The 223,871-nt window shown below is 39.9% G+C and overlaps 5 protein-coding genes across 6 annotated transcripts; 3 read left to right on the top strand and 2 right to left on the bottom strand.

Moving 5' to 3' along the window:
- The first annotated feature begins 16,647 nt into the window (after window positions 1-16,647).
- On the top strand, window positions 16,648-134,383 carry CERS6 (ceramide synthase 6). 2 transcript variants are annotated; one of them, XM_069861163.1, is made up of 11 exons: window positions 16,648-16,837; window positions 50,258-50,363; window positions 52,862-52,992; window positions 75,870-75,927; window positions 98,479-98,529; window positions 102,645-102,737; window positions 109,497-109,625; window positions 113,721-113,827; window positions 129,259-129,415; window positions 130,408-130,431; window positions 132,697-134,383. In XM_069861163.1, exons 1-11 carry the CDS (start codon window positions 16,668-16,670, stop codon window positions 132,853-132,855), a joined length of 1,185 nt encoding a protein of 394 aa, XP_069717264.1. In that variant the 5' UTR covers window positions 16,648-16,667; the 3' UTR covers window positions 132,856-134,383. The 2 variants fall into 2 exon arrangements, with proteins under 2 accessions (XP_069717264.1, XP_069717265.1); XM_069861164.1 differs by lacking the exon at window positions 130,408-130,431.
- Window positions 134,384-147,163: 12,780 nt separating this feature from the next.
- On the bottom strand, window positions 147,164-150,188 carry SPC25 (SPC25 component of NDC80 kinetochore complex). Its single transcript, XM_069861174.1, has 6 exons — window positions 149,995-150,188; window positions 149,839-149,904; window positions 148,912-149,058; window positions 148,665-148,769; window positions 148,281-148,379; window positions 147,164-147,345 (listed from the first exon to the last, which is right to left on the bottom strand). The coding sequence occupies exons 1-6, from the start codon at window positions 150,146-150,148 to the stop codon at window positions 147,215-147,217; spliced, it is 702 nt and encodes a 233-aa protein (XP_069717275.1). The 5' UTR covers window positions 150,149-150,188; the 3' UTR covers window positions 147,164-147,214.
- A 4,951-nt stretch (window positions 150,189-155,139) lies between these two features.
- Window positions 155,140-162,941, top strand: G6PC2 (glucose-6-phosphatase catalytic subunit 2). The gene is made up of 5 exons (XM_069861799.1): window positions 155,140-155,897; window positions 156,222-156,331; window positions 159,447-159,558; window positions 160,375-160,490; window positions 160,789-162,941. The coding sequence occupies exons 1-5, from the start codon at window positions 155,680-155,682 to the stop codon at window positions 161,298-161,300; spliced, it is 1,068 nt and encodes a 355-aa protein (XP_069717900.1). The 5' UTR covers window positions 155,140-155,679; the 3' UTR covers window positions 161,301-162,941.
- Window positions 162,942-165,050: 2,109 nt separating this feature from the next.
- On the bottom strand, window positions 165,051-202,958 carry ABCB11 (ATP binding cassette subfamily B member 11). The gene is made up of 27 exons (XM_069860986.1): window positions 202,883-202,958; window positions 201,729-201,750; window positions 200,872-200,920; window positions 198,691-198,932; window positions 197,357-197,444; window positions 196,285-196,418; window positions 194,601-194,772; window positions 192,678-192,802; window positions 191,785-191,959; window positions 189,714-189,827; window positions 187,593-187,703; window positions 186,537-186,662; window positions 185,602-185,805; window positions 184,192-184,362; window positions 183,626-183,827; window positions 182,831-182,909; window positions 181,666-181,795; window positions 180,083-180,241; window positions 176,202-176,306; window positions 175,942-176,103; window positions 173,198-173,401; window positions 170,054-170,295; window positions 169,784-169,940; window positions 168,584-168,781; window positions 167,598-167,804; window positions 166,649-166,795; window positions 165,051-165,916 (listed from the first exon to the last, which is right to left on the bottom strand). The coding sequence occupies exons 1-27, from the start codon at window positions 202,956-202,958 to the stop codon at window positions 165,716-165,718; spliced, it is 4,002 nt and encodes a 1,333-aa protein (XP_069717087.1). The 3' UTR covers window positions 165,051-165,715.
- On the top strand, window positions 196,046-220,160 carry LOC138722696 (dehydrogenase/reductase SDR family member 9-like). Its single transcript, XM_069861162.1, has 5 exons — window positions 196,046-196,121; window positions 215,176-215,523; window positions 217,132-217,390; window positions 218,414-218,577; window positions 219,237-220,160. Exons 2-5 carry the CDS (start codon window positions 215,205-215,207, stop codon window positions 219,461-219,463), a joined length of 969 nt encoding a protein of 322 aa, XP_069717263.1. The 5' UTR covers window positions 196,046-196,121; window positions 215,176-215,204; the 3' UTR covers window positions 219,464-220,160.
- Window positions 220,161-223,871: the final 3,711 nt, after the last annotated feature.

The following is a 223,871-nucleotide window of genomic DNA, read 5'->3' as shown; positions in this document are numbered from 1 at the left end:
GGGGGCTTCATTTGAGTTAGTGACTTGGTGTGATGGTGCTCCTAACAAGTATCCTGAGAGGGCGCTATTCTCTATGATCTGTGAATCTGGTATGAGTGAGGGTTATGAGTTATTATAGGGGACTAATATTGAGAAGATCAAATCTGTCAAGCGGTTTGCCAGTCAGAGAAAGATTTCTAAGGGCCGTCCTAGCAGGTCCCAGGAGTGGTTTAAGAGCTGAGCTGCCAGGTCCTGTCTCCTCTGAAAATGCCAGAGACTGAGCTAGAAAGAGTACGTGAACTCTGCCCTGACAAAGACGGTTTGGATGCACAATAGGATCCAAAGTTCAGGCCTAATTACCAAGAATCCTGGTGACAATTACTTGAAGGAATCTGCCAGTTTTGTAATACTATGCATGACCACACTATCTATTTACTGTGAAAATGACTGCATTGGCATGATTTTTTCCCATCCTGAGGACTAAAGTTATCCCTGTGTAACAGCTGGAGAGGAAGCAGAACTACAGTAATGTGAGATGATTTGTCTGAGTTCATATTGTGTTTCTTTTGCAGGTGTCAGGATATAAATTCTTATTTCTTGGCTCTCGAGCTAGTTCTGGCCCCCATTCTTATTCTCACAAACTTAATGGAGTAATCATTTTCTATGTTTTTACCAATCTTCTTCCTGACAACGTAATAAATGGGTGAAAGCATTTAAGTAGCTCACTAATCTTCAGGTTTGATACGCCAGTGGAACATGCTTGAAATAAAAGCCAAACTCATATTTTGAAAACCAAAGTTAACATAAAGAAGGAACTTGCTCTTCTGATACGGTTACTTAATATGGCTAGTTGTTAGGCAGCCCCTGCTAACCCTGTCTCGCAGAGGTATTTTATAGTGTATTCATGATAAGAAGTGCTGCTAAATAGTTCACTTTGTGTACAGCAAAGCACTTAATTCTTGACTTCAAAGAAATCTTTGATCAGACTGTTCACACGAGCATTACTGAAGACTTGCCATGGCTGATATGTCCAGGAAGTATCAGACAAGGTTAGTATGCACAGATGGTCTGGTGGGTACTGAAATCATCAGAATTTTCCCATTAATATATTACTAAAGAAACATTGTTATATTTAATTTAGGTAACTAATAAGGAGTTATTTGCCATATGTTTTTAAGGAAAGGTTGAAGTACCTTCACTTAATCAAATATTCCTGACTTGCTGGGGTTCCTAAATACATTTTTAAGTAAGGTTTTAAAAAATACATCAAATAGGCTTGTTCCATAGCTGCCAGAAAAAAAACTGTATTAAAGTAACTCTAAAATCTTATTGAATGATCCCCCCAAACTCATAATTTTCTTGCCCTTTTTGTAGCATAAAGGTGAATAGAAAAGTATTTATGAAACTGATATTTGCTTTTTATCATCCCAGTTTACTTCTGCAATAGAAAAGAAGCTGAAATTGCCTAGGAGACTGTAATTTAGAAATTTATCCATGAGAATAAAGCACATAGTTTATGAAGAGAGAGGAGAATTTTAAAAAATGGTCGCTTTTAAGTTCCCTAGATTAGATAGAACAAATTTTTCAGAGCTAATATATGCAATCTATTGTAGACTGGAAGGGAAAAATTGGAAATATTAAACTAATCATATGTCTCATAGAAGCCCAAACTAATTTAAAACTTAAAATGAAGCATCACTGCGGGTTTCTTAATGGGCATTTGTGGCCAAAAGAGCAAACTAATAATTAAAGGGAAAGAAAAGAATAGTAGATAGACTGTGATGGGAAAAATCTGTCATTGTTTGTATTGACACTGCAACATGACCTGCGTGGTCTTGGTAACTCCATGTAAAGAAGGATAAGACAGAGCTGATTAGAGTAGTTTCAGGAAAAGGGGTGAATCAGAAAAAGATGATCAATCAAGGGACAGAAAAAACTCCCATGGAGGCAAATAAAAAAGACAAGAATTGTTTGCTTTAATGTAGACATAAATAAGAGCATGGTAGATAAAAATAATGTTATGAACTAGCTTGAAGTTTTTGGTCTGCACTACTTTGACATAAAGGAAGAAGGCAACATTCAATTAAACTAAAGGATGAGCGTACAAAATTATTGAGTCTCTACACTGGACACCTCGTATAACCTTTGCATTCATCAGCATGAGGAAAATTGTGAAGACTGACAAGTGGTAGAGTGTCACTGGATAACAAATAGCCACAGTTGTAATTACGAGCAAAGCTCTCTGAAAGGCACTTTTTGGAGATACACAAAGTCTCTGTTAGATCAGGAAGAAATCATAAGCTGGGGGGGAGATTGAAGACACAATGTTGTGATGCAAAATACTCAAATAGCACATGCTTGATGATGAATTTTAGACATGAATTTACAAGGCTGGAACTCTCCTTCAAGTTCTGCTCTGCTTGCTATGACCTGTTCTATGTGTCAGGAGAAGAGCTGCAGAGCCTCTTCCCAGGCCACCTGCAAAGACTATCCTTGCCCCATAACCTCTGAGCTGGATTCTCAGCAGGTCTGACTCAACCCATGTTCCTTCAGCCTCCTGCAGTCATCATCCCTTAGCAAATTTGCAGATGACACTAAGCTGGGTGGAAGTGTTGATCTGCTGGAGGGTAGAGAAGCTCTGCAAAGTGATCTGAACAGGCTGGACCGCTGGGCTGAGTCCAATGGCATGAGGTTTAACAAGGCCAAATGCCGGGTCCTGCACTTGGGGCACAACAACCCCATGCAGCTACAGACTAGAAGTCTGTCTAGAAAGCTGCCTGGAGGAGAGGGACCTGGGGGTGTTGGTTGACAGCTGACTGAATATGAGCCAGCAGTGTGCCCAGGTGGCCAAGAAGGCCAATGGCATCTTGGCTTGTATCAGAAACGGCGTGACCAGCAGGTCCAGGGAGGTTATTCTCCCTCTGTACTCGGCACTGGTGAGACCGCTCCTTGAATCCTGTGTTCAGTTCTGGGCCCCTCACCACAAGAAGGATGTTGAGGCTCTGGAACGAGTCCAGAGAAGAGCAACGAAGCTGATGAAGGGGCTGGAGAACAGGCCTTATGAGGAACGGCTGAGAGAGCTGGGGTTGTTTAGCCTGGAGAAGAGGAGGCTGAGGGGAGACCTCATTGCTCTCTACAACTACCTGAAAGGAGGTTGTAAAGAGGAGGGTGCTGGCCTCTTCTCCCAAGTGACAGGGGACAGGACAAGAGGGAATGGCCTCAAGCTCCGCCAGGGGAGGTTTAGGCTGGACATTAGGAAAAAATTCTTCACAGAAAGGGTCATTGGGCACTGGCAGAGGCTGCCCAGGGAGGTGGTTGAGTCCCCTTCCCTGGAGGTGTTTAAGGCACGGGTGGACGAGGTGCTAAGGATCATGGGTTAGTGTTTGATAGGAACGGTTGGACTCGATGATCTGGTGGGTCTCTTCCAACCTGGTGATTCTACGATTCTATGATCTCTGATACAGAGCCTCCACACTTTCCTCCTACAGGCCCTGTAGTACAGTGAACATAAGGATTAAAAGAGGTTCTCCCAGCAAGGAAGGATTGGTTGTGCAGTAAATGTCTTGAAGACTCCAATGCAAGAGGCCTATGTAACGCCTTGTCCACGGGAAGTGTCCTCTGGCTGTAGGTGCTTGAATTTTTGAAGTATCTTTGCTTCTTTTCCATAGGGAGATTGCTCCATATCTGGGGCAAAGGCAGGGTTCTAGGACAATCCGTTTGAGTGAGAAGCACATGAGCTGATGATAGAAGGAAGAAATAGTTTGAAACCATCGTGTTTAAACCACATCAGAATACAAATTGCTCTGCTTACAATAGTATTTCAAAACAAAACAATTATATAAAAACAAAGACACTTCATCCAGATATAATTATTCCTAGTGTAGCATTTAAATGGTGAACAATTGTCCAGTAACTGCTTTTGTTCTAGTGCAGTGACAGTCTGTGGTTTATCACCTGTTAACTTCTCAACCGAGACCCTGGGCTTTATGCTAGGGTTAATTTTAACCAGCTCATGACTGCAAATGTGTAACAGCTTGGTTTACACTAGGATTTGAAAAGGTGTTAATAAACAGTGCATGTTAAAGTAAAGCTTTCTCTAGCAGAGTCTCAGTGGAATAAGCACAGCCATAGGGTACATAAGGATGACAGCTGCCAACAGAGCTAAAAGATTTTTCATGGTGGGGTATCCCTTTCTCCCAGTTCCCAGCCTGGCAAGATGGATATGATCTGGCTGCCAGCATGTGACACTGCCTGAAACTCCTGCATGCCAGCAAGCTGACTATTTCCAGCAGCCAGTTTCCACACAGCAAGTGCGCAAGGAGACTAGACTTCCAAAGAACAGAGTTTGTCTCACAGGTGGGGCCAGATCACTCAGATGTTCAGGAGTTACACAATATCAAGGACTTATTTACAGCCTGCTACCTTCCTGGCAGAACATGCTCACCAGACTCCTTAGGGATGATGGTTGGGCTTTTTTTTTAATTGTGGCCTCAATTTTGTGTAAGGCACTCCTAGATATCTGGCCCTTGGGTTAACTTTAACATATGGTAGATGTTTCACATTCTTTAGTAAATTGTCTGCTAGTGTGAAGCCAGGAGGAATGCCCCAGGAGAAGATTGTGTCTTTGCTGAGTGAATGTGTGCAAAGCAGTTGGAATACAACAGCTTCTCTGTTGGGGAATCTATCTCAGAAAAGAACATACATGTGTAATGACACCTCCAAGATTCCACCCAAGTGAATGACTGTGGACGCTCCCATCATGTGTCCTAGAACCGCGAGGCAGGGTGGCAGCACGTTGCTCATCCTTGTGGCACATATCCTTCCTGGCATATTTGCACAGGTGGCATTGCAGTCTGCAGTTTTCTTTGGAAGGGTGTGACTCTAATTGTTTACATTATTTCTGTTGCTGTCATCAGTTCCAAGAATGAGAGGACCTCTGCACCTCACACCTTGCCCCTGCCAGTGTAGCATTAGCGCAGGAGGCAACAAGGCAACATCCACAGAGCCCAGGGATAGCCAGGGGACATAGCAGAGTGGGCACCCCCACACCAAAGCCGTCTTACTGGTTGCTCCACCAGGGCCACCCCTGCTGTGGGGCACCAGGCATTCTTGCAGCAATGCTAGGTAGAAGTCAGTCAGGAGATCAATTCTGTCCGTCCCGGCCACGTGGTGAGCCACAGCCTGCTCTGCCCCAGGTTATGGCATCAGAAGACAGAATTCAAAAGCAGTGTGAAACAGATATTTCTCTGAGTAAATCACAGTCTTAGGAGCCTGAAGCATAATGGAGTGGCAAGGCAATTATTTTCTCCAACTGCTAATCTTCCTTAGCTTCTGGCCTGTCTTTTTGCTGTTCTCAGAAAAGGTGATTTGTAAGTGTTTATCACTGAAATTTGAATGAAATTTAAATGAATGCTTATATGTAACATGACTTCAGTACTAAGTTATTAATATATTACTAATTTTCTAAGCTAAGTTAATACTTTTAAAGGACTCTTATAATTTATTAGCACACTCCATATCTTAGAGTTTATGCAGAAATACCAATTAATCCACACAATGTGCAGTCAAGATAGATGAGGATTTAGTCCTTACAGGCACAGGAATAGCAGAGATGCAATGACCTGAAAATTGTTTCCTTAGCTCCTCTGCCTGTAATTAACATAAATTCACCAGTGGAGTGCCTTTCTCTTTGTATTAATCCCTTATCTCCAGGCCTGGATCTCTGTTGCTCAAGCAATTAGGACAAATAGCTTATGCTTTTTTGATTCTTTCAGATCTGACTTCAGACTTGCAAGGGCTGCCTGACTAGGCTTGATATATGACCACCCTGCACATGTACAATAAATTTCCAGTTATGCAGAAAATGCCAAGACATGTAACCAACCAGCTCTCCAGCTCATATTTCTCATGCATTTGTTTTCATTGCACACTGCTGAATGTGTATTATATCTGCTCTTCTTTACTGTCAGCCCTTCCACACTTTGTTTGGTTCTTTGCTGCCTTCTGGCCCACAAGTACTAGATGTAGTGTAGGACTATAGTGGACACCCTTTTGTTTGTGGAGCAGAAGCTGAGAAGGAAGGACTCATGGCCTTGTCTGCAGTAACAGATCCATGGTTCTGGGTAGGATGACCAAAATATTTTAATAGGGTACAGAAGAGATTTCTTCAATGCTGTTCTCCTTGTTTCCAGAGGCACATAGTGAAGGTAGAGTCTACTGTTTCAACTCCAGTTACTGTCGACTGGCATAAATTTTTACACATCTTTTGATTCTGGTTTGCATTTCAGAGATACACAGCTGTCACTGGAGCCAGGAAAATGAGCAGAGCTGCAGATGCATGCAGTTAGCTGACTAGAAGGATATTTGAAACTGCTCAATTCCTGATATGGCTACTAGTATCACCACACAGCTTGAGACTATCAGACAGAAAGGGACGTCTGACAGAGGCTTTGAAAGACTTCAGAGCCAGCATTAGGTGGTTGTGGGGAATGCTGTGAGTAATGCAGGATTCAGGTTGGTAAAGAACTTCATTACAGTATTCTTTTTTTTCTCCATGAAATTACTTAAGGTTTAGTCTCAAAATAAAGAGGAATACAGACCATTGTGTGTCCTTAAAAATAAAACACGCAATATAGTATTTCTAATATTATAAAAGATTAAAAAGGCTAAGGGAGGCAGTAGGGATTCACTGTGATAACAGGAAAACTTCAAAATTAGTAGGATGCTTATGCTGCTGCTCAGAGTTGCAGGAAGACTAAGCTGTGTTTTGGCCTAGAAATCTTGCCCCACCAACTCAGAAGTCAAAGCTGCTAGACAGTCATCTTAAGCACATTATAAGTTACTGCAGAAGGGGAAGAATAGTGGTATGTGATTGGCATAGGTTTAAGCTATGTGTTTGCTCTACTAGTAAAACCACTGAAGTATCTTAAAATTATACATACTTTCTTTAAAGGCCTTTAGTAGCTAGATTGCTTTTAGAAAGCAAAAGATTGTTAAATAATGTTTTTCTCAGCATCTATCCTGATGTGCGTGAGCAGCAACAGACAAGATGAGAAGAAACCAGAATTTGCTATTAAAAATTGCTGGAAAATGCCATGGTACTCACCTGAAACATGTTATCTTTAATGCAGTGGTAGAGGAACAATCAATTGCTAATCTAAGATGAATCTAATTACAGTACTTCCATACAGCTAACAGATATACTATCAGCTGGGTCTATAGCTCTGGCATAAAGAGAGAGAGGAGGAGGTAGGAGCGGGTTACTTTTGGTCTCTCCAGGAACCTTTGGGTCTCCTTTTCTATTAGCATAGGAGTTCTCCTATCACAATGTTGTGTCTCTAACCCAATGTTATGGCATGGCTAGGCCAAGAAATAGCAACTGGTAGTCGCTCTACTAGCAAATCTCACTCACGAGTGATGGTCAAGTGAGATATTTTTCTCTTGTTTTGAGCTACTAGATTGAGAAACAGCGTATGAAGTGGCCCTTACGGTAAGCGATGTGCTGTTGACAAGACACTGATCTTCTACTCCTGCCAGGCAGATCATAAGTCATCCCTAAATCCATTGCTAGGTGCAGTTCCCTTCATAGTTGCTTCAACTTATCCCGAAGTGAGTCAAGGGGGCCATCAGTGTTTTAGGCTTGTGCTGGTGCTGCTTCCTGCTCCTAAGATGTCAGTGGCAACAGGGTTCTGCTGCTGGTAGTCATTATAGTGGTCCTTTCAGTCATTCTTTTTCTGTTACCTGAGCCTTTTGCAGAATAAACAGCAACTGCTGAAGTAGATGAAGAATGAAAGATGAGGGTTTTTTAAAACACAAACCCACTTATCTCCTTGGCAAGATACGCTCCTTATGTCTGGTACCCTTTTCCATCCCAAAATTTGCAAATCTGGCAGCGTTGTTCCAAATCTAATTAGTATTGGTGGAATCCTTGCTTGTGCTTGTATTTGCCTTGCTCCATGCTGTGTTTTACTAGACAACTAAACATGCTGAGAATGTTGTGGTAAACATAGCAGCTATCTACAATATTTGTGGATGAGTGATTTTTAAAGCATATTTTAGTACCCTCGTAATTCTTATTTGAAACAGCCTTTGCCTTTACGCTCTTTGTTGGTCTCTTTCAGTACCTAGGCCATTTTTATACTTGAATCAGCATGAAATCAAACAGAACATCATAATTCTGTGAGTGCACTAGTAAACAAACACATTAGCTATCTCCATACTGCAGTAAAAATATAGATATTTTCACAACTTAAATTTAGTGATCATTGAGTTTGAATAATTTCATGGAAAAATGACCACATGCACAGGAAAGAACAGAAGAGAGGAAGTCAAGTGAGAAAGAAAAATGGCTTAGAGAGCAGTAAAGAGTCTGCAAAAGAATTAAAAAATAGTTGATGTAGGAAGTCAAAGAAATAAAAAGGAATTTGGGATTTAAATACCTAATTAACATTATTTTGTTACTAAAGAACACCTGCAAAGCATTTACTACTTGGTCTACTGACAGTTATGGATTTGTTAAAAAGAAAAAAGGGAGAAAATTACTACTGCCAACTGCGGTAAAAGGGAGCTGACAAATTGACACTAAGTGCTCCCTCACATGGTGACTATCCACACTGTTATTAACTTGATAGGATGCTTGTACTTTGTTTACTGCTCAGTGTTAATGATTCTAAATTCCTCATCGGTTTGTTTTGTATTGCATAATAGATTCAGTAAAACACAATTCAACATAATAGACTAATACCAAAGAGAAAGTAGTAAAGTTTTTTTCTAAGTTTAATTTTAAAAGTAATTAAAACTTGAGTGTATAGATGCTGACCGCTTCTAATGCTGACAAATTGTTAATGTTTATGAAGTGGTGTTTTTTCTACTTTTTATAGTAGCGTAGAGCCTGAGTCAATCTAGTGTGGAATGTAAAACCTGACAATACATGTGTTGAAGATGTAATCCCAAGACTTTATTTGGACTCCCTGTTTTCTGACTGACTCATAAAACATCGTAGTGAAATAAACACATCAAACATGCTATTACAGCACAAGGAAAGTATTGTATATGTATTGAGACAAGCAGAGGATTATAGCCACGCTATTGTGACTTCACCTGCTGACTGATTTCAAACAGGATCTAAACACCCATATAGCAGAATGCACAACATACAACTCAAAATGACACACTGGGGAGTGTTTATTTTGCCTTACAGTAGCAATTCATGCTAGAAACTACAAAACACCTTTATGAAAGTGGTAGAAATGTCCTCACCCTCCCAAGCTATGCTCTACAGGACTTGGAAAATATAACATGGGACATAATGTGCTTTAAAGAAGTGGCACTTATTCAAGACAGGCAAATTGGGGGGTGGAGTGTACTTCGGAAAGCAATGCAGCTGCGTGTGTGTCTGGCTCTGCTTAACAACAGCTCTTGCAAAGTGTTGTTGTGTGTCTGAAATTGTGCAGCTATAGCATGCTGGCTGCCTTCCCCAAGCTTTTCTTGTTATGGTGCCACATCAGCGCAGGAAAATTTTGTTCCATAAGTAGAGTGGTGGGGTATAGCCCTTCCTAACTCTGTTCCCCATTTGTAAGAGCTGTAGATTGTCTTCTGCTCTGAATCACAGACATAAGATTTCATGAACAGCAGAAACTGAGCTCCAAAGAAGAAGACTGAAAATCCTGAATGTCTTGCGGCGAGACCAGAGAGGTCATCCAAGCGATTTGCCTTCAGCTGGAATCATGTCAGAGCATTTCTCTCCATCCAGTCTGCCCCTGAGGGCAGAACAAAAATATGTTGTACTTGGTGATCGAATCCACTGGAAGGTGCAACAGGATAAAGAAAGATAATATTTTCCTTACTTTAAACTGTGTCCCTTTAAATCCCTTTCGTACTCCTCACACCAGCACTTTGGGCCCCAGCCAGCTGGATCTTCGTCCTCTGTTGATATCCTGAACACATAGTTAGAAATGAGTGCACTGTGGTTTGCATTATTTCATTTGTTTGTTTCTGTGATGAGTTCTTATTTCTAGAAGCAGCATTTTCTTCCTGAGGTTTAATTACTTGGGGTTTTAGTAAATGAAAATGTCTTTTATTGATAAACAATAGCAAATAATGACAGTGATAAGCATGTTAGTTAAAAGATTACATTTAACATTAAGTGATGCCAATTTTTTTTTTTCCCCAAGGAATAATCCTTTCCAAGAAAAAGCAATTGATTTGCTTGAAACTTCAGGAAAAAAAATCTTTTATTTAAAGCTTGCCAATGTTAATTGATATTATCCAGCTACCCTCATTTGCTTGGTTCAGAGCTCTCCTATTTAATTTAGCTGTCTTGATACAGACCTCACACCAGGAAAGCTCCTGCACTTTTGCAGCTGTATTTATTCTGGTCTTTTATGAAGTGGATTAGCTAACAAAAAGTAGTTTCTGAAGTACAATTTATGCTTGTAAAGTTCCCAAATTATAGCCTGGCCCCCTTCATTGTGCAGAAGGAGATGCTTCCTTATCACCGTAACAAAAGCCAGTGTGTAAGGAGGCAGCACTAGCATAAAAGTGTTTTGCAGCAGTGCTGATCGGCCTGTAGTTTAATACCTGAATTTGGTTACCCTGGAATGATGAAGCCCACTAACCTCAACAGTGTCTACTGTTAACTGGGAAATAAGTGAAAGAGTACAGCTGTTCTGCACCTGGTGAGAGAATGCCCCCCCACCAAAATTCTGTTTCCAGAAAGTTACTCATTGACGTACTTGATTTGTTGGGGTCAGTTTCATATGAAATTCCTTTGGATTCAGTTAAAATAGCTTTCCTCTTTGTTTTGTTTCTGATTTGTATGAAGTTCAAATGTACACTAGTTAAAGTGAAATAGCAACAATGTGATGACTGTCAGACAGAAAACAAGCTCGGCCACCTGCCTTTTCCATCAGTCTGATAGTTTTTTCTTTGAAGTTATGGACAAAACTGGCACTGATTTCAGATATGGATTGTACACATATGATATAAACCCGCAAAATTACTAATACTTGGTGGGATTTTCTTATCTCAATATGCTTTTAGGAACTATGGCTTCTAGGTCAAAAGAGACAAAGACCTTGCAGGTTTGGAATCTTTTCTAGAAAGAATTATCTCAACTCTACATAAATAGGCAGAATATGGGTTATGCTAAAAATATGTTTCTAATAACCACTTTTAATTCTGTTTGGTAGAGTGCTTATATAGTTACGTCACGGAATGCAGATTATAAGCTTAGAGCTGTATGTTTCTGCAAGTACTTCTGGTGGGGTTCACTAAGCTGACTTACCTATTTTGCAGTCTTTTGTGCCATTCCATAAGGATATCTGTCTGTCTGCCTCACTTTAGAGCAGGAGGAACACTGAACACACCAGGGTTCTCTCCTTTGCAAAACAGAAGTAACCACTCAAGCTAAAATTGCCAGCACCTCTTTCTTCCTCTTGGTGTGAAATGCAGTGGGCAAAAAAAACCCAAAATAATCACCAAGCAATGGAGCCAATTCAACCTTTACAAGATTAAGTATTACTTCAGAAAATATAGTCTTCTTACAAAGAAGAAAACTTTTAGTAACAAAGGTTCAGGGAAAATCACTCCTGTTGGCTGATGTTCTCTGAATCTTTTTTATAGTGTTTTGAATGTATAGAAAGCCAGCATTGCAAATATGTTTTTGATAAATTAATTCTTTGTGAAGTTGCCATGAATCATTTTTAGTGGTTTGTTTGGAGACCTGTGAAATGTAAAATGCTCAAAAATACTTCTCTAAGTTTGCCTTGTCCGTCTGGTAAATATCCCCCCAAAAATCATATCTTTCCTTGAGTCTTTGAAGACATAAAATTAGTATTGAGATGTCATATAGCATAAGTATGAGTACACTGGCTTATTTGCTGTGAGTTTTTATAGTCCAGTAACAAACTGGCAATCCAGCTCTTCTGGCTGGGGATCTTCTGTACTCATTTGGTTCCTTAATATTCAATTTACACATCAAACAGTGAGGGAGCAGTAGCATTGTAAACTGACTTTTTATGCTGGATTAGCACTCTCATAGAGTGGAGGGTCAGGTATTGTCTGTCCCCTCACAGCTGACATAAAGCTGGCAGAGACTCCAGGTTGCATGTTTATAGTTGAGCCAGGCACAATGATATGATTGGTCAGTGCCCAGATTTTACTGAGCATGGAAATAAGGCCCAACTACTAGAAGTCTGCAGTCCCTCAAAGCGTGTCTGGGTGCTGGGGTGACAAGATCCATACAGCTCCACATTGGCCAAAACCCGGAACAGTAAATTTTGACTGCCTGAAGGTTTGCAAAGTAAATAATAATAATGTGACTCTACAGCCCATGCCTGGCGACATGAATAGGCATGAAGTAAATGCTTCTGAAACGCCAGTTGAATTATAATGCACTGTATCTAGTTTGAAATAAAACTGGCACTTTTCCCAACCATCCAGCTATGCTAACGATTGTGTAAAGCTCATCAGAATTTTCTTTCAGGATAATTTAGCTTAAATTATTGCAGAAGATTCTGATTACTCTTACTGTAGTTTGAATAGGGTACAGTTCAGTTTAGTATCGGGTAGTTAAGCAACACGAAAATCAGGTGGATCATAATTAGGATGTGTACTTTGGCACATTGTTTTTAAATCAAAGCCAAACCAAAGTGAACAATAGAGAAGGATGAAGTATGGAGACATACAGTGACTCAGGCGATCCCTGCTTCCTCCTCTCCTTCTGGCCAGTCCTCATAGAGCAGTTCTGCTTCAGGTCTTGGCTTTAATTGGAGCCCAGCACAAAGCACAAACCATCCCAGAGCTTGTAAACCTCTCTTTCAGCTAGAGCTACTTGTCCACTTATCTTTCCACAACAGCTAATTACCAAAACTCGCTTGTCTGCCAAGATAAAATATGTGGAAGGCTGTGAAGTGATACAACCTAAGGACACTTACTGTACTGCTTTATTTTAAGCCTTATTGTACAGTGATCTGAATTCAGGGTATATCATTTGGTAATTGGGTGAAGCCAGACTGGTCTCTTCAGTCCAGACTAATACAACCCCATGCAGGAGTTGGGACTGATTTGACTGCTCCAGTAAAGCTTTTATAAAGAAGACCTCTGCTCTGTTAGTTTGACTTTACTTCTTAGGTGAAATTAGTAGAAAAGCTGGCAAAACTAGCAGTAGAAGAAAATGGAAGTCCCCACAGCTGCTAGGACCAGCACGTAGAAGACGTTATAATAATGACAGCTCAGGGCCGTGCCTCACACTGCTGCTTCCCCCATGCCTGTGGTCTTCTGCCGTCCCCAGGAGGGCACAGAGCAGTCACACAGTGCCCAGGCAGTTCTTGGCCTTTCTACTAGGTACATCACTAGTGGCCTAAATGCTATAAACCTATGGAAATGGGACTAGCACCACTGCTTTAACATGGGTCAGCCACAGCCATCCCTTCTGCTCAGGAACAACCCGGTTCCAATTTGGTTAACAAAAAGTCAGTCTCAGTGAACGGCATTGTTGGCACCTGTCCTATCTGGTCCATTAAATGGACTGGCCTAGAGTCTGATCGCAGTCCCTTGCGTGTAAGCTTGGCACTACTCCAGAATTACAGCAGACTAAATGTGATAAAACTTTTGGCTGGTTGCTCTCAGTTCTTTAGCAGTTCTTTAAAAACATGAGGTTTTGCTGCAGCTTTCCTTGTTTTGGTGAGGGAACTCCTCCAGCTGGCCAACTGTATGGCACAGACAATTTGGTGCTGAAAAATACACATTGCCAAACTCAAAGTGGTTTAGGGACACCATACACACTCCTGTTGACTGTAGATGGATAAATGAAGCGTGACAGTTAATAAAACAATAAATAAAAATAGTGGGCTGTTGCCAATTGTGGATTAGTAAAGCTGGTTTTGAGACATTTCCCCAGTAGGAAAGATCACTGCCAATACCCTTGAGGGAAGCATCCAAGGTTTTGTTATGAGCTTGTAACTCAAGCCATATTTGCAGCATGAATGTAGTGCTTGAAACCTTTAAATGACATTTCTGTGCTAAACGGCATGCTGCTTTTCTATGTAATTTTTTGCAGTACCTGTTTGAACATTGTCCTAATCAACTGATATCTAATGTTTCCCATTACTTAAAGGAACTCTCTTATCTTAGCATAATGTCTAAATACTGCTCATTTTTATTTTTAATCTTTGCTTTGTGTGTGTATGTTTTTATCAGTGTGGAAGCTTAAGCCAGCATAAACCACTGCCTATTTTAAGCAGATTAATATTGATAGAAAACAATTACGAGTTTTCCAGAAAGTTTTCTGAATTTTCATGTATTAAAACATATCTACACTGGAAAGTGTCACACAGTTCATTTTCATCTGTAAGTACTAGCATTCTCCTAACCTGATATGAAGAGGCTACTGGAAATTTGTGGCCATGGGGAGAAGTGAGGCTGGTAGACAAAGGAAGACTTCTGCTGTGAGAAAATGCATATAATATGCTTGTTCTAAGCCTAAAGGAAGAACATCATTGGACTAAGAACATCATTAGACTAAGAATTTTATTCCTAAGGCTGAGGAACCTCTTCTTTTGCACCTGATACCTAATCTGGCTTCTTGAAGCTAAACGAATGAGATATAAACAATAAGTCCTTCATTTCAGAGTGGCCACTCTGCTCGTTGCTCAGGGTCTTGAGCTAACAATGTGCAGTCTGTCAGTTTTCTCTTTTTGTTTTTGGAGTAGAAACAGAATTTGGGGGAATTTGTGAATATGTTTTTGCTTAGCTGTTACTGCCTCTTGTATACTAAGGACAGTGGCCAGACTGGGCTTTTGAGGAAACAGACTTACTTACTTACTTTCAGCCTTGTGAGCCTCAGTACTGACTGGGAAAGAACTACTTTGTTGTATTGGAAACAGACATAAATATTGAATACACTTCTAAACTGATGGGAATATTGAAATATGCTGCAAAAAGACAGGTCACCTTCAGGTGCAGAATAATGATACCAATTTTCTGACTAAAAATAACTTTGCTGTAAACACAATTATTGTTGTGAAGCAAATTAAGTAAATTGTTATCTATGTATTGTCAGCTAATAAAATGATACCTAAAGAGCTCCTCATCAACAGATTTCAAAGCTTATGCTCTGAGGTCATTGTGAGGATACACACTTGTATCTCCATTTAGGACTGCCTTATGCTAGTCCATTCAGAAAAATTGAGTGATCTGGATAATTTAGGTACTGTAACTGAAGAGAGATGTGTGTATATGTGCAGGAGCCAGCTCAGGTGTTTGTCAGAGTGCTGGAAGATGAACTTCCAGGGGGAGTTCTAGGTCAGCTGGAAGAGGGGTGAAATCTGGCCATGAGAACAAGGTAGAGAGAAAGGGAGATATTACTCAGTTATGATTTCAGCACTGGCTAAAAATAAAAGGTCTTGCTGATTTGATCAATGAAATGTTTTCTTCTGCTCAGAATATCATTATTTGTAAGTGAAGAAGACTGTGTTAGAGGTATGCGACTCCCACGGTCAGTTTTCCCTCTGAACAGAAATTGCAGCAAACCCCTGGGTTTTGACATATAGCCTGTGTCAGAGACCGTGACAACTGCAGTGATGGGGGCAGGCAAAGCTGACAGTAGTGTTAGAGCCCACATATTTTATTCGTTTTTCAGACTATTTGAAGGACTAAGTGTGCATGGAGCAGCCTCTAGTTACCGTCTCTTTTCTCACTCCCCAGGAAGCAACCGGTAGAATTGCATCAGAATGATGATTGACACTCAGGCTGTTGGCTCAGCGATAGATGAGAAACATCCAGCAGCAGGTTCACACACATGGCTCCCCGACCATCCTGCCAAAGCAATCCCTGAAATGCCACACATGGAAATTCTCTCTATATACAGAAATTGTTTGGTTTAAATCAATACAGCATTTTTCCCATCATCAGGATCATGCATTTAACTTAGAATTTTCTTCAGTGTAGACAGGAGGACACGTGCAATTAATTTTTGAGGACAAACAGCTAGAGTTAACTGGGGGGTGGAAGAGCAAGCTAGAGGAAAACCTAGCCAGGATAATAAAGCTCTGGAGTGTGTCATGTGTGGAAGTCAGTGTCTCGGTATTCAGTAGCCAGCTGGAGAGTGTCGTGATACAGGGGGGGAAAGTGAAGCCTTCCAAAACAAAGTCAGGCAGGGCAGGCAAAGCGGTGCCCTTACAGCAGCACCGTAACTAACGCTTGAAGCGATTCTGTGCGCACCTGGAGAGCACCGTGCGCACAGCCCCGCGGCTAAAGCCTGCGAGTCACCTTCGGTGTAAAGTCCCGCGGTGACAAAGGCAGCTTTCCTCTCGCAGCTCGTCTCTAGCGGGACCGGGCAGCGAGGAAAGGAAACGAAAGTAAAATCAAACCCGGTTTCTGTAGCCGGGATGGCGAAGCCCGTCCTGACCCGTTTCGCAGCGGGCGGCGGGGCGCTCCGGCTCTTTCCCACGCCTCATTTAACGCCCGCCCGCAGGGTTAAGCCCTTAAACGTTGCGGAGGCTCGTTCCCCCCGGGCCGGTCCCGGCTCCGCGGGGGAGGGCGGGGAGCGGCGCCCCGGGCCCAGCGCGGGTCCCCGCGGGCGGGCGGGCGGGAGCCAATGGGGCGGCGGCGGGCGGGGCGCGGAGCGGGGCTGACGGGCGCCTCCGTCCTCCTGTCTCCGCCGCGGAGCCGGGCCGAGCGGAGCGAAGATGGCCGGGATCCTCGCCTGGTTCTGGAACGAGCGGTTCTGGCTGCCGCACAACGTCACCTGGGCGGACCTGCAGAGCACGGAGGAAGCCGCCTTCCCGCAGGCGGAGGACCTCTACCTCGCCTTCCCCCTGGCCTTCTGCATCTTCGTGATCCGGATGCTCTTCGAAAGGTAGCGCCGCGCCGGGGGGCGGAGGGGGGGGGGGGGGCGGTGTGTGGAGCAGCCGCGCCGCCTCCGCTTCTCTCCCGGTCGTGCCGGGCTCTCGCTGCCCCCGCGGCCGCTGCGGGAGCGTTTCGGGAGGCGACGCGGCCCCGGGAACTGGGGTGGTGCGGGGGGAGACGGGGCCCCCGGCACCGCGGGCCGGAGCTGCCGGGGAGGCGGCGGCGAACCCGAGCGCCAGGTGGGGACGGGAGGGGGCGCGGTGGCAGCGTCCCCAGCGAGAGCGCCGCGGCGGGGCCGGGCACGGCTGTATCCCCGGAGAAAGCACCGCTGGATGGCCGGGCACGGCCGCATCCCCAAGGAAGGCGCCGCTGCGGGCCGAGGGGGCGGCATCCCGTGGGAAAGCGGCGCTGGAGGGCCGGGCAGGGCTGCATCCCGAGGGAGAACGCTGCGGCGGGGTCGGGCAGGGCTGCATCATGAGAGAAAGCGGCCATGCAGGGCCGTGCGGGGTGGGCAGCATCCCCGGGGAAAGCGGCGCAGAGGGGGCAGCATCCCCAGGGAAAGCGGCGCTGGAGGGCCGGGCGGGGTTGCTGTGGCCGCGCTGTGCGCGGTCCCTGCCCGTGCGGGTCTCGGGGAGGCGCTCCGGGCGCTGAGCATCACCGGAGCGAACTTGCCGCTCTTCGAATTCCCGACATCGACACGCACCTTTCGCGAACGTATAAATATACACACATATATATACACGCACTTAAACAGAAGATGTCAAACGGGGCGTCAGTGACTGTTTCTTTCCGCGTTTCCCCGCGGGTGTTTAGCGGAGGCAGCTGGGGCCAAGAGGGTCTCTGGAGCTGGAGCGCTTTGTGCTGCCTCGCAAAGCTGGTGTCGCCCCTCCATCTGCAGAGAACAAAAGAACGAGTCCCTGGGCAGACACCTACGTGTTTTCAGGGCTGCCTAGGCCGCGCTGTTAGGGTAGTCAAGGAAGATAACGGGAGACCAGGAGTTACTACGTGCCAGAGAAAGGCTTTAAAGATGCTCTAAAAATGATAAAAGAGCTGATCTGCCACGTAGCAGTCGGCATCTCCCAAGGGTTCCTTCCACCTGGTTAGAATTTGACACCTGGGATGCTAGTCTGTGAAAAACTTGGTTGCTTTCACCACTTGGTTGAAAGGACCATATTTGTTTCAGAAATAAAAAGCCGTCGTGGGCTGTTGTTAACTTCTGGGCGGCGTTACGGGTTTACTGACAAAGACAGAAAAAACTTGCATTCCGCATGGAAATCTGAGGTTATCGAAAGTTCATTTAGAGACTTATCCTGAGTTAAGTACTGCGGTAAAGTTACAGTTTGAAAGCCGAGTATTATTTAGATAATGTCAAATCACGAGTGGTTTTTTTTTGGTTTTTTTCTTTTCCTTTGTAGTCTGTACGATGTGTACTTTCAAGCACTGAAAGTGGGTGCGTGATGTTGCATCTCTTGCTATCTGAGCTGCAATATGTATCGCGGCAGGGCTGTGTTTAGAGGGAAGAACACTTAGTCAGGGAATCATTTTCAGCCTAGACATAGAATCACATTGTTTCTAGAGTTCTGATGTGGCTGTTAGCATTATAGAAGGTACTCTGATTATTATACAGGTATTCTGTATCCACTCTGGTTATTTGTCTTTATTCAACTAAAGTAATTTTTAATTTTGCTGTACATTGTGTTTTTAAGTGTTACGCAGATGAGGAAATCGGTACTTTTTCAGAGTTCTGTATTCATTAGGCTAATTTTGAAATTTTGATCTGGAAATGTGTTCTACTGGCCTGACAATAGGTGAGAGACCTCCAAAGAGGGTTTTATTAGCAATTACTTAAGTATGTATTTCTTCCTTTTAAATTTCAAATCAATCGTGAAATTCCACTGTGAGAGTAGGATCAGGCTGTATTGTGTGGGATTAATCCACACAGCATGGTACAATTTTGATTTTTCATGTAGAGCATTTTATTCAAGCAGGCTGAGCAAAAGTGACTGGACCTGCTTTCACTGATCAAAGCAAGGAGTTTGTCTTTGACTTGAATGGGGGAATAATCAAGCCTTATTATTGCTCATTAGTAATTTATTTTGTTAGACCTTTGTGCTTTGTTTCTTGGTAGCCACAGAAATTCCTCATGCACACATTAATTAAAGGCTTACAATTATTTCAATTGATAAAGCTATACAAGATCAGGAAGGGAAAAGAGTAATATCTGTTAAACTGACCATTTTTCATTCTTCTGTGTATTAAAACAAATACATTTTTTCCTTTCAAAACTCAAGCTGTTGATGACTGATGTACATGCTACATCCTGGAACAAGCTATTGCATAGGTGTTCCTTATTTTTGCAATGGAAGCAACTAAAGAAAACATAAACATAGATGCTTTAATATAATATTTTTTTTAATAAAACGGGTCTGCTTTAAATCCATGGTTGTACTGCAGTATTTGTAACATCAGTGTATTATCTTTTTTGTTGTGTAAGATACCTAATGCTCTTGTAATTCTTTATACTGGTAGGTAAGCAGCCACAAGATGTCAAGAATCTGATTATGTATTTTTTATCCATTATTTTCAGACTCCTTCATAGCAGCTGACTGGTTGGCTGCTGGAGCAGTGTGCTTTTAAATGGTTTCATGGATCTTCACAGTAGTAAAGAAATATGGTTTGGGGGGAGCTGTGATTTGGACTTCATGTGTCTGCTACAAACTTCTTGATATGCCTGAGGGATAAAACTTGTTACGCTAAGGAGTAAAAGTTGACTTCATTTATATATTTATGTGTATTTATTTGTGCATGCAACTGAAATGAAAGAACTTGAAAACTTTGTTCTATAAATATTCACCTATTATTAACAAAGTTAATCCTACTGGGATTTTTTTTTTTTTGTTGCTGGTTTGGTGACTCAACTAACCAAGTCAAGAAAAGTATCTAGAAGCTTCTGGTATTTTTATTCTTTTCCTTTCAGATAAACTATTTTGTTGATTTCCTTGTCCTGCCATCCCTGACCAACACTCTTGAATGAAAAGAAATAGTAGATTAGAACATTAAGTGTATGCTGAATAGCTTCAGCAATTGGATCTGATGATGAGTGCTTGTGAAATAAGCTTCGCTCTGAGGTATAATCTGGTAACCATGAGATGTAGTGAATGTCTCTGCTGAGGCCATCATAGTTATGGATGGGGTGCTAAAATGCTTCAACAGCCTTTTCTCTTTTCCTTTCCTTCTCATTCATCTGTTTCGTTAAACACAGAGTACATTTTAGAAAACGGTAATAACTAGGCATAGAGATAGTGCTACCTAGTAATTTGGAAGATGGGCAGGAGTTTAGCAGTGCAGTGGTAATGGAGGACATATTTCTTCATAAATCCATCTACTTGGTGTGTCTACTGTTTTTTTTTAAAGGTGTGTAAGCAATTAGGGATCGCCTCTTGTGCTGTACAGCACCTTCAGCTGTAAGGAGATGGTGCGAATGTTCAAAAATACCAGTCTCTGTCTCAGCAGATCCTTTTCAGGTCTAGTGTGGGCCAAGACAAGTTAAAGCTGAATTGAAACTGCTCTTACTAACAACAGGTTATTGTAGTTTTGATTGGCATGAAAAGATACAGAAACATCAGTTATTCTGGGCAAATAAAAATTTTCTCAATTCCTTTATGGGATCACACAGCTCTTTTCCCTCTGCGCTAGACCTCACTCCTCAAAAGCAGCATCCTTTCTATCTTCCCAAGCATGTCCTCTGTGAGGGGTGTGTGCTTATAAAAAAAATAAATAAAAAAAAAAAGTTCTCTCAGCAGTTAGCGTGCTTGTTGGATGCAAAACTAGAAGATAATACAGCACTGCTTTAGAGACTTCTCTCAATCCTCCAAAAGAAGTGCTAACTAAACACATTTGTGATGTGGTCCAGCAATCTTCTGAGCCAAATAGTCTGATATTGCAGCTTTCTTTACACTTGGTTCATCTACTCAGGTTTTCCATGTATCATCTTTTTATTGTAGTTGCAGTATACTTCATTTCTCTCACCTTGTAAACAGCAGTTTGGGCCCAGATCTCATGAGATAGCTCCATAAATCAGCAAACTAGGCTTGTAATGCCTTTATTGTGCTCTGGACTTGATGTGGTGGCAGTTTTCAAGGGTGAAGCTGATTTTCCTCAGCTGATGGAATAGTCATTTGGTCAGGGATAGAATGGTTATATGCAGGAGCAGCTCTCCAGCTGTGCTGGTTTAAGCTGAGGCAGCCTCTTCATTCACTACCAGTCACACCAAGATACTCCAGACAAAGAATGTATGGCAATTGACAGCTTTTGTGTGACTTTTTGCTTTTATAATGATAATTCAGCCTCAAAGGTAACCTCAGCTGACTGTCATTTAATCTGACACAGTAGAATTCCTAGTGGATCAGGGTGACATAATACAATGACTGTGTGTGTGTGCACATATGTTTGTGTGTGTGAATATATATATATAAAAAAATAAAATGAATACATATGTATTTTACTAAATGTAAAAATTCATGGAGGTAACAATACGTTAAAGCTTTGCAAGTGTTTCTGGTATGTGGTGTATGCATATAAATTTGATTTTTGTAATTCCCTAAGACATCTAGTACAGGTGCTTCATCACAACAAGGGGGCTAGACAGGATACAGAATTTGGAAGAGAGTATACAAACCTGCTGCATTTCCAGCAGCCCAAAACCTTGCCCGCACATTACTGCCGATCTCAAAATTGAGAATTAAAAGGGAAATATGTGTTGAGCTCGAGTAGCGAATGCCATTGAAACTGATTTCTGAATTATCCAGGTGACAGAAGTATGACAGTCAAACCATAGCTTGCCTGAGGGAAGGGTTTCAGTAATGGGTCACTAGTGGGTGCTGGGAGCTTATTATTGGGGCAGAGCTGCTGTTAGTGGGGTTTTGTCTGAGTGCATGTTCCAGCTACTATTAGAAACTCTCATTCTGCTCCTGCTTGGATTTCTGTAACTGCACAGTTGGATCTAAGATGCCTGTGACTCTTTTGGTATCTCCTATGTCTGCCCCTGTCATTGATTAAAGGGCATTAGCATTTGCTAATGGAAAAAGAAGAGCTTCTGGTATGCTGCCCCTTTCTACACATCTGCAGGCTAGCATCTTATTAATGTGTACAAAGTGTTTAGTAAAACTAACATTTGGGGAAATCTATTCCCTTGGCTGTCTCTGTTAGCTGTCCATGTGGTAGAGAGGAAGGGCATGTCTGAGCTGAGCAGTGCTTACTTGACTGTATTTGCATTTTGTTTTGTTTTGCTGTTGTTTTGGGGTTTTTTTTACCCAACAGTTGTTAAATATCCCATGCCTACAGTAGTTAGACAGTTAATTGGCATTTAGGGCTTCTGTGCCTTCTCAAGGTGGTCTTAAGTTTTGAGAAGAAAGTTAAAATTATGGCATAAAAGTGCGTAGCTTTCAGGATTGAGGTAACCTTATATAACGTTAAGTAGTATACTTAAAACTGTAGTTGGCACCTTATGAACTGTCAGATGTGTATGATGTGTATCAACAGTTCCTTGGAGGTGTTCATTTTGCACCTTGGTTGCTCTGTAGTCTCCCACACCAGTGACCCCCTCCATTCATTGGGCCCCTGTAGATTTTGGAGTGCAGCAGGGATCATCCAGATCAAGGGAAAGGGAGGGAAACATGGGTCATTGACGCCTTGAAAGAGAAGGAATCACTGATGTCTTGCTTTCAGGTGAACAAAGTTTCTGACAATCGGATGGGCTGTGGTCTTCTGTACTCTATGAGGAAGTCATTTTAGCGTGTGGCCCTTACAGAGACTAACTCTACGCTGTCTGGCGTTCATCAGTTTCTCACAAGGATGATACCTTTCTGGTTATTCTGAAGTAGTCAGATTGTGATGAAGGTCAGAGAGCTGGAGTATTTAGCTTGGCCACTTATAGTCTTTGAGATGATTTTCATAATGCTGGTGGACCTGTACCTAAATCAGAGAGTAAACTGTGATGATTTGAGTTTTTTAATGTAGTTAATACCTCTCATAATCATAAATTTTGCCGTTGGTAAGCTTTCATACTGTTGAGCAATTGTGAGGCCTCATGTAACTGTTACTAATGTAACATAATCACATTTTAACTGTCAAGTTAATTGTCTGTGTAATTACTAAGAATGTCTAAGAGCTGTAAAGAAACGTATCATCCAGTTAGTCATGTTGTGTATTTTATAATATGTAAGATACATAACATATTTTTATATTGGCTATTAATCTAAGTTAGCTTTTGCACAGGGAGGAATGGAAGGCTAAGGTTCTGCAGACTACCTTGTATTAATGAAGTATCTTTCAGATTCACTAACCTAAACCTCATTTTAATATTATAAATGATGCCTTTTAAAGTTTGGTCTAAAATGATGAAAAACCTTTGTGCTCACAGGTCACACTAGGATGGTTAAAGCAATATATCTAAATCACTTGCATTTTTTTTCTCAGTGTGAGTGCAGTAAAAGCTTCCTTTTAATAGTATCTCCTTTATCTTGATTTCTCCTGTAGGGATCGGGGGAGGGAATAACCTACAGTGCTATACTAAAAAAAAGATAAATCTAGCTGACATAGTTACACTTGTGCAAAAATAGAGGTTAAAAGTGCAGAGTGTGTTGTTCATTGGCATAAAATCCTAGTTTCCTGAGGCTGTCTGAGTATTTGGCATAAAATCCTAGTTTCCTGAGGCTGTCTGAGTATTTGTCCATGCAATAGTATTTGTCTCTCCTTTGTAACAAGCTAGTTGTTCTGTTTTTAACAGCAATGGGATGACCCAGAGAAAAAGTGGCTGTTTATTACATGTGGTGTCTTCACATCTAGTTGTTGTCCATTTGCCATCCTCTGAGATAAACTTAATGTTTTGTAGTTCTGCAAGCAGAAGGAGAAGAAGGCTTGGTAGAAATGATGCCGAAATCCTCACTTTGAAGTTGGAATCTCTTCAGTCCCTTTTGGCCTCTCATGCTGTCTGAATTCAGTTCTATACAACATTGTATAGGTACCTGAACTTTCACTGTTGTTTGCTGCATCCCTGGGACTCTCATCCTTACTGAGAAAAAGAGTCAAAGCAGAGGCCGCTCACCACTTTTATTTTACTAGGGTGTTTGGCATCATGTAGTCACACAGAACTCTAAACTGTGAAAGCTGCTTTTGCACCAGTACTGTCTGTCTGGACAAATGGTAGAAACAAGCACAACTGCCCAGGCTACTGAGAGATGTCTTCATGCAATGGGAGGGAACTGCTTATTTGGAAATAAGAGTTCTGTACAGTGCAAAGTAAAAGGACCCTGCTTACTCAAAAGCAGTTGCTGATCACAAGAGTAAGTAACGTGAAAAGAAGGTCCATGTGGCATGTTGCAACGTCCCTTCTGCTTGTGTCTGTTGTGACTGGTGAATCTGTCGCTGTGGGAAATGTAGAGGTCCACACAGGTGGAGACAAACTGCCTGGTGCACTGTCGTGGAGCGGACAGTCCAAACAAATGTGTTCCTTAAGAAGTACAGAAGTTTGCCTTGGTATGGCAACTGGTGAAACTTTGTAGGTGAGCAGCATAAACATGGAATGCTAGTCTAAACCTGTGGGCATTACGGTGTGACAAAGCAGACGGAACTAAATTGATGTGAAATGAAAGTGAGCTAAGAAATTCTGGGGGAGGTGGGTGAACTCAGGTAGTGGTGAGTTCCTCCAATCCACTTTTCAGCCAGGAGGAGACCTGCTTAGTTGGGGAGCTTGAGGGCTCCAGCCTAATGTGAGACCAGTGAACCATCAAGACCAGAATCCCCCTTGCAACTGGTGAGACCAGTTACTTCTGTTGTAAACGAAGTTTCAGGTAATGAGTGGGTCATGAGTGGAAATGTATCTGTTGACAAGCTTTTCTTCAATTATGCATTAGATTTTCTTGAACTTCCTGCTGTTTACTACTTGCAGTTGTCCAAAGCATTTTGCTGGACAAGGTGATCGGGTTCAGTGGGATGTATTTGTTCCTCTTACAGGCATCATGTTGGAAATAAGACATTGAGCAAAAGAAAAGCAAGTGGCTAGGCCTCAAGTGGGAGCATGTTTTGTATGTGTTGAAGCAATAATTGTTTGGTAATTGGGTGGTTGATGCTTATCTGTCAGCATTTCCCACACACCTAGTATGAGACAAGGTAGAGAACTGATGTGATAAGAGAGTAGCCCGAAAATATGAACATTTCCAACACTGTCTCAAAGACTGCAACACCTGTTGAATTAAATTAACTTTGTTGTGATTGCATTGATGTGATTATGACAAATAGAACTGCAAATGGAGTCCTGGGAGTGCTGGTAGACAACAAGTTGAATATGAGCCAGGAATGCACCAGTGGCATTGGGGAAAGTGTTGCCAGCAGGCCAAGGGAAGGGATAATTCCCCTATACTCAGCGTTGGTGAGGCTGTGTCTGGAGTGATGCATCCAGTTTTGATCTCTCCTCTACAAAGTATAAACATACTGTAGTGAAGGCAGTAAAGGGGCACTAAAACAATTAAGGATTTCAAGGATCTGACATGAGGAGAGGGTGGGAGAGCTGGGATGGTTCAATCTGGAGAACAGATAGTTTAGGGAGGTCTTAACTGGTGTGTACAAGTAAGAAGGCAGAGCCGGACTCAGTGCTGTCCAGTGAAAGGGCAACAAGCAACTGATATGCAGAAAATTCTGCTTAAACATGAGAACAAACTTCTTCCTGGTGTGGTGAAACAGTGGTACCTGTTACCCAGAAAGGCTGTGGATTCTCCATCTGTGGAGAAATTAGAAAACCGCTGGACACAATCACATTCTAGTTGACCATGCTGTGAGTATGGGGGTAGACTTGGTGATCTCCAGAGGTCTCTTCCAGCCTCAGTGATTCTGTGAAATCATAAACCTCACTAAATGGGGTGCTTTCAAAGTGCAGGACTCCAAGAGGATCTGGGGATCCTGTATCTGTATAAGTGTGTAAATTGTATTGGAAACCTGAATAGGTGAGAATTAGCTTAAAGCAGAAGGAACTTAGAGCAGAACACATAACACTTGACTGAATGGAGACTTGGATTTTCCATTTGCTGTAGAATAGGTCTTTTGATTTTGTTGTAATCTGGCATGTAAGGAGACAGGATGTAAATCAAGAAGTAGATGTGGACCTCCTCTACCTAAGACAGGAATTACCTTGTGGGTACCTAAAATCAAGTCTGAGTTGCTGTGGTATAAACACATTCTGTTCCCTCCTAGGATCAATACTTTGAGTCTCCTGCAGCATTAAATTTTATTATAATGGGTAGTTTTGAGGATAACTTTAGTTTTGTTGCCCTTCAGTTTGTTCTTCTCCACGCTACAATATCTTCAAGATAATTTTGTTTTTGAAAAAAATTAATGGAAAGTTGTGCTTGGAAGACAGGGAACGGTGATCACATGCCTTACTGGAAAAGATTTTATTCACTTTGAGTTCGCGATATTAAGAGTAAATCAGTCTTGCAATATACCTGAGAGAAGCCAGTCTTTAGTTCCGTATTTACTAATCCTTTATACTGACAATATATATGTAGTTGTAAATATATACATACAGTTGTGTGACAAAGTAATTTATACACCACAGTGGCATCGTGTTACTCTGAAGTAATAATTCTCAAAATGTGTTTTGTTAACCATCTTTACATTAAAAAAATCTTTAAAAGCAGATATAAAATATTGACTGAGTTAGAAAATGAGATATTTAAAAATGTCTGTTGTTGGGGTGATAATGAAACAGGTATTTGACAGAAGAAACACCCTGTATCCTAATTAGAAGAATTCTCACATGTGCTAGCCTTAAAATATTTTCTAAAGCATTTATAGGAAATGTAAAAAATACTTGAGTTTCTTCCAGTTTGGAATGAAGTGGAAATTTAGAAATGTCAAAATTTCATCAGGAACAGATGTCTTTACTTTCAGCCAGCACTGATAAATGGGTCTGGTTATAAGACAATGATGTAGAGAAAAAAACAAGATCTCTGTAGCTTTACCAGCCTCCAGAACCATACATTCTTGACCAGCTCTTAATTTATGAGGTACTCAGTTTGTATCTATATACATGGTGCACAGAAAGTTTTGTTGTGTTTCTTTTTTTTATTTTTTAAATTTTATTTTATTAAAAAAAAAAATCTCTGAACGGGTTGATTTTTCTCAAAAATAGGTTCGCTAGAATCATGGCAAGAGCTTAAACTTCTATCCTGACATTTACCTTCAGCTGTCAAGATGAAAAGTGCGCTAGCAGAAATGAAGAACACTTCATCTTGCTTACTTTGAACACAAGTAGCACTTAGTATCCATCACCATAGCATTACTTGTGTTTTGCCTTGTTTCCTGATTGGAATAACTCAAGCTTAACACCAGAGAGGCTTAGAGCTTTCAATACTAAGAACAAATCTCTTACTCAAGGTGCCTTAAAGAACAGAAAACTGCAAAGTTACCTTGAAGAACCTACATTTATTCTAATATAGAAGTGCTTTGTAGTTAAATTTTTCTGTTCTGGAGGGTGGATTTTAGGTGTCGTATGGGGTTTTTTTTTACATTTTTTTGGTTTGTTCTATTTTCCTGCTGTGCTTTCATTTATAACTCAAAACATGACAACCATCACGTCTTTGAAGAACCGGGGCTGTATTAATATACAGCTAGAATTTAGGGTTTTGATTGTTTTATGTCTGTAATGGAAGCTGCCTATTCATTATTCAAAAATAATGCATTGTTTTGGGGTAAACCATCTGATTCCTAACACTTAAATTCTCTCTCTCACTTCTCATCTTACAGCTGTGCCCCCATGTCAAAACAATTTCCCTTACATGTCTCATATTTAGATTAAAGTTAAGGTTTATTCCAATATGTCTTGCTGTGCATCTTCCTGGTCTTTGTCTCTTTTTCTGTATGTCCCATAAGTGTTTTCTTGTTCTGCATCTGCTCTCATCTTATTTTTTCTTTTCATTTGCCCTCTTGTTGATTCCCCCTCTTTGAACAAAAGCTGTCTATCCATGCATGATGTTCTGCAGAGCTGCTGGTGGCAAACAAAGGCAGATCTGAAGTTTCTGTCTTGTCCATTGCTGCCCAGCTCTTGTGTGTGGAAGAGGCAGCAACTGAAATACAGAGAAAGCAAAGTCTTGCGCCTCTGCAGTGCTGCTATAGTGTGTACTGACTCTATCACAGATTGATTTGGGTTGGAAGGAACCTCAAACATCATCCAATTCCAACCCCCCTGCGATGGGCAGGGGCACCTCTCACTAGATCAGGCTGCTCAAAGCCACGTCCAACCTGTCCTTGAAAACTTCCAGGTAGGGAGCATCCACGACTTCCTTGGGCAGCCGGTGCCAATGTCTCACCACTATCACTGTGAAGCATTTCTTCCTAACGCCTAGTTTAAATCTTCCCCCCTTCAATTTATATTCATTCCCCCTTGTCCTACCACTACATGCCCTTGTAAAAAGTCCCTCCCCAGCTTTCTTGTAGGCCACCCACTTGAGGTACTGCAATGCCACTATTAGGTCTTCTCGGAGCTTTCTCTTCTCCAGGCTGAACAACCCCAACTCTCTCAGCCTGTCATTAAGGATAACACTTTTCTTTTTCTGTTTGTCTGCACTCAGAGCTCTTGATCAATGTGTGTATTGTACAGTGTGATAGCGTGTCCAGCATATTACTTGAAAGAAACAAAATAAATACTCTTCATGGTAGTAAAGTGCAGTCTGTAAGGCCATCTTTAGTTTTAATGGTATTGCCTTGCTTTGCCCATCCATTTATGAAGTTATACACAATTTTTTTACCTTCCCCGTTCCTTACCTGAAAAATTGTATTGAAAACATAATAATAGGGATAATGATGGTATAATATTTGCCTGTTCCAAAAGTTTTTTTTGAGATGCAAAGGGGACCTAATGCATATGAACAGTTGAGGAAGGTCTGTGTAATAATATGATGGCTGTGTAGCTGGCTGTGTGTAATAAGGCTGTGTAAAGCTGAAAAGCCACAGAAGGAAATGCTGATGCTTTTCTATGGAAGCACAATATAATGCTTGGCATGAAGATCTGTAAGAAAAGGAAGGCTGCTGTGTGTGGCAGTGCTCTGTACCAAAGGGATGTGTCATCTTTACTAGACTAAAGAGGAATCAGTTTTGGAACACAAAAATCTGTATTTTAGTACTGCTTTTGTGCACTGGTATGCTATTTAGGACAAGATATAAAAAGTTAGTGTTTACAAAGTTACTATCATTTTTATAAAAGACTTGGTGTACTCTTAGGCTTTATTTATGACAATAGTACACTACTGTGGTACTTCAGCTCTCAGATCATAGTTTTGGATTTAGATCCTGCAGCTGGATTATTTATGATGTAAATGGGATAGTGATTAAAATTTAAGTTCTTTTGGTCCTACTGCAGAACAGGTTGAGTGATTTTGTTGTTCCAAAGGCTCCTAACGGTGTTAAAATTCTGAGTAATAAACCCAAAAGTTGGCATACTTCTGTGCCATCAATAAATATTTGCATCTGAGATGACAGATCATGACAAGTCAGCCTCCTCATGTGTGTGAGTAATGCAAATAATTTTTTTGGAGATACAGTGCAGCGACCACATGGTTTGTGGTGTGACAATCTGTTGCTCTTTGGTATCTTGACACTTCTGTTGCTTAGTTGGAACTTAAAATTTAGGGAATTAATTACTCCCCAAGTTCCTCCTGTACTCGCTATGTAAACATTGTTAATGGTTAAGGACCGGAGGTGGGAATGGAACATAGAAGTAGAATTGGAAGGAGCACACAGGTGTTTTCTGGGGCTTAGGAGAGGGGAGTGAAACTAACAGTACAGTGTGAGGGGGAGAACACAGGACCATGACATGTGTGTGTACAGATGGGAGGAATGTGATGTAACCAGGCATGCCCATTTGTTTGTTCTCACCAGAAACAATGTGCATTTGCAACTGCTCCCTTCAGATATACTTCTAAATCAAAGGTATATTGAGAACACTTGTGTCCTAGGAAAGGAAGAGACTTCATCTATGTGTGTTCTGTCTGCCTCAATTTCTGCATGGAACAGAGCTGAAAATTCTTGAGAAAAATTAAAATTTTATTTTTTTAAAAAGTAAGACGTAGAAAGCCATAGTGTTTGTATCCTTGCAATCCCCTCCCACATGGCGAACTGCAGCACGCCCAGGCACCACTCCCACCTTCTTGCAGCATCTTTAATGAACACAGATTACAAATAATAAAGAAAACAGATGCCAGCTGGCTAATGTGACCCAAAATGATAACAGACTGGTATCAGTTTATCTCGTCTGATGGCATCCATAAGTCTGCCATTTGGGATAGTCAGCACCATTGCTGCTCTTTCCAAATTAAGTCAAGAACTACCTTCCAGGTTTGGTTGGAAAATGTAGGCGTTGTCACTTAAGCTAGGTCTTGGTGAGAGGCTGGGTCCTCATCATTCACCAGAACTGTGGATGGTCAGTGAGACCAGGAATGCTGAAAGGAAATACAGGAGGCTCATATAAAACTTTCATTAGAGTAGGCGATTTCTATCTGTAGAAGTTACAAATAGTATTAAAACAAGCCAAGTTTATGTTGCAGAACTGGTAGCTCCAAGGACAGAGGAATCCGCAGCTGGGCCTGAGATGAGGGAACATGCTGTAGTATGTCAATATAGCCAGGAAGAATGGGAGATCTTGAATAGAGAGCAAGCAGGTGGAGTTTGAGTCTGATGGGCTTTTTGCAGGGAAATAAGAGACATACTGTTACATATAGGGAGTTCTCTAAAGTGAACTCTCGTCTTTTCTTTAGAATGGAAAGAGCCCATTGCGACTGCTTGCCAAACTTGGCTGTTGACAAACTAAGAAGACTGACAAAAGAATCCTTGTTTTCAAGACAGAGAGTATTTTCGGTTAGCTAGGCGAGGCATCCTTCATATCCTTAGGCTATCATGGTACAAAAAGTACTGCTTAAATCATCTAGGGAAACTTAGAGTATGCTGCTCAGATGACTTTATTAACACTGAAGGATGTTATTTTATGTTTATTTTATGTTATGTTTATTTTATGACATTAAAAATAATGCCAAATGATTGTTCCTGCTTTATGCTGCACTGGAAGGAAGGGATGTGTGCCTGTGTGAGAGAGAAAAAGGGTAATGTTCTGTTGCAAGCCAGAACAGCTATGATTGCCTGGATCATCTAGAAGCACAAGATGTTTTCAGCAATTAATTTATAGACTTAGCAGATGTTCATTATGGCAAGAACCCAATAAAGGACAAGAGCTGCTCTCTGAGAAACTGGTAGGATGTTTTCCCAATAACTGCGGCTTAGGAAGGAAATCCACAAACTTTTTATTTCCCTATTGAGAAACACCTATTTATAAAGGGAGATCTTCTGGTAGGTCTTTAAGTAGAGTATCAGTCTTAAGGTGTTTTAATGATCTAACAGAGGAATTTAAACAATTGAAAAAATTTCTTTTCTTTACTTAGTAGCTTGACTGTTGGTGAGAGCTGCTGTTGAATTGTATAAAATATTGATTTGAGTAACTTCTTAAATAAGTAAAGGAAAAAGTAATTTCCAGTTTTATTTTTGAGTACACTGTATTTTCAGCTGGTAGTTTAATAGTAAAAAGAAACTAGTTTCTTATAGAAAGCAAGCCTAATTCACAATGCTGTTATGCTAGACATGTTTAAAGAATAATAGTTTCCGAGTGAGCTGTGGAACAAGAAATCCAGCTTCTGCAAATGAAGCCAATCAAATTTATCTGTTGAACAGGATGCGGGGAAAAAGCCCCTCCTTTTGAATCTCAGACTGTATTTCCCATCCTGGGCAATATTTAACAAATTAAAGATAAATAAAGGAAGTATCATTTAGGTAAATACAGGCATTTGATCTGACCTGTGTTAAAAGGAGTAAAAGCTTTGAACTTTTATGGGAGCAAAAGATCTGTATTAGACCATCATGCGTGAACACTGCTCAAGAAGAAATATTGAGCATTAAGGTATAGACTTCAAAACTGAGTATTAGCTTTGCTTAGAATGAGTCAAAGTATGTGGACGCTCTACCTGACAGCATAGTGGTTCCGTATGTTTTTAGCCTGGCTATTTTCTCACAAATGCTTGTTTTCCTTACCTTGCTTTGTCTAGCACCTCATATCTACCTCAGTAATTTCTTTACTTGCCTTCTGTTCCAAGAGACATTAAGCATAGCTTGTTACATTGCATTTTGCATCCCAGTTGTTACAGAGTGTCCTTTTGGGTTCAGGTCCAAGATACCTCCTCCGTCTTAGTATGTCACTGTCAAAAAAAGCCCAAATGAAATAAATAAAACAAAGCCAAACAACAAGAAACTCTAAAACCTTTTCCTCAGGATTTCTAAGGTACTGAGATGGTAACTGCCAATGGCTTGCTGAGTTAAGGGTGAAAAATTATCCAAGGCAGTGAAACTTCAACAGCGACTGCTATAGATAAGATCCAGATCAGAAAAAAAGGCCAGATGGGGCTGATTTAGTTGAGTTATGGGGTAGTATAGCCTTGGCTTCAATGGAATTTAACTAAAGGCACAAGGGTAACGGTAAAGGAACATCAAAGACGGAGGCTCCCCGTGCGGATTCTGGAATTTAGGATGCATTCTGTGTAGTCTACTGCTCAGCTGTATACTGTGCTCCAAATGGCTTTCCCAGGTGTTGTATGGTAGCCCTTGGTTTACTGGTGAGAGAAGGTGGCTTTAGTTGCATAATAGAAACTGCTGAGCACCTGCGTGAAAAGAGACATGATGACTTCCATTAACTGGGGCTAAAATGGCTTGAGTATTTGGTTGTGTATTTTGGCAGCTGGATCTGCAAGTGACATGTTCCACAATAGCTTTTATTTTCCATCAAAGCAAATGGAAGTGTGCAAGGCCAAGTTGGATGGGGCCTTGAACAGTCTAGTCTGGTGGGACGTGTCCCTGCCCATGGCAGGGGGGTTGGAACTGGATGATCTTCAAGGTCCCTTCCAACTCAAACCATTCCATGATTCTATGGATTAGACAGACCTGCTTAACAGCAGCACACTTGCCCAGCGCACCTTTCCCACCACTGAAGACCTTTGGCTGTTTGTAAGCAGGGTATCCCACCCCTCCTCGCAGGCAAGGCAGCAAGGCAAGCAGTGTCAGAGGCTGCTGTCACTGCATCATTAAAGGAGGCGCATGCCATTAGGGATTGAGACTGGTTCCCTCACCCAGCCCAGGGGGCACACCAGCATTCCCTCCGCTTTCAGCTGGCAGCATAACATCCTGTGGCACTCAACCAAATGAAGGTTGCGATACCTGGCCTGTCAAACCAGTTAGGTTGGCCATCACTACAGTAAGTTGGGAAGCTTATTTCTTTGCCTTGCAGTAACTTGTCAGGCAGCATGCTATGTGTGGTGGAGATGGGAGTTGGAGAGTGATTTGTTTTAGTATTTAGCTGATACAGAATTGCAGATCTCTTTTTTTGTTGTTGTTTTTTAAATGATGAAAGCAAGTGCCTTCTGTTTGTGCAATAGAAGGAGAGAAATGAATAACAGTGAGTTCCCTGATATTAGACTGACTTGGTCCCTACATTTTATGAATGTTTAAAAAAAAATGCTTTTGTAACAGTGAATGTATGAATTGAAGTGTGTGAGTCTTTTTTTCCCTAGAAGATAATTATTTAAAACATATGCAAGGTGACTAGTAAATATAAAAACTAGTGTTACAGTTACTCTTTGGAAATCTAGTGTCAAAATGGAGATATTTGTGACAGTTCTAAAACTGTTCACTCATGAAGCTGTAGAAAATACACTAGCAAGATGTCATTAAAAGCAGCTGATGCTATACTGGTTTTGCTGCAAGCACAGTGAAAGCACAGCAGTTGCTCTGTTTTTGCCTCTTTCTAGCCTATCTTTGTTTGCCTTTTGCACCCTCCCTCTCTTTTTATTTTTTAACATGCATCATTGTTTGGCTGCTAATGGACCCTAATAGCGTTGAGTACATAGGCTTTAGGATTAGGATTTGTGAATTGCAAAGTCTATAATGATTTCATTTTTAACCCTACCATCTGTAGTTGCATAGTTGACCCTCTGATATGTACCAGGCAGAAGTAATTTGAGACCTGCATGACAGTTCTGTTGCATTCCTACTAATTGATTTCTTCAATAACTGCTGAAAGCTGAAGATGAGCAGGGCCAGGATGAGTGGCAGAAAGGTTGACTAGCAAAAGATTTGACCTAGTTTTTTTCAGTCTGTATGGCTCTGCTGATAGATTCAGTTATAAATCTGCCTCTTTAGGAGAGCTTTTATTTATTTATTTATTTTTGTTCCTTACATGAACAGCTGCATTTGTTTTGAATGTTCAGAATTGGTGGGTTAAAATGTAAAATGTCATTACTGTATAGTGTCATGGAACATGCACGTACGGTGAGTCAGTAAGAGAAGGCACCTATTTCTGCTAGACTGCTGAGGAGGTGGGTGGGTCTGTCTGCCCTGCCCTGCCATCGTTCTCCTTTCTGTGTATTTGATTCCTGTAAGATGTTAGCTGCTTGTTTTTTCATGTTGCCCACAGTATTACAAAGTGCATGAAATAGAGTGAATCTTCACTTTGTGCACATGTTTTTATGATGCTGCTTTGCACACAAAGCTAAACAAGGCTAAAAGACTTTTCTTGGTTGTTTTTGACATCTCTAAACTAATTGTTTTGCCTTATTTCTATTTATATCAAATGGTCCTGGCCTTTGCTTGGATTACTTGTTTGTTTATTTTTCTTCCCTTATTTAGCAGTGAAGGACCAGGGATTAGTACTAAATACTATAACAGCATGTGGGTTCATGACAAGCTGATGACCAGTGCTTTGACCCTCCAGATGCTCTGGATAAACATTACAACAGACATCTGAAGGGGAATAGTCAGTTGCTGAGTAGGTATGTGTATTGTGTTTGTCTTCTGACATCTGATCACAGAGAAGTTTTCTTCCAGAGCCATTCTTATCTGAAGCACAAGGTTCTGTTGTTGACCAACGGGGGGGGGCAGTAGGGGGGTGGGGGTGGTGGGGGAAATACCTGTTCTATGTTTTTTAATAACTGGTTTTGTTCTTGAACCACTTGCATCTGCTACGGGAAAACCATACAAACTAAAAGCCAGGCAACTCACTTCTGTTTCTGAAGCTCCTCCGAGATGCAGCTGGAACTGCATCAGGAAACTGCATAAACCCATCCTTGTTGGTTGCACCCTGTCTTCCTACCCTCTTTGGCCTGAGGCTCTTTCATTGTGCCGATAGGCAATGCTGTTGGAGGGCAGCTTCATGCAGCTTTGCTCATGATCTCTGCTCCCTGGTGGCACAGGCTGTGGCTTCAGTGTTGGTTCTTGCCAGCTGAAGATGCTCTTAAAAGAGGGCAAGATTTTTCAGCTCTTATGTGGCAAGAAGGGGGCCGCAGTGATGGGGAACAAGCAAAGCAAAGGGGGTGCTTGGACCACAGGAGGTTCTGTAGGTTTCATGGGAACTCCTTGGAGGCCGTGTCTCTCTTTGGTTGATTTGTATGTGTCAGTCAATAATATTCATCTGGTTTAGGCCTGGAAAGGGATAATTCCTACTCGCAACTGTGACCTTGGTATAACAGCATTCCCTAGCCCTCTTTTTTCCATCCCTCCTTGCTTTTGGAAATGCTTCTTGTTGAAGGTGAAAAGAAGGTAGAAGCTGACCTTAGAGTGGGGTAAATTCATCAGTGTTTCCTCTTCTAAAGTAAAATTTATGTTTGTGCTGTAGTTCTGGGTATTCTGAAGACTTTTACTTTTCTTTGTGTTCCTGGCTGTCAGTGTGGAGGCAGTGGTCACAATCCTTGGGAGCCAAGCTGTGTCAGTAACATTTCTCTAGAGGACGATGACTGACATGCATGTCAAGAAAGTGACTGTCAACCCAGGAGCTGAAATGAGGTGCCCACTCACAGGAGCTGCTCCAAGTATCTTTCTGATGCGTTATATCTGCTGGCCTGACATTTCCAGTCCTGCTGTAAGTGAGCTACAGTCTTGGGCTGTGATACTTCCTCATGTATCCTGGATATAGATGTCATGTCTAATTTGTTCTCGAGGGAAGGCAGAGTTTGATCTATAATTCTGTGTAAAGTTGGTAATTATGAAGTGCTCTCAGTGCTTGAAAGCCTTGCTGCAGTTCAAGCACTAAGCACATACTTAACCGATGTTCGTGCTGAATGTTTGAGTGCACAGAGCAGGGATGTCCGAGGGTCTTCGTGGCACACTGGCTGAGTGCATATGGTGGGCTACTAACGCCTGCATTTGCCTGGGCAATCAGGCTGTAGGGGTAAGTCTTCAAAATGAGTCCTGCAGCAATTCCTAACTAGGTGCTTATTCACCCTGTTCCATTCTCACAGCATTCTGCTTAGGAAACTAGCTGCCACTGGTCTGGACAGGCGCACACTCTCCTGGGTGGAAAACTGGTTGGATGGCCGGGCCCAGAGAGTGGTGGTGAGTGGAGTTAAATCCAGCTGGAGGCCGGTCACAAGTGGTGTCCCCCAGGGCTCAGTGCTTGATCCACTCCTGTTCAATATCTTTATCAATGACCTGGATTGAGGCATTGATTAGCAAGTTTGCAGATGACACTAAGCTGGGAGGAAGTGTTGATCTGCTGAAGGGTCGGGAGTCTCCAAAGGCATCTGAACAGGCTGGACCGCTGGGCAGAGTCCAATGGCATGAGGTTTAACAAGGCCAAATGCCGGGTCCTGCACTTGGGGCACAACAACCCTGTGCAGTGCTACAGACTAGGAGAAGTCTGTCTAGAAAGCTGCCTGGAGGAGAGGGACCTGGGGGTGTTGGTTGACAGCGACTGAATATGAGCCAGCAGTGTGCCCAGGTGGCCAAGAAGGCCAATGGCATCTTGGCTTGTATCAGAAACAGCGTGACCAGCAGGTCCAGGGAGGTTATTCTCCCTCGGTACTCGGCACTGGTGAGACCGCTCCTCGAATCCTGTGTTCAGTTCTGGGCCTGTCACCACGAGAAGGATGTTGAGGCTCTGGAGCGAGTCCAGAGAAGAGCAACAAAGCTGGTGAAGGGGCTGGAGAACAGGCCTTATGAGGAGCGGCTGAGAGAGCTGGGGTTGTTTAGCCTGGAGAAGAGGAGGCTGAGGGGAGACCTCATTGCTCTCTACAACTACCTGGAAGGAGGTTGTAGAGAGGAAGGAGCTGGCCTCTTCTCCCAAGTGACAGGGGACAGGACAAGAGGGAATGGCCTCAAGCTCCGCCACAGGAGGTTCAGACTGGATATCAGAGGAATATTCTCCACAGAAAAGGTTATCCAGCACTGGAACAAGCTTCCCAGGGAGGTAGTTGAGTCACCATCCCTGAAGGTATTTAAAAGACGGGTAGATGAGTTGCTCAGGGACATGGTTTAGGGGCAGATAGGAGTGGTTGGAGTTGATTATCCTGGAGTTCTTTTCCAACCTAGAGATTTTATGGTTCTATGATCTCCTCCTTTCTTCCTCCTCTCACCAAGCATACATCACTCCACAGTTCAGGAGCAGCAATTGTACATGTGGCTAATCTCTAGCACTGCTGGGTGAGACTGGACATTGCTTCTGTTTGAGTTGGCAGATCAGCCTATTAGATACCACACTACATAACTTCTGTGCTCTTTCCAGCAAGCTGTCTTGTAATTCTCCATTCACACCAGAATGCTTAGTTTACTGCAGTACCTGGGGCAGTGGAACAAGCTCTAAAGACCTGTGGAAGGGTGATCCCCAGCAAGGCAACATACTTGTGTCTAAGTTCTGCTGGGCACGTTTCGGTGGTTGGACTAGGTTAACATTTGCCTTCAGGAGTATCCTCATTCCTTCTTTTCTCAATCTGTACCCTCATATTGCCTGATCATGGCTTATTTTAAAGGCAGAATGCTTTTCTTTTTGACTTTTTAGTTATGGTCCTAAATAAGAATTACTTAATGACCAGTCTTAGAAACCATTTTTCTTGCCGTTTAAAAAATAAAACTTATGATCTGCAGTTGTATAAAAATATACTGTAATGACATGATTATAACTCATGTGGATTCCCAATTTTGGTTATTAGTTTTAACTTTTATATTCTCGTACAAGGTACTAAACCAATTCAGAGCAGGATACAGTTCCTCTGTAATGTGGTGATGGTTGTGGTGCACAGAAACAGCTGTTTTTAACCCAAGCAGCGTGTGCTGTGGTGTGTTAAAAACAAGCAAGACCATTGTAATGATCCCAAGGAGATGAAATGGCACATAGGACCCCTAGACAGAAATACAAAGAGTAACAAATACATGCCGCTTTAAAAGCTTTAAGTAACTATTATCTTGCAAGTATTTTGTGGCACGCCAGGGCTAATAAGTGCTCTGCCTGATTTTCAGCACTGGGAATTTCTCCTCCTTTCTTTTCAAATGCTAACAGAAAAAGAACCACCTCTTGAGTTACCATCTCAGCATTGCTTACTTAGGGCATCTAACAGCAACTACTGGGGAATAATGTTACGGTGTCAGACTCCCTCAAATACCCACCTGCCCAAATTTTGGATGTGTGTTTGGTTTGGTTTTGGTTTTTTTTGGTTGTGTGTGCTGATAGACGTGTGCAGTTATATACTAATACTAGGAGAAAATCACGTTTCAGTCACGTCTTCTCTGGGATCATTTGGAGTGTACAAGTTTCTGACAAAAATCTTGTAGTGAGCTAAAATAAAACAGGATTATAACGGTTTCTTGTGTGCTTTGAGGTACAAAATACACTTGGTTTTGGATACAAGATGTAAATGATTCGCAAATATCCCAGACAGGAGATTACTGATTCTTTTGTTTGACATGTGCTGCAGCATTTTCAATTGCTGTCAAAACCAGTGCATCAGTGTGGCTTTCATGTGGTGAGCTCCTGCGACTGGCCAGTAGCCATGCATGCTGCTCACAAATGCTTTCTGCCACAAGGATTCCTTCCCTGTTTGATGTTTATGGCTGCAGCAGCACAGTGAGTTGTTTCCAAAGTGGTGTTTGGGTGATCCGCTAACAAAGCCTGTTATTTGTTAATAGGATTTGTTCTTGCACTGCTTTGTCCAATCACTAATTGTTTATTGCATATTAGGAGTACAATGAGATGCCTGTCAGCTGTGTTATGAGCATTTTGTGTGCAAGGCTAACTTTTTGCTTTGGGAAAACCTTGGTATGGAAGGCAGAAAACAAAGCTTCCACATTTCAAACACTGCAGGATATCCTTTGCTTCAGTAGGTGCTAGTTTCCCTGGCACCCCATAGATGGTGGGGTGCATGGAGGGTCAGTAAGCTCCTCTGAAGGGCCGTATGCCTGTGGATGCAGAGCTGCAGCTGCTTTTCAGATCGCCTCTCTGTCTTTCCTGTCCTGTCCTGTCCTGGATTAGTTGGATCCAGCTGGGAACTCCAGACATGAATTCTGAACAGTACTTATCTTCTTAAGTAATCTCAATTTTAAGATTAAATAGGCAAAATAAGTGATTGTGTAGTTTAGCTGCATGCTTCTTTGGAAATAGGTTTCCTGAATATCTACATGTATTTGTTACCTTTTTCTATTGGAAGCTAATTAGAAATAAATGGAGGAACTAGGTTTTTCTACCAGTTAAGAACAGGAGTTTGTTCTGATTTGGTGGGAAGTGTCGGGAAAGAAATAAGGCTCTAATTCTTGTTGTTGAGTGGTCAAAACAATATGCTGAAGTTTAATTGTGTAAACACACACATATATAATATATACACAAATATAAAAATAAATTTGATGTTACATATGCTTTAGATATGTATGTCTGTTTCTGTGCGTGTGTGTATATATATATATATATATAACTGTGCTCACATGCATATAAAAAAATACAGTGAATGAATACCATTGTGTCATCTTGTGTGACTAATACGTCCCAGCTGGATTAAAAATTGCTATCTTGAAGTTCCCACTGAAGGTTTGATGATTTTGTGACCTAGCTCTTGGAACAAAAGCTTAAAATCCAAGTCAAAGTGACCATCAACTGACCCTGTTTCAAGTACATACAGAAATACAATCATCCTACTGTGAGGTATTTGTGATCTATTCCTTCTTCAAAGGGAACAGTCTTCGGCAAAAGAAAGAGTCGGTGTGAGCTTTCGTCTTGGAGCAGGGAAGTTCCTGAAACACGTCCTACCTCCTGATGCAGGGAGAAGTAGGATTTACACTGGAGGTACTGGTCTGTCAGTGAGAGCGAGGCAATGACACCCTACCCGCTGCGGAGGAGCCAAACTCCCAGGAGGACAAGGAGGAAGCTTACAAATATTTAAATACTTCGTGATGTGTGGTCTTCTTTCAAGACCTGAAGTCTGTGCGTCTCCCAGGTAACATTAGGACAATATTCAGGAACAGAGCTTGCCTATAAATCACATAGATGAGCTGCGTCACTTGCTGAAATGGAAATGCAGACTTGTAGCAGAGGGGTATTGCCAGTCATGCAGCACCTGTCCTTGCTCAGAGTCTGTCTGCAGAACCCCTGGAAGAAGGCAGGAGGGAGAGGTCCTTGAAGCAGATGAGCAATGAAACATTTTGAGGACTTAAATTTTAATATTCCATAGAATATAAAACTTTCTCTTATCTGTTTTCAAAAAATGCATGCTAACCTGATGTAAAGTAGTGAGTTCCTGTTCTAGGTGAACAATATAATGTCTCAACATTTTAGATACCTTTTAGAATTTTCCAGGAAGGCATTGCTGAGTTGTCCAGTTCTGTTCTGTGTCTTGGTGCAATCTTTTCTAATCGTATCAGATGAATGATTGTTTAGAGTGATCACTAGGGGTTTTTAACTACATCTTTCATTATTTTGTCCCCGGTAGTAAAAAGATCAGAATAAAGAATATAAATTAGGATGTAAGAGGGCATTGATGAGATGAGCTATCACTTAATGCACAGTCTAAGAATACCATGGAGGAACCTGGAGGAGAAGTATTGGCTTTCTAGTGGGCAGAGTTCTGTTATTTATCAAAATGATTGCTGAGGCTTTTACTTCCTTAGACAGTTGTTCTGAGTCACTTAGCAACTTTTGGGTCATGTCCAAGTGGCAGGTAAACTGCAGCTTCTTTTTAGATCTTGGAAGCTGCCTCTGTGGATGAAGGAGAGCTGCATTAAGAGTGTGAATATGTGCCAAGAGGCCGATGGATGATATGCTTTTCTGCTACAGCTTTAATGTAGACACAGATATTGCTCACAGATTTTGGGGGTGTTTTTCTTGTTTGCATATTGAAAATGTGACCAAAGTAAAAGATAAAAGTATTGCTGCAGGGTTCTAACCTGCTGGATTAGAATGGAGTCACTGTATTAAGGTGACATACTGTGACTTAAAAACTAAATTATCAGTCTTCCCTTTCTGTCTATGGTTTCTGCCTGCCCTTTCCTCTGTCCAGCACTTAATCCCTTTGGACCATCTGTCTTTCCATATGCAGATGTTTTACAGCTCAGTCTTTGCTTTGATTGTCCCAGACTTGCTGAAATAGCAGTACATATGAGCTCTGCATTTGAGGACAGGTGGCAGAGGGGAAGTAGGAGATGAATCTATAGGGTCAGGAGTGGCATGGAAAGGATGCATTGTGGTGGACAGTTCGTTTTTACCCAGTACAAGAAGTAAAGGGCTAGAATTGAAACTGGTGGTGGCAAGTTCAAAAGGCAGAGAGGTGGTTGTCTTCACACAGTCCGAATTTACACTGGAGAGCCCTGCTGCAAGATATCAAAAGCTTGCATGGGCTCAGCAAGCTGCTAGTGCAGCTTGGGAACAGAGGCAAGCTCTTAGGGGACTGCTGTGTGCAAAGACACCTTTTTCTGATCTAGAAAGTCCCTAAGCTGCAGCTTTTTAAAAGTTGGGAGAATATTTTTATCTCCGCTGACCTTTAGCAGTGGGCTAGAATTCTGGAGATCTGAATTTTATCACTGATCCTGACTCATGTATCTTGATTTTACTGTCTGCAAAAAAGGATGGAAGTGATACCTTCAGCATTGTACCATCCATGCTTTCTACAGTCTTGATGATGCCGGTGGAGAGCAGCTGAGAAGAGACACTTGTGTGTGAGAGATGGAGGGGACTGGAGTGCATCTTCTCTTCCGTTTGCTTCTCTCTCTGCCTCATCTGTGCTTGGAAAGTTACAGAGTGACTAAACTCTCTATTTTTAGACATTACAAAGGAAGAAAGCATTAGACAGCTGTCTGCAAAAAATATTTATTTGTGACCTTTTTCTGCGTTTGTGCAGTTCTTGTTGCTATTCCGGAGAGAGCATGCAGTTCCTCCCGTGTTTCAGCTTTTCGGTCTTACAGAGCTTCAGGAGAAACGGAAATGCTTATAACTTTATGCATGCATGTATTAAATAATACCTTCCATGTTTGTAAAACTTGGCTACTTCTGTTTGTAAGCTTATGGCCTTGTTTGTGTCTCATTTTCATAGTAATTTACTAGCTGAAGAAGCAACCAGAGGTAGAGGCTGCATTGGGGTATTTCATATTGGTGGCTGAACACCCTCTGCCCTAAGGAGTCTTGTTATGAACTGCCTACAGCTTAAGACAGACTCCACCCTAACCTTTCCACTTGTGAGAGAAAGGGATAAATAGGTTTGCCAGCTCAGTGAGGTAAAAGGATTCAGCCATATGTGACTAGGGGCTGGAATCGAGGCTGTGATCAGTGGGGCTGCCTGCAGCTTGTGATGGGCGCTAGGAGGTATACAAAGTAGCTTAAACCAAATGGATGTTACTGGTTGTGGTTTTTGTGACTGGAAGAGAATCTCAGAACAAAGAGGGAAATTTTGACTTTTTGCAATGGGGAGGTGTGGCTTTTGGCATGTATGTTCAGTCAGGGTGAAAAAAAAAAGGCTGGTCAATATCAATGTGAGAAAACCACCTGCAAAAATAAAACCCATTTTACAGAATTGAATGTTAGGGGTCAGTCCTATCAGTTGTGTTCTTTAAGAGTAACTGTCAGACAAAGCATTTTGTGGTACTGCTGTTGAGTGATGAGGGTGATTTGTTTTATTTCCTTAAAATGGTGTGTGTTAGCACTGCACTAACTGGTAAGCCTGCAAGCTGAAATACAGCTACTAAATCGTTTTTTTATCACAGTTACCTTTCACAGACTGTTAAGCAAAATGAAACTTTCTATTGTGTGAAAGTACTCTTGGATGGAAGCCCAGCTGAAAAATTCCTGAAACATTTTTGAAGGTGAAGCATTGCTCTCACAAGCAGAGATGGAGCAGTTTTATACAGCTGATATGTGTACGTGTCAGTACTGCTATTGCATCAAGTGTTACAGGCGTAGTCCTATTTTTAACCTGCCTTTTATATCCATCTTTGCTATACTGAAGGAAAGAATATATTATTTCAAAAGGCAGAAGTGTTGGGAGTGTTGCTGTAGCAGTACAGCGGTTGTGGCAGTACTTGAGTACTAGGAACTGATATTCCAGACGGGTATCTGGTGGATGGAGCAAGCCCAACAGAGCCCATATGGACCAATGCATTGGTTTCTGCTACCAGTGGCTTCTGGGACTCTACGCACACTAAATTCTAGTAAATATTTGCACTTAGTAAAGTATTGGATTGTGCTTCCTTTTTCAGATGAACAGTTTTTCACTCCACACCATTAGTTCCACCAGCCCTCAGCAGCACTGCAGCCGTTCTCCCTGAGGTGTAAGTAGTGTGGTAGATGCATTTTCTACTGCCAGTTTGACATGAACTTTCATTTTTGGTATGAGAAATGAGCAGTACCCTTTGTTAGGATTTCAGATAGCATCCCAGCTCTGTGTTTAAGAGGTAGCAGGACATAGGTGATTGATGTGTGAGTTGGGGTCTTTTTCTGGTTGATTGGTTTTGGTTTTTTTAGAGCCTTTTAATGAAGCTTAGAATACTTTGTAGAAGTGTCAAGGTCAAAACCATGTTTGCTTGTTGGAAGGGTTTCTCTATCAAAACATTAACAAGAAACTTTCAAGACCTTGAAATAAACCCCAAAGTACTGATTTTTTTCAGTAATATTTTATTCCTCCTCCAATGAGTATAAATGCTGGCTAATAATTTGAACAAAAGAAAGGCAAAATCTCTCCAATTCAGTAATCTGAATTTTCTTGCAAGCTGCTTAGCTTTCATTTTTTTTAGAAGCACATGTAGGTTCCACAGAGTAGTGCTTAGTTTGTATAATTTGATGGGAGAGATGGGATAGTGAGGCTGATGTGGAAGTAACAGCTAATGCATCTCTAACAAGAAGAGAAAGAAAAGCATCAGAAATCTCAGATGAAGGGTAGATTCATATATGTGCTTTCTCTGAAGTAATTTCAGGAGAGTTGGGAACAGGTCTCCTCTGAAAGGGTTGGCTCTGAGCTCTCATGCATGTTGCCCTCCAAGACAACACTCAAGGTATTCAGCAGCTCTTGCTGACAATAGTATTGAGTCTTGTGCTGGACTTCTTGCTGTGGCAGGCAGGTTCTTACCTTTGAAAAGTTTCATTGCAGGAATCAACCTATTTCCCAGCACACCCAACAAATTTTAGTGAAGTTAACTTTCCTGTATAGCCATCAGATGAGGTTAACTGGGTTAAGACCCCTGTTTGTGCTTTGGACAGGGTATCTTGGTGGGCCTTTTGCAGCAGAGGGTGTGGGGAAATATAAAGGCAAAATTAGTCCTGGGATATGTACACTGAAGTGACTGCTCTACTTATCTACTGAATTTGTCGTAGGACTATTGAGATTTTTCTGCTTTTTTTTTTATTAGTAATACAAGTAACTTTTTAATTAAGTAGGACAGCTGTACAAAAATAAAACAAATTCAGCGATTGTTTTTGTGTGTTGTGGCAGTATATCTGTTGAGCATCTGCTCAGAAACAAGTGTCTTTTGCTTTCACTCATCCTTGTAGTTAGAGCGAATTAGATTAATCTGTTACTGTTTAAAATCAGCAAGCAATGTTCAACAGGTTAGACATTTGTAATCATAAATCCCTGGAACAATCTGTGTTTAGAGAGCATAAAGTAGATCAGCTAGAAAATGTGTTCTGCTTCAGTCTTTCCAAAAGAGAGCCAGACTTTTCAAAACAGATCTGGGCACCTCTTTAGCACGAACAGGCATTGCTGGTTATAACTGCCTTCCATGGTATTTGTAAATGTAGACGGGAAACTATGAGATTGACATACTTACTTTGCACAAATAGCTTGCTTGGGTTTTTTTGTTACGGAGCTTGTTACGGAGTTGGCTGGTGTTAGCAACATGAGCAATCTTTTATGCAAGCAGCTCTTGAACCATGCCTGAGTCCAAGTGAAGTTTTTTTCCCAGGTTTACAGAGATGCTGTATGAATGTGATCAGTGTGTACCAATTAGCTCAAACTAGAATTCATTATATTCAAAGATGACTCAGAGATGCTCTACATGCTTCACGTTCACCATAGTTTTCTCCTCATAGATGCATCCTCAGCACAGGAAGGGGGGATTCAAGCACTCATTGTGCACTGGCAAGCAATCAACTCAAATGTCTTTGTGGATGTGAAAGGCTAAAGTAGAAATGCACGTTCTCAGTGTTCATGGGGACTTAGTAGCCAGAGTTCTGCTGATGGCTTCATGGATTTTTTAATCTGCTAGCACAGATCATGTAGGAGCAGTCTCCAGGGTGATTTTGTGCAGATGCTTTTCCGCAAGGCTGAGTAACCTTCCCAGAAAATAGATTGTTGGTCAGGGGGTTGATGGACTCCTTAAGTTTTGGGCAATAATAAGAGGCCACGTGTCCTCTCTGTTAGTCCATAATGTGACCTACTTTTGATAAAAACAAAAGATAAAAAGCAATGGTTCAAGATGTGATCAGCAAACATTTAAAAAGTGTGAAATGTGTGCTAGCTTAGGTTTTCTCACTTGCGCAGGTCAACATTTGCGAGTAGACTTCTATATTGAAGTTGGCCACAAAAAAAATAAATAAGGTGTGTAAATGAGGGAGGAAGATGTCTGTGCTTGAAACACATTAAGGAAAAATAAAGGTTTTCTGATTTGTGGGAAGAAGATTTTACAGAGTCTGTTAGCCATTAAAATGTGTTGCACCTAGACAGAAAAGGTCATTGCTTTAACAAGACTCGGGGAACAAGAAGGTTGATGCAAAAGTAAGAGATGACAGCAATAGGCAAGAAACTGAAACAGATTCAGTCTTTGCTTGCAATTCTCAGAAGAGTTTTCAAGGTCAAGGAGCAAATAGGCCCCTTGTCTCAGTGCACATCGCTTGGAAGTTTTAAATTAAAAATTTACGAGATTTCAGAAACCTTCTTGACATACACTAGCATTTAAAACACATTGCGTGTGAATGGCAGGGCAGCTTATTAAATCTGATAGCTGAAGTCCATAAATTTAAAAATAAAAATCCAAGCTTACTTTGTTAGCAGTTATTCCTGGGTTTGGGGCCTAGAAAGACTTGCAGCTCAATCCGTAGTGATGGTGACCTAATTTTAGGTATGCCAGTTTTAAATGCAGAAATGTAATACACCCCATTTCATCTCGGTCAAAGAACGTCATCTTGCTTCAGGTTCTCTTGAATGGATAATCTTGTCTTTATGCTTTTGTAAAGATAGTTGAACATTAATTCAGTAGCTTTTATTGCAGAATATATTAGGATAGTATAGTGAAATTAAGGATCAGATAGTAAGTTGTTTTCCTTCTGCAGTGGGAATGGGACAGGGAATCTATAGCAGACTATTTTCATTCAGTCTACTGCTTTCCTATTCCTGGACCCTTTTCTTATCAGCTCATGAGGTTTGAGTTTGAGAGAGGGGAGAGGTTTGTGGGGTTTGGGTTTGTTTTGGTTTGTTTGGTTTGGGGTTTGGGTGGTGGGGCTTTTTTTGTTTGTTTGCCTTCTTTCTTTTGCTTATTTACCTTAGTGAAAATGGAGAAACGTTTATGATTTTCAATTTCTGGATTCTTGCTGTCTTGTTCTAGAGAAAGCTTTGGTGCCATGAAGTAACTTTCCAAAGAGAGTAGAAACATTTGACAAGTAAGCGTTGCAGATTAGTATAATTCTATCACTTCAAAGGGCAGGGGAAGGAATCCAAACCTTCTTTGAACTGGTTAACATTTGTCGCTTGCCAGCTACCATTGTCCAATATTTTAAGACTGATATTTCTTAAGTTGAAAGTTTAGAACAAGCCATTGAGAGTTTTCAATATATCTCCCCATACGTTTTTGAAAAAAAAGGTGCATTTAGTTACACGAATCAAATATTCATTAGCCCTGTTAGCTTAATGATTTTGGGGATGTGTTTTGGCTCTGTTTGAAAAGCCTTAGTTCTTGCAGACCTTTTAGGCTGTTCAAAAATGTTGTAATCTCTGTTTACCTGTTGTGGGCTCTGTGATGGTTTGAACATCTTCAAAGCTGCTGAGAAACTGTCAAACATGGATTTGCCAAAGGGCAGCCACTGTGGTCAGCTCAGAAATGGCAGACGATCTGCTGGTACGGAAATACTGCATTCACGAGTTATAGGAGAGCCCTACAGGCACATTTCCTGTGCCCCAGGTGACTGAAGAGATGTTATATATTATTTTCTGACCAGATTCAAAGATTACGTGTTGCAAGTAGGGCTGTTTGGTTTGTGGTAAAATCCAGAGAACCACAATAAATGGAGCTTTTTACTTTTCTCCTCCTCTTTCATGTGATACTTTTAAAAATTTTTTTGAATGCAGACTTTACTAGTGGTAGTGAACATCAGCCTCCAAGGATTATGAGGGGTTAGTGCTGGGATTAAAATGATGTAATTTCTCAAGATTAAAAGCAGTAAACTAAAAAGGTTGGATGGTAATTAATTAGTAAGGCTCAAATAGCCAGTAAATGAGAACAGACAGAGCTCTGTGGGACAGTCGGGGCATTTTCCTTACACTTCTACTAGAGGTTATTTTATCAGTGATACTGCAGTTACATTTCCAGTTGATATGCCTGGGATGGCTTGTGCTCATTGCTGATCTGATCTGTTCACATATCAAAAGAGAAACCTACACAGGCTGTGGAGTGCCCAGGAAGTGGAGACAGCGTATTTTTAAGCTGTAATTCTTGTGGATGTGAGGAATTAGATGTCTAATGTGGAGAGGTGGGAATGGCTTCTGAAGAGTCTACAGGTTTGAGGTTTTATTTTCCCCAGGTTTGATGGCTAGGAGAGATCTACATCTCCCTCTACGCAGCACTGTGCCTGCTGCCATCTCTGCAAATTGCAAGTGGTACCCAGCTGGCATTTACCTTCGTCTGCCAGGGCAAAGGGTTTTTTACTTCTTTTTCTGTTGTAATAGTGCCTGACTTTGACTAGTTGATATTTCTTAAAGGGCAAGTGGAAAACCCAAGATGGTACTTGTTCTTGATCAAATGTGCAAAGTTTGGGTGAAATGCTGATTCCTTTTATGCTCTGTGGAGGTGGGAATAATTTTGCAAAGGGTTTATTGACCCCTTTTTAGTGAAGAACTGATCTATGAGTTTGGGGTAGAGTAGGAGGCCTTGCTGTTGTTGTGAGTAAATAATTGAGTTGAGAGAAATGGGATCCAAAATGCAAACCAGTGTCTGCTGTGAGGGGGTATGGGACACCCGAAATGCCTGTCACCTTTGCAGCTGATGTGGTATGGATGGTATTGACTGAGTGCTCCCCATTCGGTGCTCTGCAGTAACCCACATTGTCTGAAGTGGCTGGCTGAGAGCTTTTTGGTTTGGTTTTGTTGCCACTTATGTGGCATTTGTTCAGATTTGCATATTTTAAAGAGAAAATCTGGCAACATACTCTATTCTGCTTTCCTTACTCTTTTGCAATAATTCTTCCCTCTTAATTGCAGTACCTTACTTGATAAGTAGTCTCACGGGTTTCAGTAAGACTGCTTAGGGAATTGAATACCACATTGTTAGCAGAAATGGGAAAAATGAATAGTGCTTTTAAGAAGTGGAGAGCTTATATGCTTCTGTCTCATTAGCAGAAAACTGAACTGCTTTCTGCTCAAGCTCATCAATGAAACTGGTATCATCAAAGATTTTAACCTTAAAGCAGGGAATTTACACATAATGCAGTGCCATTGATTTGGTTGATGCTAGGGAGCCAGTGGCATGGTAGTAGTCTGCAGCTCATCCAAATTGTGGCCAAACTTTTACAGAATGTATTAAGTTCTTTGGTTGTTTTTTTCCTCTTATAACATACAAGGATCAAAGAGTGAGATCAAGGATACACTGCATGTGTCTTTGGATATATGGCTTCCCACTCTCCTCACCAATAGTCACCAAAATTATTTCAGACTATAGGATTGGCTTTCATATGGTAATGGTGTTGATGAATCAAGATTTTTTTTTTGGAAGAACAAGGAAATCAAGGTGGGTCTGGTATCTACCATCTTTATCAAGTGCTATTGCTGTAACCACTGTAGCATTGCTTGGGACTTAATTCTCTTATCAGCTTTGCTATCTTAAACATAGCAGAAAAAGCAGTTGGAGCTCTAAACAGTGCTTTAAAAGGGGCTTGTAAGTAGATAAGAAGTCTGTGATTTTGAAGAGGCTTTGATCATTCCACTGGATAAATGTGGAACTCTTTCTCAACTACAGAATTACCTGGTTTGGTCTCTGCTGGCAGGTGAAGACTGAAGAAACAGAAGTGTTTTAAGTGAAATCAAGAGTTGTATCTTTAAAAAATGGCAAGAGTTGATGCTGTTAATATACAAATGTGATTTCTATACAGACTTTGTACCTTTCATGCGGATCCCAGAGTTGGACACATAGTTATAAATTAGGTAGTTTTTAATGAGTGGAATGATTGTCTATGAGTGTGTGTAATCCAAGTTGTGTAATTAATCTCTAAAATGTATCAGAGACACACAGTTTCTAAACTGGATGATCTTAGGGATTGGTATATGGATCTGTGACAACTTCTTATTTTAACAGAAGAGTTTGGAGGAAAAGCTAAGTCTTTAAATGGTATTGAGCCATGCCTCAAACTTTATGGTTTAGAAAATTGTATCAACTGGGCAGTTTCAATACTTGCTGCCTATAAAGGCTTTGAATTTCCACTGTGCAAAAAGGGTCCTGAGGCAGTAGCTACTCTGAAAACTGATCTATGACAAAAGCTCCATTTGGAGGAGAATATTACGTGCTCCTCATCTCTGCAAGCTGTCCTGCTTTTTTTGTTAGTTGGTGCTTCTCTAGGAGGCATTACTCTCATGCTTTTGTTCTATCCTTTCCTTTCACAACATGAAAGAAAATCCTGTTTCAAGTGTTCCACGGAGTTCCTTTCATCCTTCAAAGTGATGTTACTTATTTTGCAATGTAATCACCTGTATGGGCTTGCTTTTGAGCTGTACGGCTAAGCTTTTTTTTTTTTTTTGAAAGAGATGTAATGTTTGCACATTTACTACATGTCATTGATTGATAACAGTGATGAAATAAATAACTCAAGGATTTAACTTGTTTTCTTTTTTCACTCTTCTGTTTCTCACAGGTTCATTGCTAAACCATGTGCCTTAGGCCTTAAAGTCCAAGCCAATGGACCGCAGAAAGCTCAACCTAATGCTATCCTGGAAAAGGTTTTCACAGCTATTACAAAGGTAGAGTATTTAACTAAAATATTTGGCATATAAAGTGGAATATACCACTATAAACTGTGTCGGAACAAAACAAAGCTAACTGCTATGTGCAGTGCTGTGTTTTTACAGTTAAAATCAGAACATGCACATGTCAAGGTTGTCATCAGCATGCCAGCTTGAGCAGTTGTGCATCCCTTCGTGATGTCTCCTGTAAGATTTTAATCAAAAGTTGTTACAGAAACACTTTGAGTGTGCCATATGGCCACCTACATTTTTTGTTTCTTACCTTTTAGAAATTTCCATAAAATCTTCGTGTGTGTGTGTTTGTTTTTTTTGTTTTTAAAAAAAGAGTGAATTGTGAGCTAGTAAGATTGGCCTTACTGTGTTTTCCATTACACTTTAAAGCTACTCCTTCTAGGGGAGCTGCCTGGGTGCAGGGTGCTGGTGGCTTCCTGATGTCCCAGCTGTTTATGTTGTGATAAGTGTCCTTTGAAGATGGGGGGGAGGGAGAAGCTAGAAAATTGAGGGAACTGACTGAATAATGTTTTAGAGCTTGCAGACTTTTTTTGTAGAAAAAAAAAAGATTTCCCCCATCACTTATATCTGTGTCTCTACAGCTCTCACTGTGTAGTATCTTGACTAAACCTCTGTGTCATCCTTTTGAAGCATCCTGAGCTTTCCCGTAGCAGTGAGCAGATGTCTTTTAGCATCTCCTGAAGACCACAGTGGTCAGCCGCTTTGTAGCAGAAAGGCCAGTGGAGGCCTGAAGGATGAATTCTCTGCAATTTCCCAGTCCCGTCTCAGCTCCAGGCTGCAGCTGGGCATGCGACGGCAAAGGCATCAGCCTAAACTTCAGAGATAATTAGAGTCATAGAGGGCAAAATTGGGTTCAGTGACAGGGATGGTGAATATGCCATGGATCTTTCTTGCTTGTGTATCCCACCCTATCCTGAGATCACCATGGCCCTTGGTGTGCTTGTCCTGTTTTCAGGGAGTCTATTCCACATACCTTGTTTCTAAAAGCTGCAGCACGTGGGCTCTCATTCAGCTGGAGCAGGAATGGTTTTTTTCTTATTTATTTATTTTTCCTTACAGCATCTGCTAGTCCAACACAGGGCCTGAGTGCGTGAGGTGATCTAACTGTTGTCTGTCAGTCATGGGAGGAGCTGGCACACACAGCTCCCAGCACCCAGTGTACAGAGGGAAGAGCCCCAAAGGAAAGAATCCTGCAAGAGTTTGGTATAGCTGTCTGGTAGCTGCTCTCAAAGAAACTGTCCAATTTAGATAGCTGCCTTTTTTGAGTCATGGGCAGCAGTTCTCTCAAGTCAAGCTCCCAAGAGCTGCATCAGTCATTTCAATTTTCTGAAGTTACAGAGAAGAGCTTTTTGTAACTTTCCATTGTAAAACTAATGGCTACCTTGGTTGACTAAAAGTAGTTGAGGGTGAGGGTTTGTGTTTGCTTTTTTGTTTGTTTGGGTTTTGTTTTGGGGTTTTTTTGAGCTTATTAGCCAATACTTTTCCCTTCATTTGTCTCATCCTTTCCCTTCCCTTCCTTTCCTGTCTTTTCCTGGAGGCTGAAAAGTAAAACTTGAACCTGATGAGAGCTTTGCTATTTTACCTCTTGCAACATTTTAAAAAGGTCTTTAACATGGTAGCTTTTGAATCTTATTTAATTTATATAACTGGCTTGCAGAAATCTATAGCTACAGAAAACAGATTGTCTAAAAGCTTTTTCTGTTTCTTTAAAAAAGATTGTGATCAAGAGAAATCTATAAATAATCCTCATGCAATACTGTATGTGTAGAATGACTGCATAATTGGAAATATAGCCTTCACTGCTTTTCTCTATATAGTAGTCAAATTAAGGACAGACTCATTTTCTTTTGCCCTACCTCTGCACTGGTTTGCAGCTGCTCTTATGAAATGAGAATTCGACATTTGCTGCTTTGGATGATAATTGTGTGTAGCTAATTTTGCAGAAAAGAAAAGTTATGTCTCCCTGTTGTCAAGGTGATTTTCCTCTTGAAGTTGTCACTTTGTTTAATGACCTCATTTTTTAACGTAAACATGGGATATATCTTCTTTCCATGTCAGTCAATCTTCACTGCTACAGCATCTGATAGGACAAAGATCCTGATGCAGGAGGATGAAACAGACATAGCACGTGGCAGGCAAGGGGTGTTTGTAAACCCTGCTGCTTGTTTTATCCTTACTTATCCTCACTTCCCAAGTTTTAAGCAAGTTTCTATCCCATTGTCTCATTTAAGTTTCTTATTTGTAATAACCTGCCTGATGTATTACAGCATATGTCCTTCTAGATCAATAATAGTCACTGTAAACCTATTTTGATGTGGATCTGCCAGCAGTGGTTTTTGTGAGAGTAATTTTATTTCTATGTATTCATGTGTCTGACAGGCAGCCTCTTAAGACATTGAGAGACAATTATAGTGGTTCTAAATTTAATGTAGATTTGGTACAGTTGGGCAAAGAAATAATTTTTATCCTTCTCTGTTCTGTAGCATCCAGATGAGAAGAGGCTGGAGGGCCTCTCCAAGCAGCTGGACTGGGATGTGCGCAGCATTCAACGTTGGTTTCGACAAAGACGCAACCAGGAAAAGCCCAGCACTCTTAGAAAGTTCTGTGAGAGCATGTAAGGATACGTGTTCTCTTCTTGAGTCTTGTTGAGCCTGTGTCCTCATCAGTTTTCCCCTTTGTTCTTTATGGGTGTTCCTGAAGACAGGTAGAAATACAAATTAATAGAATCTAAACTCTTAAATGATGAAAACAGTCTTTCTCCTGAAGGAGTAAAATTGTACTTTTCATGTATTTTCAATGATGAAAAGCTTTGAGAAATCAGGTGGTTTTAATTCTGTACAGTCAGGGTGCTGGCCTGACGCTTTGCGACAAATTGCCTGGTCTTAGTCTGGGAAGTTGTCTCTACAGCACAACACTTAGCTATACAACCTGACAGAGGTCCTGATATGGAGGAGTAAATATAAAAGCCAGTTGGGGTTTTAAACCCCTTTTTTGTGTGTTCTTATGCCAGGCTTGTCCCCTTTACTAACTCATTTTCGTGGGTGTACTGAACTCTAAGAAGCTAAAGGCATCTGTGCTTTCTTTAGGAAGGTACTCTCACCTGCCTTGGTTTACTTCTAAGGAATCTTTCCTTGCACTCACCTGCTCTTCAAACTGATTATCTAAGTAAAGGTAGTTTTTCTAATTAAATTCCATTGTTTTTAATGTCTGAGTTACATTTCCATGCCAGCTGGGTTTATAATATCAATACTTAATTGGTGTTGAAAGAGCATAGAAAATTAAATCTACTTAAAGTATTCACATGTTTTTCTTAAAAGAGGACTGATAGACATTGTTCTTTGTGTTTTGTTATGAATTTGATACTTAAAGAAAGACTCATTCATTCCAAGACTCTGCCCTCTAGCATTGCTGGATGTTTTTCCTTTGATGTGAAAGATCATGCATTTAAGGCGAATTTTACATGCTCCAGATCAAGAGACTTGGCAGATATTGCTGAGATCATAAACAAGTATTGACTTGCACCCTGTTGGCCAAGTAGAAACATAGAATGGTTTGGGTTGGAAGGGACCGTGAAGGTATTTTAGTCCAAGCCCCCTGCAGTGAACAGGGACATGTTCAAGAGATAAAGTTGCTCAGAGCCCCGTCCAACCTTGACCTTCAATGTTTCCAGGGATGAGGCATCTACCACCTCCTTGGGCAGTGATTCACCACCCTCACTGTAAAAATTTCTTCCTTGTATTTAATCTAAATCTACCTTCTTTTCGTTTAAAACCATTACGCCTTGTCCTGTCGTGATAGGCCCTTCTAAAAGGTTTGTAGTTGTATTATTACTGGCTTAAAATTCTAGTTAGACTTTTTGTTAGCTGGGAAAGAAGTGTTAGGTAGTAAAGAAATCATAAAAACACTGCAGACCAGCCAGAAAGGGAGGGATGCATGCATGTGTCTTTTTTTCATTTTGTAGGTTTCTTAAGTGTTTTCCTTAAAATGTATCTTCCTGTGGAGATATACAGGAAGGTTCATAATATGATCCAGAATAAATAATCTATTAAGGCATTTTTTGCTAGAGCTAAAACATAGATGAAATGTTATTCCAGTAGCAACTGATTCTTACTTTCAACTAAGGACTGAGTAGTTAGAAGAATCACAGAATCACAGAATAACCAGGTTGGAAGAGACCCACCAGATCATCGAGTCCAACCGTTCCTATCAAACACTAAACCATATCCCTCAGCACCTCGTCCACCCGTGCCTTAAACACCTCCAGGGAAGGGGACTCAATCACCTCCCTGGGCAGCCTGTTCCAGTGCCCAATGACCCTTTCTGTAAAGAATTTTTTCCTAACGTCCAGCCTAAACCTCGCCTGGCGGAGCTTGAGGCCATTCCCTCTTGTCCTGTCCCCTGTCACTTGGAAGAAGAGGCCAGCACCCTCCTCTCTACAACCTCCTTTCAGGTAGTTGGAGAGAGCAATGAGGTCACCCCTCAGCCTCCTCTTCTCCAGGCTAAACAACCCCAGCTCTCTCAGCCGCTCCTCATAAGGCCTGTTCTCCATCCCCTTCACCAGCTTTGTTGCTCTTCTCTGGACTCGCTCCAGAGCCTCAACATCCTTCTTGTGGTGAGGGGCCCAGAACTGAACACAGGATTCAAGAAGCGGTCTCACCAGTGCCGAGTACAGAGGGAGAATAACCTCCCTGGACCTGCTGGTCACACCATTTCTGATCCAAGCCAAGATGCCATTGGCCTTCTTGGCCACCTGGGCACACTGCTGGCTCATGTTCAGTCGGCTGTCAACCAACACCCCCAGGTCTTTCTCCTCCAGGCAGCTTTCTAGCCAGACTTCTCCTAGTCTGTAGCACTGCACAGGGTTGTTGTGCCCCAAGTGCAGGACCCGGCATTTGGCCTTGTTAAACCTCGTGCCGTTGGACTCAGCCCAGCGGTCCAGCCTGTCCAGATCCCTTTGCAGAGCTTCTCTACCCTCCAGCAGATCGACACTTCCAACCAGGAAGTGGAAGAGTTAAGCACAGATTTTATCTCACTCAGAGAACTGGAGTTCTTTTTTTATTTTAGAATAAGAAAGATAAATTTTCTAAAGATGATTACTCTTTAATAAACAGAGGAACTTAATTGTCAGGATGCCCAACATCTTTCCTTGGTACAGCTAAAATCCACTCTACTGAATATTTAATAAAGCCAGGCAGGGTGAGATTATGGATGAACCTAGTCATCCTGTTGCCAGCAGCTGGTGGTCTTAGAGTTATTAATTTTTTATATCAGTGAAGAACAACTTATTTTCTACAAGTGTTGTAGCTGATACTGTATGTACTTCTCTGCTTGACTTGTAGGAAAGGTCATGGAATCTTGGAAAAGAACTTAAAATTCAATTACTATTAGAGCTAGCATATCTGAGCAGTAAGTTTGGCTGTTGCTGTATCTGAGGCCAAAGACTTCACTCCCTGCATTAGTGCCAGCAAATCAGGGCTGACCTAGAGGTAGAGGAAACCTGAATGTGCCAGAGAAATGCAGGGTGTTGAACTTGCTCTTTTGCATCGTAACGTTGTGGAAAAAGTGTGCAGAAAAGAGCTGAAAGCAAACTGGAAGTAAGATCAAGCTGTGATGAATGTCATTAACTAGACCAACAGAATTAAGTGCCAGCTTCATTTAGAGAACGCCATTGAGTGTTACTGCAACATGTGTACATAATAGCAATGATAATACTTGTCCCAAAAGAAGCAGGGTGGTGTAAAAATAATAGGTGAATTGTTCAGGTTCTGTCTGCTCTTGGTTTCCAGAAGGTGCAGTGGGAGTTGCCTCTCTGTCTCCTTATGTGCTGCAGTGAGAATGTGGTGTTAACCAACCAACCAACCATGCGTGCATTGCCCTTACAGCATTTCCAGTGTGCAGTGCGTGTCACCAGCCATCCTGTCACACATGCTGGATGGAGTTGTTGGTAGGCAGTCAGAACAGCAAAGGGAAGACAGGGATATTGTTTTCCCACTCAGTACAGGTGTTGAACGGTTGTCTAGTTAAATCTGTCCATCAGGGCACTGAGCGTGCTGCTTCACTTCAGTATGTTTGGAGCAAAGAAATCCTCTGTATGAGGTCTGTAGCCTTTTCATAGCTATTGAATTAATGGGGTGGCTATTTTTGGATGAAGAGACCATGTGAGGCAGGTACTTTGGAGTTCCAGGCTGCATAAAGCATATGTTCCCATGACAGGCGCGGTAAGGGGAGAGCTCCAAGTAACTGAAGTGCCAGTGGAGAGTTTTGTAGCCCTGACAGAGAAGAAGCGTGCCCCTCTGTAGGAAGCAGGCACAGAGCAAGCCAAGTGACAATGATCCCCGCCTAACACCTTCAAATGTTGAGTGGCTGTTGTCCTTCCAGAGAAGACTCCAGTTTTACTGGCAATTTTATTGACTGTGACTTGGAAAGAAAAGTGATGGAACCCACAGCAAATGTGGAACTGCTCAAGAAGAGCTCCGGTTCTTTTTACATGGAAATGATTCAGTTTACTGCTAGAAGAAGTGTTCCTTGGGCCCAGAGTGACTTTCTCTTCCATGATGCAAGGGAGAAGGCAACTGTGCCAGAAGAACCATAGGCCATTTCTGACTGCCTTATCTTTCTTGCGAAATGAGTAGTGTGGGTACTATCTAAGATCAAGGAGCTTCAATAGGACGAAGGCTGAAAGTGAAACTCAATGATAAACATGATTAGCTGGGATGAATGATATCCAAGATCCAGGCGCAAACAGATTAGAATAGTAACTTAATACATTCTTAATTACATTCTTGTCCCAGATTTCTCACTTTCTCCACCCCTTCCATTGTTTTTCTTTTCAAGCAACTTCAATTCTGGTCCTAAACAGAGTGCAGAGAAACTCCAAAACCTACACGATTTTATTTCAAAATGGAATAATTCCTTAGCTGGCATCAGCAGATGGTGGTTTCATGATAAAAAAGCCAGTGCTAAAATCTTTTATATATAGATACTATTTGTGCCATGACATTGTGGTGAAAATAAATTACTTTTCAGAGACCTTAACTAGAAATGACCCCATAATATTTGTGTGTCAGTCTGAGAAAGAAGATGTTTGATCGTTGGAGCTGTGAATACCATTAATGGCGAGACTTCAATGGCATCACGTACCTGCTTAGTATTTCAGATATGATGGTGATAAGTACCTATATAAAATATGAAATAGATAATTTCACCAGGTGATGATTCATGATCCAGTATTACTACTGTCTGTCTGACTGAATGGGGTGCTGAGGATTATTTTACTAGCAAATTAATGGGTTGTTTCTCAAGGATTTGGTGATTCAGACATAAAACTTGGAGTTAACAGCAGAGTGTTTGTAGCCTCTAGGAAAGGAATCCACTTAATATAACCTCAGATTGTAATACTCAGTTATTCAACTTGCTATATGCACTGCAAAGGAGAGTCTGTCCGTAGGTTTTCTTTCTTTTTATGGGAATTTAGGCGGTTCTGCACCTTTACTCAACTTGAAAGATCCAGGATGCACAAAGAAGAAAAAGCGATGAACTGAGTGTGCAAAGTGGACTTTTCTACTGCCACACATTCGTGGGTTTTGTTCCTTTCTCTCTATCTCTATGGCACAGCCTAACATCAAGGAAAGATAGACTTTATCCTGAAGAAGAATAGGGCAAGGGCCTCATGCTCTGCACTTTGAGTATGCAGTGCATGAGAAAACACAGAAAATGTTCGAGAATTAACTTGGACTTTTTTCTGGAGTCCATGTGGTTTCTGTGTTTCCAAGGCTAAAAATTATTTCTCTAGAGGACTGTCAATCTATTTATAGGTAGAATCATAGAATAGTTTTGGTTGGAAGGGACCTTAAAGACTGTGTAATTGCAACCCCCTTGCCATGGCAGGGACATGCCCCACCAGACCTGGTTACCCAAGGTGCCATGCAACCTGGCCTTGAACACCTCCAGGGATGGGGCAGCCACAGCTTCCCTGGGCAACCTGTGCCAGTGCCTCAACCCCTCATAGTGAAGAAATTCTTCCTTATGTCTAGTCTAAATCTGCCCCTCTCCAGTTTATAGCCATTGCCCTAGTCCTATCACTACAAGCGTTTGTAAAAAGTCCCTCCCAAGCTTTCTTGTAGCCCCTTTCAGGTACTGAAATGTCACTATAAGATTTCCGCGGATCCTTCTTTTCTTCAGGCTGAATAAGCCCAACTCTCTCAGCCTGTTCTCATATGGGAGGTGCTTCAAGCCCTCTGATCGTCTTTGTAGCAAAGATATCAATTTAGTGATATAAATTTGATCAAATGCACTAACAGATCTGCTGGAGCATAGTTCTAGCACAGAAATGTACTTTAAAAAGTAATTTAAAAAGGTGTCTGACCACAAATAAGTTCCCAAAAATGTTGTAAGAAAGAATGTTGCATCTGAATATAGTGGAATGGGAATTCAAAGCATGGAATAAGATAGAGAGGAAAGGGCTTCAAGGTATGCTGAAGATGACTGGGAGGGTGTAACTCTTGGAAGATCATGAATGATTACTTTGCTGATTGCCAGACAGAATACAGGATCCAGGAATGTCTTTATTAATGTCTGACAGCGTCAGAATGTCAGTGCAGGAGTGATTCCCAAACAACTTCTATATGCTACCTGGTTTCAGTGTATTGTGCTGCTGCTCTCACTGCTGGTGTGCAGGCATGTCTGCTCTTCTCAAAGGCTGAATAGTACAGAAAGAGGAAGCATCCTGTCCTCCTCTCTTGTTTTCTGGAGCAAAGGGAGAGAACCTGTGATGCTCTGACTTATTAGCCTGGGCCTTTGGAATGTTATCAGGCTCGTGATTGTCTGTCCTACAGCTATGTACATTTAAGCAAGCTGTTTATTAAAGATATTCACATGGTTTCCAAGGAGTGGCTGGCAGAAACATATGGCCAAGAGAGTTTTTTTGAGTTTATGCAACAGTCTGCATGTGAAAATCTGCAGACTGAGGAACCAAAGATTTTTTTTTTCTCCCTTATTCTTCTCTGGAAGAAGCTTGGATACTAAAGTAGCTGTAGGTGTGGTGCCTTTTAGGGGATGTAGAGGAGAGAAGAGTCTCCATCTCGTTTCCTAGGCAGAGCATATTCTTTTTCCTAAGGCACTGAAGCCATGTTTATGCGCGTTGCTTTTGGGGAGATTTTAACTAGATATAGCTGTATTTATATGTGTGTGAATGTATATGTGCATAGATAGAGACATGTATACAGAATTTATTTTCTTTTTTGCTTATCGTGCACATTTGTGTGAAAATGTTACTGGCAGTTTGCAACTTCTTGGCCACATTGCTTTTCTTGACTAGCAGAGTAATTTTCTTCTACAAAAGTGTACTGAAAAATTAACAATATAAGGGAAGAAAATTGCAACAGCTGCATGATTGTTGAAATTCTGAACTGTGCTGATACAAATCTTAACAAAGCGCATAAAGCACAGTCTGATGAATTCTTTTGTGTGTAGCAGTAAAGCACTAGAAAATAAATAGGCATCAAAAAGCTTCTAGCTCTGAATTTGTAATAGCCTCAGGCCCCCTTAAGTCAACTTCTAAAACACTGCTCAGTACAATGGTCTTTGAGATGTAAGCAAAAATATGTGGCAAATAGTATTATGGATCCATTTAATTCTGTTTTGTTAGTACAGGTTTTCAGCTGCCTCAGTGCTACATGCAATGTTGGAGTAGTCTGTATTTCAAAAGCAGAAAAGAGAAAAAGGGGATGAGTCCGTAATGTCATGCTACATACTGTGGAGTGAGTGTGATAGTTATTGTTCAATGGCCATAGAATTACCAAATCTCCTTTGTTTAACTCTGCTGTTTTCCATGAGGTAGGGATGGCTGTTCCTTCTCACTCACTCACTCACTCACTCACTCACTCACTCACTCACTCACAGATAAAAGGCATAACCTATCTCCTGCTGCTCTGCTCTGTTCAGATCTAAAGCACTGGTAACTCCACCTGCTGCTTGGTGAAATGAAAACTGCACACCTAACTAGTGTGCTGATAAAAAGTTAGAGGTTTTCCTTGCTAATGTAATTCTGTGTTATTAGGTTTTTCTTTTTTTCTTGTTCTTTCTTGGAGTTCATTGTTCTCGTGAGGCAATAATTCAGCAATAATTCGCAATTAGAGGTTGCTTTATTTTCTTGGGCAACCAGAATACTCAGTGTTGTGCTGAGATTGTATCCACAGTTTGTTTAGAAAACTGTTGTAAAGACTAATCTTAAATCCTTTTAAGTATCACACGTGTTGAAACTGGGCTGCAGAGATAAGGAAGAGAAGAGCCACGTGAGCAAATGGTGTTTGTGGCATTATTGCTGAATAATCTCCCTGTCTTTGTCTTGGACCAAGAGCTTTTTGTTATATTTTCTCTCGCCCTCCTGTCTGTAAAGGGGAGGGATAGAGCTTTGATGGGCATACAGCCAGAATCAGCCCACCACAGGCAGGTTGGTGAGGGAGGACAGAGGTTTTCAGTGGGATGTGGATTCCATGAAATTGTTTCAGAACAGGGATGATGTGACCTTCACGGAGTACAAGAAGAGTTCATTATATCTGCAGGTAGTAGAGAAGTTGAGGTGAGTCACAGATGCCAAAAAAGGAGTCACAATATCTAGCAAGTGGCAAGTAAAGTCTAGAGAGTAGCAAAGATGATCTGGCAATTTTTATCTGTAGTTAAGCATGTAAAATACTGTGATTTTATCACAGTACTGTAAGAGTTGCATCTTGACTCTGGGATTCATACAGTCGAGGACCTATTATAGGGAAGGTGCTCCAGCCCTCGGTTCATCTTTGTAGCCTTCCTCTGGACCTGTTCCAACAGCTCCCTCTCCTTCTTATGTTGAGGATTCCAGAACAGGACACAATACTCCAGATGAGGTCTCACAGGAGAGGAATAGAGGGGCGGAATTAACTCCCTTGACCTGCTGTCCACGCTTCTTTTGATGCAGCCCAGGATACAGTTGGCCTTCTGGGCTGTGAGCACGCATTGCCAGTTCATGTCGAGCTTCTCATCAACCAGCGCCCCCAAGTCCTTCTCTGCAGGGCAGCTCTCAGTCATGTCATCCCCCATCATGTACTGAAAACGGGTATTGCCCCAACCCAGGTGCAGGACCTTGCAATTGGCCTTGTTGAACCTCATGAGGTTCTCACAGCCCCACTTCTCCAGCTTGTCCAGGTCCCTCAAGATGACATCCCATCCTTCCGGTGTGGCAACTACACCACTCAACTTGGTCATCTGCAAACTTGCTGAGGGTACAGATTTTTTAGGTATTATATCTAATAACATCACAGGAAAGGAAGAGAGAGGTGCTTAAATGCAAGGCCTGAACGGAAGGTAAAAGAGAATGAGTCATTTATACTGAGAGTCCTGTCAATGAAACTAAAGCAGTTCAAAAAGCCCTTGAGCCCTGTTTGGGTATATAAAGCTAAGACAGAAAATCCTTCTCTATTTTACATCAGGGTTTGATGAGAGTAGCGCTCAGTAGCTCTCTATATTATTGATTCCTTTTTCTGATGCCAGGGTAGGTTGAGTTGAATTTATGCTTCTTATATGCCACGTGTGAAGTCAGTGCAGAAGAGTATTGATGAAGCTTTTAATTTAGCGTGAATATACTTTTTCGTATGATATAATTCAGAGCTGCTTCACTGAGAGCTTCCCTGCTCCAAGAGAAAGGGGGTAAAACAGTACTGGTTGTCTGGAGTTACATAAAATATAGCAATTTGTAGCCTGAGTCCCTGGACACATGAATAAGTTAATAGCTGGCAAGCTGTCCTAATTTTAAAGTTGTGAGAACACAGTGCAGCTGCTGACAGCAATTTTAATTCTGTCCTAACACTTGCTCTCTGATGAATCAGGACTAAACATCTTGCATGTACCTCCTCTCCAATGCACAGCTTCCTCAGTACTTGTGCATCTGAATGCAGAGTCTGGGCAATCACAGCCAGCTGACACAGTGTGATTTGCTGTGGTTTTATGCCTCTAGCTTTGCTTCTTGGAGCATCTGTATTAAACTCTGGACTATTTACATTTATTTGGCAGCCAGGCTGGATAAGTAGCTTAATTATACAACTTTTTATGATTTTGTTATGTGCTTTTGTGCAGTCCGTACTTGCACAGGCTGACTCGGGCTGAAGTTCAGCAGCGCAGGCTACTGTTGCGGCTCTAGAGAGCAGTAAAGGCAACCTCCCTGTCCTCTTGTGTCCTTGGCCTCCTGTTTGCCCTGACCTGGTCCAGACAGCTGGTTGTACAGCAGTTTTGTAGGGCAGCACACTATACTTACTGGTATTAAAGGTCACTCTGCATAAAAACACAGAGTGCTTGTCAGTCAGATTTTTCTGTTGTGGATCACGAGGTGGTCACAAAGATGCTGGAGTCCTGTTTCTTGAATGTGTGTATCCAAGTGACAGAAGAGAAACCAGCGAGGCATGGGCAGCACTTGTATCCAATGTGGAAGCTCAGATTTTGTGTGGGGAGGGGGTGGAATTGCTGCAGCCACCTGGCCCCTTCTGATGTGGGAGGGTGGGAGGACGTGATGTGGTGGAGTAGGGCATGTTGTGTTATGTGGCACTCTTAAGTGCATCTCTTCATGCTGCGAGGTCTGTGTGCATTAACACTCACTGAGAGAATGAGTGCTTCTCTGCTGAACAGCTGCTCCTATGGCTGTGTTAACACTCTTTTTCTAACTCTTCCTATCACTGTTTCTCTATTTTGAATAGTAAAATACGGGCTTTGGCTCTGCTGTTGTTGCCATGCTGTCCCAATGCAATAGAAAGCTGAACTGTCCGATGAAAGGGTCGGTGAGAATAAACTTCTTTCAACTCCATGGTGTGCCTCTCCTGAGGGCCCAACAAGGTTGGGGCTTGTATGAAACAGACTCCAGAACTGGGCAAGGTTGGCAATTGCCCTTGTGATTCCTTCCCTACTTATCTGCCATAATCACCTGTGAATCTACCCTATGATCCCTGTTTTCTCTTTGTTTAAGCTGGGCCTCAGGATGTCTCTGTGCCCAAACATGGGGTTAGTGGGAAATGAAAACATTGGTTAAGTGTCAGGGATCACCAGCCCTCTTCCATGTTATTCTGCTGGAGCAGATGGGCAAAGATGTCCATGCCTTGACTGTGCTCACCGTATTTTTAGACTGTGCTGTAAGCACTTATCATTTTGCATCTTATGAAATTCCCCTATTCCTTCAAATTGGATTACTTAAAACTTTGAATTCCCTGCCCTTCCTGCCTTCCGTGACACAGTTTTTAAGACAATTAATAAACCTAAATTAACTCATGTGCTGGTCCTGCAAAGGCACCATCACTTAACATCATCATTGCACATTAAGCAAAGTTATAACAAATTAACTAGGTTTCCATTCTCTTGTGGTTTGTGTGTGCTCATCATAATTTTATGTCATGGAAATTAAATAATTCTTCCCTAAGTTCTGGTTAATGTGAACATGAGTGCAAAATTACAGTTGCAATATAATGACTGAAGATAACTAAAGGAGAACTGCAAAGATTGCAGTATCTGCTCCTTTCTTATGTTCCATAAGCCTTGACTTATCTAGCGTTGATTATAGAAGAGACTGTCTTGGCTTTAAGTGAAGTTGCCAAACACTGCAGAAAAGTGGCTTCACAGTGAAGAAACATGGAGGTAGAGCTGAGAATTTTCAGAAGAGCCAAGAAAGCAAGGGCTTTGACTCTTGATGGTCAGGAAAGGATCATCTGTAAATTCAGCACAGGTTTTTCTTCCAGTTTTTCTTTCTTGTTCTACATAAAGCATTGGGCTGCTTCTTCGTCACCATTTATTACTATGTTTGTCTGTGATACTGAACTCTTAAGTGGTAGATTTCAGGTACTAATATCTCTTGTTCTCGTGTTGAAAATAATTGCTGCCAAAATTTAGGGCTTTTTTATTTCTTTTAAATGAAACATTCCAATAATAAAACCATTCTTGTCCAAGTAGCATGGTAAATGGCATAAAATAGTTATTATTTATTAATAATGAAGGTTGTGTTTACTTCTCAGCTCTGTAATGGTGCTTGTCCGTTCTTTATTTCATCTATGATACTGCATTTGAAAGCTGAGCAGAAGAGGGGAAAGACAGCAAAAGCATTTCTGTCCCTCATTTTCACAACATAATCAGCTCTTTTATTTGCTTTTATCCCGTAGGTTTGGTGTTTGCTTCCTTTATATGCCTTAGTGCTTACTTGTGTGATTTTTGCTTTGTGTTTTCCTAAAAAGTTGTCTTTTCTGGTTTTAAAGATTTCATTTTGTTACTAATACAAACTGCACTTTTCTTCAACCTGTTATGTATTTGCAGTATGGAAGTGATGTGAGCAGTGTTTGCTTAGACTGTAATAACTTTATGAAACACACTACAAGCAAGTATTTATTAATGAAGCATTACTGTCAGATTCAGAATAAATTCTCCATTCTTATGCAGATGCAAATTTTTGGAACTTCAGTAAATGCAGGTATCCACAAAATTCTACTCTTATTTTCATTAAAAAAGAAAGACAAATATGAACAGAAGGTAATTTAGAAGGATACCCTTCTTACTGCTATTTCTGCTGTCTTCAGAGTTGTTAGCTGTTCTGCATGTGTAGCACTAGCCGATGATGTTTGTCAAATTCACACTTAATCCATGCAGATTTGGTCCAATGGGAGCACCTCAGGGATGCCTTTTGTGGCAAGTTGTTCTCGTCCATTGGAGATTACCAACTACAGACTCAGTAGTCCAAAACTACTTGGTATCCTTCCCTGTTTTAGTCTTTACCAACGGAAAAACTTAAGTATGACTTTTCTCTGCAAGTTGCTCATAAAAATCTACCTGTACTGAAATCCCTTACTTACTGTAAGCCATGCAATAGCAATGGATGAATTGGCATGCTTACTCCTCTCTTCTCCCTCACATTTATATTGTCGCACAGTTTTATATTACTTTGGATTACATAGTTTTCTGCATTAGTAAGTTGTCCAACAAGTACTTTCATGCTTCTTAGAGAAAGCTGAACTGAGTATTTTCTTGAGATTTAAGTATTTTTAAGCTAATTTGACAGCTTGTCATACACTGATCTAACTTACTGTTATTTTTTTTTCTCCTCCATTTCTTTTGCTGAGAGCAGAAAGCCATAAACTGACCTGGGTCAAGATGATGTTTGCCTAATGCTGCATTTGTATGGCTGTCTATCAAAATGCTTTTATAGAGAGATTTCGCTTGTATCTTCATGGAAACAAACTTTTGATTGGCAGAGTATTTTCTGTGATATTTGGCCATAGCATCATATATATGTCCAGGACAACAAGGTAGGCAACCCTGGAGTATCGTTAGGCTCAAGAGAGGCAAGCAGTAGCCTGTGGCTGAATAAATGTTGGCAGCAAGAATATATATGCAGTGCTGCTGGAGATGAGAAACATGCTAGTTCCCCTGATGCTTCTTGGGACGATGCTGTGAGGTTGTTAATGTCGCCATGGGCTTATGGCAATCCAATGTTCAATATAGCCTCTGTGTTCTCCTGCTTTGGTGTCTCACCAGAGTGGTTATACACAGACCTGCTGTGGCTAAACACAGAGCCCAGGCTGCAATGGAGACCTTTCTGGTAACTTCATCTGTATGTTACACAGTTTGCACTTCACTTGCATCCACGTTTTTCAACTCATTACATTTTAGTGATATCATTATTGTGATGGGCCCTTATGTTTGTATTGACTGGTCACTAGCATTTCATAGGATCATAGAATAGAACATTTTGGGTTGGAAGAGACCTTAAAGATTATCTAGTTCCAACTCCCCCATGATGGACAGGGACGTTTGCTCATTCAGGGATGCTTTGTTTCTCACCTCCTTGAAGTTGGAGTAACTGGCAGATGAAAAAAATATGAGTATGTGAGTCTTACATTTTGTCATGGATTTCTCTAGAGTAGTGGGGTGATGCATCAGCTCATGTACTCAGAGCTACTTGCAGGTTAAATTTTCTAAGATGAGGCATTGAAACAGGTTGAAATTGCAACTATTGGACAGGAAATACTCAGTACAAGGTGCTGCAGAAACCGTGCTTTGAAATATTTAATGTTATGGTTAGTTATTTAAACACTTTTAGACTAATGGAGTATAGTTTGGTTACATGGTACTTCATGGTGAATTGAGTTAATGGCTTCTTTAGTTTAATTCTTACTGCTCACATGACAGCACTTTGCATGAAAAATAGTAGAAAAATTTCTGTTTCTTCATGTGCTTGGAATTCTGATGGACAATATATTGAAAAGACATAAAAAAAAAATCTTCGTTGTAACAGCATGTTGTAGCAGTTTTTCTAAAGTTTCACTGATGCCACAAATGATGATTGGGAGGTAGGGAAAGGGGAGGAATGTAAATGACTATGTAGATGTACTCCTTCATGATGCAAAAGGGCAAGTAAAATGCAGGACAAGGTGAGGTTTGAATATACTGCTCCAAACTTTGTTTATTCTCCTATCTCAACTATGATAGCACTGCAACTCCTGCTTAGAAGATGATGAGGTTTATCGTCTGACATACAAATACAGAATATAAAGAAACAGCAACCCCCTCCCCAGAAGACTGATCTGTAACTGTGTAGTATCAAGGATGTGTGGCTTCTGCACAAACTAAGTGTGAAATTGAAATATGCTACACGGCTGGGTGATTTCTTCGGGGAAACAGAGAAACAACCCTAACACCTAGCCTAGTTCTGGAAAGATCAATACCCACAAGGGATGAGCCTCTGCTTTAGCAGGCTAAAAACTAATCTGATGATTAATTAATCTGATGACTTCATGTTACAGGAAAGTAACATTCACTGTGAGAAGAAATGGGAACAGCTAATACAGGTTGGTCTAAGAAGGTAATTACCTGTCACGGAAGTTGCCTTATGCATGTATGTTGGCCATCATGACTAGGACAACATTGCTAGGTGAAGAGCAAGTGCAATCTGGAAGATTAAAAGTTTTTGTCCCTCTAGAACTGGAAAAGAGTGGGACAGTGAGCAACTGTTGTGATATCCGCAGGGGATCTGAAAGGCTGTGTTTGGAAACACAGGTGACATGAGATCACCAGTAAGAACAGAGATGAGAGGTCCAGGCTGGAAAGGCTTTGGGTTGTTTGGTTTTTTTTTTCCAAGACTTGTCTGCTTATGTGCGTTGAACATCACTGATGAGAAACCAGTTCTGCTGATCAGACCACAGGGGAGGGTGTGTGGCAGCCATGTGTTTTTCTATGTGCTCTTCCCATGAGCTTTCCAAATACTCTTTGTAGGGCAAGGTTTAGCAATGCTAATAGATATCTGAGGTCTTATCAGAGCTGTATTTAATGTAGTCAGAAGAAAACAGCTGTATAGCCATTAAGAAGCTATGTAACCCAGAAGGAGTTACCAAAACACCTATTTTATTATGCATCTTTTCTGGTCTAATTATATAAACATGCTTTATTATTTACAAAACTGTATAACTTCAAAATTTAGTACTCTGTTTCCTTTCCTTTTTTTCTGCATTACTAAATTTTGCTCTTAAGACTTCCAAAGCTGCATTTTGAGCATACAGATTTAGGACGGGACTGGTCTCAAGTGGCACTGTAATATTAAATATTAAATAACTGCTTCGAACTGCAGCCAAGAGGAAAATCAGCTGACAGTTAAGTCTTAAGCCAGAAAATTGAAGAGGAAAGCAATAAAGTTTCTCAATTTATCATGTCTGTTATTTTGCACGTCTTAGTGAGCTGGGTTTAACTGTCTCATTCCTCAAGTAACTTTGTCAGGAACTAGTTAACATTTGCATGCTTGGTCCGGTCTAACTCAACAGCAGTACCACGGCAAAAGGACAAGAAGTTGAAGTTTCTGTTGTTTGGAAGGTATTTGGTCAGGGGGGAGGGGACGTTATTTTTTTTAATTAACATCCATTTGCATCTGCCAGGCTTTGCAGAAATATAGCAAATTAGCATTACAGAAATCTTGAGAGACAACAAATTAGAGTGGTGGGGCTACTGCCATCAAACATATTGTTACACTTGGAGCTTTATATGAGACTAGTTATCAGGAATGAAGATCAGGGAAGATTTAGTGGAGGGTACATACTGTTAGAACAGTGTTGCAGTTATGTCTGGTCTTTTCCAACCTAGCAATTCTGTGATTCTATGATACCTGGTGTATATCTGAAGGTATGCCATTGGGCTGTCCTACGCACTGATTGTGTTTCTAATCTGCTCTGTGTTTGGATTTTCTGCCTATAGGTCTGTCATGATCTAAGCACATACAGATGTGGGCTTTAATAAAGCTCTTAGGTTATTTTAGAAGAGATTCATTAGGTCAAAGAGATTGCAAGATTGGAATTTGAGTAGAAATTCGTTGGAGATCTCTCTGAAAATTTGCAGGTGAAGACGTATTTCTGTGTGTACCAGGCTGAATGCTGGGAGTGTGCTACCTTATCTTCACCACGTCTTATTTTGAGTTCTGCCTGGAAAAGAGTTGGAACTCTGATTTTCTAAATTCCTTTAAAAGCTGATGTCTCAAAAGAAGGTGAAAATTTGTTGCTTTGCTTTTCTAGATGGTGGCGCAGGCTGTGAAGTATTATAGTCATCCACTACAATCCCCTGACAGTTCTGTGGGATAGCACTGCACACTGCTTGTGTGCGTTAGGGCTTGGATCAGGGAAAGCTCAGAGTGAAACACACTAATACCTGAATTGTCAGGTGCCCAATTGATACAAAAACACAGGTTTGTGCAACTTAACTACTGCCAGGGTTGAAGTCTTAATGCTTTGAGATCAGGATTTGTGACACAATACAAAAGGTCTTAAGTTTGAATTTGTGAGATGTTTGAGGTGCTAGTAGTCCTCCTAGGTTATGGATCGATCAAGCATTACTTTTATGTGCTCCATCTTGTGTTTTTACATTGTTTAGTGCCTAAGAAAAAAGTATATTCTCTTTGTGGGTGTTTTGTTGTTTTAGGGGAGGAGGATTGCAGTTTGTTGGTGTTTGTTTTGGTCCTTTCTATAACCTAAAATGGGAGCTATAATAGGTCACTAGACAATGTCACAAATATTAAGTTGATACAAAAATTCAGAGTCTGTTGGTTTGGGGATCATCCTCTAAATACCTCTTCTTAGACACAGCCATTTAGAAGGAATGCATAACTCTATCTATGCCAGCTTTAATTGGATTAATACCATTGAGTGAATCAGAAGGTTGAAGGCTCTGGTACTGTGTTTGGGGGAGAAGAAAAATGCAATGTGATGATAAAGCATGGGCAGCTTTAAGTTAACAGTGGGCATGTGGGAAACTTAGACATGCTTTCCATTTAGATGAAATAAACATTCAGTATTATTTAAGCTCCACCTCAGTAATGCTCCTTTGAGCACTCTCACAGTGGACATACTCTTCACAGCCCCGGGAAGTCATTGCAACAAAAATAGTTTTGTCTTGGGTTATGATTGCAATAGCCCAGCTACATCCTCACCCCGTTCAGCCAGACGGTAGGATTAAAATGAAAGGAGAACAAAATGTCTGATGGTAGTTCAAGTCTTCTTATCTTCTCCACATAGAAGGTCTGCACCTGTGGAGTTTGCATGAGGCTCGCTTTGGCCATCAGCCCAAAACCTGAGCCCAGAAGTCTGTCAGCCACTGCCAGGAGCTCAGCAGCAGGTGACTGAGAACAGCAAATCTGAAATTTTATGGAAGTGAATTTCCTTGGGAAAGTGTCAGGAATCCGTAGTTTCTCTGAAAATGGTTTTCAGAGCCAGAAAGCTGATTTCTTGAACTGCAGGCAATGTGGCGAGCCTGTGGCTAGTGGCTAAATATGGGGGGGGGGGTTAATGTTAACTGTGCTGAAGTGAGGTGTTCTTACACTGCTGTTTGTGACACAGACAGTAGGAAATCAGCGGCAAAAGTATCTCTGTAAATAACACAGTTTGGGAAGCTGATTTTCTTGCAAAAGAAGCAGAGGAAAGGGAAAACTGCAGGAGCAGAGAGGCTTTGTGCCTCTTCAGCCTTATTCCTGGGAGAAGTGGCCCTTTTGTTGGGACAGGAGCCATGCTGAGCTCGTGGTGCTGGACAGCAGGTCCATGGGGAGGGTGTTATTCGACACAGAGAACAAGCTTCATTTGGTGGTGTGGTGGGCTCCACAAAATGTACGCTTGTGTGTATGGGGTAGTGGGGTGGATTACTTAAACATTGCTTGAACAGTTTGTTTTTATTAGCTGAAGTTTAACTCCACATTTCAGAGCAGAAATTTGGATGGAAATTTTAAGGATAAAATTCATCAGTGTGATGAAGACAACCTGGTTAGACATATGCATGAAATCAGTGAAATGATTGCTTAAGTATGGACTGAAGTAGTCTTTGCTGAACTGGGCATGACCGAGTGTACCAGATAAGTTGGCAGAGGCTTTTCCATCTTCTTAGTTTTCTGTATTATGCTGAAGTATCTTTAAAATTTCATTAGCAGCTCAAAGTTAAAAGGGTTGAGAGGTTAAGAAACTGTACTCTGGAGCAGGAATGCACTCGTGTGTTGAACAAAAGCAGTCAAATCTGTTGGTGCACCCTTGAGGGGCTCTGTAGCATTAATTTTAAGGTGGTATTGGAAAAGAATTTCTTTTTTCATTACTGAAGAGTCACGTCTTAGCTTAACTCTGCTGCAGTGTGTCCCATCCATATTTGTAGCACAACAGCTGGCTTGGTGAGCACAAGCACAACCTGAAGGATTTGCCAGAAGGGACAAAGGTAGACAGGTTTGATCTCCCTCATCCTGAGCTCAAGCAGACCAGACGCAAGCCTAGTTCAATCTGAAAGTCTTGTAGGCATGTTAGTGCAGGACTAACTTGAACCTCATAAACTCTACTGTGAGCAGACAGATCGAGTCTTCTGGAGTGCTTGTTCCTTGAGTGCTTTCATCTGGGTTTGCTGGATTTATATTAACCTTAGAAGTGTTCAAAGCAGCATGATTTTGCTTATGTGGATTGTTTAAATTTTGTAGATTGGTATGATTGATTGGAGGAGTGTTTCAGGTCTGAGGACCAGAGCAAATGCTCACAAAACAGAGCAGCTTCAGCTGTTGCAATCTTTCATGAAGTGTGAATTGCTGTGATGGTCACCCGCAATGGGGTGCTTCACCTAGTGACCTTCATTGTATTGCTTTTATGGGGCAGAGAGTATTGCTGGGGGAAAGGGGAATGAAAGGTATCTTAGCACAGATCTTGCCTTGCTTTTAGTAGTCTGTTGGGCTCTGCTACTTTGCTTTACAAGACTTTATTACTTCCCCTGTTGCAGACAACCCAAACAAGAGCTGCCCCCAGTGACCTGGTGACAGGAGCTGCTGATGCTTAAGAGGGATCTTAAGCAGGATATCAGAAAGGGGTACTAGAGAGGGTTTATGCCACTGGCCAGACATCTTCCCTTCTCTGAGGTCTGTGACTGTTGAGACTGGCTAAGGGCTTTTTCTGAAAGCTGGGTCTGTTACCTAGGGAAATTAGAGACCTCTCTTCATCAACTACCACTTGTGGATTCATTTGGGAATGCAGCTTGATATCCTTACACTTAAGAAAGATGACCTTCCCTTCTATGATGTCCTATGCAGAGAGAAAGACCGTTCTGGCTAAGTTTCCAAAATACTGAGGTGGTTTGGACACTGGGCTGTACTGTGAGTGGACATGATTCTTAATTGTAATTTGCATCTCTTCATCAGTGGGCTACAATGAGACCCAAATAGAGCAATAAAGAGGTAAATACTGTAGATTGTGAATGATGGATTTTGTTATAGTGCCTGTTTCAAGAGAAATTAATTGAGAGCTCACCTTTGGAGGAATCTTGCTGCACAAATCCACATTGTCTGAAACATATTTATCTCCTTTTCTGTATGGTTTTAAGCAAATAATGCAGCTTCACAACTTAGTGTCTGTCCCTTTCCTCCCTATCCTTCCTCGCAAGTCATAGAGTATTTTCTGCTACATAAAACAGTTTCACAACAAGAGATGGTCCTTCACATGCTGACTTGGTGGCTAATGAACCTTTCAGGAGTGTGAGAGATGTGAGAGAGGAGAAAATTGAACCTAGGTTTTCCAAAGCCTGGCAGATGTTCTTACTGCTGGGTGAGTAAAAGGGGCAGCTGCGGAGGACTGAGGAATGCTGACATGCCTATAAAGCATCGGTGGAGTTTTAGGTTACTGGATCCCTGCAGCAAGACAGGAAACCAGGCAGAGAACTGAGTGCTAATTCATTGTGTGTTCAGAGGTGTTCAGAGGCATTGTGATCTATGTGTGACCTTGTGCAAAGGCTTATTGACATGTCTACCATTAATTTTCTCATAGCAGGTAGCTGACAGCTACAGATAGGCTCCTTGCCTTTTCTCAGTCTGTAGTTGAAGCTGATGGGAACAACAATTCTTCATTTTGACCATTTGTTGTATGCATATGTCTTCTGACTGTAATGCCTCGTAAATGTCACTCATTCTGTAAATGGTTGTAACTGTTGATTTAGTTTAATATGGATTTTATAGATTTCGGTATGTGTTAATTTGTAGGTGACAAGCATCTAGTTACAAATTTATCTTTTTTAAAAATTTTATTTATAAAGACAGTTACAAATGAAATGTCATTGGTGTTGGCAGTTAATGTGCAACTTATGGTAAAATGTTGAACATAGTTACTTAGCTAGTTAGATCAGGTATATTCACTTACTGTGTAATAATAAATACCTTAACAACTTAAAATTGATTTTCCTCCATATCTTTTTGTGTTCTTCTATTTGACCTTGGCCAGTGGATGTTTTATGGTTTGTAGCAGTAGTAAACATCTACAAGTAGTGGTAAAACAATGTGGGAAACTGTGGGCTTCTTTGTATGGGATTAAGATTCCAGTTGGGGCATTGAACCAGTGGAATTTCTCTTTGAAGCACACAGAAAAGGCAGCTAGCTGCCTGGTACAGAGCAGTGGAAAGTCCTTTGTAGCTCTGCTACCACTAGAGTTAGCTGATTAATGATGATAAACATGCTGGGGGCCAATTCTGACTTTGCTTTGTTCTGAATTTCTCTTTATTGCAGTTTGACCAAGCCAGATGTTTGTTGAATAGCTTTTGTGGATGTTGCTTAGCAGGAATGAGTAATTTTTTTTCTATCAATACTGCATGTTTTTTTTAAGAAGTTAGCACTTTGGTCAGATTTGTCTATCACCCTATTCTGAGCCTTGTTTTGTCTTCTGATGCTCAGTCCAAGTAAAATTGCTTGGCAGATTAGGGAAAAAGAGGAAAGGCGACCAACAGCACATATTATCATCTGCTTATATACATGTATCACCTTTGTAGCATTCAAACAGTTGGAGCAAGTTGATTGTTTTTGGCAGACTCAAATGGTACCTGGTGGTTCTTGGCTCTGGGGTTTTTCCAGAGCTCCAGGAATTCTCCTAGATGGCAATCCATGGTTTTAGTGCAGATCTACAGCAGAGACAGTGCTTTAGTGGGTAGGTGGAAAGTTATACTGGGTAACTGGTGTTTCTGCATTTGCTTGTTTCAGGAAAAGACCTTTTTATTTACTCTGAGGCGACAGCTGCAGCTGGTGCTACAACCATTGTCTTTCAGACATCTGTGCAGAGTGGAAAATCCCTCAGACCCACTGTCTAAAACTTAACCATTAACATATTTCAGATACTTTAGACTGCCTTTGAAGTCCTCTGGAATTTTGCATCTCACAGCAGCAAGCTACAAATATCTTCAAATACATTATGAATTCTACTTTGAGAAATGTGAGAAAAAGGTGATACCGAGGGACAAGAAAGCTCTTTGTGTGGAATTTATCACAACTGTTCAGACTTAGGAATGAGAGGAGGGCACTGGGAGTGCTCAGCAGTGAGATTAGGTTAGACAGTTTTTCACTCCAAATATTTTTATTTTCAGTGACAGCCTTTAAACTTTCACTAGATGAGGTATGTAACCTTGAAGTTAAATGGCAGGTTTCCTAGACATAGGACTGACCTAATGAGAAAAATGTTAACCAATTAAACTTTACCATCATATTGCTGTCCTTGCTGTTTCTTCTATGCACGTGATATGAAGGTTTCAACTAGCACAAGTAACATTTTGGCCCCAGTGCTGTCTTTTGCAGTACCTTGAGGAAACTGCCAGCAAGAAAACTGTGAGCTGTGTTGCTAGTGTGACTGAATCCTTGATGAGATTGGCATTTATATCATATCAATTGAATAAATTAGTCTCTGAAGTGCTGTGGAGACTGCAGGATAAGAGAGAATTTCTGTTCAACTTGAAGTATCACATTTTAAATCTCATTGACGTTCTTACACTCTCCTCTACTCAACTTGTCAGAGGGTTATTTATATATGACACAACTTTCTTTCTAAATACTTGTAAAAGTAGCTTTAAGACGAAGGCTTGGATTAACCTTCTTTTACACAGGACCAGTTTCAGTTTTGAAACTATTCCAGCAACGTCTGAACATGCTTCAGTGCCAATTAACTGTAAGCCAATAGTTTTTCCAGTAGAGAGAAAGTTTTAAGAGCTCTAAAATATGTAATTGAAGATGATTCACAATGAAGTATTTCCTCACACAAAGGAAGCTAAATCTCATCCTGCTATAAACCTTATAAATAGTATCTCACTGGTGTTTATGTCAGGCATGTTTGTGTAGTCACTCCGACCCTTGAAAAAACACCCAGGAATTCTTCTAAGAATTTACACTGAGATATTTCCTTATACTTCTATTGACTGTCTTTCCTAGGCCACTAATGGGTCCGAAAGATAGGAAGGTACTCTGTATGTCTTCTTTTATTGAGGAAGAGAGAAAGACGGAGAGGAGAAGATGATTTTGTATTGAATCTCATACTAATTTCTTTGTTATTTTCCGTGTCATCTCAATCCTAGCTTCTAGTTTGCCTCTATCTCAAAAGAAAAACTAGAAGCCCAGTAATTATTTTATATGTACTTGGGAAAATGTAGAATCATCTTTACTTAAGAAACTATCAGACATAAATGAACTCTATAAACCCAAGAATGAAGTGTTGGAATCTGCTAAGCAAAATTCCACCTCATTTTGGATGATGCTTTTCGTTACTAAACACTGTATTTGATGTGCAGCACTCTTACATCACCCTTTGAAGTCTTAATAAATTTTCTTATTATCATTGTCCTAATATTACCAGTGTCTAATAATAAGTGAACTTCCCCATAGTATGTGTGCAAATTGTCCTCTGTCCTGCTGGTTTTCAGGAAACTTTTAAAAACTGATTATCCATGAAAATTTGTTTTTTCCTGTCATGTTTAGATGAAATTAGCCAATATTTTCAGAGGGATAATGGGAGGCCTGGAAAAGCAGGCAGATGAGCACAATACTTTATAGCAAAAGTTGTAGAAAACCGGACCAAAATTTGCTTCAACTTCTGTTAATGTGACGAGGATGTGGTGGTTTGGCAGTGGAATGAGAAATAATGTGTTGAACTGTAAAATACGTAAACCTGATATCCTAGAGTTAACCTCTTGTACCTTTTGCAGGTGGAGATTTACATTTTACCTTTATATATTTACCTATGGAGTACGGTTCCTGAAAAAGGTAGGCACTCATATTATTATGCTTTCATAACACGTTGCAAATTTGTTTGAAGTCTTGTATAGGTATAATATAAAGCACAGGCACAAAACTTATGTCCACAAAATATAAAAATAAAAATTTAATTTGTATTCATAAAATTAGTTGCTACTGGCATTGGTAAGGAATATAAGTTCTTATCAATATTTAATGAGGTAAAAATAAATAAATTGGTACAGCAACACGCATAGTTCAGTTTCATTAAGTTGGTGGTAAGGCTTACCAAAGTATTTATCTGAATTTCTGCATCATCCTTATTTAAATGCCTCTGGCAGAGGTTGCTTCTTATTAACAAAATGCATTGGTGTTCTATAAAACGCTATTTTCTTGCCCATTCTTTATCTGGTGTACTGTGGAAAGAAGTTTCCATGGAGTGTCCCATCAATGCTGTGTTTCTGGGGATTTAAGCAGCAAAGGATTTTGGTAGCTTCTAAATGCCTTGGCACACTTCGGTTAAACTGGCCATAGACAGTAATACGGATTTATGGTGCAAATTGTTTTTACAATATGACTAGTTCTCAGAGCTTTTGCTCAAGTTGGACTATATTGGTGTAATCCTGAGAGGTGAAAGTAGGGTCAAATGTAGTCTTAGTATGTTCATGACATTTTAACGTCTTCAATTTGGACAAAAATTTGACGTGAGAAAATGTATTGTAAATGTTTCTGGTACTTTGTAAGTAAAAGTAGCTATTAAAAAAAAACCCTCATTGTTTTTAATGTTGTATTTCTTGAGATTGTCCCAGGTGCCAGCAGTCAGCTTGGTGCAGGCAGGACTGATGATGTACCTGCATGGAACAGGGACATGAAGTGTGTGCACCAGACCTCCAAATAGATCAGAGCAGCACATAAAGGGCATCCCCTCCTTGTCTCCTTGAACACTTGCACCTTGCGTGTACTTCATCCATTAATATGTTCTATGGTCATAATCTGATATTCTGATTTCTGCCTTTGGTTCCATCCATGTCTGTGGTATGAAATATGAGAATAGTTTTAATAAGCAATTATTACTACCTAAAAGGTTACCCGATCTGTGAGTGTGTAGAGACCACAACCACGGGTTCACAGGATTCTCTAATAGAGAAGGACACAGAAGCTTAATCCTCTGATTTTCTGTACTTTATTACAGATTGCCCCAAATACTACAAAAATCACAATTAGCTAGTATCACTAAATCACTAATAGAAAGCAAACCTATGACTAATAAAGTGGATCCCTCTCAACACAAAGAAAGTGTTTGTTCTAGGAAAAACTGAATACCAGCATTTCTAAAGACTAAGAAGGAAACAGTAAAGACATGCTTTGTTACAAGCCGTTATGAGGGTGTTTCTAAAGGCTGAGTTGACATACAAAGTGCAGAATGTCTTCCTCCCAGTTCAGAATAACACTGCAGTTTCAGGAGAGCTGGCTAACATAGCAATTGTTTGAACAAGGTACTATTGCTTGCTTAACAAGCCTAACAAGGATTGGTTGTAAATTGTGCTCTAATTTTAACTTTCATCAGGTTTATTTTTTACAATGAGAACCTGTTCATTAGGTAATTGTATATTTTTAATTACTCATTTTTACAGTGCTGTAAATTAATTTTATGATATGCTACAGTCATTATTCTAGTGTTCTACTTTGTATACTCAGGTCTTTCACAGGACAATGTATGTAAGTTAACAAAATTATGATTGTGACCATTGCTAAGATATATAGTGTGGAAGACTGATGAGGATGGTGAGTGAGCTGAGGTGCAACAACAGTCCCAAGTTGTGCAGTTCCATCACAGCAACGTGTGCTCCCTTACTGGAAGAGGCTGAGAAGGAGTAAATAGTATAGATGTTCCTGTTTTAAGGAATGGAGTATGCCACCAGCATAGCACCACATTGGAAATATACATTTTGACTTTTAAAACCTAAGCTAATGCTTAGTTAATGCCTAACTTTGAATAGTTGGATAAGACATTTTGATACAGTTTTTCTTTCAAACATCCAAATGTAATAAGAATATATTTTTAAAAGGGAAACTGCATTTTAGTGCTTTTCAAATGAACTGAATCATTGAAGGTTGGTTGGTTTGTCCATTTCTGTATCGTTGAGATCCCAGATTTAAGAAACCTGGTTTTGCTATCTTGAGTGGGAAGTTCGCCTTAATTAAAAGTAATAAGACTAATTAATCTCATGAGGTACTCCATTTAGAAAAGTGTACCAACTCAATTGTTCAAAAGACTGTCCCTAAAATACTATGCCAAATCCAGTGCTTCTTTTATAGTTTCTTGTTGACTCTTGATTTGCTGGGGAACAAAATAATCTGACTTCTATATTATTGTCTTTCCCTCCCAACCTGATCTACTCTTCTTGCTCCTTTGCTTTGCTGCTTATGTTGATGACTTTGGGTTTTTTTGTTCACATTTGGCTCTCTTAAATGTTCCTTCCTTAGTCTGAGGGTGAAATTAGTCTTCACCTACAAGACTGGCACAGAGCCCATCAATTACTTAAGCACCATTTTGAGCTAGTTTTGAGGTCCTTTGCTTTATGCTGGCCCTTTGCCTGGAGACAAATTTCACCTTTTGGATTCTTTCTGAAAACTTCTTTCTCATAATGCCCACAGCACATGAATCATTGCTGTTTTGTCTTCTACTATAACCTTCCCTATTGCTGCATAAAGCAATATTACTGCATCAGGGCACTGTCAGCAGAAGAGTGGATGTCTGTTTCCTTGTGCTGACCAAACCACCCAAGGAAGATCGAATCAGGGTACTCTAGCAAACCACCATTCTAGGTCTTCAGTGGCTTTGTAGAACTGACAAGCTTATCTGGCTTGTTGGGAAGATGCGTCTAGCTTAATAAGCGGTAATTAGTTAGCAGGCTTGTCAACTCTGTTTTAGTTCTGAAAGTGTGATACCATCGTCATGGCACACATGCTGACATTATTTTTTTTTTTTTTAGAATGGTAGTAACTAACTGCAATGAAATTGTACATTTGCCTGGCTAGAGCATCTTGCAAGGAGAAAGAGGCCTGAGGTTTCAGCTTGGCTTCTCAGTTCCTTACAGAAGCACATGAAAGCTAATAAGGCTGCCATTCAGAGTGACCATAGTGCTCTCAAATGCTGTGGCAAGTTTGTCTTTGTTATGACTGCAGTTAATGGCTCATCTAGATAAAAGACGTAAAGCAGCTGCTTTATAACACTGTCCTCCACCTCACGCCAACACTACCGCTCAGTTCTCAAGGGAAGAGATCTTTATGGAGCTTGAGCTGGTCTTATCTGCAGTGCCTCCTAACTCAGATGGGTGTATGTTGTCAACTTTGGTTTTGTTGTGATACCACATCACTCGTGAAGTACCATGGTATGACTGAACCTCTTTCTTGTAACATGTACTGTTGATGGCATACACCATATCCAGCTGCTTTGATTGTTTCCTTTTTGGGGCCTAAAGAAATAGAAAAAGTGGAACTTCTGCTATTGCTGTCTGCCTTCTCCATTCATGAGGTGATTTTAACTGCAGGGTGCAGCTGGGTGACTGGTACATCTTATAAACATTTGCAATATCAAGGAAATCAGTGACCCTCTATAGAGTTACAGTGAAGTGAGAGAATTAAGTCTTTTGCCTTCTCTACTCTCTTACCAGGCAGTTGATTTCTTAGTCACGAATGGACCACATGCAGAGGAATAGCTCACAGCCTTTCAGATACTCAGCCAAACCATTGCATCACCTACAAATTGTGTGTTGACATGTATGTGTAACAGACCAACAGACTTCAGTAAAAGTTATACTGTAGAGTTATTAGTATTCAATTATCATATTAGACATTCTTCCCTTCCTCAGCTCCTGTGTGCATTCAGGCTTGTTTGTTTGTTGGTTTTACTCTCCTTTGCATTGAAAAAAGTAAATGAGTGTTATAGAGCTGCGAGGTTTAATTTTATTAGAGATCTTGCTGGCATTGTCTGTAACTAATGAAGTAATTATTGACATGTCAGTGTCAAAGCATCTCAAAGATGAAATTGGTCTTGGTTTCTTTTTTAAATGTCCCATATAAAGTTTTGGATCTTCTTAAAGTCCTTTTTAACCTAACACTTTCAATTGTAGCTATCTTACTTATATTACCAAGTTGTGTAATAGCAGGATGAGATTTTCTTCTTCTGAAAAGGCTGTCACTGTTGAAGTGAAATGTATGTTTGTCTCTGTTCTTCCAAACCAGAACTTTCAATTTGATGAAAATGAACTGCTAACTTTCTAGACAATTAATATAAAGCAGACATTGGGAGATTGATGGATTTGTCTCTCCATCCCAGTGCCCCATAGCACTGTATGTTTCAGGACATGCCCTCCAGGCAGGAGCAAACTGCTCCAGGCTGAACTCCCATCTCCTACAGACTTAGTGGAAGGGACTCTGTCCTCCTTCTCAGCATGGTGGCTAATGCACCAAGAGGGTAAAATAAGTCATAATAATTAGGATTTGAAGTCACTTCTGTTATTCTGATACTTTATGAGAAGTGGAAACCAACGTAAATGTAGGATGGAATTCAAGCCAGTTCATTTTTGGCCTCGAATATTACCATTTTCAAGGGCAGATATGGTGATGGTTATTCTTCTGCGTGAGGAAACAGGCTGAGATGCCAGCCTTCAAAAAGAAGGTGAAGTTTTCTGTCATTACTCATTGTTAACTCTGTTACTTACTGCTCTCCACAGATTTAAGTGATTCGGTGCTAAAGAGTGAGAGGCCCACAAAGTCCTTTAATAGAAAGCATTCACCTTCCCATCCACTCCTCATCTCCCCATTCTTGTAAAATGGCAAATGCTAGATGTGACTATCCCATCTTAGTTTTCCAGCTTGTGAAAGAGGTGTTAGGTCAAGCCTTGCTACATTTTGGCACTGTGGACCAAAGCCAGTCCTTTCATCCAGGTACTTTAGTGCTTCATCTGAAGTGAAGCCCAGATTACGAGAGCTTTGTATATCTTTTAGAACACCCACAGACTCTCTCCCCAGAGTAAATGTTTACTTTGATTATTTTTTTCAAAGAAATTGCCTGTATCAATGTTTTGGCAATCTTCAGAGCATTTCTGCAGATTATTTTCTGAAAGGCTGTTGAAGATCTCTATTGGTTTTGCTTTCACATCTTCTGCCTACAAAAAGTAGGTTTCTTTGAGTACCAACTTGATCTTTGGGAAGAGAAAGCTGGTTTTGGTGAACAGGACAGGTGCTCAAACATAGTGATGTTTTTAAGAACTAAAAACGGCTTCACAGACAGCGTTGGGGCTGGCACAAATTGACATTTTCGGATCGAGGGTAGGACCACCTTTGCAATTGAACACGTGTTCACTTATACTGAGTGAAGCAATTGAATTGAGCCTTGTCTTACTGTGACAGGTTAAAACGTGTTATATAACCATCTCTGTGTCTCTCCCCTCCTACTCTTGGGTTCTGAGTTATAGCATTGGTCTTGGTTTTTTTGTGTTGTACCTTATATACTACAGCTTTCTTTGTATCTTTGAAGCTTAAAAGATAGTAGCCAATTATATTTCCATGCTGATCACATATCTACAAGTTCTTCCCCTTTCTGAATGCAGCTGAGATATTTCAGCACTATTAGTTTCATTTGCATGTGTACAAAACAAATGCAAGTAAGTACTTGCAAAGCACACCACTAGTATCGAAGCCAGGACATTAAGTTCCAGTGACATTAAACTGAATGCTTTGGTTATCCCTAACATAGGAACAAGATAACATTTTTGTTTTCTTCAGTAATGTTTGCAATTAAATCAATGATGTCTTGGCTCATTAAGAGTTAATGATCTGATTGTGCTCCCATTAAATGGAAAATTATTATTAGCTTTGGTGATAAAGAAACAGTGAGGAATTCAGGATTAGCTTGTTGCTTGCTTGCTGATCCTTTACTGTATCTGTATAATGCTGTAGAATGAATAACCTTTACAAATATCTGGAAGCAAAGCTTCCAGGTGACATATGGTGACTTTTCATATTTCAGTTTCCTTCCTTTAACTGCCTGTGAGAATTACAAACTCAAAGAGCATGAAATCCCTCAGTAAGAGTCTTGTAAAGTTTATATGGAGGCTTGGGAATCTGAAGTTGCATGTAGGTATCTTATTGGGAAAAGGACCATTTGCCTGGATAAACAACTTTTGACTTGCTCTTTTTCAAATTTAATATTGAAACAAGGCTGATAATACAAGGATGCAGTGGCTGTGTTTAAAAAAAGCCAGGTGCAACAGGCTTCTATATTTATGCAGCTGATTTGAGCGTCAGTTCAGATTCTCCTGTCCTAAGGAGTCTTCCCCTAGAACAACACTATCTACCATGTAATTGCAGCTGTTAGTGGTGCAGATAGATTGCAACACAACAGGAAAGCTATATTGAAGTCTAAATTTGACTCCAGAAACCTACTGAAGTGACATAAATATGTGGAAGGCAGCTGGAAAACCAGCAGTGTAGCCAGTGTAGCATGGATTAAAAAAAAAAAAAAAGACCCCAGAGGCAGAGCTCCACTTCCACTGTTATGAGAGTTTCTCTTTCTTGAAACTATAGGATATTTCAAAAGAACAAAATTAAGTGCTTATCCTCGTGTGTGTACTAACCGCTGATCTAGACAATTGCTATGTGGCAGCAGGAGGTGCTCTGTTAGTGGCCTGCAGTTTCTGTGTGCAGTTAGAGAGAATATGGCTTCCTATATTTTTTTGTGAGTGACAAGCCTTTGCTCTGCTACTCAGCTGAGTTTGCATGTTCTTTCCTCTTTTTGGAATAAAATAGCAACAGCGATACATTCAAATATTTCAGCCCTGGGAGAGTAGTACAGCATTTGTAAATGCCATTTTGCATTGCTTATAGTCAAGAATTTTAGAGCCTAAAGTCAAACCACCTTTGTTTGAAAAACAAAAAAAACCCCGTTGTCACTTTGTGGTATGGTGGCTGGTTTTTGAGATCATTTCTGTGTTACAGTTCACCTGTATTTCTTCCCTATTGAGATTGTTAACCTTAGGGAAGTGAATATTATTGATAGTCACAGTGACTTGATAGAGTTGTTATACTTGGGGAAGAGGCATGAAGAGCAAGACGAAGATTGTGAGTTCATATCTCTGTCGGAAATAAAGGTAGCACACAGGGACAATGGGATGTTTACCTGGAGTGGTGTCTCATTTACCATTCTGGTTTTGGAAGTTTCCTGCTATTTATCTTCCTATAAATTTTGCAGCTATTAAAGTATTAAACTATTTAATAGCTTCACTGTATGCCATGCCGTGCATCTATTCCGTCACTGATACTTCATCATCAGTTGTTTTCAGAACAACCTGGGGTCTGTTCTGGATGCCATCACGTGTTCAGAGTCATCAAATACACCTCCAGTTATTTTAGCTGTTCAATAAAACAGTTTTGGAAACACATCCTCCTTAAAGGAATTGTCTCTCACTGGTCACTAAGCTGATAAGTTAGTGATGTCTTATTTTAGTCAGCTTCAGGACCTAATAAAATGGAGCTGCTGTCACTCTTATTTGCTCTGGTTATTCGTGGTAAGATGTTTTGAAGGACCTCCAAGAGGTGCTGGACTCTTACTTTTGGCCAAAGTAATGTTATAGCTCTTATGCTCCCAGAAAAGTGAGGAGTTTATATTAATTTAAAATCACTATAGCACTTCTATATACATTTATACTATTTAAGCTTCTTTACTTTAAATGGAAACTTTTCTTAACCTTGGGATAATATTTACTTCTTATCTCCAGTGTTGGAAGATTAATGTTGAATTGAATCTCTCTTACTATTTTAAAAAGCAAGTATATAGATTTTTTTATTGTGAATGACCTGTTTTCACTTTAGTCTGTTCACTTGTTTCTCAGCCATACAGGGTCTCAGCAGGCTCAAGAGATGCTCAGCATACATTATGCACATTCCTGCACTGAATCAATGAAGCAGCTTAATTTAGGCACAAATTAATAAACAAGGAAGATTCTAATTTCACAGCTCTACGTGAGTTTTTTTTTTAACACTGATGCTATTTTTTTCTTAATTGTTCCCCCAAGAGTTGAGTTGTATCTCCATGGAGCTATGTAGGTATAGGTCTGATTGGTGACTTGTTTGCTTCTCTCTTCTCCTGACCTAGTTTATGTAGCCTTGCAAAGAATGACCTGACCTTGGAACACCCAACATGAGTGATATGTCTGGTAGTTTTCTGCCTGCTGTAGAGCATTTATTTTCTGTTTTCTATGTCTCAAGATTGGCATGCAAATCTCATGGATTATCTGAAGATGGAAGGAGGTACAGCTTTATCCTTGCAGTTCCCTTGGAAAGGCCAGTTTGTCAAAGTGGTCCATTTCCCATGGTCAGTTCTTCTGTTTTGTGCAGCCCAGAACTTGGTGGCACTGCGAGTGGTAGGACCATTCTGGAGAGAAGCTGAATTTTATGTATTTCTGTGCAATCTTTCCTTTCCCATATACTCGTCAGCTACCTCTTATGTCAGTATTTTTTACTTTTATCTTTATTTTTTCAGATCACTATGCTGCTTCTCCCCACCTTTTAAAACTGTATTTATTATTTTGGAGATTGAATCTGGGAACCCTGTAAGTTTGCAGGTTTTACATGTTCCTGTGGACTACAAATGGCTGCCTTGTTTCATTCCTCTCTTGTTGCCGTCTTTTTACCTTGATTATTTTATTCAACATCAACACGATCTTCCAAAGAAACAGCAATGACCTTTGATTTAGCTCTCAAGGTCAATTGTGATTCAGCAAACATGCACGAGGGTCTTTAATCTTTCTGGAGGTTATTTGTTCCTGTCAGTTTTCTAAAATATGAAGAGAATAAATCAGGAGTTTTGTCTTTGTACGTAGCAATTTCTAAAGTGTTAGTGAGAACGGAATGCTTCTCTCGCTGTCTTGCTGATACCATGCCCTGTTGCCTGGTGGTTTTATTAAGACAGAGGGCAGTTGCGATTGTATTTGATCAGCTCTGGAGGTGATGAGGAAGCAAGCCAGGGTGCAGCTGCTTTGAAGCCAACTGGTCTTTCTCAGTTGCCCAGTGACTCTTCCCCGTAGTCAATCTACAGGAGATACACGTAGTAGCCTTTTCAAAAGCCTCATGCTGATTGCAATGTTTTATTGACTGTGATTTTTAAAAATGCTTTTGAAGTCATCCCTCCAATTTCATGAGAGAGTGGTTGTGTGGTAGCAAAGGTGACTGCATCTCCAAAGAACTGTTCAAATATTCATGTAGAACATGACTGTGAATAATTTCCTTTTCCTAATGTCACTGATTTTGTATAGATAGTGCTGAAAAGGCTTCTTTCTAGCTGGATGAAAAGTTTCAGAGCTGATCTTTTTACTGCTTAACTTACTTGGGAATCTGTGACGTATTTGTGGTTACTGTGCATGCTAAGTCATGATACTGTGAGGTCTGCAGTGGAGTGAAGCTGCTAATAGAGAAAATCTCTGACTGTGCTTTCAAACAAGCTTGTGTTACTCCCTTGGTTGGCATTGGATTGAGAAATGGTGAAATAAATGGGTCCGTTGCTTCTGATTTATGAGCAATGCACAGTTTGTAAGGCCAATGGATTCAAAGGTGTCAGGTGTGTTTACCTGGACTTCTGGATTTTTATTTAGCTCAGGAGTGTGAAACTACCTTTTTGTAATCTCAAAACAGAGGACAAATTGCAGTTTAAATGAGGTTTCAGTTAGAATGTTAATGATATTGTTCTAGAGGAAATAACAAAAAAGTTTGAATGCAGAAATTAAGTTTCAGATTCTTCACACAAGTGTTCTCCCATGTGAAGAAAGTATCCTTCATGCAGGCTCTCGGCTACAACTGTCATTAGAAATAAGGAACAAATTTATTTTTCATCAATATTGTATGGGTATCATAAAAGGACATCATTCATGCCTAAAGTACTAAAAACTTGCCACGCTGGAAGCTATCCTACGCCAAAGATCACCTGTAATAGCCAAGTTCCCCAAGGCAGAAATGGGTAGCTGAATCTTTTTTAATTTTTAATTTTTTAATTTTTTTAATGTTACTATAAAGATTCATCATTTGCAGGGAGCAATTTTGGTAGAATTTGACTAGAATTAGACTATATTTTAAAAAATGTACTGCAAAGCATCAGCAGCTGACAGACTGAAAAATAAATTGCTGTATTGGAAATGTCCAGTGTTCTAGACATTTTTTGGTCTTTCTAGCAGTAGAACAGACTTGATTCTGTTTCTCAGCTATTGGAAGGCTATTCCAGTACTCATTGCACGTTACCTAGGTCATTTGGAACAGAAAAAGACAAGCTGCATCAGAATGGTCAGTATTTCGATTATCATTTCCATCTCCTTTTGTTGTAATTGCTGCATCTTCTTTTCCATGCAGCTAATGCTTCTGGATATTTTTCAGAGCAGAATAATACAAGAAACATAGCATCTTGAAAACATTCACATCACTGTTTGGAATATATCTGATTGTCTGTTTCTTATAAGGAGACTACTTAAACCAGGCTAAATTTTTCTGGTTTTAACACTGAGATACCAAAGCGTGAGTTTGTTTAATAACTGCCACCTTGGCTTAAACCAGAACTGACTCTAGGCAACAGAGGAAGCAGGGAGTTTGCCTCCAGAGCCCTTGCTACTGCCCTCTGTCTCCTTCATTCTTGAATTATTTGAGGCAGGCATTCAGTTGGGCACTTATTCTACTCTGGTCTGCATCTGTTGTGATTTTTCCTTCCCATGTTATACCTGAAAGGGCATTCTATTATCTGCTACTGAAACCTTGTCATTCCTTTTGTTCAGTAAGCTTATCTGCCTGAATACTGGATAAATACTCTCATTTAAATGAAGAATGTCAGAGGCCACTCTGGAGCCCTTTTGACACGATGCTGATATTTGATATTTTACTGTGCTATTAACAGAGGGATAATGTGATACATATGCCACTCAGGCAGGAAATGAAGCCTGCCTTTGGCAGATTGTACTTGCTGTAAAATTGATTTGGACTTTGTTTTTCTTGATTATGTTTTTTTTTTAGTTGGAAAACAAATTGCTGAGTATCTGTAAGTGATGAAAATTTTTAAGCTAAGATAACTTGGGATGTTTAAATGCAATCATACTCTTATTTCTTTCTGTTAAAGTAGGTTTGAGCATTAGGTGCTAAAGAAAACAATTTCTAATGCACTGTGCGAGCAGAAAAAATCACTTGTGCCAGAGTCTCCTGAAGGATGCTGTTGTGAAAAAGGGGAAATGCCATGTTATATTTTTAAATAAGCATCATGAGTAGAAAAGATTTCCAGTAAGACCAAAGTTAGATCCCATGTAATAGAAAAAGAGTTTGTTTCATATATCTCTTCAAAAGGGAATAAAAATTTGTTAGAGCATTTAGGAGAGATTAATAGTGTGCTTTGGATGCCTGAGATATAAATCGTGAGTCATGCTGTGAGAAAGATCAAAGTCAGTGGAGAAACCTAATTTTAAATGACTCCAACACTTCAATGTACATCAACAAGGAAAACTGAATGCATTTTGGACAATGAAGAGAAGGCCAGGCAGCATAAGAAATAATTTATTATGTAAGCTGTTTGAAGTTAAGATAAAAACTGCATCAGGTGAAAGAGGACACAGCTCAGCTGGCTGGCAGAATTTGTTTGTGGCTGAAAGGAAACAGCATGTTTTTGAAAGAAACAAGCAAAAGGAGAATATCAATGATATTCCTAATTTGGTAATAGCAGCAATCAAGCAGTTTGGAGAGCCAGGCTGGTACGGAGCCATCTTTACTACTTGTACATTACACTGTTGACGTTCTGGCCAGTGAAGAAGGGCCACCAGACCTTGTGTCCCCCAGCTGACTGGCTGCCAATTTTGACTTCAGCACAGTATTTGTCTTCTTGGCAGCCCAGCTTTCTGAAAGATACAAGGTTTTCGGTATCCTATACGTAAAAATGGCAGGTCTTGAGGAAGCACTCCCCAGAACATTTTGTTTTGGCATTTTTATTAAAAAAATGGTTTTAATACATGTGGAAACTAAGGTGGCTCATTCATACCTGTAGCAAGGTATTTAGCATAGCGTTCCTCTGTTGCCAGGAGCTTTTAACGTTTTGCTATTCAGATGAATGAATCAGTCCTATTTTCCACAGCTAATTGAACCTGAGCAAAGAGTACATGTTTGGATGTAAGAGCAGGTTATTAATAATCTGCCTGGTGCTTTGAGGTGCCATTATTGAATTGAACTCACTATTGAGGCAGTGACTTGGAGCAGGATAGCTGTACCCCATTTAAGCTACTATAGCTTTTAGAACAAAATGTATTTTCACACTGTAAGGATTTTGAGTCATAAGGCTGCCTCACTTCACTTGAAATAGTAGGGAAGGGAAACTTATCAGTTAAATGTATGATGGGGGGGGGGGTGTGTTATATTATATTGCCTTCTAGTGTTACCCCATTATACCCTCTCAGAGCTTTCTTCTGCCTGTTGGTGGTCTCAGCTACTGGCTGTTGCCAAATGACAGAAATTAGCATGTGGAAATACTGCTTTAAGCTAAAATCTAATACAGAATTTGCTTCTGGTTTTTAACTAATATTATCTCATATGTGACTTAAGGAGTATCACCAGGGATTTCCTGTTTGTCGTTGTCATTCCCAAGATTTGTAGACTCAAGAAATGGAGGGAGAGCAACCTCTCTGTCCTCTTGCCTAGTTACTCTAGGTTTTTGCTGTGCCCAAAATTTACTTTTTATGGTTTTGTACTAAAACTTGATACAAATCTAGCAGTTATGAGACACAAGCATTGTTTCTCTGCTCCTATTTCTACTCTTACTCCAGATTTTTAATAGAACACCACAAGTTGTATCCGAATAGATCCACTGGAAGGATGACAAATGGGAACAACAAGAGGTTTGTACCTGTGCACTTCCTCAGCTGGACAGGAAGTGTGAAACCATCAAGGAAATAGATGTAAAATTTTATGTAGGCTTAGACTTTTTTAAAGGTTTTCAAAATTACTTTTGCTGTCTTCCTTTGCTCTAGTGAAGCAAATGTTATCATGGCCAGTGACTCAGAACAAAGCAGGAAAGGATTCTTGCAAACTGTGGTTTTATATTAATTAAGTAATTAACTCACATTTTCCATCACTCTCAATCCGTTTAAGGAAGATGCAAGATGGGAGATATTTTCTCACTGGGCAAAAAGCCCTGGCAGTATGTAGTACTTGTGGCATTATTAAATACACCAAGAAGTAGTTCAGTAGTAAATACACCTGCAGGCCCAGAGGTGAATTTGCCCTGATGCATTATATATGCATTAATGTCAGAAAAATCCAGTGGTTGCAGGTGTGGGAGGGGAAGACACTACTTCAGCCTGTCCTTACTCCTTGTTGCTTAGGGTTGTGCCTCGTTGCAGCTGTGCCCAGTGACTGAAGTGCTTAGAAATGTGTCCCTACCTAGTGACCATCACACTGGTGCAGCTGGAAGTGCACTGCTTAAAGGCTTCCTCACCAGTTGCCTGTCATGTCACTGTGTGATTCAAATGCTCTTGCCTCTCTCAAGATAAACTTTGGCCCTGTGAACTACAGAAATCCCATATTTCCTATTACAAATACTGCAGTTGTAATGTTTCTAATTTTCAGTCTGTCAGAGATGATTTTGAGACCTTGCTGCAGTGTGCGTATACAAAGGTGCTGCAAAACGTAGCAATTGGAGGAGTGGAAGATGGAGGGGGCTTTTGTTTGGGGTTTTTTTCTGTACGTCTTTTTTCCAGTAGGCAATGTAGGTTCATAAATACCACAATCTTAAGCGTCTGGCTTTGTATGTGAAATTGAACCTCAGTGCTTACTTAATAAGTAGTTGGGTTTTTTGTTATTAAAAATCAACTTTCCCTTTGTGGGCTGCATGCAGTGATTGAAGATGTTATATGTCAGTGAAACAAATGCTTATGGCACACACTGAATGCTGCAATAGAAAGCAGATCCCTGGGTGTTTCCAAAAGTCAGCATCAGGAATACGATGAAGGATGTGGTAAACGCTTCCCATCAGCACAGGGCGTGGAAGTTAGCAGCTGCCCGAAGTCAGACAGATGCACTCTTCCAACAGAGCAGTTACAGATAGTAGCTATAATTACACGAAGTAGATATGTAATTATGAGTTTAATTATTAACCACTTTCCTGTAGGCCTTTGAGTAACCGTCGTATCAGAGCACAGAGCACTGGAAACCCTGGAGTTTTGTTGAAGCTGTAGGAAAATGAGGAGTACTCTGAATTTAGGCAGTTCTGCAGCAATCTGCCAGAGGTGAACTGCCCTATTTATATTTTTAGTAATTTGCTCTTGTGATTTTTACTGATCTATTAAAGGTATAATTGCACACAGGCCACCCTCTTACCAAGGTGTGGTTTGCCAAGTGTAAACATCAGCACTCTCTCTTTGCGAACTAACTGCAGACCTACAGTTGCATGTTATCTCTTTTAATGAAATAAATTCATAAATATCCTCTTAGATGCAGATTCTAGGCTAATAGATGTGCTCTGGCTCTGTGATCAAAAAAAAAAAAAAATGCAAGGTAGCTGTAAAGCTAATGGATTTACAGCTGCTTTGCTGCACCAAAGGGTTGTCAGGCATCTGGAGTGCTCAGCTGGATGTGTCCACTACTTTTTATGCATTCTTCTTACTGCGAAGATAAAGCGACTGCAAAATTTGTTGAGTAGTGTTACTGGGAAATGGGAAACCTGCTGCCTGCAAATGAATAGGAACTTTAGCCTGGCCTCTACAACATTTATATAGATCTTCAGCTGGTCTGAGCTGCCCTACTTACTCATGACAAAAACAGTCCTTGGAAATGTTACTATTACACATGAAGGCAAAAATTTTTAAAACCTTTTGTTTCCTACGAAGTAAGTAGCAGAGAAAGTGTCAGAGGAAGATGGTACGCAAGGGAGAGCAAACATTGTGATAGCTGAGCCTGGTAAGGGGACAGGAGAGCCGCCAGCCTCTCCAGCTGGAGTGTTTTACATCTGTAAAATGCATGTCCTGCTGCAATATTAGAATCCTTCCAGATTCTCTAGGATTATGTGTTCCTTTTGCCATCTTTGTTTTTCCACATCATTTAGAAGTTGAAATTACACAAGATATAAACACTGGGTCTCTGTACATCATATTTTTAAAGGGGAAAATGGATGTATATGGTGCATGGAGCTTACTCTACCTTTCTGGAGATGATTTTATATAAGTAAATCCAAACTTGAATTCTTTTTTTTCTAAAAATATTTTTGTTCACACACATACATTTGCATTTGAAATGTCAAGTGCATCTTCCAGTGATTGTTGTTAATGTTGGCTTTTTATGCATCCTTCCACATATTTTATAGTTTCCGATTAGTAGAAGTATCACTTTAATTATATTTAGAAGTCAGCAGTGCAGAATGCTGAGAGGAAAGGCTGAGTGATCTTTGTTGCAGAAGCATTTTTCCCCCTAACACCTTGTTTGTTGAAGACACAAAGCATTAAACTCTAGAGAAAACAAAAGCTCTGCAGAAACTTCTAAAAGCTTGCTAAGTCACAATATATGAGAAGGGAACCTCAGGAGGCTCATCGGGAACATGTCGCATTGTCTTGACTTCTATTGTTAACTGTGTCAAGAAATATGAATGATGGCTTGGGGGCTGTGAACAAGTTTCTGATGCAACTGCATTCCAAACCAGATCACCAGTTACTGGGAGGAAGAACACATAGAAGTAGATGCAAAATAGTAGCCATGGATTTTTCCTGTTTTGCTGAATTCTTTGTTCCCAGCGTAGTGTTTTGTCAGAACTTAGTGATTTTGTGGGTAGAGGGAAATATACTTAATTTTGAAGTGAGAAAACACTGCTGCTGGCAAAGAGTAGGTTTATTCCACTGTTCATCCTACTGTAAGCAATACCAGCCAGGGCTGTTGGCATCATTTGCTACTGAGGTTGTGCCCTCAATGCCAGTAGAGGCTGGAAACGAGCTGATGTATTTTTTAAATCAGTGAGACTTTAGTATGAGAAATTCTTAATTAGTAGCAAAACAAATACAATAATAGCAAGGGATTCTGCTAGCATGGATCAGATCCTGTCTAATAAAGGGTAATCTTTGAAGGATAACAAAAACCCCACATATTTCTAGGTAATCGCATAAAGTTTCCAAGACATCATAAATCTGAAGCCGTTGGAGGCCAGGCAAGCTTAGTGGAAGGTGACAGAAAGTTTGAAAAGCTGACTCAGAATGTCATGGTTGTTCCTTTATAAATCATCTTCTAAAAATCAGGGAAAGTGCAGCAGAGTTACATTTTCTTTCTGCTGCGAAGAAAAAATGATCAAAATATTGGTACTTATGAAAAAATAAAGGTTACTTTCTGTGACTTGTAGAACTGTGACCTGTTTGGCAACAATTAATACAAAGAAGTTTTTCTGTAGTTAAGAGGGAAGAAAGTGCATTCATTTGTACATTATATGCAGAAGCAAATGTTTTCGTGGATATGTACTTCCCTTAAGAGAGAAAGGCTGCAGTAGTCTACGCTTATACTGATCCCCATTGAGTTAAGTTAGAAAATGGGGAAGAAACCCATGATCACTATGAAATTTGCATCTAAGAGTTTAATTTATTGAAAAATCTCTCTGTTTCACCATAAATGGGTGGAGTTATTTTTATACCAGAGCATGGAGGCCCTGTCATGGGAAACTACAGAAATATACTTTTTGTGCCGCCTGGTAATCTGACTTTCTCTCTAACGTCAGGAGCCATTCAGCATACCATGCCAAGAGGATGCAGGTGTTGCAGAAAGAAAAAGAAAGCAAGTAATTCAAGTAATTCTCCTCTGAGTGGGTGCTTATTCAAGCAGATGATGTGCAAGAGGAATGTTTATTAATACCTTGAAAAAGAAAACATTGCTATAATCCGTGGCCATAATTGGTAAAAAAGTGAACATTGAGATACTGTTCAATTTAAGCATGTAGAAGATCAAATGCAAAAAAACTCACCACAACCCAGCATCCAAAACCAACTGTTAATTAGGAATAATTGGCCACCTGCTGATGTTATGAAAGGTCCTGTTTGCTAAAAACCTGTAATTTTCAGTCTACAGATAGTAAAAAAGAGGTGTAAAGCGTTAAATATTTCTGTATTTTACAGTCAACAGAAAGATTGCAATCTCATCCCCTGCTGTTACAATTGCAGTCTTAGGTAGATAAGCTGTAATGCTCAGAACAGGTATGGTGAGGTGTCGGTCCACATGAGCAGATCGTCTTCTGCCTGTGGTGGGAGTCTGCAGCTGCTGTTGAGGAAAAGAATGTGTATTTTGTACTTCATACATCTATATCCAACAGTGAATGTTAGGTCTAGGGGCAAAAGCAAATTGCACCATTGCATTTGAGGGGCTAAGTAGATGCTAATCAAGACAAAATCTTCTGGCCTCGGTTGTACCACTTGTTTCCATGAAAAGCAAGGATCTGCTGTAGTTTGATGAAAGGAGAGATACGAATACCTTGAAACGTTTTTGTTGTGTCAGCCCAAAATAAATGAGCTGGGTAGAACTTTGCCAAAACTATGTATTATCCTGACTTCAATTAATCGTGCTAATTTCTATTTCACTTAATATTGCTTGTAGCTGTCAGAAACAAATTATATAAAGCTGTATCCAAATGCATTAACAAGTCAGATAAAATCTTGGCTTTTTCAAATCGTGGAGTAGTGAGGACACGCATCGCGAATTTCTCTATTTTGCTGGGGTTTTTTTAGAGGGTCAAAAGCTTTTTAATTGCAAAAGCAATGTAAAATTTTAAAATTGAAAAGGATGTCTCATTTTGTTTTGAATTGTGTTTTTGAGCATCAGTAGGTTTCTGTGAGATGCAGGGAATCTGTCATAATGTTCCTGGATTTTGACGTACTGTATTCTGCAGCATGTAAGAAAGAAAAAAACAGCAGGCAGGTTGTGTTTCTTTATCAGCTAGAAGAGTCAGAAGATTTTTCTTACTTATTTGGGAATTTAGGAAGAGCCCCATTGGGAGTTAAAACATGACCATGTGCTCAGGAGTAAATCAGATGCATAACAGCTCTATCTAATACTCCCAGCTGCCAAGGCAGAAGCTACTCTGTGGAGGGCTAGGTTTTGCTCAGTGGTGCACTTCTGGAAGCCTTTATTCAATATGTTACTTGTTTCAAGTTTGTGGACTACAAAAAAGTAGAAAATGAGTGCTGGCAACACTGTATTCATTTGCAAATCTCTTCTTTGTCTATCAGCTCACACTTCCAAAGGTGAAGCAGCTCCTGTGGTTTTGGGCACAACTTGCACATTAGGGTTTCTAGTTTTGCTGGGTGCAAGGAAAAATTATTCATTGCTGATACTGTGATGTGCAGTGAGACAAGCTGCAGAAGTAACTTAAGCTGCCCAAAAGCAGTTATTTTGCCAATGTATGTGACCAATGTGTGTATATATATATTTATATCTACAGACACAAGCTGATTCCATAAAATGTGCATGAAATTCACTTACATCCGTGACATGCCTGATACACACACATCTGCCTGATGGCTGGCTTGCTGACAGTATGGGAAAGTACGCAGTGGTGACGTGTAACTCTTTGAGAAGGTAGCCTATGGTCTTAGTGTGTTTCCTATACTCAGTGGGTTCTGCTGGGTAGATATGGGTGAGAGTGGAATGTTCTTGGTTATTTTTATTACTGTGTGATGAACCAAAATTTACCTTGTTATTTTAAAATAATACTTCATCATGTTGCCTCTCTGATAAAATACACGCAAACCCACCATTTGGCCAAATCAGCAGTCTAGGGAACAGATCACAAATGGAAGGGTTTTCATTGTACTACCTTTTTTCCCCCTCCGTTGACTATCAAAATTGACCTTTCACATACTAGGTACTAGTAGCACTTTGAACAAGACAGGCATATTTCCATTGCTTTGGAGTGTCTTAAAGCCAAGGCTCAGTTAGAAGCTTTCTCTAAAGATAAGTGAATGAAGCAACAGATGCAAAACAACCCGAGGCTTCTGGCTAAGTGTCCATTCATCTCAGATCATTTCTTCCTTTTTTTCTTTTTTTCCCTATCGTCATCATTCCCTTGTCTCAAGAGCAGTTTGGTTTCTGAAGGCGTTCTTTAAAACCACTCCCTTTAATCACAGAGTTGGAGGCAGGTGTGATGGAGCTTTTGACAGATACTCCTGTATGGAAACAAAAATAATAGAGCTTTGTTCCTGAATACCTTAAATGACAGCAGATACAACAGCTGTTTCATTTTCTTCTGTCAGTGATACTGACCAAAGTGCAGTAAAGCTTCAGTTTCTGTCTTAACTCCTTTATGTTCTGTAAGGGAGAGTATCAGTATTGCAGGGTGCTTTGTGCCTGACGTAATTGGTACTGAACTCTTTCAGTATTCCATTTTCAGCTTAAGGATGCCTTTTTGTTATCAGGATGTTTGAATTTCCTCTCTTCTTCAGTCTACTCAGGTTCCTCCATTCCTTGGAGGTTATATACCAAGAACAAGAAGTAAAATGGAAAAATAGATATTCAACAGACAGTGCAAGCGTAGCAGCGCACTTTTTGTGTTTAGCAAAAAATGATCTGTTGCAAAGCCAAGTCACTGACCCTTTCTCCTTGTGTATCATGGGACTTTTTAGCAAGAGCTGGTCTCCATTCCACGGTGAGCTTGACTGGTATGAGAACGTACACAGATATATCCTGTGAGCACACGCAGGGCTCAGCTGATCCCTGAGGATGCTGATATTGGGTCCTTTCTGATTATTCCACCTTTCACCAGTGTGTCTAGATGTCACACTGCAGACTGTGTGGGCTTTTTTAAGATTCTCTCCCTCGTGTTGTAGCCTGCAGAGAGTATCCCACAGTTGTGAGGTTCAGAGAGGACTAAACAAGGTGATTGTTGCTCCAATTATAACCATGGTCTTCATGAAGGAGTTAGGTTCAGTCCAAGACTTCATTGTGGAGGTCAGAGGGGAAGGCTGTGCTTAAACTATGCTTTTTCTTGACCTCTTCCCTAAAACCCTCCAAGGCAAGTTGAGGGGAGACTGGGGAAGAAAGAGAGATAAGAAGGTGGTGTAGGTACCCTGCTGGCTTATCTGCTGTTGCCCACATAGGATCTATTAGGTTTCCAAGCAGCTCGTCAGAAGCATTTTGCTTGAGCATGCAGAAGGCGTTTTGTTTCTGAGCCTTATGTGGCTAAGAAGAGGCAGATGTTCTGCAGTGTATTGGTCTTAAAGGCTTATTGCATGTATTATATTGTTTGTCAGTTTGTAGTGTCCTTTCAGGCTTTGTGGTTATGGTTTCCTCCAGCAAAGCCTATTTTATTTAGTATTCAGCATTTTAATTGCACATAAACCTCTGTATCTGCAGCTTCTACAGCAGGTGTCTCTCTGAAAAAGCCTTAAGATGTCATAATACTTGAAAGAGAAAAATGTGCATTTTTTGCTAGCATCTGTAATTTAGGTAGCAAAATAATTGGGTAGGTAGCATCTCTTATCTCATGTTGAATCTGATGGAAAAGACAGTTACACCTTTTCAAACCTGGCTAAAACTATGTATTATCCTGCAGTTTTTGGATGGATCTAATTTAGATAGCCATCAGACAGAAATATTTTAGATTCTGTATACTAGTAGATCCTATACCATAGTAACAGTTGCAGGGGGGCTATGGCTGTTTCCAAAGACCTTTTTTGTTGCATGAAATGAGAACTCAGTGCGGTAACTCCTGTGGGGGTGTTTGAACAAAAAATTGCTTCAGTGAAATAATTATTCCTAATAGAGAGAAGGAGAAAATTGGATGGACTTTAATAATTCTTACAGCATCCTTGTTGAGAGGCATGTAAGAAGATTTAGGTGGTCTGTTACTTTAAATACTGCTATATTGCTCTGGTTACTGTAAGAATTATTCCTTTCCATTTCACGAGCACTGGGGTGTAGTTGTGAAAGTTTTATTTTATCTTACTTCCTGTGTGAAGGACAAATTAAAAAATAACTAGGGAGAGCCTTTAGCAATTATATTACATCACTGTTAACCAAGGCTATAGGAACTTTCTGTAAGACTAATCACAATTAGAACTTAAGTATCAATTGGGAATTGGGCTATAATTCTGGATAACATTTATCTTGTCTTTTGATATGGTACAAATCCTTCCTGCTTACAAAGAATATACCAGCTTGATTCTCCCCCTGGGGCTTTAACATTCTGCTTAGTGTTCATTTTATTTGGCTTGACGCTCACTCATTGTGTTTTGCATGAGTTTGTTATTATGCTTTGCCTAAGCTGACCTGCTCCAGCTGATGGTGAAAACAAGAAAATGCTGCCTCTCACGCAATGAGGATTTATTTGAATAAAAATGTAATCAAGTGGAAGCACTTAATGCTGTAAGGGTATTCGTGCCTTAATCCAGGAGACCTATTAATGATGTTCTGTCCCCATTGTGCTTGGATGTAGAACAGTCAAGATTATGTAAAGGAGTTGTATGAAGATCTTGAATCCACAGTTTTCTTTCGTGTTTCTAGCAAGACACCCTGTGGGTGGGTACTTGTACTGTAGCCATGTGCTTCTCAAAGTCCAGATGCTGCCAGGACCTGAGATGCAGCTGTGCTTTGTTGGACGTGCGTATCTGGAAGGAGTTATTCCTGCTCATGCACAGAAAGGGAAGTGTGGCTGCTTGGTAGCTGTTGATTTGGTCATGTTCCTGTTACCCAGTGTGGAAATACTTAATGATTGAGTGTGTTGGGTAGAAGAGCTTGCCCATAGGGTGTTTTCCATCTCAAGTCCACTCAGTTGCTCAGAAAAGGAGGTAAAACTAAAGAACTCTGAGAGAAAAAACCTGCTTACAAGAAAATATTTGAAAGGTTCTCTCATGGCATTGAAAGAGAAATAATCACATATGTCTTGTGCAAGCAGCAAAGAAATAGAAAGCGCAACAGAGGCGCATGTCCCCAAGTCTTTTAGTTTGCCCAGCTTTTTGCAATGTAAGAGTCTGTACATGCATGCTACAATAAATTTATCTCTGGTACCTTTCATGTTGGTCTATGGTATCAGAGTATTTTCCTTATGACAGTGAGATCTATCATCTCTGGGTGGTCACATCTTCAGCCAGGAAAGCAAAAGGTATGATTTGCTGTCTTGAGCTGGTGTGGCTAAGATGAAGGATGGATCCTCTATGGAAGGATGCTTATACCTAACAGCACATGCAGGGGGTGTTTTGAAATATGTGAGCAGCTGAAAGCCAAGATTTCTTGTACTATTGAGAAGGTAACGTGAGATCTAACCACCTGAGCACCAGCTGATTATGTTCAGCCTGCACTCCTGCAAAAGCTATAAATATAAGGTCATGGTGCACCAACCAAAAATCTCTGTGAACAGGCAAGTTGCTCTAATTTATGCTGTGAAATTTGGAGGGAATCCCCTTGTTGTATTCAGTTTCCATAGCCTCTATAAAAAATGGCAAATTTTAAGCTGTCCCTGTAGTTTTGTCCTTCATTTGTTTTAACCATATACACTTACCTTACCCAAAGTGGTGTGTACAGACCTTTTTTTTTTTCTTTCTCTCTCAGACACCCTGGCTCTGGAATACCAGACAATGCTGGAACGGGTATCCATATCAGGTAAAAGTTACAGTGCTGCCTAAGAACAAGTATGAGAGGTCTGCAGAGCTGTTTGTGTTATAGTGGAGCTTTGTGTCAGTATGTTAGTGTGAATAGACTATTTGTCATTGTGCAGCATTGCTAGATGCTGCCCATCTTCCTTGAGTTCAAGATGGGAATGATGAATACAGTTGTCACACCTGTTTTGAAACACAGGATCTAGAAACAGATCTGGGAAATCTAACCTTGCAATCAGACATCTGCAGCAGCAGTAGAATGATCGAGTCTCACAAAGTTCTGAGGATGCTGAAGGTTTTAGCAAAGCCCCATATTCAGCAGGATGGAAAAAGCCTGTATAGTTTTCATAGCTCATACTGTGCACAGGGTGAGACTTAATGCTCAGCAGCTGGTATGATCAAAGAGGAGTCTAAAGAGAGAAGGTAAGTTTCTCCTTTAAGTACTTGAATAGCGACTATCCATTCCTGCCCTCGTGGAAGCTTACAATAAAAGGAGGTAAAATTATTAGAGAATTGAGAATGTTTTCAAGTCTTTATTTTCAGCAATGTCTGTATTTTCATGGATTCAAAAAGCATCAGCCTTTCTCTCTGTTCTAGGTCAAAGTATATAACTTAGCTTCAAAGAAAGAGCTTAAGCCATTTACCTCCTTTACTAAGGAGAAGAATGCCACTGTTAAAGAAAACCTGCCCTTTCAAGTTAAGTCCTGCTGCGCTCATTCCCTCTTTCAGTCCTCAAAAAATATTTTGCTCGAATTTGGAATTTGGTTTCCTTAAAACATTCTTCAAAAGAACAACAGTATATTTATTCTGTTCTGTACTGCTAAGGCTTTAACTAGTTCCAGGAATAGTTAATTCCTAGGTCAAAGTTCTGGCCATCTTTCACAGCAGCACACTTGCTTCAGTGGCAGGCAGGTGCTGCACTAACACCAGGACTAACTTCAGCCTTACAACTCCATAAACTGTTCTGCCAGGGGCAAAGGAGGAGGATAAGTGGAAGAAGAAGAGTAGAAATTCTATCTACCATTATCTGAGTGGTGGTTTTTAAAGCTTTGAGGAGCCTTTCTTGTGCTTTCCATTAGTTTGGTGGTTTTTAAAGCTTTGAGGAGCCTTTCTTGTGCTTTCCATTAGTTTGTGCTACTGGACATAGTTGTTGAAGTATGGGATGTATTTAAACAGAGCAGTCAACCTGCTCAAAAGAAGTCAATGTATTTTTCAGAAAAGATTTTCCTGAACTCTGCCTTGGCCATGCCACTGTCTCATTTTACCTCCTCATCTCATAGAAATAACTTTCAACATGGACGTTGTGAGGATTAGTGTATTACTTAAACGATCTCTTGTATTATTATTAACAGTAAGACATACTCCCATTTATTATTATTGATAATAAGAGTAAGATAGCCCTCTTGAGGAACAGAGCATCATGTATATGGGTTAGAAATGGATTTTGGAAACCCTTTTGGGAAAGCGAAGAGCCACCTCTTTCCTTAATACCCTTTTTGTAACAGGAGGCATCAACAGGAGATTAAAGTTGTGAAGTATAATTTTTCCTTTTGTTATAAATCAGAGTTAACAAATGTTTCAAATGCGAACTAGTAAGATACTCTTTAAAAATTTTAGTAACTCTTGAAGATAAATTTTGGTAGCTTTTTTAATTAGTCTAAATTCTAATTCTAAACCTGAGCTTCTTTTGTTTGTTTTTCATTCAGCATCTAGGAATCTTTATAAGGACCATTGAGATGTACTAACTGCTATCCATTTATAGTTGACATTGAATTCCAAAAGTTCCAGTCATGAGTTTGCAATTTAAGGAGTCAAACATTCTAGGGCTTGTTGCCCCACTCCCCCTCCCCCCGCCCCTTTTTTTTATTCCCTAAAAGAATGGGAAATAAAAAAAAAAGTCATTACTGGACTGGAAAGGGTAAAGAAGAGTGTAGTCAGAAATACACATGGATTCCCTGTGACATTGAACAGCCCTGGACAGGCTGAAGAGGAGAGCTATGTTTAGGTTTGGGTTCTATTGTTTTTGAAGTTTGTATATCTATTAGATATAGATCAGTGGAGATCGTTCAGCAAGAGTAACAAGAAATCTTAATCTGAGAAAGGCTGAAGGAATTCGATCATTTAACCTTAGAAGAAATAATGATTTGCATTACACCCAAGCACTGGAGGATGAACATTAGGGAAGCAGCAGCAGAAATTGAATTGGGAAGTGTTGAATCTTCATCCCTCAAAGGAGGAACAATCGCTTGTCAGAACTGATATGGCTGCAATCACTAGTGCCTTTCATTCCTGTTTTCTACCATTTTTGTGTTATTACATGCACGAGACCATGAATCTTACTGGTTAAAGAACATATATATACCAGAATTATCAGAAGAACGATGTAATTCAAAAAGTTAATTACAATTTTTGGAGGGTGGCAACTAAACTTACTGTATCTAATGTTATGCTGCTAGTGGAAACAAGTGTCCAACAGAAATCAAATCATATAAAAGTCATTATCTCCAAGACAATGATTTTGATAAAAATGTCTACTGGGTGCAAAGTAATTAAGTACTGAGGTTTTGGTTTGTTTGGTTTTTCTTCTTACTGGATAACATTTCTGATCTCATTTGCTACAAATCCATTGTAAGTTACTCAGCACTGCACTGCAGCAATCCATCCAGACTTAATGGAGTCATTGGATCATTTGGGTGACAACCATAAGCACAGAGTAGTCCTATTGAAGTCTATGGAGAGCTAAATGCTAGCATTTAAACTAAGTTAAATATACACTATTGATCCTTTCATGGAGGGAAACCATGATATCTTTAGAATTCCTGCGATGTTATCGTTATATACGGGTTTAGAAATACTAATGCTATTGTTAAGAAAGCCGCTGAGCTTACAGTCTTAATTGTAAAAATTTTCCCCGGTGAGTTCTCTTGCAATAATGAGTATAATAGTCACAGTTCATTGCTAACTCATGTTCCTTTCCTTTTTTTTTAAATTAAACCTAATTAAAAGCTTACTGTTGTTCTCACTAAATCAAAAATGGATTATTATTGGCCCAAGATATGGCTTGAAAAGATTGATTTTGAGGGTGCACATTTTTCATAAAGCATAATCATATGCCTATATTTAAGTAACCCACACAGAGCATTCAGTGGGCATCTAAGGGCTGTTTTCCAGCTGCAAAGAACTGGTCTGCAGAAGAGAATGGAAAAAAAAGAGGCAACTGAAATGCCTCTTGCCAATGGAAATAGCTCATAGTTGCAGTGCAAACTACTCTGGGGATGGTTCATCTCATCTGTCAGGAGATGCCCTTAGGAGCGTCTCCGTTTCCAGTGCCTGTCTCTGTTGCTGCAATAGAAGATGTGAAAAGCAGGGGGGCACGATCGTATGGAAATTAGAGTAGCTCCTAGGGGTGGCTGTCTTGGGCTGGGGGCTAAGCAGCCTATGTAAGCTACCAGTTACCTTCTTTGCAGTTACCCCAGGTTGGTTTTGGTTGTGCCTAAGTTACTGTGTCTTATTATTGTCATTTCTTTTACTTTTAAATATCTGTACAGCCATGTTGTTTATCAAACAAGACGCCTGGGTAATTTTTTTTCAGTTTTATTTTCTTCTTTCCAAATGTTAATATGTTCCTAGGAAACGGTTACATTCTTTAAAAGTAGGCTTTTATGTTAGAAAGAACACTGTTTAAAGTTCACATTTTCATCATGAGCAGATGAGGTTATATACTAACATTGTTTGAATCTGCTCTAGCATTGTTTCTTTTGCTGTGCTTTAAATCCAGATTACTGATGTACAGCAAGACATTTCAAGTAATCTTTCAAAACAGAGTTAGGAGTATTCAGAACTTAGTATGTTCTAGGTCCTGAATGGACAGCATCATAATTTTTTGGTATTACACTATTATAGTACTGTCAAGATGAGAAGATAAGAGGAGAGTAGGTTGGGGAGCTTTATTTTTCCAGAGCCGTCAAAGTTTGAAAGAGGCAACCACCGTAATTTTTCTTACATAGGATGCTTATGTATAATTCAGTAATCCCTATGTTATTAAACATGTCTTCTGTAGACCTCAGCTGCCTCTAGTCAGTTAGACTCTATTAACCTTTTCTCATCTCCATCTTTCAGCCACTGATGCCTGACCTTCATTATTACTACATAGTTGAATTGTCATTCTACTGGTCCTTAATGTTTTCTCAATTCATTGACATCAAAAGAAAGGTAAGAACAATGAAACTAAAAACATTGAAAGCTTTAAACTTATCTTTCTTGACCTGAGGAATACCTGTATTACCTGTGCAGTGAACTGGAAATACAATTCTTTCTAGTCACCGCCTCTTGCAGATATTCACCACTGAGAAACTGGTGTGGAAGTGCTTGTCTTCTCTGTTTCATGTTACTGTGATGTGGGTTTTTTCTGCACATGGGAAGAAGAGCCTGGAGTAATCAAATATTCAAGGGGAAGTAGCAGCAGCTGAAAGAAAACCTTCTGCTCTTATACAGTGAGTTGAATAGAATTGAACACACAGTAGCTAGTAGATATACTGTTTCTTCTAAGAGTTAAGTGATGAAATATAAATGACAGAGAAAGACTACCTCATAAATTCACAGTATCACTTTGGTAAGATCTATGAGAGCTTTCAATTTATTCTGCGAAGGGATGGTAAAAACAGGCATACATTGAATATTAAAATATGATGTTACAGTTAATCTTACCTTTATGGTTATGAAATTTCAAGTAGCTGAGCATTGCTATTAAGGAGCTATTAATCAAGAAAATAAAACTCTGGCCTGATAAAAACCTTTTTCCAGTATCAGTTGCATCCTGTTCCATATTCCGTCATCAGAGTTCTCTCCTTCAAGGAGGATTCTCATCCACAGCAGAACAGGCAGCATGACAGTCAGTCTGTAATAACAGTTCATTGAGCTATTCATTGAGCAAGGTTTTTTTAATGTTGCAAAACTATTCGTTTTAAACATTTGGAAGTTTTTTTATAATATTCTTATGTGCCTGCTTCTAATTTCATTTAATTAAATGATTGTAGGCAGTACTAATGGAAAAATCCCTGTTTACTCTAATTTTTGCAGGAGCATAAATCTGAAATAATTAAACGGAGGATCCAGTGTATCCTGAATAAATTTATCTGCTATTTGGAACTACACTGTGCTCTTGGGAGACCAGTGTCAGAGCATGTAGACAAATACCCCTCTGTTTGAATTTCCATTTTTTTCCAGAAGTGGAAATCTCAGGAAATCATCCACAAATTTTAAATCTGTATTGGAGGGTAAATTGTAAACAAAACAACCAATTATGATGAATACATGTAAATCCCTTGCTTGTGCAGTCTGTAGATGCTAAATATTCTGTTAATCATGAGCTTAAAATAAGTACAACTTCACTGTTTCAAAAAACAGAGATGCAGAAGTGCACAGTGAAGCTGTGTGATAGCGGAGATGAATTTAAATCAAAATAACATTTACTAATATACTTAAGCTGCAGGTGCCAGCGATACTGAATAGCCATTTGTCAATACATCAGCCAAACCCAAACCTCTGCAGTGATGTTACAGAATTGTTCAGGTTATTGTTGCAGAAAAGTACATTCATGTTCAGCCCTCTGCCCTGTGCCATTGGTCGTATTTTTAGTGTGTGCATACCTCTTGAGGGAGAGAAAAATGTAACAGCATTGCAATTGAAACAGTACTACAGATTTGCAGTACAATGTGTCTTTAAAGAATATTTGTTTGATTCCTGACTAGTTGTTTTGCTCATGTGAAAAGTAGTTGGAGGCTACTTGAACAGCATCTAGGTTCAGCACTGAAGTACGCTTCTGAAAAGGGCCATTGGGAGGGTCAGTAATACCTCTCTCGTTTAATACTTCTCATGAGCAAATGCTATAATTTTTTTCTTTCATGACTTGGAGAGTTTGTTCCTATTGGTGAGCTGAGCACAGAGCTTGATCCATGGTGCAAGTAAACAATCTTTTGCAAGTCTGTTTCTCAGTTATATAGAAACTATTTGTATTTGTTATCAGGAAGACTTTGCAGCAGCCTGCTGTGGAATTAGTATGAGAAATGGAGGTGGGGAAGTGGATCACTAACAGCTAAACAACATCCCTGCTGTGGATTTGCAGTGCTTGAACCAAGAGCACCAGATCAAAGCAAGTTCCCATGCATCTGCTGTGTCTGAGAGCATCTGATGTCTGGCAGAGAGCAGGAGCACATCATCTGCAGTGCAATGATACCAAGTGGAAAGCTTTTCATTATAAGTAGCCTGCAGGAGAAATGGAGTTGCCATGTTTATAGACAACCTATTAGGTCACTGACCAGTTTGGACTGTGGAGATAATTCTTCTTGTAGTGTAAGCAAAATAGATAACTAGGAAGATCAGACAGGAGAAATGCAGCCATGCACTGATGTCACCCAATAAAACTGCTCTGTGGCCAGGGGTAAGTGCAGGAAACCCGTGAGTTGAAAAATGTTAGCACTGAGAGCTTACAGTAGTTAACAAAAGCTTGACAGATACACCAGTTCTTGCAGCACCATAATACTTGTTTTTTAAAGAGCAGATTTAGTTTAAAAGTGTGAAAACCTCTTGATGTAATATGCAACATGTGAAATAAAGCTCTGTTTAACTGGAGGAAGCAGGAAATTTGCCAGCCAATATCAGATGTTATTGTAATACTTCATGACAGCTTATGCAGAGCAGATTAACAGTTCCCAGCCTGAGAAACCTGTTGACGTTTTCATGTTACAGCAAGAGGAATACTTTTATCTAAATCTTTATTATCATTTTAGATACTTTAAATTCAGCAGTGGCTATGTTGTCATCTGGGATGATCAAAACTGTCCTGGCAGCCTCATGCAGAAATTCAGCCAACTGCTTTTATGTAGCTGGGTTTCTCTCAAGGTGAGGTGCAGTAGGTCTGCTCTGAAAGCACCTGCACTCACACCTGGCCTGACTCCAGCACTGGTCTTGCTGTGGCTCAAGAGGAATGTACTTGCTGTTTTCAATCTCTGTTTTATTCTTCTTTAGTAGCAAATTCATCATTTTAAAACTACTTCCAATTGTTTTGATGACTTTCAGATACCTGTTTATCTTTATTTAAGTGTTATAAATGCTACCAAATTATCTTTGCCTGGCTGAAGAGGTGTGAGCAAACTCTTTAGGCTGTTGCACACACCCACTGTTGGCCTTAAGGCAGCAAGCTGAGTAGATTAACTTTTATGGTTTTATAATGGCATGTTATTTGCTTCACACGTATCTACTATGTTGCTGTAATGATGTTCTACCATTAAGGATTTTCATTTTCAAAGACTGCCACCAAGTATGTTTTGGGGTTTTGTAATCTCTATGCAGCTTCCCATACTCCTCTTTTCTAATACGCAGAGGAAAAAAAAAATAGATCAAGGAACTTTGTTACTGCCACAACCCCCTGATGAATTCAAAAGCAGTGAAGCTTGTTTATATGCTTTCTGGGCACCTGAAGTATTGTTTGATAAAAAAATATTTGACCAGTGTATTTAAGGGAATGTGTACAATTTCTACTCAGTTAGTGTTCTAACAGATTTGTAGAAGATCTATGAGACCTTTCTGTATGTTCACACCTTTCGGCTCCAAGCATTTTGCAATTCCTAGAGCTTCGGTGTTTCACTTTTTTAAAAAAATGACAGTTCACTCATTCCCAAAATAAAATAATCTGTAGCTGCTAATTTTCTTACATATTCCATTTTGATTCTAGAAATTTTATGCTACCTTCCACTGAATAGGAGTCCTAGATCCCTTTCTGCAAGCTCAATAAAGAAGAGTCATAGAGATGACTTCTTCTGTTTCAGAGGAAAGGAATTTAGATTTGCAGACCTGCATTTTGCAGACCTTCACTAGAACTGCTGAAACCTCTAGCTGGTAGTAGTCCCCTTCCTTGTTGAAGCCCATTTCCAGAAGCTGGAGTGACTACTGATGATGATGCTTTGCCCTTCAGTGGCACTAATGCTCCATAGCCGCTTGGCAGTTTAGTCAGCGAGTGTGTCATGTTAAACAAACGTGCCAGCAGAAGTCTTGATTCTGGGGGGGGGGCTTGTCAACAAGCTGAGACTCATGGGGTTTTTCCATTGTCTGCCCTGTGTTCGTGCCAGTGATGGTGTCAGTAGGTTCTTTCTCCTATTTGTCATATATTTTCATGACACAAGCACGTGGTATCTTTCAGCAGCTACAACTGGAGGCTGCAAATCTGCTGTAAATAAATGCATCTTGCACAGACATACATACAGTTTGAAATATATTTTAAAAAAGGAAAAGCCCTTGCCTGAACAGTTGCTTTTCTGGTGGGTATTGGTGGAAGTGCTCGAATAAGCTGGAAACACAAGTAACACTTGACATTATGGGGACTGTATGATTAGTTTCTATGTATTCATTACACTTATGTATAATTAAAACTAACAGTTAGAATCTTCAAAGCATCGTATTAATTACTGACATTTAAAAAATGTCACAAACAGGAAAGAAAGCACCAGAATAACAAAAGTAGGCCTGTTTATATCACTACTACTTTCTTGTAACATTTTTCAGTAGGTCAGTCCAACATCTCCATTTCAGAGCTAGCAGAGTCAGATAACTGTCTCTTTTAACACACATTATCAGAGAAGGGGTTCGCTGGGCAGCATTTCTGTAAGTAGACTCATGCAGAAGTGCAGAAGACTGCTGCCCAAGAGCATTAGGGCTGCTTAGGTATAATCCGTATTGTCAGAAATGCCTTGAAGAGTTCTCAAGAGGGGCTAGAAATCTCATATTTGTTGAACATAAATATGTCAGCTATAAAAACAGAGGAGATTTTTCTACTTGGCTTCTTCCCCACTTTGGACTGGCAGTGTGCTAACATAATTGCAGTTAGAAGGAAAATGAAGAACAGTGCCACAGCATTTGCACCTGAAGCAGGTAGAGAACTAGGTTGCACTATGGCCATATGGCAAAGCTAATGCCAGGGAATAAGGTAGGTGCTTTGCTGTTTTGATTATGGTATGTTGAAATGGTCCCCATGTGTGGGTTTATAGTTACTGAAATGGCTAAGATGCTGTACCCCTGCTTTCCTTTAAAATTTCTAGAAAGGGAAATAGTGTTTAACTCTCTTTTTGTTCAGTCTGCCTTAAGAAAATAGATTTAAAGCAATGGCTTGAGATGACTGCTGAATTTATTTCAGTGTGCTCCACACTGTTGGGGACCAAGTAACCTGATTGACAAGTGTTGGATGTATAGTAAACTAGGATATGGTTCTCTGCTTTTAGTCCTTTTTTTTCATTTTCTTCCTCCCCCAGGCTTTGTGTCACAGATACTAGCAGTGCCCATTGATGAGTATGTGTAGGAAACAGGACCTTGTAGCACTTGATAGCACTAAACATAAAGTGATAGGCTGTGAGGAGGTTCTGTCTGTATTCAATTAGGCTGCTCAGGCTGCAGGTTTTCCAATGAACTCCAGATGTACATTGCATTGAAACCAAGTGCTGGTACTGAGAGGCAGTGACATTGCATATCCTTGGAAGCATTGGCGCCTGCTGCGTGCCTGCTGCGTTCCCAAAGAGAGATATGGTGGTACTGGGCAGATACTCTTCCCAGTGTTGGAGAGACAGAGCAGTTGGTGCTGTAGCTGCTGCTTTTTTGGAATTGACCCTGTGTTAGGGAGAGCTTACCAGCACTTTCTGTAGGGCCCTCCTGCATGACACATGTACTTTCGGTCCTTCTGCAAACCACGCGCTGCCTCGCTAAAGACTGCAGTGGGTCAGTTTGGGTTTCTCTGCTGCGTTTTGCTTAGCTGAAGACTATCCCAACTCAGCAGGACTGCCCCGTGAAAACTGCCAGATAGCCAAATACCACCTCCCAAGATGCCTGGTGATTAGGCTGCCTGGAGGAGCAATTGCTTCTGACTACCTGGATCTCTCCTTTCAGACTGCCCTGTGTGAGAGCAACTACATCTGCTGAGAGCTGTGCTTGTAACTTTGCACCCGGTGCATGGGGAAACTCTCCTGTCAAATCATGCCTGTCATCTTTTCTTCAGGACTTTGATACCACTTTCTCAAACCTGTGCAGCTGGTTCAGTAAGCTCCAGACAGACTTTTTGACTGACTTGGTGCCTTGCAGCGAAGTCTTATCTCTGCGACCCTGTTCTCTCAGTGATCAGTCTGGGTGTCTAGGCAGAGCAGACAGGTCATTCTCTCTGCTTCACCTGCCCTGTGACATGTATCTGTGAATGTGATGTTACGGGACCTTCACAGCTCCCTGTATTTTTCAGTAGTAACAGGTTTTTTGCTGACCAAATAACTCAGAATAATTGATCTGGAGACCAGCTAGCCTATATCATTTGGGAGGCAGTAGATTAGATGTGACTAGAAGGAGCTGTACCAGCTTATTCAAATTACTTTTCTGACCCTGTTGCAGTGGGAAGACAAAACAGCTTCATTAAAAATAGACTAATTAAAAAACTGGAACTGGGTTTCCCAGCTCTGTCAAAGCTCTCAGTTGTGTTTGGCACATGACTGTTGATAACTCGTAGTGTGGTGGAAGTATGTTTCCCTCTCCTTTGTAGCAATTTGAACTCTTACGATGTGTACGTTTTGCCTTTTATATGTTTCTTAATGTATAAGAAATATGGTGTAATTTGATTTGTATACACATATGCCTTTCAAAGTAACTTAAACTGTGAATTTTTTCTTCATTAGATTAAATTTCTTCCAACTGAGAAGTGTAGATATTGCCTAGCTTTCAATAATCTATTTGCATTTTGTTACTGTACAATTATTATTTTATTCAGTCTAAGTGAAATATATACTAGGGTATTTAATGCACTTATACAGCAGAATCTCTATGTAACATAACCATAATGCTGGGTTTAGAAAACATCCATCCATTTTTATAAAAAGTTACTGAATCTCACTGTTTGGTTCATTGTTCATTGTTTTTTGGTTTCTTTCCCCCTTCTTGCTGCTCTAGGATTTTGGCATCATGTTTACACATCACATTGTAGCAGTCACCCTGCTATCCTTCTCATATGTAACCAATTTGACACGAGTGGGAACGTTGATCTTATGTCTTCATGATGTGGCTGATATTATCCTAGAGGTGAGACAATAAGTATATCATCAGTGTCCATATATGGTATTCACTGTTCTGAGAGCTAACATGTCAGTAGGTAGGATCTATTTGCTATTCAAAACGTGTATTTCTTAAGCAAAGAGGCCTGTTCAAAGTGATAATGGTGATTAATATAGTGTATTTCCTTGTTGAAATGTATTAAACTTGTAGCAGTGCACATTTGTGACTTTAGGCTGGTTTATCCCTTGATAATTTGCTTGTACAAAGCAGAAACTGGTGATGCATTGCATTCCAAGGAGAGTTGTACACAGGTTTTAAATATAGCATGGTAAATTCAAAAGCTTAAAGTTATGAGGTCTGGAAAGGGGTGTGGGGTAGAAGCTCCTGATTCTTGACCTCTGGAGTCATGTGCAGGGCAAGAACCCTGTCTCCAAAAGAATCAAGGTGTCACGGTTAGATTTTGCTGGACAGAGAGTACCTGACAACTTGGTGGCTGTTCTAAGTGCAGGCAACAAGCTGACCTCTGGTCCCCAGGATTTTCTAGGTTCCTGTGGCTCCACATCCATCTGCCAGCATTAAACAGTTGGCTTCAGCGAAGAATGGGTAATTGAAATTCTTCTAAGTCAAGATGGTCTATAACTTCATAGTGGCAGCTGAGAGATGTTGTCATCCTCTGTCTGCATCAGTTTGTAGACAGCTCTGGGTGATGCTGGGTTTGGGCTGTCTGTGAACTCTCAATTAGGATCAAACCAAAGTTAGTAACTATTTTACCTGAAAATATTTTTTCCTAAAGTAGTTGCAGGGATCCTGTTATGCACTAATATAGTATTACTGTGCGAGTTGTCTAATGCAGAATGAAAATGCTGCCATTCTGCTTTGATAATATTGTAAATCTGTTTATATTTTTTAATTTTTTTTTAATCTAGAAGGCATATGACTGCCTCAGATAGCGATAGAGAATCTGGATTTCTCCTGTTAAAAATAAATACATCTTTGCATGTTTATTTTTCTGTTTTAGCAATGTGTGTATATCCATTCTGCTAGCTCAACATTCTTCATCCCTGTTTTCCCACCCCTAGACAGCTGTACTTGGCAGTGTTCATTCCAGATCTGACCAGTGCCTGTGGAACTGTAAAACCACGGAATAGCAGCTGTAATAGGCTAGCTAAAACCTTACCTTCAGCAGATGCATATTTTTTCTTGATTCCTCTGTTCATTCACTGGCTAAGACAGGGAAATTGCTGATATTCTCATGTGATTGGCAGACATTCAGCAAATGCACTTCCCAATGGGACACATACTTTAGTAGGCTTTCTAGTGCATTTGTTCAGTCTGTTCTGACTGGAAATACTAAAGCCAGTCTAAAGTGTCAGGAAGAATCTCAACTCCTGAGAAGCATTTACTAGGAGGGCCATTTCGACTCACTCAACAGGTTTTCTTCTGCTAGGGCAGTGGGGCTGTGTGAGAGAAGATGGACTGCTGACATTTCTGAGGGGAAAGTCAGTGCAGAGGAAGAAAACTATCAAAATGCAAAAAAAGCTAATAAAACATCTTGCCATGATGAGTCTGTTGTGCACTTGACCTGTTTTGCATATGTTTGCAAAAATAAAAAACTATTTCCAGAGGCCACTAGACTCTTTCAACCTACCATTTAATAATGAAAGGTATCCCATGGAAAGCTGGAATGCAACATTTTTGCTACTGTCATTGCAGACAGTAGTATATATTGATCGGAATACTGGAAGTGAGGGGTTTTTTCCCATAGGTCTTAAGGCACGTGCAGGTGCAGAAGAGCAATAGCAGGATTTTCAGAAATACATAGTTGTTTTCTTAGGCCTGAATGAAATTATCTTGGATACTCAAGTCGTCTTAGCCACGGCAGGACAGGCCAAATGTAGAGTGATTTATTTTTTTTGCCTGGGAAGCCACTACATTAGCTTAAGCTGACGTGCAACTTTCAGAGTCCCAGCTAAGTTGTTTAAGGGATCTTGGTTATCCTTGCACTGTGGTACAGCTTGTGGGTTGGAAACACTGTAACCTAACCTGCTAAAGCCCTTAAAATCCCACCTATTTGGGTACCTAGAGACTTTTCAGCTTCAATTAGTGAAGCTAACTGTGACAATTTGGTGCCAGTGTATGGATGTGAGCAGTTGCCAATTTAATATTATTCTCATGTGTGAGTTGAGATACAGCTGACAGTTCAACCTGAATCCTTTCAGCCAGGTTCCAGCTGTCTCCTAACACACTTTACCAAAAAAAAAACCCAACCAAACAAAAAAAATGGAATGGATACTTCAGATTAAAGGAAATAGTTGTGCTGTGAAATAAATGAATTTAAATAGCCTAGCAAGAATCTCTGGAAGAGCTGTGTTATTCAATTGTAGTCATAGCTTTGAAAACTGTGTTGTATTGTCTTGGGTGACCCCATTCCATCCAACGACATACTCCTCCCTTTTTTGTAGCCTTCCTTATCAATATCATTTGTAGATATGTTATTTGAGAACTGGTGGCCCAACTGCTGTACTGGTTTTGAGGAATGGCTTGATACTACTACAAGTTCCTGTAGCAGTATCAGCTCCACATGCCATGAAACCAGTTTTATTAGACTGCCATCACGGAAATACATCCAAAATTCCTATCTGAACTCTCAGTCATCTGAAAATCAAGGTGTCAGTAACTCTTCTGCTTTGCAGGTTGGCACCGAAGTGTTCTCTTTTCCTTACTAAAAATCACAAACTTCTAGGAAACTCATTTGTGTCCACTACAGAATATAGGACTGATTCAGAAGGGTTATGTTTCCTTTGCAACACTGGAGGCGTTCAATGTATTTTGTGAGCTTCCTAACTTGTTCTCAGTTAATATCCTTTATAATCAGATTTTGAGTGAAAACATTGCAGTATTATGTAACATCCAAAAGTGCAGGTTGGTTTTGCAATTTAGATTGTCTGATGTGAGCATTGAGCACTTGCAGCTTCAGTGCTTTTGTACCAAAAAAATCAGACAGAATGCAAGAGTATCTCTCGCCATTTTAGACAATCCTCTGTTTCAGATTCTGCATTCAGAATAGTATCCTATGTGCACAGTTATGGTAATTTTGCTCCCTCTTAGCCCTCTGGAACTTCTGCACAAGTAAGCATCTTCTCAATATTGGAGTTGGATGCAGCCAACTCATATGGGGCTTTGAAAGGGTGTCTTAAGTGGACACTGTATCAGTGCAGTGACTCCCTGGTTACATTTGACGGAAAGCATAAAGAAAGTCTGTACCTGCCTGAAGCTGATATTTTAAAAGAAGTAACTGCTCACACACACGTAAACACTGTGGAAGCAGCATAGATATCTTAAAACAAGCTTGCTTATACATGCTGTTTACTTTGGGGGGAACAGGGCAAATAAACTTCAGGAGAGATCAGTGTTTTAGTGAGTAGTTTGAGTAAAGAGTAATTAGTAGACTCCTTCACTAAGGAGGAGTCAGAGGACTGCATGAAGACAAGTGAGAGAAGTATGTAAACATAGGCACAGGGCAACAAGTTGGAAATCAAAAGTTGGAAAGAGAGGGAAAGAGAGCCTTGGAAAAAAGAGATTTGAAGGGGAGGAGTATAATCTAAGGGGTAAGAACTGTTGTGTATAGGCCAGGAAAGAAGACATGCTGTAGAAGGACAAAAGATATGGATCACAATAGAGGATTTGAGGCAAAGTTTGTATATAGCACCACTAGAAGGTCAGAGAGCATGGGGCAGATGGATGCTGAAAATGCAAGTGGAGCATACTGAAAAGGTGAGAGACAGGTAGGTAAAGAGACTGGGGACAAGGACAGCATAAGCAGTGAGGTTTAATAAAAAGGTTTAGAAGAGTTTTGTGGATCTGAAATTGTAAGATTTCAGAAAGGAAATTGAATGGGGAAGGAAGAAATGAGAGATGTACTCTGGTTTTATGCACTCTGGGTTTTTTTTTTTCTGAGAAGACATGTTCCATCTACATGGTGAAGAGAAGTTACAAGGTAACTGTGAGGTGGCCCAATGAAAATGTTAGTGATTTCATTAAAAAAATATGTATTTTTCTTACGCAATACAAGAGAACTCAGTTGTCCTTACAGAAGTAAACAGACATTTCTTTCTTTTACAGGCTGCCAAAATGGCAAACTATTGCAAGTGTCAAAAACTGAGTGACCTTCTGTTCTTTACATTTGCCTTTGTCTTCATTGTCAGTAGGCTTGGCATATATCCCTTATGGTGAGTAAGCATATTGTTTTCCTCAAATGCTAAGCATCAAACAATCTTGGAAATAACTATGTTGTAATTGAACGTAATTCATTGACATTATTCTGTTCCCCAAAGCATCAAAGAGAGTTTCATACATAACCAGGTGCTGAAATATAACCTATTTGCTAAACTGTTTGCTAAATTGTATTTACTGTGTGCTAGACAGGAAATGTATGGGGCTTTTGCTGATTTATAAGGTAGAAGTGGGATGGAGACTACATAGCCCCAGGTTAGCAGTTGGTTGCCTGTGTTGGCAAGAAGCTGGAGGAGAAATAAAATACTAGTCACTGGAAACACTGATCAAAGGCTAAGCTTGAAGCTAGGATCTTCTCATTAGCTTTCAGCGCTCACCTTATGAACATATTCAGCTTAAAGAAAAACACAATGAGATAAAAGAAGTCTGGCCTGCTTAAATCAGTACAAGGATGTTATTGCCATGCAGATTGCAGTACCACAGGCCACTGCTTTTCCGCCTCTCCTTTGAATTGTGGGTCCTGGAGAAGCTATATAAAACATACCTCTATAAGGCAGTTGCACAGGTGTTACTATAATCTCACCTTGTTCCAGACGAAGGCAGCTGCTTGCATGTACATATACTTTCTTCTAGGTACGCACACATGCATGTACACAAACGGGACGCAGATGTTCCATTTTTTAGCTTTAGGTCTTCAACATCAAGAATGCAGCTGGCTAGTTAGGAAATGCACTAGTGTATTGCACTGTAGAAACTCATGCAAGTTTCTGTGTAATTTGTGCCCTATATATGGGTAGGGCTGGGAGTAGGTATTGGCCTAAGTTTTTTGTGTTCTGCATCCTTCCTTTCCTTCATATGAACAAAACTATCCCAAATCTCTGTATCCTTGTGAGAGCAAGGGGGGGATTTGTCATTGCCTCACAAGAAAACAGTGACAGTTTTGGTTTGGGAAGGTGCCAAGAGATGCCAGAGATGTTACCCTTTGCAGAGCTTTTTTTGGAGAGATTACTACCAAGCTCCTTATTTAAGCACGCAGAGGATTTTCAGATAACAACTTCTTTGCCACAGTTTCCTTTCAAACCCTCTATAATTTCTTTGGGGTTTTGTTAATGCAAACAGGATAAGTCCAAGGTGCCCTCAGGGAGCTGTGTCATCAGCTCTGCTTAACAGTACAACGTAGAAGTCTCATTTAGCATTTAATGACTTCAAAGATAATATGATAATGACTGGTCCCTACTGCACTGTGAGCTGGTGAAGAACCATGACAAAAGGAGAAAATCGATAGATGAGAAAATGGATAGACACACAAACTGCATGTTTAAAAATGCTTGTTGTTTTTAGCAAGGAGCAATTATTTCTTTCTTAAACAGTTTTGCTTCCTTTTCTTCAATACTTCCTTGAAGCTAACTTGGCCATTCAATGAATTTCTGTGAATGAAGTCAGCTAGTTTTTCTAATTACATGATCTCACATCAGAAAAATGGTGGCATTCCTGTTTGTAGGATTTCATTTGCCCATTGCAATCTGTTTTATATTGAGAAATGAAGGAAGGACCCAGTTCTACCAGTGCAGTTCTTCCTGGAGACTGCACTACGTGACTGTGCTTCAGGAAGGGCTCAATTGGATGATGACTGAATGGGTTCACAGAGGGGAAAGCAAAAGGGAAGCTGGCCAACCTGATAACCTTCTGTGATGAAATAACTGGCTTGGCAGATAAGGAGAGAGCAGTGGATATCATCTGCTTTGACTTCAGTCAGGCTTTTTTTACCTTACTGTGGTAGTCAAGTTTTGGAAAGACCACACTTTCAACCCAAAGTGTTTAAAATAAGACTGTGTGTTTATAACTGGTGGTTCATGCTGTCTCAAGTGATTTTTGTGAAGTGCTGCAGCCAAGTGTCCCACCATGCAGGAAGCCCTGGCCTAGGACTAGGCAAACTATAAATTGAAGGTTGACATGGCTAGTAGGAATCAGACATCATAGAGCTGAAGTCTGCCCCTAATAGATGCATCATGCTGTGGAAAAGATTACCAGCAGAGTGATAAGTTATCTAGCAAGTGTCAAAACTTGAGCCCTGCTTTACAGCATTTTGTGCTGGTCTTCTGGATGTGCCTGTCTGTTAACCTTTGTGTTAGGTGACAGCAGCACTCCCATGCCACTTTAAATTGAACCTTGTCTGAGTCTTGCTCTACAGAGTAACACTGGCCCAATGTGCCAAAAAGCAGGGTAACAATCAAGTAGATCTGAGGGAGAGAGCTGCGCAGTAGCTTCTGTTGTTCATGTTGGCTCCCTTGGTACTGAATATCGGGATAATGAGGGCAGCAGGTTACAGCCATGGGTGAAGTTTTCTGATGGGATGGAAAAGATCAGCACAGACTCTTGAAGGCAGCGGAGGTGGAGGGATCATGTACTAGAGGAATGCAGCAGCTGACAGCACGCTGTGTGCTCCTGTGTCACAGATAGAGTGGTTACATTGGTGATCCCTCTGCCTCTCCTCTCCCTTAATCAATGGAAGAACACATTTATTTGTTTGAATATGCAAATGATTCAGTGTGGTATACATCATCGTTGATTTTTAAGATTTTATTTCCAGATCAAAGCCTTGATATATGTATTCCAAATAGTTACCCTTAGACACATCTACAATCAATCACAGAGCTGAGAGGTAGATTCTGAGTTCTCAGCTGCGCTGTGGGTATTGCTTGTGGTGGTCAGGGTTTGTGGGGATGAAGCAAGGGACATACGAGCTTGCCTCTCCCAAGTCCTTTTTCTCTATGAAGCAGCAATTCTAATCTTCACCCCCATTAGCTTGCATGTCAGCAAATGAGTCATTGGAGTGGCAGCAGGCCAGGAAGCATAGTTTTGCTCTCTTTGCTGAATATTCAAACTAGCAAAATTTGGTGCTTGATTAATATTGCATAAATATGCAAATTTTTTTCCAGCATAAAACCTGAGAGGTATAAAATTGGTGTGCATGTAATATAAAAGGAAGACTGTAATTTATAAGAAAACTTTGCCCACACAAGAAGGCAAATACCCAAGACGGGCTTCCAGAGATGTCATTTGTGAAGCTCTGTCATACAGTTGTGCTCTGGCTTTGTACAAGTACCATTTAATTTTGTGTAAAGGTGCTAATAAAGAATTGAGAGTGTGTCAGGTGGTGTTGTCTGAAAGTTGTTTAGCAGCAGAGGTAAGACAAAAGAAACTGGCAATTAGGTGTATATTTAGAAGCCTTTCTGCAGGCATCTGGAGTTCATTTCAGCAATAATTCAAAAACCCTAGGACACTTTCTGCCTCCTGCTGCTAAGTGAATGTAGGAGTAAAGCTGCTATTTTCACTGACAAGACATTTTGCTTGTGAAATTCTCCCACTTGCGCATAATCACTGTTCTAGCAAATTACAACATAAAACACAACTCTCCATGATTCAGGAGGAACATGATGCCTTCTCAGGTGATGTAGAATTGTAGTAAGAATGAAAGCAATCTCAAACCAAAGTGTTGATATAAATTATGTGGGCCTTTGGCTAGTCTAATCAGCCTGGGCAAAGCAGTTACTTGAAGCCTTTCTTTATTTCAATAAGCCTCATGATTCCTCTTCCTTTTTAAAGAGCAGCTTTTTTTTTTAAAGAGCAGCTTTAAATGCTGCTCTTTGCTGTAGTTACACAGACATAGTTTTCTCTCTTTTGATAAAGGAATGCTGTGCTTTTTGCTGTTGTTCGGGTTGCTTTTTGTTTTCAATATCCAGAAAGGGAAACTCCATGGGGTCATAATATTTATTAATAATTTTTTGAGGTGCACAGGGGACAAACGCATTTTCCATTTTGGAGATGTGAGTGAAGAAGGCAATGCACTGCATGTTCCAGTCTGTCTTTGCTCATTGCTGGCTGCAGGGTTCATATTTTGAGAACAATGAAACTCCTCACGTGTGGCCTGTACAGGAAACCCAGGATAACTCACTTCGTTTATTCTTCTGGAATGCATACTGTGAAGAGTTTGTTATCTGAAACTGGTTTTGTAGAGTGTCCATGAACCAGAGTATTTCAAGGAGCTTCAGCGGAAGAAAGGTGGTTGACGTGGAGGGAGATCCAAAGTTACTATACCTGTTCATTATTTTAAAGGATAGCTTAAAGTAACTGCAAGAAAAGGTGTGACTGCGATTTGAAAGAAGAATCATAGAATAACCAGGTTGGAAGAGACCCACCAGATCATCGAGTCCAACCATTCCTATCAAAAAGAAGGTGGCCTCCAGGACAGATAGGTTGATATTTACCAGATGAAGGCACCAAGTGAAGTCAGTGAATTCAGGTTCTTAAAGGTTGCTCTCACTAGTACTAGTGTGCAGTTGTTTTTCATTAAATTTGATTATTTTTATAATCAATCTTTTCCTATGAGAGGGAGAACAGTGGGTTTCAGGGAAGCATTGCTGACAAGTACTGCTGTCAAAAGGTGAGGGAGCAGGGAAACAGCGTTGGCATTCATGCAGCCTGTGAGGTCTCAGCATGCAAGTGTTAGATGTATGCACTGACAAATGTTAAACAGTGGCTTAACTGTACAAATATAAATGAAAGCCTGATTTAAGCTGTTTATAAAGAACACAGGTCATGTTCTGCATGTGCTAGTCCCCAGATTCTCATCTAGGCAAATTCAATATAATCCAGGTAGTCTGCATGCTTTCCTGTCCATGATCTCTTCAGACACTGTCAGTGCCCGGACTATGGTACCATGTTAAAAGATGTGAGAACAGGCAGTCAGCCACTTTTGTTAGTTGATATAGTGTTGTTTATTGTCGTTAGATATGTCTTAATTGGATCTTCTATTTATGAGTCTGTTTGGAAAGGTTCTGTCAAAAAAAAAAGATGACAAAAATAATTCTGACCATTACAACTCAAAGCTGTTTCAGGTGCATGTCTCCTAATCAGCTGCAATGTGGGGTTGCCAAATGGGATTTTTATGCCAACAAATCCTATATAAGGAAGGGTCTGCCAGTTCTCAGAAGAACAACCTTGTTATTCTTGTATTTTTAAAGCTCAGAGTACACATAGGCTGGCTCATGGCTGATTTCTAATTGCCTTTTCACGGCAATGAGTATCTGCATGAACTAGACAAGCATAGCATGATCCTTGCTGACTTAAAATTAACTTCTCTTCAGCGTGGTGTGCTGTAATGAACCCTAGTTACTTATTACCAGTCTCTCTGTAATCTCTGCATGAATGGCTAAATAGCTCTTCCCAAGTTTCATTGCTGGTTGTACAATAGCACAGGATATAGCCATGGTGTTAATATACACACTAACCCTCCAAATAGTGATCCCCTATTGCCAGTTTGCACTGTTCTCTCTCCTTTCTTTTATCATCAGCTTCTCCCTGAACAAAACTGCAGCTTGAGTTACGAATAGGGCAGCACAGAGTCCTCATGTGTAGCAGCTGCTGCTAAGATTTGCTGAATCTCTCTTTTTTTTCCCAGCTTTGTTCTTTTTCTAGCTGATATTGGCTGGTTTTTGCAGTCCTTAACATGCAGGGCAACTGAGTTGTCATCTTTCATACTGATTTTCTTTCCTGGCACAATTTCTTCTGTTTGGCCCTTGAAGCATGTGTACTGTGGGAAGGCAGCATGTGGATGCCGGCAGAGTCACCCTGCTTCATTCTTCTGAACATATTGGTGAAACAGAAGCCTACTCTTCAAAAGCATCCTAGTATGTCAAAGCAATACATAAGTACTAGTTAAAGCAAGAATCATGGTCAATTACTCGGCATAGTAAGAATTTAGGTAGCCAGATAAATCCCAACTGCCCAGGCCTTGTCTGTACACTGAACGATCACAGAATTTTGTGATGGTTTTAGTTACTCTGGCTGGATGCTGAAGTGTCAGTCAAAACTTTTCTAGCCTGGCTAGTGTTACATATTGAGCTGGACAAACATCTCTGTTCTGCAGTAAACTAACTTGTTTATTAAGAAAATAAATCTCTTCTGACACTGTTTTGAGCTCATTTTGCTCAGAATATTGTCTAAACCAGAACACTGTCTAAGTTGTTAGTGGGTATCTGATATGAAGAAATAAATTATGATTTTAATTCAAGGTACTTGATTCCTGATGTTATTCATGCTGTCAGTGAGTAGATACTGTAGAACTAACAAAAGTTATCATGTGTTTATATTTCAGTCTGTTTGTAGTTTCAGCAGGCAACCTATAACTTATAAGTTTATCAAGAGCATTTAATAAAGTTTTTGGCAAGCTGACCACAGTATATTTGAAGAACTCATAGACTTCAATTTATGGATTAGAAAGAAGATTTAATTAACTAAGTCTCCATAAATTTACTTACAGTTCTTGTCTTAGCTCTTTAGTGGAGCATATATAATGTTGTCATCCCATCTGCTTTTATCAAACGTTATCTGATGTTCTTCTGAATGCCTGGTTATTTTATTTCCTCAAATTGTTTACAGTGCTTGTGAACTCAGGCCTCTGAGTGCTGTATGAAGCAAAGCTGATATCTTTGGAGTGCCTAGTTAATACTGATCCAGCTGTTTGCAGGGAAGCTATAATAAATGGAAAGGTTACAGATGTCATTCACCATTGTGGGTTTGCAGAATAAATAACAAAAAGTGGCATTTGCTCAGTGTTTTCATATTCAAGATTTTCATGTGATCACAACAGGATAAAATTATATGAAAAGGATTTCATCAGACTTCTAAAGCTGATTCTTATCCTCATTTTTAGTTTCTACAGACTGTATTAATTATGCTTTTTATTGTCAAATAGAAAAAATTAAAAACCTGGCTTTCAGTCGGTGTTTTCACTTTCCTCCTTTTGTTATGAAATATGTCCTTACTATAACCTGTGCTCTGATGGAAAACATTGCTGGGCATTTATTTTGCTCAGAATTATTCTGATGAGTACAACTGTCTCAGGGGAAGGAACAGCATAGGTGTTTTTCTTGTAGACACATGTTAACATCTTTAAATCAGCTCAGCAGGGCACAGTGACTGGAGAGCATGGATAACCTGAGGAAGCTGAACCAAGAGTTGCTTCCACCGTGGTAGTCAGCTTCCCATATAAACCCCTTTGTAGTCAGCTGAAGTCCTCCAGTTTTCCTCTGAAGCTGCTTTTCTTGCAGGAAGGGGATGAGGAAAAGAAGAGGCTGACCATGGGAATTTGCAGTTTGACTGTTTTCTGTAAGGGAGGTATGTTGGGAAACTGCCCCAAAATACATCTTTTAAGCATTGCCCATTCAGTGGAGGGTTAGAGCTATGCTGGATAGGTAATACCACAGGTGGCCCAGCGCTGACAGTCTAGGTGGCTGTAGGTAGTTTGGACATGCACAAATATTCTTCTTCTCAATCCCTTTTCTCTTAGAAGCTGTATGTGTAGCAACAGGAGTTGATGTTAGTGGAGGATATTTTGTAGCACTACAGGGTCAATATAAAAGTGGAACAATGCTTCTGATTCATTGCGAGCTGCTGATGTGTGTTGGACATATAAATCATAGCTGTACAAAAGCATGAGAGCATGAGAGTTAACTTGCCAGCTTGAAACAGTAAATGTCTTTTGAACACCATGATCGACAGCCGTGGTGCAACTATGGTCTCATTAGTACTCAGCTAGGAGTTGTTCATTGTGGCTAAACACTTCGGGAGAAACCCAGCACCCATGTAAGCGAGCACACAATGTTGGTTGAATCACTGTTGCACGATGGCAGAGTTTGACCGTAACAGCTGTGAAAGTAGAGATCACCACTAAGAAAAATGGATTAAACTGAAAACTGTTTTAAGGTTGGTTTCCCAGATTTTTATGTGGAGGAAAATCTTATAATGTTTGTGTGGGTAAAGGTGCAGTTGTTCAGGGTTTTGGTGTTGGGGTTATTTCCCCTCCCCATCCGCATCTTTTGGCATTTCTTCCACAACTGGAACATAGTATTTAAGTCATTTATTTGAAAGATGAGTCTTTGGCAGACACTGTGCCACTATACATCCTTAAGCTGTGTGATTTTTATGGAATTTAAAATTATTCCATTATTCTAGGCACATGTTCTCAGGACTGGACCAATGAATCCAAAATGTGGTGCTCCTACTACTGATGGTATGGGGCAACTGGCTGCAGCTGCCCTGTTATGTCCTGTGAGCTTTTGAACCAATTCTGAAGTAGTCCTGTGTTTACAGAAACTTTAGGTAATCTTTTCTCCTGAAATGTCCGTCATGGCATATAGCTAAACACAAGTCATTGAGTCAGTGTGTATTCCAAAAGCAAGAGGAAGAAAAATTCCTTGAGCAGAGGTGCTGCTGTTTAGTCAACAGAAAGAGGCACAGGGAAGGTTTATTGTTCTGTGATACCCTGTTTTCAAAGACTGGAAACTGGCCTTCTACAGTTTACAACAATGGCCTTCCTTTTTTGAGAATGACATGATCTCTGGGCAGATGGATCTTGATATGTATTCTCTGTTATTCTTATAGAAGTTTTATGTGTACTTTGGGAATGTAGTTTCTCTGTGCCTGTGTTATGATCACGGGCCTTTACACATGTATTTTGGCAGAACAGATTACTAATACAGCATTTTGCTGAATAGAATTACATTCTGCTAGAAAATTAGTGTTCTTTTCATATACTAATGTCCATTGAAAGACTCTCCTGAGATTTGAGCTTGGATTGTGAAGGTGTCTTTGACCTTGTATTCGTGTTTATTTCTGTCCACGAGAGTGGAAATACTATTACTCACACCAGTGGCTGCAAAATGAGTTAATGGACAGCAACTGTTGATGAGAAGGAATTGAGTGAAGAGAAGAGCACAGCTAAACCCAGGACAGTGACAGCTTGATCAGAATGGTCTCTTTTACAGTACATCAAACATGAATAATTTCCTGCCTGTTCCATCATTTTAGTTAAGTAATTGGAAATCCTATTGATCTATGCAGGGCTTAAAATAACACAGTCACAGTGGCAGGGCTGTGATTTCTGCAAAGAGATGATGTTCCCAGTTAGTAATAGAACAGAAGCCACCCATCTCTACAGCAGCTGAGCTTGTATTAGCACCATGTTGGGAAATTCTCTGACTTGGAGCCGGTATGGGTGAGCAGAACTCCACATAATGCTGAGCTCACTGATAAAATTGAAGCGTGTGGATTTAATGTTGCTCTGAATACTGGCTCAAGAGTTTATATCCCTTTTGACACTACATTTTATGGAGATCTTTCATCAACTTACTGTCTAAAAGAAAAGGGTAATGAGCATCACCAACCAAAAATCTGAAGAATCTGTCTGAAATGCTGTTGAAAGATCGTTTCCCCCCCTGCCCTTTCTTCTCTGCTTCATTGATGCTGTGTGGGTGTCTGGGTTTTGACTCTTGTCAATTCACAGTGAGTCTGTGCTCTCTGCTGCTCCCCTTTTATTTGCCATGCACTGATTAGTAGCATAAATCCTGCTCTAGGGGACTGAAAACCTAAGAGCAGTAGAATCTGAAAAGGGAAACCAGCTTGTTCTTACACTCAGCAAGAACCAAGAAGCATCTGTTCAAAGCAGAACAGTGATATAGGCACAATCCTAACAGCAGCTGGCCAAGCTGAAATTCAGAAGAGGAAAAATTTGGCAGTACAGCCCTTTATGTACATGATTTGCTATGAATAAATATTTAGCTATGCTGCAGCTTGAGGGCTCCAGGACTTACAAGTGCTATAGACCAGAGTTTCTCAAATCTTGACAATGCGTATTTTGCATATCACTTCATACCCTTCTCAGGTAAAAAGTTGAGTGACTCATCTGATGCCTCTCATGCAGAAACATCTTTGTGTCAGGTTTCCTGTTGTGTAAAGTTAGCTTAGCATTGTCATTACAACTAGGACAGCCTAGGATATGAAGTCCTGTTAGATTTCAGTCAGGGTCTGAATCCCAAAGAGAAATCTTGACTGCAGATAAACTGTAGCTGATTTATCATCCTGTGGCTGATCAACATGTACACATGTGTGTGCTTTCACACTCTACTGCTTCTTCATTTATCTGTGAACCTTGGTGATATTTTTTTTACCTATTGTTTTTGTGAGATCTCTTAAGCAAGCAGTCCTTAGTGTTTTACAAACAAATGATTGAATTAATTCTCCCAGCATCTTTGTGTGGCAGACAATATGTCCCAATACGTCATGCCCATCTTTGAAAAAAGTAAACTGTGTAAAGAAAGAAGAAATTTTTTTGGACCACATAATAGGTTAATAGACAGCTAAGTCCCGAATTTAGGACTCCTGACTCTGTTCTGTAGTCTTGGTCAATTTTTACTATATACAATGGAGAATAATCTGCTATGTTTTGGAGCAGATCTAAATGTAATTGATTATTTTTTAAAGGAAAAAATGAAAAAAAATGAAAAACCATTGAAAATTGGAAGATTGAATTGAAGCATTGCTGGCAGTAGTATTGTTGGATTACTTCTACTAAATATGATCTGAATTTCATTAATGCCCACCTGGATATAATTATCTGTTTGCTCTGTAATGAATGCAGTATTGAAGGTTGTCCCAGTGTAGCTTGTTACGGTGCAATATAGAATAGTATTGTCTAATATACACTTGGTAAAGGAGATAAATACATTTATTCTGAATTATTTAGACCAGCTGCTATCATGTGTTGCTGTCCTTGGCCATACTTTGAGACTTCTGGCTGTCACGCTGTGGTAACAACATGCCATTCATTTAACACTTTGCACATGCAGTATGTTGGTTACTGGACAATGCTGCAGAAGTTAAGGCAATGTTCAGTAGCACTCATTTCAGCTGCGGTTTCTGCTCCTGCTGGATGTGATAATAGTGCCCATCACCCTGCTATGCTTCATTCTGCAGAGTTTATCATTAATTTCCTGCCTGTCTGGAAGAATGCCTACTCTTTCCACATGGCCTTCTTTCTCACATCCTTTCATTCCTCTCAGGACCCCTGCAGAAACAAACACAGCACATTTTTGCTGTTTTTCAGACAGAAGTAAATAGGCATTTTATTCTTCCACCTATCCCTCTCATTCTTTATCTCTGTCCTTTCATATCTCTTTCCTTATTCCATCCCTAGTCCAAGTGAAGTGATCAGCTTGCCAAGAATTAGTAACTGCTTTCCAAGAGCCTGGACTTCTGCCCACTGAGAGGAGGGAGTGTAATCTTATCTGAGTCAGTGTATGGGCCTGTTGCCGACAGCTTTCCAAGTACTACTTAGCTGGCTAGACCAAGAGTGAGATGGTAGAGGGAAAAACCTATGTTATTGTTGATGTGATAGAGCTGATCGTTTAGAAGTTGTTGAAAATGTGTTAATTGTATTCTGAGTGTTCACTTAGAGCATAAGTACAGTAAATACAGAATTACCTCTTACGGTGCCTCAGATATTGTGTCAGCATTCCTGAAAGTCTACCACAGATATCTGTAAGAGTAGATTGGATCTTAAGTGATGAATTTGTTTTCATTTGCCTTCGTCAGCCACACTACATAATTCAAAAGGCTGAACTGAGAGCTTCACAGAGCCAGGTGCACAACCCCGCTTGGGGTGTATTTAATGAGAGAAGAGGGAATACCTTCCATGAGACTGTGTTGTTTTGTCCAGACATCAAAATCTTTTGGGACCTCAGCAAAATTGTTGCACTCCGCAACCTATTTTCAAAAGCAGAAGCTAATGTTTTGGTTCAAGTTCCAGAGATGTGAAACATACTTACCAAAGTTTTCAGAGAGGTAGAGCACTTCCAGCTTAAAGTAATTTCTCCTGGTGAGATCAAGTCCAGCTGTTTCAATTCAAATAGCCAAGAATAAAAGTTACCACCATTCATTATGAAAAGTTGGGATTTAACCACTAGAAAGCTTTGAAAAATTCCAGCAAGCATGTTTGCAGATTTAAGTGCCTGCCTGCCTTTTTGAATAGTTGAACCTTAGATTTATTTGCATATACATCCCTAGACGCTTCCTCCTTGTAATCCATTCTCATCCTGCTCTTTCCAGTCCCTGTTGTTTGTGTAGTTGGTTAAAATGTTTCTCTTGAATCATTGCAGCAGTGGAATTGGTTGAAAATTGTCTATCCTTTCTTCTCTACCTCTCCCCCTCCCTCCCTTCCTCTACAAGTAGAATTTTTGGTATTCTGCCCACTAACCTTATGATTTTTCCTCCCATTTCAGACTTCTGACATAAAATTATTTATTCTGAGAGAGAAAGTTTATTTGCTCTCCTCTATTTTTATCTATGGCTTCTTGTATTTTTCATTTAGCTTCTGCTCAGCCTGACATGCTTTAACATAGCCTTAGCTCCATCTGCACACCTAGCCTGCACGTCAGCTCACTGACTCCTCTTTGCATTGCAGAGCAATTTCTGAGTTCCTTTATGGAGCTTTAATGGAGAGTTCCAGTCCCATCCTTAGTCTGCCAGACATGAGCAGGTTGAAAAGAGGTCTGCTTTTCAGTGAAGGCTTATTTCCCATACTTACTACAGAGTAGATGAACAGTGAAACTGTTTTTGGAACTAGAAGCACTCTTTTTGGCTTTGCCATCTTCCTGATGTTTTGGACTTGTGCAAGAACAGACCATCTGCATCTCTAATGCTACTTTTTTGACTTGACTCCTATGGAAGTCCCCGGAGATTAATTTGTTCCAGTGGATGAAAATATAAACAGAAACCTGTAGAAACTGCATTTACATTTCTGGAGCGTATAAGATTTTAGACATATGAAAAGGCAGTTGGATGTAAACAATGGTCACTTTACATACAGGAGTTGTTGATTTCAAGTTTAAATTTGATATAGTGGTTAGAACTGAAATAAGTACTGGTTGAGTAAAACAGTGCTGACTACAGCTGTGTTTTGATATGCCTGAGAGTATCGCTGTGCCATGTAGAGCTACCATTGGCAGAACAAATTACACAAAGTTGAGGCTGAAGAGTTTTAGCTGACAGAAGCAATAGCACGATGGGGTTTTTGCGAAGTGTAAAACAGTTTCTTTTTTTGATGTTCACTCTATAAACAAAAGACAGTATAAAACCACAGTTATGTAGTGAGGTTAAAAACCATCCAATTTTCCATAAATTATGAAGCAAATGTACACTTTGATGTAAAAAGACTAAAATAAAAAGGTAGAAATGCCCTATAGTAATAAGAGCAATCTATTAGAAATCATTGGTTGATTTTTGACCAAAGCTGTAAATACACAGAAGTCATTACCACTAAATGTTGTATTCTGGGTTTGCTGTCTGTACATACTTATTAATACTCCTTGCACTGATTTTTATGTTGTTGGAAAGGGGTGTGATTCCTTATTAAGAAATTGAGCGTGGTACCTCTAATTTTCTGGACCTCAGTTGCATCTCCTGTCTTCAGACAAAGTGTGTGCAGCCCAAGAGCTCTGCAGGCGTTGCTTGATGAAATAGGCCCTCTAGTGGCTAGAGGCTGGTAGTTAATTGAAAAAAAAAAGAAAACCAAAAACACCTGAAAAAAACCAAAGCAAATGGACTTCTTAATGGATTTTTTACACAGCAGGGAAACTGGATGGAAGCTGTTAAATGCTCACCTTTCCTTCTTTTTCTCTCCCTAAGTAGCATGCATTGATAGATCGTTATTTGTTTCCGAAAATGCCATTGTTTCTAGTCTCTGTTGTCCTCTCTCTGCTCTCAGACTGTTTGCTGAGGTCCATATTGAAATCATCTGCTGTGGTGGGGTACTTGGGCAGAATAATTAATGGTCTATTCACAAAGCTTCAAAAGTCTTATTGTAGCATCGCTGTATCTGAAATGTTGATTCTCAAAAACTTGGTTCAAATGCCTAGAGCTGCCTGAATTTCACAGAAAAGTAGCATTTGGAAGGGACCTTGGGAGATCATGTAGTCCAACTCCCCAACTCCCCTGCTAGACTAGGTTGCACAGCAGTGCGTTTAGGTGGGTTTTGGATATCTCCAGAGAAGGAAACTCCACAACCTCTCTGGGCAGCCTGTTCCAGTGCTCTGTCACCCTCACAGTAAAGAATTTTTTCCTTGTTGTAAGGTGGAACTTCTTGTGCTCCAGTTTTTGTCCATTGGCTCTGTCCTAGGGCACCATTGAAAAGAATCTGGACCCATCCTCTTGACACCTGCCCATTAGATATTTATAAGTGTTGGTAAGGTCTCCTCTCAGTCTTCATTTCTCTAGGCTAAGCAGACCCAGGTTTCCCAGCCTTTCCTCATAAGAGAGATGCTCCAGTCCCCTAGTAATTTTTGTAGCCCTCCATTGGACTATCTCCAGTATTTCCTTGTCCTTCTTGAGCTGGGGTGCCCAGAACTGAACAGAGTACTCTAGATAAGCCTCACTAGGGCAGAGTAGAGGGGGAAGATAACCTCCCTCAACCTGCTGTCCACACTCTTCTTAATGCACCCCAGAATACCATTGGCCTTCTTGGCCATGAGGGCACATGTTCTTGCCACCCTCAAGTATCCCCATTGTCCACCTGTCCTTTATGTAACTGTTAAACCTTGTTCTTTGTTGTATGTAAGGGGTGTGCAAGTTAGGTTTTGTGCAAATAGTGGCCACCAGAGCTGCCTAGAAATATAGAAACAGGTGCAGGTACATAGGATTTTCAATATCCAGGGTTAAGCCCCTTGACTTGTGGGTTAGACTTTCGATTTCTGTTGGTGGAGAGGTTTCAAAATAATAAGAGTTTATGTTGGCAGCCAAAGCCTTCCCTTGTTCTGAGAAAACCTTGTTAAGACACTGAATCCCACCACACATGTGCCTGTGTTTTAGATGCCACTAACTGAATGGTTTCAGACTGTTTTCAGTTCCACATAGCACATCAGTTGCATTGCTGATACCAAGAGGGCAAAGGCACCCAAGGCTTTGCACACTGACACAAACCCCTAGGCTTTGAGATTGAGTTTGTGAGAGAGGGCTTCACATGGGAGTACCTAGGGAGCATTGCCCGGCTCTTGGTAGAGGTTTGTCTCATGTAACGTGAGAGAGGTCGCAGTTCCCTGTTACAACCTGGAAGCATGATTTGAAGACCATGATACTGCATACGGATTGTACTGTAGTATAACATTCCTCGTAGCTGCTGTTACCCTGTGCTAATACAAGGGCAGCAAACCCCATTGGAGGCAGTTCAGATGGAAAAGCTTGGTTTAAAAAAATGGAACAAAGTGGTCTTTGTTATTAGTCAGAGAAGGAGTTATCTGAGAAAATCAGCACCTGCCAGCTTTATAAAAGAATAGAAGAAATGAACACTGAGGATCGTTGTTTTCTGTATGGGATGTTTGCAAAATTAAGTTAAACACTGAAATTAACATCTGAATGTTTTTTCTCTTTGGGAACACCTATGGGATTCAGACTGAGTTGCTATTACTCTGTGAACCAGCTATCCATGTGGATGCTATCTAATCAAGTACTTGTCACCTTGATTTTAAAAGGGCTTCTTTTAGATTGTTGGCTTAAGGAAAGTTGTTGGTAGTTTTCTGTCCCTTTTCTCTTCTAGGATATTAAACACAACATTCTTTGAACTGTATGAAGCTCTGGGCAATTTCCCTGCCTTGTGGGTCTTCAACATCCTGCTCGTGATTCTTCAGATTCTGCACTGTTTATGGTCCTACCTAATCATAAAGGCAGCCTACAAAGCTTTTACAAAGGGCAAGGTAAGACAACATGGTTCTGTTTAATGTTTAGGATTTTAACATTTTCATTATCAATACAGATTCGCTGACTTTTTGGTTACTTTTTCTTTCTAATCCATAACACGTTACTGAAGACACAGGATTTTTTTGTAAACTCTTCTTTCCTCTTGCGAAAACTTTTTTTCTACACCTTGTAACAAATGTCAGTTAAGTTAATATGCTCCTTGTAATGATCCTTATATGTGCTTCCACATTTCTTTTTTATAATCTGGTACATTGAACCAAACTACATTAGGGAAATTGGATTTAAAAAAAACCCCAAGCCAGCTGCTTTTTTGGGGTTGCCAGTTGGGTCTTTCTTCTTTATAGTAGTTGTTAGCAAAGTGTTAATTTCCCAGGTGGTAGTGATAGTAATATTAATACCAATCAAAATTCTGTTGACTTTGCTAGTGGCAAAGTTACAAATCACAGCCTCTTTGGGGTTTTAGTATCAATGAGGTTCTGCAAAGTGCTGTGTACTTTTTCTAGGATTCCTACAGCAAGACTATTTGGGATAATATTTAGTGTCTTGCTGTAGTTGTTCTATTTCATAGAGATACTAGCCCCGTTACACTTGCAATGCAGATACAGCACTTGCATTTAGGTGGTAGAGGTAACACAGATCATGTGAACTACAGGCTATTTTGCTTTTAAAGAGTTGGTCATATGAGTGGGTGTTTTAGGTATGTGACCACCCCCAAGTGAGTAGGATTGTTCTACAGAAAACTGCTTTCTATGGATGTACCAGAGAGCTCAACCTTATACTGGAGGAGCCCAGGATCTGCCATTCACTCTGCATGAAGGACAGTGCACTCATAAATTGTACTTTACCTGGAAGCTACACTTCAGTCTCCGCTGCTTTTAGTGATTATTAGCCTCAGCTGTCCTGTCTGAATTACACCAGTGACTTCAAAGCGTGCTTCGTGCTCGCTCTTACTCTGCTTGTTTATCTTTCCCTTGTGCTGTGCTGGAAGGCTGGGAAGTGGAACTCCTTGCATGTAAGTTTCTTTAAATTTACTATAAAAAAGATTTATCCTATGTAATACTGGTGTTTGTGGGTTTTTTTTTATTTGTACTTTCTGTTCAGTATTTTTATCCATTGTTTGTGTTTATGTATTTAGATGAAGGATATCTTTAAATCATAGTTGCGCTTCTTGCCTATTCTTTGCCTAATACCACTCAAACCCACTTCTATCTATAGTATCCATGTGCTATTTTACACATATGTATTAGAAGGATAAGCAGCTGCTCTGTCGCCATTCAAGAAGCGTACTTGAGAGTGTAAGTCCTCTGCCTTGTAGTTCAAACAATTGCACAGGAGAAAGTTTAGATGGTACAAGCGCACTCTCAGTAAGGCAGTGAGCAGGTAAAAGATGCGTATGCATGACATATACACAGAGGATTCTTCTTCCTTCAGATCTTAACTCAATTCCTCACTCGCAACACCACTCTTTCCATTTCTGCAGTAAAATAAGCAGTGTTTTCACAACACATTACAGATATCTTCCAGTATATCTTCATTTTTATTTATTTTTCTTATTGTTGTATTGTTACTTTTGGAATACCTCAGCTGGTAAAGCAATTTATTATCATTAAATTTGTGACTAATTCTGATCATCCATTTCTTGCTCTTTGTTATGCTTAGGAGTTTATAAACCTAGATATATATTTTCTGGACTCCTGTAGAAATGGCTCCAGTAGATTCTTTTGGGTAAAAAGAAGTGCTGTGAGATGTGTTTAAGTGCAAAGACCCTGATACACTGGTGCATTTTAAATATAAAGAAAGCAGATTACGTGTTTAACAGAAGTGACTGTAGCATAGAATCTTCTTTTGATTGTTTAGCTTCAGGGCAGGACCCTAGCAGAAGAATTGGCAGGGAATCTAATATATTCAGGGAATTTAATATGACACTGAATTTTTCAATCATCTGGTCTGCCCTCACGTTAATCACAGGCATTCAGTCCCTGTGATGGGCCCATTCTTTTCTCTCTGATAAAAGTGAAATTCTAAGCGTATTTCTGTATCCCGAACAGCTTTTCTATAAAAATCCCCTTTATATAAAAGAGACTGAAGTAATCAGTTAATTGAAGCTGTATAAGTATATAATCAGATTTCTGACCTCAGCTCAAGTTCAGTTTCATAGGTGTCAGAATTGTGGGCTTGCTAAGTGTTGACATTACTTGTTAGGAAGTGTATAGGAACTGTGTGTCTCTTGTTTTTCTCTGTTCCCAACTGCAATAGTGTTACTCAGGTGTCTGATATTGCAAGGATGGTAGCACCACAGGGAGCCCCAAAGGCAAATGGCCATTTCTGAGGTGAGAGCTGGAGAGCAGAATTGTCCTGAGGGCTTTCTGGAGTAGAGGAGGATTATTCTATGCAAAAAACTTACACGCAGTGGCCCTGTTCTTTAATTGTTTTGATTTCTCTGGAGAAAAGGCTCACCATGTGTTTTGCCCTCTTTGTGTCCATTTACTGTATTACAGTCAATTGGAATTGTCTGATGTGGCAACCAGCGCAGCATGAATAGATTCTGAATGAATTAAGAAGCTCAACTATACAAATGGGGGTAGAATCAGGCATGGAAAGCTGCATCGTTAGAGCTGCTTGCAGCTTAGACATCAGACATCTTTGCATTGATGGTTGTTGTTTTTTTCTTTACCTTATCTGATGCACTCTTACCAGTTTTGGAGACTTTCAAGGTCAGGCTGGGTAAAGCTCTCAGTAACCTTCCCTGGCTCCAGAGCTGACCCCACTTTGAGGTTGGGCATAGACTTCTTGAGGTCTCTTCTGACCTGAGTTATCCTATAAGTTTCCAGTGCCATTGTTACCATCCTGGGAAAAACATGCCGTTAAAAACAGGGCAGGTAGGGCCTTTTCTTTGCAGGCTTTTTTTCTGTTGCCCTTGTTTGCTCTTCTTAGCCTGCCTTACTCGGGTTTTTACTTCTTTTGGGTGCACCTGACTGAATGGGGTGAAGCAAAGTTACCTCAGGGATTCTAAAGGGACTCAGCATGCACAGCGCTCAAACTCAGTGATCTTCACCTGTGGTCTACAGAGGAGGAGAATGGGCTCCTTAACTGAAGGAACAGCATAAACGGGTATAAACTGGCAGGCAAAGGCAGCCAAGTGTGTGAGAACTGAGATTGCCTTCAAAGCTTAAATTTAAAATTTTGTTTGAATTCTCTGATTCTGGCTTGAACTTAAAAAAGGCTCAGTTATTTCCTTACAATCACCTACTGCTTGCTTCTTTTCCAAATTCTGCAGGTAGCAAAGGATGACCGAAGTGACATTGAGTCAAGCTCAGATGAGGAAGAAACAGTACCTCGTTCAAAGACCCCACACAGCACTGTCGCCACTAATGGGACCGGCGGCGCCAATGGGACAAACGGGTATCTTAGTGGCACTTGCTCAGAGGAGCATTAATCCTTGAGTTCAACCATGAGACACGAACAGAAAGAACTGTTTGCTACTGGAAGTAAATTATAAGTTGTGAATGCGATTTCTTCATATATCTCAGCATCAGAAAAATTTAGGAGTATCAAAGCATTCTGATAGTGCACTGCCGTGTTTCCTGTTTGTGAATGAAGACGACACACCATTCTGTATACGTAGGCATGCTGTATGTGTATGTAACTGACACAATGGGAGCAGTATTTTCACTTGTACTGTCTTTGAAATATTATTTATTTTGTATTCTTTGGGGAACTTCTGGACAAAAGGGAATATCCATTCTCTAACTTTATCTCGGGATTCTCAGTGGTGGAGAGCATCATGCTAGAACTCTTCTGTCCATCCCTGTTGCTTATGCTGAATCTGCTATAAGTAATAGTTGTTTGATTTGTTACTTACAGTAAAATAGAACACAGCTTTATAGATTCTAGATCTGCTTCAGATATTTTTGCTATCTTTGTGTTTTAAAGTGCTGGTTTTGAAATTGCCTATCAAATAACAGTGGCCGTTCCTCCAACATAAAGTTTTAGAACACTGGATTGATACTTTAGATAGTAAGTACTGTGGTAAGTTAGCAATTTTGGGGGAAAAAATGTGGTAATTGTGGGATATTATTTTAGCATAATTTAAAATTCAATTTAGTGGTTAATTGCATTAGAAGTAGAGTCAATTAGTTGTGCAAATACCCAAAAGCATTGATGTCTACAGTTAGGAAAAACTCATTCTCACTTATTTTCTTTCTTTTTTTTTTTTTTTGCCTTGCAATTTTTGACCTCTACAGATTTTAGCTTTTTTTTCAGAGATTCCATGTTGAAAGGTTTGTTTGTTCTAGTGCACCATTGTGAATCCAGACCTCACTCCTGAATCTGTTCTTGCAAGTTCAGATGGTTGAGAGCAGGGGTATAATGGAAAAAACTGCAGATTAAAAGTTCATTGTTTCCTTGGACACAGTTCAGTCTAGGTATCATTCTTATCATTATTGCCACTTTCATGGTAGAGTGAGAGAGAGAAGGCAGAATGTCAAACATTACTAGAATGCATGAAAACTTGAGCAAAATTCAATTAACATAACTCACAGCAAATTTTGAATTCTCAGCAGTATTTCATCACCTCTAGATATAAAACTAAGGGTGTTTGTAAAATAATTCTGCTCTTCTTTTTCATCCAGGGTTTACAAACTGTGTCCTAAAGAAGACAAACGCCCAAAATAAACATCTTTTTTTAAAAATTATATATACATTTCTTCCAGTCTGTAGATCAAAGTTGGATTAAGGATGCTAAAGATCATACAGCTTTTGCAGGACACTTTTCTGTGATTTGTGAGCAGTGCCAAAAGTAGGCAAGGTTCTTGGGTAACAGATTCTATGCAACCTGCTGTTCAACAGTATTGTGTATGTGCACACAGAACCAATGTGCTTGTAGACCAAAGACTTATATATATTTAAAAAAAATACAAACAAAAACAAAAAAAAAAAGAAGGGAAACAAAAAAGTAAAAGAAAGGGAAGAACAAACCTGGGAAAAAATGTAACAGAGTGTCTCCTGTATACAAAAGGATTGGTGTGCTGTGTTCAGCTGGAACTCTAAGTCAGGAAATCTTTCTGATTCTTTCCACCTATGCAAGCAGCAAAATATAGATTGGTTTCTGATGCCGTTAAACATATTTAAAGGCTCTATTTTATACAGACTGCATTGAAGACAGTTATGTTGCCACTTCTTTCTTTGAAAAACTGAGTTTCATCCTATTCTATTGGTCACTGTTGAAAACTTTTGAAACCTTTATTATCCATAGGCACCCTTGTGCATTAGCAAAAAATGTGCTGAAAGTAAGGGCAGAATGACATGAATGAAAACGATACCTCTCCCCTTAGTAGACAATAATGAAAACCAAAAAATTGTGAATCACAGAAGAAAACCTGTCATTTTTAATACCCACAGATCATCTTTAGAAAAAGCCAAGTAACCTCATAATTCAGCAGCTGCATAGCTTATATATCCATGAGTATATCAGAGAGAGAAAGGTAGTCTTATTTAAATATCCTCCTCTAAAAGTTTCTCTGCCTCTAATTTTTCTCATCTGTCTCCTGCGCCTCTGATTTCATTCAAATATCTATCAGCCAGGTTATGCATGTGAAAGTACACTGATTGCAATAGAAAGTATCCTGTCCATATTATTCAAAGTGGCAGTTGTTTAATAATTACTGTCAAGATGATAACAAGATTTTAAAACAAAATCATCCTGGGATATATTGAATGAATGGTCTAATTTCTGAAATCTGAGCTGCTAAGATGGTAATAGAGAATAGCAGTCTAAACACACCTTTTTCACGTGTTAATTACTACCTCCACTGGAACATTTCCCTTCTGCAAAGGTGGTTACAAAACTGGCATACTGGCAAAATATTTTGTCTGAAATGGGTACAAAACGTTGCTCTGACCTTTCAGAATAATCAACACAGGAAATATACAATAGTACTGTAATGCTGATAACAGGAGAGAGAGCAGTTCCCAAAAACAGTCCCTGTGCAAAAAGCAGGAGATCTCTGGTCCCTGTTGGTCCTTCCCAGCTGCACTGTACAGTGTCTATTTAATTGTACAGTTAGGGCTACAACCCTTGAGAAGATTTACCGTCGCTGGCTACATATGCTCTTAGTATACCTCCAGTGTTAAATAATGCAACTTGGATTGAAACCCTTCCTTTGAAGTTCAGCTGCATTGATGATGCACCAAAGCATGTACGCAGTAACCATGGTACAGCTGACTCCCAGTGTCTTACTTATCTCCTGGCTTTTTGGAGTCCATTCTTAGCAGCCTAGAATAAACTTATACAGATATGCTTGGAAAATAGGTGAGATGAGAGATTCCAATGAACATTGCAGAATGCGATAAGAATAAGGAAGTGTTGAAAACTACACTTTGTTGAGCAATCATTAAACTTTCAAGCTACAAATTTTGTTATGGAAATAAAAAATTGACACAATTGTTTCTGTCTCTAGTGGAATGGACCAAGTGTTTTAGTGAACACACGTGACAGTGTGTTTTGATTCATTTCTTTAACCAATGGATGTCAACACTTTGGCTTTCATCTTCCACTCTGCAGAGAGAATATTGTGCAGGTATTTCCTTTTTCATTTGAATTTCTTTGCTTCTCTGCTGAAAAGCTTTGCAACATGCTTTTGGAAGCTATCAAGTATTCAGAGGATAATCATACATATTCCAGAAAATTGGTTGATTCACATGGCTCATGGTAAATGCATCATCTTAAAAGGTTCTGTATATTCACACCTTTTGTAGAATTGTCGTTTTAGTCATTTTAGAAATGAGGGTTTGTACTCTATAACTTGTTTGTCTTCAAATTCTATGCTCCCTTTATTATAGTACAGTACACGGCACAGTGGTTGAGATGTTGAAGTAGAAAAATGAGGAAATTATATGTAGAGTATATCAGTAAATAGTAAGAATTTGTCTTCTCTCCCTAGCCAGCCCAGAATATAGTAAAATAAGATTCAGGTCTCCCTTTGTTTACTGTTTCTCATATTGGCATATTTTGTACCAAAAGAAAACCATATGGTGGTTGGTTTGTTGGTGGTTTTTTTCATAGAACACTAAAATCAAACATTGCAGAAAATGGTAGAAATATCTGATCAAACAACAAGGGTGGGTGTTGGAGTCTTTTGGATCTTGATCAATGTTCAGTAGTGCTAGTTCTAAAATACCAAAGTGTCCCATGCTGTTTCCTTGTTGCCATTTTGTAGTTTTTTTCTATGTGTTATTTATTTAAATTCCAGCAGAATTGGAACAGGTGTCACAGCTTCATATGTTCCTCAGTCTGTGAACATTCTGTGTGATTGCAAATGTCAAATCCTTTTTATGAGACCCAAGTACGTGCACTAAAGCTTTGTTTACAGTGAAGTGATTCTTGTTTTTAATCTTTATCTTTTTTTGAGTGAAAATCAATTTCTGTTTCTGAAGGGGACATGTGGCAAAAGCCGTTACCCTTCAGCAAATGTCAATGCTGATCAACACAGGTTTATTTAGACATCACCTGGGTTTCACACAGAGTATTCTAATAGGATGTGTAATACCTTTTTCGCGCATCTTCTCATTACTGCGCCCTTCCGTATTGTCAGAAGAAATATGGGCTACTATTGGTTTTCTACAGTTGATGCTTTGGTATTTTTTTAATCTCTTTGCTACAACTCATTTTTTTATGTCTCCTATTGTCTACTTCTTGTGACATTTGTGTGAGAGGACCTATTAAGTACTTTTTATCCTTCCTGTAATGTAGACCTTACTAGACCTAACTTCAGTGTTCTGCAAACTACAGTTGCCTTTAAAACATAAAGCAAAACCAGTTTGTATTACTCAATTTGTCTGGTTTTGATTTGGAACAGGGACCTACTGGTAACTTCATTAAGACAACCTTATTCTTTTTTTTTTGTCTTTAAAAGGCACAAGTGGAAGTTTGGAAAAGTGGCACACGTATATAGCCTTTAAATTGTAAATATTTCTGATTGTAGTTGCAATGAAAACACAGTGTTTGAGTTTGTCTTTACAGAATTCTCAGTCTTTGAAATTGCTTTTGATTAAAAAACTGGAGGAAATACTATGAAATCATGTTTTACAGCAATGTCAATGATCACAGGTGAGAGACAAAAGACCAAAACTGTTGTCTGATGTGACCAAAAATGCAACAAAACACATTTTATTGCTTCTTCTGAGCTTCAGCTTCTTGCAGTCCCAGGGTTTAACTTTTATACATGAGCCTTCATACTGTACTGTGCATATTGACTGCCTGTTGCAGATCAGGGTGAGGCAGATGACACTATTTCACCTGTGTTTTCATGACAATCCTGTGCTTGAGCAACTCTCTCAGAAATGCAGTGGTGTATAGGAACTCCACTGTCACAGACACAGTGATGTGCTAGCTAAGAGTCCTTTCATGTATAGCTGTTGTGTAGAAATTTGGGGGTTACTTTGTGGTTTACTCAGTTGGTTTGGATTTTTTTTTAATATGGAAAATTATTATTTCTCATAAAATCTCTGGAACCAATCAGTATTGTGGGCTTTTTTGATTTGGAGACACTTTCATAATAAACTTAAGTATGAGGAATGTAGTGTCGGTTTTCTTCTCTTTTCTATGAAATGCAAACAATGTTTTCCTTTGTTTTATCTTAAAGATTGTTATCCACGTTGCAAACTCCAGCATTTTTAAAGCATGTTCAGGTGTGTCTTTGCTGAGTTTGTCTGTGCAGTATTTTATGTTATGTCTTGTTTTAAAACTTTGAAACAGTAAGTGTTAGAAGGACAAGTTCTCCCTTAAAATGTTTTAATTAAAGAAAGGTGTGTTGCTGGGATTTCAAATATACAAATTTGCATGTTAATAATTTCTGAGTGACCAGCTTTCCCCACTTCGGAAAAATTGTATATTTTCAGTTTAGGTGATCAGAGCTTCTTTAAAGTCGGTGTTCATTCAGATGTTTCAGGCTAAACTGTCAGTCGGCAAAGTCCCACCTACTGACCCCTTCTGGAGCTGAGAGGAAAGGGCCACTCTTGTACTGTGATTCTCCTGAGGAAAAGCTCGGTTTTGCCAAGGAAGCTGCATTTTTCAGACCATTAGAGCAGACCAAATCGCCTTGCATATTTATGATAGGATTCTACGTTACTGTTAAAAGGAAGAGAGGTAAAGGGGTTTGCTGTTTTAAAAAATAAAACAAGGGGCTGGCTATGTGTAGCAATGCTCTGAGCTGGGGTTGCTTTCGTATATTCACCAAAGTAAAGCCTACAAAATACCATTGTCAGGCAGGCTCTGGTGCAGCATTAAAAGACAAGGAGGAAGTGCTTAGAAATGGGATATGTGAAAACATTCTTACAACTTCAGCAGAAAATTGAGGCAACAGTTCTCGTAACCCAAATACCAATTATCTGGGAATCTCCACATATCAGTTGAAATTTTACCTCTGGAAGAAAAGTAAACCTGGAGATTTGCATTATGTTTAAAGATGTAATTACTGTAGTTGTTAATATGTCTCCATGATAATTTATAGAGTCTTGTAGTGCATTTAATATGTCACTTAAATTCTTTTTTGTTGAAGAGATTTATGGAGAGGTTTAATTATGTGGAAATATTTGTAATCCTATGTCTAATGTCTTGCTTCTTGTTCCACATATACCCCTCAACTTGCATAGCACAAGGAGAAGTCACTGTTTACAGAAAATGTCTCAGGATAATGTGAAAAAGAGCAAGATTTTTTTTTATGTACTGCCTTTAAGTCTGTAAAGGTCCTTCTGTACAAGAAACACAGTGGTTCTCAGAAGAAGACAGGAGGTCAGGGCTGCTTTAGAAGAGCTAAATGGCAGCGACACAGTTTCCTGTGGTACAGAAGGTGAGTGGAAGGAACCCAAATGTATAACTGTGCTGAATGGGTAAATTGCCACTTGAGTGAATGTCTCATCGTTCTGTGATGGACAGAAGCTAGGAGCATGTGTGGTGGGATTCCTGCTCCACACCATTAGTCCCGGCTCTGCTAGTGTAGGTGGAGGGTTGATTTTCCCTGATATATACTGGCAGGTTTGTGCTCTTTGTGCCCTGTTCTGCAAGATGCTGTTCCTGAGCGCACTCAGTATTGAAATGTGTAAGAGACCACATCAACTTGAGCGTCTGTAGTAGGAAGCTGCAACGCTCGCTGGGCAAATGCATATCCAGGCTTCTCACCAGGCTTTCCCCCCAGGCTGTAAAATCCAGAGATCACAGTGCTGTGAAAAGTTAATTCCAATAATCCTAAAACCTATTTCTGCAAAGGAAGTGAATAAAACAATAACTATGTATTAACTAGGCAGAACAATGGTCTCCCTAAGGCACTTGTTGTGCCAGGCCTGACTGCAGAGCTCTACCAGGAGAAGACAACAGTGCCCACTGGGAGCACAGGTGAGGCTCACACACCTTCTGTCTTGTACCTAAGGATATGGCCTTATTGCTATAGGAAAACACACTCTTAAGGAAGGAAAGCACTTTACATCTGTTTTCTCCAGCCCTGAGCATGCTAAGCTGCCCATGATTCTTGTCGGGGGTTTACTTAGATGCAGGGTTGTGTGCAACACTGAGGTGTTGGTAAGGTTCTGACTTTCAAATGTGTTTGTTGAGATGTGACATGGAACTGTTACATTTTAGTCCTTGGGAACTGCAATATGAAGTATTAAGAGATAGTCGAGTATTGTAGTTTTTATCTGTAAGAGCAGCATGACCCAACTTGTAACGCTAGGGCTATAGTTAACTAATTAAGATGATGTACTTTTTAAAGCTACTGGCTGGAAACATATATTCCCATTTCCAAATTAATACCCTTTCCTAAACATCTGAAAAAGGCCATTGTACCTTTGATATTTTTTAAATACTTACAAGTGTATGGTCCTCTGCCTAGAAGGTACTATGTAGCTTATTTTTCACTCATTCTGAAATAAGTCAGAGCAAGGTTCCTGTACAACTGCATAAAGTAGCATTTCTTGTCATATTTAGGCTTCTTTTTGCAATCTCCTCATGTGAAAAAATAATCCTGAAATTCAGAGGTGGAATGTGATCCTTCCTTAATTAGAATTGTATCAGCTTCCTCCTGCATTAACCTACCTAGCAACTTTCTGTCCTGATTCTGGGCTTTTTTTAAAGATAACCTCCCCTTTTAACTACCAGCAATAGTACTTTTAATTAGTGTTGCTCTCCTAAAGTGTCTTTGAAAAAGCTGCTTCGTACCAAAAAGGCTTGCTATTTTACAGTTATATTTGTGTAGTCCTTAATCTAATTTTAGTTTAAGCTTATTTCAGTCAAAGCATTTAGATGTTACTGCATCTCATTTTTGTATGAACTTTCTTACTGTATGATCTCCAAGTGATATCAGTGCCCGTAGCTCTTATTTTATGAGACAACCTGATCCACATGCCAGCTCCAGGAAAGGATTTACACATTTGCAGTCTAGATTGCTTAAAATGTAGATCCAATGTTTGGTCCTTCAGCAACGCTGAGGAAGAGATGACCTGGGCTGTGGTACCTACTGGACCAGGTGGATGTAAAAAGCAGCTGGGACTGCTGTCCAGTCTAGAAGCAGTTTCCTCTTCACATTAAGTTCTTTAAATAACTGTTCTTTCATAACAATTCCTTACTAATTGAAACAATCTTTAAAAAAAAATTGGCAAATAAGGCATGTGTGAACCATCAAGATTGCTCGTAGTTAAGCTATGATGGTCTTTGCTACTCTTGCAACTAGTCCAAGAACAAACTGAGCTGTTCCAGATGGAAGAATTCTTATGTAAGAAATCCTCTCTAAGATTTGACAGGTAACTACTCTAAAATGCTAACTATATCATTTGGAAGAGGAAAAATGGATTGCTACCAGTGACATCAGCTTCCATCTGGATAGGAGAAATGCAGCATCAAAAGCAAAATTGGATGCAAATTTTTAATGCTCGTTCTGCACCAAACAACACAGTTGAGAAATGATAGGTGAGGGAAACTTCAGCAGGAGCAGCTGAGGAAGGCGAACCAGCTTTCTCATGTAAGTTGCATGAACCTGAACTGTAAATTTGGTATTTTGATTCATTGTGATGCCATTACCAGAGCACTTAGTAAAGGTGGTGGTGCTGCCTGCTGTAATGCAGTCCCAAGCAGACTGTCAGAATGATGGCCTACATCTAGAGAAGGCTGGAGCCTGAAACAGTGGTAAATGTTGCAGAGCTGCAGTTGACAGCCTTGAGGATTGCATGTCAGAAGAGCTTTCCCTCTTTCCTTTAAAAAAACCGTGATTTTATCAGATGGCTTGTCTGTCTTTGCACAAAGTATAGGAAAATACAGGCCAGTAAGTCATGCTGATACTGACGACTTATGTTAGAAGAATACAATTACCAATTTCCTTCCTTGTCTTTCATTAATGAAGCTCTGGAGCTTCAGACGTGGAGTTAGACAAGCAAGTTTATCTTATTTTCTTCATTTGGAAAATTAAGGATTATATATTTTCCTGTTTTTATTTTTAACCTATGAGGTAAGCATTTACATTAATGTATTGTGCTTTAACTTAGACAGCTAGTACACAACCCACGAGGTCACTTCTCTATCACTTCTACCTACTCTTCACTTAGCCAAAATGTTAGCATATGCAGTTTGACCTTAAATGCCTGGAATCCTTTATGAGAGTTGCCATCATTGATAAAGGGTAGCATGCTTCTAAATCAAAACAAATGTATGGTTGGTATTTGTTCAGCAGACCTGTTTCTTTCCCGAACTAGTTATTCCAGCAGAAGCTGTGGTGCAAAAGAGTCTGGATAGGGAAGAACCAAGCCCATGATCAAGTGAAAGTGTGAAAGAATTTATTGAGGCAAGTCAGTCAAAGAGCAGGTTCCCATGTAGGGAGTTATCCATCAGTCACAAAACAGGTGAGTCAATAGCAATTAGCGTTGTTCAACATGCTGTGACTGAAGAGGAAGGAAATCAAATTAACACTAATAGTATCTTCTTTCAGCTCATGATTTCGATGCATAGCCACTTTAAAATATGTTTAAGGTCATATAAAAAACCCACTACACATTTGCATAATTAAACACTACTTTTAGCATAGTCAGTTTCCCTAACAACTTTTGAACCTGTTGCTCAATTACCCTACACCTGAAAAGAAGATTGTGTTGCAGCTATTGATGTTCTTACAGACCAATGATAATCACCACACAGGTAAAGGAGAGAACCACAAGTCAATGCTCCACACGGGAAGAAGGGTAAGCAAGGTGCAGAGGCTAAACTAGCAGAATTTGGGAGTAGTGCTGGCTCATCCAGGAGGAAGACTAGGAAAGAGCTGGGATATTGCAGTGAAGAGAGTATCTCTCTTTCAGGACAAACCCACACATCTGCTGGAAATCAGGCTTCATTGCCTCTGGGTCTGCTGGAACAACTTGTTTGTAAGCTCATGATCCTAAACGGTTCTTTGTGTGTAATTGTTAGAGTGATTAGGGATAATAGGAAAGAAAAAGAAGGAGTCTCACTGTCTGGCAATCAGAGCTGTTCCCCCCCCCCAGCCTTTCAGACATATAATCATAGTCTGCAATAACTGATGTAATTGGATTGCAACAATTGCTTTCAAAAAGGTAAGAGTATTACCATAATTATTCAGTATGATTTATTCATACAGTTAACGAATGTACTGTAATCTGCCTGTGGGACTAAGTCATGTATGTGTGTGTACGTTTGTTCTGTCAGGTTCTGTAGGGCTTTGAAAAAGTTGTAAATCACTCACAAATGAGTTCACGGTAATTTTAGAGTATTCAAATGACCAGATTAATTTAGGCAATATTAAGGTACTGAATAAATTCACCAAGTTCACTGAATCATTCAAGAAGAGAGTAAGTTAAATAAAACAATTGGAATATGACACAAGCACAGCATAACTTCCATGTCTTTCTTAATTTTCACAAGTGTTGCCTTTACTTGTTTGTTTGCTTTGTAAAATATGTCCAGTAACATTTAAGAGATTTTATGAAAAATATCAACAAACTCAGCTTAACCACCTCTAGTCTTGGTTGAGTAGGTGTATAATAAAACTGTTCTGTTAGCCAGAAGGACTCTTGGAGTAGTTTGATTTCTTTTCAAATCTGACCTCTGGTTAGCATGCAAAAAAAAAAAATTGTGATTAAATGCACTTAGTTCATGCATTATTAACATTTAATATCATCTTCCCAACGGTCCTTAAATTCACAATATATTTCCAACATCTAATAAATTCAACAACTTTTATTCCAGATTTTTATATGATGAGATAAATTTGGTGAGGTGCTGATTGCTGGTACATCAGCTGTTTTCTGTATGGTGCATTTCAGGCTTGACCATTGGGAGCTACATTCAGGTCAGCAGTGTGACAGGGAAAGCAACTTTCTAGGTTGGGCAAACCCATTTATGAAAAAGGAAAAGCCTTTACTGAGTCATCACTAAAATCTATATCTGCCTTAAGATAAACCAAATCCTGCTAGATGGAGTGCTAGCACCAGCTGGAAGGTGGTGGTTGGTTTGTGTCATAGTCCCTAAACTGCACATTGCTTTAGAGCTCAAGAGCTTTCCCATATGCTCTTTGGGACATTTCAGTCTGGATTTGGATGATATCCAGTACACTGATGTCCCAATTATTGTATCTGTTGGGTCAGTATATAGTATTCTCCTAGCTGTCCTTACTGTTACTGGATATCACTGTCTTGTGCAGCTTCAGAACAAAAAGAAATGTCCAAATTGCCACAGATCCAGATGTGTGGAATTCAATGCACTAAGTGCATTTGATAAAGATACAAAGGTTTTAATAACTTAAGACAGATCTTCAGCTAGCATAAAGACTGTTCTAGGGATATCAAAAGCCAGTTTTACTTCATATTGTATAATAAGTAAAAACCAAAATCTATTGTTTACACTTTCCTAGCTTTTACCTGCTTTTGGAATGCCTGACTCTGCTTTAGATGAAGTAAGATCTGCATCCGATTCGCCTTGCCAAATATAAGCAGATTCATTATTCAAACTCCAAAAGAATCTGTAAAGGTTTAAATTACACACAATAAATATTTCAAACTTTACTTCTTGCTTTAGGCGTACACACAGAACATTTACAACCAAGCACATAATCTTTTCTAGCAAACGATTCCTAGGAATGTAAATTCCAGTGCAGTGGTTGTCATATATTTTATGTTCTCTACATAGAAATCTTGGCAAAATAATTTTGTTAGAAGCAATAAACCAACTACTCATGTCTGGGATGAACATGAGAAGAGTAAGTCTGAGCATTTGTCTTTGTTACTCAGGGCATGTTTCTATTTTTTTCTCCTGTGAAAATGATGATCAGATCAGATACGCTACAGAGTGCATGTGAGCAATATTTACACCCTTAATGAATAAACTGCTCCACTTGGAAATATGGAAATGATGTGGCTGTGCACTGCCTAGCTTTTTGCTTCTGTAAAAGAGCTGTAAAATAAGATATACAGTCATTCTGGATACAGGGACAATGCCATTTAGTGCAAAGCCCAAAGGGATAGGCTTTCTGACATGGAAGGTGAGGGTTGCTGTACAAGAAAGGAAGAGAATAAGAGATACCAACCAAGCAAGGCAATACAGCAATTGTAGCACCTGGGAGAGGAAATAGAAATGGAAAGTGCAGAGCTGGTTGGATGCGTTTTTTTAAACTACTAGCTAGTCTATTGACCTACATAGAAGGGCCTACAGCTTTCTTTCAGTGGTAGAACCAATGAATTGAAAGAAAAAGCTGCTATTTAAATATTCCTGTTAGTATAGTTGAAAAGGAGACAATCTGCTTATGAACGAGACCCAGTACTTGAAGGCAGTCTCCCAGTGTGTGCCTCTGTCCCATTCTTGGCTACAAAAGCCTCAAAGAGCACATAGCATTTATAGACAGGGCAGAAAATGAGAATTTATTTCATTTGAGATGTCTTTATAGTAATGCCTAGTAATCTCTGCTGCCATTCTCTTCTAAAACGGTAATGTTGGCACCCTTACCATTCTTGCTGCTCGTTTTGTGTACAGCCGACGGCTGCAGTACAAGCAAAAAGTCGATAGGACATACAAGGAAAACAATGCATCATTGAGAAAATAGAAAATTATGTCCTACAGGAAGGAATTGAAAGTTTATCTTCTTTTTGAAGCCAAGGTGTGCAAACATGGGTTACTGTTTTTCATTAAGATGCTCTTTAGCCATCTTACACATTGAGTGCAGTCTGTGCTGTATCCAACAAAATATACTGTTTAGACAAACCAAGTGATTTAAATGCAGTTCATGTCAGACTGGGCAATATTCTCAACTGTAGTAGGAGTATCTCGTTAGCATCACCAGATTTAAACATGCCTACATGGCCAGGTTTACACATTAAGCTGATGAAGACATGGGAATAAAGGGGGGGGGGGTGGGGGGAAATGTGTTTTGGAGTTTTTTGCTTAAGCATATGATTACTGGTTGGAGCAAGAACAGTGAGTGCTGCTCTGGTTCTATTAGTAATCAGGAAGATCAATATCTGCCCCAAATACTGGTTTGGACCAGCTCTGGTCTGCATTATGGACTACATAGTAGTAGCAACAGGAACACGTTTTGAGAGCATCTCCTAGTTTAGTCACCTTTCAAAAGGAAATGCTGTTTGCATTTGAGATGTGAACCAAAGTGGAGTGATCAGCATTAGTTTTTTATTGAAATGGTCTTAATTCACTGGAATTTCCAGGACTGAATTTAGTGATTTTACTTGAACTGTGTTATAATATCAAGTGAATAGTTTTCTTTCTTGTTGCAGCTGTCCATTTAAATATTTTGTGAAAAGGACTTGCAAATAAGATAGAAAATGTTCTAAACAAAGCCAAGTACTGTGGCAGTAATAGTCATCTTGATAAATAATCTATGTACCTTAACAGCTTATCTGTAACTACCCTATTTCATACTTCAGTTCATTATACTTAGGGCTTTGTCATCTCTTAAGACTTCCACGGACAAAGAAAAATAGTCCTTTACGGCAGCATGCTTTATGTAATAAAGCAAAATGACTAGCCTGTTCTAAAACACGCTCAGTAAAAGTATTACTTTTTAGTGTTACTCATTCACCATTACAGTTCAAGTTTCAGGCCGGCTTGTCTGCAAGGTTTTGTGTTCTAGGGGACGGGAACTTCTGGCTACAGCAGGGTTCTATTTCGGGTCTAGGATTTCTCATCAAATCAATACAAAGTTCCCACTTGCTTCTATTAAGAACTTTATTTCAGAATAGAATGCATGTCAAAGAGTTTTGTTACTCACAACAGAAATAGGCACCCAGACAAGAATCTGAAACAGGCAGTAAAATATATAGTTTAACAGATAGAAAGAAAAAGAATTTACGCACATGAAAATGAGCTGTAACAGGGGAAGGCACAAAACAGGGTAAAAACTAAGATCAGTAACCTGTGTCACAGATCACTGAAGTAATTGCTAAACTCCAGTGCATTATTCTGGTAGGTTTCAAGTCTATTCCAACCACATACAAACGTGAAAGACACTTCTGTGCTTTTGGGAGACAGATTACAGAAAGTACTTTCTTTTTAATGTCTTCCTGGGGTAGCTAAGTGGAGATCATTGATCCAGTAAAGCAAGTAGCTTAATGACGTAAAATTTACACATATGAAGATATTCATTAAAGGAACTTGTACTTTTTATACTACTACACTATGTCTCTAGATGACAGCGGACAAAAACTGTTTGTTATTTCTCTTTATTTAGAAATAAGAGTAAGACATAAATACATACTTTCACAATAATGAAGGAAAGAAAAAAAGTGCAAGCAATCTAGTTTTACGCAGATTTATAAGACAAAGCAGTGAAGGCTTTTCTGATGTTGGCAACGAATGCAGAAAAGTTGTTAGTTTCTCGCACTTTGAGCTGGAACTCTGCTATGCAGTCCAGAGGAGGAGTACAGGAAGTCACTAAAATGACATAAATTTCCAAAAGATTAGACTATTATAAAATAAAAATTAAAAAAAAAAAAATCAACATTAGTGTTTTTCCCTGCTTATGAAATACAAGTGCAGTTTGATATCTTTGTATGTTTTATCTTTATCCAGTATTTTTTGAGTAACCCATTAAGTAATTTCTTTCAGCAAAGACAAAACCTCAAAGAATTTAAGCTCCTGCTTTCCAGTAATCTATAGCCTGCTCAAAAACTGAAACACATTCCTAAACATTTTTATTGCTCTCAGGAGGGCAGACTGAAAACTGATCTAGCCCATCTTGTGATAAACTTAACTTCAACACAGTTTACTTAACTTCAACAGAGTTTAGATTTGAATTGCAGCACCCACCTAGAAGTCACGCAGCACAATACTCAAACTACTACTGCTGTTCTTCATAACTGAAATAAGACCCGTACTGCAAAAGCTGCTTTAAGATCTCAAAGGTTGTACCCTTGCAGAAGGAGAATGCTGGATTTCAAGTTTTAACCTGTGTCACACAACTGTAAGGGTTCCCTACAATAGTGGCAAACATAGTTTTTCTCTGCCCTCTAGGCTACTCGCACAGGTTGAAATGTGTCTGTCAGCATAAACACACACTCTAGCATAAAGGTAAGAAGCAACAAACTACAAACTTAAACACCTGTGTATCCCTGTATCTCTTCTCTCTCTTACTCTGCTTGATACAAAGTAAACAACAGCTCCACCCAGGTGAGTAAACATATACAGCTATATTTTCATATAAATTAACAAGAGAAACTTCATTAGCAAATATTTATTGCAATTGCAAGATTTTTCCATTCAGAAATTGGAAGATAAAGGTTATAACTAAACTTTACTTTGCTCCTCTCCCCCTTTTTTCACATAAGGGCATCAGATTCTGCCCTCTTAAGCAGTTAGGATTCACATACCTTCATAGTCTCCCTGTTCATTTATAGAAAGGGTAAACATATATGGCTTGTCAGGATCTTTGTGGTCAATGTGTCTGAATATGAACTGTAACTGTTCATCTAAAGCAAACACAAAGAATTAATTAACACCGTTAACCACTACCAGTGGCTAAAAATCACATATTAAGCTAGAGTTTCACTTAATATTCTTTCAGTACTCACAAATTAAGCAAACTTTGTCTCTTTGAAAGACAAATTTTAACATGCTTTATTTTTCCATTTGAGAGACAATGGTAATACCCCAGATGGGAAACTTCTTCAGCTGTGTAAGTTAACATGTTCTTCACTGCACAATCCACAATTAACCACATTCTATCGCTACACAGAGAAACTCCAGACACTTACTGGGAATTCTGCGTATCTCCAGCCCAAGCCGCTCTTCAAACAATAGTTTGGACTTGCATAGTTGTTCCAATCTCTCCTTAGCAGCTTTGTTTTTAGAAGATATTACTAGAATTTTAAAAGCCACCATAAATATCAAAGTAAAGGTAAAAGAAACGCGTAAAAAGTAGTAGAAAAACATATCAAGAGCAAGTGTTGAAAACAATTCCTCCTCTAATTAAGAAAATCATCTTATCTTTTGCTTACTCACTTTCCTTTTTCTTCATCAACTCTTCTTTAAGCTCCTGGATGCTCTCAGTCAAGTCCTTCTTCTGCTCTTCTTGTTGATTTAGGTTAGATTTTATTTCTGTAAAACGCTCTTGATTTTCTGATATGCGTTGGTTCTGCTGAAGAATTTCTGATAGGAGGCAAGAAAATATGAACAAATACAGTTTATTGCATAGGTTCCTGCTATTTAGTACTTGCCTAGTTTGAGATTACTCATTTGAATAAAAATCCAGTGAAATGCATGCTTTCTCAACTGGAAAGTCAGCACAGCAACATTAAGAGTATCAAATAAAACCTTAAAGTGAAAGTTATTCAAAAGACAAGCTACTAAGTAGGGAGGGTCCTCTGATACTTTAATCAGAAGCAATTTGTTTCTGGCATCAGCACTATTTACATCTTCAAAGCATGAGGATGGTGGATCCTGTCCACAGACAAATAATTTGACAGAAAGTGTGGAATGGAAACACTGACTGACATGAGAGTTGCCATTATTTTTACCTGATATTCTGAAGTTTAACTACAAAATTCAAAGTAGTTAATCCTCAGCTGATAGGCTGACTGCATTCTATAACTAATACAGAAGCGGCATAAAGTAACCTCATAATATTATATGTGTACTAAGCAATTTCAGCAGGTTCCGGTACTTCAATTTTTTACATACTTAAGTGTCAATACCACTATACAGAAAACTTTTACCTGATCTCTAGTTTTTTTGCATCATCAATGTTTTCCAACAAATAACTTTTGACTTGCAATTTACAACTTGTAACCAAACAAATAGGTTTGGTTTTAACTCCGTCTTCATTCCGATGTTGTAATTTACCTTTTAAAATGGCAAGCATGTTAAATTGATCCGTAGGAAGTTAATTTTAGAAGTATTGGGCACAATAAATAAAACACCATACTGTACCATTGTTATACTGCTGAATTTTATCAATCATCAGGTCCCCTTCTTTCAGCTTCTTGGACCATTTCTCTGTAATGGAAAGTTATTTGGGTTATTTGAAGAAGTTCTATGATAACTCGGAAAAGCAGCAGAGGTAACGGGAACACGGAGCCTTTTTACCCGAAAGCGCTTTTATGGACTCCTTGCACGAATCTCTCAGCGCCAAAGTCTGATTGATCTGTTCAGGGCCGTAAACGCTTTTAAATTTAACCCAAAACTCCTTTATCTCTTTTTCAAAGAGGAGTATCTCGTCTTCCGTCTTTTTACTGGCCATAACGCTGCCACGACCACGGCGGCGATAACTCACGGCTCCAGGATAAACCTCCGGGGCTGTTCTCCTCCCCTTGGTTCGCTGCTAAAACCTCTTCCCGCAGGTCCCCGCCGCGCTTCGGCCTCGTCGGGTTTCAAACGGCGGCGCCGCCCCCGCCCATTGGCCCGGACGCGGCCCGCGCGGGGGCTGCCGGGAACGGGGCGGAACGGCGCGGGCCGCGGGGGCGGGGCCGCCATGGCGGGAGGGAGGGAGCGAGGGAGCCAGCGAGGGGGCGGGGCCGCCATGGCGGGAGGGAGGGAGCGAGGGAGCCAGCGAGGGGGCGGGGCCGCCATGGCGGGAGGGCGGGGCTGAGGCGGCGGGGCTGAGGCGGCGGGGCTGAGGCGGCGGGGCTGAGGCGGCGGGGCTGAGGCGGCGGGGCTGAGGCGGCGGGGCTGAGGCGGCGGGGCTGAGGCGGCGGGGCTGAGGCGGCGGGGCTGAGGCGGCGGGGCTGAGGCGGCGGGGCTGAGGCGGCGGGGCTGGCGTGGGGGTTTATCCTGGAACCGGGCGTTGTCGAAGGGCGAATCGCATCCCCCATCCACGAGCTATCGACTTGCTCATCGAAAGGCAGGGGGTGTTTCCCAGAGCTACCGTGCCCAGGCCTCTTTCGACTTGTACAATTGAAAGATGAGGGGTTTGGGGTCAGGATGCACCGGATAGAGGAGGAGAGATAGGGAGGAAAAGATAACCAGGATGGCATGTGTGATTACCCGAGGTTCAGGATTAATATAACAATAGCGGCTGAGTGAACCAGTACGAGTACACACCTAACAATCGTGGTGATTTTACCAGGTCTTAGTTTTCTGTTAAAAATGACAGATCTTGCCAGCCACAAACAGAAATGTGGCCTCGTGAGCCACGCTAGTACAGGTCACGTGCTTTTTAAATCCTCTGTGAGTTCTGATTCAAGAGGCTCCATTGTCAGAAACACCGGCACCTAACCTTATCGTAACGCTAGCCCTTGTTCTGAAATGTTTTCTAAATGTCTCTTCTGTCAAGCCCCGTGGTAATCATGGATGGAAGAACATTTTGACAGCAGTTTACCCTGTTTCTAGCACAATGAGCTTTTCTGGAGACAACGTAATTGCACCACACAGCCCTTTTTTGAATTTACCAGCTCTTCATGGGTGCCTTTATAACCATAGGGTGCTTGGTTTTGAGTTGTGCGCTGAGAGCAGCAGGGTGCCAGTTAACCTGAAATCAAACTGAAGAGGTCTGTTGCTTTCTTTTATTGCTAGCTCCAAGTCCGTACTGGGCTATTCCGGTGTTGGGTTAAGGGGTAATGGTGAGCCGTAGTTCAGGGTTGGAGAGCTACTGCAGCTTAGGTGGAAATTGCTAAGGGGACACAAAACTGAAGAGCTGGTGCCAATAAATAGACTAGGGTACTGAGTCTGACCTCACCAGGCAATGGTTGGCATGGTGCTAGTTTCAGAGATTAGAGAATGGTAATAAATAAAGCAGTGATTTTATTGGAAAGGGAACAAAAGAGATACATTGGAAATTGTTGCCCTTCTGGGTCCAGACTCCATTTCTGCTTGTAGTTTATGGAACCTGAAGGATTTTTATTCACTGGTAAACTCTAGGTTGCTTGTGATTCCTAAAAAGCATAACTTCATAGTCATAAAGATAACTAGAATGCCTTAGGTGAGGCTTTTTCATGAAAATGCCACAACTGTATTCCATACATTGTTTGTATCATTTACACTGGTTCATATAAAAACACGCACAAATAGAAACAAGTCTGGCAGTTACTGCTATATTGCAAACACCAGGTTTGATAGTTTCCTGTATTTATGTAGTTTACTTTGTAGCACAGAATCATGACAGTGATTCTTAAGTAAGAAATATGAGATTAAGGTGGCAGAACCAAGAGAAAGCAACTGTTTGATATTAGTGCTTGCTAAACCTCTGCTGGTCAGCCCAGCCCTAAAGAAGCTTGACCTTAACTAGGGCTGCCTGAGTTCCATGGGGAATGCGTGAGGGCATGAAATATGGAAAGAAGAAAAAGAAAGGGAGGGAGGAAGAAAGGAAGGAAGAGCTTCCTGAAAGATTCCTCTCCTACTAGATCCAAAATTAAGGTGTATCTTTTCAGTGTTCCATTTGGAAAATATTCATACCTAAGCAAATTGCTGTTGGTTGTCATGCACATGTCTACGTGTGAATTTACTAAATTGCTAGTTAATCCTTGTAGCTGGTCCAGTGCCAATGAAAACACTGATGTGGAAATTAATGTTATTGTTCAATTAACTAAGCATAATGTACCAGAAAGTTAAGAGACTGCACATAAGCCTCCATTAACAGTGTTTTGGAAAATGTTTGCTTTGATGGCTTTTCCTTCCTTTGCAAACATTTGCTTAACAACACCTGATACCTGTTATGCAATATTTGCTCTAATATGTAGGTGTAAAGCAGCTATAAACAATTTAGCCTCCCTTCAGTGATCCTCAACATGATACTTGTTTCTACATTATTACCAACGATATATGAGGTTTTGGATAGTCTGTGGTTTTGTATCTTGGCAAATAAAATAAGTCAAGGAAATATCAATAAATTAGTAACTCTTTATATGAACAGATGGCATTTTCAAGGTTTTTGCTTTGCACTAGGACCTCTTTTGATTTTGTGAAGGCCAAACCTTGGCTATATAATATCAAAACAAGACAAAGCTTTGATTTAAAAACTTAATTGCGTACACATTCTGACCATTTTATACAGATCACTAGTGTTCCTCACAATTCCATGTACTAAAATACGGCAAATAGTTTAATATATTATCTCAAGTGACTTTGAAATACAAAGTGCGTTATAGAAGCATTTTGTTGTGCTTTGCATAGAGAAGGGGACAGGAGAAAAAGCCTATTGAAGTGTTTCTCAATTGTTAGTTTAAATTAGTTATTTCAAGACATGTTTTGCCATCTTTTCTCCAGTGGTTACTAGAGCTAGGAAAGTCTTTAGTGTCTCAGACTTATATAGGTTGCCAAATATCATAAGCACGTCATCAGATGACTCTCATGTGACCTGCTGATTGCCTCTTGGATGAAGGAGGATCATGCCTGCTCCCAGGCACAATGAGAACATCACCTGAACTGCCTCTCTTACAGAAACCTGCTTACCCGTTCCAAAAGCTTCATGTTTTCTGTTTTGTAGACAGTGGATTTATTGGGGTTTGTTTGTTGAAAACATCTTTTATAAACATGTTATGTCTAAGATGTGGATGTGGGAGCTTCTGAATCAGTCAGAAAGTATGTAGGAGAAAATGAAAGCTTATGTTTGCCATTAACAGCTAAGGTGCTTATGTCTAAGGTACTTATCTTCCTATCTTTGACCAGAAAGATAACTGGCAGCATATGAATCAGCGGCAAAATCTTTAAAATTAAAATTAATATCAGGAGTCCTTTAGCGTTTATACTAAAAGAGCTTGCTTGACTGACACATTGCCAAGGTGCACCTTCAAACATTATACTGAGTTTCTGGGGAACCAAGGTGTGCCTGACTGGTTCTGTCTGAAGAAGAGTTCGCCCTGAGCAGATGCAACGCTAGCCCAGTGGATACCGTGTGGGTGCTTCTATATTTATGAATAAAGGAAACATGCAAAAAGTTACTGCAGTGGTCCTGCACACCTTGCGTCAGAGAGGCAGTGGTTCAGATACTATTGAGCAGCAATGATGGCATTAAAGAGGGCCTGGAAAGTGATCTCTGTTATTGCTTGATAGATCCTCCTGAGGACATTGCATTGTGTCTTGATGGAAACTTACTTACTGCAAAATATTTTTTTGTAATAGAACAGTAGTTTTTTAGACTTGACCTCACTACAATTGGTGTATTAACTAAGGTTGCTGTTACTCAGCCACCAACTTGACGTTTCCACTCATTTTTTTAATTCTTTATAAATTAGACTAAAAACCAGAAGAAAACCTCAGATTCCAGACATTTTGCATGCTAAACCCAGACATCCATAAAAAAGTTTTTAAAACCAGTCTCTTAATAGCCAAATGTGAGATTTTGTCAGGTAGAGGTGTCTTCTAAGTCCATTTAATCATCATGCCTTGTTTGTTGAATCTACTCAATGTTTCCGTGTGACTTCCCTGACCACACATCATAAAGGCCTGTTAAGCCTGTAAGTCTCTCTTCAGCAGAAACAGTTAAGTGGTTCATGTCTTTGTCTCCATAGCTTGTGTAGTTTAGCTTTAAGTGCTGTGGAGAAAGCAGTAGGGAATTGCACAGTGTTTCTATACAACTGCTTTTGTTTTCTGATTTTAATTGTTTCAGATACACAGATGATCTTTAATAGAAGTATGTCTGAATAGTAAAGCCTAATAAAGGACTGAAGTTTTCATCTTGCCACTCTGATAATAGGAGATGATGGTATCATCAGACTTTTGGTATACATTTAATCTCTTGTGGAAAAAAGTTTCTCATTTAGCCACCTCACAAATGCATGTAATCTTTTCCTGTGCTACAGGTACCAGTGCTAACAGTGATAAAACTGATGTGCTAGTACATTATTTGTTGTATACTCTTAAAATCCTTCTGTCTGGCAGAATCTTGGTTTCCTCTTGGCTGTTCACTCTGGAGAATCTGAGTGCTTCACCTGAGAGTACTTCAGGGAAATATTTATAATCATCTGTTCCCAACCTTGCTCTGTTTTGCAAAGCAGGTTTTGTTTCTGCTTGACTGTGTGGCAAGAAGTGGGGCTGCATCAGGTCAGGCTTCAGCTCCTTCTGGCAGAGAAGTGTAGGACTTGCATCACATAAACAATGTGTGAGAATGGAATGGAGGTACTGAATGAGGTGACTCAGAGACTAAGCTTCATCGGCATTGTGCACTGGATTAACATGGCCTGTTTTATGAAGGAAACAATTGTTTTTCAGTGCTTTGAGAATATTGCTCCTTTAAAAATGAATCTAGTGCTCAACAGCATTGTTCATATAGGAATGCTGGTTCTATTTTCCGTGACTTAAAATGTGTTGTGCAAAGTATCAGGTGCAGCATGCTAGCCAAATTCTATTTCAAAGTGAAATATACAGCTTTAGTGACAGCTCTGCAAAGACCAATTACTTGTGTATTCTTTGTATCCCTTAAACAGGCAACCTTAATGAAGTACACACATTACTAATGTCCATCCTGCAGATAAATGAACTGTGAAAAAATCAAGCAAACATGTTCCAACTGTTCATACAAAGGATTTCATCATTCACGCACTGAAACTTTCCCCACAATTTGCTGCTGCTCAGCATGTACTTCACTTAGTCTCCTCCAATTAAAATTTGCAAACAGAAAAGCTTTCCAGTGCTAAGAGACCCATGTGCTTTCCTGGAGATTTGGAGCCACGTGTTCCAGGAATGTCTGGCTACACCGCACCGATACAATATAAAGGCAACGTCAATCACCTTCTCTCGCTTTTTAATAGCTCCCTTCCATGGTTCTCATTCTCCATTACGAGAAACTTAAGATTAAAGGAACTTTACTGTATTTCAAGTACAGTTTAATCCATTAAGATGGATCTCCTTCATAGCAATGGCATACTTATCATTCAGCATTTACAGAGGGACTACAGGGCTTACCAGGATTTCCTTAATTTTATGTCACATGTTGGAGATCCCCGGAATATATTCTCAATTTATTTTCCACTTTGGTTTCAGCTCAACCAGGTGGTTGGTACTAAAATGATATGGGTGGCAGTCATTGGTGATTGGTTCAACCTCATATTTAAATGGTAAGAAGTTGGATTTATTTTAAAATTTGGTATTTTTAATGATGGTTACTATATGTGCCTCAAGTGTAAAAAACTTTCTGTGACTAATGTACTAGTAGCCTTTCCCCTGTAATTATAAAACAGGAATTCACTATGAAGAAGTTTAGGATTTGTTTGAAATTACATTTTGGTAAGACAGGAAGAACCTATAGAACTATTACAGAATATTTTTGGCAATATAGCTCTTCATATTGCTTGTAAGATTATTTATCATACTTTGCTGAGGCCTTCTGACATAGAAATCTTTTTATTGTGTTTCTGCTTCATTTTTTTTTTTTTTGTCAGGATTTTATTTGGCCATCGCCCATACTGGTGGGTGCAAGAAACAATGATTTATCCCAATAAGTCAAGCCCATGCCTTGAACAGTTTCCCATAACATGTGAAACTGGACCAGGTAAGAAATGTTGATAATGCCGGTACATTTAATAGAGATAGCAGCTTTTTGTGGGCAGGGGACATGACTTACGAAAATCTTACATGACATAAAAAGCTCAGAGATCATGTTTAAACTAGTCAAAACACAGGAAGAGAAAAATGAAGGAATGAAATAAGACAGGTATTTGACTGATGTATGACAAGAATGTTTACTTCAATGCCTTTAAACAGTACAGTGGAGGGGGGGTTCCTTTAAAAATAACTCCTACTAGAATGAACCAGTGTATTGGTAGGGAATTTTCACAAAACCTGTGTCATAGGCTCAAAAAGAGTGATTCAACCGCTTTGTGAGGTCACTTCTAGGAGTAGTTGTAGCTTGGGGAGAGGACTTCTCTGTTGTTTCTGTTCCAAAACAGAGTAAAGGGGCTGCTGAGTTTGAGAGCTGGTGCACTATTGAAAGAATTATTCAAACCAGAGAGAATAGTAAGTGATTCAGAGTAAATAACAACAGGATCAATAATTGATCATGTAATGTATCAGAAGTGGAGAACGGAACCCCTCTTCCCAAAACCAGACACTGACTCTGAACATGGAGGGGGCAAGGGGAAGGGGTATGTGTACAAACATATAGGAAAAGAAATCTTAAAGAAAATATACATTTCTAATGTATTTTCACTTTTTAATATGTCATTGTCTTCTCTGTGGAACTGAAATGCTGTACTGTTGAAGTTAAATGAGTTTATGCAACCCTAATATGCAAAATAAGGTAAACTTTCTTGGAGCTAACTGACTGAATTTAGTTTAATTCGTTGTACACAAAAATATTAACAGTAGAAATCAATGTACTTTGTGCCTTATCAATGCCATTGCAAGCTTTTAAGTGGTTTGCTGAACCAGTTACTGTTTTTAAGCAATATCCTGCACTAAATCCAATTTTAGTTTTGAACAAGAAGCTTAACACCTTGTATCGTGCAGGGTTTAATAATGCTGGGTGTATCTGTTATCTGCTGCCTGTTTCAAGTGAATGCGTTTGGGACCTGACCTAAACTATTGAGGTTCTTCAGATCTTTTCTAGAGCCTTCAGACTGTGCCCATTCAGCACCATCTAATTCCAAGCTTTCGCTAAAGAACCAGTGTGTTTTGTTTTGATTTATTGAACCAGAAGGCCTTTCTTACTTTTACTTACTTCCTGAAGTAACAAGGCATTCCTGTTTCTGATCAGTGGGTGCTGCTGTCATATTGATTCCTTATTTGCACTTATAATGACCACATTTTCTCCCACCTCCAGGTTTGCCCTTGACTATTGGCAATATCTGTCAATATTAGTGGAAGGGGGTGCAGTCAATGCAGTGTATGCCATCATTGTGGGGGTTAACATGGTATTTTACACATTTTTTAAATATGCAGTTTCTGTGAAAAGATTAGAGAAGCAGCCACAGACATGAGAAGGGCATATCCAAGTATTGCTAGGATAGCCTGAACCCCAGACTCTGCGGCTCCGCTAAAGGGAAAGCTGAGTGAACTGTTTATTTGGCAAGGATGGCAAGCAATCTAGGACATGAATTTGGCTTGTATTTCTGGAATTAACTGAACTAAAATCCTGCAGCCGTCTTTTCGCTGGTCTTTGTAAGGTTTAAGAACATAAATCTTAAGGTGAAATTTATGGTAATTTTAGTAGGCAATTTGTAGATGAACTACGAAAACGTTTTTCCTAGATGACATTTTCCAAGATGACAACAAAGAGAAGGTTTCCTTATCAGTGACATTTGTTCTGTTGTGAGGTTTAGAAGTGTACATCTGTTACAAAATTAACCAAAGAGTTGGTAGAGTGGCTACTGAAGATATTGCTAAGCAGAATACCGAAAATGAGCACAGGGAATTAGAAATCATTGTGCTTGTCCTCCATACACACTCCTGCTTTGCTGCTTCACTGAAGTATTCTTCTGTTTTGCAAACTACTGTATAGTGCTGGGTCATGCTTCAGTCAAAATGATTTCTTCTGCCAGTAAAATAACCGTGTTCCTTCTCTGTTATCTCCGTAGAAAGTCAAGCTGTAAACATCTGCTATAGGCAGATTCCGAAGATCTATTTTCTGTCCTTCCCTATTTCAATTCGTTGAAAGCAAATCTGGTAAATGGGAAAAAGAAGTGACAGAGTAATTTTAGGGTCATTTTCCTTGCATTACGCCAGCATGCTCTGGGTTTTGGTGATTTTCACAGTTGTAGGAACCTCTCTGTGACTTTAAATTGTTTGTAGTAAAATTAAAATTTTATTTGTTAAATTAAAACAAATTACATGCATATTGTTATGCCTGGGCTACAAAGAAATCACTGTTGGTGATTCCTTGTTATAGACTACTGTGGGTACAACAATTAGTCCAATGTTACAGCATCATTTCTTGTGCCAGTTCCACTGATAATCTGTTTCCATGGTAGTTGACATTGGACATAACCTTACAATTTATAAAATAAATTAAAGTGAAGCATAAAGACACAGTTCTTCCATCATACTTCAGATAAATTTCTAAATTTATTACAGATCTACCTAAAATGTTCATTACCTGGCCTGTAATATTACTAATGAGACACAGATCACAATCACAGTTGCTAGTGCCATGGTAATTAGAGAAGCAGATAAAAGGCAATTTTGAAGGGCTATCTGAAGTTATATTGGTACTTTAATTTAGAATGTTACAAAGAACTAAATCTCTGTTGCTCTCCTTAATTATGAAGTAGCCTATCTCATCTGATCCTCGTATAGAACTTCTACATTGTATACCACAGCCCTATGAGAGCCCTAGATGCTCTGTTTTTTAAATCGCAATCCAAATCTTAAGTAATGGAAAAATACCATGCTTTCCAACAAAGATGCCAGCTCATACCATTAGAAGATGGGTAAGTTGTTACCTACTTGATTTCAGACAAATATTATGGATTTCTTATAGAGGAGTCTTCTGAAAAAATTATATTGAGAAAATTAACTTTTGAGAAGCAGTTGACCTTTGTTCAGCCTTTGTTAACTATTTTCTTTCTAAGTGATTAGGTATCTGGGTAACTGCCAGTAGACATTTTCTATATGATAAATGTTACGGTCATAATGTTTAAGCTTGAATATTTCCTTATTGTTTTTACTAGGAAGCCCATCTGGACATGCCATGGGGTCTTCCTGTGTCTGGTATGTAATGGTCACAGCAGCACTTAGCTACACAGTTAGATGGAAAGATAGATCAGCAGCTACTCTTCACAGGTCAGTGTTCTTCCATTATTCTAACTCATACCACTATTTCTTTATATACATGCTACATTTTTAATGTAGTCTGTTTAGTCCAGTTTGTAAAAAAACAAACAAACACTACTTTTGTTATGATCTATGTCAGCTAAATTAAAAAAAAAATATTAAGAGGATGTATCCATTTGTATAGGTTGGTATTTATTAAGTTGTGGTCATTTCATATAATATCTCTGAATCAGCTCCTATTAGAAGTTGTGTCAAATCTTAAGTGTTGGAAATTTTGAATTCTATTAATTGTCTTTATGCATTGGATCTTTTGGTTAGTACATAAGTTTACTGCTTTTATAGTAATACTTATGCCATTTTAAAACATAATGTTGTCAAAGTCTAGTGTAATATGTTACTCAGCTCTGTGAGAAGACTTATACCCACTTTGATAGCAGTTCTTTCCAAGCCTGGCAAGGTTGTTCCCATACTACGTGAATTTTTTCACCAAACAGTTGAATTTTTGCATTTAAGTATGACTTCATGGTGAGAAATATGTTCAAGGTCATAATTTAAGTTGCTAATGATGACTTTAGTCACTAAAACCACGGTGATGTCTTGGGCCTGAAATTACTGGGGTCTGCTCCTGCAGGCCTAGGTGTGGCTGCAAAAACAAGCATCCTTGCTCATGTTTTAGTACTGACTTTGAGGTTTTAATCATCTGATTCTGAACTTCTCTAATTGTCAACCTATACTTGGTAAAAAGCCTGACACAAAGGACCCTGGTATAGACTGCTAGGTAAAATAGCTTGTCTCAATTTTTAAGCATCTTCCTTTTCCCCTTAGACTGACAAGGTCATTCCTCTGGAGTATTTTTTGGATTATCCAAATTAGTGTGTGCATCTCTAGAGTATTCATAGCAACACATTTCCCTCATCAAGTTATTCTTGGAGTATTTGCTGGTAATGCCGGTATTTTTTTTCCCTTTCCCTTTCCCTTTCCCTTTCCCTTTCCCTTTCCCTTTCCCTTTCCCTTTCCCTTTCCCTTTCCCTTTCCCTTTCCCTTTCCCTTTCCCTTTCCCTCTCCCTCTCCCTCTCCCTCTCCCTCTCCCTCTCCCTCTCCCTTTCCCTCATCCATCATCCTCCCACCTCCCCTTCCCCTTCCCCTTCCCCTTCCCCCCACCCCCCCACCCCCGTGAAAAAGTGCTTCTTCAAAGTACAAATGTGCTGTTCCTTGTAACACTGAGTTTCTGATCTGCAGGCATTCTTGTGGCAGAAGCATTTGAGCATACCCCTGCTATTCAGACAGCAAGCTTGAGAATGTACATCAAGACAAACTTGTTTCTTTTCATCTTTGCCCTTGGCTTTTACCTAGTCCTCAAGGTCGTTGATATTGACTTGCTATGGTCTGTGCCAAAGGCCAAGAAGTGGTGTGCAAACCCAGACTGGATAAACATTGACACAACTCCTTTTGCTGGACTGGTGAGGAATTTAGGTGCGCTCTTTGGCTTAGGTCTCGGAATTAATTCTGAAATGTTCATCACCAGCTGCAAAGGTAAAAACAGCTGTAAGATAAGTTTCCGCATATTGTGTATAGCTGCTTCTTTAGCTACACTGCAACTGTATAATTTTGTTAAGATACCTACTCATACTGAGTATTTGTTCTACATTCTCTCTTTTTGTAAGAGTGCAGCTATGCCTCTGACTGTAGTTGCCTTGGTTCCTTACTGTGTCCACTCATTAATGAGGACAACTGAAAAGAAACTTAATTAGATAAAGTTTCCAAACGGTTAGCAGTGTGGGGATGGATGTGAATGGTTCAAGAATCCTCTGCAAAGACAGCTTTGCTAACTCATTTTAACCAAGCGGGGTGCCACTGCATCTTTGATGTGCTCCTGGTAAGTAACCAGTACATCCAAAATCATCACATTCAATAATTACTTTGGCAGCTCAGAAACATTAATTGCTGAATTTATTCCTAGAAGTATTGCAACCACACTGCAATATGGTTAGAAATGGCCCAATACTCTGGGTCATAAAGTTTTAAAGTATAATCAACTAGTTTTACTTAGCTACTTGATGGTCTTTTAGTTCTGTCCATCTCCAGGTAGATGGTGCTTCAAGCCTCAGTTGTACATAGTGACACTCAATATATAATTTTTTTATATATATAGATATTGTGTGTTAGACTGCAAGGTGATGGTGTGACAGTATCACACCACCAACAACTGTACAGCTGTATACAGCCACTGTGAAAAAGGCCAACATAGTTATAAACAAGGCTTTAGATTTAACTTGCTGATCTTCCCAAGCAAACCAGTTTCTGATTAAGCCAGATGAGAAATAAAAGTCTGTTTCAATTAGACTCTGTAGAATATATTTTTGCATTACTCCGTGGGTTTTGTCAGTTTTACTTTTTTGAAAATGGTCACATAAATCATGACTGATACAGATTACACTTTTAGTATTAAAAATGCATAAATATGGTGTAAGAAATCTTTGGGTTCTGTTCATCTACACAGAGTAACTAATGAAGAAATTTGTCAATAATGAAATTATCTCAGCCTATCACCTCAAGAATGTTGTTCATGCTCCTGTATTGCAAAGGTAAATGACTCTAATTCTCTCAGGTCAAGGGTCACAAGCCTGAATCACTGTTAGTAGTTGTGTAAATCATTAAAATGTGATTGCAGACTAAGTCATTACAAGTTTGTATCGTCAGCTTCAATTACCTAAGCACATGGGTAACTAATCTGTTAGATATATGTTTGCTATATAAAATGGTTGCTTTAAGTAGGCAAAGGCAGATACTTTTCCTTTATGTTCATTATTTTGCACATACTGTTCCAGATTCCTTTGCTATACACAATAATATTTTGCTGATACCGTCTCATAATACTTAGTATACAAGCAGTGTAAGGCTATAATATGGGTAATGAGGGCTGTGTAGGTGTGGTTTGACAGCAATAAGGCTCATAAGATGTAAACATGGTATTGCTTCTAGACTTCCAATTAGTTGTGGGATGATTGAAATGGAAAAAAAATCTTATTTAATTGGGAAAATGAGATGCATAGTTGGAGGTGGCCCATGGGGATGAACATGATACAAATTACAGAAGCAAATCTGAAGCAGGCATCCTTATTTAAGAGCTTACTAAGACTATTTCAACCTAAAAAAATTAATCGTATTAACAGTCTGAAGAGTATTCTGCTTTATGCATTTCCTAGTATCTTCTTTAGTGATTCTCTGAACTTTTTTCCCTGCAGCAGCTGGTGTGAAACCAGTCTTTTCCATAATTGTGACTCCTTAAGCAAAATTAGTATTTTGATAGAATTAAAATTGTAAATTGGGAGCCAGCCATTCAGTTGATACAGTGAAAGAGGCCCAGATGTCCCTTAGTCAGGCATTAGTGAACTTATCACAGCTGAAAATCACACTTCAAGCCTTTATTAGGTAAGGTTGTGTGGCACCTTAACCAAGAGCTAACAAATTGTTAAACATTTAAACTGCTGCCTTTGCAGCTGTTTATGTTGTTAACATGTGGAAACAGATACAGAGCTTATTATACCTTTATGATGATGGGATGAACTACGCAACCTACTCTGGAAAGTGCTTGACTGATCCCCTTGCTCCCACTAATGCAATCCCAGGAGAAAGTTAATCTTTTATTCTGGACTTAAGAGATGCCCAAATTGGGATACCACAATTCCGAAAGTCCTTATGTCTGTCTGCAGAAAAATTTTCATTAGCCAGAAGTTACATGAAGTGAAAGCATCCCTCCCTCCACACACAAACTAGCCGACAAGCTGGCATTACAGTCACTTCACAACACTTGCTTTTGCTAACGTGCAGGTTCTCTTTTTTGTCCTCTCCATTCCCTGCTGTGCCTTCCTGATGGAAAGACACTGGCCGCAATTACTCAGGTACCATCCCAAAATAGTGTCATAGTTATATTTAGCCAGAGGCATAGGGTGGTTGGAAAACCGGATAATGCAGCTGCCATGGACCATGTGGAGAAACATACGGCAGGACACACCAATCAACATTGTCAGCAACTTCTGTCAAAACTAACAACTTGGGGTTGGCTCTGAAAGACATAAGCCAGCGTTCTTGGGGTCTGCTCGGGCATCTTGTCACTGAGCTGCAGGGCTAGGAGATCTTACCCCCAGGGCAGCTGCAGAGGAAGGGCCAGTCCAGCCCTGCACTGAGCACCAAGCAGCCCATCAAGGCTGGTTGCTTATGCTCAGACATACTGTGTGGCTCCACTTTCATTGCAAAACCTTTGCACAGGTACTGAACGGCCTTACAATCAACTGGTTGTCAGTAGCACCCACACATAATGTGACAGGAGGTGGCACCCAAGAGCACGTAAGAGCAGTGTAACTTTGTGTACGCTGTGAGTGCCTTTGTTATACAGGCATCCTTCCCAATACACAGCTCCCAGTATTTACTAGCTGCCTAAAAACAGGATGATGAAAAGCAGTAGTGGTACCCCCAAGTTGGACCATGTCCCTGTGATCCTGGAGGAGATGGCAGGCTCCTTTGCAAGCAGAGGCTACTGCAGTTGCGTTGGCCTTCTCAACAGGTCTATCCTGCACAGCTGACCCTTGTTACATATGTGATCTAAATACATAGAAATACTTGTTCTCAGCTGCAAGATACTCATGCGTTTGTTTGAAGGGTAAGAGATGAAGTGCTAAAGCATGAGAGACAGTAAAAAAATACAATATATGGGTATAATTTGGGCCACAAAAGTGGTGTCCTTTAGGCAAAAGAATTATGGAACAAGTACACGTATTTAATTGTTATTTTAAACAATGAGACATTATTTTTCCATGGCCTTAAATACTAATATAAATTAAATACTGTATATGGTATGTAAATAGGTTATTGATAGTCACTCTGTCAATAGTTTCAGTCCTGAGCCATCCATGCTAATGATTGTTCCGTAACATAAAAAGGCTAAAAAGCTTAAAACAGAATGAAAATAATGTAGCTTCTTTATTTTTTTTTTCAGTTAAGGATTAAAATACAGAATTCCTTGGGAAAATAGTGTTTCAGTGTCAGCTACCTGATTACAGTAGAGTCTGTTGGAATTCTATTAATGGATCTGTACAAAAGATGAAATTGGGTTTTTGCTGCCTGGAATTAAGGGATATATCCTAATAAAACTTGCACCCTTACAGCCAAGTTCCAGCAGCTGGTACTGTTTGCATAGTTTTATAAGAAATTACATTGTGGTGTGATTTGTTACAAAGTGAGTGAACTCCACCCCCAGCTGCAGATTTTTTGACATAGAGAATGACTTTTCCAGTTATCACTCTATCACTCGAGATCAAGATTTAAATTTTGAAACTGTAATTTAGAGTTTCTATCTCTTTTGTCTCTGAGATGCAGTCACTAAAGGAAAGAGTCCTCTTGTCCTGCAGTCAGTAACATATTTCAGAGAAACATGCAGCAGACCTTACAATAAACTCTTAAAATATGGGCTTCTGCATGAAGAAAATCGTCCTGACCTTTGTCATTTCTGAATGAATTGTTACTGTATTGTTACAACTCTGCTTAATAGAAACAAAGAGGTAATTATGGTGCTTTTTCCCCCACCTCTACTGAATCTATTTATGATTTCTGTAATACTCATTGTCTTGCCTTCTGAAAAAGAAGAAAACATATTATCCATCACCATCTCAATAGAAGTGATTTAAATAATCGTGATGATTAACTATAGGATTTTACATTGATTTAACTGAAGCATTTATTCCTATTCAAAATCTATTTTACAGCTTCAACCAGAGTGGTGAGGAACTGGGGCTGTTTAGTCTGGAGAAAAGGAGGCTGAGGGGAGACCTTACCAGTCTCTACAACTGGCTGGAAGGAGGTTGTAGTGAGGTGAGGTCTGTGTTGACCTCTTCTCGCAATTAACAAGTGATCGGATGAGAGGAAACGGCCTCAAGCTACACCAAGGGAAGTTTCGACTGTGCATTAGGAAATATTATTTCACCAAAAGGGTTGTCAAGCACTGGAACAGGCTGCCCAGGGAGGTAGTGGAGTCACCATCCCTGGAGGTGTGGATGTGGTGCTTAGAGACGTGAAATGGTTTAGTGGTGGACTTGGCAGTGTTAGGTTAAGGGTTGGACTTGATGGTCTTAAAGGTCTTTTCCAGCCTAAACTACTCTGTGATTCTAATTCAGCTAATCGGGGCTCCACTGGTAACAAGCTTATAATAAGCTCCTTCTATGGCCATCAGTTCATCATGAGTGCCCCTTTCAATGATGAGTCCTTGTGACATTACAGCGATGATGTCAGCATTCTGGATCGTGGATAATCGGTGAGCAATGACGATGCAGGTACGCCCTTCTCTGGCCTTATCCAGCGCTGCCTGCACAGTCTAAAGGCAACAGACAAAGTGTCAGAGTGAAAATATGCAAACGAACCTGCAACTCAGAGTTGGAGAAATCTGATTGCTTCAGATTAATTAACCATATTGTGCAACAATTACAAAAGTGACTGTGAGGCTAAATCAAAGGTTATGTTACTGGTGTGGTTACCTGGGTCGTGAACTCAGTTTATGAGCAGTACAAAGAATGGACAAGTAAACACAGACGGCAGTAGAAAATGAGGAAGGTCTTTATTCAGCTGACACACTGAATGTCAGCTCTGTGTGGATATGGTTTTAAATTTCCATCATTTCTCTAATCCAAGGTACACAAATTATTGCCCAGGCCTCTCACTGCTCTTCTTATTGGAGATGCAGGACCATAATTCATATGCTTGAATACTTTTTTATTTGATTTGATTTTAAAAGAAGCAGAAGCTATATGCATGAAACATTCCCACTGAATGCTTAGAAACCCAGGGAATTACTATGCACACTGCTGAAAAAGTGTTGCCTCTCCTTGGCAGTTTTAAGAGCCCCTTTTGCTGGCTGCTGGTTTTATAGCTCTGCTTTCTGGATCTTCCAAAAGATCATTAAAGGTATAAGTGCTAAATTAAAAATCTGGAATAACATTGCAGTTGGGTAATGGAGTACGCCAGAATGTCTCTGTAGAACAGAAAAAGGTGTTGTACATTATACACTGTTGTATTAACTTTCCCTTATTGCTTATCACTGCACGTTTACCTTTTCACTCTCTGTGTCTAAGGCAGATGTAGCTTCATCCAGTAATAAAATTTTAGGATCTCGTATGATGGCCCTTGCTATAGCAATGCGTTGCTTTTGCCCACGAGACAGCTGGGATCCTTGAGCCCCTACATTAGTTTCGTATTTCTGAAAAATATACAAAACCAAGATTTTATTCATGTGTAAGCAAACACACCAGTACACAACCAGAAGGAAAAGCAGGGGGAGAGAGCAAGAGCTCTGACCATTGCTGCCTCATTAAAAAGCTGTCAATGCAGAATTTATGTTTGTGGCAACATTTCTGAGACATACTTTGCAGTGCATGTGGCCCAGGCAGTATGATGATGGGTCTGGAATTAAAAATTGTTAGCAGGATTTTGGCTGATTTGTCTGAGGCAAGAGCAATCCCCCTATCCTAGATTTGGGAGAAGAGGCTGAAAGTGAAGGGCTTTCTGGACAAAAGTTTTGTTTGGGTGCCTAAATTTTATTCATACTTTTTGTTTTCTTCTGAAAGTGGTTTCAGTGCATTTAAATACTTAAGTGCACATAAGGAGCCAGCTTCAAACATTTTTATCTAAGGATGATGCCCTAGTTGGAAGGCAAATCTCCCAGAGCTGGGAACAGGATGTGTATTTCCTGACTTAGTGTAATGCTTTGACTGCTGGACTGTTCGTGTCCATGGCTTTGAAAAATCTTCCCTTTTCTCCTAGTTCAGAGTTGTACCTGCTGGCTTCAGTTTTATAAATATTTGCGTACTTTGTAAAAATCTAGTAGCAACTCATGCCCAAATTCTTAGGAACATAACAAATGGCCATGACATACTCTTTGCTCCTATCATTATAGCTGTAAGAGTAGATAAAAGGTGTATTGGTATTGGAGCAACTCCTGCTGCAATGAACACCAAGCAGCCTATCTGTAGTTCCACAGCCAAGGCCTTGCAGGTACTTACCTCAGGCAGTGACATGACAAAATCATGCAGCTGAGCCTTCTGGGCTGCTTCTATGACTTTTTCCATTGTCGCTTCTTTGGTGTTACTGCCGTATTTAATGTTATCAGCAATGCTGCAGTCAAATAGCACAGGCTCCTGGGACACTATTCCAATTTTTGATCTAAGAAACTGTACATTTATTTCCTTGGTGTCGTGTCCATCTATTAACTAACATGAAATAGGAGAAAACATGAAGAATCATTCCAAAACAACAGCCTGCAAACTCCAAATAGTTTATAGCAAAACAAGATCATTTGAACATAATTCTAACTTGCAAACACAACTGATTCAAAGTGATTTAAGAATCTGCTTATATTTGACCCATTTGTGCATGATGTGTATTTTCTGGATATGTCTGTGATCCAGCCAAACCGTAGACTGTTTGTTTACCCTTAAATCCAAGTGAACTATTTAATTGCTTAAAGTTAGGCATATGCTTTGTTGTCTTCCTAGCACAGTCATCACCAGACTTGTTTTTTCCAAAGAGAATCCAACTAGATGGGAAAGTATTTACATAAGGAAAAGTCACAGAAGCTTTTTTAAGCTTTCAGTACTTTAATAACTCGAAGTTAAATCTAGATAAAACTGTAAAGAAGCTGCATATTGATGCAACATATTTAGGGATGTTCCAGACTCTTCATTGCTCCACTTGGGCTTGATTTTTGCTTGTGTTCCCACAATGTACACCACACGTTATATGTTGCATACAAGAGCTACCAAGGTGAACGCCTAGGACGTACATAATGCATGAGGGTACCTGAGGCTTGAACTGTTCTGACCTTGCCTGAGTACATCTGAGATGACACTCGCGAATTGTCACAACAGTCCACATTGTTTTGAGAGGGAAACCCCACGCTGCATATGTAAGTGCCAGCACTGCTAGGCTGCACGGTAGGACACATCCTTGCTGAAAACAGCACCACACAAACCACCTTTCCTTTGCTTACCACACTTCCTTTCTCAGGGTCATAGAAACGCTCCAGAAGTTGGACACTGGTGCTCTTACCACAACCGCTGCTTCCAACAAATGCCAAAGTCTGTCCAGGCTTAACAGCTATAGAGAGTCCTTTCAGGACCTGAATATCAGGCCGAGAAGGGTATGTGAATTTACAGTTAAGAAATTCAATGTTTCCCTTGAAATCATCCTGGTGGGAAAAAAAAAATGAGAAAGATACTACAGTGAGCTCAAACTCAAAGCTGAATTCTAAAGTACGAAGTTACTCTTCCTCAGATTACATTCTTGCATCTTTTATTTAAAATATGACATTAGTGTTTGTGAAATTAGCCCAGAAAGAGGGATAAAACCCATTACTGGAGTAGCTGTCCTGGAGGTGAAACCTTTAGTCGTAACACTATTGCTCTGCTTGTACTCCCCATACTGCACTGGTCAGAGCCATCAATTGCAAATAGGATTGCCTTGGAAATAGGTAAGTTTTTTATTGTAATACAGACACTGTGTAAATGTAAATTTGGTGATAGCCCAAATACATTTGTGCAAAAAGCTGTATTTGATAAAAAAATAAAATCAACTGAACTTTGCAACGTTAATGCAATACATGAATTCAGACCAATCTTCCCAGAACTCTTAAAAAAATTTCTCTTTCCCAAAACTCTGAAAGGAATCAATATACTTCATTTTCATGGTGTGAAGCAAAATACTTAAGGTATTTATTTAATAACAATTATCTCAAGTTTTCCTTTGATTCTGAAAAAAAAAAAGAGAAGTAAACTATTTGAATTTTCTGGGTCTAATTTTTCAATTCATCAAAAATTGAGTGTTTTTATTTTGTCTGACTCAAAGATTGTTTGTCTCCTCATGAACACTCCCCACGTTTTGATGTGAATGGAAATAAGCCTGCATTATAAGTTAGCGATGGTCAGGTTAATGTGTGGAAAAAACCCCCATGCTATTCCTTGAGTCATCCAAATTGGTCCCATTCCATTTTACAGGAGTTTTACACTGAACAATTCATAAGTCACTTTTCCTATTAGTCCCGCTTCCAAAAGAGTAAAGGCAAGTAACAATTATATGATCATCACAACCTTCCTGTAAAGCAATGATCCTCATTGACTTATAAATTGTTAGTGCAACTTCAGTGGTGTCATTGAGGTGAATGGCATCACAAATTACTCATCTCCGCTCTTACCCATTTGTCCCCCTTTTCACTATAAACACTGATTTTAGGAAGGCGATCAACCAGTTGAAAAAGGTGTGCAGCAGATGTTTTGGCTTTGGCATAGTTTGGGGTGTAGGAAGAAGCTCTTCCCAAAGCAGTTCCACTGGTCACAATAGCAGAGATCACCCTGCAGGGAAGGGGGACATGGTCATTCTTGGAAAGCCATCAGAAAAATAAACGTTACACTGAGACCAGTGCTTCAGGAGAGGAGCCTGTTTCTGGCTCCAGTCCAGCTCTCACCTGAACACAAAACTGTAATGGAGTCCTTCAGCGTCAACTAGAAACCCTCCATATCTGTAGGAGACAGCATTGGCAATGAACACTATGCTCTGGGCAAAGCCAAAGCAGAGCCCATACACATGTGCTTTTTTGACTGCAGCTCTATAGGGCATAACCAAGTGCTTCTCAAAATTCTTGATAAACATTTTCTCTTTCCCTATCCCAGCCACGGTCCTGATGTTAGAGAGGGCTTCACTGGAAATCTGCAGGGGACAGGGAAAAAAAAATTAGTGGATAAAAGCTCATTTGTACATGGCAAAGCAGAGTATGCTTTTTCACAAATGCATAATTCTTTTATGAACATAGGGCATTAATGCCATATGCAAATTGATCCAGGTACGATACAGACTGGCCCAAACATCAGCCAGCCTAAAGAGACACTTGCCTACACACAGTTATCCACTGACGTCCTCAGTAGTAACACTCTGTCTGCTCCACTAGAGCTAAGTTACTATAAGCACCCTTAGGAAATCAGCATGTGTTCTCACTTCTGACTTAAACACAATGTGACTAAATGGGACATCCACAAAGCAAAAATGGTTTTAGGAACACTGTTATTTCCTTGATTACATGCACTTATTAACTAAAGATGTTTATTTTAATTATTTTATTATTTGTTTTACTTATACTGATAGTCAGGAAAAGAGTTAGAAGGGATGCTATCTCCTGTTTCTTAAATTAAAACCATTTCAATTTACTGTTTCCTCACCTGCTCACCCTCCCTCTTTCTCTTGTTCACATCTGATAAAAGCCTGATGAGATGGAACATCATATAAATGGAAGACAACATCTTGATTCCTCTGCTATCAGTGACACAATTTACAGGATCTTTACCTTGTATATCAAGAGTAAGCAAATGCTTGCCTATGTACCTGGAAAAATAGACACAGGAAACTAAGACAATCCCCATGATCATTCTCTGAGTTGGAAACCTCTCTGGAGCCTTAATTAATGGTAGGCTTTATACTGTGTTTTGTCACCAGTCAGAATTTGGGTTTCTATCCCCCAAAAATAACACTACAATTTCATCTAAGGCAGTGAATTCACTGTTTGGTACTGATTTCTCCTAATTATCACAAGTAATTTTATGAAGAAATTGGTTTTCAATGCTGCACTTTGTCTGGACTCCGATAGAAGCATCACAGTGTACATTTTCCTTTGGGAAGCAACAGCCTTGTAGATGACTTATGAATGTTCTCATCATGTAAAAGGAGGTTTGAATATAAATCATTAAAAATATTCCATCCGGTTTCAAGGTGGTTTTTTTTCCAGGCCAAAATTAAGATTCATATCTCTAGCATTACCCTTCAACATGAAGAAGCGGATAAGTAGGTACTGTGAACTGGATTGTCCAGACTGTGTTTTTCTATGTTTAGCCTGGCTGATGAACAATCACTGAGGAAGAACTCAGAGTGTTTAGCATTTGGATGCAGAGCTGGCAAATAAATTAGAAAATAACACCAGACATGATCAGTCATCGCTAAAACTGTTGAAGCATTTAGTGCCCTTTCCATCCCACCCTCTGGGTCATTCTGTTGAATAAAAGCTGATGCCTGGACTAATTAGTGAAGTTTCTCTCCTTGTCAATTCCAAGACAGTGTTTTGATTTATCTTTTTTTTGCAAATAATTAAACAGGTATGAATGTGGGCAGTTGGTGAGATCTTAATTCTTCTTTGGGTTCTAGAACTGAAGAGTGTTCCTAATAACAATCAACAGTGGTCTGTAAATTAATTCATGTGATTAGCAATACCAAAGTCAAGTGATATCAATTCATTTAATATCCTTTGTGCATTACAATAAAAAATAAAGAAATCTGGAAGTCTGCATGTATAGGTAGTCAAAATTATTTTTTAAGTTCTCTGCTGCCAATCATGCCGTGCTTATTTAAATCCCACCCAGAAATGGGAATCGGGAGTGAAAGATTTGCTTCTTCATAAGTCAAAAAGGTGGGGGTGAGAGGCTGAGCTACCTGCAGCAGGCAGTGGGAAACAAACAGCCAGTAGATGCAGAGCTGAACAGGGCTAAGGGCTCCAGTCCATGTGTTGACTGCACAGATGAAGGCCAAGAGAAGGCTGAAGATAGTTGGTTGAGAGGCCAGGTGGGTAGAAGGAAGGTTCAGATGGGACAAGGTGAAAGACAGAATGGGTAAGATGCCTAATGGCTGGAGGAGTGGGAGAAGCGGGAACTCTGCAACAGTCATTTTAGGATGGACTAAAGTAGCTCTACAGAAGGAAAATCCAAGGCTTTGGGAAGGCTTACTTTTTCTGATTCTAGAAATATGGCAACATAAAGCAAGGAAGAAGGTGCAGTCATTAATCTGAGCAGGGTAACCTGCAGTAGCCTTCCTCTTGCCTGTCTTCTAAATCCCCTATTTCAGATGCCCCTCAGTTTCTCACAGTTGAGGTATGTTGAAAAAGTATCAGGTTTCGGGTCATGTGCTTGAACTTAGTGACCCAGAAATAAAGTCAGCTTTCAAGGTGAGGCAATTCACAGGGTCTTGTAGCCACTGGAGCATGGGATGCTGCTAACCATGATACTGGAGCTAGAGCAACAGGGAGGAGGGCTTCAGCCAGGGGCCACTAAACACTGGACACGTTTCTTTTCCTGCCATGTGTCCCATGCTGGTTGCTTTAATATTCACACAGGTGTGTGTTAACCATGGAGCAAAATTTAAAGTATTATCAGAAAGTGCTATGCCTCCTGTTACAAATTAACAGGAAAAGGGTTAATGCTTATCTGGAACAAAACCTAAAAAAATAAAATCAAGTAACAAGTATCACTGCTTTCTGCAGACAGCATAAGGACAGAGCATCAACAAATGAGTATTTAAATAAAAACTGACAAAGGGGAAACACACTGCTGAGAGATCTGTGTCTACCAATTAGGTCCAATAATTTTTGAAAAGTCAGTCACATTCCACTCAGCAAGTGCTTTTGCAGTAAGGGAGTTCCAATGATGTTTCAGTGGCTTGACAAGCTGAAATATCACAACTTGTTTGCAAAACATTGCCAGTTTCATTACATTTGAATTACTGATGGTCCCAAATGCCTGATTTTTCACCTACCCATGACTGAAAATATAAATTAGTTTTTAAATAACATTACCCTTCCAGTAGCTTCCAGCGCTTTCTTGTCCTGAGAGGCGAATCCTGTCAGCATTTTAGCCTGCACAGCTCCAGACAAGGCCAAAAATGGCAGGAAACACAGAATAACTAAACTCAGTTTCCAGCTGAAGTAGAAAGCAATGATCAGGGCCACCCCAATGTTGGTAAAGGAATTGACAATCATTCCTATCTGTGATCCAGTAGCCTTCAAAGTAAAGAAACGGAGATGATTGATTTATATTCCAGAAGTAACTTCAATAATATTTCAATTAATTTTCCTATAAAACTTTAGAAACCCCTAAATAATGTTCAAATACCACAAGGCAATGATGCACTGGAATTTAGCCAGTCTGAACATACTGTTTCCGATTAACTGTATAAAAGAGAAGGAATGCAAACCTCCAGTATTCCTTTCACTGACAAACTTTCCATTGAGAACTCAGAAAGTTGTTTCTAATGATTGTGAGAAAGATAATTTTACTACTAAAATTCATTCCCTTGGTTCCCTGAAGAATCATTCTGAATACTCTACATTTATCCATCTAGATTTAAATAATAAACAGAGACCTTTTGTCACTTAACAACAATAAAGTCTTAGCTGTGCTAAATTTAGTAAGAAACATCACTGAGAACGGACGAATTAAAGTTTCTGCCTGTCACTTTATAAAGGAAAAATTTTAAATACGCCTTTGACATTTTTATTGAATGCATTCATCTTCTCCTTACGTGCCTCAAGAACAATATTCTTTATAACGCCTTATTTACTCAAAAGTTATTTTCTTCCATAGCAGTAAACAGCAGCCCTAGATAGGAACTAGGTTGCTATGCATCAGAAAAAAATACACATTTGATATCCTTGATCACTTCCTGTTCAGTGTATTTGCAGGATGTGAACTTGCAGCACAAAATGCTCATCATCTACTCCTCCTCTGACCTGCAGCAACAGGGCAAATTGCCTTGGGCCTGGCTACGGTGGAACGGGCACCTCCCAGCTCTGCAAAGGCTACCAAAAGGAGCAGCCATAGGGCTGCCCTTACCTAGAGCCTCCAGGTCTAACACCCCTCACCCCACAAATCCACTTTTTACTCCTGGTGCAGATGTAGGCATTTTCAGACTCCAGACACTTGCATGCATCTTCTCACCTTCAGCTCGCTCTGCAATAGCAGCAGGTGGCTAAGCCGTGCCAGGCAGTGAAAGGTGGAGGACACTGCTGCTCAATCAGCTCTGTTTTTTCCCCAGAGCTGTGGGTTAAATGGCTGTGCTCCACTGCTCTACATGTGCTTAGAACAAAGATGTCCCTTAGAAGGCTATTTAACAGTGCAGTCAGTGTTTTGCAAGTGTGTTTGCTTCAATTAAAATACACCCTGTAAGTGCCTGTAAGAGCTGAAAAGATTTACAGCTGGTTTCTCTGATTCTGAGAATCTGAGAAATCGCTGCTGACAGGGGTTTTGGGAACCACTTCTCTCATTTGTCGGAGAGAGAGGGGGCCTGAGCGTGAGGTGCTGCGGGGTGGGGGTGGTCGTGGTCTCTAAAAGGGGGCTGGAGAGCAAATCTTATGAGGAACGGCTGAGAGAGCTGGGGGTGTTCAGCCTGGAGAAGAGGAGGCTGAGGGGAGACCTCATTGCTCTCTACAACTACCTGAAAGGAGGTTGTAGAGAGGAGGGTGCTGGCCTCTTTTCCCAAGTGACAGGGGACAGGACAAGAGGGAATGGCCTCAAGCTCCGCTAGGGGAGGTTTAGGCTGGGCATTAGGAAAAAATATTTCATGGAAAGGGTCATTGGGCACTGGCAGAGGCTGCCCAGGGAGGGGGTTGATTCACCTTCCCTGGAGGTGTTTAAGGCACGGGTGGATGAGGTGCTGAGGGACATGGTTTAGTGATTGATAGGAATGGTTGGCCTCGATGATCCTGTGGGTCTCTTCCAACCTGGTGATTCTATGATTCTATGAACCCATCATCTTCAGTTGGGTTGAAACAGGGCAATTTTTGTAACAAAGAAATCTGTATGATCTCCTCTTTGTTTCTAGAAAATTGCTTGCATTGGAGCCAAGTAACTGACTCACTTCTACCAAAGCACCCATTCAGATCAGTAACATTTATAGCTCAGTATGATTTAAACCTCACCCACCAAGGAACACAACACATAGAGTTACTGGTTCACTTTCCCAAATACTAAGTCACACTGAAACTGGCTGCGTGAGTCCTCAGCTGGAGCACCAGCCAGTCCTGTAAACTGTTTTCTCAAGTGGACAGTCGGTTCAAATCAAAAACTGTCAAAACAAAGCACAATACCAGGCTGAAAACCTGAAAACATAATTAGTGATGAATGTCACTAAAATACTACTCTGACATGTTTTTTAAATAAACACTTAAGCATTGTGGCAAAAAGTTGATTCATTTCTAGAAAAAAAGGAAATTAAATCTTTTTGTGTGGGGTGTTCCTTCCCATTCCATTGATGGTTGATATTTTATTAATTCTTGTGGTTTTGTTCTGGTAATACAGGCAGGAATAATGAGCAGTGACTTATTACCCTACTTGTGCTTTCATGTGATAAATACAGTGATAATAAGAAGTCCACTCTGGCAGCCTGTGATTAATAGAAATAGTTTAATGGACTAATCAGGGACTGATATACCCTGACCTTGCTGGTTATTCCATGGTAGCTAATTTCTGTGACAATGTCCCAAAATAGGCTTTTTCAACCTGTGCTTATAGCAAAATGATTCTTAAGCTAATAGGTTCTTACCCCTTGGACCTGTGAGGCATCTGTTGCAAGTCTTGTAGTCAAAGCACCAGGACTGTTCTTCCTGTCATCAAACCAACCAATGTCTTGCCCAAGCATAGCCTGGAAACCAGTTTTTCTTAACCGTCTTGTAAGCAGCTCACCAGACTTGGCAAAGGTGTATGCCTGGGGTACATGAGAATAAATACAAATAATGTAGAGAGAGAGAAACCCACAGAGTAAGAGATTAGGAGCAAAATTTGCCCACATTGGACTGCTATTACCTGTAGAAACTGTGTGAAGAATGAAAGAATTCCAACAAAGACAAAAAGCAGGCAGACACCGTTGATTTGGTTTCTTTGTTCTTCTTCATCAAGAATGGAGAAGGTCTTCGAAAAAAAAGAGTGGCATTGTATTAGAAATGTCAGGTTTGCTGTGTGTATTCATGACTCCCTATTGCCAAACACACAAGGCCACTTTGGAACCAAAGCCAGAACACAGAGCTCTCCCTCTCCCCTTGCAAAGGCCTGATTCTTTATTTTTCCTAAGGTTAGTCTAGGCAAAACACAACACTTTTTACTCATGGTAGACAACAAGTTTATTATGCTTGGTGTCTGCACACACTGCTATAATTTGTTGCCCATCTCTAATTATAATTAATCAATCATCCCTTCTCACTCTAAACAAGATCCAGTGTGATAACCAGAGAATAGCAATGACATAAGCATAATAGCATAGCAACAAAGCAACAGTGCAGCTGCTCCTTTACCTCCTCTCTAATCTGCACCAACTGCAACTCTGTTGGGCCATACAAAATGAAGTCTGTGTAAATAATTGTACCCTGACATGATTATCCTTGCACAACACTAATGGGTCTATAATTACTATAGGTAGGCTTCAAGAGGACTCTAGAACTTTCACTGAAGAGGTGCAGATACAAGCTATTCGCTTATTGCTGGGTACTTGAGAAAATGTGTTAGTGCCTGAAGTAGAGCCCCTTCACTCCAATCTGCTCCAGTCTCCATGGCATCTTCCTTTTATCTCTTGTTCCTAATAACTGGTCTTTTCAAAAACCTGCCAGTGTTACTGGCTGCTGCTGAAGTAGTGGTGCAAATCTAAGTATCCATCCTGCAGCAATTCCTTTCAGTCATCCAGAAACACTGGGATGATCCCACACATGAGTTGAACTTAAAATTTTTTCTTGGCAAACTTTGAAATTTTTCTCTCTAATTGAATAAAAATGTACCAAAACCAAAACTGAGCATTGAAAAGAGAGATACAAATTTGCCCTAGGACTGTACAGTGAGTCCAGATAAGTATTTATGCTTCTTATAAATAAACTTCTATTCATTGCTAATGTGTAGCTAGATGGAAGACAAAGTTTAATAGGAGTCTTCATTTCAAGAAAGTCAAAGGCAACACAGTTCCTTATGTCAGAAAGGCTGGATCCATATCCACGCGTGCAGAAGATGCTCACGAAGAGGGAGAGTGCTGTGAGACTTTGTTTAATATTCTATCCATATTACTCACAGTGAGTGGTAACCCTGCTTTCTCTATTGTAAGAAATATGCCATGAAAGGCCTTCCCAGTTTCTGTGACCAGGCTCTGCACTGCTCCTAGAGAAAGGCTGAGAGGTCTGTGAGTTGCCTTGAGGGCTTCTGGTGAAGCCGATTTTTTTTCCTGTTGCAAGCTCTAAATTCAAGGAATCAACACAGCTCAAGAAAAGCAATGGGCTGAAGTACACACTTATACTCTCCCTGAACTGAGAGCAATATCACTTTATAGTCCTACAGAAGGAAACATGGATAACATTAGCTGGGAAGAGATCTCTGTATTGCAAACAGAGGAATTTTTTTCCCCTTGCAACTGTCCTGTAAAATTGAACTATCCCATTGTCAGCTATTCCAACATGCTCCGCTATGTTTTTGACCTATATTCTTGATGTAAAAAAATAACTCTGATTACAGTAATATGTAGCATAGACAATAGCATCAGGTGTATGAAAGCAAAGCGTTGTTGCTGAGCTGTTCATGATCAGATCATACAAATTTCAACAGTTTTGGTGTGGACTGTCTTTTATCTGGATCCATAGGCTACATGCCCAACAGCAGTCAGAACACATTTTCTAGTTGAGTTTCACTGGAAGGGATCCATTTCCCACACTGAGATAGTTCCATATTGAGAACTAAAGCATAGCAAGAAGAAAACAGAGAAATTTGTTCCAAAAGGAACACTTCTGATCTGAACTAATCGGAGGACATATCCACTGTTATCCAGTTTTTCATCCAAATTTGGGGATTCATTCCTGAGAACCTTCAAGGCAGACTTTGCTAAATTTCCATTTCATAGCTATGGGGATTTTTCCCCTCACTTCTCCAGAGTACAAGCCCACGTGTCTGTCACATCATCATTGCAGATATCCAGACAGCTTGAAAAACAGATATATATTCCATCTCCCTTGACTGCTTTGGCAGGCAGAAATGTTTTAAATTTATGAATAATGAAACACAGATGTTGGACTTCACTCATGTTCATTATGGCAAGGAATTCATCCTTGCCACAGGAAGGCATTTAACATCTTGCAGGATGACATCAGCCCCAAACCTCCCAGTGTCTAGAAAACCTCTCTCAAAAAGAATCAAAAGTTAGATGCATTCAGAATGCACACAGCGGTGTCTCACCTGCTGTCTAGTGAAAACTACAGTCCTTAGCATGAGGTCTAGACACTCAAGTGTTTGGAGGTGCCTCACCTCTGGTTGAAAGGCCAAACACGTTGGCCAAGGGCCACTAGTAGCTCAGCAGGGACTAGAACATCTTTTGCTCTGCCCTCCCTAGATCTTAGCTAGCAAACATCAAGCTGTAAGTAAATGTGATTCAAAGTCCTGAGTAACTTCCCAGAGAGAAATGTCTAAGCCAAAACAACACCTCCCCAACCATCCCTCCCCCACTCTCCCCAAAAAAACAAACCATAAATCTGAAAAAAGCTAAATCTTTCCTTTGATAGATTACTGGCACTGCTATTAGGAGCATTTTGACAACCCTTTTCTAATCAGTAGCTCAGATGCTGGGGCATCCATTCATTTACTCTTTCCTGCCTGAAAGGTTTCAGACCTCCAGTTTCTCAAAGAGTGTCTGCTCTTTAGGTCATATATTCTTTGCACACATACATACCTACCATGACATAAACAGGTAAGTGGGAATCACAACATGTTTTATCCTATCTCAGGTGGGTACCCAAACTGCAAATCAATAGTGGCATTCCTATTTTCTTCCTAGTGAATATGTAATTATTGTACCCTAATAAAAAACATCAACAAAGGGATTTTTTCTATCCTTCTAATTCTTGAAAATTTAGGACACTTTCCTAGGCATTAGTTAGAGCAGTACTGAATTTCTTTAGGCAGTCCTCCAGTTTCCCACTAATAAGGTAAATATTTCCCCGTGAAGCTTTTTTACAAAAGAGAACCATCTTCTATTGCAGCAAATTTTTGAAGGGAAAAACAGTCATGGTTGAACTCTCAGACATTTTCAAGCGAGACTGTGGATTTTGATGGCATTGCTTCCTTTAGTGAATGCCAAAGTTTAAAGCACATTCCTGTTTCCCACTTGTTTTCCAGATTTGTTGATATGAGTCTACTTTTGCTGGCAACTGTGAATCCTGTTACAATTAATCTGACTCTCCAAGAGCATTCCTCAGGGAGCAGGTAGCAAATTGCTGCCTGAAATATATGAACAAAAAAGTGAAGTATTTTTTGTATCTGATGCAAAGCTTTCTCAAAGATTTGGCCAAGTCTGTAGAATAAAATTCTGCAGGCAAGGACCTCTGCCTGTCTTTCTCTCCACAGTACCTGCACATGAGGTACATCTTGTCTCATCTAAAATAAACTGTATGCAAATGTAGAAATCCACTCCTAACAGATCCTGGAAAGTAAACAAGAGAGATAATGAAGAACACATAACAAATGCTAATGAGCCTGCCCCTCCAAAGGGCTCCAATGATAGTACGATGACAGTGGTATAAATATCTTCACTATGTAATTGTTTATAGGCAAGATGGCTAGTCCCATTTTTTTATGATATGAAGATTTGACCAAAACATGCATCATACATTCACTCCCCTCTGTTTCAGAGCTAAAATACACTTTGAAATGTTAGGATAACATACCCCAAGAATTTGACTGAATAACAAAGCGTAGAGTGGATTGACTGCTCCATTCACAGCTGCTGCCAGAGATCCAAGCACCATGTAAGGCCATTCAGAGGCGTTGTATTTCAAAATTCTGGTAAATGGGACAGGCTTGACCTCTTCCTTCACAACAGACTCCTAAAAAAATAGGTTGGATTTATGAAGCAGATGTATTCCCCCAGTGATGTTCTGTCTTTAACAGCAAGACAAAGTGGTTAGCCTAATCTGTTAAATAGCCAAGAGGGTTACAGAAATTATTACCTTTTCTGTCACTTGTAAAAAAGAGAGACATTCATGCCTAGGGCAGCTCTACTGATTCCAGCTTAAGAGGCTAATTACAACCAGTTTAAAATTTTCTGTCACTGAAACTCAGGCTGTTGCCTTTTTGCTGCCTCCAGATAAGGTGCGATGCAATACCCACTGCTAAAACTAAAATATCTTCCTCAAAATTAGCTTTGTGTGTCACTCATGGAATCTTCTTAAATATTACTTTAAGTATTGTAGGTGAACCCACTGACCAGACTCTGCATCAAATTAACAGGTATGTTATGTAATTAAAACAAGGAAAATCTGAGTCCTAGCTGGATTCAGGCTTTATACATACTAATTATGCCTCCGTTCTGTGAAACATCCTCAGACTATACACTGAATGCCCATAATTACTCCCAGTAAGAGCAGAATATTCATCATCAAATTATAACTTGCCCTGCAGTTTGATTTGTGAAGAATTTTTGTAACACTCAGTATGCTAAGCCCTGCTCATCTCCCTCAGTTGATACGGCTGGAAACACCCAGACAAAACAGACACTGTGAAAACCTTTATGCTGGAAATGTGCAAGTATGAATGGGTGGAAGCATCTTGTAGTTTCTCTTCCTTCTGAGTCAGGGCCAGAGTGACAGCACTACAGCACTTTATTTATCCACAGAACAGGCTTAGGAATAGCAAGGACAGTGACTTCTAACTTCTGCTTTCTGCATGGAACGATCACAACCATGCAAATTGGTGCTAGGAGCTTCATTAGCATTTTGGAAACCCACTGTGTATATTTCTACATATTCTGCATAATTTTAAGGCATGCTGTCTTTATTTTCTATGCTAGTTGGTTGCACAAGGACACTGTCAGTGAAAGGACTCCGGGCGAGGTTGCAGTGAGGGTCTGTCTTTACTCAAGTCTCCAGACGATTTTGAGAGGAAAGTGAGTTTAGTCATTATTGAAGAAGAAGCTGAGTGACTCGCTACATTTCACAGACTAAGCATTTTGATTTTTGTCAGTCAATTCATCTTTTGTGATTTTTTTTCATCTCAGTCTACAACATATATCAATTTACCAACAGGTCATGCTCTGCTAGAAAGTTTATATGGACCAATAAGCATAACAGCCATAAGAATGCAGACTAGGGTTTACACAGACAGTAAGAACTGAAGCTGTGGTTTTAAGTAAAGGATCAAACCAAGAATACCTGTCTGCCAATAACTCCTACAACAGAGGTACATATCTACAGATTACCAAGTACTATACCCTGTTTGGTTGAAAATTTAAGAACAAACCATTGGATCTGACCTTTTTTGCTTGTCCATCATCTTCTCCACAAGAAGACATAATGTACTCTGCATTATCTTTTGCAATAGATAATGGAGGATCAGGGACCACATTAGAGAGCTGAGATCTGGAGCGCTGCCGAAGTGAAGCTCTGTGAAGAGGACAGAAATAGTCTGTTCTTCACAGATCAGTAACATAATAATTGCTTGCAAAGCAGAAAAAGTTTTCATGTCAACTAAATTGGGATTCACTGAAGCAAATCACAGGAATCCCACAGACTTTTTCTTTTATAGAAGAAACTATACCACAACAGAGAAAATTACTTTTTGTAATCGTATTGCACGCCCACCACTCAGATGCTGCCTTATATGTACCCTGCACTGTGTATTTGTTAAGGTCTACAAACAGAAGCAGTCCTGTCCTTAGATAGGAACGGTTGGACTCGATGATCCGGTGGGTCTCTTCCAACCTGGTTATTCTGTGATTCTGTGATTCTGTGTCTTTGTTAAGAAAAACAGTGGTAAATCTTAGTATATTTCAACAAGCTGTTAAGACACCAAGTCTGTTCACCATTATCACTATGAAGTAATTCAGTCCAGAAAAACAGGATGCTGAAACAATCCTGCTCTATCCCTGACAAAATATAACCTTGTAATGTAGGAGACATGTATACTCTTGCATATGTCTGACATGGGCTTGCTTGAAAGAAATAATAAGTGTCTAGCCACAAGACAGTCTGGCTTGTAAAATGCTTTAACTTTCATCAAGCAGAAGCCATAATACATTACATTGATTTCTCAAGTAATTGCACAGCAAGTCATTTTTCAAATGACTGGACTGAAAATGCATTAGGTAATATAAATATATGGCTCTATGGTAATAATATTAAGAATGGAACATTATCACAGTAGACCAGAATTGGAAGGAAGGTACTACAAATAGAGATGGGAGTAAAATTAAGAGTCTTGCTATTTATATGTGGGCCTTCAGTAACTAACATATTGCTCAAGCTACTTCTTTCCATGTGAACTCTGCCCTAGTAAAATGCGTGCAGCCCTTTCACCCTCTTCTGTGCAACATACAGAGAAGTGATTAGTTAGCATCACTGAGCTTTTGGGACAAAGGGCGGGACAAAGTATAGAGATCTGGAAACATACTGAGATTTGCAATCATTTTTAAGACTCACTGCAAACTGGCCCGATAGCTTCCTCTGCTGAATGACTGGACTTTCTCAAGATTTGGCTCAACCATGTTATTTTCTTGTGCTGTAAAATATAGCATATAGAGCTCTTCAGTTTGTGCTAAAATCAAATACAACCTAGCTCCACTGTGGCTCTGCAAAATAGTGCAGTGCCTCCTAGTCATAAATGAAATACTTCGTAGAAAGCAAGGAATTTAGTAAAACCTTGCTACTATCTACGCATACCACAAATTTTATATTTGTATTTGATGTGATAAAGTTAACTGAATACTAACCCAAGGACTATCTCATTTGAGATGTGACTTCTAAAGGCTGTTTCCCTGTTATAGTGTTGCAATTACTCTTTTCTTTTAAGATAATCATATTCAAGGTATGATGCTTCACAAAAATACAACAGATCATTCTATTAGACCTCCATTTCCACAAGCTTTGATTCAAATCCACTTCTAGTAAAACAAATAGGGTGGTTTCAGCATGTTCTGTAATTTGCTTGCATTTCAAATGCAGCAGGTCTGGACTGTTAGCACTAAATGGAGCTATAAAATGATGGATATTACAAGTCAGGATTAATGTTTTAGGGCAGATCTATATTAGGAAGGTCATTCAGTGCATAGGCAGTAAAAATACTTTAGTCAAGGCTATCAATGCATTTCTCCTATGAATGCTAAAATTCAGCCATAAAGGCAGAAAAAAGAAAAAGCAACTAGCTCTGACTGAAAAAAATAAATCTGCATTCTGTGGAATTTTACATCATTTTATAAAAGAAAACAAAACACTTACTTTCTGTTGCTTCTCCATTAAGTGCTGTGTCTCCTTTGCTTTGCAAGGTCACCAACATGAAGTAAACACCTTTCCTCTTCAAGAGTTCCTCATGAGTTCCTCTCTCCACAGCTCTTCCATGCTCAAACCCAATGATGACATCGGCAGCTTTGATGGCTGACAGGCGGTGAGCTATCGAGATTGCTGTGCGGCCGAGATGAGCCTGACAGGGAACAAAACAGCCTCATTCCTAGGAAACAGAAATGCTTGGAACCAGTTTGTCAGACCAAAAGGAGTCTTTCTAGTGGTTTCAACTGACTTTGACTTGAACTTCATTCCCAGCCCATAGAGTATCTGTTTCTGAGCAGAGGGAGCTATAGGTTTCTGTTGATGTCCCAAAGTAAGACGGCCTATTTTCTTTTCTATTATCTTTTCAACAATAATACTAAGGTCCTACTTGTGCATATGAAACAGCTATTAAGAAAATCTTCTCACTGCTTTGTTGCAAATCAGCAGCACCCTTGGCAGAGTGCATTAAAAATAATTTCTGACCTTTTAGGTTTGATTTATGCTATGCTATAGCAAACCTTATGAAGTGCTTCTTGGACAGTAGCTTCACTTTCATTATCAAGCGCTGATGTAGCCATATCCAATAGCAAGATTTTCGGATTTCGCACAAGAGCTCGAGCAATAGCTATCCTCTGTTTTTGACCTCCGCTCATTTGGCTTCCACCCTCTCCAACATGAGTGTCAAATTGCTATATGAAGAGAAAAAATGAAAATGAAACAGATAATGAAAGGATATGTTAAGCTGCTGGTGAGGACATTGGTAAAATGTCTCTCAGATTTGTCCTGGGAGTAGACTTAAAAAATTATCGTCTTTGAAAGACAAAACAATTGTTAGTCTACCAGATGCAAAGGAGAGCTGATGGAATAACTTCCTTCATAATGAACAATATCATTTTTCCAGAACTGAGATTCCAACCTCAAGCCAAAAGTATGTACTGACAAAAAGGTTAAATATTCTGGTTTGGCTTAAAACTACTATATCACTAAAAGCTTAAATGAAGAGGAAACACCTGCCCTTTCTCCATCAGATGACTCACCAGCAAACTTTCCACAGAGCTGGACTTGTCTGCTAATGGTCTGTAACTCATGAACACTGTGTCTGTCATTCATGGACATCTTACTCTGGCAGCATTGAGTTCAGGTAGAGAATTAAAGAAGCACAAAATGCCTAGCATCTCGAGAGCCCGGATACTTATATTCACCTAGGGACAAATATTGTTTATTCCTCCATTTCCAGGAAATAAACAGGAGCCTTCGTGCAGTCTCTCTATGAATAGTTTCCTGGAAATGCATAGATGGAGGATAAAAAGTACATTCTAACATCAGTTAACGGTACTTAAATCCTGTCAATCAGGTTCCCCATTGTAACATGACCCTTTGAGAAACTGCTTGGCAAAATAACATTCTAGAAAAGTAAACAGCACTGTACTAGCAAATATCATCAAATATGGACTTTGTAAGAAGGATACCATAAGACTGATCAAAGCCCTGTCATTGTAAGGGAAGAAACCAGGAAAGAGGGAACCTCCGGCTAACTTACAGAGCTCATACAAGGAGATGAAGTTACAAGGACCAGCACAGGCTGCTCAAATCCATACCCTGGCTAGAGAGAGTCTGGGCTCTCAATTGCTTTTAGCCTGAGATAGATAATAATCATGCTATGATTATTACCATGATGCTGAGTGTTTTGCATGTTTCCTAAGGAACTAATTCTTCTAGTTTTGTGGGTTTGATTTTTTTTTTTTTTACTTGATGACATACACATACTAAGACCTAATTAACTCTAGTCAATAGAAAGGTCGCTGCTTTATATATATATTAATTTTCTGCCCTTCCAGCTGAGCACAAATGGCTTCTTGGAGGGAGGGACAAAAGGATTCTCTGTTTTTCCATCAGTCTCTTCCAAACGTTTTACGAGCACAACTTACTTGCGGCAAGTCCATGATGAAATTGTAAGCATTGGCCTGTTTGGCTGCTTTGATTATATCTTCCATGGTAGCCTCATCCCGACCATAGCGAATGTTCTCTGCAATCGTGGTGGCAAACAGCACTGGCTCTTGTTCAACAATGCCAATCTGTGAGCGTAGCCACTGGATATTAAGAGAACGAATGTCATGGCCATCCAGGGTAATCTGCAGAAGCAAATTAAAGAAAAAAAGAAAAAATAGTCAGGTACCTTATCCTCTCCAGGTCAGAGACAAAGAAAGACACCATGGAAACGAAGGGCTTGTGAGGCTGTGTTTCCATGATCAGTGTAGAAGACAGTTTTCATGCAATGCAGTGGCAGTAACACAGGCTAGTTCTTGGGCCTAGGAGTTGTGCTCTTGATTTTATTTCCCAAACCTCTTTTTGCTTGGCCTTAGAAATAAAACCAGACGGAAAGTACTAATAATAAAATAATTTATGTTTACAGTAAATTGGTTCTTAGCCTTTCATACATTCAAATACAGGTCACTGTATATGTGATTCGTCCCAACTAGGAATACATAAATGGAATGAGACTGTTAATAGATGTAATTCATATTCTTAGCTAATCCATTACTAAATGGTAATTGCATATACTAAAGCAATATTATGGGATAATGATTAAATGTTCAATACTGTGTTTTCCAGAATGGAAAATGATTTATCACTCCTGAATTATCGTATCTATAGGTATAGTTGATACTCAGATTTAGCACTGAAATTTTATTTTCTAAAAGCTTTCTTTTTTAACCTAGTTATTTTTTTACAAGACTATTCAGCATTCCCCTGAACACACAAAATAAAGTTAGGAGTCTTCCTTTGCACCTCAGAGGAGAAACCAAGTCATTCTTTCAAGTCTCTAAGGCTAGAGAAACACATTCTAGGTTGGTACACTCACCATGCCATCAGTGGGGTCATAGAAACGCTGGATGAGCTGTATTGTTGTACTTTTTCCAGCTCCACTAGCTCCAACAAAAGCTGTCGTCTCCCCTGCTTTAACAACCATATTAAGGTTATCCAAAATCTGGAGAGGGAAAAAAAAACAAAAAAAACCCCAGAAACAGAATCTATCCATTCTAATTTTCTCACAGTCATGCAAGCAAGTGGATATATTCTGTATCTTAAAATACAGACTAAAGACAATTTTAGAAAATTGAGGAAAATATTATGAAGAAAGAGGAAACAGAGAGACAAATATCTTTACATTGTTTGAAGAATTAAATGCAGAACACTGTTTTCCAGGACAGGCTGGCTGATTTTTGATCTTTGTTTTTTCCTGCTATTCATCATTAGGAACCAGTCAGGTTAATACCTTTAAAGAATACAGTACATGTATTATGAATGCCCATTAAAGCATAAATATTAAGAATAACAGTGAAATTATGTAGAAAAATATGATACTTCATATGCTTCTGTCTCTAGAAGCAATATGAGTCATTTGCTTGTTCAATAATATGCTTTTCTCAGGAGAATTTGTCAATTCAACTACAATAGTAGAGAAATAATGGTGTATAAAACCAATGCTCCTGTACCTTTTCCTAGCATTTTAATAGGTCACATGGTGTGTCCCCAGGGTAACGGAAGAGTTTTATAAAATATTGCAGCATTTAGCTTATTACTTTATGCCCTATTCTAGCTCCTGTTGACAGAAGTGCATAATTTATTATAATTGACACCTGCATAATTGTACACAGATGAATTTGTCTGGAATTACTATGAGTTTACATTCAGCAGCAAGGAATATGTATGGCACCAGATATGTCAGAATGGTAAAATAAGCAAAGTGGTGAGCAGAAGAACCCCTTAATAGAAGAATTATTTAGTCTACTTTTAAAGAGAAGGTCTGGTGTTCTGGAAAACAAACTCTATTGAATATCTAGAAATTTCTGGCAGAACTGGTATATTTTGGTTGTTTACAGTAATTTTGTTTACAGGATAGATCATTAATAATTACCTTTATGTCTGGTCTGGAGGGATAATGGAATGTTACATTATGAAATTCAATTTCACCTTGTATTTTATCCAGCTTGTAGCCATCTTCTGACATGCAGTCAATGACAGGTTTCTAGGGTAGAATTTATTGTGTTATTTATTTGCTGTGAAACAGACAACATTGCTGCAGGGGATAAATATTCCTAATGCTATACAAAGACACGGCATTTCTCTTTGAACAGCACTTGGCTGCACTGAGCCAGCAGCAGGCTCTGCCCCAGGGCTGGCAGGCAAGAGATATGAAACTGAAGGCCAAAGCGATGGGATAGTTGTCAGCAGTGGGTGACAACTGGGCAAGAAGAATGCATTCTCTTCTCATTTTAGGCTTACTGCAATTGCCACAGTCAACTAGCCAACTGGTTTTTTTGCTGGAAATGAATAGCTGAGTGAGTGACGCATTTTGTCTAAGTTAATTTAGCCAGCTCCTAAGGAGTAAAACTGCACTACGTGGCTCACATAAACATTCTTCTACAGCACTGAACAACCAATTCATTGCTGAAAGTCTGCCTGTTTCAATACTTTGAATTTAAAACATCCCCCCTTGCACACTCAGTCCTAACAGCTGCAATCCTGGTTTGAAGTTTTCCCATGAAGTGCTTTGGGTTAAACATACTTTTGTTCAGACTTTGGGTATTGTGAACTCTTAGACATGAGCAGAGAACTAGAAGAAATTTGAAGAATCCAAAAGAAATCAAATTTTCTAAAGATAGATTTTTGAAGCATGGAATACAGAGAACAAATTAAAATTATAGTAACTTCAATATTTGATAATTGAAAACATGCATTATTTTTTTATGTAGCCTAACAGGTTGAAGGGAATTTCAATACATGAAATGTGTGTGTTCTAAGATGTTAAGAACAGCTAAAAGATTGGTTCCACTTTAGGAATATATCTTACTTAAATAGCGATACTAAACTATGAAGAAAAGTTTCACTGATCCTGCAAATGGGAACCTCAGCATGGCTTTAAGTTTAGTGCTGGAAAACAGTCTGTATCAGGGCAGAACTGTGCTTTTACTGTCTAATCACAAATATAGAAATGCTGCGAGCAGATCGATCTAATTTTATCACCCTTTCTCTAGACAGATGAAACCTGAATTTAGCTTCTTTCTTTTCACCCTAAGGTTATCTGACTCAGCCTTATCTTCAGTTTTGTGATTAATTCTTACTGCTGCAACTCTTTATGCTTTCTACAGTTTTCTCTAAAAACACTTCTCTTATTTGTCTCTTTTTCAGTTTGTAGTAGAACTTTAGCTTATGAAGTACATTTGTAGGGCATATGTATAATCAACATTATAGAACATTGAAGAGTTACTAAAAAGTCCATTAGCATTACCACAGCCCCTCTTACCTTCTTTATATGACCTTATGTGCTTTATAAAAGACAAGCAGCATTTAAACATGTTTACACAGCTTTTAGCACAATAAAGCCTATCAATGAACAGAGATATGATGTACTGCTAAGAAATCAGCATTATTTTTGCCAGCCACTAGATTTATACAGCTATAGAAAGGAATCTTCACCAATAAATGCCAGTAGCACTCAGACTTTCTCATACAACCTTATTTCAATATCTATCTGCCTAGATAATATTGTGATTAATATTTATGACTGCTGCATGACCAGTGCCTGTGTTCATTTGGTCCCATTTTAACTCAAGGTAGCTCTGTGAAAAGTGGCAGAGGCCACCTTTGCCACAAATATCAATAGAGCCTCATCATTTGATGTCATCTGGAGGCTGGAAGATAGATGCTTGCTGCAAATTTGGCTGCAAGGTGACTGTTACTGCCTGCCTGTACACTTTCCATGGGCCAGCACTAATCAGTAATTGTATGTAAGAAGAAATGGGAGTAAGAAACAGGAGTAGCTGAGTTAATAATTATTCAGGAACACTTAAGAAATCTGTTCAAACCCTCTCTGAGCCCATGTGCATGCTGTTAGATCTTTATATTGCACAGTCAATTTTTCTTTAATCGCATTCATTTTTCCTCATTTCCACAGTAGATAAAGCCCCTACCACCTGAGGCTTATTTAATTATTTTTCCACTACAAAGTCACACAGCTTAGAAATGCATTACTTACTTTATCTATTGTCTCAAAAATATTTGCTGCAGCCCCACGGCCGGTGGCAAAGGCTTCCAGACATGGAGATGCCTGGCCAAGATTTAAAGCTCCTACTAAAACACCAAAGAAAACCTAAAGAAGGGGGAAAAGAAATTAACAGCATAAGACACCACATTTTTATTACAGTTTAGAGCTTAGACAGGCAAATCAAACTACAGTGGCTTAATGAATTCTTGTGCATCAGCTGAGCTGCAGTGATTCACTACATGAACATAATTAGCCCACAAGAAAAGTGAACAAATGCATCTAAGAAGAGATTTTTCATTGTCTTTCACAACTTTGCTTCCAAGCAGAAATAAATAAATTTATCTCATATTTGCCCTAGCCTAAAAACATGTACATCCAGATATTTACAGAGGCATAACTGATGTATTTTTAAGCCAACTCCATTGGACTGGGTGTTGTAATTTGGCAATACCTGAGAACTCTGCTAAATAGCAATCAAGGACTCAGTCAGCCTTTTGAATACAACACAAACAGTTGTCGGGATAAATGGGCAAGGTGTGTAACAAAATACTGCATTTGAGAAACAAATTAAAGTACGCAGGACTGAATTCTCCCCTGCACCATAGTAATGTTTACTGAGAATCCCATGGCTAAAATGGAAGAATCTACACATACTGTGCACTGCAAACATCTACACTGTGATGTATCAGTCCATAAGTTCTTATTCAGCTTTAGTACAAACTAATTTTCTTGTATAGATGAGTCCCAAAGCAAGGAGGTTATATGCATGTCAGAATCCACCATGAACACGAGGGAGTAGGTTCTGTACATCTGATAGAAGAAGGAGGCAAGGAAACGCTTAGTATATCTCAATGCAGTATGGCTGATGCACAAGTTATTCAGAAACCAGGAAAAACATATTTAAACGTTTTTTACCCACACATTCTCCCCTCCACGCCCCCGCCAGACTAGAGCATGTGGTAGAAAACGTGAAATACAAGAAAGGTTAGCGCAAACTCAGAGGAAAGGGAGCATAAGGAAGAATCTCCCCATTGACAGCTACAGTTCTTTAGCTACAAGGTAGCCCCCCACTGTTTGCCGCTCGACATTTAAAAGCACTGAACTATAGTTATCATGTGCACGGCAAGGAAATTGCTCACTTGGTTTTTCACAGCACTATCTTGTATGAACTATTAGTGTCAAGAGCAGTTGCGAATGATTTCCTGTGAGGGACATCCTCCTTGACCATTATGACTCAATTTTACAATGTTTTTGGTGTAACTCTACCCAGCTCCATTTAGCAGGAAGTTCTGCACTGCACGCCACTGGTGGCTGGGAGCTCTCACCGCATGCAACAGGCAGAGAAGCAGTAGAAATAGATGCTTCATCAGAACACCCAGCACTTATCAAGGCTCAGGAAGAATTTACTCTGGTTCTGGATCAAAGTTTGCCATTTGGGCTGTCCTGGCTTAAAGCAAATAACTAAAATATCTGTAGATGTTGGGTTTATTCCATTTATGCCATTGATATCTAAAGTGTCTACTGTGCAGAAGTGGTTGCATGTGTGCTGTGCAAGTTACTGTGTCATTTTGTATGCACTGCAGGAGCCACAGCCATGTGTGTTTGATCAGCATTTACGTTTACATGTAGCAACAGAAAATGGTGGTTCAAAGGAATATAAACTCTTCATGAGTGAGAGGTTAGGTTCCTCTTTGCCACAATAGGCTTTTATATCACAAAATAATTTTTTCAGAGAAGCCAATATCCCCAAAGCCACACACTGATCCACAAAATGGGAAAGCTAGTTTCAAGCCTCTGTCAGTTGTGTAGCAGGCTCTCAAAAAAGCATTATTCTGTTTGCAGCAGGCAGCATTGCAAATCTTTAAAATAAACGTTTTTTTAAAAAAATCTTATCCAATTGTGTCATATACTTTCACACATATGCTGAGTAATGATCTTTAAAAGACACTTAAGGTGTTTGTCACCACTGGGCCACAGGATACCAGAACACTACCTGTATGTGTTCCAGAATAAACGTTTTAAGAAACAGTCCAGAAAAGTTGCATCAAGCAAAACTGAGTACCTGCAGAAGAGTGCCAGGTGAATACTCCTCTTCTTCAAGGACGAGCTTAGAGCCATACCAAAAGGCTAATGCATAACACAGGAAAATTATAAACCACATGTAACCAGTGAATAATCCCATTATTATTCCTTTCCGAATTCCCCAGTGCTGAGCAAACACCAGATTCCTATCATATCTGTAGAAAGAGAAAAAAATAAAAGAGGATGAACTGAATCCGATAGAAAATCCAAAATGAGGCATCTTCACTGACTGTGCTACAGCTAACAAAAGGTCCATGCAAGGTTGATATCTCATTCTGAAGTGAGAGACCGCTGCTGAAACCAGCAATGATCCCAGATCTTTAAATCCTTGTATGTCTAGTAAAACAAGCACAAGAAAATCCACAATTACTGCAGATACCTAACCAGGGGGCTTAGAATTTTAGCAAAGAGACACATGATTTAAGAATTTGGCCAGCATTTCAGAGCATGTCCTACAACCATGTTATGTTTGAAACAAACTTAAGAGAAATTTGCAGCTTAACATCATCAAATCATTATGTCTTGCTGGAACTAGTCCTCTTACTTGGCTTGAAAGTACCCAAGGTTTTCAGATCTGCTGCAAAAGTGATATATCAAGCAATGTTTTGGGAAAAATTTGACAGCGTGTTCCTACAAGTGGGAATAACTTGAAGATAGTATTTCTGATGTCTTATTTCACTGATTGGCTGAATAATGAAACTGGTTTTGCATGTGTAGTATTATTGGAAACCTAAACTCCTGTAACTTAAATACATATAATTGTCAAAGCTAACAAGTGGCCATTGTAGAATTGCCATGACTCTGAAGTGCATTACAGCATTACACTGCCACAGGAAAAAGAAATTAGAGACATTACAATTTGTACAAACAAACCTTTCAACTTCTTTCTTCTCCCCACCAAAAGCAGCCACTGTTCTGATGGATGAGAGCACTTCATCAGCCACAGCTCCAGCTTTCGCATAAGCCTTTAATTCTCTGCCTGTTAGTTTTGCTACAGCCTACAAAAGAAATGCTGGTTACACCTGAACTGTAGGTGCAGACAAAGACAGTGGTAAACAGTGTTGGCTGTCACACTGCTTGTCCACTCTGCCTGAGGTCACCTCCTCCACCGTGAGCAGGGTTTTATTAGGCACACTGCACACTTGAAGATTTCTGGTTTACAGTATTAGGACACGTACCTCTGTAGGACGTTTCACTGAACAGTTATTCCCTTGGCCAACAGGTCTGCTCCAGGTAGCTAGAAAGAGCAGCTGATAACATCTGCTTTCCTGTTCTCCTCCCTCTCTGCAGCTAACTGGCCTTAAGCAGACTGCAGACTGAGGGTTTGTACATCATGGGAGGAAGGGGAAGCTTAAGCGGCAAGAGCAGCCCTTTAGCCAATGCGCTAGAGCCCACCTTCAGGAAGACAAGGTAATACTACTGACAGGGGGTATAGAAACAGATGGTGCCCACCATCATGCTTTGTTTCTTGGGCTGAGAGCAAACAGGTCCCTGCGCAGCAGCCTAAAGCACCCTGGATGCCAAAAGCTTACTTAGGCTCAAAAAAAATGCTCAAATTATTGGAATAAAATGTAATCATGCATAATTCTACAGAAAGATACCACGTTGGCTTCAGAATGACACAGTACAACTGTCATTGTCAGTAGAAACTGTAAAGTGTCATTATTTGCTTTCTCTCTCCAAATTCCCTACCCCAGGCATCTATTAGCCACTTCTGGAGACAGAAAACCAGACTAGATTGACCTTGAGTCTGTTTTCTTTATGGTGAAATACAGATGAGCAGGAAAGGGTCATAAGGAGTGATACACTTAACAGTGGATCTGTAAAAGGAAAGTGATGGGAACAGAGAAATAAGAACAGAAAGGGAAGAAATTACAAGCATAAAGGGGAATGAACTCAGAAAAAAATTGCAAATAAATAAAAGAGGCATTTGGGGGTTTATTTCATTCCTTGCCAGGGTTCTGCTCTCCCACTTCACACTGAGTCACTATTCATGTCATCTGCTTGTAGCCAGCACAAGGTGCTGAAGAAGAGCAGAAAGACAAGAGATTTCTGAGTTACATCAGAGGTTTGACAGCAGAACGATAACAAAGCGTTCCTGACGTGGAGGAAATGAGATAGCCAAAGGGCTGAACCAAACCAAGGAACAGAGCATGAGAAAGTGCAGAGGAGGAGCAGAAACAGCTCAGCCCTGCTGGGTGTGGGAGAGGAGGCGAGAGGGCAGAGGATCCTGCAGTTTCCCTCTTCTCTGTCCTTCCTCTGCATAGTGACAAGGAGTTTGTAGGGAGCAGAAGAAGGAGCTGAATGGGAACCACTGGGAGAGGACACAGTAGCTGCCAGGAGCAAGGACAGCTTGAAGTAAGTATGAGTGGTTATTTTCAGCTATTTTACAGCTCTGAAACTTGAACATCTCTAAAAGCCCCTAATCTACATAGAAAAATTGAGTCTCATGTCTAGTAACCCTCTAAACCATGTGTGCAGTAATAGAGAGAAGGTGCAGGCCAGGTTCTGATCTCAGCAAGCACAGTATCCATCCACAGGATCCAGTAGAAGGTATGCTTACGCTCCTTTCTGAGAAGCAGGATGTATTGTTCTGGAAATCAAAATAAGCAAAGTGGAAGCAAAGCCCACCTCTCTCCTGCTCCCCTGCCCCTGGTGATGCTGCGATAATCATCATCTACCTCTTTTGACTTTAAAGCAGTATAATAGCCTTCCCTTCCATCAGTCCTCCCAGTCCTATGGCATGACCTTCCCTGCTCATCATACCTCAATATGAACTTCTCACAATCCACTTACCAAGCCATAGATCGCTGCTCCAACCCCAAGCAGAGGGCTGACTGCAATGATAACCAAGGTTAATTTCCATCCACTGACAAATCCCAGTAGGAATCCACACACAAAGGTGGTTAAGCGCTGGATAAAGATTGCTACCTGGTCAGCAATAGCCTCATTAATTTTGTTAACATCACTGGAGAAAAAAAAAAACAATAACAAAACCCAAACAAACAAAACAACAAAGATTAGTGAGCATATCTTTTATTTGTGTTGCAGGCCTTGGCCACATTTGGGTTAGTTGCTTTGCCTTTTCCTTTCCTCACCTCTATTATTTCCACCACCACCTCTTCCAAAGACCCTGGGCTACAGTGAGAAAACCTGGTGCCTTTGCAACGGCAGAAGTCTTTTATGCATGAATACTGCTGAGAAGATTATTATAGTCTTTTCCCAGAAACAATCATTCTGCCAGCAGACTCATTCACCTGCTCATTCTCGCTACTGTGCCCCAGCTGATTCAAAGGAGAGGGCAGAGATATTCCAGCTGGATAAAGCTATCTGGTAATGGAAAAACAGTATAGCTGATACAGCATTCACCCATCATGGGGCACTGAGAATTAACCGTATTGCCTTGCTGAGGGGGCAGGAACTCCCTTCTAGTTTCACTTCCCACCACCTCCTGATTTCTCTCTCCACGCTACCAGGTAGTTCTCTAAATAAGATGGGGGAGTGGGAAAAGTGAGCAGAGCTACTTTATCACCGCAGGCAGTGGGAAACCATGGCAGCTCTGTCACATGGGGGACAGTGGTGCTGCAGTTAACATCATTTAACTCCTAGGCAGAGGGCATCTGGTCTCTCTAATGCATTACCAATGCAGAAAAAAATGTCTTAAAGCAAAACAGTCATTACAGTTCTGTCACTCTTGGTTACTATCTCACCACAAGAGTAGAAGATCTGGGAACTCCCAGAATAAAAAGGAGCAATTGGCATTGAAGTTTAAAGTGTGAACTTCTCGGTTCATTGAAACATCAAATGAAACTACAGTCCTCTATTACACAATTTAGGAGTGTTGAGCTGAAGAACATGTTTCTGTTTCTTCTGGAGAATGTTTTTTGTAATCAGGAAGCTTTTTGGAGGCACAGGACCATGTTGTTCAGAAAAACAGGGAACTGTCATTTATTAGACAAATACATGCTCAGTTCATTGCTTTTTTTAGCCAGAGAAATTCTTCACAGTGGCTTACACTTATCATTTATTCTTCATTAAAAGAAAACCACAGAAAGTCATAGACCACTGGGTAGTGAGTAAAGGCAAATAAAATCCCCTTCAACTACAGAAAAATCTTCTGCAAATGTGACTACTATTATGCAGGCATGACTGAGAAATTGGAGCCATCTAGAGTCAGTCTATTCACCTCAGCTGCCTTCACCCTGTAAACAGGAACAACTAAGAAAAGAAGGAAGCCTTAAGCTCTGCTTTTCTCAGGGCTAAGTGTTTATCCAGGATAAGAAGGTTTCTCCATCTACGTTGGGTCCCTTTCTAAAGGTAGGTGCTTATATCTTCTTTAGCAGAAGAAATGCTCCCAGGAACATAGCTGTATTTTGTATTAGAAAGTATTTGTCAAATGCCTAGTTACTGGCACTCTGTTGTGTCTGGAAGGAAGTGCAAAATGTTCTGTGTAGCATGTTTTTTTTTCTAGATTACTTACTCAGAAATTCGGGTGTTCAGTTCTCCTACAGATGTACAGTCAAACCAGCCTATATCCATTCGCATTACTTTCCTGAAATAAGCTTTCCTGATTTTCTGAATCTGACGAGCTGCAGCCATAACCCAAAGGCAGATCTGTGAAGAGTATGATGTGGCTGATAAATTGCAGTAAAACCTCTCTATTGCCAACACGCAGGAGAAAGCTATTTGGCTAAAATGGGAAAGAGCAATTTGACTATTGATAAACTTACTATTCAGGTAAAATATATTCTAGATACACAGACATGATTGTTGTTTTATGCCGTTGATCTTTAAGTAATCCAACAATTTTATAAAGCCTCTGGATCAAGCATTCGTCTCAGTTCTGATAGGTTGACAGGAGGTGCAAGTTAAATGACTTGTGCTCTTATGTGAATGTCATACAGACAAAAATTTTTCCATCTACAGCTGCAAGTAATATAGGGATGGCAGCCATCCCACCTCAACAAAACCCTGGGATAGCTTTTAGGGAAAAGAATGACAAGTGATTTCTGCAATTATAAAAAGCTTCAAAAGCAGTAGACCCTTTAGCAGATTATGAAGGAATCACGCAAGCTTGTGGCTCATCTCAGTCAGAAGGATTGAACCATTACTACTGAATATGTAGGGTATGATTCTTCTCTAACGCTAGTTTTACACTTGTATTGCTCAGTAATATCTACATAACAAAACCACAGAGAATAACAGTTATGATGCCCACTGAGAATCTGCATGAACTTCAGCTGTTACTTTGGGAGGGCACATGGATTCTATAGTAACCACACTTGGGCAAGTATTTCTTGTGGTGTAAAAGGAGCAGCATGCATTCATCTTGCTGGGTAAAAGGTATCCATATACAAGAGTACGCATGAACAAATCCAAGGAGGTCTCAGATCACCAAAGCTAACCTATTTCAGCCGATAGAATGAGAAGTAGAAGTGTGGGCTCTGCTCAAATGGGCAGATGACTAAGCAGTTAAAGGGAACATAATTATTATAAACTTAATTATTTAGTGATTTAAACTGGGAAATAAAAATAGGGAACAAAATACTGACTTGGAGGTATCCTAACACAAGTGTGGCACAACCAATTCCTGCATAGTAACCTGCAAACCTGGTCATTTCTTGTTCAATGTCCAGCAGCCTGAAAAAAAAGGGGGGGAGAAAAATTTAGCAATAACATCTCAAGTTTCTTGCAGATTTCTAATGTGATGTTTCTTCAAGTTAACCATGTCAGCTGGGAAGTCAGCTTGTGTTGGTAAGAGAAGCTTGTGTTGTTTCCCAACACTGAGGTTGGTTTGCTTGTTCTGCCCGTGGCACAGAGGTTGGGCGCTGGCAGGTACCAGGAGGTGCTCTGCTCTGCTGTCCGGGAGCAGCCCTGCAGCCTCTGAGAAACCCCATGAGACTGCATGCTCTAAAACAGCACAGGAGACAGAGTGTTTCAAGGAAGAGCTGCCCAGCAAGTTTTCATTAGATGTTGAATTATCTTGGTTTATGCCATTATACCAGCTAATAAGACTGAGATTTAAACAGCATTTTAGACGGACAAATGAGGGGTGCTGAAGTCAGTTCAAGTATTACTTTGTACCATAAGCTTGCTAATCTGGAATGATCCTTTCTTTTAGCTCTAGTAGGAATATTAAATTACTCCTAATACCAGTGAAGGGGACTGAGTCGCTGCTGTTGCATTTAGATTACTTTGAAATTGGCATTTCAGGTTGTAATTGGTTATGCTTTTAGAGAAGTTCTTTAAAACATCCTGTGGACAGCAGATTTTATCCTGTTTATCCAGAATCTGGTACATTGAAATTTTAAGCCAAAAGGGGATCCTATGCACCTGACATGGTCTCTTGTGAAAAAACAATCATGCAAGCAGCTTAGGGGCCTAACACAGATATTCCGTACCATTTTTAATGCCTTAATTTATCCTGCCACACATGTAGTTGCTGCTTCAGAGGAACAAAAGTCTGCAGCAAATGCTGTATTCTATCTGCCAGACCCTCCTGTGGGGCTGGTTTGGACAACCTGGAGCAAGTAATTTGGCTCCAGTCACCAACATCTAGGAATCACTTTGCATGTGCCCTGAATTTCAGGGACCTTTAGATGAGTAACTTTAATTCTAATTAAATATCTAATTAAATGTCGCTCAGAGATTAGAAAACTCTTGGAATGATGCACTGAAAAATGAGCCTTAGGGAAGGTTACAGGTTCAAATATGGCTTTGACAGATAGTTGTATCTGAATGAAACATCTAGACTCCATTTATTATAGTTAATGGAAAGAAGCAAGCACTCTTACAGGGCAGTTCATATGACCTGCCTCAGACATCTCCCACAAGCTAAGATGAATTGCATCCTAGAAGCAGACGTTTCTCTTCATTTACTACTTACCCACATTTGATTGTGGCATTCTTTTCATTCTGATGGATACTACCATTAATCCACACTATGGTGTTATTTACACATATCTTGCCTGGGTCTTTAAGCTCTTGCATTTCAATATCATATTCAATAAATGTGTCTGCCATTGCACCAAACACAAGCAAAACAGCTGGCTGGGCTGCTCCATGAACAATAGCACAGAAACTACCAACAGCCATCATGAAAACTTCCACAGACGAAGAATATCGAAACTAAAAAGACAGAAAAAAATATGGTCTCTGTTAAGCGGCAGTCTTCATGTTGATGGTATACTGTTAAATGATTAATTAGGTGGATCAGATACAAAATCATTCCCTTTAAATTTGAGAATTATCTTCAGTACAGAAAGGAGACAAATCTAGTCCAAATGCACCCGTGATTACAGCTTCATAAATTGTTATGAGCTTCCTTTTAGCTGATAGTAGCATTGACCATTATCATATGATATTAATAGCTCAATACCATTCTACCTTATCATCATTCCAGAAACTAGCTAGAAGTATAAGAATAGTAACTATAATTAATATATATAGCCTGCTTTGCAGATTTCTTGTGGGGATGGAAGGAGAGGAAAGGGAGGAAAAAGCCTTAGGCCATCATGCAGAGCCTCTGAATAGAGTAAGGCAATTTCTCAAAAGTCTGGGGTTCTGTGGTAGAAAGCCAACCAAATGTCTCAGAGCGAGTTCTCATAATTAATATTCTAAAATGTGTTGGCTTTTAATCTGGGAGAAATGTATACAAATACGACATTGTCTGCAGTAGAAAAACAAGAATTGAGCTAAGTCCTATTACCTTACATTTACCACGGGCCAGGAGTACGCACACATGCAACTGCGTACTCAGCTAAGATACGGCAACTTAAGTTACCTTTGTCATGATTGTGAGAAGTCTGATTCTCAGTTTAAGTCATGCATAAATATATAGATCAAACTGTCCGTATAGGGTATCAGTGTGTGTATATATATGGATATGTGTGTTTGTATATATATATATATATATTTTGAAATAGGAGTGTAAAGAGGAATCATAGCCTGCTGAAGAACCTATCAAGGTTCTGTAGGTGCTATAAGGTGTCAAAGAGAAGAAAGTGTGGGAATTTCGAAGAAATATAGAAAAGGGACAGGAGAGCAGAGACAAAATAAAGGAAAAAAGTCAGTTTACATTAAAGGGAAATAAATTAAAGATTTTTCTACAGAAAACATTAGAAGAGAACTGCAGCACTGCCACTGTTTTGCAAACTGTGCCCATAAACAGTCTAGGAATTCCCTTGATGAGGAAAAAAAAACCAAACCAAAACCAAACATCACACAGAACATGCATAGGTATGTGATATCTAATCTCTCAGCACAACTGATGCAAACACACTGTGTTTACCAATTGCACTTTAGAAGTTAAACATCTGCATGAAACAGGAGAGAGAATTCAAGATTTCAAACCCTTCTGCTTGACAGACGTAGCCATTTGTGTGGACAGACTCTTCTCTCCACCCAACTAAGAGCTGAGATACTTAGACAGGTAGAATACAGACCACATGGATGTAACTTGACTGCCTCAGTACTAGTCAAGATCATATTCATTTGAATACATTACAGGCTAATTGCATAGACTACGCGTAAAACAGAAGTAATAAAACCTCTTAGCTGCATGCTGCAAGGTTGGACATCTATCTATTACATTAATTTTACAATTTAGATGCACCCTATGGGATTCTAAGACCTATCAAAGGCAAGACATATCATACAGCATTCTGCCTTTCCAGGTTTCTATAATTACCAACCTTCTAATAACCATGGAACAATTACAAGGGACCTAAATTTTCTGCCAAATATCACACAGGAAATTTTTTGCAAAAATAAGAATGAACCAAGGTCATCTAGATCCCTGCTGTGCATCTAAACTCTTTTGTCCATATCTACCTGTAGGTTGTTTAATTGACAAGTATGACAATATTGATAATCGACACCACGGTGACAAAATGACAAATGGTTCTGTTAAATTCCCATTCACTTTAATGGCAGTATTTAGTGCTCAGTGTTTTAATGCTTAAAAGTTTGGCTTAATTTCAGTTATTCCCCAAAACAACTGTAGAGATTAGTATCACTTATTCAACAGCACAATACACTAAATATTTATAGCCATTGCTTTCATTACCAGCTGAAAGAAGCCAACACGAACATTATTTCCTTTCTTTTCTGATGACCTTCAAAAACAGAAAACGTGAAATTATAAACTTGTATTTTAGTGCATATTTTGTTGTATATGCAAAGATAGTACACATAATTGAACTTAACTCACTCTTCACTTTTCTTCTCTGTAAAGGTTTCTTCATATGTATAGAAATTCCTAGCAAAAAGATAAGATTTTACTTTATTTTTTTATTATTCTCCTGGTTACTTCTCTGAATTTACATTTTACCCAGAGACTAGATATTTCTTTCAGATTTCTTTGGAACCAGTGATTTGATAATTCTTCTAAATTTTAGACAGGGGCTAGAACGGAGGTTAAAATGATCTGGAGGTTTATGCTTTGTTTTGTAAGGGGCTCATCAAAACACTGTTGCTACAATGTTGGTCGTGGGTTATTTGAGATCAGTTAGGGAAACAAATACCATCCAGATTGTTCGCTAGTACTTTCTTTAAGACAGAGAAAAGTTCTGTTCTCATTCCCTCTAATATTGTCTGCGTGTTCATATTGACAGTCAGGCCTCTCACCCTACCATACAGTTTTTTTTCAGAGCTCACATGACATATTACTATTCTGTATGATCAGTTAAAATCTAAAGGACTAGTTGCACCTTATTTTGCTGCCATTATTTTATATTTTTAAAGTTTTCTATGACTGTTTTGGTCTACCAGTATCAGTTGTAATAAATAAGGCAGTTCAACTCTTAGAAAACAGCTTTCATTAAACACTATATAGTCTACAAATGCATCAATATGATCCAATGACATTAACTTCTTTGAACATTCCTAGATATTTTTATAGTTCTGTTTGTGTGCATGACTTACTCTGATTTCTTGAAGCTGTTACCTGTTAGGGAAAATAAATGCACACTCTAGTTAATAATTATTGTTAAAGCACATTATCTTCTGTAGACAGGTGAAACATAAAATCCCATGGGACCTGATCATTCCTGATTTATAAGCATTATTTCTACTCATACATCTGAGCAGGGACACAAACTGACATGGGTCCAAAAATTTCTTGGTAAGTTCATATCAATTTATGCCTGCTTTTTCTTGAAGAAGTCATCTCAAATTCTCAATCCCCCAGAAGACAAAATGGTTTTCACTAAATAAATTATTCAGGACTTTTACCAAAGCTCAACTCATTTTTATTGCAAAATGTTTGCTAGTATTCAAGTAGTTCTCTTGGACATTGTCTCATCAAGGAATACTGCTCTACTGGCAGTTCATGCATGGTCCTCAAAGGAGAAGCAGTAGCTCTTTGCACTTGCCTTCCAACAACTTAGACACTGCAAATCCTGTGGAAGAGAGGCAGCTGTGACCCTGGAGGGCAAGATGAACTTGATACACTGTCTGTTCTTGAGATATTTTCTAAGGAACCGTAGCTTAGAGAAACAGAATTGTACTGAAAGATTTCATTATGCTGCAGGGCAACTCCTTAGTCACCAGAACGGATCTGAATTTAGCTCGCTTTGAAGCAATGTTGTTAAAGACAGCATACTTAAAGCACAGCTCATGTTGGCAGGGGCTTCAAAGAAGTGTCATCATAAGGGCTGATGTAGAAAATATTTGGGGAGCATCACTTGGGATGACAATGAATAAAGAGCTAGGTTTATGTTATACCTAGGACACTGCTGCTACATAGCAGAGAGAGGCTTGAAGAGGGCTATTTTATGAGGAATCAGTCATAAAGTCTTGCAGAAGTTTAATTATTGTCTGGATGTAATCTGTCACTATTTCAAGTGAAATAAAAATGCATAGTCTTTATCACTATCCAGCCCGATTGCTCTACCAATACATCTGATGAATTAAAAAAAAAAAAAGAGAACCAAAGGTAAAAAAAAGCACCCCACCCCATCGAGCTCTGTTTTGTTCAGAGCCCACTCAAAAGCACCTGCTTGCTCCACTTAGACCACCCACCACCTATTTGATATGCTCTATAAAACAAAAAGCTGACTGAAGAATAAACTTCTTACCTTTCCCATCCAAGTCGAAAACATAGTTATCCTCTCCTAGTTTCTTTATGCTACGCAGAGCAACAGGATCAGCCATTATGATTAGTTACTCAAATCAGAAATCCTGAAAAGGGAGGAGGGGGGACAGGAAAAAGAGTATCAGCATATGTTTTTCTGTGAACATACAACAGTATTACATTAAATTCCTGCTTACCTCAGTTTTGCCCTCATTATCACAGGGCAATACCACTGATTACAGCACAAGTTATGACACAATGTATGTCCCAGCCACAGTGAAACTATAGAGTAGAAAAACATCTCAGAGAAGCATGCCCAAGTAACCTTTAAGTGCAAGACCTCCTGCCCCACTGCAAACAGCCCTGTCTATATTGATGGTTGTATTAAAATAAACAAGACCTGCTCCTGCCTTGTGCCATCCTGGCTGGCAGCGGGCAGCAGGACCATGATGGGGAGCAGTCAGATGAGAAGAGGGATGGCCAGGGGGGTACCCCAGGGTCACACTGACATCTGTGGCATCACCACCACTAGCTGCATTCCTACAACTCTCGGCTGGGATGAGTGTCCCAGCAGACCTTCTCCTCTGAACAGGTTTATTCTTAACTGGTCACACCGACACACTGAGCAGATGTCATACATGAGCAAAAATAAGGAGACAAAGTTAACATCTTTTTGTTTTACAAGCCCTTTTGTGAAGCAAAATCTGCTGGTAGAGCTAGTTCGGACCAGGCAGACATGGCATCCAAGGTGGCATCTGGAGAAAAGTGCTACAAAAGCCTTCCTCAGAACATTCCCTTCATAACCAAAGCCATCTCATCTCCACCTTTGTTTAATGTAATACAACCCGAAGCATAGTTACAATACCTTATTCCAGTCTCTAAACATCAACATTTGTATGTTTATACTCCTGTATAAACTTCTCATAACCCCTGGTTCTAAGCACGTCACAACACATTCAGATATCAATACTTTAATGTCTTATACACAAATAACAGAAATATTCTATATAAAAGACACATTTCCACCGATTAGTTGTGCTACATCACCCAAACTCCCAGCCAGCTGAGTCTTTCCCTATTTAGCTTTCTAAAGGAACCACTTCTTTTCTGCTAATAGTATTAAAACTGCCAAACCCCTTTGTATTGGCAACAGCTGTGTGATTACCTGCTGTTCTTTACAGGTGGGAAAAGGCGAGCAGCAGCTTGCCTCTGAAATTACCAGAGGATGAAAGAAATACACCCATTCCTAGACTGGAGCAACATAATAGAAACCAGTACAGTGGTTCAGGTTGCGTGTGTGACTTAATAAAATCACCTCCCATAAAGTCCCAACCTTTCCTTTTTGTTATGTTTCACTCCAAACTGGCTTTCAAGAACTGCTTACTCCCAGTCAAGCCCTTCTCTTTTTTAACCTTTTCTCCTGAATTTTACGTGTACAACCCTGGCACATCACTGAATCAGTAAGTCAGGCTAGAAAGACCAAAGTCTCTTGATTAATTCTCAACATCCAAGGCAAAGTTAATCTAGTCATGTCTCATTTGAATGAATGTTTATCAAAGATGCCTGAAGAACTACAGAAGCAATTACTGTTTTATTATCCTTATTGCTAAAATGTTTTTCTAATGACTAGTCCTGAATCTTACTTGGCATAATTTAAGCCTCTTACCTCTTGTACATTCCAACAAGGATATGGAATATAGTAATTCCTTTCCACTGTGTAAGTAGGCTGCATGTATTTGAATAATACTAGAAAATTTTCAGATGAAGAAAGCGACTCATTCAAATTTCCTTTGTGTCCTCCAGATACTGGCATATCTTTCTTGAAATAATGAGTACATAACAGCACCACAGCACCAGTCAGAGTAAAGGATTTAACGGATTATATTCTTATTGCAACCCAGTATGATATTTGTTTTTTTTAACAGGAGTATCATATTGCTGACTCAATTCTGTTTGCAATCCACTGAAGCCACTCATATTTTTGCAAAAAATTTGCTACGGAGCCAGTTACTTTCCCAACTATATTTTCACAGTTGATTACTCCTACCTGTTATTGTCCATATTTAATCGCCCCAATACGCTTCAGCCCATTTTAAGTGTTTGTTAACGGGATTTTGCTTTCTAGTCATGTTCCAACGTATCTGCTGTCTGTCCTACCTGTCTTCATCAAATTTAGTAAGTGTATTCCTCATTGTGTAATCTGCATTGCTATCAATATTATTGTATTTTATCAGAAGCAAGACAGACTTCTGCAGGGCTTCATTCAGTACATCCATTCAATTGGACATTGGTTCAATGATTACTACTCTGTGGATGTAGTTTCTCTTGCCTAAAAGTTTCTGATGAGCAGAGATTCATCCACCCATCAGTAAATTCTGTCCCACTCACTTTCTGTGACCCAAATCCTTTCTTTAAGTAAATGAGTAAAGCCAAATCACTACTGCAGTAATGAAATGTCTAGCCAGGACTAGAATAGTCACTAAAACATAAAATCACAGGAGTTTTTACTCATCTCCACATACAGTGAAAAAAATTACAATCTTAATCATAATTTTTCCATTCTCTCAGACAGATGGTAAATAGGCTGAACAAGTTATGGTACTTCCTTAGTTAAAGTTTCTACCATGTGCATATTTCCACATTCTCTTTCTACCTTTTCATGTAACAGAGAAAGCATGTAACACCTGCTTCTGACCAGAAAGGAAGGAAAGCATCATATACATACCACTGTCTCACATGAGACCTATCTACAAATCATTAAAATTAACTTCAGCTGGATTTGCATCAAGCACATGGAAAAGGATTTAACAAGGCCTTAATTTCCAGCTGACATTATTCAGTTTATATTGAAATAAATGTAGCTTCCAAAAAAGGCAAGCATATAATCCTAGCAGCTTTAAGTGCCTTGAGACTATGATTTCACGGAAGATGAGAGTGATGATTTTCCCCAAGCGGGGAAAAAAATTCACTCACTTCTTCAAAGAAAACACAAAGCTTATTCTTCTCCCAACCTCCTATCTTTTGCTGTGCCTGATTGATTGAAATTGTCTGAAACAGATTTCCAAAACCTGTTTGTTAGAATCAACCTAAAATTCCAGAAGTTTATTAAGAAAAAGTATGTTTCTCAGCCAGCTCATTTTTGGCAGTTTTATCAGTGATAACATTCTCAAGACACTTCATAGTAAGCCAATTCGGTTGTGAGGTTGGAACTACAGATCTGAAAACACAGACATTTTGCTCTGTTTACAAAGACATATGACAGTGGTAGCACAGACTGTGTAGACCTTCACAGTGACAGGGTTCTAAGGAAAATATAATTTAAAGAAACAATTGGCCTAAGGCTGGCCAGGTTTGTTTTTTACCTTAAGTATATGTTTTTAGGAAAGACATGGTCAAAAAAAGACGAAGAAATTTCAAAGAAATCACAATGTTTGTATCTTTGTTAAACTTTTCATATTTTTGGTTCAAATGGTTAAATCATCATTGGCTGAACTAATAACACCCAGAAGATACCAAATGCAAGCATATACTCATATTTTCTTCTGCAAGAATCAGTTTACAACAATCGTAATTTTACTAGCAATTTGTCCTTAAAAATAAAGACATCATTATCTTCCACATCTAGTCCTGATTGCTTTGCACTGCTTAGCACACAATTAATAGAACTGTATAAGCAAAGTTGATCTAACAGACAAACTACTGATTTTACATTTAAATCAGTGTAATTGAAAATGTCACCTGGGTTATGAAAATGTGTTCTGCTGGAGTAAAGAAGCGATGTTGCTACCTGTTCTGCTATCAAGATAAGGGCATTTTTTACACACACATTCCAGCATCTTTAAAATACTTCGCAACTTCTTCAGAGTTTAAACCTATGTAAATTTAGTGATATAAACCATTTGAACCATAATGCTGAATGTGGCTCCCAGTGAAAAGCTATGAAGTAGTTAAAAAAACATCCCCATTGCATTTCTGCTTCAGAAAGATAATGGATAATGTTATACTACAAACTGACCAAGGCAAAAGTAAAGCAAAGCAAAGCCACTCTCTGCCTATCCTCTTTCAGCTATTTATCATTTGACTTTGCAATCATAACATCTATAAAAATTTTGTAAAGCAACACTATAAAAATCAATCTGTCCTTTAAATGCCAGTATCATGCTGGGAATTCTAATTTCAGTGCTTGCTCTGACATTGTATTTTAATGCTATGAAATGTATTTTGCAACCGATTTTTTTAAGCCTGAATGTTGATGCAATTTTGAATAATAGGAAAAGTGGAAGAAAATCCACAATGACTGATAAGAGTTGAATAGGGATTTGAGTTATGAACACTTGCTAGAGCTAAAATTTCTGGAATGATGTTTTATTGGAGAATAAAACTGTGACTGTGCCATATTTTTTAAAGGAAATACAATTTTCCCATATTTTCTAAAGCTCAACACATCAAGTACTACCCTCATACTCTCCTGTTCAGCAGGCATCATTCATTAGCCAACTTAAACAGTTTAATACAGCAGATTAGCATAGCAGATTAACGTGATGTACTAGGATAGTAAAATAATCTTCCTCAGGGTCTGAATATTTACTGGAGGATCACTTACAATGTCTTCAAAAATACTGTTGCTGTTGTCTGCATTAAAAATTATTTAGATAATAGAAATCACAGATAATACAAATCCTAAGGCATTAGGTCATCCCATCTACCCCTGTGTGCAAAGTACAAACTAGGAGCAGAGACCTCAGAAACTGCACTAAAGTGAACTATCATTTTACTTTAACGAGTTAAGGTATGACCACTGCATTTTTGATAAACAAAAATCTTTAAGGAACTCAAAATACAGATTTAGACAACTAATCCTTGGAAAATGCTAGCAAAAGCACATATCCTATAGAATGAAGTAACATTAGGACCTGATCCAAAGCCCTTTGAAATCTTTATCTAATCACGTCTTAAGTCCCATCAGATCTTTATTTAACACAAAGAGGGGAGGTGGAGGGCTGGAAGCACTGTCTTTCATTTTTATTTAAAAAGAGGTTCTTCAGATATTAATGATAGCATAGATTAAAAAAGACATTTTGCTTCAAAATGGAACTTGAAAGTCTTTTTTCTTCAAACAGCTCTGTTCAAAAAAAGAAAACAAAAACACAAACCAAAACCACTAACTATGCAAACGGCATTTAGCATTTAGTTTAAATTGTTCTGAAGGAAAAATATAAGTACCTTTTAGTTCAGAAAGCTTTATCAGTTAACTCTGAAACATTAATCATGATAAATTTGTAACTTACCTGTGGCTATGAAAAATCATGTATCATACAGCAAATTACAAGGGTCCTGTTCAATAAATCAGTGAAATACTCAATTTCACATCATTTTTTCATTATTCTAACCCATTTGTCAGAACTGAATCTTTAAACTGGGCACTGGCTGTTTGCACCTGGGTCAATAACCATGCGGTCACAATGGTCAAAGTTCACTGACATCTAATGGAGGGTTTAAATTTGACTAATGTAATCTCATAACATAAAGTCAGGGTACTTGGAAAGCAATTATACAGGAGGACACCAGGAGGTTCTCTGGAAAAAAAATGCCTACAATGAATGTACAGGAAGAGATTATTCTAACATTATTTTATCAGCATGAGTATAGAATTACTTCATCAGCCATGCCATAAATCAGCGTACGCTACTGTCCGTGCAATAAATAGCAACACTAGATGAATAATATGACAATCAGTTCAGAGATTAAGCTAAATTCAGATTAGAAACCTGTTCAAAAGCTCTTTTTTCTAAACCATAGGTTGTCCTTATTCCTGTGGCTTGTACTATTTTACCATTCTTCCTTTAAAATGAAGATTTTAAAACCTAGAAGCTCCTGAGTAGTAGTGAATTCTCATGGAGATGAGCTTTCCATGGAATTTTCAGTAAAGGACATTGGTGAGAACAATGCTATAACCTCAGCCAATGTCACCATAGAGCTTAGAGGGAAATGGCAAACACAGTTTGTTCCCCTCCGAAATGAGTTCTCACTACAGAGAGCCCTGGCTGACAGGACAAGATGAAAAGATAATGCTTGTTAGCTCTCCTCAGGTCTTCTGCACTTATAAATTTTCCATGATAAAGCCTCATGCACAAAAGTGCACCACAATTACGTGTAGCTGAGCAGAACTCCATTATGCTTATTTAGCATCATTTCTGTGTTCACAGTAACAGCATAATCAAACACAAACCTGCTGTACTGTCCCATTTTCTCAACAAAAAGAACTCTACATCTATACTAATGCACACAGCATAGCTCTGAGAATAATACTGTCTGAGATAACGTTACAGCGCTAATCATCTTGTCCACTATGTAGAGCCAGAGATAAAAATATAGTTACTTGTAGCACAAGTCGCAAGAATGGAGAGGCTGGAAGAAAAATTATATGGTGGAGTAGAACCCTGTTTTGCTTTGTTCTCTCCTCACAACTTCTTCAGGAGCAACATGGTGAAAGGTCATGCAATGCCTTTGCTTTTCAAGGTACTCAAGCAGAGTTCACACTTGGCATGCAAGGAAGTCCAGCCAGATAAGGCTTGGCTTACCAGAGGCAGAATATAATTTTCGCTTTACACAAATTACTGCAGTCTTTTCACTTTAAGACTTTGCTCATCTAAGCATTCAGAAAGTGTGTGCAGAGCCTGTTTCACACAGCAAATGAAGTTGATCAAGGCAGTGATGAATCGGAGCTGAGGCCACAGGCTAACCCAGACTTTTTGAAGGACCCTGCTCCCTTCTAAACCTCCACTTCTCTCAACTCATGCTTACAAAATATCCTGAATAAATTCTTACCTGACTTTACAACATAGGCCATAAAAATGAATCTTTGCTGAAAAAAACATCTGTGTAGACCAAAGTGAACAACATAAAGCACTCTGTTTTGGTCCCACTCCCACAGTCACCTTCCCCTTTTGCAGCTGCTAGTAGAAAAACTAGCCAAGTCCACTCCATCTCCTCAAGCCCTCTTGTACTTTGTTTCCTTCTTATGATCTGGCAAGGGAAAACTCAGTTTCTATCTACAGAGTCAGCCTTTCAGTGAATGAAGAATTAGTCACTGAACTAAAACAACAGAGTGGAGGACTTCAGAACAGCAAGAAGACTGAGGACAGATGCACCCACCCTTGAATTCTCATAATGGACACATGCAAAACCTCTGGATTTTGGCAGGTTACAGATAGTATCTAGTTCACTAAAGATAAGCAATACTGTCAGGGCAATTCCTCTTAGTCATGGTCTGAGTTGAAGTGAAACCTTTTTTTTTGGGTACAGCTCATGTCATTTTAATACCTCTTTGCACAGGAAGAAAAAGATCACAATTCATTGAGCCAAAACCAGTAAAATAACTGCTTCTTCCCTCAATTTGAGAAGCTGGCTTTTCCAGCATATTAGCACTCCAAATGAAGTCATCAGCTCTTCTCTGGGTTTCTTCCAACTGTTCGCAAGAACAAGTGAATAAAAATGAATCTTAGTTATTCCTGGATAGATAATTTCTCTGTTAGAAATTAAAGTTTACATGCTCTTTTGGCACAGGACTCTTCAGCTCAAAGCTGTAATCTATAACCTACTGATCTTTATTCCACTATTGACAACATCTACTAGTAGTAATCAAATAAAATGCTTCCAAATCTTCCTAAAGATAGCCAGAAATTTTGCCCTAAATGCTCACTGCTATGCAGGAGTAGGCGGCCATGGTTGTCTACCGGGCAAATAGGCTCCATCTGCCACTACAGGCTGAGATTCCAGATGACCAGTTTGTTTCGGTATTTTGTGCTAAAGTCTGTAAGCAACTAGAGCAGTCTTGACTTTCTTGCATGACACAAGGCATTGCGCAGACAGCTCTTATATTTCATTAATTTTTTAACCATTCATAGCCAAATTTATCTCTACAGCTAGCATATAGTTGTTCCAGGCACAAGAAGCCAGGATTTTTCACTTGAGTGTAATTCCCATCTTAATTGTGCCACTTACAGTGACAGCATGTCAGAGTGTCAGAAGTGTAAGGCAGATCTTAATATCATAGCACACTTCTGCTTCTGCACAATGCTTTATCTTCTTGTTCTCTGATCCTTTGAAACTCTACTACTCCTGGGTTTTGAAAATACTTTTTGTTATTTTGCTCCATATCCTATTACAATTTTTCCACCTAAATATTGTGAAAGTGAAAGTAAAGTGAACTCTAAGCAAAAGCAAGTTACATCTCTCTTTCGGTACCCTGATTTAAGATAAGGAACATTTGAAATAAAGTAGACAGAGTTTGCAACTTGAAGCATTAAGCAGATGACTTCCACATCTGTTCTTGGAGTGTCACTTGTTAAATACTGTTTATGAAATTAATCTAAAAAAAAAATCACACTTAATAAGGTATCTAGAGGACATAACCAACAAAATCAGGCTGGCAGAGAACATGCTTCTCTGTGGCTGAGACTGGAGGAACAGGAATCTGCAAGAAAGTTCAGTCCACACACACAGTTGGTCAGTTTGGCAAGTACACACCTGCTGTGTCTTCATTCTTTTCTTGGCACCACAGCAGTTATACAAACATGACTCAGCATTCACTTTGTACAACGCAAAGTGAAATTTACACTGATGTTACTGATTTGGGATTTACACTATTAAAAATGGAATTATGTTAATCCCATGAGGTACATATGTACATTTTTTTCTTCAGTCCAGCATGACTTCTAAAAAGTTACTGTCCTTTCCAGAGATCTTTAGCAAGTTCCCTACACAGGAACCTCCTTTTTGCACCTAAGAGCAAGACTTCCTCTTTTGACGTCTGGGTTTTATCATTTTTGCTGCAAGCAAAAAAACTGTTCGCTGACAAGAAGTCAATTTCCTTTTTTTGCAAAACAACATTTCTTCATATTAAAAAGGGGAATAGCAGATAATTTCCTTACATTGAAGTAAGGAAAGTACCTCTGGGCACAATGAGGATGTTTCTGTGACTTTCTTTTGTTGTGGAAAGTAAAAAGTCTAAGCAGGTGATTGTAGGGAGCAGATACCTCCAAGTGGGAGGCTAACACAAAGAAAGGAAGAAACTTATTATTTCTCCCATGATCTAAATCATGATCTGAGACAATAAGTCACAGTATATTTATTTTTTGGTCACAAAAACATGCTGTACTGAAACTGCAAAATACCATCTGGAGTGTGTCCAGCAGGGAGGTGGGCAGCAAGGGACTTGCCTCTAGTCTCGCCTCGTTTCTATAGTTACTCTCTCACCATCTGCTCTTGGAAGTACCAGAAGCAGGACACGCACTCACTTATCCTGTTGATCCTACACAAGTCTGGCAGCCAGTAAGGATTTTTTCCGTTCCAAGCAGTTGTGCAAATAAAAATAGCAGAGGTAGCAACAAAACTTCTAAAAAAAAAAAAAATAGAAGAAGAAAAAAACCTCTAAATTTTAAATGTTAACTATAACAGCTATATCAAAATTAAGTGATGAAATGAGTTAAAATTAAAAAATTATTTCAAAAGGATATCTCTGAGAGTGCCTGCCCCACCCTCTGGGCCGCTGGCCCCACAGTCACTTTGCCTGTTCCTGTCAGAAGATGACATGTCCATGTGAGCTACCTGTCCCCTGTGCCTCTGCTTTCCCAACCACTAAATGACTCATTATTTTCCCTCCTGGAAGCCACAGAAAAATACATTATTTTTCTTGATAAGCCCTCTGGTTTTCTTCTTTTTTGGTTTGTGGTCCCTATAAAAATCAGAGGTAGATCTTTACATTGCAAAGCCAGGCCACTGTGAGCAGGTGCTGGACAAGTCGGTCTCCCTGGCAGGCTGAAGTTGGAAACACAGCCTGTACAAGCATTCTGGCTGAAAACCTTGTAACTTCAGCACTTTAAGAATTTGACATAAAGTCCCACCAAACCACTGATTAAAGTTCACAGGGACCAGAAGCTAACCCTGATTGTCCCAAGTCCCATGCCAACTGCCATGGCAAAAGCAGACCTTTTCCCTCAGTCTGCCTGCAGTGGCTTTTGGTTTTATATATTGACCAGATTACAGAGCAGGACAAAATTCTGGTTTGTTTTTGTTAATTTAGTACTTATACTTTATATCTACTTTATAGTTGACATAGGTCATGATGAAACACAGTTCTGTCTCCCCTAGAGGGGCTCTTTCCAAGTGCTTTCCATGCCTGGGTCCTCGGGTTGCCAGCATGGCAAGGCTGAGGTCAGGGGCAGGCAGGAGTGGGAGGGTAACCTGGTGTGGAAACAGTGAACATAGAATCATAGAATCACCAGGTTGGAAAAGACCCACTGGATCATCGAGACCAGCCATTCCTAACAAACACTAAACCATGTCCCTCAGTGACTCGTCCACCTCTCCCTTAAACACCTCCAGGGAAGGTGACTCAACCACCTCCCTGGGTAGCCTCTGCCAGTGCCCAATGACCCTTTCTGTGAAAAATTTTTTCCTAATGTCCAGCCTAAACAGCCCCTGGTGGAGCTTGAGGCCATTCCATCTTGCCCTGTCCTCTGTCATCTGGGAGAAGAGGCCAGCACCCTTCTCTCTACAACCTCCTTTCAGGTAGTTGTAGAGAGCAATGAGGTCTCCCTTCACCCTCCTCTTCTCCAGGCTAAACAACCCCGGCTCTCTCAGCCGTTCCTCATAAGGCCTGTTCTCCAGCCCCCTCACCAGCTTCATTGCTCTTCTCTGGACTCACTCCAGAGCCTCAACATCCTTCTTGTGGTGAGGGGCCCAGAACTGAATACAGGATTCGAGGAGCGGTGCCTTCATGCAAGAAGGGTCGGTCTCCACACACCCCTGGGAGCACGCTTGTCCCTGGCACTGATGTGCACCAGCCAGAGACTTACCAAACTGTTATTCAGCTGCCAACAAAGGAATATGGCAACTCCAGGCAGAGCAAGGGTGTAATAGAGAGAACTGTAATTTTAATAAGTGTTGCAGGAGAAGGAAAGCCAGCTGTGGCACCAAGTCTGCAAATGGACCAGGAAATACAACATGAGAAGGGCAGTTACCTTACCACTTCTTCATACTTTCTTCACTACTGATACTGCAGAGGAACTTAAGCAACAATAAGCACTACCTCTGCATTACAACTTCTGCAAATCCCTGGGTGACTTCCATCCAGCACAAGAAGTCTTATTTCACCAGCATAGATATTTATATAAACAACCACCATGAGCTGCCACAAGGCTTGCAATGAAAATGGAGATACATTGGACCACATCAGAGCAGAAGGCAATGCAGCATGCAGAAATTAAAAGCAGTATTCCTGTTCCTATTATAATGCTAAGAACATGTCAGGTGTTTGTAATTACTTTCTAAATTAATTTTTACCAAAGCAGAATTTGGTCATAGTAAATGCAACTTCATCATATCTTGCCCCGCAGAGATGGATTGTCTATAAGCAATCTCTAAAAACATCTGTACTCCTTTAAGTCTATTTATAATTATTTTTTGGTGAATTGCATCGGGCATCTCCTGTTTTCCAGGCCATGAGGGCTCCTGAAACTGGACTGTTTTCTTTAAGTGGAATTTCATCAGCCATCGATAGTTACTTATAAATTCACTGTTAAGTCATTTGGAGTATAATCCCAGATGTGCAGGCTCTTCCTAAATTTATTTCATGGTATTGATGTTGCCACGCTACCTGACCTTCACTCCGGCAGATGAAGTGCTCCAACCCTCACCTTCCTTCCCACACTCAGGGACCACATGCACAGTCCCACAGCCTAGCTGGTGGGAATTTATTACTTGAGAAGCAAAGAGGCAGTACTTACTACCCTCTTTGTTGAGAGTCTGGCACTAATAACCACAGGTTTTAGTAAAATGAAGTAAATAAGGTTTGCTGTCTAGCATTGCTTCAGTATCCATGGTACCAAGAAAGATTCTGGGTCCTGCTGTTCTTGCTTGAACTTTTGTGGCCAGCTCACCCCAGTCTTAATTCTTTAATTTTCTATGAACTGACACTAAGTTCAGACATTTCAGTTCATTTCCACGCAAATATTTCATTTTTGCTGCTCTTTTCTAGTCAGTGTTTCTCCCAGATTATGTTCAATCGGAGCTTACTAACCTGGCAGCCATAACCTTATATGCATTATTCATCGTAACCAGTTCTCATTTCTGCTCAAGGAAGGATTTTTGTTTGTTTTAGCACAAGGAGAATGATGCTCTGCATTTCTGAATTATGCCTGCTTCTCTGAAAAGCTGCAGCTAGCTAACTCAAGAAGGGAAGTCAACCAATCAGCAGTCCCTTAAGAACTAGCAGCTTTTTTTTTTTTTTTCCAGGAGAAGGTGTCCAGAAGACTTCAGTCAAAATGCTTTTCTACGCCTTACTCTTTCTTGGCATCGCCTCTCTATGGTGGTGTTGGAGGGCAAGAGATGGGATACAGGTTACAAACCTCACTGGAAAATATATATTCATCACAGGATGTGACACAGGATTTGGAAATATGGCAGCAAAATTTTTTGATAAAAAAGGATTCCGTGTTTTTGCCAGTTGTCTGACTGAAATAGGAGCCAAAGAGCTAAAAGCCGTGACCTCAAAGCAGCTTCAGACAGTGCTGTTAGATGTGAGAGATTCAGACAGCATTAAGAAAGTGGCTGCATGGGTCAAAGCTGAAGTTCAGCCAGAAGGTGAGTGCCAGGATATCTGTCTTACAAAAAAAAAACCCCAAACAAACCAAAACCAAAAAAACCCCACACCAGGCAATAGACTTTCCTGAAAATACCATTCTCATTCAGAGCTTATTTTATTGGCATTTGACTAGTGTGTGTGCATGTCACCTTCCAGAAACATGGAAGAAGATCTCACTAGAGGGATGTTTTATCTAGTTAGTAGTAGATAAATATTTGGGAATGTGCTCAAAACATCAGGCTTATTGATGCACATTGTCAGAACGGGAATCCAATTCCTAGAACCTTCATTGAGACTGTTTGTACTCACATGCATATCTGTGTTATGGCACGAGTGCTCAGCACCTCCCATTCTGCATTACCCAGCTAGGGAACAAATTAAATATATTCCACTTAACAAGCTCAAAGAGACTTTATTTTAAACATTGAATACATGTAATAAATGACTTGTAAGTAATCACTCATTCTATCTAAAGCAAAAATTACATATGAACTCTATTGCAGAAATCTGAATATAACTATTCTTAAATAATTCTTGCAGATAATCTGAAAAATAGGAAAATCCCGTATCTCCAACCCTATAAATTGTGCAAGACAAGCTGCTGCTTCCATTACTGATGCTAATTGATTTCAGTAGGAGTGGCATTGCAGTCCAGTTCACAAAGCCCAAGATCTTACAGGCTGTATTCTGCTAAATGAGCCTTAAATCTGGTCTATTATGATATGCCATAGTACCAATTATACTTAATACTAAATTCCAATCTCCATCTGACTTTTCATCTCTTCATGAAATTGCTTATAGTTTGACAAATTGCTTTGCTTTGTTTCAGGCCAAAAGTGATTCCTTGTGCAAGGAAAACTGAGTGAGGTCAGGCTAGCAAATTATTCATTCATACAACCCTAACAGTTGATACAAGACAACTAGTTTTACATTTATTTATTTTCCCCTCCCACTTCTGAGGGCTCAGAAGTGTTTCTCAAATCAGTTCAGTGGTTTTCCCTGCCTCAACCTCATTTATTGGAGCTGGCTGTTTAAAAAAAAAAAATCCTTTCCGTTTCCAGTCAGTCAATGTGAGACAGAAATTCTCTGCTACAACAAAAACATCAGGGAGGCGGGGAGAAGAACAGTGGAAGCTACACAGTTCCCATCTTGTTTTCAAACCTCTGAGTTTAACATTTTTTAGGGTTTTTTCTTTAATTTTTTTTTTTGTTGTTATCAAGAGTTCTTTATTGTTAAGTATCTCACCCATCTCAGACCCAGGGCAGGATGCTACCTGTACCAAGGACCAGGTGTCTCTTTCTTGCTAGTTGCTCTTACCCATACCTGGTGATCTTCTACTGCCCTTTCTCCCACAGAAAGCCAATACCACCCACTGCCCAAAATGCTGTGGTATAGTGAATACTCTACAAAATGTAATGGAAAGTGTGGTGATAAACCCTGGACACTGAGAACAAAGCTGAATGCTGCAGGGCATTTGCCAGCAATTCCTCCAAATCTTTATTGCCCTCTTGGTCCGTCATTGATTTTCTATGCTCTCACCTCGTTCAATTATTCTGAAGCTTTAGGTGAAAACTTGCTTCCTGACTTTCTTCTTTTTTCCCCTGCAGGTCTCTGGGGACTTGTCAATAATGCTGGAATTATGGGGACACCAGCTCCTACAGACTGGCTGGATATCGAGCACTTCAGAGAACCAATTGAAGTTAACTTAATTGGACTCATAAATGTTACAATAAATATGCTTCCCTTGATAAAAAAAGCAAAGGGAAGGATAGTAAATGTATCCAGTATTGGAGGTCGCATAGCATTCAATGGTGGAGGCTATTTTCCTTCAAAGTTTGGGGTGGAAGGATTTAATGACAGCCTAAGGTACAACACTCACTATGTGGAAAGACCTTTGTTTTTTTTCTATAAGGTTCACGTACTAAGTAAAAACTGGCACATGCAGAATAGAAGCTGATCCTAACACTTGGTATAAAATTGAAAAACACTAGACACTTAGGACTAATTCTTCTTGAAAGTGCCTTTGCTCAACATATATTATGCCACTTTTGAATACTAAGGTACAAAGCTTTCTGGGTGCACAAGCTGTCCTCAGGTATTACTGTGGCATAGTTGGTAGTCTTATACATCCATAACTAACCTATCTTAGTGTGCACAGAGGCCTTATTGCAAGGGAAATTCCACCCAAGGGAACTCAGATATCTTAGCAAGATAAATGTCATTTTCCTAATTTAAAAGTGCTCCTAGAAATATACAGCAGCTGCCCAGCCAGAAAAATATCCATACCATGAGTTATTGCACGGTAGTAACATTTGTCTAAGCTTTGTTCTCCAAAGTGTCTTTGATTAATTACACCAAATATCAGAGAAATCTGGAGAGCACAGCAAACTAATCCTGGGGAGCACCGTGGCTTCTTTTTATAATAGACAGGGAGCAATATACACTGCCATTTTACATACCAATACACTAAAACGGGGCTGACAGATGTCAGATGGAGCCAGGAAGAACTGAAGAACTGTAACAATCTGGAGCATCAGCTAGAGCTCAAGGTTCCCTAGGACATGCAAAACGGCTCTGCATACATGCATTTAGGCAGCCAGTCAGCCTTGCAGACAAGTCAGTTAACTAATGAACTACTGCAAGGTGAAGCAGCATGGCAAACACACACTGTCAGCTACTGCGCAATCACTGCCCAAGCATGTTCTCACTCTGTAGAAGCAGGTAAGATAGTTCATCCCTCTTTCCTTTAGGGAAAACACACTGAAAGCTCACAGTATTTTTGTTCTGTTTTGCCATGTAAGGACAGAAATAAAAGCATTATATGGAAGAAAATCCCACAGAACTAATAACAATGTCTAATGTGATTAAATCATTTGGCTGTCTTTGCAGGAGGGATATGAAAGCTTTTGGAGTTAAGGTTTGTTGTATTCAACCTGGACTCTTCAAAACATCATTAACCAATCCAGCAAAGATCATGAAAGAAAAGGAGGTTATTTGGAATAGGCTCCCCCCTGATATTAAAAAGCAGTATGGAGAGGAGTATTTTCAGAAAGGTGAGGCAATTTCCAGACATTTGTGTCAAAACAATCAAGCTTCCAAATAGAAAACCTTTCATCTGATGATATAATCAATGTGCCCTATGTATTTTTCTGCCATTATTGTTTGTTTATTTAGTAATCAGATAGGGATCAATTCCCTTTTCTTCTGCTAGCCCCACTGGTGATGAAGCCATACAGGAACTGTCTGACAGACACTTGCTAACCCTGCTTGAACAGGGGATGCTTTTCTTTTGATCCTTGGACTTTTCTTGTCCCCCAGTTTTCTTTTTTTAGTTGTGTTTCACAATTTTCCAGAAAGCAATTTCCTCACAGGAGACTCATTTACAACTACAGCATTCCTGTGTCACTTTGCCTCTTACATGGTTAGATTTATTCTAAGCTGCTGTCAATGCTGGCTGGCTGTCCCAAGACCATACAAGGCTCAGGTTTGCCGTGACTGTTCCACAACTAAGGGTAATAGACCATTCTTTGGGTTAACCATATTACAAAGTCATTATGGGACTTGGTCTTCAGAAAATGCTACAAATTCATATGTAGGGAAAAGCAAGAAATACCAATTCTTAAATGAAATTGCGCTGATCAGTGTGGGGGGAAGAGTTAAAAGTCACCTTGCCTGGTTGTCATTGAATGATCTTCTTTTTTGAACTTTACAGATGCAGAAAAGAAAGAAAAGCTGTCCAAGATCTGTCTTAACAAGGACATTTCACCAGTTGTTCAGTGCATGGATCATGCCCTAACAAGCCTCCACCCACATGCCCATTATGTTGTTGGGAAGGATGCTAAGTTGCTTTGGAATCCCCTCTCAAGAATGCCAGCAGTTATACAAGACTTCCTACTGCTGTGGAACAGAGCAGAGCCTGCAGCTTCCCATGCAAAGTAAATGTTTCCCATTATATTCCCCATCACCAACAGGGCCGATTCTATAAGATCTGTCCTTTATATCAACATGATACAAACTATACATGAAATACAAACATGTTCCCTGTACATACAAGAAATATACCTATTTCTCTAGTATCTGTTATTATTAAAAAAATACGTTATTTCATTTTCAAAGTGTAAACCAGAAAGAACAAAGCAACTATTAAACTTTCAGGAATTAATGTGATTTTTTAGTTCCTCCAACTTTAAGGTCCTCAGTTTGAGAAAGCTTGAAGGCTCCAGTTTTTACAAAGATCCATAAAACAAAAGTATCCCAGAAAAACAGAAAATGGGGCTTTAAGTCCCTACAGCAAGAAGAGTTCAGCCATCTCGGGCAAAGAAGGGAGTGGTAACATGCTCTTCCTCTGGGAGAAGTGAACTTTTGCAATATAAACTAGGAAAGAGGGCAGAAAATTCTCGTAATTTAGAAAATTCTGCTTAATTTAACAGCGCTCCTATTCAATTGGAGGCCAAGTAAAGTGTGGTTGCCTTTCCTTGGTACAGTCCTAACTGCAGAAATAGCAATATAAAGTGGCTAAGTCATTGAGCTAGTTGGGATTCACGTCTTTTCCCACTCACAGGACTTTGCAGGGCTTAGGTGAAGCATTATCATGGTCAGCATGCCCAACACCTGCAATTAAGGGAGCGAAGAGCTGAGCTGTTTTTTCTTATAAAAAAAATAAAATTTCTTGGCGTAAAAATAATAGCCCTGTGTTTTGTGAGGTGCTGAATAATTTCTGTGGAGAGGTGCTGCTCTTGTTCAATTCTTGACACAAGTGCCTGTTAGGACAGCTGCACTGAAATTAATCATGGCAAAGAGCTTGGGAACTGCAGAGGCTCCATGTTGAGTCTCTAACTACATGTTGCTTAGGGAGCCCACTGCCATGGAAACTATTCAGTAATGAAATAAATGCTTTCCTCCTGCTGGTGTATTTGCTGTGACATTATCAGGCTAAAGAACAAGTTACTTGATGGCTATCCAAGTAGTGCTGGTCTTCAATGCAGTTTCTTTCAAGCCTGCAAAACATCAGTTTTACTTTTCTCAGTGCAGCTTACGCTTAGGCTTTTGTGGGGTCATTTAATTTTTATCTCAGTTATCTGAAAAACTTATTCCTTCTAGAGTAGGTTTGAGGTGAATACCTTTAAACAGGCTACTCCTACTGACATATTGATGGCATTTCTGTAGTAGATTTTATTTTAAAACCAATTTTCTGTCAATAAAAGTGACAGAAAAACAAGTTTTCTTTATTTAACATTTAATCTAAAGGCTGCTGGGTGGCTCTTTGGTGAGCTAGTAGTTTCCCTGTCCCAATCTGTATAAGCTGTTAACTTTCTTGGCAAGAAATCAGTCCACCTCAGTCAGTGAAATTCTTGGCTCCTGCAGAGCAGGAAGCACTGGGCCCAAGAGATGTGAATCTTGCTCTCTGAACTTAGCAGACAGCCCTGGTGCCACTTCACACAGAGACTTTCTAGAAGCTGAAGCTCTTTTTCCATCACCAGGATTAGTCTGCCAAAAGTGATTAAGGAAACAAAGAAGCTATGAAATGACACTACCTACTCTGATCTTTATATTTAGAAAGTACACTTTAGCTGGTTTAATTCAGACCTGTCAGACAAGTATGCTGTTAGTCACTGCAAGCCTCTAGCACTGTAAAGGTTAACATTTAAAGGAAAAAGCAAACGGAATTTGGAACAGGTCACAGCAGCTGTAAAAATATTATTTCAATTAGAAGTGCAGGAAAAACACCAGCTGTTCAATGTATTACTTCTCACTGTATGGAGGGCCAGATTCTGCTGGCATTTTCTCTCCTGGAACCAGATGCTTCATTTACTCAGACATCAGCAACAAAAGCTGGTGACTTCTGGAAAAGAGCAAACCACAGTGTACTCGGCTATGGCTATCAAAATCTGTCCTGATCACAAGACTGTGTAAGGTAGGTGAATATTTAGACGTATGTTTTTGGGATCAGAGGAGACTTGTTCAGGAGAACACCCACGGCTTCCACAAGGTCAGAACATCCTGGGGGCACAGCACCTATGGGACCTGGCTTCGGTTAGCTTGTTAAAGCCAGCACACAAAAGTGTGCCTCAAAACCTTTGCTTGTCCAGCAGGAATGATGTTAGCTTCTTGCTTTTTACTCGAGAACCATATTTCCTTCCCAATGTTATGGGTTAAGCAGGGTAGCGTTCCCATACCATTCCTAGGAGTCAGGGATCTCATTATAAGATTCGTCTAAGGGGTCAATGGGAAATCAGATGGTCATGTGTCCTTCCTGCAGATGAAAGACCACCACAAACCAAACTCTCCAAGGGAAAGAGAGCTCAGATTTTGCTTTTGTGGTTTCTCTTCCACTATATTCCCTTGAGTGCTGTGCATTGAGCAAGCTGGAGTAGCCACTGTGAAAAGGGAATGTATTGGAAAAATTCAGTATGTCAATGCTTTCCAAGATGCTAAGCAGAATCTATTCAGGTTTCTGAATTATTTTCTACAGTTCAAAAGCAGTTTGCTGAGGAAAAAAAAACAGCAGTAGAGAAAGAGAAACTCCTTTTATGATTTTCTGTCCTACATTTATACGGCAACGTATCACCACCTACAACAGCAAGACTCCTGACCTGACACTGCTATAGAAATGTTCCCCTGCGACAGGCTTTGCATACTGGCAGAGTGCTGTTTTGTGATCATTTCAACCAGGCTGTAGAGCCTATCATTCAAATCAGGCTAGACAAGATGAGGCAGGCCCAGCAGGCAAGTCTGCCAGGCTTGTATGGGAGAGGAAATCTCTGCCAGCCACCTGCTAACTCCCCAAGTCTCCAGCAAGCTGCACACATCTCCTGACTGCTCCAATAGGGCTGAAAGTGCAATAACAACCAACATGCTGGCTCAGGATGGTGTGGCACTCAGAGTGGCAAAGGAAGCAAGAATTTCGAGGTCCAAGTCAAAATGAGCAGGGAGAGAAACTGGAGGGAGAAAAGCTGCCCACCGAGCAATGAACTAACAACTCTGCAGATCCTGGTAGGCAGTAGACAGTAAAGGGTCACCAGCCAGTTTGGGATGGGCTATCTTGCCTTGGTCCACTACACTGAACAGGACTGGATCACTTCCAGGTCCATCCTACCACCTTGCTTGGTTTCTCCAGTTTTAGTTTACTGCTCGTTCAGTTAGTTTCAAATCAGTTTTCATAAAAAGCTTATTCATTGATTCTGCTCTTGAAAACGGTCTATGCCCACTTCCTGCAGAATCCAGCACTGCACAGAGCTGTGATGAGTGTGGGAAAGGAGTTCTGCTTATGTCTTTAAACAATAGCACTGAGAGCTTGACCAGAAATGCCCAGCAAACTCTGGGCTAGGTAGCACACAAACAAGCAGCCTACCAGTCACATGTTAGAGTCTTTCCCCATGCAAACTTCAGAGCTTTTGTTTGCACAGCCTGTAGAATCTGAGCCTTTACTTCATAGAATCTTAGGATCATTAAGGTTGGAAAAGAACTCCAAGATCATCAAGTCCAACCATCAGACCAATACCACCATGTCTACTAAACTATGTCACAAAGTGCCATGTCTCCATGTTTTTTTAACATCCCCAGGGATGGTTACTCCACCACTTTCCTGGGCAGCCTGTTCCAATGCTTCACCACTCTTTCAATAAAGAAATTTTTCCTAATTTCTAAACTAAACCTCCCTTGGTGCAACTTCAGTACATTTCCTCTTGTCCTATCACTAGTCACGCAGAAGAAGAGATCAACAGCTTTCCAGTCATTCTTCCCCAAGTCTGCAGGATTGCATGGGGTTGTGATGCAATTGCAGGACCCAGCACTTGGCCTTGTTAAACCTCATACAATTGACCTCAGCCCACTGACCTAGCCTGTCCAGGCTGCAGAAAATTCCTGCCCTCAAGTAGATCAACACTCCTGCCCAATGTGGTATAGTCTCCAAACTTACTGAGTGTGCTCTAAATTGTCTCATCCAGATAATTGCTAAAGATATCAAACAAGATTGGTCCCAGCACTGAGCTCCAGGGGACAATGCTTGTGACCAGACACCAACTGGATTTAACTCTGTTTACCACAACTCTCTGGGCTTAGTCATCCAGCCAGTTTTTAACCCAGTGAAGGCTACACTTGTCTTAACCGTGAGCCACCAGCTTCTCTAGGAAAATTTAAAAAACATTGTTTAGTTACTCAGGCAATTGACTTGTCTCTAGTATCAAAAAGCTGCCCCTAGACTAGAAAAAATAATTTATCCCTGGAAGTTTTCCTGCACAAGGATGTATCTTCAAAGGTCAATTAATATCAGTAATAACTCACTCATATGCAGAAAAACTGGAGATCTGAACCAAGCCCTGTTAAATCAATCAAAAGACTCCTGCTG

The sequence above is a fragment of the Phaenicophaeus curvirostris genome, chromosome 7, assembly GCF_032191515.1.
Source record: "Phaenicophaeus curvirostris isolate KB17595 chromosome 7, BPBGC_Pcur_1.0, whole genome shotgun sequence".
In the NCBI taxonomy this organism is placed as follows: Eukaryota; Metazoa; Chordata; class Aves; order Cuculiformes; family Cuculidae; genus Phaenicophaeus; species Phaenicophaeus curvirostris.
This window is presented reverse-complemented; position numbering and strand designations above follow the sequence as displayed.

Excerpts from the sequence above, each read along its gene's own strand:
- CERS6 (XM_069861163.1), top strand. The coding sequence starts at position 16,668 with ATGGCCGGGATCCTCGCCTGGTTCTGGAACGAGCGGTTCTGGCTGCCG. Across the intron at positions 75,928-98,478 it reads GAGTACGGTTCCTGAAAAAG|ACACCCTGGCTCTGGAATAC; the intron begins GTAGGCACTCAT and ends TTTCTCTCTCAG. Across the intron at positions 129,416-130,407 it reads AAGCTTTTACAAAGGGCAAG|GCTGGGAAGTGGAACTCCTT; the intron begins GTAAGACAACAT and ends CTGTGCTGGAAG.
- SPC25 (XM_069861174.1), bottom strand. The coding sequence starts at position 150,148 with ATGGCCAGTAAAAAGACGGAAGACGAGATACTCCTCTTTGAAAAAGAG. Across the intron at positions 149,059-149,838 it reads AATTCAGCAGTATAACAATG|AAATTCTTCAGCAGAACCAA; the intron begins GTACAGTATGGT and ends GCCTCCTATCAG. Across the intron at positions 148,380-148,664 it reads GGAGATACGCAGAATTCCCA|ATGAACAGTTACAGTTCATA; the intron begins GTAAGTGTCTGG and ends TGTTTGCTTTAG.
- G6PC2 (XM_069861799.1), top strand. The coding sequence starts at position 155,680 with ATGGATCTCCTTCATAGCAATGGCATACTTATCATTCAGCATTTACAG. Across the intron at positions 156,332-159,446 it reads AACATGTGAAACTGGACCAG|GAAGCCCATCTGGACATGCC; the intron begins GTAAGAAATGTT and ends TGTTTTTACTAG. Across the intron at positions 159,559-160,374 it reads TCAGCAGCTACTCTTCACAG|ACTGACAAGGTCATTCCTCT; the intron begins GTCAGTGTTCTT and ends TTTTCCCCTTAG.
- ABCB11 (XM_069860986.1), bottom strand. The coding sequence starts at position 202,958 with ATGGCTGATCCTGTTGCTCTGCGTAGCATAAAGAAACTAGGAGAGGAT. Across the intron at positions 191,960-192,677 it reads GAGAAGAAAGAAGTTGAAAG|ATATGATAGGAATCTGGTGT; the intron begins GTTTGTTTGTAC and ends CTCTTTCTACAG. Across the intron at positions 168,782-169,783 it reads GTGAAAAGGGGGACAAATGG|GATGATTTCAAGGGAAACAT; the intron begins GTAAGAGCGGAG and ends TTTTCCCACCAG.
- LOC138722696 (XM_069861162.1), top strand. The coding sequence starts at position 215,205 with ATGCTTTTCTACGCCTTACTCTTTCTTGGCATCGCCTCTCTATGGTGG. Across the intron at positions 215,524-217,131 it reads AGCTGAAGTTCAGCCAGAAG|GTCTCTGGGGACTTGTCAAT; the intron begins GTGAGTGCCAGG and ends TTTCCCCTGCAG. Across the intron at positions 217,391-218,413 it reads GGATTTAATGACAGCCTAAG|GAGGGATATGAAAGCTTTTG; the intron begins GTACAACACTCA and ends CTGTCTTTGCAG.